General features: G+C 40.9%; 1 protein-coding gene across 1 annotated transcript; it reads left to right on the forward strand.

Annotated features, from left to right (window-relative positions):
• The first annotated feature begins 16764 nt into the window (after positions 1-16764).
• LOC306856268 (delta-sarcoglycan-like) lies at positions 16765-157910 on the forward strand. The gene is made up of 8 exons (XM_079395426.1): positions 16765-16909; positions 41853-42038; positions 85264-85365; positions 87432-87519; positions 88519-88638; positions 138579-138651; positions 155111-155234; positions 157621-157910. Exons 1-8 carry the CDS (start codon positions 16898-16900, stop codon positions 157792-157794), a joined length of 879 nt encoding a protein of 292 aa, XP_079251552.1. The 5' UTR covers positions 16765-16897; the 3' UTR covers positions 157795-157910.
• Positions 157911-267060: the final 109150 nt, after the last annotated feature.

A 267060-nucleotide genomic window follows, 5' to 3' on the forward strand; every position in this document is an offset into this window, starting at 1 on the left:
AACGTATATTATAAATAACTGAATAAGTGTCTGAGGAATGTTTTAAGTAAAATATTTAGTGTTTAAAACAATGCAATACAATTATGATTTCAAAGAGTATTGTTTTATTACACACAACACTCAAATATCTCAGACTGTTACAAAAAGTGTAACCTTTACTTGTCGTTTCTTTGAGAGACATGAACTTGGACAAATAAGGCCATGGGTAATTAACGTTAGTTGTTTCTCCATCCTCCAAATCTGCCGCCACGTCTTGCTCCATCATGGATAATATGGGTGTGTCAACCCACTTCTGTACGTCAGTGAACCGTTAGCCGCAAGATGCGCGATTAAACAACAGGTGGCGGTAATGGCAAAAAATGAGTTTGTAATCTAACAAGAAGAATATCCTTGCATCGCGCTGATTCGCGCAGGCTCGACAAAACGCAATGTAGCTTTTGCTCGCGCTACACCGCTACTTGCTGCAAAAAGTAGTTAGCTACTGGAAAAGCTACACTGTTTAAAAAGCAACTGAGCTACTGCCAAGCTACTGAAAAATGTAGTTAAGTTAGTAGCATCGCTACTTGTAGTTAACTACTCCCCAACACTGCCTAATACATTTACTTGTAAGCACTTCCTGACTTTTGACATAACAATTTTATTAAACTACAGCTTGGAAGTTGTTCTGTTTTATAGAATAACTGGGATGTGAAATCAAATGTACTCATTTTTACAGAAGTATACATTCTCACATGTAATTGTTGAGTTCGAAATTGTGGCCTAATGCTACGATAAAATCACAAAGGACTACAAGTTAATATGTATGTATTAAACATGTTAATCTGCATGGTGTGTGAAAATAAAGCACTCAAGTTAATGCAGTCCATAATTCAATTTTCAATTCAATTCAAGTTTATTTGTATAGCGCTTTTTACGATACAAATCGTTGCAAAGCAGCTCTACAGGAATTTAAGTTTCCACAATATATTTATATATTGCAGAACCTTAATATGTTTGACTTATGGCAAAATTTGGTAATTCTGTATGTTGTCTGAACATTGGCATCCTCCGAATTCCTCTGAGGGCTTGGCATCATCTTTTCCCAGGTGTTCGGTCATCTCAGATCATTTAAGGGTTGGATCCAGACTGACGCTTCTGTCATTCCTAGTTACCACGGGATGTTAATCCCGTGGCAGAAACAGAGAATCAAATAGAGACATAATTAGCGTAGCTGCTGTTCCATCTAAGCAAAAATGATTTGTTCAACCCAAGCTAAAGAATAATAATAAATGTACATTTGATCAGATATAACTGCAGTACAAGATTATAAGATGCATTATGTGAATGCTTGGCTAAAGAGATGTGTCTTTAATCTAGATTTAAACAGAGAGAGTGTGTCTGAACCCCGAACGTTATCAGGAAGGCTATTCCAGAGTTTGGGAGCCAAATGTGAAAAAGCTCTACCTCCTTTAGTGGACTTTGCTATCCTAGGTACTACCAAAAGTCCAGAGTTTTGCGACCTTCAAGATTCAAGATTTTTATTTGTCACATACACAATTATAAAGGGTATAACCAGCAGTAAAATGTAGGTCAGGTCCGCTCCAAGGACAGTGCAATTATACAGAATACAAATATTAAGAAAAAGAAAAGTAGAAAAAATAAGAGAATAAAATAAAATAAAAGATAAAAAAATAAATATAAATGTGCAGGTCAGTACAGGTCAGTATGTTGTTGACTTAAATAGTAATAAGAGGAATGTGCAAAAAGAATGTGCAAAACGTTGTCCAGCGTATTTAAATAGCAGCAATATGAGGTAGAGAAAAATTATGAATAGCTATTGATATAGTGATATTTACATGGAGTCATGTGATGTTATGACACAGAGTTAGAGTTTAGAAGCCTGATGGCCTGGGGGAAGAAGCTCCTCCTAAGTCTCTCAGTTTTTGCCATCAGGCTACGGAAGCGCTTACCAGATGGAAGCAAAGTGAATAGACGGTTACCAGGGTGATTTGAGTCCTTGATTATTTTGACAGCTCTATTTTTGCAGCGTTTGGGGTAGATGTCCTGCAGAGAGGGGAGAGCAGTCCTGATTGGAGCTGTTTCCATACCACACTGAGATGCACTGAGTCAATACACTTTCTATGGTCCCTGAATAGAAAGTTTTCAGGATTGCTGGTGAGACCCTGAATTCCGCAGATGGTACAGTCTTTGCCTGGCTTTCTTAACCTGTGTTTGGATGTGTGTAGTCCAAGTCAGGTTCTCGGAGATGTTTACACCGAGGTACTTGAAGCTACTCACCCTCTCCACAGGGGTCCCACTGATCATAAGAGGAGTGTAGGGCTGCTGCTGTCTCTTCCTAAAGTCCATGATCAGCTCTTTAGTTTTGCTCACATTCAGAGAGAGATAGTTGTCCTGGCACCAAGATGTGAGTCTCTCTACCTCATCCAAGTATGCGGTCTCATCGTTGTTGGAGATGAGGCCCAGAACCACAGTATCATCAGCGAATTTGATAATAGATGTGGAGCTGTGAGAGGACACGCAGTCATGTGTGTATAGAGAGTAGAGCAGGGGACTCAGGACTTGTGGGGCTCCTACGTTGAGGGTGATGGAGTTTGAGGTGAACAGGCCAACTTTCACCACTTGAGGTCTGCCGGTGAAGAAGTCTTGAATCCAGTCACAGAGTGAGGAGTTTAGGCCGAGGTCTGTGAGTTTAGATGCCAGCTTGATGGGGACTATAGTGTTGAAAGCTGAGCTATAGTCAATGAATAGCAGCCTTACATAATTCCCATTGTTGCTGTCCAAGTGTGTGAGGGAAGAGTGGAGGACATGAGAGATGGCATCGTCCGTAGATCTGTTTGGGCAAACTGAAGAGGGTCCAAAGTATCAGGGATGGAGGAGCAGATGTGGCTCTTTACAAGTCTCTCAAAAACCTTCATGACTATTGGTGTGAGGGCAACTGGGCGATAGTCATTCAGGCAAGAGGGTTTATTGTTCTTTGGCACAGGGATAATGACAGATTTTTTAAATGCGGTGGGAACCACGGAGATAGCAAGGGACTCATTAAAGATGGAAGTGAACAAACCAGCGAGCTGATCGGTGCAGGACCTCAGAACACGGCCGGTTATCCCATCAGGTCCGGCTGCTTTCCCAACGTTCACCTTCTTTAGCGCCCTCCGAACCTCATCCTCCGACACGGTGATTACAGGATCAACGTTGCTCTGCCTGCTGCTTCCTGACGCGCTGGGCGGCAGAGATGCGCCGCCGCCGTTGCCATCGAAGCGGCCGAAGAAGGTGTTTAACTCGTCGGCCAGCAACGGATCTGCTCTCACCTCCGCGGAGGATTTGTTTCCAAAGGCACAGATGGTCCTCAGTCCCTGCCACATCCGTCGAGAGTCATTGAGCTGGAAATGAGACTCAATTCTCTCTCTGTATCTGTGTTTAGCGGCTCTTACTGCGCGTCGGCGAGCATAGCACGATGCTTTGTACTCGCTCATATTCCCGGTCAGAAGAGCCACATAGTAAGCGGCAGTGCGTGTGTTAACCGCAGCACGGATTGATCTGTCCACCCACGGTTTCTGATTGGAGAATGTCCTTATCTTTATTGTTTCTGTAGCTTGTTCGGTTAGCATGTTTACAAAGCTCAATGCTACATCCGTGAACTCGCCCGGCTCCTTAGGGAGCGGGTTGGATTGTAGCGTGGTAGAAGACAAGTTAGGTACGCAGGAGCTAAACCATTTAGGGGCTTATAGGCAAGTAATAATATTTTGTAAATATACAGAACTGAATAGGTAGCCAGTGCAGAGACTGTAAAATTGGGGTAATATTATCATATTTTCTTGACCTGGTAAGAACTCTAGCCACTGCATTTTGGACTATCTGTAGCTTGTTTATTGAAGATGCAGGGCAACCACCTAGCGGTGCATTACAATAGTCCAGTCTAGAGGTCATGAATGCATGAACTAGCTTTTCTGCATCAGAAACAGGTAGCATGTTTCGAAGCTTGGCAATGTTTCTAACATGGAAGAATGCTGTTTTTGTAACATGGGAAATATGTTTTTCAAAGGACAAGTTGCTGTCTAATATAACACCCAGATTTTTGATGTTAGAGGACGTAACAGTGCATCCGTCTAGTTGCAAATTGTAATCCAAGAGATTCTGTGTACTGTTTTTTGGTCCAATAAGTAATATCTCTGTCTTATCTGAATTTAATAGGAGGAAATTATTGGTCATCCAATCTTTTACATTTTTTACACAATCTATTAGCTTAGATAGTTTAGAAGTTTCATCTGGTCTTGTTTAGATATATAGTTGAGTATCATCAGCATGAAACAATGAAAACTAATCCCGTATTTTCTAATAATATTACCAAGAGGCAACATGTATATTGAAAATAGCAGAGGACCTAGGACAGATCCTTGTGGTACTCCATACTTTACTGGTGATAATTGTGATGACTCTCCTTTTAAATGAACAAAGTGGTAAAACATCTTAAAGCCTGCCCTTGAATACCAGTATAGTTTTGTAATCGATCTATGAGTATATCATGGTCTATAGTGTCGAACGCAGCACTAAGATCAAGTAATACTAGCAACGAGATGCAGCCTTGATCTGAAGTAAGAAGCAAGTCATTTGTAATTTTAACAAGTGCAGTTTCTGTACTATGGTGAGGCCTGAAAACTGACTGAAATTCTTCATAGAGATAATTTTTTTGCAAGAAGGAGCACAATTGAGCAGACACAACTTTTTCTAAAATTTTAGACATAAACGGAAGATTTGAAATGGGTCTGTAATTTGCCAGTTCATTAGAATCTAGTTGTGGTTTCTTAATAAGAGGCTTAATAACTGCCAGCTTGAATGGTTTTGGGACGTGACCTAAAGATAACGATGAGTTAATAATATTGAGAAGCGGTTCTTCTGCTACAGGTAACAACTCCTTCAGTAGTTTAGTGGGTACAGGATCTAATAAACACGTTGTTGGTTTAGATGCACTGATAAGTTTATTTAGCTCTTCCTGTCCTATAGTTGTAAAGCACTGCAGTTTTTCTTTGGGTGCGATGAATGAAGCTGAAATACTAGACGCAGTAGAATCTACATTTGATATTGTATTTCTGATGTTATCTATTTTATCAGTAAAGAAATTCATAAAGTCATTACTATTAAACTGTGAGGGAATATTTAGATCGGGTGGCGTGTGTTTATTTGATAATCCAAGGTTCTTATTTAGCACAGTGGCTAGATTGTTTTGGTTATTATCTATGAGTTTGCAGATATGCTCTACCCTGGGAGCTTTTAGAGCCTGTCTATAGCTGGACATACTGTTTTTCCACGCAATTCTAAAAACTTCCAAGTTAGTATTTCTCCATTTGCGCTCAAGATTACGAGTTTCTTTCTTGAGAGAATGGGTATAACTGTTGTACCATGGCGCAGTACATTTTTCTCTAACCTTTTTCAATTTGAGGGGGGCAACAGCTTCTAATGTATTAGAGAAGATAGTGCCCATGTTGCTAGTCATTTCGTCTAGTTCATGTGTATTTATGGGTACACAGAGCAGTTGAGAAAAATCAGGCAGGTTATTTGTGAATCTGTCTTCGGTGGCTGGAACAATAGTTCTGCCCGGACGATAACGCGGAGCCATATAATTAATATCAGTAATACACAGCATGCACGATACAAGGAAATGATCAGTAACATCATCACTTTGAGGTATGATATCTATATCGGTAAGATCAATTCCATGCGATATAATTAAATCTAGTGACGTTTTGCTTGACTCCAAAAGAGTTTATTAGGTCAGTAAACGCATCATTTATATTATCAATGTGAATGTTAAAATCTCAGACAATTAGCACTTTATCAACATTAACCAACAGATCTGAGAGGAAATCTGCTAATTATTTTAGGAAATCTGTATATGGCCCTGGCGGTCTATACACAGTAGCCAGAGCAAGAGATAAGAGAGATTTATTTTGCATATCTAACAGTGTAACATTAAGCAGAAGTATTTCGAATGAGTTAAACCTCCTGTATCCTGTTTTCTGAGTAACATTGAGAATATCACTATATATTGTTGCCACACCTCCACCACGACCAGTCTGACGGGGCTCATGTTTATAACAGTAGCTTGGTGGAGTAGACTCATTTAGACCAAAATATTAATTTAGTTTCAGCCAGGTTTCAGTAAGGCAGAGTACATCAAAATTATTATCTGTGATCATTTCATTTACAATAACTGCTTTGGGTGCGAGTGATCTAATATTTAGGAGCCCAAGCTTTAAAAATTGTTTTTGTTAATTTATTTTCCGTTTTTCTGGTTTAATCACGATCAGATTTTTTCTAGATCCTGCATTAAAATTATATTTTGACCTCGCTATTCGGGGAACAGACAGTCTGTATAGATTGGACAACGCAAGTACTTCTATCATTTAAGTGGGTAGAACAAAAGTCATCATAGCAGTTATTTGAGAATTGGCTTACTAGTCAGACGGAGCGTAGCGTCCTGGAGATGTTGTCTGACAGGAGTTCCTCTCCGACTCTGCTGGGGTGCAGGCCATCAGCACGGAAAAGCCTAGGACGCTCCCAGAAAATATTCCAATTATTAAGAAAGAGCAGTTTCTGTTTTTTACACATGACAATAACCATTCGTTTAAAGCAAACAGTCTACTGGACCTTTCGCTTCCTCGTCGATACGTGGGAAGCGGTCCTGACACGAGGATCGTCGTCGCGGTCGATGTGCTGCGTACCGTCTCGATCAGGCTCCTGAAGTCCCTCTTCAGCGTCTCCGTCTGCCGCAGCTTGGTGTCATTAACCCCCGCGTGCAGCACAACAGTACCGATGCTCTCATCGCCCTTCAGGATCGCGGGTATCTGTGCAGAAACATCGAGAACACGAGCACCGGGAAACAGTGAGTGTGCACTTTACCTTCAGCTAACGTAGCACGGACATGCCGGACAATGGAGTCTCCGACGATCACAGCGTCGTGTTCCGTCTCACGGAGGGGAGCGAAGCGGTTCCGGGTGGAGATATCGAAGACCGGAGGCGGCGGAGGGGGAGAGGTCCTCGCCCGGGGCTTGGCTCGCGTCTTCCGCTGATGGTACACCCAGGGTCCGTGGCGTCCCGGCGCCGGAGTGAAGGACATCTGGGAAGATCGCGTCCTGGGTGCACAGGGTCTGTGCAGAGAAACACACGGAGTAGAGGTGGTGGGAGTGTTAGCAGCGTGCTGTATACTTACCCCGGACTTGTGAGCATCAGCCCGGGATGTTTCCAGCGCGGCTCTCTGCTCTCTCAGCTGGGCCTGCTTCTCTACCAGGTCGCAGATCTGCTTCTCCACGGCTTCCAGCTCCAGCTGCACCGAATGCAGCTCGAACGTGTCCTCACCTGCACTCAAATGTAGACACAAATCCGCCATTTAAGCAAGTAAGAGTGAAACAATGGTAATGTGTGTGAATAGAGTATTAGCAATCTAAACGAGATTAGCGGCAGCCACGCTGCCGATGCTAACGGGCTATAAGCTAATAGCAGACACATGAAATCAAAATAAAACTAGTGATAACAAGGCGCTCTGATTGGTTTTGTTTTAGAATGCTATAGTGGATATATTCACACGTTATAGAAACGAAAATGATAGTGTATAAAATTGTTTTTAAGATAGAAAATAGACGATAAAGAATCAACTTGACGAACCTTAAACTCAAAACACACAGTCACAAATCAGCGCATGTGCATGCGTTCATAACACAATGTTCCGGAGCCATGCATGTTCCAACAAACACCATCTCTGTTGGTCCTCTGAGTTTAGTTTGCAGTCTGTGATGTGAATCAATTAATTAATAAAGTATTATATTACAATATCTTGCTTTTATAATGTAATATTCTTATTGCATAACTAAAAAAAAGTCCTATCACATTTGAACTGGGCAAAAAGGTCTGAGTTCACTTTTAAATCCAATTGCAATCTGAAAGCAAAGATAAAAATGTGAACACCTTAAAAGAGTATGCCATATTGTAACGTTCGGCTCTATTGGTCGAATTTACAATTTTTAAAATGGGGTCAGATTATACTGTGTGAGATCTTGGAGTGTTTAAAAAGATGAGACCGACAACAATTTAAAAGTGAAAATCAAATGTGTATTTACAATATTCGCTGGGGACATAGAACAACACAATGAAACTAGAAATCCTTGGCTGTTAAAAGCACAGAGTCTTTCAGTTCCATACCATTAAAACAGTCCTTAAGAAATCCAGCGAGTAAAAGTGTAAATTCCGCAATGTAAAAGTGTCCACCAGTGTATATACAATCCAGAGGCAGTGATAATCCAATAAAAGTGAGATTCTGGAATGGTAAATCCACAAAGGTAACTCTTCAATCAAGATTGTTCATTGCTTTTGTCAAAGACCTGTTTAATATGCTGTTTAATTCCTGTTCCCTATCTGTCGGTCACTACGAGTTATGTCGTGACGACATTAGGGGATTCACTTGGGAGCCCCAATCATCTCTGACTTCAAGAGAAAACGCCAATGAATATTGGCTAGTGGATTTTGCATACCTGCATAAATAGGCGACAGGTGCATCCACTCATCAGGTTTTTGCTTCGGAGCCGAGTGGATGAACATGTTGATCTCCACAAAGCCATTCATCATTTGTCTGGAAGCTGTTCTGGTTGGCGTCGCGGTGCCCCTGTCTGCAGCGATTTCCCCTGGGCACATCAACTAAAAGAGAAGATTTCCTAAAAGAGCAAATCATGATCGGTTCGCGTCTTTTTAAACACGCCGTTCCGGCCGTGTCCTCTTGTTTGCGGTTGTTTCCTATCCTCCATCGACAGCCACGATCGTTGTCTTCAGTATCTGGGCATCCAGTACGCTGAAGCTGCGTTTGTGGATTGATTATGCGTTCGTTTTGAGCAAGTAACCATGGCAGCACTGCGATCACGCCTCTCTCTCCTCACGGGGATGGAAGGGGCTCCCTCTGTCACTACCCGTGCTGGCTTCTCTGCAACGAGCAGAGAACCATCGGCTAGTGCTCTTGGTGATCTCAGGGTTACAATGAGAGCTTTCCGCTGGGCCAGTCCCCACGGACCTTTCACTCCTCCCGCAGCACCTGTTCTGTGCAGCACCCTGGTGATTCTGCTGTTCCGTCTATCGGCGCATCGATAGAGGATTAGATGTCGATCGCAGCTTGGGGGATGGGCAATCGTTCTATGAGGATGAAGAATCGGCCTCACTGGCCCCCTCGTGTGTTGCGGCCGCCGCCGAATCAGACCCAGAGTTGATGGCCGTGCTTTCCCGGGCCGCAGTGAGCATCAGGCTGGAGGCATGCACACCTCCCAGTCCCGAGCCCTCGCAGTGAAATGATTGGTTGTGGACGGCCCCTTTTTATGGCCAAAAGCAGCTCATCTGCCTCCCCCATCCTCACTACCCTCAGTGGTGGGGCTGTTAGGGGGTATGTCGACACTCCCAAGGTGGAGAGTGCGGTGAACCTGTGCCTGCAAAACACTGCCACTTGGAGGAATCGTCCTCGTCTCCCGTCCAAAGTCTGTAAGCTCGCAGTGAGCCAAAGCTTCCAGTGCTGCGGGCCAAGCAGCCTGTGCTCTGCCTGCCATGGCTATCCTGCGAGTACACCAACCCAAGGCATTAAAATGCATGAAGGTAGTACCAACCTGAGGTTGAAGCAGGAACTGCGCTCGGCGACTGACCTCGCTCTACGGGCGATGGAAGTCACAGTGCAGTCCCTCAGGAAGGCGATGTCTGCACTTGTGGTCCAAGAGTGCCATCTATGGCTCAGCCTTGCTGAGAGGAGCAATGTCGACAGTGCGCTTTCTCGACACTCTCATCTCCCAGGCTGGACTGCTCGGCGACACTCTTGAGGACTGTGGCCAGCAGTTCTCGGCAGTACAGAAGCAGATCGAGGCCATCCAACACATCTTGCCCCGGCGTGATGCACCATTTGCCACTACAGGGCAAGCACCAGTCTGCTCGTTACAATGGGTGTCTGTTATCCTGTGTCCTTCAGAGCTGCTCTGCCCTGTGCTGAATCGTCACCTAGGCCGGCGCGTCGAGCCTCTCGTGGGAGCGCGGCGCCCCCGTGTTCCAGCTGGCCCCGATATTGTCCAGGGAGGCGATAAAGCAGCCCTGACATGGGCAACCCGGAGATGTGAGAAGCTGCTCGATCTCAGGAAAAGGCGAGGACAGCACCGATCCTTCCCCCTGAAGGAGGGCAGGGGGAGAATTATTTAATTCTGTTCCGCTGCTGGCTCAAGGGCCCAGTGGTAACCACATTGTCAAAGAAAGAGCAATTTCCCTTTCTTCCGGGTTCTCAGGCTCGCGGGCTGACAGTGTGCGATGCACTGCCTCCTCACTCTCACCTGCAATGCTCCCTCTTGCCAGCAGCCAAGAGATTGCGGTTGGGAGACGCGATTCCTCTCCACGCATCTCTGCACAGTCCCCCTGCAGACCTGGGGAGTTCGGCGGGGATGTGTCAGAACGCGACGCCTTCTGTACCATCCAGCTCTGCTCCCTTCCGCTGCACCGGGTATTTCGATTGTCCCTTTGGTGCCACTCACACGGAGTTTGGGGGCGTGGCTTGTGCTGCCCAACCTGTCCTGCTGGCTCATTCGCACAATCCGACTCGGCTATGCGATTCAGTTCGCCAGGCCACCTCCCAAGCTCAGCGGCGCTCTTGACACTTCTGTGGCAGTCCGAGAAGCACTTGTCTTGAGCGAGCAGACTGCTGTCCTCCTGGCAAAGGATGCAATCGAGCCGGTCCCTCCAGCCGAGATGTGGCAGGGGTTTTACAGCCCTTACTTCATCGTACCTAAGAAAGGCGGTGGCCTTCAGCCAATCCTGGATCTGCGAATCTCGAATTAGGCCCTTCTAAAACTCCCATTCAAGATGTTGATACAGAAGCGCATCATCAGATGCATCCAACCCCAGAATTGGTTTGCAGCGGTCGACCTGAAGGATGCTTACTTTCATGTCTCGATTCGCCCTGAACACAGGCCGTTCATACGGGTTGCGTTCGAGGGTCGGGCATGACATTACAGGGTCCTCCTTTTCGGGCTCTCCCTGTCCCCTCGTGTATTTGCAAAAGTCACGGAGGGCGCCCTTGCCCGGTTACGGGAAGTGGGCATCAGGATCCTCAACTGTCTTGAGTATGGCCTGCGCGCGAGAATAGTTGTGCAATCACAGGGACCTGGTGCTCCGGCACCTCAGCCAATTGGGGCTTCGGGTCAACTGGGAAAAGAGCAAGCTCTCCCTCGTGCAGAGAAACTCTTTTCTCAGTATGGAGTTAGACTCGGTGAGTGTGGTGGTGCCTCTCGCCAACGAGCGTGCCCAGTCCATGCTGACCGGCCTAAGTACCTTCAGAGGCAGGATGGTGGTACCACTTAAACACTTTCAGAGGCTCCTGGGGCATATGGCATCCGCAGCCACAGTCTCGCCGCTCTGATTGCTTCATATGGGACCACTTCAGCACAGGTTACACTCCCGAGTCCCGAGATAGACATGTTGGACCTTGTCTTTCTACGGGTTGAAAAACAAGTGTCTCGGCATGTCGTTGTCACGATGGATGCCTCTAGTGCGGGCTGGTGCGTTACAGGCAACGGGCAGGCAGCCTCTGGGTTCTGGACAGGGCCTCGACTGCTTTGGCACATCAACTGCCTCGAGTTGCTGGCAGTGCTACTAGCATTGCAGTGATCAGGCCGATTGGCTAGCATGTGCTGGTCCACACGGACAACACTGCGGCTGTCTCGTACATCAACTGGCAGGGTTGTCTACGATCACGTCGCATGTCACAACTCGCCCGCCATCTCCTCCTCTGGGGTCAGATGCAGCACAAGACGCTGCGCTTCGTCCACATCCTGGGGTAGCTCAATCGTTTCTGAGGGGTGCCAGAAGGCTAAATCCTCCTAGGCCACTCCTGGTGCCCTCCTGGGATCTCTCTATCGTCCTGGCTGGACTTCAGACTTTGCTGGTTTCAGTCGAGCTGAAGTTCCTGTCTGCTAGGACAGCGCTCCTGACTGCGCTCACTTCCATCAAGAGTGTCGGGGACCTCCAAGCACTTTTGGTGAGCGAAGAGTGCCTTGTGCTCGGGCCGGACTACTCTTACGTTGTTCTGAGACCCCGGCCTGGATACGTGCCCAAGGTTCCCACCACACCCTTCCGCGATCAGTGGTGAAGCTGCAAGCACTGCCCTCGGAGAAGGCAGGCCCAGCCTTGGCGTTGCTGTGTCCCGTAAGAGCGCTGCGCATAAATGCGGACCGCACCCGGAGTGTTAGAAGTAGGGATGCACCGAATCCAGATTTTTGGGGTTCGGCCGAATACCGAATCCACTGTTTAAGATTCGGCCGAATCCGAAACCGAATACCGAATCCTACTCGCATCCTTAGTTTTAACATCGGCGATGTTGTGTACTGCTTAGGGTCCTTGCCAAGAGGGCTGCATTGGGATTGGGACCCGCCGGGTCCCGCGGGACCCAACGCAAATCTCGCGGGAGCGGGCGGTTTGAACTTTGCTGCGGGCTGGAATGGGCGGCTAACCTAGCGACATGATGTCATTGTCAACAAAATCAAAGTACTTGAAGTCTAAAGAAACGCGCGGTAGCCTAAGCGTTTTAGATGTCCCCGATAGCCCAGGCTATATTCATCTTCCCTACCAGTGCGTCAGAATACATGCAGGTCAGGGAAAGGAACAAACATGAATCTCTTTAATAATAGCAATACAATACGTTTTTTTTTTCCTGCGGGACGGGAGAAGACACAAAATCAATGCATCTCTATTATCGTGCGGGAATAAATTCTCAGAGTTTTGCGGGTGCGGGCGGGAGTGGACATACATATTGCGGGAGCGGGCGGTAATGGTCAGAAATTCGGCGGGCGCGGGATGAAGAAAATAGTCCCGCGCAGGGCTCTACTTGCCACCACGAGACAAATTGGCATTGCAAATTGAACATAAAGCTCGACTTGAATCGCCTTCTTTTGGTTGAAAGTATACTGCCAAACAAAACTTTTTTTGCTTACGAGTTCCATTTTCAGATTCTTACAGCCTACTACATTCGAACGGGTCCTATGTAAACACCTTCACGTAATCAACGGCCGTGTGACGTCGTAGCGCAAGTCTAGGGTTCGGTTTCGGTGGAAAATAAATCTAAGGTTCGGCCGAAACCGAACCCCGTCAAAAAGCCCAGGATTCGGCCGAATCCGAATCCGAATCCTGGATTCGGTGCATCCCTAGTTAGAAGCTCTGAGCAGCTCCTTGTCTGCTACGGAGGTCAGCAGAAAGGGAAGGCTGTTTTCAAGCAGAGGTTGGCCCACTGGATAGTGGATGCCATCGCCTTGGCATACCTATTTCAAGGCGAGCCGTGCCCCCTGGAGGTGAGGACTCACTCCACTCGGAGTGTTGCTTCGGCCTATGCGTTGGTGCACGGCGCCTCTCTGGCAGACATTTGCAGAGCTGCTGGCTTGGTGACACTGAACACATTTGTGAGATTTTACAGTCTCCACGTTGAGCCAGTTTCTTCCCATGTGTTGGGTAACAGGTAAGTGGCGGGAAGAGCTGGCCGGTGTCACGCTTTCTGCGCCATTCCCCCTCACCCGGGGATGCGAGCGACTTTTTCCTCATCCAGTAAGTTCCCCGGACGGCAAACCCTGGTGGAGTTCCTCCAGCACCCCTGGCAATCAGACTAGTCGGAGCAGTCTGACGCCAGGCCCAGCCCCTGTACTTGTCTAGGTGTCCATATAGCTTGATTCCCTTCGGGCAATTCCTTATGTGTGTTCTTCCATGGTAAATTTTCCCTCTCGGTAAACCCGTGTCTCCCGTTTGACAGAGCACTCTGTCAGGCTCTGCTGACACTTCTCCTCCCTACTCCTAGGTAGGACCTGCCTCAGACTCCCAGTCCAAATGTAGTACTGCCCCAGGCCTTGGTCAGTCCATCTCAGTATCTCCACATGTCACCTCTCTTCAGGCAGGATGTGGCCTCCGTAGTGCCCTTCTCCAGAAGGCTCGCTTCCCCGTCGTTACTGCCAAGCTGTAACAACAAATAGGAAAGACTTGAAGCAATCTTTCGTTAAAGGTCGAAATCCCTTCTAAAGTCTGTGGTGAAAGGAACAGCGGCTTGTCTATCTCCAGCAGTGATGTACTCACCTGTTGTCCCTGCAGGTACCAAGGTCAGCAAATTTGCGCTGGGGCGATGGGAACATTACAACTTTTGCATGGCATTTGTCTGTCACACGCTTGCTTGTCAACATTTGCAATACCATAAGGTTGTGACGGGGTTCAGGTTGTGGCGCTTTCCATGGGCCCCTAATGTCATCACGACATAACTCGTAGTGACCGACCGATAGGGAAAGTCTCGGTTACATATGTAACCCTCGTTCCCTGATGGAGGGAACGTAGACGTTATGTCCCCATGCCACAATCTTGAACCATCGCTGGGTGCCAGGGACACCTGATGAGTCGATGCACCTGTATTTATACCCATATGCACGGGGAGTGGCTCAGGTATGTAAAATCCACTAGCCAATATTCATTGGCGTTTTCTCTTAAAGTCAAGTGAATCCCCTAATGTTGTCCGACATAACGTCTCCGTTCACTCCATAAGGGAATGAGGGTTACATACGTTTTCTGTCATGTAATGAGTCACATGACATGCAGACCCAGAGTTTCTCAAAGACATACACACATTAAAATGGTTAAGAGGAATGAAATGGATAAGACAACATGAAAACCTATTAAAACTTAAACATACATAAAATCATTATACTATATTGAGCAGCTTAAAACATGTGTCCTGTGTGACAGTGTCACAATTTTGCAGTACAAATAGTGGGAACAGTAAAACAAAATCCAAAAAGAAGTGCACTTCAAATATTTGGATGCACTTATTTGACCATAAAAAAATTAATTAAAAAATTTTAAAATAAAGGGTGGAATGTTGGACACTTCATGCACCCAACTGTCTCAGCTTTTCTTATGCACTGGATGGTAGAATACATAGTGCATAGTATGTCATTTGGGACACAGCTATTTATTCACAGCTGAGCATGTGTAAACCATGACTTAATTATGATGATAATTGACATTGCTTGCTAGTTTGTTGTTTTTACCCTGTTGAACATAAGAGCTTTTAATGTTATTTTATGTTTTTAGTTCTTTTAGTCTTAAGATATAAGCAGTAGCAATATAAACAATAAAAAAAAGATAAATGTTTATTTTATTACAATTCAAATACCAATTGCAGTGTTTGTAAATAATAATCACTTTTTTTTTAAACAAGTAGAGTAAAACTAAAGTGGTTCCACTTACTGTGACAGTGATAAATCAACAACAACAAATAAAAACAACAATAAATAAAAATCTGTTCCTCCTCATGTTTTGCTTAAATTCTATTTACTTTTGTTGTATTGGCTCTGCCCCTCAAAGGACCAACTGGCTTCCTGGTATTGAAAGTTGTTTTTTGGAGTAGAGGGCCAGTACTATTTTTGGCAGTCATTCAGCAGGTTTACATATTGTGTAGTGGATAAAATATATCAGATTTGTTGGATTTGTATTTAGGCTACTTAATAATATTTGAGTAACAAAACCATTATAAAAGTTTTTGTTTGTTTTTGTTTTTTTCCTGCTGAGTGCATCTCTTTTGTGAGTAAACAGTATTGATGATGACCAGAAATATTTTCTGCATGAAATAATAAAATTACAGACTACAATATAAGACTACGTAAAAACTCTTTTGGAAAATAGAAGCTACTGTATAATGTACAGTGCTTTTTACAGCTATAGGCAAACATGTAAACAACTGCACTCACTTCTATTTAATCTAATTTAATTCATTATGTAAAAACTGTTGGGTTTTCAGTATATTTACAATTAGAATATAGGAGACACCTTCTCCAAAACAACGCCATGCAGAAGTTTTGGTTGTGAATTTATTCAACCCGACAACAACATTATTCAGCAAGGTTACATGGAAATAGTGCCTCTAAATCCTGATTCGGAATTCTGACTCTAATTGGTTGTTTTCGAACCCTTGTCAAAGAGTGTGAAGCAAACAACCGCCTGAATAAATTCAAGCCTAAACACCCAAAACTCAATTCTTTGTCACTGCAGCAAGATAAAACGCAGTTTGTATATATTTATGGTAATGTTTTGTACCTTCGCACCATAGTCCAGCACACCACCGGCATTAGCAATGTATTTACTAATTAATCGTCCTGGGATTCTTTGTATTGATTGCACATGTGGTCTTATGAACATGATTATTTTTTACATTCCCCACGGTATGTCCTGCTAATGCTGAACTAGCCAGTTACAGGAGGCGACCTAAACAATGATTACTATTATTTATCAGTCTGATGACTTCATTCCTGCAGAAAATGCTGTATAGGAAAGGCTTTGTGGCAGTATTATCCTTCCTTCATAGTCAGCCAGATATCAAGTAGAAAAGTTAATGTGCATTTCCAATTCCCGTGGCTGCATGCTGAAACACACACATGCAGGGTGAGGGGCTGTGCTAAAAAAAAATCCCCTCACATATCAACCCTAGCCTACCCCTTAACTTCCCCCATGTGTCTCCTAGTACTAAATTTGGCCAGAAACCAGGGGGCAGTTACTCAGGCGGACGGTAGCAGAGTGTTGCAAGACTCAGACGCTGTTCACTTTGGTTCTAGGTCTGCTGCAGATACTGGTGTGAGAGTCCAGGAAATTCCTGCAGACTCTGGGGCAGGGATTTTGGCTTGCGCGTCTGCTATTGGAAAAGCTGACAGTTTCGGAAGGGGGGAATTGTAACTGCCTGGAGTGAGTCGGAAAAAGAAAGAAAGAGAGTGAGAGACTGAGAAAATAGGCCCCATGCCATTTTTAAAGGGTGTCTCGGTCTACTTTTATCTGCCTGTCACACCCTGAGTGCATTAGATTGAACTTCAGGTTGAGAGCCATGGTCAGGATGGTAAGTTTTTATTCAATTGTTTCTATCGTATGCTTTGTTCGAGAAAACGCATGTGATTTCCTGGCAGCAGAAAGACAGGGCTGGGCTTAATGTGAACTGCTACTTCCTTTTTTTAGGAATTTTTCTTTCTGTGCTAGACTAGTTGGGGTTGGGGGGCTATTTGTACCACTACAATGGAACTTAAAGGAAAGGAGAGGCAGAGTAAGAGTTATGTACTCTACTTTCCTTTCAGTTCCATTGTATTGGTTTATTCTGTCAGTGCATTGTGCTCTCCTAAAAAAGTCTTGTATTAGTTGGAAGCCAAAATTGTTGTCCCAACAGTAGATAAAGGGTTTCCCCCATCCCTCCCGTTTCTATCTCCTTGGTTTTTTTTCTCCTGTCCAGATGCTACCGCTGCTCTATTTCCCCATCTCATTGCCTCCACACATTTGGTTTCAATTACTTTGGCCCTCTGGGAAACATGCTACTATAAATAAGTAACAACGGGGTTCGCTGTGGAGAGATTGCAGAGTTACAGACAGGGTTCATGGTGCTGCTTTACGCTCACACTCCTCTGACGAAAGGACACTGTAAAAAAAGTGTTTGTTACAATTCTCTGTGATGATGCCAGGTTGGAGTGAGAAGGGCAGATAAGGAGGAAAGGAGGGGGCAGGACTTTAGCTAGAGAGTGAAGGAAACAGCTGTCAAGGTTATGGGACGTTCGGTTACTGTCTACCCTTTAGTGTCCGAGTCAAAAACAGCTTTCCCCATCTTGGGCGTGATCACAGGCCTTGAAAAGGGCTGAGATCGGCCTCTGAAAGCTTTTTAAATTTCCTATAAGCTTTGTGGTATAGAAACAAGCAAAATGTGGAAGCCCGGGAAGGTAAATTAAAAGATTGCTATAGATTTGTTTTTGAACTGTTGCAGCAACTTAACACCATATAACTGATAATTCTTAATGGTGCAAATTAGGTGCATCAATATAGAATTAAACTGACATGCACTCTCAGCTTTGCTTGTCCTGGCTTTTTGCATTGACTATAAAATGTGCCTCATCCATCATATGTATAATGTATTGCTGTTTTAAGTTGCTTGTTTTTAGGTCTACTGTTATAAAATGTGCAGTTGATTTGATACCAGACAATTTCTTATGAATAATCTTATCGTTTGGATCATATTCCAAAAAACAGTGTAAATAATAAATAATATAAATTAATATAAAATAAAAATACTATAAAATAACTTTAAAAATTAAGTGAGGTTTGTTCCAGAAGCTGCAAAACAATATAAAAGGAAAATACTATAAAAATAACTAATGCCATCTAATGTTTTCAGATTTCATCTTTTCTATTTTAGTTGTAAAAACTTGTTCTTATTTGACTTTCATTTATACTATGCATACATTTAGCCAAACTTGAATGTTGTTTTAGTATGTTTTTATATTTTTATGTGACATACCTCACTTTCTCTGCCATCTTTCACTTGGACATCAGTTAAATTTTTCAGTCAATGACCTACAGAATGACAGGAAACAATTTGGACTCATATTGAATATAGTGTATAGTACCGGTTTCAAGCTGGGTAAATCCATGCTGCAAGATTAGAATTTTATTTACCTAAATAAACACTAATTTACTGAAAGCACATTTTATATCACAACCACTCAATTTTAATCAGAACTGATATTACCTGTGGAGTGCAGCAACATTAGCTAAAGTACCAGTTTACGTTAGCAAACACAGTCAGGCTAATGAGCCATATTTATATTGAATGCTTTGCTAAAGTGCTGAAATTGTCAACAAATTCAATCGTCTGATAAACTTAAAACACTAAAAGATGCAGTTCGCACGAGTTTGCAAAAACATTTGTTGTAATGAGACGTTTGTCTTGCCTACCTGTGAATCATTACAATAACATTTTCTGAACCCTCACAGTCATGGGTTCATTATACAGCTTTGTGGGTCTGAAGGACTGTTGTGAAAATGAAGAGTAAAGAGTAAAGAACTGTGGAAAGGGTATGAAACAATATCCAAATATTTAAACAATTTTAATTATAGGAAACACTAAAAACCAACATATTTATGTTGCATAACCAATTGACAAGATAACATCAATGTGTTCAACTGAATATTAAATCTTTAATCTTTCTCACTTAAACACATATACCTAAATCATCTAAGCTTCAAATTAAACAAACGTTTAAACAAAAATATTAATCAGCACAACTGTTCTCAAAAGAATGATTTCTAAAGGATCATGTGAAATTAAAGACTGGAATAAAGACTGCTGCCAATTTTGTCACTTACTTAGGCAGAATAAATGCAACATTGGCTGCATTTAGCAAAGGAGACTCTCAAAAACATTAAAACCTCTTACTAACCCAAATCTTTTAAACGGTAGTGTAGGTCTACAACATATTTGGTTAGTTTATCTATATATCTGAATTACCATATTTATCTCCATAGGCTTCTTGTACTTTTTGGTTATGATATTTTGGAGGAAACAAAGTCTTACAGTTAGTGTAAAACTGTGAAGGTGCATGCTTAGGCACAATCACAAGACTGTTCAGATGACTGAGAGGAAACAAGTGGCCTCAGAAATCTCTATGAAAAAATCTGTGTAATGCTAAATGTATAAACAAACAAATACACTTTGTGCTGGATGAATGTTTAAAAGAACAAACTAAATGGTTCATGTATTAACTTTTAGCTATAAGCAATGTAGAGAAACAGGAATGGGTGAGTGTATAAGAGCACTGCTCTTGAAGGTGACAGCATGGGCCTGCAGCTCTTCCAGTGAGCTGCCAATAAGTGTAGGCACCAGGGAAGGAGGCAAAACTACAAGCAGGTGTTTCATATTCTGCAGCTTTCTGACAATCCTCTTTTTTAGAGCCAACAGCAAAGCATCATCTTTTCTAAAATTTCAAGCACTGCAACCTGCCAGACTCACAAAAAGAACAAAGCGTACATATGACATTTGTTATAAAAGCAGGATTTAGTCTTAAATCCTGAGCCTTCACACTCTAAATTTAGCCTTGAAAACAACTGTTAGTGTAGAATTCAAGCTGTGCCCCGCAGATCTGTGCTTGGTGGTCTCAGCACACTTAAAGATTACTTGAATTGAAAATTTACCCTTTTTGTAATAAATTTTTTTTTTTTTAATGCATGCAACTTGTCATTGATTTGTCAACGTTTTCTCAATTAGGTACTTATAAGTACAATCAATCAATCATTTATTATTTATTTATTTATTTATTTAAATGTGAAATAAATTATTAACTGAGTAAATTAATAAATGACAAATGGCACTGAACATGAATACATAAAGAGGTAAAACAAAATAGAAACTCAAAATATATTTCATGAAGACCAAATTCAATTGAAAAATCTTTACAGTCCATTGTAATGCCTGTAAGTCCATTGTGTTTGCTATGGTGCAACTGAGTTGCAGTTTGCAGATGATAAGATTATGTAAGGTGACAGCATCTGACAGACACAACAGTTATTGGGCCATAATTTAACGATCTAATCATATGGTCAAAAGCGCAGGTGCACTTTGGGCGTGTCCGAATTCACTTTTGGTACTTTCACGATGGGAAAAATGGTCGGTGCTCCCGGCACATGGTCCAAAAGGGTTGTCCCTATTCTCTTAATTAGTAATGGGTGTGTTCTGGGCATAACATGCAATGAACCAATCAGACTCTCATCTCCCATTCCCTTTATGAGCCAGTTACGCTCACACCATGGCGGATTCGCTATTTACACGGCGGAAGTTGCAAGCGCAAGGAAACGGTGCTGCTCGTGCGCGAGCAAATAGGTCGGCTAATTCTGATATATGCAATGACTATCCATTATGACATGTAGGCATTTTTAAATGGTCAAATTCTATTTATAAAGCTCTTTTTTAGAAACAACAAGTGTTTGCCAAAGTGCTGTATAAGCATGAATAAGAAAATATGGCAAATAGAATAACAAAGTAAAAAATATTATGAAATATTATAGAATGACAAAATAAAAATAAAATAAAATAGCAGCTTTCACACCGTGGTAAACACCAGACTATAAAAGTAGGTTTTAAGCTAGACTTAAAATCAGTAAGTGTTTGGGCCTTTCTAACATGTAAAGGCAGATTATTCCAAAGTCTAGGGCAAAGTCTAGGGTCCGCCACTGTAAACGCACGGTCACCCCTGCTCTTCACCATTACACGAGGGACAACTAACAATAAATGGTCAGTGGACCTAAGTCCCCTCGACAGATCATATGGCTGTATTAAGCCTGAGAGTTATGTCGGTGCCAGACCATTTAATGATTTAAAAACTTAATAAAATTTAAATCTTAGAAAAATTTGATTAAAATTTTTATTCAAAAAAATTTATTCTAAAATGAACAGGGAGCCAATGAAGAGAGGTCACAATGGAAGTAATATGTTCCCACATTTGTGTTCCCATTAGCAAACGAGCTGCAGCATTCTGAACCATCTGAAGTCTGGTGAGGGAGGCCTGACTAATGCCTACATAAAGTCCATTACAGTAGTCAAGACGGGATTAAATAAAAATGTGTATAATTCTTTCAAAATCTTTAAAAGACAGAAAAGATTTAATCTTAGAGATTTGCCTCAGATGGAAAAAAACTAGATTTTATTACCAAATTAATCTGTTTATCCACTTTAAAATCGTTATCCATTAAAACACCCATGTTTTTCACAGAAGGCTTCACAAATGGTTTTAAAACACCTAAATCCAGGTCAGAAGACACACAGGCACCCCCTGAAGTAAACAATATAACTTCCGTCTTATCCTCATTAAATAAAAAAAATAATAATGCCATCCAGGCTTTAATTTCCTCAAGGCAACATAAAAGTGGCGCTATAGAATTTGGATGTTTTTGTTTTAATGGCAGATATAATTGTGTATCATCTGCATAGCAATCAAACAAAATATTATACTTCCTGAAAATGAATCCTAGAGGAAGTATATATAAAGAAAGCATGTTATTATGTAAATATTTATACACATAAATAACCTTTTACATTGTAATCCTTCCATTTTTAATAGTATTTGGCATGTTTGTGTGCTGCTGCGCGTCCCTGTGTGTGTAATAAGCAAAGTGTACGTGTTGTGGACCCGCCTATAGGTGCATACTACTATCGCACTCTTTAAAAAAAAAAAAAAAAAACTGCGCCATTGACAGGTTTTAGTTGGTCAATGGCGCGGTCAAGTTCATTTGCCTCAAAATAGCAACATGCCAACGATGCGCCTGAACACACCTCGTTTTCAGACCAGCACACCCATGGGCGAACAACTGGGCGCGAATGCATTTGCTATTTAAACAACGTGGCACAGGATGTGACAGTTACAACTGTGTCGGGCTGAAACTAGCAAAAAACACCTGTGTTGCGCCTGGTGCCGCATTGCACTAGGTGTATGATAGGGCCCATAGACTTACATGATGTCTTTTCCATTTGTTTTTGTAAAAACAATTATGATGTTAATAAAGGTCAAAAGTAGCAAATACAGACAGTATGTGAACCATTCACAGTGTTAAAGGGTGATATAAAGTTCTATCTTTTTATTTATTTATTTTCTTCTGACTTGGTATGATTATGCATAAACCCAAGTAATAATAATAATAATAATAATCACTAACAATATGGATCATAAGTTCAATATCTCTATTGCTTACTTGGTGGAGAAGAGAAGTATCCTTAAGTGAACAGAGCTGGCCACATTGACATGTTCTGTTAAACTAAAAAGTGAAAAATACATGATCAGTAGCAAACCAATAACATTTTGAAAGTTACAATTAATAGACATTTTAAGAACATTTTCCTGTGGACAGTGTGCGTAGTTGGGTGGTTGCAGAGTTGCCAACTATTTTCAATGGAAAGTAGCTAAAGCCTGCTTGAGAAGTTGCTAAATGTTGCTAGTCTAGATGTCATCACATGCTAATTAACATATTAATTATGCCATTGTGTCATATTTGCTCCTATTTTAGATCAATAGTTCTTAAACTTTAGCTTTAAGTAACTTTCCTTTATTTTGTTACCAGTCCCTGTTACCATACAGACTAACATCTGTAGTGTTTGCCGCTGACAAGGGCAGGACACTAACACTTCAGTTCACAGATGAGTAACTTGCCAACTCAGCCTCTCCCCGAGGAACCAGCAGTGTAGAATGGTGATTTCTTTTCACCTGACCTGTCCTTCATGCAACTCCATTACAGTTCTATGAGCCCAGGAATGTCTTCAGAATGAATCAAGAATCAGAATGAATCAAGACATTCGTTTTTTTATATTCTTTTAGGGTGTATGTAATTGCAGTTGAGAGAAACCTGGCTGTTGTTTTCAACTACACTTTGCATAAATACAATTGAGCTTCCAGATAATTAAGACATTGTTAGAATGAAAGAACATTCAGCATGAAATTTTAAAATCATTTGTAAAAAAAAAATTTTGTAAAAAAAAAAAAAAAAATTTGTAAAATAAAAATTGTAAAATGATGATTCTTATTGAATCAAATATTTTTAAAATGATGATTCTTCTATAAGATCTGTACACTCAAGGTGGAAGGAATATACTGTATAGTATCATTTGATAGTTATAACAGTGTTAATTTCGTCAACGAAGACGACGGCAAAAAATATTTGTTAACAAACCTTTTTTCTGTGACAAAGACGAGACGTTGACGAGCTAAAACTAATATCTGATGATAAAAACTATGACAAAATTTATGCCTCGTCTTCATTAACAAGACGAGACGGGACTAGAATGTTATTTGAGGACTGCTACAAAATACTTCCTATAGGCTAAGTTAACTGTCTTGTCTTTCAAAATGTGCGTCCCTGTCATTGGATTGCAATCAGATGAGGGGCGTTTGCATATTTAGTCTCAGTATGGCAGCCGCAGTGGATGGATCAACATGTTCTCACTCCCAACTCGCCACATATTGAAGCTTGGTCAGGACCACTTGGCATCGCTTTTTGATGCTCAAGGTATCCCTTTAGCGTCATTTTTCATCTTACAGGGTCCTCTGTTGCTTTAAATAGGAAGCCCTTGGCATTAAACCCTTAGTGCCTATTTAATGATAGTTTGATGTGACGTCACACCCTTATAGGTACACCCACCTGGAGGGCAAAAGGAAGCTTTGCTCCACTGACAGCCAGTTATTTTACAGAGGCTGTTTACAGAGTGCTGTATCAAAGCATATTAAATGCAAAGTTGACTGGAAGGAAGAGTTTGGGTAGGAGAAGGTGCACAAGCAACAGGGATGACCACAAGCTTGAGAATACTGTCAAGCAAAGCTGATTCAAACACTTGGGAGAGATTCACAATGAGTGGACTGAAGCTGGAGTCAAGTTAAGAGCTCAGACGTCTTCAGGAAAAGGGCTACCAAGCCCCTTCTGAACCAGACACAATGTCAGAAGCGTCTTACCTGGGCTGTGGAGAAAAAGAACTGGACAGTTGCTCAGTGGTCCAAAGTCCTCTTTTCAGATGAAAGTAAATTTTGCATTTAATTTGGAAATCAAGGTCCCAGAGTCTGGAGGAAGAGTGGAGAGGCACAGAATCCATGCTGCTTGAAGTCCAAGATTCAAAATTCAAGATTTTTATTTGTCACATACACAATTATACAGGGTATAACCAGCAGTGAAATGTAGGTCAGGTCCGCTCCAAGGACAGTGCAATTATAAAGTATACAAATATTAAGAAAAAGAAAAGCAGAAAAAATAAGAGAATAAAATAAAATAAAACATTTACATTTATTCATTTAGCTGACGCTTTTATCCAAAGCGACTTACAATTGCTATATATGTCAGAGGTCGCACGCCTCTGGAGCAACTAGGGGTGTTAAGTGTCTTGCTCAGGGACACATTGGTGTCTCACAGTGGATTCGAACGCAGGTCTCTCACACCAAGGCATGTGTCTTATCCACTGCGCCATCACCACCACCATTTTTAAAAGATAAAAAATATAAATATAAATGTGCAGGTCAGTATGTTGTTGACTTAAATAGTAATAAGAGGAATGTGCAAAAAGAATGTGCAAAAAGTTGTCCAGGGTATTTAAATAGCAGCGATATGAGGTAGAGAAAAATTATGAATAGCTATTGATATGGTGATATTTACATGGAGTCGAGTGATGTTATGACACAGAGTTAGAGTTTAGGAGCCTGATGGCCTGGGGGAAGAAGCTCCTCCTAAGTCTCTCAGTTTTTGCCATCAGACTACGGAAGCGCTTGTAACAGACGTAAGCAAGTAAGTGCTGGTGCGTGTAAACCTCACTCCCCTGATCTCAAAAAGAGGCGCTCTGGCGACTGATGCTACAGGCCGTGGACTTTAGCCTCCTTGTTAGAGCGCCCGCCTCCCACGCCGGAGACCGCGGTTCGAATCCTGCTCGGAGCGAGGCGAATTAGAACCGGTTACACACTTACCAGATGGGAGCAAAGTGAATAGTCGGTTACCAGAATGATTTGAGTCCTTGATTATTTTGACAGCTCTATTCTTGCAGCGTTTGAGGTCCAGAGTGAAGTTTCCAAAGTCAGTGATGATTTGGGCTGCCATGTCATCTGCTGGTGTTGGTCCACTGTGTTTTCTGAAATCCAGTCAACGCAGCCATCTACCAAGAAATTTTAGATCACTTCATGCTTCCATCTGCTGACAAGCTTTATGGAGATGCTGATTTCATTTTCCAGCAGGACTTGGCACCTGCCCACACTGCCAAAAGTACCAAAAGCTGGTTCAATGACCATAGTGTTACTGTGCTTGATTGGCCAGCAAGCTCGCCTGACCTGAACCCCATAGAGAATCTATGGGGTATTGTCAAGAGGAAGATGTGAGACACCAGACCCAACAATGCAGATGACCTGAAGGCCACTATCAAAGTAACCTGGGCTTCCATACCACCTCAGCAGTGCCACAAACTGATCACCTCCATGCCACGCCGAATTGAGGCAGTAATTAAAGCAAAAGGAGCCCCTACCAAGTATTGAGTACATATACAGTAAATGAACATACTTTCCAGAAGGCCAACAATTCACTAAAAATTATTTTTTTTTTTTATTGGTCTTATGAAGTATTCTAATTTGTTGAGATAGTGAATTGGTGGGTTTTTGTTAAATGTGAGCCTAAATCATCACAATTAAAAGAACCAAAGACTTAAACTACTTCAGTCTGTGTGCATTTAATTTATTTAATACACAAGTTTCACAATTTGAGTTGAATTACGTAAATAAATAAATTTTCCATGACATTCTAATTTATTGAGATGTACCTGTATGTTGGGGTGTGATTTTCAATGTAAATAGTCACAACAGTTTTATTTATATTACATTATTTACACATTTATGAGCACATAACCCAAACCCTGCCCCTAAATCTACCATTTGTCAATAAAACACAAGATATAACAGGCAGATACAACTACCGTCATAATTTATTCAAAAATAATTAATATTCCAAGTCTTCCGATGCAAAATTATTGATTTGTGAGAGGAATAGACGCGATCGCCGTCTCCATCTGCCGTAAAGCTCAGGGCCTGGTTGCATGAAATTCCTTAAGTAATTTGACTTAGGGGTAACCCTAAGGGAAAAAAAATTCCCTGAGGTAAGGGATATCTTTAAGAGCATTGCAACAAACGTCTGAACTGTCACACTTACCTAAGTGTTTATACTAAGCGTTTCACGGTAGTTTCTGGCAACATACGGCGGCAATGGGCGCCGCAGTTGCTATTGTAATGACCCGGCAGTCAGTGCTAGCAGCCAGGTGCATTATGGGTATTTGTTGATTTATACGTTAAGCAAGATGGTTGGGTTTTTGCATCAGCAATGTTATGTGTGTTTATGTTAAAGTCAGTATGGGTGGGTTTGGTTCATTTACTGCCCTGTTATGTAAAATGTGTGGCTGTTACACAGAGAGTGATTGTAGGGGAGGGGCTTGGCGATATGGCCTTGCCTGTGTAAGTTATTTTTCTGTGTTCAGAATAAAAGGAGAAAGAGGATATTACTGCCTCCTGCTGGTTTGTTCTGACAGTACTCCGGCTCACAGAGACACTCAGGGTTGTGCGGTATATGGGACACGAGTGCTCGTATTTCCTGCTAGCCAAGTTAAGAGTTACGACGCGTAGACGCTAGCACAGCGCTAGCAATTAGCTCAGTAAAATTTTAGAAGCCTAGCTTAGCTCCGATCAGCCCCACGTTCCATAGTATAACAGACAGTTGTTACAGTGGTGTCAGAAGTGGGATTTGGGCTGTTTAGAAGACGCCGTTATGGAGCAAAGCATAGGCAAAGCAATTAGAGTGTGCCATCTGAGAGAACAGCATCATGTTAGAGTGCCTGACAAGCGAGACGACGTGGAGCAGTAGGGCTCCGCAACAACCTGACGGCGCCAATGTTGCCCCGGACAGTGTACCGTTCTCCTGGTCGTGGGAAGATCGAACCACCGGCCGTCACACCGACACTCCAAATCAATGGTCGCACGGGCTTCCTCATGCGATTGCCTGCCAAGCTGCCACGATACAACGGGTTGACTCCCCTGGAGCCCTGCCTGGCACAGGTCGACCTGGTTGCTCTCCACGATGGATGGAGCCGCGAGGAGACAGCGACTCACTTGGCCCTTGCCTTGGAGGGTCCCACGCTTCAGGTCCTTATCGATTTGTCCACTGAAGAGCGGCGGGATCTCCACGCCCTCACCGCTGCTCTCAACTGCCGCTGCAGAGCAGAGCAGGGAGGAGCTGACTAACCAACGTCGATGTGAAAGAGAAAAAGTGTGGGCGCATTCGCTGCTGAGCGAGCTGAGGAGGTGCTACTGTACAGGCTGGGCCGGCAACAGGTAGATCTCCGCTCCAGCTGACGAGAGCAGCCGAACGAGAGGTGGACGGGGTCCAGCCTGACGAGGAGGAGGTCAGCCAGGTCCAACCAGCGGTGACCCCCCGACGGAGGTCCAGACTAGACCGCTGCTTTCTCTGCGGAGAACCGGAGCACTTCGCAAGGGATTGCCCTGCCCTGAGCCCCTGACCCCGGGCAATGTCACCCCCGGGAAATGACTTAGGAGTGGGACAGTGAGGGGACTCTCACCCTGTTCTTCGGCACCCCTCCACAATGACTGCCCTACAGTGGGTCTCTGCGGGCTTGCCAGAGGACTGTACCTGGACTGTGTGGGTGACGGGCAGCCCTGCAGCGCCCTGGTGGATACGGGGTCCACCATTTGCTTAGGCTACGAAAAGGACTACTGTCAGGAACGGCCGGTCCTCTTCCGGTGGACTGGACCCCCACCAATACTGAACTGCTCACAGTCACAGGTGAAAGGACAGTAATGCCTGGGAAGAAGCTGTTGTCTGTGGTGGTGGGGACGAGCCAGACTCGCCACAAGTTCTGGCTCCCCGACATCAGAGATGAGTGCATTGTTGGCTTGGACTTGTTGGCCCACTGGGGAACACGTGTCAACGTGCCAGGGGCCGCCATCTGCCTCGGTAACGAGACCGTGCCGGAGCCGCCATGGAGAGGCCGCCACCCTGCAGCCGCCACCCAGGCATCAGTGCTCACCGGCTCCAGCCGCCGCATAAGTGGCGAAGTGGGAAGTCGTGGCCTAATGGTTAGAGAGTCGGACTTGTAATCCGAAGGTTGCGGGTTCGAGTCTCCGGCCGGCAGGAATTGTAGGTGGGGGGAGTGAATGTCCAGCGCTCTCTCCACCCTCAATACCACGACTGAGGTGCCCTTGAGCAAGGCACCGAACCCCCAACTGCTCCCCGGGCGCTGCAGCATAAATGGCTGCCCACTGCTCCGGGTGTGTGTTCACGGTGTGTGTGTGTTCACTGCTGTGTGTGTGCAAGTTGGATGGGTTAAATGCAGAGCACGAATTCCGAGTATGGGTCACCATACTTGGCTGAATGTCACTTCACTTCACTTCACTATAAGAGTGGCAGAGACTCAGAGGGAGCCCTGGGGGAGTATTGTAGCTCAGACCAGCGCATCCCAGCCATTACCACCACACAATCCATCCGCCCCCCTGTCACCTGAGACTGCTGTTGCTGTTGAGGAGTTGGGGTGGCAAAGGGGTGAGCATCTGAGCACGCCACAGCAGGAGCAGCTGCAACACCTATTGAGAGACTTTGTGGACATTTTTGCAGCCCAAGAAGAGGACTGTACCAGGACAGCTCTGGTGCAGCATCACATTGACACAGGCCCCGCTGCCCCCATTCGCTTGCGTCCCCACAGACTGCTTCTCGACAAGCGCCAGGCTGCCGAAGAAATGAGCCGAGATATGGCAACTAACGGCATTATTGAGCCCTCGGACAGTCCCTGGGCCGCACCCATGGTCATGGTGCGGAAGAAAACGGGGGGTGGCGCCCCTGCGTGAACTTTAGACAACTAAATGTGGTCAGTTCTTGTAGATGCGGTCAGTCCTAAATGCGGTCACCCGCAAGGATTCGCTGCCGCGAATTGATTATGCATTGGATTATGTATCTGGATCCTGTTGGTTCAGCTTTTAGACTTGCGCAGCGGGTATTGGCAAGTAGAGCTGGCGTCAGAGGGCCAGCCCAAAACTGCGTTTACCATAAGGCAAGGACTGTGGCAGTTTAGGGTGGTGCCCTTTGGACTGTGTAATGCCCCAGCTATCTTTGAAAGGCTGATGGAGCATGTCCTTAAAGACATTCTCCGCACCTGCTATGTGATCTACTTGGACGATCTGTTGGTCCATGCCAGAGACTTTGACCAGGCTGTTCACAACTTACAGGAGATCCTGACAGCCATCCGTAGTGCCGGGTTGCGGTTGAACCCGGTCAAGTGTAACCTGCTCACCCGCCAGATGCAGTTCCTGGGGCACGTGGTTAGTGAGAGTGGGGTGGCCACCGACCCAACAAAGGTGGCCGTGGTGAGGGACTGGCCCCCACCAAGCAACATCTCTGAGCTGCGGAGCTTCCTGGGCCTGGCCTCCTATTATAGGAGTTTCATCAGAGACTTTGCAACCATCGCCAGCCCCTTATATCAGCTGACAAAGAAGGGCCGTTGGTTTGGGTGGTCTGAGGACTGTGCGGTGGCCTTCCGGCAGCTAAAAGCCGCTCTCATCGACGCTCCTGTCCTAGCCTACCCTGATCCCAACCAACCTTTCCTTGTGGACACTGACGCCAGTAACGTGGGGGTCGGGGCTGTACTCAGCCAGAGGGGGGAGGCTGGAGAGCGAGTGGTGCACCTACTATAGCTGCAGCCTCAGTCACCCAGAAAGAAATTACTGCGTCACCCGGTGGGAGTTGCTAGCGGTGGTCCTGGCTGTTCATGATTTCAGGCCCTACCTCCTGGGCACCAGGTTCACACTGAGGACCCACCAAGCTAGCCTAATCTGGATGCTGAACGTCCGGCAGCCAGAGGGTCAGGTGGCAAGGTGGCTGGAGATCTTCCAAGAGTATGACTTCAAAGTTCAGCACCGACCAGGGCCCATGCCTCGCTCATGAGTGTCAGTACTGCGGTCGTCAGGAAGAAAGGGGTCTGGGGCCATCGTCGGTGGCAGTAGGGTCGGGTGTCAGCGTTGGCGATGGGGAACCAAACAGCTGAGGCAACAGCAGACGAATGACAGAGTGCTGGTGAAGGTGAGGGGCTGGCTGGAGGCCCGAACACGTCCGGACTGGCAAGCCGTGTCCTCCCAGGGGCCCGAGATCAAGTCACTTCATTCTCAGTGGGGCAGCCTGGATCTCCACGACAGTGTGATCTACAGGTGGCTGCGGTTCTACTGGCAGGGGTGTCGGCTGAATACAGAGCTGTACGTTCACTGCTGCGATGTCTGCAATGCACAGAAAGGACCCAGCCGACGTTCTCACACACCGTTGCAGCAGAACCTAGTCGGGGCGCCCATGGAGAAGATTGGGGTGGACATCTTGGGTCCGTTCCCCATCACAGAGGCAGACAACTGCTTTGTCCTGGTCGCTATGGACTATTTTACGAAGTGGCCAGAGGCTGATGCGGTGCCGGATCAGAGTGCTTCCACCGACTAGTGGATGAGGCAGTCACCTGGGGCGGAACTTTGAGAGCCGATTGTTCAGTGAGGTGTGTCAGCGGGGGAGATTCTGGACCAAATTTCAGAGGTGGTCTTCCGGGTCCGAATGCCTGGATGGGGTAGACGGGTGGTGCTTCATAAGGACCGGTTGGCACCGTACAACCCACTGGCCCCAGAGCAAGAGACCGGTGGAAGCCAGGGAGACACTCAGGGTCGTGCGGTGTATTGGACACGAGTGCTCATATTTCCTGCTAGCCAAGTTAAGAGTTACGAAGCGTAGATGCTAGCACTCCGCTAGCAATTAGCTCAGTAAAAGTTTAGTAGCCTAGCTTAGCTCCGATCAGCTCCACGTTCCATAGTATAACAGCCAGTTGTTACTCTATAGTTACTACATTTCACAATAAACATAGATATGTATATCTCTGACAATAAACAGAACATAACGAAATACAAACCTAACCAACTAAAACACGAACAAATAAACGAGTGCTACCCATTTCTGCGCTGCTTTGTGTACAATTGTTACAGAAGAAACAGCTTTGTTTCTGCAGTGAAAGCGTCTCCTGCTGACCACTGACGGAAATGTTACCAAATGTGAAAATTTACCCATGTTATGACGCTGCAAACACGCAGAGTTGTAAATGAGAACAGGTGGATCGACAAGAAGATAATGCATAATAAAAATCTAAATAAATAAGGCATACATTATATTTTTATTGTTAGTTAATGTAATAATTGATTAATGATAATTGTTTAAATCAATATAATAATTGATACAACTGTCAATTATTGACCCAAGATATCCACCCCAATCCTCAATAATTGATACAACATCTGGAGGAAGGACTCAAATGCAGAGAGAGTGTTAACAGATTTATTGACAAACTTGTGAGAGAGAGCGAGAGGGCGAGAGAAGGTGAGGAGGGAAGTGCACTCAGTCCAAACTATAGGCAGGCTAGGGTGAATGGCTACAGTGTCCAGTCCTGGATGGCAAACCAGCAGAGAGCAGTGAGAGCTATGTAGCTGGAGGCCTGGGGTTAACAGAGGTGGCTTGACTGGAAGCTGAGGTGTCGCCACTCCACACTCGTAATGTCACAGGCCCAGCCGAGGTCTAGCTGTGAGGCTGGTGAAGGGAGCTGACTAGGGACACAGCCTGCAGGACAGACATACTAGGGACTGACAAAAGATGAAATACTCAACAAACAATCAGGCAGGATATATTCCGTAAAACAAGGAAAAGTGAGCCTAGCTAGCAAACGCAGGGTAGTGAGCACGATGAACAGGCAACACAAGAGGGAAAGGGAGAACAATATAAAGGAGAGGAGAACATGAGGAACAGGTGGAAACACTCAGACAAAAAAAGGAGAGAACGAGAGGGACAGGTGACAACACTCAGACAAATGAGGGCTCTACAAGGACTAAACAAGGGGGCGAGGAAACGGATAACAAGGAGGCGGGACCGGAGGAGCACATGGCAGACAACAAGTCAAGTCAATATTATTTGTATAGTGCTTTTAACAAGGCAATTGTGTCAAAGCAGCTTTACATCAGCTTGATATAAAGCTGGGTGGCTTTATATCAGCTTTACAGTATTAAGACGGGGAAATAGTTTGTCGAAATAGTGTCATTCTCCTCTGGCCAGACAAAATCAGCAGTTTAAATCTAGGCTAAAGCAGAATCAGATTGTGCAAAGGACTCATCTGGTTCCTGTGGTCTTGTCCCGATGGCCGTCTTGGAGACAGGGTCTTCACTTGGGATCAGTCTCTGGGGCTCATCTAGGTGTCCTGGCTGTAGAGGTCATCTCTAGGTGCTGATCCACCATCTGATCTGGATACAGTCTGGATCTGGGTGGCTATGGTGACCTCGGAATAAGAAAGAAACAGACTAATATTAGCGTAGATGCCATTCTTCCAACAATGTAACAAGTACATCAGGTGTTTTGGGAAGTGTTCCCGGTTCCGGTTGACCTAATTAATGCAGCCTAACAATCCTTTAACGGATCTGAATTATAGAAATGCGTTAGTATATTATGTGTAAACCAGGTTAAAGAGATTGGTCTTTAATCTAGATTTAAACTGACAGATTGTGTCTGCTTCCCAAACAGTGTTATGTAGATTGTTTCAGAGTTTGGGCGCTAAATAGGAAAACGATCTCCCGCCCACAGTTGATTTTGATATTCTAGGTATTATTAAATGGCCAGAGTTTTGAGATCGTAGTGGACGTGAAGCACTATAATACGATAAGAGCTCACTCACATACTTCAGGGCTTTGTAGGTAATTAGCAAGATCTTAAAATGTATACGATGTTTAATAGGGAGCCAGTGCAGTGTTGACAGAACCAGGCTAAGGTGGTCATATTTCCTGGTTCTTGTAAGAACTCTAGCTGCTGCATTTTGAACCAGCTGGAGTTTGTTTATTAAACGTGCAGAGCAACCACCCAATAAAGCATTACAATAATCTAGCCTCGAGGTCATGAATGCATGAATTAATATTTCTGCATTTGACATTGAGAGCATAGGTCGATATTTCGATATATTTTTAAGATGGAAAAATGCAGTTTATCAAATGCTAGAAACATGTTTTTTGAAGGAAACATTGCTATCAAAAAGTACGCCTAGGTTCCTAAATGATTACAAAGAATTTACAGAGGAGCCATCAAGTATTAGACAGTGATCTAAGTTATTACATGCAAATGTTTTTGGTCCAATAATTAATTAACAAATTTTTTTTTCAGAATTTAGCAGTAAGAAATTGCTAGTCATCCAGTTTTTAATATCAACTATACATTCCATTAGTTTTGCAAATTGGTAAGGTCGCGAAGAAATATAGAGCTGGGTATCATCAGCATAATAATGAAAGCTAGGAAACACCATGTTTCCTAATGATATCTCCCAAGTGTAACATGTAAAGCGTGAAAAGTAAGGGGCCAAGAACTGAGCCTTGAGGTACTCCATACTGAACTTATAATTGGTATGATACCTCTTCATTTCAACAAAGACAGAGCCATGTGCTCACCCACAACACAAACAAGGAAACAACAAATAGTGACAAAACAGACAGGGCTGTCAGGGGAATTCCCTGACAACAACTCATCCATTTTCTTAAAAAAATATATAAAACTTTTTGTTTTGTGAAAACCTGTAAGTCATGCTTTTTACAGTCATTTTAGAGTTTAATATGTTACCAAAGTCATTGCCATATTATGCTTCTGTGATATTTAATTTGTTCAGGTCTTAAAAAATGTCTTAAGTCTTACATTTGAGCTTAAAAATCTTAAAAATACTGAGATGTATCAAATTAGCTCAAAGTGAGATGAACATAATTAATCATAATTTGATCAATTTGGGTTGTTATCAATTATATATCCATCTTCAGGAATTAACTATAGCATTAATAGTACAATAAAATGATTTGTTTGTCTGCAGTACGGACAGTTTTAATTGTCTATTGACTCTAAGGAAAATTATTTCTCTGGCCACGAAAAATAATTTCCTTACTGATACATTGCTCACAGAGCATGTAACAAAACCGGAACGTTAAAGTGCCCTTCTGTGAGCAGCAGACACAGACAACCAAGTGTGACTACATATGGATGTTTATTAAACTACACTACAGGGGAACATGCAACATTCAACTAGACACAAACATACATACATTAAACATAGATGTCAAAGCAAGGAAGGCATGGAGAGGGAGAGAGAGAGAGAGAGAGAGAGAGAGAGAGAGAGAGAGAGACAGACAGAGAGCGCTCGCGCGCAAGAGAGTAGAGTGTAATGGCAGGATTTACACATCAGCTAACCACAACCTGTTAAGAACCATCAGAGAATCACATCACCTTAATTAAAAAGGGTCGGAGCCTAGAAGTACATCTAAATAGTTAACAAGCGGTTACTTGCATTGCTTTTTGTTGGTGCTGAGTAAAGTGTCCTGGTGCATGTATAATGTGTAGATTCTTGATTAATTCCTTTAAGAGTGAAAGCTTTGTCATTCCAGCCATGTGTTGATTGGTCCGAAGTGAATTGAGAAAGTTACTGGACTTAAAAAACGAAAGGGGAGTCGCTAGATTTCCAAGGTGATATGTGTGTCTCCAGGGCACCGAAAGTAAAGAGAAGACTTTGCCTTTTGAGTGTGGGAGAAGTTTTATCTGGTTTCCCTATAACACCCATTTTGGTTAGTTTGACCAACAACAAGGTGCATAGTTTCAGCGGGAAAGTGTTTCTTTGTCCCACTTGACACCTCATTTGCATGTTTTATGACTGTTCTGAATAATCGGTGTAGTTATTCCACAGTACAGTAAAAATAGTATGATGCATTTCACAATCACATAGTGTTCAGCATTGTTTGAGGAATAAAGAGCAGATAATATTGATACCAAGAAAGAAACCCCTAGAGGACATTAAACCAGAAATACATTCATACACCTGAATATGAGTGTTTAGAGCTTACTAATACGAATAACGAGTGGTAACTAGGCTAATATAATAAGGGAACATACAAACAACACATGCATATACCAGATACATTTGTAACTGATTAATTATGGTCTAAATAAAGAAAATGTCTCTATGTGTGTGTGTGTTATGTGTATTGTAATCGTGGGGGTAGTCCACTGGTCAGCCAGGCCTGGTGCCGAGGGTCATTTAGTTCTCTTTGGAATGTGTTTGAAGTCCGATGGAGCAAACAGAGAGTTGATCTGTTTAGCATCTTTTTGACAGTGGGGGACAACCATTGGCAATTTAGCACTCATATAAAGGTAGAATGTGGGGCCAGGTCTGTGAATTATATGCAAATGTCAAAAGGCTAAAAGGGTCTCTTAAGACATAAAGCCCCAACGACCATCAAGGATCATAAGCAGATGTTACAGAATCTCCCCTTTTGGCTGAAGATGTTCACCTGGAGACATCTTCAGACAACAGTGTATCATGATGGTCGGATGGCAGGTGGATCATGAAGGCCGGATGGCAGGTGAATCATGAAGGCCAGATGTCAGGTGGATCAGGCAGGACGGATGACAGGTGGTTTCTAATTTTCCTCAGCCTTTGGATCCTCAGCTTGGGTGTTAACCATGGTCAGGTTCAACATTGTCTAACTCCTTGGGATGAGAGTAAATCAGGCATGGTGTAGAGCATGAATGCCATTTGAGTTTGATGATGTAAATTGGTCTTGAGTGAGTCCACATAGTTGACATTAGCTCTGTGTCATTGCCTTTTGTGAAGAGCAGCTTTGGCACTGGCAGTTGTCGGCAGGTGCAGGATGTCTCTTAGAAGTGAAGTGAAGTGAAGTGAAGTGAAGTGACATTCAGCCAAGTATGGTGACCCATACTCGGAATTCGTGCTCTGCATTTAACCCATCCAACGTGCACACACACAGCAGTGAACACACACACACCGTGAACACACACCCGGAGCAGTGGGCAGCCATTTTATGCTGCAGCGCCCGGGGAGCAGTTGGGGGTTCGGTGCCTTGCTCAAGGGCACCTCAGTCGTGGTATTGAGGGTGGAGAGAGTGCTGGACATTCACTCCCCCCACCTACAATTCCTGCCAGCCGGAGACTCGAACCCACAACCTTCGGATTACAAGTCCGACTCTCTAACCATTAGGCCACGACTTCCCACTAGAAAAGGGGGTGTGGCTCAGAGTGGGGCCAGGTTCCCTCCATTCCCTTGAATGTGTGTGGTTGAGGGTTTGGCCACGCTGTCTGTGTGTCACACTGTCGCTGTCCATTCCCCTTTTGTGTATGCTGGTACTGCAGTCTCATATTTTTACCAGAGTAAACGTCTGGTATGGTCTGGCCGGAGGTTCTTGCACTTTACAGGGCTTCCCCAGGGGTTTGCAAGGTCTGCAAGAACCAAGAAGTAGCAGGTTTAGCATTGGTTATTGTACTTCAAGTTAAGACGCAGGTGTCCTTGGCAGTCACCATGGTTGACAACAGGACCTCATAGGAAAACTTGTGCACTTGCTTGCGAAGGCAGGTCTGGTGTGTGCTCGGTGAGTGCTTTGAAGCGTGTGAGGCTTCAGGCCATGTCCTCATGGCTGGCTGTGACATTTTCCCGTGACCTGAGAGTCTGAGTGACCTGTCTGGCTGGAGTGGCAGGGGTTCTCGCACTTCAGCCTGGAGTTTCAGCTGTCTCAATTTCAGCAAAGGGTCAATGTGACCCAGCAGCTCTTTATTTTATTTTATTTATTTATTTAGTCATTTAGCAGACGCTTTTATCCAAAGCGACTTGTCTTTGGGATGGTACAATAATGCGTCTTTATCACTGAGAAGGTGGTGGTATGCATGTATGAATGCATGTTCACTATAGGCAGCATGTTAAAGGGATAGTTCACCCAAAAATGTAAATCCTGTCATTAATTACTCACCCTCATGCTGTTCCAAACCCGTAAGACCTCCATTCATCTTTGGAACACAAATTTAAATATTTTTTAATGAAATCTGAGAGCTCTCAGACCCTCCATAGACAGCAAGGGCCCTTACACGGTCAAGGTCCTTACACGCATACCGGATACACTGTTTTAGTTTAAATCAAGGCATAAATATACGTAGAAGATGTATAGTTGGGCTAAAAAGTATTTAGTCAGCCACCAACTGTGCAACCCACTTAAAAAGATGAGAGAAGCCTGTAATTTCCATCATAGGTACACGTCAACTATGAGAGACAGAATGGGGGGAAAGAATCCAGGAAATCACATTGTCTGATTTTTTAAGAATTTATTTGCAAATTATGGTGGAAAATTTGGTCAATAACAAAAGTTCATCTCAATACTTTTTTATATACCCTTTGTTGGCAATGACAGAGGTCAGACGTTTTCTGTAAGTCTTCACAAGATTTTCACACACTGTTGCTGGTATTTTGGCCCATTCCTCCATGCAGCTCTCCTCTCGAGCAGTGATGTTTTGGGGCTGTCGCTGGGCAACACGGACTTTCAACTCCCTCCAAAGATTTTCTATGGGGTTGAGATCTGGAGACTGACTAGGCCACTCCAGGACCTTGAAATGCTTCTTACGAAGCCACTCCTTCGTTGCCCGGGTGGTGTGTTTGGGATCATTGTCATGCTGAAAGACCCAGCCAAGTTTCATCTTCAATGCCCTTGCTGATGGAAGGAGGTTTTCACTCAAAATCTCACGATACATGGCCCCATTCATTCTTTCCTTTACACGGATCAGTCGTCCTGGTCCCTTTACAGAAAAACAGCCCCAAAGCATGATGTTTCCACCCCCATGCTTCACAGTAGGTATGGTGTTCTTTGGATGCAACTCAGCATTCTTTCTCCTCCAAACACGACGAGTTGAGTTTTTACCAAAAAGTTCTATTTTGGTTTCATCTGACCATATGACATTCTCCCAATCCTCTTCTGGATCATCCAAATGCTCTCTAGCAAACTTCAGATGGGCCCGGACATGTACTGGCTTAAGCAGGGGGACACGTCTGGCACTGCATGATTTGAGTCCCTGGTGGCGTAGTGTGTTACTGATGGTAGCCTTTGTTACTTTGGTCCCAGCTCTCTGCAGGTCATTCACTAGGTCCCCCCGTGTGGTTCTGGGATCTTTGCTCACCGTTCTTGTGATCATTTTGACCCCACGGGGTGAGATCTTGCGTGGAGCCCCAGATCGAGGGAGATTAACAGTGGTCTTGTATGTCTTCCATTTTCTAATAATTGCTCCCACAATTGATTTCTTCACACCAAGCTGCTTGCCTATTGCAGATTCAGTCTTCCCAGCCTGGTGCAGGTCTACAATTTTGTTTCTGGTGTCCTTCGACAGCTCTTTGGTCTTGGCCATAGTGGAGTTTGGAGTGTGACTGTTTGAGGTTGTGGACAGGTGTCTTTTATACTGATAATGAGTTCAAACAGGTGCCATTAATACAGGTAATGAGTGGAGGACAGAGGAGCCTCTTAAAGAAGAAGTTACAGGTCTGTGAGAGCCAGAAATCTAGCTTGTTTGTAGGTGACAAAATACTTATTTTACAGAGGAATTTACCAATTAATTCATAAAAAATCCTACAATGTGATTTCCCGGATTCTTTCCCCCCATTCTGTCTCTCATAGTTGAAGTGTACCTATGATGAAAATTACAGGCCTCTCTCGTCTTTTTAAGTGGGAGAACTTGCACAATTGGTGGCTGACTAAATACTTTTTTGCCCAACTGTATCTGCGTGGTGCGGCTGACACAGAAGAGTGTACGCAGTTTCTGTCCAGCAAATATTCTCCAAAATGGCGCTACACTGACGTAGAGGAGACATACTGTTAAATGAATTCATTATTTTTGTTTTCTTTGCATACAAAAAGTATTCTCCTAGCTTCGTAAAATTATGGTTGAACCCCTGATGTCACATTTTACATTTTACATGATTATTTTACTGAAACAGTCAATTCAGTGTGCGGACATTACGTTTGTTCCTTTTCTATAATACATTTTTTGTCCTGCACCTGAGTCCTAATCGGGTTTTGGGGGATGTGCGCAACTTTCTTTCACTTTGCCTTTAAATTATTGGTTATTGTCATAGCAAGCACAGCCTTAAATGAGTTAAAAAGTCTTGAATTGTATATGTGTCCAGATTGTCATGTGCATCAAGTGACAGCAGCCTAATATTCCAGCTGCTGTCTGTGTCATAAATGTTAATTAATTAAATAAATAAACAAATAAATAAATACATTAAAAAAAAATTATAATAAAACATAGTAAATCACTCGCTGCTCCACTGTGCTTGACTGAAGGACTTTTGTAACTATAATAAGGATTAATATTTCATTTATACAATAAGGACATTATTTGATTATTCAATTTGATTAATCAATTGCTGTGTATATTTCCTACCTAATCTCCTTGCTACGTTTCTGGACCTTGATCGTGTAAGGATCCTTGCTGTCTATAGAGGGTCAGAGAGCTCTCAGATTCCATCAAAACTATCTTAATTTGTGTTCCAAAGATGAACGGAGGTCTCACGGGTTTGAAACGGCATGAGGGTGAGTAATATATGACAGAATTTTCATTTTTGGGTTAACTAACCCTTTAATTCTGATCCTGCAGTCTAGCACAAACTCCAGAAGTCATTTTCTACTATAAGAAAGATGTTCATGTGGTCATCTCAGAACCTGAGCCAGCAACCTTCCCCTACTCTAAATTGGCCTTTCGCAAAGACCCACTCCTACATAGTTACTGTTGTTACTTCCGACAAGACATGGCACTTTAATGCCACGCATCATGTTCTTACGCATTGAAAAATACATCACGGAGCAAAGAGGACACTGACAGACAAGACAGAGCTGGTTACTTTTAATATGAAACAAAGTCTCAGTGTTCAAATTTTGTCATTTTTTTTAAAGAAATTCAAACAACAAATACTGTTTTGTGGCTCTTTAACATGTCGTGACAGACTCTTTTTTTGGCTCATTCTATATGTAAAATAAAACCTGCCTAATAATTCTGCACACCTTAAATAAGGGGTTTTTGACTTTCAGCCTTCATGGACAATTATATATCACTTATAAATGATTAAATACAAAATCAATAGCAGTTATTGAGATTGATGTGGTTTGGAATTGGTCAAATATTCTTGGAAAAAAAATATGACCAGAATATCAACTTGCCTAATAATTCTGCACACACTGACTCTATATATATATATATATATATATATATATATATATATATATATATATATATATATATATATATATATATATATATATATATATATATATATATATTTCCACTAACTATAATATTATGGTCATATTAGGATATCCAGCCCATGGATTTCCCTTTATTGATTTTTTTTCTAAATGGAAAATTGTGTTCTAAATAGGGCAAATGTGACAGACTATCCCATTGGCCCTTTTTTTTACTGTTGTTCTTTACATATTGCAGATGATCAAATTCCCCACTGCTCAAATACAATTGAAATCAGGGCCTATTTTAATAACAATAAGTTTGACATGCTTTGCAATTCCCTTTGAAGTGTTATATAATGACAGATTGTGCACTTAAAATGAGGGTGATTATACAATATGAGGAGTTGATGAATGGGTAGGAAAACCCTATGATATAGAGAACGGGAAACTCATTGTATTTTTAATTTTGCATTCCTGTACCTTGTAACTTTCACAGAGCTGTCTGAAATCATTTGTTTCAGTGCTGCCTGAATGTGCGTGCTTGTCCAATGTGATTGACTCTGCCAACAAAGAGTTCTGCTCAAAATGCTCAAAATGTCAACAGCAAATTGTATTCTGTGCAGAGATATTCATTCTATTATTATGGCTCTTGAAATGTACAGTGTCTTTTCTCTTTTGTTACCAGACTATTAGAATAAGCACACATAAAGACTATTCAAGATTTATCAGTGCAGAAGTGCAGACTCAAGGAGCTTGATAGCCAATCAAAGGATAGCAATCAACTGCCATCCATTGTACCTTAAAGATCAATGGCATGTAAATGTTCAAAATCTATTTTAACGTGCCAATTTGTAAAAAGTAAAAAAAAAAAAAAACAACAACAAAAAACATATTTTACTAACACACTGAATATGTGAGAGTACACATCCCAATCTTTACTTTCAAAATATATCTGTGTTTTTCAACTAAATATACTGTATATTTTTTTCCAAGATAAAAAATTATTTTAAAAAATATGATAAAATTGCGAATTTATAAATACTATAATGTTTTGGGGATTTGCAGCACATGATATTGTACAACCAAGACTTTAACTTATTTTTCTTGACTTGTGATCCAATTTCCTGTTTATTTCAGCATCTTTCTGCATTTTGGTGGATCACATTACTTTATTGGTAAAAAAAAAGAAAAAAGTATGTCATTGTACAGTATTTACAATAATTGCATTCTTAATGTTTATTTATTTATTTTTTTATATAAATATTATATTAGGACCAAAAAGAGTAATTTATCTCTAAATCAATTTTTAAGGCCTCTGACAGAATCTTCAATTAACGTAATTAACATTTTATTTGTGTTTTCTTGCAGATGACCCAGGAACAGTGCCCTCATAGAAACAATGTCCAGAGTACTGAAAAACCACAAGTGTATAAAGTGGGGATCTATGGTTGGCGGAAACGTTGCCTTTACTTCTTTGTCCTACTCCTCATGATCCTCATAGTGGTCAACCTTGCTCTCACCATCTGGATCCTCAAAGTGATGAACTTCACTATAGTAAGTGCAGTCTTTTACTCTGGCCTTCATTTCCACCTTCCGGGCATCGATTCTTTGACCGACTTAGAAGTGAGCAAAAATAACAGGTCTCCATCGTAGTGATCCGCCAATTCTCTCTGTGCATTCTCTGAGCTTCAGCCAGGCAAACTTCTGCTTTCATTTGCCTCTCAGTGGTCGATATGTTCAGGTTTTCACACATAGCTTCAATTTTCTGAGACCAGCTGCCTTCCCTCCATCCACTTGTTTACTGATCTTTTTAGCTTTTTCCTACTGTGCAGTGCTGGATCAAAGGAGGGACCATGGGGCAGAAATGTCACAGGACCCAAAACCCACCCATCAACGCAACGCCCTCTATAAACATACTCTTGAAACTTTCATGTAACATTTGTATGGTGATTTAGTACTACATAGATACAAATTAAATAAAAAGTGCTTAACAAGGATTTTCATGTAGTACAGGTTTATTTTTACTTAGTAAGGAACAGTACTACAGAAACGGAATAATCAAGTGTAAAAGTAAAACTGCATAGCCTTCACTGTTTAAATTAAATCTAAATAGATGTTTATTAAACATAGAAAAGGTAATCGATTAAGAGCAGTGAGTGCATTTATTTTAAAAACATTTATTTCATAATGAAATTTTGCTCCATTTTCAATTGTATTACTTCAATTTTTTTCTTCTTTTCCCCCTTCATATTTACCAAGGGGTCTAATAATTCTGATGTATGTATGGACAATATGTAGAGCTATGCGTTCGTGAAAACACACTTTATTGAATAATACCCACAGATAGTATATGATTATGTTGGATTTTCAGACCTGAGGTTTTTAAGCAGAATTGTTCTATGCATCCCACAAAAGTACATGAAGACTCTGATGAGGAAAAAAACAACAACAACAAAAAACACTCACATACATAAACACAGAGAAAAGCTTTTGTGTCCTTACTTTTGTTTTTCAAAACTATGGTTACAAGATTCTGGAATTTTCTTTTTAGATTCTCTGATTCTGACAGCTCTATTTATATCAATAATACAACTGTTAGCTTGCGCTGCCTCATTGGCACCCTCCGGAGCTATTATGGAAATGTGTGTCATGACTAACTCTGCCATTTTGTAAGAGTCCCACCAACAGCCTGCCACATGGGTTTTGCGTGAGGCATGGGTCAGTTGTGAACATGAATCAGTGAGCTCTAGAGAACTCAGACATTTACACATACACATTGCAGCTCTTCTTGGCCTGCGGCGATACTCACACCAGAATTAACTGAACTCTTTGGGTGAAAACAATAACTGTCAGTTCAAAAGCTGGTGAATAGAGTCTCTAAATTACCAAGTGATGATTTGATGATGTCCCTGTCTATATCAGTAGTTTGAGCTCTGAGTTAGAGGAAGAAAGTTGGCAGTTTCAAGTGTTCAGTCAGACCTACCTGTTTTAGTAAAGCCAAGGATCATTTCACTGACACATGTATGTTTCTTCATTATATGTAGTTAATTAGTTTAGATGGTTTTTTGAAATGATTAAATTAAAAGACCAGACTTAAAAGAACAATCCATTCAAAATCTGACATTGCTAGCAGGGTTGGATAAAAAAAAAAAAAACATTTTCTGATTAACCACAACCTTGATTTGCATAATTATGATCTGTGCTTATTTTCAGTGACTGCATGAAAACAAATTGGTATAGTGCTTCAACTTCAGTAGTAGTCATTGTGTGATAAAAAAAAAAAAAAAAAACTGCATCGAATTACTCTTGAGGATTTTCTTTTTCATTCATGAACAAATCGCTGTATGAAATAATTTTTTTCAGTGTATTAAAAAAATACAAATAAATAAAAATAATGCATACAACGACCAGTGTCTAATTCATGAATGAATTATTATTATGAGACAGTTCTTTTTATTGAACCAGAAACACACAATGTGACCAGTGTACTTAAATTTTCAAACATATGACTTATGAACTGATGCTTCATAGTTAATCAAAAACAGATGATAGCAGTGCAGCGCTGATTCCTGGAATGGATGACAAATCAATTATTTAATACGAGATCTCAGATTTAATCAGATTTGAACACTGTGCCTAATATGTAATCATGTAAACAAACAAACAAACAAAAAAACTGAATCTAAATCAACAGCTTCCGCAACATGTTCTCACTCCCAACTCATCACATATTGACGCTTGGTCAAGAATCCCTGGCATCGCTTTTTGACGCTCAAGGTACCCCTTTAGCATATTTTTTCAATGCACAGGTGTATCCTTTTAGCATCACATTTCGATGTGCAGTCCTCCATTGTTTTCAGTTTTTTGTCTTAATTTAATTGTTTGCATACATTTGTAAAAAAAATTGAAATAATTTTATAAAAATGTATACTTTCATTGGAGCACCTAACCCCACCCCTAGCCTAAACCTACCCACTTTTGAACAATATAAAACACGTAGAAGGCAAATACAGGTCCTTCTCAAAAAATTAGCATATTGTGATAAAGTTCATTATTTTCTGTAATGTACTGATAAACATTAGACTTTCATATATTTTAGATTCATTACAACACAACTGAAGTAGTTCAAGCCTTTTATTGTTTTAATATTGATGATTTTGGCATACAGCTCATGAAAACCCAAAATTCCTATCTCAAAAAATTAGCATATTTCATCCGACCAATAAAAGAAAAGTGTTTTTATTACAAAAAAAGTCAACCTTCAAATAATTATGTTCAGTTATGCACTCAATACTTGGTCGGGAATCCTTTTGCAGAAATGACTGCTTCAATGCGGCGTGGCATGGAGGCAATCAGCCTGTGGCACTGCTGAGGTGTTATGGAGGCCCAGGATGCTTCGATAGCGGCCTTAAGCTCATCCAGAGTGTTGGGTCTTGCGTCTCTCAACTTTCTCTTCACAATATCCCACAGATTCTCTATAGGGTTCAGGTCAGGAGAGTTGGCAGGCCAATTGAGCACAGTAATACCATGGTCAGTAAACCATTTACCAGTGGTTTTGGCACTGTGAGCAGGTGCCACGTCGTGCTGAAAAATGAAATCATCTCCATAAAGCTTTTCAGCAGATGGAAGCATGAAGTGCTCCAAAATCTCCTGATAGCTAGCTGCATTGACCCTGCCCTTGATAAAACACAGTGGACCAACACCAGCATCACTGACTGTGGGTACTTGACACTGGACTTCAGGCATTTTGGCATTTCCCTCTCCCCAGTCTTCCTCCAGACTCTGGCACCTTGATTTCCGAATGACATGCAAAATTTGCTTTCATCCCAAAAAAGTACTTTGGACCACTGAGCAACAGTCCAGTGCTGCTTCTCTGTAGCCCAGGTCAGGCGCTTCTGCCGCTGTTTCTGGTTCAAAAGTGGCTTGACCTGGGGAATGCGGCACCTGTAGCCCATTTCCTGCACACGCCTGTACACGGTGCCTCTGGATGTTTCTACTCCAGACTCAGTCCACTGCTTCCGCAGGTCCCCCAAGGTCTGGAATCGGTCCTTCTCCACAATCTTCCTCAGGGTCCGGTCACCTCTTCTCGTTGTGCTGCGTTTTCTGCCACACTTTTTCCTTCCCACAGACTTCCCACTGAGGTGCCTTGATACAGCACTCTGGGAACAGCCTATTCGTTCAGAAATTTCTTTCTGTGTCTTACCCTCTTGCTTGAGGGTGTCAATGATGGCCTTCTGGACAGCAGTCAGGTCGGCAGTCTTACCCATGATTGCGGTTTTGAGTAATGAACCAGGCTGGGAGTTTTTAAAAGCCTCAGGAATCTTTTGCAGGTGCTTAGAGTTAATTAGTTGATTCAGATGATTAGGTTAATAACTCGTTTAGAGAACCTTTTCATGATATGCTAATTTTTTGAGTTAGGAATTTTGGGTTTTCATGAGCTGTATGCCAAAATCATCAATATTAAAACAATAAAAGGCTTGAACTACTTCAGTTGTGTTGTAATGAATCTAAAATATATGAAAGTCTAATGTTTATCAGTACATTACAGAAAATAATGAACTTCATCACAATATGCTAATTTTTTGAGAAGGACCTGTAATAGTACAGTCCCAGATATTTTGGCAAAAACTGACCATAAAACAGTATAAAAGTATTACAAACAAGTCCTGTTGCATTCAAAGTCTTCTAAAGCCATACAATATCTTTATGCGAAGAAGAGATTAAAACATAAGGTTTTAATCGCAGAAAATTATCCCGCTCCGTTAACGTGCTCACATCTCATTCAAAAAGAAACTCCCGTAGCATGATGCAATCGGTCACGAGACACACAAGAGCCAATGACATTTCACAACTAAGGCTGATGTAAGGCTTCTTCTGGCTGCATTTTTTTAATTTGTGCACAGACTGGACACAGGATCTCAGCTTTAAGGCGGATGGAGATGGTGATTGCGTCTATTCCTCTCATAAATCGTTTTGCCTCAGAAGACTTTGAATATTATAAATATTATTATTATTAAAAGGATGACTATAGCTGCATATGCCTGTTATATCTTGTGTTTTATTAACAAATGGCAGGGGTTGGGTTACATGCTCATAAATGTGTAAATAGTATTTAAATAAAACTGTTGTGACTGTTTACACTGAAAAATCACACCCCAACAAATATGCAATAATGGCAATATTATTACCCAATATATAATTTAATCACAACGATAAAATTCCCAGTGCCTTTCACATTGGAATACTGACACCAAGGGTTTCTTATTTAAAGCAATGGAGGACCCTGCACGAAAAATGATGCTAAAGGGGTAGTAAAATTTCTCCCAGTAAAAAAGCTAATGTAAGCTAGGAAAGAATGGCTCCAACACAATAAAAAGTGAACAAATCCAGCATGCTGTGCCAAAGCCGCAGGCTTTTCCAGAGCCCACGAGGATAAAAACATAATTTGCTAGACCTGACACATTAAGCAATGGCGTACTTGAGTTAATAGAGTGTAGCACCATTTTCAACCTACTGACAAACATGAACTGCCACTGTGGCACCTCAACCCCATCCATAAACTGAAAATAACACTGAGTCTGTAGCTGCCACATACTCAAAACTGTCTCTAAAGCCCTCCCCTACAGGGCTTTTTTATGGAAAGTTTCCTATACTATGCGATTTATTATTTACATTTGTAAAGAATATTTGTAAAGTGTCACCTTCATTTTTCTGTCATTCCAGCTATTTCTCTGTGTTAAAAGCACAGTGTGCCCACTTCCCTAGAGGAAGTTGCTTAGTATTAGTTTTAGAGGCAGAGGAAAATGCAACACTTTCAATAGAGCCTGATTAGCTTCTGTCCATTACACATTTTCAGTTTGCCTGAAAGAGAAAAAAGACAGATTGAGAGATAGAAAAAGCTTACAAAACAATTGTTGTTTCAAGAAGCTTGTTGACTTTATTCAGAATGAATTCGTCCAATTTGCATCTAAAGAGCTCAGACACAGCATTGCTGGCTTTAGTGCTTTTTCATTCAGAGCTTTTTTCGCAGTATCTTCGCCAAAGAAAAAAAAACAAACAAACAAAAAACCATCCCACTAAGCAGCAGCATGAAAAGGTCAGACATGGGAGAAAAAAGGAAAATATAACAGATTTTAGTCCCCTGAAAAAAGTAATTAATTGTTTGGGAGCTAAATGGAAATGAGGAGGCAGAACAGCCCAATCTAGCATTTGAGTTTCACAATGACAGCTATGTGAGATTAAGTGTATGGGGTCTCAGGGGTGTTTGTCATAATGGCAGACCAGATACAGTGTAAATAAACAATCCTCAGGGAAATGATCAGATAGCTTACAACATCTGTTTACATTATGACAATTGTTTCCTTTTGGACACTGTGCAGAATTATTGTTTACGTCAAGGTTGACAATCCTGTTAATTGCAATTGCAGAGTTTGACATTTTTTTTACTTCTTCAAATATCTCAACTTTTCCATTGTTGAGCAGAACAGTTCTTGTTGATTACCATTCCATTCTGTGCCGATCCGGGCCAGTCGGCATGAATATGGTTTCATTTTCCACTGTGGGGCTGATAACAGAGCTGGTAATAATACAAACATGTTAGTAGTTGCCTAGGTAAGGCAGTAGTTGCCTTGGTGCTTACATACGGTTTAAGATGTAAATAGCGACCACATTACGGAGGATGGTCATATATTTATTTATGATCAGAGAAACTAGACAACAGACAAGTGACTGAATAAAAGGGATAGATCAGCCCGTCCGGTAAGGCATTGTATTTACATAGGTGGGTGCTGTTGGCCTACGATTAATATATAGTTGTTTATAATTATTTTCAAAGCTTTCAATGTACTGTTAAAATACCTTCATTATTATTTATTTAACAAATAAGTTTTTTTTTTGTTTTTTTTATCTAACCAAAATTAAAAATAATTTGTTTATCATCTCTGCACAGGAGAGACTTGGTGTTGTTTCCAAACAAAAGAAAATACATCGGCTATTGGCCAAAATAAGTTGCAAAATATCGGCAAAAATCCAATATCCCTATTTGGAACACTAATTAATTTTGATGAAATCCGAGGGCTTTCTGACCCTGCATAGACAGCAACTTAACTATCATGTTCAAGGCCCAGAAAGGTAGTAAGGGCATTATTAAAATAGTCCATGTGACATCAGTGGTTCACGAGAGTACCACGATGCATGCGTGTGATGCTGCTGACACAGGAGCCAGCATTCTGATGTACAACCCGGATGCGCTGCACTTTGTTTGTAAGGAGAGGAAAGCACGCACATGCGTTGTGGTACTCTTGTGAATGCACGTCGAAGACTGACATAAAAGAACAGAAACTGATGAGTAAAGTCATTATTTTTGGTTTCTTTGCCCAAAAACATACAAAAATAAATCTCATAGCTTCATAAAATTAGGATTTAACCTCTGGCTCTGATGTCACATGGACTAGTTTCACAATGCCCTTACTACCTTTCTGGGCCTTGAAAATGGTAGTACCATTGCTGTCCATGCAGGGTCAGAAAGCTCTTGGATTTCATGAAAACGTTCCTAAGACGAACGAAAGTCTTACACATTTGGAACAACGTGAGGGTGAGTAACTAATGACATAATTTTCTTTTTTTTTTGGTGAACTATCCCTTTAATAACTACATTAACTAATGATTAGTGAAGGCCTGAATTAATCAAGAATGAGAACAAATTTGTTGAAGTATTAATTTAGGTATTAATATGATTATTAATGTACTGGTATGCCAATGTGTTACCAATAAACTCACTTTTTGATTTATAAAAATGTAAAGTAATCAATTTAAACTTAGAACAATAGGCAGATTATAAGAGTTTATCTGATACTGTAATGACGCACTGCAGATAATAGTATTAGTGTTGGGCAGGACATTCCATTAATTTGTCCTTACATTAAGGCCACTGTAATAGGCTGCTAGTGGCTTGTTAAGTAGCTTTTGAGAATTAAAGAGCAAAAAAAAAAAAAAAAATTTTGCCTGATACTTATCGAGGCTCCACTTTAATGACAGCCCACTGCAGCCGGGTGTGTGTTCACGGTGTGTGTGTGTTCACTGCTGTGTGTGTGTGCCCGTTGGAGGGGTTAAATGCAGAGCACAAATTCTGAGTATGGGTCACCATACTTGGCAGTATGTCACTTCACTTATCACTTATTATTAATAAATTTTACATGGATACTAGAATTCCAGGCCATGCCATGTTTCATTTATTGTGCTAAACCACAGGACAGCCTGATGTAGTCACATGTTAAAGACGTAGTTAATTCAAAACTAAACATTCTATAATTTACACACCCTTAAAGTGTCCCTATTATGGAATTTTGAAAGTTAACAGTGTGTTAACAGTGTGTAACACAACTCTAAGTGAATGAAAACATTCTGCAAAGTTTTGAATCTGAAAGTGCGCCGTGTATAAAGTTTCTCAAAAGAAAGTGTCGACTCTGAACCTTGTGTTGTTTCCCCTCATATTACTGAAGACTGCTACAGTGTTTCCCACAGACGTATGGTCCTTGTACAGCGAGTCTGATATTTCCGTATTTTTTTTTTTTTTTATATATATATATTTTTTCGACACACTGAGTTCAATGCGTATTAATTAATCCCTTGCAAAAAAAAATTGCAAAACAGCACTAAATGGAGTCTTCAAGCAGTGAGGACGATTTTGCTGTCCTCTCACTTCTTAAAAAGAGAAAAAGAAAGGAATTATTTGCTCCATCCAATCCTGAGATATAGAGGAAGTAAAGTTCCCCCTCCTTATTAGGGAGCAGTGGAGTTATCACGGGCAATTCAAAGTTTACTTCAGGATGTCAGTGGCTCAGTTTGATGCTTTGCTAGCGATACTAGAGCCACATTTTGACGTTCACTTGTATGGTGGCTCTGAATTTATGAAATGGAAATTAAAACGACCAATCGTACCAATCACCTCAGATTAGTGTCAAGCAAAGGAGGGGTTTGGAAAAATGAATCATTGAGCGAATCGTTTGGGAGTCGTTGAGCAAGTAAGGTAAAAATAAATGCATATTATAAGTCAAGTCAAGTCAGGATGTGAAAATGATACGTCAGGCTGAAACTAGCAAAAAACACTTGCGTCGCGTCTGGCAGTAGAATTTGGTTCCTTTGTTCACTTTATTTTATTGTGGATTCGTTTACAAACAAGGCACAATTCGACATGGGATTTTCAAAAAGATTGAAATTAAAAGACGATGCTGTGCTAACTATACAGTAATGTTGAGACACAAGTGTAAGTAACTGTTTTCATTACCTGGTCACTATTGCTTTGTCTCTTCTTACAGATAAATTGATATGTATTGAGTTATTTATGCGTTTTTGACCTAAATCACAGCAGCGTCCATCGATGAGGAATGTACGCTGTCAGACATACACAACTATTAGACAATCATAGCGGTGGCTCATTCGTTTAATTCAGAGTCCACAATCCGCCAACCTATTCAAACAGAGAGTTCTGATGAGGGGGGTTAAAAAGAGGACAAAAAAATAGGTTATTACTTCTAAATTATGTTTTTTTTATGTAAAAAATTGATAACATTGCTGCTTCCTGACGCGCTGGATGGCAGAGTCGCGCCGCCGCCGTTGCAATCGAAGCGGCCGTAGAAGGTGTTTAACTCGTCGGCCAGCAACGGATCTGCTCTTACCTCTGCGGAGGATTTGTTTCCAAAGGCACAGATGGTCCTCAGTCCCTGCCACATCCGTCGAGAGTCATTGAGCTGGAAATGAGACTCAACTCTCTCTCTGTATCTGTGTTTGGCGGCTCTTACTGTGCGTCGGAGAGCATAGCACGATGCTTTGTACTCACTCATATTCCCAATCAGAAGAGCCTCATTGTAAGCGGCAGTGCGTGTGTTAACCGCAGCACGGATTGTTCTGTCCACCCACGGTTTCTGGTTGGAGAATGTCCTTATAGTTATTATTTCTGTAGCTTGCTCGGTTAGCGTGTTTACAAAGCTTAATGCTACATCCGTGAAATCGCTGACGTCAGAAGAACTCGCCCGGAACATGTCCCAGTCGACGTCATCAAGAGCCGACTGTTGCATAGCCTCTGAGTGGGAGGACAAGCGCGTGATCCGTCGCCTCGGGGGGTTATTGTTTATCTCCGCGTTCCGAAGAATCTCCAGAGGCCACGCTGGATTCGTGGCTAAAGTGTCCTGGAACAGGTTAGTGTAGCGGTTTCCAATGTCCAAAAGTGTTTCTATGTAATGGGTGATCAGTGCCGACGTGAAATGTGTAAAAAGAGAAAGTAAAAGTAAAAAAGTAAATTAAAGCAAAATCTAAGCGGAGCGGCCCATCTTTGATTTGTCAGCATTCAATAAACCATATACGTTTAGAATCAACACACTATTTAAGGTCTAGTCTGTTAGTGTGATACACATTCGTCCACCTATTAGATGACCAGTCAGAGGTGATTCTCGGTACACGTCAAGGTCTTAAGTCATAGTGGTGTCTGTCCAGATCATTACCACCCACAGTCAGTCACGTCAAAGTTTTGATTCTCCGAGTCAACATGTTTGTCGGAAAAACAATCAACACTGTCCCCACTTTCTGGGAGATCATGAATACTGAACGTCACAGGGCGACTACAGTCAACCTCACGTTGGAAGTCTGTTAAGTTCATGTTGGTAGAACCACTACTCGCTTCCTCAGGCATTTCAGCTAACAATGAACTGTCAGCCGTAGCTTCTACAGCAGAGCCGTCTGCAAGCACAGTCTCAGGTTCAACAAGTGGGTCCCATGTACGAAAAGGCAGCAGATTTACAACATGAAATATACCTGCGTCTGCTCCAGTATTCACATCAGTGAGTCTGTAGTTCACTTCTGACAGCTTTTGTGTAATATGATAAGGGCCTGTATATACAGGTGCCAGCTTAGCTGTGAAGTTTGCCAGAGCATCTGAACGAGGATGAGTTTTCACTCTGAACAATTAATCCACAGAGTAAGACACAGGCCGTCTTTGGTCATAGTGCTTTTTCTTTTTGGCATGGCTTTCATCCAAAATGGACCATGCTCTTCTCTGATTGACGACTCCAAGCTTTCAGGGTAAGGAATTCATGGTTCATCTGTCCCATCACTGTTCGGCTGAGTGATGATGTCGAGAGGAGTATTTAATTCCGTACAACAACATGGATGGACTATGTCCAGTGCTTTCATGTGGTGCCATTCTCAAGGCAAAGCAAATTTGGGGCAAGTAACGATCCCAAACAATGTGTTTCTTACCGACATAAGCACGAATGGCGGTCTTCAACGAACGATTCACCCTCTCCGTTGCATTCGTTTGGGGGTGATACGCAGTCATAAGTCTGTGTTCTGACCCCAGGCTGGTGAGTACATGCTTGAAGAGTTCACTGAAAAATGGGGATCCCTTGTCTGAAATCAGATAGGTAGGCTCACTGTGTTGTACAAAAACCTCACTCAGCAGCTTGCTGGAGACAACTCGGGCAGTTGCTTCTTTCACCGCACTAAACTCCACCCACTTTGAAAAAGTCCACGAAGACCAGGATGTACGCATTGCCGCAGGGTGTGCGGGGTAAAGGCCCTACAAAGTCCACCCCTGTATAGGGTGAGTAGCCATTTCGTACAAAACACAGTCACAATGAACCAATACAAATAATAAATTGGTTAAATAGTAAACCTTCTCAAATATTCCAGTCAAAGCAGTAATAACTCAGTAAAATATTACTTGTGAACACCCCCAGAAATAAACAGCAATATTTATTTTAAATGTTCTCAAATGATTCACATTTTTCCTTTCTAACAGCAACCTGGTGCACACTTTTCAGAAATAGTACATAGCAATGTGACCTATTGTCTTTGCAAGTAACACACAGTTCACATGTGCAGGATTTAAATGAACAGACGTGCATGCTTCAAAAGAAAAAAAAAATGTTCCACCGGCCAATTACTCGTATCCATATAATTATATAGTTTGCACACATATCCGATTAACAAAAAAAAAAAACGGTCTCCTCCGTTCAACTCTGACGCAGCGCAATTCAGTTCAGTTCACTTCACTTCAGTCCTCAATTAACAGTTTAGCGTTCCACAGGGCAAAAATGTCAAAAAAGCATCCAAGAGTCAACATAAACTCTCAAAACAGTCCATAGGTCGCCAGTCTAAGAGGAAAATATAAGCAATCGATCAAGAAAACGCATTCACAGTACCTGGAAATCAGCTGTGTTGGGGAGTAACCAGTTACATGTAATAGAATTACGTCATCTCATTACAAAATAAAAGTAATTGTAATTAGTTACAGTTACTAAGAAAAAATGTGTAATTAAATTACAGTTACTTATGAAAATGTTAAGGATTACAAAGGGGGTTCTTCTCATTTTTTTCACACACTCCCACATACAGATTTAATTTATTTCATAAATTGCAGTGACTGCTCTAAAATATGAAACACCAATGTTTCATAAGTTTATAACATGCTTATCTGATAACTCTTATATTTCCTATATGGGTTTATGTATATGCTTTCTTTTTTTTTTCTTTTTTTTTTTCATGTCATTGTTAGACGCCAGTGTTTCCTGTCATAGCTATGCAAATATTTGATTTCAAAAACAGTATCATAGCTATTAAACTATTTATTGTTATGATTTTAAATCTGTATTTAACCTCATAATGATTTTAAAGTAAATCGGATTTTGCGGTGGCTGTGCTTCAAAGAGGACATCGGATGCCCATTTTCCACAAGTTGGTATGATTCTTTAGGGTCTTCTTGAAATGGTCTCGGTGGTCATGTAAAACAACACCCTTTTAACCTTGTCAAAAAACAGATCTTTTCACAGTGACTCGTTTCGCTGCATATCTCTTTACATGCTATTAAGTTCTGCTCACCCTGCCCCTCTCTTCCATGGAAGAGCAAAGGCAATTCGCTAATAATCATAAAAAATATAAAGTGTGAGACTAACATCTTCTGGAGGTGCAGCTGGATCATGAACAATAGTACTGATCCGTCCTTGAGTTTTAACTTTTTAACAAAACCTGCCTTGAATTGTCCCTCATTCAAAAAGCAGCCTGGAGTAAAATGATTTGCGCAACCAGACATAAACGAATTTGGTGAAAGGGAAGTGAAGTGACATGTGGCCAAGTATGGTGACCCATACTTGGAATTTGTGCTCTGCATTTAACCCATCCAAGTGCACACACACAGCAGTGAGTAGTGAACAAACACACACACACACACACAGTGAACACATACCCGGAGCAGTGGGCAGTCATATAGCTGCGGCACACTGGGAACAGTTGGGGTTTGGTGCCTTGCTCAAGGGTCTCACCTCAGTTGTGGTATTGAGCGTGGAGAGAGCGCTGGTTATTCACTCCAAAATCAGAATGGCTTGATAATTGAGACTGTTTAGGTTTTTGGGGGATTAAAAAAAAGGAGTGAATTTGTATCATTGTAGGGTGGCTGTGTTCACACACTGCCAAGACACATTTATATGCAAATGAAGATATTTTGCATCCAATGTCTCCTTTAAAAAAAAAATTCAAGTGATGAAAAATTTTGAAAGTCTGACCGTAATCAGTGTTGAGTACTATACTGTAAGGTTAGCCCTGCCTGGTTTACATGTTTGAAAATGATTAACAGGTGAAAACATTAGAAATTTATAAAAGTATTCAAAAAGTAATCAAATGTAATCAGTTACATTACTTTAATAAAGTAATTGAAAAGTTGCACTACTTATTACATTTTAAGTAGGGTAACTTGTAATCTGTAACATATTACATTTCCAAAATAACCTTCCCAACAATGGAAATCAGTCCCACACCGACAGCATGGAGCACATAGTTAGCAAGCTAGTCAACATGGTCCGGTAGCCATGCAACAAAAAACCTCCTCCAAGAATAGTGCAAGAAAATGTGAATATCCACACAGATGAAAATAAAAGATGATCGGTATGAATCCAGTAGTTCGGGCGCCAATTTGTAACATCTACTGGAGAGGTGGAGTCTGCCAGGATAAAAGAGAATTCAAGAGAAGTAAAACTCGAAGCAAACAGAGATTCGTTCCACGAGCCTTTATAATTGTTCGCACAGCATATTCTTCTCACATACATGTAAAAGAGCGTGTACAAAATGGGAAATAAAACACTCCGGAAACGACACTAGGGATGGGTAGATCGACACCTAGTGTCGACACATGTCTCGACTTTTCGACACACTAGTGCTTCGAAACCGTGTTCATGCGATAAATCCGGAGCATTGCTTGAATTGAGGCTGTCATATGACCTGTGTAAATGAAGCTTCGTTACCTCACTGACATCACGTCGATTGCGCTGTCCTATACCCACGATCCATTTATATTAATATAATAATTATATCCATCATGTCATGCCTATATGTATGTACTTTTTTTTTTATTTTTACGAGGTATATTATTGTTAATAAAAATACACAAGTTTGATGTGAGTACATATGAAGAGAAGTCTTTATTGTCATGTATAGTGCAAAAAACAATAATATTAGGAAACTCTATCACTGCACACACACGCGCCACCATCTTGCTAATGACATATGTTTATTAATATACAAATAAACCTTACAATGACATCCCAAAGAACAAATCATGCGAATGACAGTTGGTGTAGGAATTTTTATTGACCACCAGAAGGCGCAGTAGAGCTGTGTCAAAAGCAGTTTGTTGTAAAAGCCTCACTGCTTCATAAGCTTCGTTCGGCACATCCCTAAACGAAACAAATAAAAATAAAAGAAGTTAGACATGGTAATGTGTCTTCTTATGCTCAACTCTCTCTCTGCGCGTGCGTGCTCACATCACAACAGCGTGCCTCCGCACCTTAACCGTTACAGCAGACGCAGTTTTAAAGGCACACCATATAACATTAGGTGGCCGTTACAAAAGTACGAAGTAGATGAGGAAAAACTAGGATGCAGGGTGAATTCAAAGTGCCGCCATTACAGGTACTATTTACAGTGCGTGGAATGGTACGCTGCGATTGGTTGAGCGGATTTATCGCATTCTGTAGAGAAGGGAGACCACAACCGTTTGTTGCGGTTTGGCAAAAAAATGGAGAAAACATGACAATAACTCGGCAGATTTCGCATTTTGCATAAAATAAAAAATCGACTTTTCAATACCGACCAGATACAATACTGATTTTGGAGGAAACAAATTTTTTTGTAATCACGTTTTGGAGCCAAACTCTTCATACGTGTAGGAGAGGAGAGAGAGCAAGTGAGAGGTCGGAACTCTTACACACACATGTAACCGGTGTAGTCTGCGTGGTTTTTTTTTTTTTTAGATGGAATAACCACACGGACATCAGTTGCGGTTCGACTCTTCTTTTACTCTCTGATAAGACAAAAGTATGTATATACGGTGTGAATTCACCCTTTTTCGTTTCTCTCCCATGCAGAGTCAATGCAGAAAGCAGAGAAAGAGACATTCGGATAATGGAATTATTTTAACATTAGTAACAAAATAGCATACCTGATAAGACAAAAGTATGTATATACGGTGTGAATTCACCCTTTTCCCCTTTCATGAATGTAAAGTGCAATGTAATCAGCACGTACTTCAAGTTCACATCGGACACAAAACTGATCAAACTTGATGGAAATATGAAAATAATCAAATATACAGGTAGAATAATGTCACAGATATGATCCAAATTACAAATTTAAGTACAAAAGTGATTCAAAAGAAAAAGATGTAATTAGATAAATTAGAGCTCATTAGGAACCCACCTCTCCCATGCAGAGACAATGCAGAAAGGGAAGAGGAGGTGCAAAGACAGGAAATTAGTTTCAACATTGCAGTCAGAAATTTAAAGGGGCAGGTGCACATACAGACAGGCATGTCAGGTACACATTTGAACATTTTGTGTAATTCCAAATACACATGAATGTAATACTTTCTGTATCTGTTACACACACACACAAACGCATTTAATTTCAACAGCTGTTATGCATGTTTTACTATCTTTAAATTGAATTGTGTAATATCATATATTATATATATATATATATATATATATATATATATATATATATATATATATATATATATATACATACATATACTTTATATCAGCAATTGACCACCCTGCTATCTAAGATTTAAACATATACCATCATAAAATTATATATTGGTAGACCACTATGGGTTAAGAAAATAATTTAATTCAATACCTTCTAAAATATTTTCTAATGTAATTATCTTACTTTTGATTCTCAAGTTTTTTTTTTATTATTTATAAGCCAAACACAAATTAAATGTTCATTCTCAAACATTGCTACTTCTCTCTAATTCAGGGGTGCTCAAACTCGGTACTGGAGGGCCGGTGTCCCGGGGTTTAGCTCTTACCCCAGTTAGACACACCTGAACCAGCTAATCAAGCTCTTAGGCATACTATAAACTTACTGGCAGGTGTGTTGAGATCTAAACTCTGATCTAAACTCTGCAGGACATCGGCCCTCCAGGACCAAGTTTGGGCACCCCTGCTCTAATTGGTGGATAAACATTTTTGGTGAAAACCAATCTAAATTTCCACACAAACTCTGTATTTTTTTTGGGGGGGGGGGGGGGGGGGGGGTTACATTCTTTTTTTAAACTTGACAGTGCCAGTCATCATTCATGTTTATTATACATATACTGAAACATAGTAGGCTAAATATTCAATAGAGAACAAGTCATACAGGTTTGTAAAGGTGTGAGCAAATGACAAAAAAAAATTATTCAAATTGAACTACTGATTTAACCTGACATTACGCTAACCATTATGTACCACCTTAAAGGTTAACCTTATTTTTATGCTTGTGTACTCTGAGGAATTTTTTGTTTGTTTTTTTCTCTTAGATGTTACTATGATGATACACACTCTCCCTCTAATCAAAAATAAGAGAGTGATGCAACCGATTGCTTTTGTTCCAACACAGGCCAACATTAGCAGACGGGGACGTTAGCCTGTCTCTGTGTCTCTACGGACAAACAGAAGCACAGAGGGTATAGCACAATGCCTTTTTGTCTCTTGCAGAATACAATTCCATTGAACAAGTCTTTGTTTGTACTTCCAAAAAAAGACAATGTATTATAAAACACACACACACACATACATATATATATATATATATATATATATATATATATATATATATATATATACAGTGCCCTCCATAAGTATTGGAACAGTAAAGACAAAATTGCTCTGTTGGCTGTGGAGTCAAGACATTTGCAAATATGATTAAAAGATGAATATGAGACAAAACTACAGAATGTCACATTTTATTATTAGCTGTTTCAACACATATGTTTTACCAAATAAAAAGAACAGCACTTTTAGAGTTCATCCCACTCATTGATGTGAGCATAAGTATTGGGACAGTTGAACATAAGGCAGATATAAAATATTAAAAGCTATTATTTAGTTGCAGATCCCTTGCGCACAATCACAGCAGTGAGTCTGTGACCCATAGACATCGCCAGACTCTTGGTCTCATCCATTGAAATACTTGTCCCAGCCTTTAATGCAGCCAATTCCAATTGTTCCTTGTTTTGGGGAGTTTCTGCCTTTACTCTCCTCTTCAGCTGGTGAAATTCATGTTCAATCGGATTTAAATCTGGAGATTGACTTGTGCAATCTAAGACTTTCCATTTCTTTGCCCTTATAAATGTCTTGCCTGAACTGGCAGGGTGTTTTGGGTCATTGTTCTGATGCAATATGAAGCACTTCCCAATAAATCTGGTGGCATTTTCTTGAATATCGGTAGGCAAGATGGTTTTGGACCCTTCCAAATTAATTCTGCTACTGTCATCATACATTAAGTCATCAGTAAAGTTGAGAGGGCCTGTTCCAGAGGCAGCCATGCATGCCCATGCCACGACACACCCTCCACCACGTTTTACAGATGAGGCTGTATGCTTGGGATCATTGCAGTTCCCTTATTTTTCCCACATTTTTGCTTTCCCATCACTTAGATAAAGGTTCATCTTTGTCTCATCGGTCCATAAACACAGTTCCAAAACTCTTCTGGCTCACTCTAATCTTGCCTTTCTATTTTTGGTGCTGGTCAGAGGTTTGCATCTTGCTATGTAGCATCTGTAATTCTGTGTCAAAGTCGACAGTAGATTATCAGAGCATCACCCCAGATTTCTGGAAGTTGTTGGTGATTTTACAGAAACGTCTTTTAGGATTCATTTTCACCATTTTCACAGCTTTTATGCTTTGTCTATTATCAACTACTGTTGTTTTCTCAGCCTATCAGGTCGTTGTTGGATGCTGGTGTCACTGGTGGTTTCCAAATTCTTGATTTCTCCATGCCCTTTGTTTTTGCTAGAGCTCTAATTGACTTCCTCTTTTCTTTTAGCGTCCAAATTGCTTGCTTTTCTCTCAAAGTCAGCTCCCTCGTCTTCATCCTGGTTTGTGTGTGTCATCATCGAATGCAAGATTCAGAATGCAGAAGTAATGGATATAACTGATATGACACATTACCTGCTTTTAATATCTGAAGAATTAATGCAACAGGACACAGCTGATCACTTAGAAAGACCTGTGAGGCAACTGTTCCAATACTTATGCTCACATCAGATAGAGGAATGAAATTCTAAAAATGCTGAACTGCTTAGCTGGTAAAACATCTATGTGTTGAATCACTCAATAATAAAATGTAACATTCTGTAATTTTGTCTCATATTCATATTTTAATCATATTTGCAAATGCCTTGACTTCACAGCCAACAGAGCAATTTTGTATTTACTGTTCCAATACTTTTGGAGGGCACTGTGTATATATATATATATATATATATATATATATATATATATATAAACATAGATAGGCAAGAGGAGTTGGGGTTGGTCAGAATGAAATGTGGATCAAAGCTGGTGGGAGACTCCCTAGGGAGCAGTGTTGAGAAGGTTACTTTGTAAATGTAATGGGTTACAGATTACAAGTTACCCTACTTGAAATGTAATAAGTAGTGTAACTTTTCAATTACTTTATTAAAGTAATGTAACTGACTACTTTTTTATTACTTTTCTAAATTCCTAATGTTTTCAACTGTTAATCACTTTCAAACAAGTAAAGCAGACAGGGTTAACCTTACAGTAGTACTCAACACTGATTACTGTCAGACGTTCAAAATTCTTCATCAGATGATTTAAGATAATATTTTCATTTTAAAGGAGACATTGGATGCCAAATATCTTCATTTGCATATAAATGTCTTAGCAGTGTGTGGACAAAACCACCCTACAATGATAAAAAAATTTAAATGATGAAAAGATCCTTTTTTTAATCCCCCAAAAATCTAAACAGTCTCAATTATCAAGCCATTTTGATTTTGGAGTGAATAACCAACGCTCTCTTCCACCTTCAATACCATGACTGAGGTGAGACCCTTGACCAAGAACCAAACCCCCAACTGCTCCCCAGGTGCCACAGCAATATGGCTGCCCACTGCTCCGGGTGTGTGTTCACTGTGTCTGTGTAGTTGGATGGGTTAAATGAAGAGCACAAATTCTAAGTATGGATCACCATACTTGGCCACACGTCACTTCACTTCACTTTCACCAAATTTGTTTATGTCTGGCTGTGCATATCATTTTGATCCAGAATGTTTTCTGAATGAGGGACAAATCAAGGTAGGCTTTGTTAAAAAGTTAAAACTCGAGGATGGAGCAGTACCCATTGTTCATGATCCAGCTGCACCTCCAGAAGAAGTCTCACACTTTTTATTTTTTGATAATTTGTGAATCGCCTTTGCTCTTCCACCATAAAGAAGGGCGGGGTGAGCAGAGCTCATTAGCATGTAAAGAGATATGCAGCGAAACAAGTTGCTGTGAACAGAGCAGTTTTTGGCAAGGTAAAAAAGGTGTTGTTTTACACGACCACTGAGACCATTTCGAGAAGACCCTAAAGAATCATACCAACTTGTGGAAAATGGTCATCCGATGTCCCCTTTGATGCACAGCCACCACAAAATCAGACTTACTTTAAAATCATTCTGAGGTTAAATACATATTTAAAATCATAAGATATAGTTTAATAGCTATGATACTGTTTTTGAAATCAAATCTTTGCATAGCTATGGTGGGAAACACTGGAATCTAACAATGTCTTAGGAAAAAAAAAACTGTTAATCTTAAAAAAAATAAAGCATATACATAAACCCATATAGGAAATATAAGAGTTATCGAATAAGCATGTTACAGTATAAACTTCTAAAACATTGATATTTCATATTTTAGAGCAGTCACTGCAATTTATGAAAAAAATGAATTAAATCTGTATGTGGGAGTTTGTGTGAAAAAAAACTGTTAATCTTAAAAAAAATAAAGCATATACATAAACCCATATAGGAAATATAAGAGTTATCGAATAAGCATGTTACAGTATAAACTTCTAAAACATTGATATTTCATATTTTAGAGCAGTCACTGCAATTTATGAAAAAAATGAATTAAATCTGTATGTGGGAGTTTGTGTGAAAAAAATAAGATGTAACCCCCTTTGTAATCTATAACATTTTCCTAAGTAACTGTAATTTAATTACACATTTTTTCTTAGTAACTGTAACTAATTACAATTACTTTTATTTTGTAATTAAATTATGTAATTTTGTTACATGTAACTACTGCTAGGGAGGAAGCAGTTATCCCCTATGTGATGAGACCAGCCTAAAGAACCTTGAGAAAGGATTCTCTGAGCCCACTGAGGCTTTCACAAGTGATGGGCTAAGACCACAAGTGTTTTATTTTTTTCACTACATAAACTACTTAAAATATTATATAAAAATATTATATTAAAATAATAAAAATAATTCAAAATTATGCTAAATAATTATTTACTTGTATCTGTGACAAAATGATCTGCTTCAGCATTCAGATAAAATCCATAAACTGAGCGAGTGATGAACGCGGAACCTCTCGTCTAAACTCAGATTGCAGTGGTTTATTAATGCCATCACAAAAAAAAAAAACTCTATTAACAAACAGTCCGGTAGATCAGAGTAGTTTGCAATGGCTAAAAATTCACGGATATAGTTCTCCAGCGATCGCGAGCCTTGTTTAAGGGCTAACAAAATTCTTGCCATGTCCATACCTGACCAATGTTCCTTGGAAAAGCCGCTGGATCCTTGTGTGGCCGAGTATTCTGTAAAGGGGTGAACAAGACGTGAGACGTGCGGATCCATCTGCAAGGCTTTATTCAAAGGCGAGGTCACAAAACAAGCAAGGTTCATGCAATGGCAAACAAGAACATCACAGGCAAAGACCAAGAGTAATCCTAGGGCAAGCGTGGGTCGACGATCGGCGAACAATATCCAACAGGGCAAGGCAGAGAGATAATCCAGGTACACGAGCAATAGTCCAAGAGAGGTGCAAACAGAGTCCGAATGGCAAGGCAAAGGGAAAATCCAGGAAACACGGGCAAGAATCAAAACACTAGAAAACACACAAGGCAAGGCTATGACAACTAAATGGGATCCGTAGAGTAGCTATCGCTAGGAGAGTGATGTATGCTGTACAATACTCGGCAATGACAGAGAGGAAGTCCAAGGCTTATAAAGCGTGTGCGATTGTGTGATCAGCTGTGTAATCAGAGCAATGTGAGATTGGTGACAGCTGGGTGTCGTCAGTGCAATGGATGATGGGAAATGCAGTCCAGAGGTGACGTGCAAAAGTAGTGTATTGCAAGAGTCAATGTGGTGAGCGAGTGACCTCTGGTGGTGAGTAAACGGAAGTTCATGGACCGAATTCGTGACACAATGATGTAGTTATAATGTACTATATGTCTCATATCTTGCCACATTTCTTATGTTACTTTACTTAAAGCTGACAAAGACCACTTATAAGAATATATATATATATAATATTATTATTATTATTATTATTATAAGTAATAATACTATTATTGTTATTATTACTTATAATAATAATAATAATACAATATGAAATGTTATATTATTATAAGTCACAGCAATGAAATAAGAAACAAAAAGATGAATGCATTTGGTTTACACCCACTGAGTTACACCCCCTAGTGTGTGGAGGAATCTATTAAGACCTTGAAGTGGACACTCCTCTTTAATGTTGTTCCTTGAAAACAAGGCTATTCAATCTCCCTGTGCCCTGATTCAATAAAGCGGCCTGCGGTGTGGTGAGAGAGCCATAAATTTGCTGCCCACAGAATTTGATAGGATCTTGATCATTCCGTCTTAGATTGAAAAGGGAGAAAGACCTTATCGTACATGTCTTTGATGAGCAGAAACCTCAGTCAATGTTCTTTCCACCAGAGAATGGGTGACTGCCATTCAACTGACCGGTCACATCCGAACAGCATCAGGACATTGTGTCTCATCAGTAACCTTGTCACTCATATTCCACATGATTGCTTTCCGGTGTTTGAGAAACTGAAGCGAGACAACACTCACCTGCTGGCTAGAACTTTCCCAGTCAGCAATAATTTGCATTAGGTTTGAAAACCAACCTTAAATCTCTGTGCAGCTGATGGTTAGTCTAATTCACAATCAAGAATGACAGTAAGAAGATTGCACTCCGGTAAGGTTTTGCTTTTGTCAAGCTCTGTTGACTTTGCAAAATATGTTCACAGTCCTTTGACGCGAAATGTCCTTATAAAGGTGTGTTCTGCAATCCTTTGGTTTAGCACTTCCATAGATGGCCTTAGATGGATCAGCACAGTCCAAAGTGATATGAACTCCATAGAAAATCCATGAGATCTGACAATGATTTGTGGCAATGGTATTTTGGGGAAGCATTAATGAAGCCTCATTCATCTACTGTTTATGGGTCAGATCAGATTAATCCCTCATGTTTATTCACTTGGATAATTAAAGCAACCTCACTGAGGAAAAAAAAAAACCTCACTGACGAAAAAAATAAAATATTTTTTTTAAATTAATTTTTCTCAAAACACATACCTATACATACAATTCACTGCATTTTTCAGCTGAAATGACCACAAGTTTCAATACTTTTCATACAAATTATGACTACAGGGGCAGATTAATGAACACATTAATACACAGCTCCTTGCAAAATACTATGCAATGTCCTCAAACTGCTTTTAGCTTACCTGGCACAACGTTGCACTTGCGATGTGGAATGCTCACGTACATGTCCTGTGAGACACAAGTTATCATTTTGCAGAAATATCTCTAAATTAAACTTTTCTCAACCCTAGCTATAAAAGCAGCAAACAGTTTTAAACCCAGTTACACTTGTATAAAACAAGAATGTGGGGTGAAATATGAAAGTAGCGCGGTTTTCAGTTACCCAGGTGAACGCTCTGATTTACTGTGTTGCCAAGGTCGATGGCGAATTATAGGAAATATCTGGCCATTGTATGTATGTAGTATTCTAGAGAGTCAGGAAAAAGTTAATTCTGGATCAACGGTTAATTTAAATGCAAAAAAAACATCTCAGTCTCCAACTGAGACTCCTCGCATTTTCTCCATCTCTTCCTGCACTCCTGAGGAATGCCACGTTCCTATTATAGATGATCTAAAGGCGGCTTCTCTGACTTTGAAAAACTTGATCAAATCTCAAGATGGAGCCTCCAGCAAGCTGAGAGGCAATTCTACCGATAGCCATCTGAGGGTACACACAGGCTACAGAAGGGAAATGGCTATCACCTATCCAAGCAAAATAGGTTTCCCGTTTTTTTGTTTTTTTTAGGTTGAGTCCAAGAGGGTTCAACTTTTTATCTTGTCTTTAAGAAAGCACTTAACCAGACAGTGAAGCACAAAGACACAGGACTTGTTCTTAAATAAATAACCTCTAAATTATAGAATTGAAAAAGCCATTTTACATTGAAAGACCACCTCGATGGCCTCCTTCCTCAGCAGAGTATTTACTTCTTGTTCTAACACCGGAGCCTTCTCGGGACCCACCTCAGTGAAAATGATCCCGTTGAAACGAGGCGGAGGACAACCAAACGGAATTCTGTAACGTCTTTCTACAGTCTGCAGGACCCATTTATGAATATCAGGGCTTCTTTGTCGAAGACTTCTTAGCCAGAAGGACAGTTCTCAGATCGACCTTCGGTTTCAAAGTCTTTCATCGTGAGTGTTGCTCCCTTCGCGAACCCCGTTTGTGTGGGGGCATGCGAGCCGCGACGCTCATTTTCTGCCCGTCTCTGTACGAGGAGCGAGCACACAGTTGGGGCTGTTCCCATCCAGCAGCTCCCTGAGCTAGAGAGCGGCGAGGCAAGAGCCGCTGAAACACCGCTGCCTCTTTACGAGCCTCCTGAAACATATCGACGATTTGATGGCATCGCTGAACAGGCCAGAAGGTGCAAGCGGTGCGCCGAGGAGGAAGACCCTGTCTTTCTCTTTTATATCTGACAGGATCAACCATAAATGCCTCTCCGCGGCCACTAGGGCTGCCATAGACCGCCCGATTGCTTTGGCGGTTTCCTTCGTGGCACGGAGCGATAAATAAGCGGTTCTCCTAAGTTCTTTAATATCCTCAGATTTAACTTCTTTGCCCTCTTTCAGCAGGTCTGCTTGGTACGCTTGTAAAACTGCCTTATGTAAACAAGTACCAGCCTGACCTGCTCCCGTGTACCCTCTACCCACCAGCGTTAATGTAGTACGAAGAGGCTTGGTGGCTTTTAGAGACGATGCCACACCGGGAGACAGATAGCCCATGAGCGTCAACCTGGGGCATCGCTCTATAACCGTGCTCACTTAGTCTCGAGACGTTACTGTAGTTAGTGAGAGAGGGACTAAAGAGGCAGGCCGAATATGGTCTTGCCCTTGATCTCGAAACCTCAGTATGGAGATTGGGGAAAAACGGCAAGCCCCGGAGTGGAAGGAGCGGCTTAGAACTAAAAAAAACCCTCATCTAATTTGCTCTTTGAGGTTTCAGCCAGCTTCTCGGCGGGCCATTCAAGATTTAACTTGGCCACTGCGCAAGTTATAACCTCCACAAGCTCCTCTACTGTGCAAACACCGAACCCCCAACTGCTCCCCGGGCACTGCAGCATGGCTGCCCACTGCTCCGGGTGTGTGTTCACGGTGTGTGTGTGTGTGTGTGTGCATTTGTTCACTACTCACTGCTGTGTGTGTGCACTTGGATGGGTTAAACGCAGAGCACCAATTTCGAGTATGGGTCACCATACTTGACAATACGTCACGACTTTAAGGAGAAGCGATCCTCTTCCTAAGGTGCGCCACCAATTAAGACCCCACCTACAACAATTGGTAGGAACTCCCGACTGGAACCATTGAAACCAAACATGAATAGCAATTATAAAAAGTAAACATTAAATACAGGTTTTGATGAAGTTCAAAACACTTTTAAAAAAAATCTCCAACATAATATACAATAAAATATAAGTCACAATCAACTGGCTATTCTTTAAGGGTATGATTGAGGCAATTCATTATTTTTTTTTATTTACTTGACACATTACCATCAAGTCATGCAACACCATGTTACCCGACTCTCACGGGAAAAAGAACAAAAGAAAGCTGAACAGACTCTCAAATATTCTCTTGCTAAAGAAGTGCCTTGTACACCGCTCAATTTGATTCAAGTGACTGGTTTTCTTTTTACCTCAAATTTAATGTAGGTCTGCTATAACTCAAGCCTTCCTATAACAAAAAAGACTTAGTGATGCCTTAGTGGCATCACTGACTGCTTTGTGAATTGTTTTCTGAGTCATATTCTGAATCAGTCGATTCACGGACCTAACTAGCCTACCAAACTGTGTTCGAACCAGAGTCATAACTTCAGACACATTAGGAGGTGCACTGGAAATGGACAATGTACTGATCAGTGTTGGGGAAAGTTACTTTTAAAAGTAATGCATTACAATATTGTGTTACTCCTTAAAAACGTAACTAGTTATGTTACTTAGCTACTTTTTATGGAAAGTAATGCGTTACGTTACATTTGCATTACTTTTTAAATATGAGCAGGGCTTGATTGTTTTTACTATAAGAAGTTCTATATATAGCAAATGTAAAAGCCCTTTCACACCAAAAAGTGTAATGAACAAACCTCAGGCTGAAGAAAAAGTCAATTCACGTCTGTACAGTAGAACGCAGGAGAAGAAGGTTCAACACTCTTCGGCTATAAAAAAACAATGAAGCACAATTGTCATTTTTGCTTATTAGTATGGTTGAACTGGATCATCAAAGGTCAGCAGCAAAGACATTGGTTAATAAAATGGGATTAGATACATTTGTTGTTTAACATATTTAATTATTGCAGGTTTGCGTCATATTCTGAGTTTGCATTTCACAGATTTAAATAAAATCTGTTTTTTGAGAGTGGGATGAATTAATGCACATACACATAGTCTAGAACTACAGTAACATCATGTTCACACAGCGCACACAATGCCTCTGTACTTCCGATTTCTCCCAACATGGGGACAGGAGAACTGTCAATCAATAAATGGGAAAAACGTAACTAGCTATACTTTTTTGAAAGAGTAACTCAGATATTTTCTTGTCAATTGAAAAGTAATGCATTACTTTACTATTTACTTGAAAAAAAGTAATCTGATTACGTAACTCATGTTACTTGTAATGCGTTACCCCCAACACTGGTACTGCTGGCCCTATGTCACTCTCTGACACCAGACATACCCTTTGTACATACACCATTTGAGTGTCTGTTGAACTTGGCGGAATGATCCGAGAATTGAACTGAGGACAATCACTTTCAGTCTCTTGACCTTGATGGTTTGTTAACACCTCAGGCTCTCAGGATCCATTGTGCTCTCAAGATCTCCTATAACTGATCTTCCTTCTACTGAATTATCTGTGGCAGGTAAGGAGGCCACCCACTCAGAAATGCACTCTGTTTCATGAGGATGGTGTTGAGTTCTGCGCCAAAGTCTCATCCGACTGTTCCTGACTGGATAGTGAGCCATCATGACAAGACTCATTCTCTTCCACCTCAAGCATGCTTGCTTACTCTGCGACTAATCTTCTCTGTGACTGAAACATCTGCGTACAGGTTGTCCAAAAAGCCTCCTATGTGAGCAATTATGGTCCTTTATTTGTTGTCTTTTCAGGTAAAAAGGGAAAATAATGCAAACTGTTGACATCTCAGTGTAATTCTTATCCTCTTGCTCTGACTTTAATGATTCATTGCAATTTTACAACAAAGATGCTTTTGAATCTCACAAGTCCTTTTGGGGTGTCAAGTTCTGCAGAGAGGTTGCTGTACTCCGTAGAACTCCCTGAATGTTAATGTGTGCTGGGTCAATGGAATTAGCATTTGTGCAACCTGTAAGTGCAGAGTTAAGGAGCCTAGTTTGACTGTAATGCAAATGTTGCCTCACTTGTGTGACTCACTGCCCTATCGAGCAATAAACAATGTTTGTGCATGAAGGTACCTTCTGAAAGTGATTTCAGCAGACTTCTAAAGCAACATAGTAGTTTAATGATTTACAACAAATTAGGGTAACACTTTATAATAACGTCCAGTTATAAGTCATTTATAAGTGATTAGTTAATGATTAACTAATCATTTACAAAACATTCATAAGCGATTAATAAGTGATATGCTAACAATTTGTGTATGTTTTGTTAATTCATTTAAAAGTCATTTACAAGTAATTAGCTAATGATGAACTAATCATTTACAAAACATGACTATACATTCACAAATGATTAAGTAATATGCTAACGATTTATAAATCTGTCATAAGTTATCTTTATAAATAGCATCATGAAATAATTAAACACATCCTTAATGGTTAATAGTTACTAGTTAATATATTATTAATCACTTATAGATCATTGAAATGTCAACATTGTACTATTATCTCAATTAAACATTATAAATCATTTACAAAGCTTTCTGCATCCCCTAATCTAAAGTGTAAACTACTCATCAGTTGTAAATGTTTTACAAACCTTCCAGGTTACAGGTTGTTTGTGAATATATATATATATATATATATATATATATATATATATATATATATATATATACATACGCACACACGACTGGAAACCATAAAGTTTGTAAAACATTTACAACTGATGATTAGTTTACACTTTAGATTAGGGGATGCAGAAAGCTTTGTAAATTATTTATAATGTTTATTGAGATAATAGTACAATGTTGACATTTCAATGATCTATAAGTGATTAATAATATATTTGTCATGGTCGGCTGAAGAGATGAGGAAACAGTATGCAAGTGAAACAGAGTTTATTGTACAGATGAAGTGAGACACCGACAGGATTGAGGAATGGAGTGACACAGTACTGGATGGGCACACGGTGAAGTGGAGTGGTGGTGAAGACAGGAACCGACAGTGACAGCAAACCTCCAGACACGGGATGAGGACACGACGACACCAACACGAACTCCGATCCACAACACCAAACAGATCCACCGACGACGAGATGAAGAAGTGGAGACGGAAACACTGTAGCAGGGAGACATCCAGGAACGATCTGACAGCGGAGAGGAGAAAGAGGTGAGTATTTAAGGCCACGGGAAATGAGCAACAGCTGGCGCGATTGACGAGGCACAGCTGAGGGAAGTGAGCGGATGATGGCTCGGCCACGCCCCCACACGTACAGCACGCACACACATGACAAACCACGGGACAAAGAGAGACCGCGGATGGGTGAACCGTGACAGTACCCCTCCCCTAAGAACGCCTCCTGGCGTTCCCAGGTTCTCCTACCTGTCGATTATAGTCATCGATCAGAGAGTGATCCAGTATGTCTCTCGCAGGTACCCAACTTCTCTCCTCCGGACCGTAACCCTCCCAGTCCACCAAGTATTGAAATCCGCGTCCCCTCCGCCTAGAGTCCAGTATGCGATTGACCGAATAAGTGGGTTCCCCGTCTACGAGTCGCGGCGGGGGGGGAACCGGGGCTGGCGGGTTAATCGGGGAATGAAATACGGGTTTAATTTTTTAAACATGAAAGACGGGGTGAATCCTCCTGTACACTGGAGGGAGGTTAAGGCGGACTGCCACCGGACTAATGATTTTGGTGACAGTGAACGGGCCAATGAATTTGGGAGCAAGTTTATTAGAAACGGAGCGGAGAGGAATGTTCCTAGTAGAAAGCCACACTTTTTGACCAACGACGTAAACGGGAGGCTTAGACCGGTGGCGATCGGCTTTGGCCTTGGTGCGCGCCCCCACTTGGAGTAGAGTCTCACGGGCTCTAGTCCAAGTGCAGTGACACCTCTGGACGAAGGCGTGAGCAGAGGGGACCGCGACTTCGGATTCCATACTGGGAAAAATGGGTGGCTGGTAACCTAAACTACATTCAAACGGAGATAGGCCCGTGGATGACACTGGTAATGCATTGTGGGCGTACTCCACCATGAGGAAGGATTCTTGGAGACCAAACATCGCAACACTCTCTCCAAATCTTGGTTGGCTCTCTCCGTTTGGCCATTGCTCTGGGGATGAAACCCGGAGGACAGACTAACAGTCGCTCCCAGTAATCTACAAAACTCTTGCCAAAATTTGGACACAAACTGGGGACCCCTGTCGGAAACCACGTCCATCGGGAGGTCATGTAAGCGAAAGACGTGGTCTACGACAGTTACCGCTGTCTCCTTGGCTGACGGTAATTTGGGCAAGGGAATGAAATGAGCTGCCTTCGAGAATCGGTCCACCACGGTCAAAACAACCGTGTTGCCCTGAGAGGGCGGGAGGGCAAAATCTAGTGCGATGTGGGACCAGGGTCTCGAAGGCACCGGCAGCGGTTGGAGTAACCCATCTGGGGGTCGATTGGAAGTCTTACCAGTGGCACAAACCGAGCAAGCCAAAACAAAACTGTGAATGTCACGAGCCATGCGCGGCCACCAGAATCGTTGCTTGACCAGAAAGCCGGTGCGATTTACTCCTGGATGACAAGCCACGTTGGAACAATGCCCCCACTGGATAACGTCAGACCTTAATTCCTCCGGCACAAATAATCGATTCGGTGGGCAAGCGGGCGGAGGCATTACCCCTTCTAGGGCCGTCTTGACCCTCGATTCGACCTCCCATGTGAGTGAGGAGACGAAAAGCGTCTTGGGTAAAATGCACTCGGGAGTGGACGGGCGTTCGGAACTGTCAAAAATACGAGATAAGGAATCGGGTTTGATGTTTTTGGAACCCGGGCGGTACGAGAGAGAAAAATCAAAACGACCGAAAAAAAGTGCCCACTGAGCCTGCCTGGAGTTCAATCTTTTGGCAGTTCTGATATACTCAAGATTCTTATGGTCGGTCCAGACGATAAAGGGTACCCCTGACCCTTCCAACCAGTGATGCCATTCTTCCAACGCTAGCTTGACGGCCAACAACTCCCTGTTACCAATGTCGTAATTGCGTTCGGCTGGCGATAAACGATGGGATAAAAACGCGCAAGGATGCATCCTGTCGTCCGCGGAAGAGCACTGGGAGAGAACTGCACCTACCCCCACCTCTGACGCATCGACCTCCACCACAAACTGACGTGAGGACTCAGGGGCTATGAGGATGGGAGCCAAAACAAAGCGGCCTTTGAGTTTGGTAAACGTAGCCTCAGCTGTGTTAGACCACCTGAACGTAGTTCTGGGGGAGGTCAAGGCGGTCAGAGGCGCGGCTAGTTGGCTGAAATTGCGAATGAAACGCCGGTAGAAATTAGCGAAACCCAGAAACCTCTGTAGGGCCTTACGGGAATCTGGGCTTGGCCACTCCACCACAGCCTTGACCTTGTCAGGATCCATGCGCACTCCCTCGGACGACACAATGTACCCCAAAAATGGAACAGACTGTGTATGAAACGCGCATTTCTCCGCCTTAACAAAAAGCCCATTCTCTAGCAACCTCTGAAGCACTCGTCGGACGTGCTGCACATGTTCCTGGAGAGATGCAGAAAAAATCAATATGTCATCCAGGTAAACATATATGAACTGATCGACCATATCTCGCAGCACGTCGTTGACGAGTGCCTGGAAGACTGCTGGGGAGTTGGACAGCCCGAAGGGCATGACCAAGTATTCAAAGTGCCCCCTAGGGGTGTTAAAGGCAGTCTTCCACTCATCCCCCTTCCTGATGCGGACCAAATGATAGGCATTACGTAAGTCCAATTTCGTGAAGATGGCCGCTCCCTGCAACCTCTCGAAGGCTGAAGACATCAATGGCAACGGATAGGTATTCTTTACCGTGATGTTGTTCAGCCCTCGGTAATCAATGCAAGGCCGCAGGGATCCGTCCTTCTTCCCCACAAAAAAGAACCCCACCCCCGCTGGAGAGGAGGAAGGGCGAATGAACCCAGAAGCTAGAGAATCAGAAATATATTTCTCCATAGCCTCCCTTTCTGGGACAGAAAGCGAATATAATTTGCCCTTAGGCGGAGACATACCTGGTAGTAAATCTATTGCACAGTCGTAAGGACGATGCGGAGGAAGAGAAGCTGCTCGAGACTTACTGAACACCTCTCTCAGGTCCTGGTACTCCGCGGGCACGTTAGACAGATCCACAGCCTCCTCCTGAAACATAGAAGCAGAGACTAACGGACAAGCAGACACAAGACAGGACTTATGACAACGGTCGCTCCAGGCAGTGATAGTTCTATGATGCCAGTCAATCTTGGGGTTATGGGACATGAGCCAGGGGTGGCCGAGCACTACGGGTGTCAGGGGAGAGTCCATGATAAAGAAGGGGATGGTTTCAGAATGGTTGCCAGAGGTGACGAGTGTGACGGGTTCCGTGATCAATGAAATGGTGGGTAGTTCTTGGCCATTGAGGGCATGAACGGCGATCTTGTGAGTGAGGGGTCTTGTGGGAATGTGAAGTCTCTTGGCAAGTGCAAAGTCTAGAAAATTACCCTCAGCTCCTGAGTCCAGTAAGGCCTGACAGTGGTGAGTGTGTGTGTGCCATCTCAGTCTCACCGGAAGGAGAGTAGATGATGTGGATGAGGTCTTCCTGGCAGAGATCCCACCCGACAGTAGCCTCATACTTACTGTCGGGCTTGGTCTTTTACTGGGCATCTATCCCGACGGTGTCCTGCTTCTCCACAATACAGGCAAAGCCCCAGGGATCTCCGCCTTTCCTTCTCCTCCCGGGAGAGCCGAGCCCGCCCTACCTGCATGGGCTCGGGATCGTAGTTGGTGCTGACCGCGTCCCTGTCGTTGGTATGGCGACTCTCAAACCCACCAGGGACTCGATTGGCCGGGACGCGTAGCTCCGCTCTAGTGAGCCGTGCGTCCACCCGGATGGCCAAGTCAATAAGCTTGTCGAGTGTGGTGGGGAGGTCCATGACGTAGATCTCCTTGTGGATGCGGTCAGCCAGCCCATGCAGGAACATGTCCCACTGCGCCTCCTCATTCCAGCGACACTCCGCCGCCAGGGTGCGGAATTCGATGGAGTAGTCAGAGACTGACCTCGCACCCTGACGGAGATCCGCGAGTATTCTGGCCGCCTCTCTTCCGGCGGCTGCGCGGTCGAATACCCGTTTCATCTGCTCTGAGAGCGCTTGGAACGAGGCACAGCATGGGTCTTGATTCTCCCACACCGCCGTTCCCCAAAGTGCCGCTCTCCCAGTGAGCAGGGTGAGAACGAACGCCACCTTGCCTTGTTCGTTCTCGAAGGTTCGGGGCTGGAGCGCAAAATGCATAGAGCATCTAGTAAGGAAGGGTCTGCAAAAATTTGGCTCACCGGCGTATGGCTCGGGGACAGGCAAGCGGGGTTCCACCTGGGAGAGGGGTCCCGATGGCGTGGGTGGGGTTGGCGGCGTGGGTGGCGCGGTGGGAGCTCGTAGCTGTTGAAACTGTTGGGTGAGCTTGGACACCTGTGTCACTAGAGCCTGAATAACACAACTCGTGTTATTCAGGCTCGCCTCCTGGCTGTTCATCCTGTCGATGCTCTGGGCGATGAAATCCTCCAGAGTTGTAACTGGGACACTCGCTGCTTCCATAGCTTGGTCAGATCGTTCTGTCATGGTCGGCTGAAGAATGAGGAAACAGTATGCAAGTGAAACAGAGTTTATTGTACAGATGAAGTGAGACACCGACAGGATTGAGGAATGGAGTGACACAGTACTGGATGGGCACACGGTGAAGTGGAGTGGTGGTGAAGACAGGAACCGACAGTGACAGCAAACCTCCAGACACGGGATGAGGACACGACGACACCAACACGAACTCCGATCCACAACACCAAACAGATCCACCGACGACGAGATGAAGAAGTGGAGACGGAAACACTGTAGCAGGGAGACATCCAGGAATGATCTGACAGCGGAGAGGAGAAAGAGGTGAGTATTTAAGGCCATGGGAAATGAGCAACAGCTGGCGCGATTGACGAGGCACAGCTGAGGGAAGTGAGCGGATGATGGCTCGGCCACGCCCCCACACGTACAGCACGCACACACATGACAAACCACGGGACAAAGAGAGACCGCGGATGGGTGAACCGTGACAATATTAACTATTAACTATTAACCATTAAGGATCTGTTTGATTATTTCATGATGCTATATTTAAAGATAACTTATGACAGATTTATAAATTGTTAGCATATACTTAATCATTTGTGAATGTATAGTTATGTTTTGTAAATGATTAGTTCATCATCATCTAATCACTTGTAAATGATTCAAAACTTATTCTACAAAACATAGATAAAAATATTAACATATCAATTATTAATCATCTATGAATGCATAGTCATGTTTTGTAAATGATTAGTTCATAATTAGCTAATTACTTGTAAATGACTTTTAAATGAATTAACAAAACATACACAAATTGTTAGCATATCACTTATTAATTGCTTATGAATGTTTTGTAAACGATTAGTTAATCATTAACTAATCACTTATAAATGACTTATAACTGGACGTTATTATAAAGTGTTACCCAAATTAGCAGGTGCTTGGTGACCTCAGAATAAGAAAGAAAGATGCCATTCTTCTAACGATGTAACAAGTACATCGGGTGTTTTGGGAAGTGTTCCCGGTTCCGGTTGATCTAATTAATGCAGCCTAACAATCCTTTAATGGATTTGAATTATAGAAATGTGATAATGTATTATGTGTAAGCCAGGTTAAAGAGATGTGTCTTTAGTCTAGATTTAAACTGACAGAGTGTGTCTGCTTCCCGAACAGTGTTAGGTAGATTGTTCCAGAGTTTGGGCGCTAAATAGGAAAACGATCTCCCGCAGTTGATTTTGATATTCTAGGTATTATCAAATGGCCAGAGTTTTGAGATCGCAGCGGACGTGAAGGACTATAATGCGATAAGAGCTCACTCAAATACTGAGGTGCCAAACCATTCAGGGCATTATAGGTAATTAGCAAGATCTTGGGCTGGTGATGGCACAGTGGATAAGACACATGCCTTTGGTGTGAGAGACCCGGGTTCAAATCCACTGTGAGACACCAATGTGTCCCTGAGCAAGACACTTAACCCCCTAGTTGCTCCAGAGGCGTGCGACCTCTGACATATATAGCAATTGTAAGTCGCTTTGGATAAAAGAGTCAGCTAAATGAATAAATGTAAATGTATCTTAAAATGTATACGATGTTTAATAGGTAGCCAGTGCAGTATTGACAGAACCGGGCTAATGTGGTCATACTTCCTGGTTCTAGTAAGAACTCTAGCTGCTGAATTTTGAACCAGCTGGAGTTTGTTTATTAAACGTGCAGAGCAACCACCCAATAAAGCATTACAATACTCTAGAGTTGAGGTCACAAAGAAGAAGCAGGAGCAAGAGACAAAAAAATATAGAGAATAGGCGATTTATTGAAAACTGCATTTAAACTCAAACAGGCTGTTCATCAGCTGATCAAAAGTTCATGACCTCCTGATGGCAAAGGCAAAAAGGCTTTCTGCCTTTGAACGTGGCAGGATTGTTGAGCTGCAGGACGTGCACAACTCGCCATTGCTGCCAAGGTTGGATGCAGTAAGACAGTCATTTTCCATTTCTTAAAAGAAGTGGTAGACCTCAAAAAAAAAGAAAATCACCTGCACTGCACCGGAGGATCCGAGGGGCAGTCCGTGAAGACACAGGCCGATCCTCGACCCAATTTAAGGCCCTTACTGATGCTGACTGCAGCTCAATAGCCATAAGACGGCATCTGAAAACCATCTCCAAAGGCCACGTCTCCTCCCATGCCACAAACTTGGCCAGGGAGCACCAGACATGGGACATTGAAATGTGGAAGAAAGTTTTATTCTCTGACAAGAAAAAATTAACCTGGACGGTCCTGATGGCTTCCAACGTTACTGGCATGACAAGGAGATCCCACTGGAGATGTTTTTTATGCGGCACAGTGGAGGAGGCTCCATCATGATCTGGGGTGCTTTTTCCTTCAATGAGATAATGGAGCTTCAGGTTGTGCAGGCGTGTCAAACGACGGCTGGTTATGTGGACACTGCAGTGGGCATCTCTCTTGACTGAAGGCCCTCGTCTGTGTGGTATTGACTGGGACTTTCAACAGGATAACGCTGCAGTTCACAGCACCCACCTGATGAAGGACCTCTTCCAGGAGAATAACGTTGCTCTTATGGACCATCCTGCATGTTCTCCTGATCTTTTTTGGTTCTACCACTTGACTTTTTTGTCCCATAACTCTCAGGATCTTTTAAGAAATGTAAAATGACTGTCTTATACTGCGTCCAACCTCGGCAGCGATGGTGTGTTCCGTGTGCACTTGCTTGTTTGGCTCAACAATTCTGTCATGTTCAAAGACAGAAAGTCTTTTTGCCTTTGCCATCAGGAGGTCATGAGAGTGTTAACGTCTGAAGGACAATGACATGAAATACATATTTCTCTGCAGGTTTTAACTTTTTAAGGCTATATATATTTATTTATTTATAGAGAGAGAGAGAGCGAGAGAGATGCATTCATATGATGCCTGCGGAGGCAGCATTATTTTAGCTTTTGGATGCAGCCTTGGTGTTGTGCTATTTTTATGTGAATGTATTTCTGTCCATGATCAGAAGAGATGAGATATCTGAGCTTTGGCAGAGGAAGCATTACATTCTTGGCAACAGAACAAATTTTAAAGCGTGGCAAACAAAGAAGCTTGACTTGTAATATCACTATGGTGAAGACTGAGGTCTTGAATATTAAGTAGCAAGCTCTGACATTGTTAGCTAATCTTCCTAGACCGTCCAGTCACATTAGCTAATTAAAATTCAAGAGCTGAACCTTCACCTTCTACGGTTCTGAAATTGCTATCCTCTTCAGTGTGTAGAGTTGTACAGTCTTGCAGACTTTGTGAACTGTTTTGGCATTGAGATGCACATTTCAAGCCAGTTTTATGCTTGCTCAGGTATTTTTTTCATTACCTTTTAATATTAATGAATTAAAAATCAGGAGATTATATAGGACAGTCAAAACGGAAATTTAAACAGATTAACATGAAGATGCAAATAAAAATTATTTGTATAAACCATTTAAGCAATTACATTTGAAAATAATACATTAAATGGCCTGTACGTGAATGTGCTGATGATGTATCCTGTCTGCATGAACAGGGTGCACAGAGGTATGCAAATACATATGTTGACAGGCAGGTAGGAATGTCAATGAAAATGCTCGGAACAAGCGTTTTGATTGGACGAACATTTCTTGGTCCTACGCCTTCTACAGAATATATAAATACATATAAATACATTTAGACCACTTAACTGAATGATTGCTATCAGGATGTGAAGAGACTTTCAACCAGCATAACAAAAAAAATTCTGAAGACAATCACCTATTAAACCTTTAATAGTAGTGATGTCAATCGAAAATAAATTATATATATATATATATATATATATATACAGTGGGGAAAATAATTATTTGATCCCCTGCTGATTTTGTAAGTTTGCCCACTTAAAAAAAAAAAAAGAGGCGTTTATCATTTTTATGGTAGGTTTATTTTAACTGATAGAGACAGAATATTAAATAAAAAAATCAACAACAAAAAAGCAGCATACAAATGTTAAAAAAGATTTAAATTTTATCAAGTCAAATAACTATTTGATCCCCAAGCAAAACATGACTTAGTACTTGGTGCAGAAACCCTTGTTGGCAAGCACAGAGGTCAGACGTTTCTTGTAGTTGGTCACCAGGTTTGCACACATCTCAGGAGGGATTTTGGTCCACTCCTCTGTACAGATCCTCTCTAAACCATTAAGGTCTCTTGGAAACTCAACGTTTCAGCTCCCTCCACAGATTTCTTATGGGATTAAGGTCTGGAGACTGGCTAGGCCACTCCATGACCTTAATGTGCTTCTTCTTGAGCCACTCCTTTGTTGCCTTGGCCATGTGTTTTGGTAATTGTCATGCTGGCAGACCCATCTTCAGTGTTCTGGCTGAGGTAAGGAGGTTCTCATCTAATATTTTACGGTACATGGCCCCGTCCATTGGCCCCTCAATGCGGTGAAGTCGTCCTGTACCCTTAGCAGAGAATAAGGGTGATAGTCAGCATTTCTCTTCCTCCAAACACGAGTCGAGTTGATGCCAAAAAGCTAAATTTTGGTCTTACCTGACCACAGCACATTCTCCCAAGCCTTCTCTGAATGGAATCATTTATATGTTCATTGGCAAACTTCAGATGGGCCTGCCCTGTACATTGCCTTCTTGAGCAAGGGGACATTGCAGGCGCTGCAGAATTTCAGTCCATTGCAGCGTAGTGTGTTACCAATGGTTTGCTTGTGACTGTGGTCTCAACTGCCTTGAGATCATTAACAAGCTCCTTCCGTGTAGTTCTGGGCTGATCCCTCACCATTCTCATGATCATCGTTACCCCATGAGGTGAAATCTTGCATGGAGCTCCAGACCGAGGTTGTTATTTTGTATTTCTTCCATTTCCGAATAATCGCACCAACAGTTGTCTCCTTCTCACTAAGCTTCTTGCTGATGGTCTTGTAGCCCATTCCAGCCTTGTGTAGGTCTACAATCTTGTCCCTGATGTCCTTTGACAGCTCTTTGGTCTTGCCCATGGTAGTGGAGAGTTTGGAATGGAAGATACAGATTCTATGGACAGGATGGATGTGTCTTTTATACACACAACGAGCTGAAATTAGAGTATCTTCTTAAAGTGACAGGACTAATCTGTGTTCCACATGTGCACATAGCCAATCTGTGGGAGTTAAAATTCCTGCTGGTTGGTAGGGGATCAAATACTTATTAGACTTACTAAAAATGTAAATCTTTTTTTAACATTTGTATGCTGCTTTTTCTGGATTTTTTGTTTGATATTCTGTCTCTATCAGTTAATATAAACCTACCATAAAATTAATAAAAAATTATAAACCCGTCTCTTTTTTTAAGTGGGCAAACTTACAAAATCAGCAGGGGATCAAATAATTATTTTCCCCACTGTGTATATGTATATATATATATATATATATATATATATATATATACACTCACTGGCCACTTTATTAGGTACACCTTGCTAGTATTGGGCTGAACCCCCTTTTGCCTTCAGAACTGCCTTAATTCTTTGAGGCATAGATTCAACAAGGTGTTGGAAAAATTCCTCTGAGATTTTGGTCCATATTGACATGATAGCATTACGCAATTGCTGCAGATTTGACGCCTGCACATTCATGATGCGAATGTTCCGTTCCACCACATCCTAAAGGTGCTCTATTGGATTGAGATCTGGTGACTGTGGAGGCCAGTTGAGTAAAGTGAACTCATTGTCATGTTCAAGAAACCAGTCTGAGATGATTTGAGCTTTGTGACATGATGCATTATCCTGCTGGAAGTAGCCATCAAAAGATGGGTACACTGTAGTCATAAAGGGATGGACATGGTCAGCAACAATACTCAGGTCAACTGGTACTAAGGGGCACAAAGTGTGCCAAGAAAATATCCCCCACACCGTTACACCATCACCACCAGCCTGAACTGGCAGGATGGATCCATGCTTTCATGTTCTTAACGCCAAATTCTGACCCTGCCATCTGAATGTCGCAGCAGAAATCGAGACTCATCAGACCAGGCAACGTCTTTCCAATCTTCTATTGTCCAATTTTGGTGACCCTGTGCGAATTGTAGCCTCTGTTACCTATTCTTAGCTGACAGGAGCGGCATCCGGTGTGGTCTTCTGCTGCTGTAGCCCATCTGCTTCAGGGTTCGATGTGTTGTGCATTCAGAGATGGTATTCTGCATACCTTGGTTGTAACGAGTGGTTATTTGAGTTACTGTTGCCTTTCTATCATGTCTAACCAGTCTGGCCATTCTCCTCTGACCTTTGACATCACCAAGGCATTTTCGTCCACACAACTGCCGCTGACTGGACCATTCCTCTTTTTTGGACCATTCTCTGTAAACCCTAGAGATGGTTGTGCGTGAAAATCCCAGTAGATCAGCAGTCCCGTCTGGCACCAACAACAATTCCACGTTCAAAGTCACTTAAATCCCCTTTCTTCCCCATTCTGATGCTCGGTTTGAACTTCATCAAGTCTTCTTCACCACATCTAGATGCCTAAATGCACTGAGTTGCTGCCATGTGATTGGCTGATTAGCAATTTGTGTTACCAAGCAATTGAACAGGTGTACCTAATAAAGTGGCCGGTGAGTATATATATATATATATATATATATATATATATATATATATATATATATATATATATATATATATATATTTAATTTAAGTGAACTTAAAACAATCTTCACATAAACCCTCTATAGTAAATGTTGTATTTACATGTGCCCTTCAGCAAATAGGAAATATACAGAAATTGAATAAAGTTATCAAACACTAAATCCTAAATTAAATATAGATGACTCCTTAGAAAGTTACAAAAATTATAGATTTGCTTTTTTTTTTTTGTTCTTTCATTAATTAATTATCTGCATTAGCACGTTAAATTTGCCAGCACTAATTAATAGCCATAGTTTTGCTCTATTTTTAAACCTGTATAAATGGGTTTTTATATATGAAAAATATAAATAATACAGCTGCCTTTATAATTTAAAAATGGGGTCCCCACATAGCCCAAGGGAGATCAACATATTTGGACGTCTGTTACTTCAAGAAGTTTGACCTACTGCTTTAGATAACCATAGTATAAGTAATTTGTCTGCATATTACACAATTCCTTCTCACAAGATCTGTGTCTTTGGCCCTTCTCTCTTTCTTTTTAAAGTACTCTTTACACTCTCTCTCTCCTCAATGTCAGAGCATCAGATAGGAGTTTTTGTTTTGTTTTTACCAGAGCCTTCTTTGCAATTCTCTTTCTCTCCTCTCTCACACATTCTCTTCCACCATAAATATCAAACATCTAGTAGTGACACTGGTGGTGGAAATCAATTTTCTCCTTGATGCTGCATAAACTGTGGCACGCCATAGGAGGTTTGTTGATTGCCATATGGCATCGTGCAGAAACACACCTGAGAGTTTTCGGCCTTACTGTCAGCTGCTGCAAACCTGCCTGAATAATTCATATTCTTTGACTTTCCTTCTGCCTGTATCTGCCACTGCTCCGATTCCATTTTGATTGGTGCAGAGAAAGAGCCGGAAAGATTCAGCATCACACAGCACATAATCTCATTCTCCTCCCTTACCCCCTCCTGGAACTTTGGTTAGTTTACATTCTCTCACCACAAAAGTCAAGTTTTAGCCTGCCCTGAGTTTCCTCTGCTGGGAGAAATCCAGGATCCAAAATCCAAAATTTGAATTTTTTAAACTATTTTTTAAACACGATAGTCTGAAGTTGGACATTCACTTTTTGGCACATAGTAATTGGTCAACTAGTCACTGACCAGCTTGGACCAGATAATTATCTTAAATTATGTTCTAACCATATGTGATACATTAAGATTCCAGTGACAAGCAGTTTGTTTGCCCATACCAGATGCAAGAGTGCTACAAAACACGAAAAGAAAAGATAAATCACAAATCACAGCTAATCAGAAGTGTGAAGATAGGTTCTCTCTGCAAGTGATGTCTTACACTTGCAAAACATTGGACAAGTACATAATCAAATTAATAAAAATGCAATTATTACTAAAAATTGCTAAGACGGTCTTTGTCATTGAATACCCTGGCCTGTTGATATTATCACTCAAGTTGTGAGTTGGAGAAGAGGACTGATATTGGTTGCTCGTCCATACAGACACCATTTGATCTACTTTTGCTCCTTTTATGTAGGCTACCAAGGTGCCAAACAGTAAACACTGAAATTCCAAACACTGGCTTTCTGACCATATAGCCTTTGAGTCCTATCCACATCATGCTAATTTTATTTGGTCTTCTCAATCCACACAGACATGCAAATTTCACAGAGTTTGTTACAGACTCATAGAAGTCGGACATAATAAAACTCATCCCCCATATTTGCTTACATTAATGACAGTTGTGCAGAGAAAATGGCCAACAGACCTATTTAGGATACAATTGTGACAGGAACTCTGATTCTTTAATGTGAATGTTATTAAATAAGGTGATAAGAGCATGTCAGGGAAGGGAAGTGGCAAAAGATTCCTCACTGAAGGCTTCAGACTTCAAAGCACACAGTCTATGTTTACCATAAGGGTAATCCTAAAACAGCAAACTGAGCTATTGGGACCCTGTATCAAAAAGCATGTGTATGCATTTAATAATGAGTGGAATATGAAAAGATTGGTTGTGTTATATGGAGACTCTGGAGTTGATGAGGGGCTCTTAATATTAATTTTATTAAATATGTACACTTAATAGAAGTGCTATGGCTACATGAAAGGTGCAGTGACATTAGCAAAATTTGGGCAAAGAAGGGTCCATTTTCTATTGTCAGAATGTAGAGATTTTTGGAGCACATTTCAAATAGAAATCCCTTTCAAACCAAGCAGTTTTGTGTTGATCAACACAGCGAGTCCCATTGGCCAACTCGTAGCATTAATAGTACAATAAAATGATTTGTTCGTCTGCAGTACGGACAGTTTTAATCGTCTATTGACTCTAAGGAAAATTATTTCTCTGGCCACGATAAATTATTTCCTTACTGATACATTGCTCACAGAGCATGCAACAAAACCGGAACGTTAAAGTGACCTCGTTCTGTGAGCAGCAGACACAGAAAACCAAGCGTGAATATATATGGATGTTTATTAAACTACACTGCAGGGGAACATGAAACATCGAACTATACACAAACATACATACATTTAACATAGATGCCAACGCAAGGAAGGCATGGAGAGAGAGAGAGAGAGAGAGAGAGAGAGAGGGAGAGAGAGAGAGAGACCGCTCGTGTGCAAGAGAGTAGAGTATAATGGCAGGATTTATACATCAGCTAACTACAACCTATTAAGAACCATCAGAGAATCACATCACCTTAATTAAAAGGGGTCGAAGCCTAGACGCGCATCTAAATAGTTAACAAGCGGTTACTTGCATTGGTTTTGTTGGTGCTGAGTAAAGTGTCCTGGTGCCTGTATAATGCGTAGATTCTTGATGAATTCCTTTGGGAGTGAAAGCTTAGTCATTCCAGCCATGGAATTGGTCCGAAGTGAATCGACAAAGTTACTGGACTTAAAAAAAGAGTCGTGAGATCTCCAAGGTGATATGTGTGACTCCAGGGCACCGAAAGTAAAGAGAAGACGTTGCTTTTTGGGTGTGGGAGAAATTTTATCTGGCTTCCCTCTAATACCCATTTTGATTAGTTTGACTAATAACAAGGCACATACTTTCAGTGGGAAAGTGTTTCTTTGTCCCACTTGACACCTCATTTGCATGTTTTATGACTGGTCTGGAGAATCGGTGCACTTTTTCCCACAGTACAGTAAAAATTGTATGATGCATTTCACGATCACATAGTGTACATCATTGTTTGAGGAATAAAGAGCAGATCATTTTGATATCAAGAAAGAGACATCTAAAAGTTTTAAAATATTAAACCAGAGATACTTTCATACACTTGAATATGAGTGTATAGACTTTACTAATACGAATAACGAGTGGTAACTAGGCTAATATAATAACATACAAACAACCAACGCATGCATATACCAGAAACATTTGTAACTGATTAATTATGGTCTAAATAAAGAAAATGTCTCTTTGTGTGAGTGTTATGTATCTTGTAATCATGGGGTTAATCCACTGGTCAGCCAGGCCTGGTACCGAGGGTCATTTAGTTCTCTTTGGAATGTGTTTGAAGTCCGATGGAGAGAACAGATAGTCAATCTGTTTAGCATCTTTTTGACAGTGGGGGGGGGGGGGGGGGGGCCATTGGCAATTTAGCAACCATATAAAGGTAGAATGTGGGGCCAGGTCTGTGAATTATATGCAAATGTCAAAAGGCTAAAAGGGGTCTCTTAAGACATAAAGTCCCAACGACCATCAAGGATCATAAGCAGATGTTACAGGTTCCTATTGAAATCGCTGGATTTTTCCTGCAAAAACACATTGTTTAAGAGTTGGCTCACAAAGTGTTCTAAAGGTTTGTTGATTCTGTTTGCATTACGGTTTTTGTATAAGTTTTATTTGTCACTAGAAATTAAAATATACGCGATTATCTTGACTTTAATCACTTTATGTACTAAGTGGTTCAATTGGTACAAAGGGAAATTCAATTTTATTATTTTTACTTTAGAACATAACTTGTTTACTTGAAAATATATTGATTCATTAATTTACAGTTCTTTCCAATGAAATCTGATGCAAACAATCCTGTAACACCCGATTGTGGTGTCATAAAGCTTCTGGACCCCGCTTTGAAAAACTCCTGACTTAGATTTATTTATTATGCAATTAATTTAAATGTATTTTAATTCTTCACTTTTTTATATATCAGACTTTAACTCGCTTTAAAATTTGACTTATTAATATTATTTTATTTTATTTTATCTCTTTCTGTAGGACGGCATGGGTCACCTGCGTATCACAGAAAGAGGCCTGAAACTGGAGGGAGATTCGGAATTCCTTCAGCCACTGTATGCCAAAGAAATCCAGTCCAGACCAGTAAGTGCACATCAGGGCCTATCAATGCGATAGTAAGGAGGACATATATTCTTTCTTTCTCACAATGTCCAAGTGTAATAATATGCGAGAGGCTGCAGTGGATGGATGGCTTGATAAGGTGTAGGGTGATGGTGTTATCTCATCTGTCTAGTAAAAGTGAGGCTGGAGAGAGTGATAGAGAGAAACAGACAGAGGAGATGCGGTGAATAGCAATGGCCTGATGGGACTGGTGATGAGAGGAAACTCCCATCCACTGCAGTAGGAAAAGACTCACTCTAAGAATTAGACAATCGCCACACTAAAATGGTAACACCAGGCACAGTAACCAAAACCATGAACATTTTCATATGTTTACATAGGCTCTGAAACGTACACTATTAAACATGTATTTTATAAACAAATAAATATATTTTCCTAAACATGTACTTTACATATGAATAATAATTTCCGCAGATGGAAAAGTCCCTTTTCGGTCCGGTCTAGGTGCGCCCGGATGGACCGCGATTTCTAACAATTTCTAAATTTCCGTCCTAGCTTCCCTAGTCATCCTAGTTTTCTAACATCTCCCCTTTGACCACCTGGTTCCATTCTGGTATTTATCTGCTACTCTTCATCATCTAATTAATCCTTGATAAAGGATTTTTTAATAATTTTTGTAACATATTTCTGTCCGTAATGTCTACAATAAAGTGTTATCTATGAAATTGACAGAAAAAATCTTTGAAAAAAGTTTTGTTTTGAAGGTGTGATATATTCTAGATACATTTCCTCATTGACAAAGGAGTGTTTTGAAATATAACTCACTTGACAGATCGTTTCAAGTAAAACTGAGTTCCTCTTAATTAACCTCACACACAACTCAATAGACTTTTTTCTCTGTTTCTGGCCTTTTTTCTTCAGAAAACCAGATGTTCTCACAACATTAAAGAGCATCTACAAAGGAAGCATTTTACACTTGAAAACTGTATCTCCAGCTTTTAATATGCAACAGAATAGTGCCTTTAATTAAAGAGTCAACTGGAGCATGAATTATTGTTGTAATGATTATGACAGATATCTGTATCTTGCCTAACCATTACTACGAAAGGAGAATTAAGCAGTTTCATTGTTTCTTGACTATTTTCATCTGTATGCAGATGGCTGGCTTGAATTTGACTGTTTTTAAAAGCATGATTCTTAAAGAAGACCTTCTGCCCAACACTCAAAATCAACCCAGACACGCATGCTGTGTTCATTTATGATCGGTCCCAAAGCATAGATCAAAATCTTTACCAAGTGTTTGCATAGTACTGTGCCTGAGGGTAGACTTCCCAAATGCTTACCATTTTTTGCAGTTGATTTCTTTTAAAACTCAGAGGCTCATGTGTATAACACTACAAAATAATTTTAAGTGACTATCTTTGTCAGTTAAAATATCTAAATGGCCATAACACAAGATAAATTCACCTGATAAAAAAGTGAAAGTGACGTGAGGCCAAGTGTGGTTACCCATACTCGGAATTTGTGCTCTGCATTTAACCCATCCTAAGTGCACACACACCCGGAGCAGTGGGCAGCCATTTATGCTGCAGCACCCAGAGAGCAGTTGGGGGTTCGGTGTTCACCCTCAATACCACCTCAATTGTGGTATTGAGGGTGGAAAGACCGCTGGTTATTCACTCCCCCCATCTACAATACTTGCTGGACCTGAGACTTGAACCAGCGACCTTTGGGTTATTAGTCTGACTCTCTAACCATTAGGCCATGACTTCCCCATCTGCCCTCACTTGAGAAAGACTACATACAATAATAAAACTTGTTTCAGAGACTGTATCTTGATTGTGTGTGTTGTTTTGTCTTGTGGCACTGGTAGAAAAAAAAAAGTAATTGCAATAAGAAAAAATACACTTATATTCAAGATAAATCTCTAAAAACCAGTGTCTTACAAGACCTCATTCTATTCCTACAAGACAAAATCTAAGAAATTATTTATTATTATTATTATTATTATTCATTGAAAAAAGTATTTATTTATTTATTAATTAATTAATTCATTCATTCATTCATTCTCCTCTTTTTCATGCCAGGGAAGCCCATTGTTCCTGCAGTCATCTAAGAATGTGTCTGTCAACATCCTCAATGAGAAGAAGCAATTAGTATCTCAACTCATTGCAGGTAAGCACACAAATACAAACACTCTTAGGGTAAGAATCATTTAAAACTCTCATTCAACATCTTTGTGATAATTACAATTGTCTTCTTCACCACAATTTCACAGACTATAAATTGGAATTAAGATTTCTCGCCCCATCTGTGGGCGTTTATATTTGCGTAGCTAGCATGTAATGAAATATTCACTGATCTCAAGAGGCAACAATGGGCCGGTCCGCTCACAGAAGGAAGATGAATCCAGGCAGCTAATATTAAGCTTTATAGGACAGATGGTAAAATGAATATTTTGACAGAGTTAAAGTGTTCTATGATAGTCAGATTGTTAGTCTCATCTCACTCATGATGCAACCTTTATAACTGTGTGAGACTTCATTACAGCGCAGTAATTGAATGTGCATAGATGCATGTACTATGAAGTCCTGGTTAATAACGTAATAGCAAGTCCGTATTTTAATGAAAGTAGTTTAGCCTTAAATGGACTAGCTAAGTGACTTTCACTTGAATTACGGTATTTGAACAACTGTATACAAAACAAAACTAAAGTGTTGTAAACAAGCATGTGTTCATTAGCTGAATTCAAAAGGGGTCCCCTTTAAAATATTCAAGTGGGGGGGGGGTACAACCTAGTCAGAAAAAGACATTACACATTACAAGCTTGTATGTCCATTAAGACCAATAGGCGGTAACACTTTTAGTTTAAGGTGTCCTTGTTACACATATTGCATGCGCTTAATATTACAATAACAATTAATTATGCATAATTACATGCACGTAACCCTAAGCCAAACCCCAATCCTAACCCTAACCATATAGTAAAAACATATAATTAATTAATAATACTCAGTACTTAAATGTACAGTATACAGTAATTACACTGTAACAAGGACACCGTAGAATTAAGTGTATCCTAATAGGAGCATACTTAATTACTTATTTCTTAAATTAAACTTGATTTTAGACGGCACACTGAAATGCAATGTTTAAATATATATTTTTTGGTAGGTTCCCATGGAGTTCACGCAAGAGGCAAAATGCTGGAGGTAAAATCAAGTGCAGGAAAGCTGCTCTTCTCTGCTGACGACCATGAGGTGGTAGTTGGTGCAGAGAGATTACGAGTTATGGGTGAGTGAACAATTAAATTATAGCAGATTTGAGGGCATTTTTTATGTTCACACAAAGTTTTAGCCCTGTTCCCACGGAGTTATTTGGCACAGTCTACACAGAGAAAGTAGCCTGAAATCTTATGTATATATATATATATATATACACACATATACAGGTGCTGGTCATAAAATTAGAATATCATGAAAAAGTTTATTTATTTCAGTAATACCATTCAAAAAGTGAAACTTGTATATTAGATTCATTCATTACACACAGACTGATGTGTCTATAAATGTTGGCCAACTGAAAAGTATGAACATGAAAAGTATGAGCATGCACAGCACTCAATATTTAGTTGGGGCTCCTTTGGCCTGGATTACTGCAGCAATGCGGCGTGGCATGGAGTCGATCAGTCTGTGGCACTGCTCAGGTGTTATGAGAGCCCATGTTGCTCTGATAGTGGCCTTCAGCTCTTCTGAATTGTTGGGTCTGGCATATTGCATCTTCCTCTTCACAATACCCCATAGGTTTTCTATGGGGTTAAGGTCAGGCGAGTTTGCTGGCCAATCAAGAACAGGGATACCATGGTCCTTAAACCAGGTACTGGTAGCTTTGGCAGTGTGTGCAGGTGCCAAGTCCTGTTGGAAAATGAAATCTGCATCTCCATAAAGTTGGTCAGCAGCAGGAAGCATGAAGTGCTCTAAAACTTCCTGGTAGATGGCTGCGTTGACCTTGGACCTCAGAAAACACAATGGACCAACACCAGCAGATGACATGGCACCCCAAACCATCAATGACTGTGGAAACTTTACACTGGACCTCAAGCAACGTGGATTATGTGCCTCTCCTCTCTTCCTCCAGACTCTGGGACCTTGATTTCCAAAGGAAATGCAAAATTTACTTTCATCAAAGAACATAACTTTGGACCACTCAGCAGCAGTCCAGTCAAGACGCTTCTGACGCTGTCTCTTGTTCAAGAGTGGCTTGACACAAGGAATGCCACAGCTGAAGCCCATGTCTTGCATACGTCTGTGCGTGGTGGTTCTTGAAGCACTGACTCCAGCTGCAGTTCACTCTTTGTGAATCTCCTGCACATTTTTGAATGGGTTTTGTTTCACAATCCTCTCCAGGGTGCGGTTATCCCTATTGCTTGTACACATTTCTACCACATCTTGTCCTTCCCTTCGCCTCTCTATTAATGTGCTTGGACACAGAGCTCTGTGAACAGCCAGCCTCTTTAGCAATGACCTTTTGTGTCTTGCCCTCCTTGTGCAAGGTGTCAATGGTCGTCTTTTGGACAACTGTCAAGTCAGCAGTCTTCCCCATGATTGTGTAGCCTACAGAACTAGACTGAGAGACCATTTAAAGGCTTTTGTAGGTGTTTTGAGTTAATTAGTTGATTAGAGTGTGGCACCAGGGGTCTTCAATATTGAACATTTTCACAATATTCTAATTTTCTGAGATACTGAATTTGGGACTTTCATTAGTTGTCAGTTATAATCGTCAAAATTAAATGAAATAAACATTTGAAATATATCAGTCTGTGTGTAATGAATGAATCTAATATACAAGTTTCACTTTTTGAATGGTATTACTGAAATAAATAAACTTTTTCATGATATTCTAATTTTATGACCAGCACCTGTATATATATATGTATTTGTTGAAAATGTACTCACCCTCAGGCCCTCCATGATAGTGGTCACTTTTTATTATATTCCTTCGCTATTAAGCGGAACCATAAAACACGGTTTCCCTTTATGTGTCCTACACTTATTTTAATTTTATTATCATTATTATTATTTTATTTTTTGCTTATGATCCTCACAGGGCTGCTTTTAAGCACAGACTGACGTGAAAAGTTGTGCAAATTGTGTAAATGACACAGCAGTGTAATTAAAGCATCTACTAAAATGTAATGAAATATTTGTAATTTATGTGTAGGTTGCAAAAATGATTTAATCAGAATACTAAACAGCTACATTTCAGTGGCCATCAATGGAAAACAATGCTTTTTGACTCATCGTGTAATTACTTCTATCAGAGCAGAAACTTACTGGACTATAACGTACTAACTCGCCAAACATTGAATATTTAATATTATTGTTTATGATACAGGCTTTCAAACTAGGGCAAAAAGGAGGTTTATGGAGGATAAAATATTTTACATCATGCAAACATGCTAGGGCTGTCAAATTTAACCAGTTAATTTAAGTTATTAATTAAATGTTTAAAGTAATCATTTATTTTGACACATTTACTGTGCTATGGTGCTAATGTGCTATTTTTGTTTTAAATTAAAATTTGTATTCAGTCTAATTGTATTCTATTGCTGTATTGTTAATAGAAAGTAAACATTTCCCAGATATTATTTGAACAGTGACAATATAAAATGTTTCAAAATAACTATTATTATTATTATTATTATTATTATCATTGTTGTTTTTGTTGTTTAAGGAACATATTGTATTTAAAATATATGTATTCCTTAATTGTTCAAAAGCCCTATTAGAATGTTGAAAGAATGTTGGCACAACCAAAAGGCCCTTCAGTTTCTGGTCACATTAGGCATGAAAACAAGAAGCTCTTGGCAGTGCTTTCCAACATTAAACCCCAGATGGTGAGAATATATATTTGTTTTTATTTTATTTTATTTATTTATTTTAAGAAGTGAAGAAAAAATTTATTTTTCAAAGTTGCTTTGTGCTGTATTTGATCACAGCACCGTGCTTGTCTCAGGAGTAGCACTAAACTTCCTTTAAAGTGATTACTCAAGCCTGTGTACATCCATTTTTTCCCCTGATGATTTTCCCTAAGCCACAGTTCATAACCTCACGTCCACTCTAGCTCAGCACGGACTGCAGTGACAACAGGGGTATTTAGAATTGGATGTTTCTTTTTTGGATTTTATCTCAAGTGTTACTGAAATGATGCCAGACATTAGAATTATTGTGAAGGCATTTGGTGGACCACACAGTGATGATGTGCAAGTTTTAAGGTCAGGCAAATCTTGTTACTCTAATGCTTAGATAAATGCCTGTTTCTTCTTTTACGAGTCTGTAGCTTAGAATCAATCCTAAGAGCTCATGTCATGTAAAAGGACCATGCTTTAATGCCATGACAGCTGAGAGTGAGTCTAGGGTAAACACAACTTCAGCTGCCATCGAAACACATCACATGCAGAACGCTTGTCAGTGCAAGCAAGATTTTTAAGGACCAATATTCCTCTAATACTTGTTCTTGCATTCTTTCTGTTGAGCAAATCGTTTAAGAACGTGATTCATACAGTGACTTCAATAAACCTGTTATTTCAGATTTTAATTACATTTTAATACTTTTAGGGCATAGTTGATACTACCACCCTCATATCGTAATGAATCAAAAACATAAAATAAAGAGATTTAAATGTTTTAATTTGTTATTTCTTAGAAAGCAAATATTTTAACAAAACTGCTTTACTGCTTATTTTAAAACTGAATTTTCATCCGGAAAGTCACGTGGTCCAACCATCATAAAGAAGACCTGAGACCAGGGTGCGAACTACGGGGGAGCCAGGGGGAGCTCGGCTCCCCTTAATAAGACATGGGCTCCCCTGAAAACGTGATTTGTGAAATTTTGGGGGTCTCAAAAAATATTGACAATGTGTTATTTTGACGTGCAATTTCAGTTTTGTTTAATGTGATCATCGTGGATTATTGTGTGTAAAATTGCAAAAATATCATTCATTCATGCATGACGGCGATTTAAACCTAATTCACTTCAATAAAGATAACTATACATGCTATTCTTGTCAAGAATTCTTGTCTCGGTGCAATTTCATTCCACTCATGTTTAGTACGTTAACTCAAAGATTCGTAGGAAAAATATAAACGTTGGATTCAATATTGGCCGTAGATCTGCACGCGCAGTCCTTGAAATCCATTCTGCAGTTAGCATCATATAGCATCATATAGCCACCATGGCAAAAAGAACACAAGGCAGTTTAATGGCACGACCGAATCACCTGCTGCAAGCCCTGTTAGTACACCTCCCGCCGGGATGACAATGCAAGAAGTAAGTCATTGTAGAACCCTACATTTTGGCCCGGGACCGACGGGCCCCGACTATTTTACGCGTCTAGGGCCAGGCTTCGGGCCAATTTCCACATCGTAGTTCAGACGCGGGCCGGGCCTCGGGCCTGTTTTGGGTTTCTCCTTATTTTTATATTGTAGACATCCATCGATTAGTGATGAAAAACATCGCCGCGCTGGTAGAAACAACAGGAGACCGTGCCGCGAATGAGAGCAGCTCGATGGTGTTTAGTGTCCCGCAGCAGCAGGTGCGCAAGTGACTTCAGCGCAGTGGAATAGTTCTGCGTTCAAATGCACGCAATAGGCTAAAGCTTGCTGCAAAACCCCAGCAAACATATCCATGAATGTGTCTGCGGGAAACAGTAAGGAGATATTTGAATTATTTACTAATAAACTAATGTTTTCTGAGTCTGTGTCGCAAGGATGAAGTTGCTAATCCTGACTCGCCGTCTCCTCATTAGACGCGCCTTTAGAGAGAAATGCATCTTTATTGATTATGATTAAGATTATAATAAAAGAGTTTTTGTTTTTGATTGTTTTATTTCGTTAAGTGATAATTTAAAGCTTTCTATAGATATATTTATCATGTCTGTGAGGCATGTATTCGCTCAGCTTCGGTTCATTTTTTTGAAGCGTTCCTGTTCAAGTCGGCAGAAAGCACATCATGTTTGTTTTCTTTGTATTATAAAATAACTACCTTTTGTTGATATTGTGAGTGCACACAAATACAAGTAGACCCTTTACAGGTCCGAATGATGTATTACTCTTACCTTTATCAAAAAAAATTATAAAAAAAGACAGCGTAGGCTATTTTAATTTGTTTCCACTGAAAACAATCCAAGTGTTTGCTCTGGTGCCTCCATGTCCTGCAGAGCGCGCTTTAGCTTCCACTCTCCGCACAAACTGAGATATAGGCTAGCGCACATTATTATTATAGCGCAGGTTTAACGTTTAAACATTGTTATATACTTGAACTATTTTAGTATATCTATAGATTTTATTTTAGGCAAGTCGTGATGATAGCTATATGAGAAGGCTAAATTGATCAAACATAGGCTATGATCATGCAGCTGACTCGTTACTTTAAAAAAACAAAAAGGCTATTTAACGAACAAAAATGGTCCAAATGTTTTTCTAAATTAACTTAATAAAAAAATGAAACGAAATATAATCATTTTGCCATTACACACAAAACTGAACTATTTTAATAGCCGAAACAGTAGTATAAACTCGGGCTGGTAATTCTGATAAGCTGTCGAACGTGAGCCAGGCCAGGGCCTGAGCGTCTCGGGCCAGGGCCGGGCTAGGGCCTAAATTTGAGGCCCGTACAGGGCTCTAAGTCATTGTAAGTCCAAAGTCCAATGATCGCAAGCGCATGAACCCATAGATACCCCCCCCCACCCCCCGGTTACAAAAAAAGGAAAAAAAAAAAAAAAGGTGGGCTCCCCCAAAGTCCACGGTATAGTTCGAACACTGCCTGAGACCCTCATGAGTCAGTAAGTCTAATAAAATAATATATAATTTGATTAGAGAGAGAGAGAGAGAGAGAGAGAGAGAGTACAAATGCTTATACTTACAAATGTACAATGCTTTGGCAATATGTATCTAAGTATGTCATGCCAATAAAGCAATATGAATTGAATTGAATTGAATTGAATTGAATTGAGAGAGAGAGAGAGAAAACGAGATGTTTTCATAATTCTGATATTGTGACATGTTCTGACTTCTTTGAGACAGTAGTGCACAGGGTGTTTTCTAATTAAATAGAGGGTAAAGTTAAAAACTATGCTATGTGGCCCTTTTGCTTCTAATTGGAGGCTTTATTTTAATTTTATTTTTTACATAAAACATTCTTAAAATCTTTCCAACCTTCAAATCTTTCAGGACATAAAAAAACTCTCACTGAAAAAACCTTTTCTTTTCATTCACCCGCTTTTCTTTCATGCACTTGTAGTGCAGAAGAGAATCATTCCCAGCTGGAGACATTCAATTATAGTATTTTGCAACTCTTTTAAGATAAGCAGTGCTTCATCTGATGAGAGACTGTCATAGTATCAGTGTCAGCTCTGATATAAAAGAATACAGAGCAAGGAAGGAAATTCAAAATGTCTCACGAGGGGTAGGGGAGCTATGAAATTCAGTTCACATTTTGTTCAACTCCACAGAAACAGCAATAAGAGCAAATTAGGACAATCTCTGCAACATCTGCTCAGACTCACTGCTTTATTTCAGTACGAGTTGAACATGGAACTGGAAAGACCTTGTCTATTTTACTGAGCCAATATTTGTTTGTTTGTTTGTTTATTTATTTATTTATTTTTGCTTTTAAATTAGACAAAATTCAGGAAACTTTCACCTAACCCAGAACACTTAAACTCCAAGCATTTGAATTTACTAATGAAAGGCTGCAATATTTTACACTGAGACAAATATAAGGGAATTATTTATATCTAAAACAGTGATACAGCCTTTGCACCGATCTTGCCCCTGGAGCATTATATTAGTCTGAGCTGAATGTTATTCTTCATTCATTTTAACAATCAGATGTGAACGGGGAAATCAATTTGCAAAGTTACTCCCAAGAGATGCTATGCCAATCTTTGAGTCTCATAATGTTTGAGTAATTAGGCAATATTACATTAAAATGTTAGATGGTTTTAAAGAATGGCCATATGTAGCCATTCGTTTATTCCCATTTTTCGTATACTCTTTTATCGTTTCTGAGGGTTTAAATAAATATTAAGGTTGAGACTCATAAAAACTGCAAGAAATAATATGGCATCAAAGTAGGAATAAAGTACGGTGGCCGAGAAGTGCAAAACAAATCACGATTCTGAAAACAAAATAACAAATTACAAACGCAAATGCAAATCTAAAAAACAAAATAACAATTCAGAAAACATTATAACAATAAGAAAACACAATGACAAATCCGAAAACTGTTTATGTTTAAAAATTGTTTATGATTATTAAGTGCCGGCAGTTCTATCTACCGAGAGAATATACAGCTATACTGCTCGTTGCTGTATACATCCCTCCCAGCTCCAACAACAACAACAGCAGTGAGGCACTAAATGATCTGTACCAGCAAACCAGTGAGCAGCAGACAGCCCATCCAGATGCTTTTCTCATCTTGGCTGGGGATTTCAACCACGCAGACTTAAAGAGTGTGTTCCCAAAAATACATCAACACATAGAATTCAAGTGTGGCCTGAAGGGTCGTCAGAGGCACTTCAAGACTGTTTTGACACCACTGACTGGAATATGTTTAAACAGGCTGCAACACACAACAACACTACAGACCTCCAAGAGTGCTCGGAGACTGTCACTGCCTACATCACCAAGTGCATTGATGATGTAACGGTCATAAAGTCCATCATTGTCAGGGCCAACCAGAAGCCGTGAATGACAGGGGAGGTTTACAGACTTCTGAAGGCTCGGAATGCTGCCTTTAGAGCTGGAGATGAGGAGGGTCTGAAGACAGCTAGGGCCAACCTTTCCCGCGGCATCAGAGAGGCCAAGAGACAGTACTCCAGGAGGATAGCCCATCGTTTCAGCGACAGCAGAGACACTCGGAGCCTGTGGCAGGGGATACAGACCATCACGGACTACAAGCCCCCACCACAGACCTGTGACAGCACCATCCACCTGCTGAACGAGCTGAATACCTTCTTTGCTCGCTTTGAGGCACAAAACAGCACCACTGCACAGAAGACTCCACCTCCTCCTGGCGACCAGGTGATGACGCTGTCCCCGGACAGTGTGAGGAGATCCCTCAGCAGGATAAATGCACGCAAAGCTCCGGATCCTGACAACATTCCTGGGCGTGTACTGAGAGACTGTGCAGTGGAACTCACTGATGTCTTCACAGACATCTTCAACATCTCGCTAAATCAGGCCGTTGTCCCCACATGCTTCAAAGCTACCACCATCATTCCAGTCCCGAAGAAGTAATCTCCATCCTGTTTCAATTACTACCGTCCAATAGCACTCACTCCTATTCTCATGAAGTGCTTCGAACGGCTAGTCATGCACCACATCAAGTCTGTCCTCTCCCCCTTCCTGGACCCCTTCCAGTTTGCATATAGGTCCAACCACTCGACCGATGATGCCATCGCCACTGCCCTCCACCCAGCCCTCACACATCTGGACAAAAAAGACTCATATGTCAGGATGCTGTTCATAGACTTCAGTTCAGCATTCAACACAATCATCCCTCAACAGCTCACTCACAAACTGGTCCAACTGGGGCTCAACACCTCTCTGTGCAACTGGCTGTTGGACTTCCTGACCGGGAGACCTCAAGCAGTACGGGTTGGCAGTAACACATCCAGCACCATCACACTGAACACTGGGGCCCCCCAAGGATGTGTGCTGAGCCCCCTCCTCTTCACTCTGCTGACCCACGACTGCGCACCGTCACACAACTCCAACCTGTTCATTAAGTTTGCGGATGACACAACTGTGGTGGGTCTCATTAGCAACAGAGATGAGACAAACTACAGGAGCGAGGTGAGCCGCCTGGCCAGGTGGTGCAGTGACAACATTCTCTCTCTGAATGTGGAGAAGACGAAGGAGATTTTTGTTGACTTCAGGAGAGTACACACTCAGCATGCCCCTCTGACCATCAACGGTGCGACTGTGGAGAGAGTGAGCAGCACCAAGTTCCTGGGTGTGCACATCACAGAGGACCTCTCCTGAACTAAAAACACTGTAGCACTGGCCAAGAAAGCACAGCAGCGTCTCTACTTCCTCCGCAAACTGAGAAGAGCCAGAGCCCCTGCCCCCATCATGTGCACCTTCTACAGAGGCACCATCAAGAGCATCCTAACCAGCTGCATCACTGTGTGGTATGGCGCTTGCAACGCATCCTGCCTCAAGTCACTTCAGCGCATAGTGAGAGCAGCTGAGAAGATCGTTGGTGTCTCTCTCCCCTCCCTCTAGGACATTTACAGCACCCGTCTCACCCGCAAAGCCCTCCGCATTGCAGGTGATCCCACCCACCCGACACACAACTTCTTCAGTCTGCTGCCATCAGGGAGGAGACTGCGGAGTCTCCAGGCGAGGACCAGCAGACTGAAGGACAGCTTCATACATCAGGCTGTCAGGAAGCTGAACTCCCTCCCGTCCTTGCCCCCCCTCCCCTCTTTTACCCCATGCAACACTGAACTCTGACACTATGAGCCCCCCCCCCACCCCCCCCACCACCAACTTAAAAACTGTGACCAGCACCTGTCACTTGTGCAACATTGGACTGATCACTACCTCATCCAGCATTGACTGCAAACTACCTCTTCAGATAGTCTGATGTAAGGACTGTTCTCCCTACTGACAAGCTCTTCTTGCACTACACATATATCTGCACAGTTTTGTTTTATTTAACTGATTTGCACTCTATCTATGCCACTTTATCTCTTTTTTTTATTTTCTACAATGTCCTCAGATTGATAAGCTCTGTTTGCACTACAAATATATCTGCACAGTTTTGTTTTTATTTAACTGGTTTGCACTCTATCTATTCTGCCATGCGCCTTATGCCACTTTATCTATTTCTTTATTTTTCTACAATGTCCTCATTTGTATAGCTGTATAGTTGTATGTACATATGTTTAAACTGTATTATCTGTATTTGAACGTGTTTAATGTTAACTGTATGCACCAAGGATCTGAGAGTAATGCAATTTCAATTATCTGTATGTATGCGCCGTACATGTGGAACAATTGACAATAAAGCAGACTTGACCTGACTTGACTTGAAAACAAAATAACAAATCAGAAAACACAACGACAAATCCGGAAACAAAATAACAAGTCAGAAAACACAACGACAAATCAGACCAACCGGAAGAGGTAGGTATAGTTTGAGACAGCGCCATTGGTTTGGGAATAGATTACTCATCGCTGACTGGACGAGACATCTGTCAATCAAGGTGTACAGGAAGAACCAAAACAAGAACAGCAGAGTCAACTAATGTGTCAGTTCCAGTGGTGCAGATGATAGAGTGTGTGTCGTTGTGTTTTTGGAAGCGATTGACCCGGGTTCAAGTCCGCCTTTTGCCAAACTTTTTTCTTCTCCCTTTTCAAATCTCGTATCGTATAGTATCGCATCGGAAAGGAATTTATTTTCAATAAAAATTAAGGAAATAATCCAAAACTGAAAATAAAGTATTGGGTAGAGTTAGGGTAGGTGTAGGGAGGGCTTTATTGTACCAATAAAGTGGCATCCATTTAATAATTTGAATTAAAATTATAATTTACAATCAATACCTTATTATTGCATACTGTTTTTTTACTACTATACTGAGGTGCAAATAATTGCCACTATTTGCAACAAGTAGTATACATGGCACAAAATCCTGCTATTTTAACATAGTGTAAATAGGTATTAGCACTTACTGTATATAGAATCTATTACTATATTGCATTTAGTTAAATAGCCTCTATCGCTGTTTACACAGTGCAAATAGCTGCTGCCTAAAAATATACATGCATGTACATTTACAACACTGTACTCTGTATTATATTACCTTTGAATCAGAATACAAAAAAAAATTGTTAACGCTAATTGGATTGGATTGGATTCAATTTATTGTCATTGCACATGTAGGTACAAGGCAACGCGAGGGTGCGATGGTGTTTCTAATACAATGTCTATGGGAGTGGCGGTAAATCTGGCAGTTCTTTTAAATAGCGATAGTAGCTAACGTATTTACACTATGTTAAAATAGCAGGTTCCCTGTCGATACTTCACTCGTACTGCGTCGCTAGACGCTATGGGGAAAACTCCTTTTTCTCAGAGGACTGAAGACTTTTTCAATCACGCAGTGTGACTGCACGGCCATTGGTTCGTGCAGTAAATAAAAACGAACCAATGGCTCGTCAGCGGCACTGCACGAGCCTATGGCAGCAAAGCCCGCCAGAGCCCGCCAAAAGGGGAGGGGTCATCTGGCTATATAAGCGGGCGCTTCGCCATAGGAAAACAGATCAATTCTCCTCCAGCGACGACGATCATCCCTTCACTGACACTCGAGACTGAAAGACGCTCGCAGTAGAAACGCCTCGCTGGGGATAGAAGCTGCCTTTTCCTCTGCGCCCTCTCGCTGCTCTGTCTGCTCTTCGAGCTGCTCCAGCGACCTGTGCAGATGCCAGCCTAGTCTAAAATCAAATTTCTCTGAAAGAGCAAATTTCAAGCGACGTTGTTGCAAATGTCGCACTGCGAGTGTGGCTCGCGCAGGGAATTCTGAACGATGCAGAAGGCCTGTGGGCGGTTCACCTCTGTGGGCAACGCAGACAGAATGCTCACTCGAGTATGAGTCTCACTCTTCTCCACTCGCTGGCCTTCTAGCAAGGCAGCTCCGCTCTTCCGTTTCTCCTCTCTCAGCAAGCTCGGAGAATGAAACGATAGAGCCACAGGGCTAAGTAACCGGTTTTGAGTGATCCCACGCCGGCTCAAGAGCCTGCGTGCTCACTCTTACCGCAGCGCTCTAATCCGCTGGTGTTTTTACACGTGAGAATCACCGCCCCTCGTTACATGAGCGGCTATATCCTCTTGGGCGGACCGGAGTAGAAAGCTATCTTTGACAGCTTTGCATGTGCATGTGAGTCGCTGAAGCTGCTCCCTCACAAACAGACTGCTTTCATTGAAAGCCGCCCCTGATTCGCTCGCTATAAGGCGCCCACCACCTTCCCCGCTTTCATGTTCCTCTTCCCCCAAACACCTCGGAGGAAGGAACACTTAACTCGCGGAGCGGAGCAATCAGGCTTGAGTGATTGCATGCCGGTTTATCTCGTGTGCTCACTTTAATTAGCTTGAGTGTGTTAACACACGAGAATCAGCGCTCCTCATCGCACAATCCTTTTATACAGATCTTACAATACTGCGCTGGTTGGCCTCGCCTTCCCCGCTCTCACTCTCAGGAAACTGAGAGATCGTGGGGCTGAGTGGGCAGGCTCGAGTGATTTTTGCGCGCTGACATAGCCCCGCGTGTTTCACTCTGCACACAGCGCTTTGATCTGCTGGTGTGTTTGCACTAAGGATTAGCGCCTCTCGCAGCTCTTTGATCTGCTAGCGTTATTTTCACTATTAAGCTGTCCTTGCTGCGCTCGCGGTTATCCTACTTCAACGAATTTGGCCCCGCATCCCCTGCTCTCGTGTTTCTCCTCTCCCAGTTACCTCGGAGAAGAAATATCAAATCGCGGGTTTGAGCGATCAAGCTTGAGTGAATTTACGCTCGCCAAAGCCCTGTGTTTCACACTCCATACAGCTTTGATCTGACAGCGTGACAGTCTGTGTCTTGCCCTGCCTCCCCTCGTCCGCTACGAACGGATCTGACGGGATGCGCGCATCAGTTTTTGATCTGCCAGGGTGTTCACACACAAAGATCATCAGCACCCCTCTTCTAATAAGTGGTTTGATCTTTTTAGGCAGATCGATAGAAAGGGCTGTCATTATGATTATCTCTGTCAGCTTGGTACCAAGATGGCGGCGCGAACACATCGCGAGGCTCAGCGTCTTACCAGATTTAGGAAAATAGTGTTAATTTACCTGGTTATTTTACTCGTGTTTGCGCGATTCAGCTATGCGAACTACAGCTATACAAAACAGTCACTTTTGGACATCAACAAACAGTGTTCCAACATAGTTTTAGATCATCCTTTCGACTTCAGCGAACTCCCACCGGAGCTACTGAGATCACCGCAGACAAGCGGATCACTCGTACCGGCCGGAAGTGCTCGGCGTCGAGACCGTAAACAAAGACGGGGAAAGCGTGGAGGGCTGCGTGCTAAGCTAAGGCTAAACCCACATCGACCAGCTCTGCCCAGCATCTTCCTTGCCAATGTACGGTCTCTGATGAACAAGATGGACGAACTAAAAATCTGGACCCTCACACAGAAATGGCTTATGAACTGTAATGTTATGTTCTTCACTGAAACATGGCTCTGAAACGATGTTCCAAACAGCGTGGTGCATATGGATGGACGCTCTCTCTTCAGGGCTGACAGAGTAGCAGCAACCTCTGGTAAAAACAAGGGTGGCGGAGTATGCATTTATGTAAATAAATCATGGTGCAAAGACTCTGTCATTGTTGATACCTACTGCTCTGCTGAGCTGGAGTTCCTGATTATCAAGTGCAGGCCATTCTATCTACCACGTTAGTTTACTTGCATTGTTGCTGCTGCAGTTTATGTACCTCTGGACGCTAATGCTAACGTGGCTATGAAAGAACTTTGTGCTGCTATTAGCAAACTACAAACCCTGCACCCGGATGGAGCCTTTATCGTTGCTGGGGACTTCAATCACTGCACTTTTAGATCTGTTCTCCCTAAATTTCATCAAAATGTCTCCTGCACTACAAGGGGACATAAAACTTTGGACCACGTTTATACTAATGTGAGTGATGCCTACAAAGTCACACCCCTCCCCCACGTGGGTCAGTCTGATCACCTCTCTTTGTTCCTGCTCCCCAAGTATACCCCAGTCATCAAACGTGTGAAACCTACAATAAGGACTGTTAAAATCTGGCTGGAAGGTGCTGACTCCACTCTTCAACATAAATTCCAGCACACAGACTGGAGTGAGATTGCTGCCCAGGCCACCACAAACTCTCAGATTAACATTGACATTTATACCAACTCTGTCATGGAGCACATCAACAGCTGTGTGAGCAGAGTGACCACACACAAAAAAATAAAAATTTTCCCCAATCAGAAGCCCTGGATGAACAGAGAGGTTCGCCTCCTGCTCAAAGCAAGAGATGCAGCCTTCAGGTCTGGAGACCAGGAGGCTTACAGCTCAGCCAGAGCCAACCTGAGGAAGGGTATCCGCCAGGCCAAACTCACACACAAACAGAAGATTGAAGAACACTTCAATTCTTCAGACCCCCGGCGTATGTGGCAAGGCATACAATCTATCACAGATTACAAACCACCTAACTCTGTGCCCCCCTCCAGCTCTGCCTCCCTCCCAGACGAGCTCAATCACTTTTATGCTCGTTTTGATCAAAATAATAAGGAGATCTCACTCAAAGCTGAGCATCAACCCAGTGAACTGCCTCTCACTCTCTCCACATCAGATGTTTACTCCACTCTGCGTAAGGTGAATGCACGGAAGGCAGCTGGTCCTGACGGAATACCTGGTCGTGTGCTTAAAGCCTGTGCGGAGCAGCTAGCTGAGGTCTTCACGGACATTTTCAATCTGTCCCTGGCCCAAACAACTGTCCCCACTATCTTCAAAACCTCCACCATCGTACCAGTACCGAAACATTCCACTGCCTCAGTCCCTAACGACTTCCGTCCTGTTGCACTCACCCCCATCATTGCCAAGTGTTTTGAGAAACTGGTTGCATCCCACTTAAAATCCTGTCTCCCTTCTACACTAGACCCATTCCAATTTGCCTATCGCCACAATAGGTCAACAGAGGACGCCATCTCAACAGCACTTCACTCTGCCCTCACCCACCTGGACAGTCAAAACACACATGTGAGAATGCTGTTCATAGACTTCAGTTCTGCATTTAATACAGTAATCCCCTCCAAGCTGATCTCCAAGCTCAGCCAGCTTGGAATCAGCACACCCATCTGCAATTGGATTCTAGATTTTCTGACTAACAGACCTCAGTCCGTTAAGTTAGATAACCTCTCCTCCTCCATCATCACCCTGAACACCGGCGTGCCACAGGGCTGCGTACTGAGCCCTCTCCTGTACTCCCTCTTCACCCATGACTGTGTTCCTGTTTATGGCTCCAACACCATAATCAAATTTGCAGATGACACCACGGTGGTAGGTCTGATCAAGGATGACGATGAATCAGCCTACAGGGATGAGGTGCAGCACCTGGCTGTGTGGTGTGCCACCAACAATCTAGAACTAAACACCCAGAAGACAAAGGAGATCATTGTGGACTTCAGGCGGACTAGGAGTCATGCACACACACCCATCTACATCAACGGAGCTGTAGTGGAGCGTGTGTCGAGTTTCAAGTTCCTTGGCATCCACATCTCTGATGACCTCACCTGGTCCCATAACACCTCCTCTCTGGTCAAAAAGGCACAGCAGCGCCTTTACTTCTTAAGGAGCCTTAAGAAAGTTCACCTGAATCCCAGGATCCTTGTGCAATTCTACCGCTGTACCATTGAGAGCATACTCACGAACTGCATCTCAGTATGGTACAGCAATTGCTCCGCACCTGACCGCAAAGCACTCCAGCGGGTGGTGAAAACTGCTCAACGGATCACCGGCACCCAGTTAACTTCCATTGAGAACATTTATTATAAGCGCTGTCTGGGCAGGGCAAGAAACATCATCAAGGATGCCTCTCACCCTAACCATGGACTTTTCACCCTCCTTCCATCCGGCAGGCGTTACAGGTGCCTATGCTCTCGCACTAGTAGGCTCAGGAAGAGCTTCTTCCCCGAAGCTGTGACACTTCTGAACGCCACACCACCAATCTAACCTGCACCTGCTTATTACTGCACTGGTCACAGTACTTTACACACATGCATTTGCACTACTCATATTTTGCACAGACTGCACATTGTTAAAGTTATTACACTATAAACTGTATAAAGTTGTTACAATACAAAGCACAGTAAACTATTTCTATAAAATATTGCACTACTGCTATTTTGCATAGAATACATTGTTCTATCAATATTTTGCACACTCATCCAGCTGTATTTATTTATTAATTACCACTGTTCTCATGTCTCTGCTGTTCATAATGTGTATATATAATCCTACATTGCTCTGTTCATAATGTACATACAATCCCTACATTGCATTCCTATTTATATTCTGTATATACTCTGCTCAATACTGTATATAGCAATTCCACTGTACATTCTGTAAATTATATCTTCATTTAATCTGCACTTATATGTATATAAAACACTATATTCTTGCACTTCTGGTTAGATGCTAACTGCATTTCATTAGCTCTGTACTTGTACTCTGCATAAATGACAATAAAGTTGAATCTAATCTTCAGACTCTAGACCCCGCCCACGGGGGGGGTAACTGCTCTCCTAATGGAAGCATTAAGTCTAGCGCCACAAAACGGCCTCTGTCACGCCTCCAAACACCCCGTTTAGCTCAGCGTGTCGACGCCAATGTGTTTGTGTACATACTGTTGTGAACTGGGCCCGTTCAAATAGCGCCCACACAGCCGATCACTACTATAGTGAGGAAAAATAAAACGCAAACATTTTCAAAGGAGTAATTTTCTCTTCCTCTTAACAGGTGTGTCGAGTCCCCACACGGCGACTCACCACCCGAATGAATTCCAACACCCTTGCCACACGGGCCGAGGCCTGGCGGGCCATCCCCGGAGTGTCTCGTTGGGTTCTGGGGATTATAGAATGAGGTTATTCATTTAGATTCGCTCAGAGACCCCCGCGGTTCAGCGGTGTGGTCTCCACCTCAGCGCTAAGCAGCAACGCTCACGTCCTGCGAGCTGAGGTGAAGAATTTGCTGGAAAAAGGGGGCTGTAGAAACCGTTCCTCCAGCTCAGAGTGAGTCAGGCTTCTACAGCCATTATTTCCTCGTCCCCAAAAGGGTGGCGGCCTCCGGCCCATCCTCGATCTCAGACATCTGAACCGCGCTCTCATGAGACGGCCGTTCAGAATGACTACACTGAAGCAGATCCTCTCACAAATTCGCCCAGAGGACTGGTTCTTTTCGCTGGATCTTAAAGACGCTTACTTTCACATTCAGATAGCCCCCCCCCCCCCCCCCCCCGTCACAGACGATTCTTGAGATTCGTCTTCGAGGGAGTGGCTTATCAATACATGGTCCTGCCCTTTGGGCTGGCTCTAGCTCCCCGCACTTTTACGAAGTGCATAGATGCGGCTCTCTCCCCTCTGAGACAGATGGGAATCCGTGTCCTGAATTACTTCGACGACTGGCTCATTCTAGCGCAGTCGAAGGCAGAGCTGGTAGCCCACAGGTCCCTCCTCCTTAGTCACTTGGACCTGGGACTCAGGATCAATTTGGCCAGGAGCTCCCTGTCCCCCAGCCAACGAACTTCGTTCCTGGGGACAGTTTTCAACTCAGCCCGCATGGTGGCGAAAGTCGCACCAGATCGCGTTCTGGCCACATGGCAGCTCAGGGCTTCCTTCAAAATTGGAGCCTCTCAATCGTTTCAGAGGATGCTGGGGCCTCATGGCCTTCGCATTGCCAGTTCTTCGGTTGGGCCTTCTCAGGATGAGACCCCTTCAGTACTGGCTGAAACCTCTAATTCCGCCTCATGCGTGCCCTGGCCCCCTGGAAGGACCTGCAGTGGTTCGAACAAGGCGTGACCATGGGTTTGGTTTATAGAAGGAAGGTTGTTACGACGGATGCCTCCAACACAAGTTGGGGGGCTCTGTGCAATGGCAAACCGACCTTCGGCTCCTGGACGAACGCAGAAGGACAGATGCACATCAACTGCCTCGAAATGATGGCAGTATGTCGAGCTCTTCCTGTCAGTCCTGAAGGGACACTACGTGCTACTCCGCTCGGACAACTTGACGGTGGTATCATACATAAATCGCCAGGACGGGCTCACCTCAAAACGCCTTTTCGAGATGGCAGAGCACCACTTAGTATGGGCAAATCTCAACCTGCGTTCACTGAGAGCAGCTCATGTGCCCGGCGTTCTGAACCAAGGAGCAGATATGCTCTCTCGGAATAACGTCCCCTCCGAGGAGTGGATGCTCCACCCACAGACGGTTCAAGAAATCTGGCAAATCTTTGGCAGGGCAGAGGTCGACCTCTTCGCCCCCAAAGACAACTCTCACTGCCAAATTTACTTTTCGAAGAGCGAGGACGCGTTGGCCTGCGAATGGCCCAACCTCCTCCTATATGCTTTTCTCCCGATTGCTCTGATTCCTCAAGTAATCAGGCGAATCAGGGAATGCAGGCACAAAGTGCTTCTAGTGGCCCCACTCTGGAAGAACCAGCATTGGATCCCGAAGTTATCTCAGCTGCTAATAGCGGCTTCTTGGCCCATTCCCCTGAGACGAGACCTCCTCTCTTAGGCAAACAGAACGATCTGGAACCCCCAGCTGAGCTGTGGGACCTGCATCTATGGGCACTCGATGGGACTCAATAGATCTCCCCGAGAATGTCCTGAATACCATTAAACAAGCTAGAGCCCCGTCCACGAGACGCCTCTACGCCCTTAAGTGGTCGATTTTCTCTGCCTGGTGTCAAGCCTGTGGTGAGGACCCGACAACATGTGGCATATCAGTGATATTGTCATATCTACAAGAGCTGTTGGATAAGGGCCGCGCCCCTTCCACGCTCAGAGTCTACGTGGCAGCTATAGCAGCTTCTCACGCTCCTATAGCCGGACAGTCGGTGGGCCGGAACAACCTGGTTGTCCGTTTCCTGAGGGGTTCTAGGAGGCTCCATCCGCCCCGACCGCTCACAGTCCCTGCATGGGACCTGCCCACGGTCCTGAGAGCCCTTAAGGGCCCTCCTTTTGAGCCACTACAATCTGCAAGCTTAAAAACACTATTGCTCAAGAGCGCTCTGCTACTAGCGCTAGCATCGGTGAAGCAAGTAGGTGACTTGCAGGCTCTCTCTGTAAACCCTGCCTGTCTTGAGTTTGGGCCTAAGACTTTAAGGTCGTCCTAAAGCCAAGACACGGCTATGTCCCTAAGGTGCTCTACACTCCGTTTAGGGCCCAGGTTGTTACGCTCTCTGCGCTCCCCTCTTCTGAGGAGGACCGAGAGTTCAACTTTCTCTGCCCGGTCAGGGCATTTAGAACTTACATTGAGCGTTCCGCACCCTTTAGGCAGACGGAACAACTCTTTGTCTGCTTTGGCGGCCGCACCAAGGGGTTTCCGGTCACAAAGCACAGGATATCTCGATGGTTAGTTGACGATTTTGCACTAGTATACTCCTCCCTTGGCCTCCAGAGCCCCATTGGAGTGAGAGCCCATTCCACTAGAGGCGTGGCCTCTTCTTGGGCGTGGTCTAGTGGTGTGTCCATGGCAGACATTTGTGCCTAAGAGCTCTGTCCTCATGCGTCTTGCAGGATTCTTCCTGCTCATAATTGGTCCCTCTGAGCCTTATTGCTCAAGGCCAGTTTATGTTTGTCGTTTCTCTTCATGGCATGGCGGGATTGTATTTCTTCCCCATAGCGTCTAGCGATGCAGTACGAGTGAAGTATCGACAGGGAACGTACTCGGTTACTAACGTAACCTTGGTTCCCTTAGATACGGGAACGAGTACTGCGTACTATGCCATGCCATGCAGCTGCACGACTCAGGTCGTTGCTTCAGTCGAATTGGCCTGTTTTCCTATGGCGAAGCGCCCGCTTATATAGACAGATGATTCCTCCCCTTTTGGCGGGCTCTGGCGGGCTTTGCCACCATAAGCTCGTGCAGTGCGGCTAACGAGCCATTGGTTAGTTTTTATTTACTGCACGAACCAATGGCCGTGCAGTCACACTGCGTGATTGAAAAAGTCTTCAGTCCTCGGAGAAAAAGGAGTTTTCCCCATAGCATCTAGCGACGCAGTACTCGTTCAGGGAACCGAGGTTACGTTAGTAACCGAGTACGATTTTGTGCCATGTTTACTACTTGTTGCAAATAGTGGCAATTATCTGCACCTCAGTATTGTAGTAAAAAAAAACAGTATGCAATAATAATGTATTGAGTGTAAATTATAATTTTAATTTAAATTATTAAATGGATGCCACCTTATTGGTACAATAAATTATTAGTTGTCCAGTCAGCGATATGTAATCTATTCCCAAACCAATGGCGCTGTCTCAAACTATACCTACCTCTTCCGGTTTGTCTGATTTGTCGTTGTGTTTTCTGACTTGTCATTTTGTTTTTTAGATTTGCATTTGCGTTTGTAATTTGTTTTGCACTTCTTGGCCACCGTGATAAAGTGTCTTAAACTGTATTTACAGTCAGCAAAATCTGCTGACTTTTTTCTTAAAGATTTTCTATACTGATTTTAAGGGGAATTTGTGGAATTCTGTTGAATTGATTAGTTGTGTTAAACGGCCAACATATTTAACACAAATTATGTGTTATTAACAAAGTTCGGGAGGAGCACGTTCAAATAGTTAACCCGGCCAATTCATCATCCACAATCACAATGTATATCCTATCAGCTCGAGAAAGAACCTTTATAAATAACCAAGCCATCTTACCTTCATTCTCTCTACAGTCTTTCAGCATCCCTCCTCCACCCCTACTCCTCACCATCAGCCCGCCCCTACCCCAGCACGGGGAGGAGCACTCGAGGGGAGCGCTCTGGGTCCGGGCTAAATTCTGAGCTCGGACCCCTCTCCCCGGACAGGGGGAGTACCCCGGGTTCGGGAGTAATTACCGAGCTCAGAGCCCTCTCCCCGGACAGCATGCAAAATATGCATAACCTTTACTCGGTTTATTATATGTAAGTGTGAACTCGTGAATAATGGAATGTGTAGAACTTGTAAATGTTGGGAATTCTGCAACATTGAGCTTTCTACAACATTCACTCTTAGTTCATCCTTACTTGCCATTTACTGTAGCTTTCACCTGCCATCAATTATAAGTTTTCATTTGGGATCTTCAGGCACCATATCACTTTAGTACTGGAATACATTTAATCAAACAAAGCACAGACTGCATAAAATGTTACCAGCATGATCTGTCAGACTTGAAACCATTGATATTTACCCCAGTTTCTTATCCCAGAATCCTACTGGAGAATGAGTGGAAAACATAAGTGACATTGATAACCTGAGATGAGACATAACAGTGCTCCACTGTGATAATCTACACAAGCTGTGACAGGGAATTTGCTGAATGTGTCATATTGTGCTTGTAGTGCTTCCTCTCACCAGTACTTTCACAGTAACAGCAGTCTGCAGGATAATGATATTAGCACTCAGAATCTTTACTCTAATTGTAATTAACAAGCACTGATTATCCTCAATCATATATAGCAGTGGAAGTTGTTTTCTAGCAAATTTGTTTTTGTAATTTATTTCATTTTATTTTTATTTATTTATTTATTTCATTTTAGTTTTGTGTGTGTGTGTGTGTGTGTGTGTCTTGCAAAATAAATAAATAAAATGAAGACTTATCAGTATTTATTTCTTTTTTTTCAGTGACATATCGAAACATTTAAAACAGCATAAAATTAAATTAAAAGGATTTAACGTTGCCTGTAATTAAAGCTGCAAATTGAATCTATAAGCTCGTTCAATTTGCTCCTTCCCTAAGGACTTTAATCTCAACACATTTGTTGGGATGAAGGAGATCTGTGATAACAGAGATCTCCTTCAGATAACAGTCTGTGAAATGTAGTACAGGAGATTCCTTTAAAGAGGAAATATGGCCCCCACATTTCACCGTTTTATCATGGCTGAATGGGAAATTTGCTGTGCTGAATGACCATTGGAATTCTGTCAGATAACCATGGTAAGCAAATGATAAAGAGCTATAAAAGCAGGCAAATTATGGTTAAGACTGCTGTACCAACTAGGGATGTAACTATTCACTCAACTCATGATTCGATTCGAATCACGATTTTGATTTCACGATTCGATTCACAATTTTTTTTTAACATAATGAGATTTAAGACAAATTATAAATGAAATGTGTCCTTTTATTATTGCTTGGACAAAATGCTGCACGTTTCTTTGTGAAATTGAAATGTAACACTATAATAATATACTAATATAACACTTGCATATTATTGCTCTTTTGTTGGTTTTGATTGCTTCTATTGTCCTCATTTATAAGTCGCTTTGGATAAAAGCATCTGATAAATAACAAAATGTAAATATAATGTAAATGCAAATAACAAAAGTAAACTGAAATTTTAAAACGAGCCCCAAATCAAATATATAAGAACACAAATAAAGAGAGATCTCTTCATGTAAACACAATAATGCTTTGTCAGTGCTCTTTCCATTTAAAATTAGAGGCAACGATTGCATTTTAATCATGATCCAAAAAAAGATGCTGCATACATGCAACATGAGCAGTTTTAATCTAAATTAGATTGTAATTTCGAAATTAGAAGCAAAAACAGAATGGTCTGAATGGCTCGCGGTTAATCGTTACATTCCTAGTACCAACACATATAGACTGTCACGGTGAACACAGCAGGGAGGAACGAGGAACACAGAGATGAGGATGTAAACTCAAATAACAGTCTTTAATGACTCCAAACAAGGCAGGGCAAGACAAGGCAAGTGTTACGGGGTTGACAAGACGTGAGACGTGCGGATCCATTTGCAAGGCTTTATTGCAAAACGTGGTCAAGACAGGCAGGGTCAATAAACAGCAGACAGGTATGGCAGAGGCAAGACACAAGAGCAATCCTAGAGCAAGCGTGGGTCGACGATTGGCAAACAGTATCCAAATCAGGGCAAGGCAGAGAGAATAATTCGGGAACACGGGCAGGAATCAAAACACAGCAAATCTAACTAGGGATACAAGGAACGCTTGGTAATGTAGCAAGGCTAACAATACTCGGCAGCGAGCAAGAGCAAGTCCCAGGCTTATATGGTGTGTGTGATGGTGATTGTGAGATGGGCAGTGCAATCAGGGTAATGAGAGATTGGTGCCAGCTGTGTGTCGTCAGTGCAATGCATGATGGGAAATGGAGTCCAATGTGCTGTGTAGTGTGAAAGTCCATGTGGTGAGCGGGTGACCTCTGGTGGTGGGTGAACGGAAGTGCATGGCCAGGATTCGTAACAGCAAAGTAGACACAGACGGGAACGAGTAACGAGTAGACCAGACCAAAACTAACTGAACAGACAGTTAAATACACTATAAATACACAGGATAATAATAAAACCAAATAAAGCAGAACTGGCCCAAACCTGAGCCACACTGATTTCAATTCTGGCCCAGATCAAACACTTTGCTCCATAAAATACATAAATACATAAAATAATCCAGAACTGGCCCAAGCTGGGCAACACTGATTTTAAATCTGGCTCAGATCCAACACCTTGCTTCGGCCCACATACCGTGTGGAATAATGGCATTTGGGCAGTCCGGTCCTGTTTGCCAGATTTGGGCCTCAAGTAAGCCTTAGCATTGCCTCATGTCAGCCAACCAAATAAAGCAGAACTGGCCCTAATGTGGGCCACAGTTTTATTTTAACCCTGGCCTTCCCTACATTCCTCATGTGGCCCACATGCTGCATGGAATGGTAGCATTTTGGCAGTGGTCCACAAGCAGGCCACTGCACAGCCGCAGTTTAGCTAATAATGAACCAAATGAACCATAACTATACATTATCTGAGCCACACTAAGTCTTAAGTGAGTTATGCATCAACAATACTCAACATATTATAAAGAGAAATTTTAAAATGTCCTCCCTAAAAGTTTGAGAAATGTGTCCTACGTGGTAAAATCATCCCGAAACAAGTTTTGCACAATACATTCCAAGACTTTAAAAACAGTTCTTTGCTTCTCACTCGGACTCTACCTACACAGTAAGTCTGTATAAAGCTGTGTCCGAAATCGCTCACTCGTTCACTCATTCACTAATCCCTATATATATATATATATATATGTAGTGTATGGCAGTTGAGTGGACTATATCCGAAAGGAGTGAACGGATTCAGATGGTCACGTACACTGCACGTGAGACTTGGAGCTGTTGCAAAAACATCTTCGTCACATATGTACTTTATTACATGTACCTTATTTTAGAAAATAATACTGATAGCAATAACACTCAAAATGACTTTATATTGTAATTATACACACCACCGCATCAGCTTTGTGGTTTAATCGATGGTATATTATTCATTTGTTTTGTAATGCTTTTATGTTCATAATCGTTAAATACTATTAAAATGCCGAGAACAAAATTAAACACACATTATCACGTTCATAATTTTATGTATTCATTATTTTTAGTATCTTGAAACTCTCCCAAGCAGCGTTTTGAGCTCAGATAAGATAATGGTCGTAAAGCGCCCTCAGGTGACCATTAATTTTACATCAGAGTGAATACGCTAACTACAGGTGATTAACGAATATTTTTTTAATTATCCACCAAATTATCATCATTTTTTCAATGATGCAACCTCAGTAAATTAGTAAAATATTAAACTGAATTATTGCCTACATAATATATTTTAAAATAAATAATGTACGAAATAAACGTTAAAGCAGAAATAAGAAAGATGTAAATGGCATCTCTCATTCAATCACGCTCGCTCCCGCTCTCTCTTCCAGCTTGTCAGTTCTCCACATTGGATTGTGGGAAATAGTGCTTCAGCGAGTGTACATCGGCTTTACACTCAAAATCAGAACGCATTGTGGGTAAAAAATAGTGAACGAATATAGGGAATGAAGTCGTTCACTCAAAATGACATCACTACAAAATGGCTGACACCCGATATAGTACACTATATAGTGGATAGGGAGCGGTTTCGGACACAGTTTAAGTGTCATGGCTATTCTGTGTTAAAAAGCGCACAACAAAAATTAAAGGTTATATATCACAAGTTTTTAATCCAACAAAGGTAAATCCAAACACAACATTCCATATGTAGACGTAAGACCAGACAAAGTGAACATACAGGAACTTAAGTACTCAGATGGTCAGACCAAACAAGGATAATTAACCAGGCACACCTGAACATAATAATACAATCAATCAACACAACAAGGGAAATGGTGCAAAAGGTAAACAAAGTCCAAATTAACAGAAACTGTAACAGTAAGAGCTGTTTACATTTATTCATTTAGCAGATGCTTTTATTCAAAGTGACTTACATTGCATTCAAGTTACAGTTTTTACATTTTTATCAGGTCTTGCTTTCTCTGGGAATCGAACCCATGATCTTGGCATTGCTAGCGCCATGCTCTACTATTTGAGCTACAGAAAAGCTATGTATGCTATCATAAGTGCACTGCACTGCTTTTAAAAGCATGTTTAAAAAAATAATTGATGGGTATGTAGCCCTGCATCAGTTAACTGTGTTGCATCCAACTAAAAGTAGCCAAATTCCATTAAGCCAATTTGCAATTTCAAACTTCCATTTCAATTAGCCAGTGTCAAGTGTCAGTGTCAGTGTCAGAATCAAATTTTTTGAGTTAAACTCAAAAAACACAGAAGAGCTGCGGGACCTCGGACTGCTCCGAAAGCCTACTCCATCACCGACCCCCACTACTGCATCTCGCCCACATCGGAGGCGCTACAAGCGGTGTGAGAGGAAGCAGAAGAGGGGTAAGCGCGGGGGTATCCGAGCTAGGCTAGCGGCCAACCCACACAAGCCAGCTATCCCCACGATCGTACTGGCGAACGTACACTCTTTGAACAATAAACTGGACTACATCCGACTACTTCGCTCTACTCAGAGGACTGTAAGAGACGGTTGTGTTTTTGTGTTTACGGAAACATGGCTTAACAACAGCGTACCGGACTGCGCCATACAGCTCGACCAGCTAACATGCTATCGAGCTGACAGAGCTCTCGTCGAGGGAGGTAAGATCCGCGGAAGCGGGCTTTGTGTTTACATCAATGATGCATGGTGCCGCGACGCTGTTGTGGTCTGCAAACACTGCTCAACCTTGGTGGAGTTTATGATTATTAAGTGCCGGCCTTTCTATCTACCGAGGGAATATACAGCCATGCTGCTCGTTGCTGTATACATCCCTCCCAGCTCCAACAACAACAACAGGAGTGAGGCACTAAATGATCTGTACCAGCACACCAGTGAGCAGCAGTCAGCCCACCCAGATGCTTTTCTCATCTTGGCTGGGGATTTCAACCACGCAGACTTAAAGAGTGTGTTCCCAAAAAATACATCAACACATAGACTTTCCAACAAGGGGAAAAAATAATTTGGACTTTGTTTACACCACCCAGAGAGGAACCTACAAGGCCCTCCCCCTCCCCCACCTCGGAGCCTCAGACCACATCACTGTCATGCTAATGCCTGCATACAGACCGCTCGTTAAAGTCATCAAACCAATACACAAACAGATTCAAGTGTGGCCGGAAGGGTCGTCAGAGGCACTTCAAGACTGTTTTGACACCACTGACTGGAATATGTTTAAACAGGCTGCCACATACAACAACACTACAGACCTCCAAGAGTACTCAGAGTCTGTCACTGCCTACATCACCAAGTGCATTGATGATGTAACGGTCACAAAGTCCATCATTGTCAGGGCCAACCAGAAGCCGTGGATGACAGGGGAGGTCTACAGACTGCTGAAGGCTCGGAACGCTGCCTTTAGAGCTGGAGATGAGGAGGGCCTGAAGACAGCTAGGACCAACCTATCCCGCGGCATCAGAGAGGCCAAGAGACAGTACTCCAGGAGGATAGCCCATCGTTTCAGTGACAGCAGAGACACACGGAGCCTGTGGCAGGGGATACAGACCATCACAGACTACAAGCCCCCACCACAGACCTGTGACAGCACCATCCACCTGCTGAATGAGCTGAATGCCTTTTTTGCTCGCTTTGAGGCACAAAACAACACCACTGCACAGAAGACTCCACCTCCTCCCGGCGACCAGGTGATGACGCTGTCCCCGGACAGTGTGAGGAGATCCCTCAGCAGGATCAATGCACGCAAAGCTCCGGGTCCTGACAACATTCCTGGGCGTGTACGGAGAGACTGTGCAGTGGAACTCACTGATGTCTTCACAGACATCTTCAACATCTCGCTAAATCAGGCCATTGTCCCCACATGCTTCAAAGCTACCACCATCATTCCAGTCCCGAAGATGTCATCTCCATCCTGTTTCAATGACTACCGTCCAATAGCACTCACTCCTATTCTCATGAAGTGCTTCGAGCGGCTAGTCATGCACCACATCAAGTCTGTCCCCCCCCCCTCCCTGGACCCCTTCCAGTTTGCATATAGGTCCAACTGCTCGACCGATGATGCCATCGCCACTGCCCTCCACCCAGCCCTCACACATCTGGACAATAAAGACTCATATGTCAGGATGCTGTTCATAGACTTCAGTTCAGCATTCAACACAATCATCCCTCAACAGCTCACTCACAAACTGGTCCAGCTGGGGCTCAACACCTTTCTGTTCAACTGGCTGTTGGACTTCCTGACCGGGAGACCTCCAGCAGTACGTGTTGGCAGTAACACATCCAGCACCATCACACTGAACACTGAGGCCCCCCAAGGATGTGTGCTGAGCCCCCTCCTCTTCACTCTGCTGACCCACGACTGCACACCGTCACACAACTCCAACCTGTTCATTAAGTTTGCGGATGACACAACTGTGGTGGGTCTCATTAGCAACAGAGATGAGACAAACTACAGGAGCGAGGTGAGCCGCCTGGCCGGGTGGTGCAGTGACAACAATCTCTCTTTGAATGTGGAGAAGACGAAGGAGATTGTTGTTGACTTCAGGAGAGTACATACTCAGCATGCCCCTCTGACCATCAACGGTGCGACTGTGGAGAGAGTGAGCAGCACCAAGTTCCTGGGTGTGCACATCACAGAGGACCTCTCCTGGACTAAAAAACACTGTAGCACTGGCCAAGAAAGCACAGAAGCGTCTCTACTTCCTCCACAAACTGAGAAGAGCCAGAGCCCCGGCCCCCATCATGTGCACCTTCTACAGAGGCACCATCGAGAGCATCCTAACCAACTGCATCACTGTGTAGTATGGCGCATCCTGCCGCAAGTCACTTCAAGCGCATAGTGAGAGCAGCTGAGAAGATCGTTGGTGTCTCTCTCCCCTCCCTCCAGGACATTTACAGCACCCGTCTCACCCGCAAAGCCCTCCGCATTGCAGGTGATCCCACCCACCCGACACACAGCTTCTTCAGTCTGCTGCCATCAGGGAGGAGACTGCGGAGTCTCCAGACGAGGACCAGCAGACTGAAGGACAGCTTCATACATCAGGCTGTCAGGAATCTGAACTCCCTCCCGTCCTTGCCCCCCCCCCCCCTCTTTTACACCATGCAACACTGTACTCTGACACTATGAGATCCCCCACACCCCCAGGGCCTGCCCCCCCCCCCCTCCCCTCATCAACTTAAAAAAAAACTGTGACCAGCACCTGTTACTTGTGCAGCATTGGACTGATCACTACCTCATCCAGCATTGACTGCAAACTACCTCTTCGGATAGTCTGATAGAAGGACTGTTCTCCCTACTGACAAGCTCTTCTTGCACTACACATACATCTGCACAGTTTTGTTTTATTTAACTGGTTTGCACTCTATCTATTCCGCCATGTGCCGTATGCCACTTTATCTCTCTTTTTTATTTTTCTACAATGTCCTCAGATTGATAAGATCTTTTTGCACTACAAATATATCTGCACAGTTTTGTTTTTATTTCATTGGTTTACACTCTATCTATTCTGCCATGCATCTTATGCCACTTTATCTATTTCTTTATTTTTCTACAATGTCCTCATTTGTATAGCTGTATAGTTGTATGTACATATGTTTAAACTGTATTATCTGTATTTGAACGTGTTTAATGTTAACTGTATGCACCAAGGGTCTGAGAGTAACGCAATTTCAATTCTCTGTATGTATGTACATGTGGAAGAATTGACAATAAAGCAGACTTGACTTGAAGTGCAACATCCAAATCAGAAGTGCCCCTAATCTGTTTTATAATAAATGGGGCATATTTGCCATGCCAAATGTGGGACAAGATAGGCTTACACACTGATTAGCCAATGCTGACTGTGTCGTATATTTGCCAAAAGTGGCCCAAATGGTTAATTAATTGGGCAAAATTTGTCATTTTTTATGCAGGCCACTTTAGGCTCACAGCCACATTAGCCAGTGCTTACTGTGCCAAATCTTTGTCAAAACTGGCCCAGAGACGTTTTAGGATAACTGAGCCACATTTTTGCCATCAAATGTGGACCACTTTAGGCTCACAGCCACATTAGCCAGTGCTTACTGTGCCATATCTTTTCCAAAACTGAAAATATTTGCTGAAACATATGTTTGGTTGGCACTATTAACAAACATTCTCAAGCTTTGTTCAAACTCTTCCACACTAAGTGAAAATACCTTCCAAAACACCTAACTATTCCACCTACTACTTCACCTCCTACATACTTTGACCATCATAAACCAAACAAATAGAACTCAGAGGTCCTACTTTCAACTGATTAACCAACACACTTGGCTTTCTTTGCCCACATTCTCTTTAACATCTCAGCACTTACGTTAGCCTTCTGTTTAAACATTTAAAATTATATAAAAATTTATTTAAAATTAATTTAAATGAGTTACAAATAGAAAATGATTATACATAAATACAGTGCAAAAAGTTCGGATGTAGCACAGTGCTCATTCAACAAATACAATTTGGGGGAAGTCGTGGCCTAATGGTTAGAGAGTCGGACTCGTAATCGAAAGGTTGCGGGTTCGAGTCCCCGGCCGGCAGGAATTGTAGGTGGGGGGAGTGAGTGTACAGCGCTCTCTCCACCCTCAATACCACAACTGAGGTGCCCTTGAGCAAGGCACCGAACCCCCAATTGCTCCCCGGGCGCCGCAGCATGGCTGCCCACTGCTCCGGGTGTGTGTTCACGGTGTGTGTGTGTGTGTGCGCATTTGTTCATTACTCACTGCTGTGTGTGTGCACTTGGATGGGTTAAACGCAGAGCACCAATTTCGAGTATGGGTCACCATACTTGACAATACGTCACGACTTTACTTTACTTTTACACAGCTAAACAGATGAGTTTTGAGTCTGGATTTAAATGTGGCTAATATTTTAGCACATCTGATCTCTTCTGGAAGCTGGTTCCAACTGCGGGTGGCAAAATAGCTAAACGCGGACTCTCCTTGTTTTGTGTGAACTCTTGGTATTTCTAACTGACTCGTTCCTAATGATCTGAGTGGTTTGTTAGGTTTATATTCAGTGCGCATATCTGCAGTGTATTTAGGTCCTAAGCCATTGAGTGATTCATAAATGAGTAAAAGTAATTTAAAATCAATCCTAAATGTAACTGTAAGCCAGTGCTGATGACTGGTGTGATATGCTCAGATTTTCTGGTTCTAGTCAGAATACTAGCAGCAGCGTTCTGGATGAGCTGCAGCTGTCTAATGGTCTTCTTTGGAAGGCCGGTGTGGAGACCATTACAATAATCCACCCTGCTTGTGATCAAGGCATGAACAAGTTTCTCCAAGTCTTGACTGGAAACAAAACATCTAATTATTTCAATGTTTTTGAGATGATAGTATGGTGATTTAGTTACTGCTTTGACATGACTACTAAAACTAAGGTCTGCTTCCAGAATCACCCCAAGATTTTTGACTTGACTTTTAGTAGTTTGACCTCTAGAGTCAAGGTATGCATTCACTTTGAGAACTTCATCTTTGTTTCCAAATGCAATGACTTCAGTTTTCTCCTTGTTTAACTGAAGACAGTTCTGGCACATCCAACTGTTAATTTCATCAATGCATTGGCAGAGGGAGTCAATGGGGCTTTAGTCATTTGGAGATAAGTATAGGTAAAACTGGGTATCATCAGCATAGCTGTGATAGGCAATTTGGTTCTTAAACACATGAGATCAATGAACATGAAACACAAACAACCCCCCCCCCCCCCCCTCCATCAGGATCTGGGGGAACAGGATCTGGATAATGACATGGACCGTGGAACAATGGGCAAGACCATGGGTCATGGAGCAGTGGTGGACTTGCAGATTTAAACTGTGGAACAGAGGTGGGCCTGGACTGTGAAACACTGGAGGACATGGGCCATGGAGCAGTGGCAGACAGTGGAACATTGGAGGTCCTGGGCCATGGTGCAAAGGCAGGCTGTGGATCAATGGAGGTCCTGGGCCATGGATCACAGGCAGATAGTGGAACCGTGGACCAGAAGTCTGACAGGTCAAATCAATAGGGGCATGGAGCCAGGGCAGAGCAGGACTGCAGTGTGGTGCCAACAGAGCAGGAATCCATGGTGGAGGAGAGACATGGACAGACCACTTGATTGTGACAGAAACGGCAGAGAGTTTGTCAGCAGTTTCCATAGCCGCAACATGACAGGCAGAATGTTCATAAACGGCCTCTTTGGAAGAGACAGGGCAGTCTGTGAGTTCCTGAAAAGCCTCCATGGCTGTGACAGGGCAGACTGTGAGTTCAAAAGTGGGCGCCACCATCTCGGGAGGTTCTGCAGCGGAAGCCGCTACCTCTAGAGGTTCTGCAGTGGACGCCACCTCCTCTGGAGGCACTGTAGCAGACTCGTGGACAGGAAAGGCCTCTGGAGTGCAGTGTGCAGCCCAAACACTCAGTATGGCTACCGCCATAACAGGACGCACAGAGGATAGGGGAACAGACTCTGTGATAGCCAGTGCTGAGGCCCTGGGGATGCCAGCTGCTTGCATTGACATCAGTGGTGGGTTCATCACACTGGCAATCAGTCCCTTCAGTCCTGGCCCAAGCTCCGCATCCGCAGGATATCCGCTTGGGTACTACAGCTCCCCCCAAAAAATTGTTGGGGAAATCTTGGTGACAGCTGGCCGGGGACTCAGTCATGATGGCCATCTTGCTATGAGGCTCAGGCATGGCGGCCATCTTGGCCGGGGACTCAGGCGTGGTGTCCATCTTGGCCAAGGAATCAGGCATGGCAGCCATCTTGTGAGCAGGTCCTGGATTGGCAGACATGATGTGAGCAGGTTCTGGCTTGACAAACATGACGTGAGCAGACTCTGGCTTGACAGATGAGGCGTGAGCAGACTCTAGCTTGGCAAATGTGACGCGAGCAGACTCTGGCTTGGCAGACTTGATGTGAGCAGATTCAGGCTTTGACTTGGCAGACATGATGTGAGCAGGCCCTGGAGTAGCAGGCATAACGTAAGCAGGCCCTGGAATAGCAGACATGACATGAGCAGGCTTTGGCTTGACAGGCATGACGTGAGCAGGCTCTGGCTTTACAGGCATGATGTGAGTAGACTTAACTGGCATGACGTGAGCAGGTTCAGACTTGACAGGCATGGCGTGAGCAACTCCAGACATGACGGTCGGGACATGACAATACTCCGGCGTGGTGGGTACTGGAGGATAGCAGGGTTCCTCATCTGCAATCCCCACAGTAAACGAGGAACCACTCAACCAGAGTGCAAAGTCAATATATTCAGTCAGAGTCCAGTGAGGTGTGGAACGTGGCATTAACAAAGTGACTTCTTTTGTGAGGCCAAAACTGAAAATGTTTTTGAGGGCCACATCATTGAAGTCCACTAAGTGGCACAAAGAACAGAAAGTCTCTGGTTTCGTACTGTATCGTGTATCTTGTCAGTGTGTGCACTTGCTTGGCCATTTGTAGTTGATAAACAGGAAAGTGGGTCCAGCTGAATTGAAATGATCATTTGTTAGATTGGTATAATAAAGGTTATTATACCGCGGCAGCGGTCGCAGCAGTTGTCGTGTGAAGCCCTCTTAGTGTGAAGACCAAAGAGTGTAAAGACCATCGACTCTACCGTGCGACTCGACCAAGGGATAGTAGTAGCTTTTCATTTAATTTTTTCATTGATATGTTTATTATTGAAATGTTGTTGTTATATGCATGTCAATTTTATTTAATTTCTTTATTTTTTAAATATGTGGGTAGATAGTATTTATAGGTTGTAACTTTTTAGTTTTAGTTACTTTTTCTTATTTGTAAGTCGCTTTGGACAAAAGCGTCTGCTAAATGACAAAAGTAAAAAAGTAAAGAGAAGATGGCGCCGGTGAGATCGGCTGCCGTCACGACTGCTCCGACCAAACTTTGTCTTTTTTTGTTATTTTTTCGTATTGTTAACTATAAACACCGGTTTCTTTTTGTAAGATGGCCATTCTTACATACGACAGGGCCACTCTTATTTCTATTGGTGCACAATGCACTAACCTTTCGCCGATTTTGAACCCGGACCCATCCTGGCCAAGCGAGATCCTGAGGAGGAACAAAGGACCCGACCCGTACCGGCGTCCTCGAGGGAAACGAGCCGGCGTCAGGAACAGGCTGAGGGCTCGCGCACACCGCGCTCCCTTACCAAGTGTCCTGCTCGCCAATGTCCAGTCGCTGGATAACAAACTCGATGACCTCAGGGCAAGAGTCAGGTTCCAGAGGGACATTCGGGACTGCAACCTTCTCTGCTTCACCGAGACATGGCTGAACCCAGCGGTACCAGACCACGCCATCCAGCCGGCCGAGTTCTTCTCGGTTTACCGCATGGACAGTTCAAAAGTGGGCGCCACCATCTCGGGAGGTTCTGCAGCGGAAGCCGCTACCTCTAGAGGTTCTGCAGTGGACGCCACCTCCTCTGGAGGCACTGTAGCAGACTCGTGGACAGGAAAGGCCTCTGGAGTGCAGTGTGCAGCCCAAACACTCAGTATGGCTACCGCCATAACAGGACGCACAGAGGATAGGGGAACAGACTCTGTGATAGCCAGTGCTGAGGCCCTGGGGATGCCAGCTGCTTGCATTGACATCAGTGGTGGGTTCATCACACTGGCAATCAGTCCCTTCAGTCCTGGCCCAAGCTCCGCATCCGCAGGATATCCGCTTGGGTACTACAGCTCCCCCCAAAAAATTGTTGGGGAAATCTTGGTGACAGCTGGCCGGGGACTCAGTCATGATGGCCATCTTGCTATGAGGCTCAGGCATGGCGGCCATCTTGGCCGGGGACTCAGGCGTGGTGTCCATCTTGGCCAAGGAATCAGGCATGGCAGCCATCTTGTGAGCAGGTCCTGGATTGGCAGACATGATGTGAGCAGGTTCTGGCTTGACAAACATGACGTGAGCAGACTCTGGCTTGACAGATGAGGCGTGAGCAGACTCTAGCTTGGCAAATGTGACGCGAGCAGACTCTGGCTTGGCAGACTTGATGTGAGCAGATTCAGGCTTTGACTTGGCAGACATGATGTGAGCAGGCCCTGGAGTAGCAGGCATAACGTAAGCAGGCCCTGGAATAGCAGACATGACATGAGCAGGCTTTGGCTTGACAGGCATGACGTGAGCAGGCTCTGGCTTTACAGGCATGATGTGAGTAGACTTAACTGGCATGACGTGAGCAGGTTCAGACTTGACAGGCATGGCGTGAGCAACTCCAGACATGACGGTCGGGACATGACAATACTCCGGCCCTGTGTGCCCTGCCTACAACACAGGGCTCATCACCGGGAACATGGATGATTACAAGGCTGCATCTTACAGCGTGCGCAGATCGGTGAAGGAGGCGAAGCAGCGCTACGGGAGGAAACTAGAGTCGCAATTCCAACATGGCGACTCTAGGAGCCTGTGGCAGGGACTTAGAACCATCACGGACTATAAAACACCACCCTCCAGATCGGGGAATGCGGACGCCTCTCTGGCTGACGAGCTGAACACTTTTTATGCTCGCTTCGAGGCTGCAGCTAATCACGCTAACGGCGCTAGCAGTGCTAACTGCATGCACGCTGAGGAAGCCGGTGAGGACAACGTATTCACCATCACGGAGCATGACGTGAGGAGGGCATTCAAGAGAGTGAACATCAGGAAGGCAGCAGGACCAGATGGCATCACAGGTCGGGTTCTGAAGGCCTGCGCTGACCAGCTAGCACCGGTGTTCACCGAGATCTTCAACCTCTCCCTGGAACAGTCCATAGTCCCCTCATGCTTTAAGCAGTCCACCATTGTTCCTGTCCCCAAGAAACCGCAGCCCACCTGCCTAAACGACTATCGCCCTGTAGCCCTCACATCAGTGGTGATGAAGTGCTTTGAGAGACTGGTCAGAGACTTCATCATTGCATCACTACCAGACACACTGGATCCACTACAGTTTGCATACAGACATAACCGCTCCACGGAGGATGCCATCTCACACCTCCTCCACACCACAACAAGTCACCTGGACTGCAGAAAAGGGAATTATGTAAAAATGCTGTTTGTGGACTACAGTTCAGCGTTTAACACCATAATTCCCTCCACACTCACCTCCAAGTTGGAGGTCCTTGGTCTCAGCACATCCTTGTGCCAATGGATCTCCAGCTTCCTGAAGGACAGACAGCAAGCCGTACGGATGGGTAAACACACCTCATCCTCCATCACCCTAAGCACCGGAGCCCCTCAAGGTTGTGTTCTGAGCCCCCTGCTGTACTCACTGTACACTTATGACTGTGTGGCCACTTCCAACTCCACCACCATCATTAAGTTTGCTGATGACACTGTTGTGTTGGGCCTGATCTCAGACAACGACGAGACGGCCTACATACAGGAGATTAAGAACCTGGAGAGTTGGTGCCAGGTGAATAGTCTACACCTGAACATCAGCAAAACTAAGGAGCTGATAGTGGACTTCAGTACGAAGCAGGAGCGGTCGTACCAGCCGATCACGATCAGCGGGACTCCAGTGGAGAGAGTGGACAGCTTCAGATACCTGGGTGTTCACATCACGCAGGACTTGACTTGGTCCTGTCATACCAGCACCCTGGTGAAGAAGGCCAGGCAGCGTCTGTACCATCTGAGACGCTTAAAGGACTTTAGACTTCCCTCTCGGGTGCTTAAGACTTTTTACACCTGCACCATCGAGAGCGTCCTGACGGGCAGCATCACTTCCTGGTTCGGGAACTGCACTATGCAGGACAGACGAGCCCTCCAGAGGGTGGTGCGTTCAGCGGAACGTACCATTCACACCGAGCTCCCTAACCTGCAGGACATCTACAGCAAGCGGTGCCTGACCAGGGCCAGGAAGATAGTGAAGGACCTCAGCCATCCCAACAATGGACTCTTTTCTCTGCTGCGTTCAGGGAGACGCTTCCGCTCCATGAAGGCGAACACAGAGAGAATGAGGAGGAGCTTCTTCCCGCAGGCCATTCGGAGTCTAAACCACTCTCCACTCTAATCACATCACCCCACACTTCCACTTTGCACATTTTTCAAGTACAATCTGCACTAATTTGTAGAAGGTTACGAAAGGATAAATGAGTGGGACTTACATACCATTTGTCTTTGTCTTTAGTATCCTTTTACTCACTTATACACTTTACTGCACTGCACAGCACAGCACACGGACACTTTATCACTGACATACACTTTACTTTTTATAGAATCTATATAGAATCATATTCTATTTTTTATTCTCATATCTATTTGTTATTTTATTTTATTGCTAGTTTATTCTGTATATATGTTTACTGTACTTTTTCTATTTGTATTTTTGTAAACTTGAGGTTTTTCTAATTTTGTTGGACAATTTGTTGGACAGTCGTACAATACATTTCACTACATGTCGTACTACGTATGTATATGTATGTGACAAATAAAATTTGAATTTGAATTTGAATTTGAATTTGAATTTGAATTTGAATTTGAAGAGTGTAAAGACCATCGACTCTACCGTGCGACTCCACCGGGCAGGGACACCGGCAAGGGATAGTAGTAGCTTTTCATTTAATTTTTTCATTGATATGTTTATTATTGAAATGTTGTTGTTATATGCATGTGTCAATTTTATTTAATTTCTTTATTTTTTAAATATGTGGGTAGATAGTATTTATAGAGTTGTAACTTTTTAGTTTTAGTTACTTTTTCTTATTTGTAAGTCGCTTTGGACAAAAGCGTCTGCTAAATGACAAAAGTAAAAAAGTAAAGAGTGTAAAGACCATCGACTCTACCGTGCGACTCCACCGGGCAGGGACACCGGCAAGGGATAGTAGTAGCTTTTCATTTAATTTTTTCATTGATATGTTTATTATTGAAATGTTGTTGTTATATGCATGTGTCAATTTTATTTAATTTCTTTATTTTTTAAATATGTGGGTAGATAGTATTTATAGAGTTGTAACTTTTTAGTTTTAGTTACTTTTTCTTATTTGTAAGTCGCTTTGGACAAAAGCGTCTGCTAAATGACAAAAGTAAAGTAAATAAAGTAAATCCTCCACATAATCCTCAATGGGACGATTCCCCTGGCGTAGTCCAACGAGGGCAACTGCTGGATTCATGGTAGCGGTCTAGCTTTCTGTAATATTAGTCCACTGGAGGCAAGTTGTTAAGATCCCAAGTGCAGTTTATTGAGCAGAGTGTAATCCAAACTACAAACAAACAAAGACTTGACTTGGAACAGACTTGACTTGAAACAGACTTGACTTGGCATGGCATGAACAGACTTGATACAGAAACAGATGTAGCATAAACAGAAACACAGCTCACCGACAGCAGGTTACACAGTTCAAAGCTAGACAAAGACCAAAGGCAACAAGAGGGCTATTTATATCAAACAATGAGGGTCACATGACAAGAACCAACCAATGAGAAACAAGACACATGACTAAGACAACCAATGAGAAAACAGGGCTGCGTTCAGCCCTGACAAAACAGTGCAAAACGTTTATTAAACGGAAACGGTGGTACGTTGAACACCCTGCTCTTATGATGCAAGTGTTGCAACTATGGTAGCTGAGAATGCCGTTCTTTGTGTTCTTTTTGAAGAATTTTCGGAGCCTGATTAAATCGGTATAAATACGTGTTTAATACTGCAAAATACGGTCAATGTTACAGTCACTGCCCTTGCTATCCAGAATAAAAGAGAACATCCCAATCGAGTGAAGGGATTTGTGGAAACTGTGGTTCCTACTTATTGTGATCCAATATTTGCCTCGTATTTCAGGATGAAAAGACAAACATTTCAGGTGAAGGATAATCCACTTCTTACCTCCAAGACTGTGTTATGATCTGTATGACATTATTATTTTTATTGTGACTATTATGCTTTTCATTATTGCTGATCACTGTTGTTGTGCTATGATATTGTAATATTTACTATTATATAATCAGAGGAGCATAGGAAAGTTTATGAAAGTGTCACTCCAAAATACAATAGCAATATATATATATATATATATATATATATATGTATAGTATTTTTATGTTTTAATAAGTGTCTAGCACACCTTCCTAATGAAAGGATATGGACCAGAAGACATTGCAATTACTATATGATATTTAGACAGACTTAAAGAAGTTCCAGATCTATACTTGTGCTCTTATTATTTCAGTTATTTCGCCTTTAATGTAAATAAACGTGCAAACAATATACTTGCTTTTGTGAATTTATTTTGATGTTAATTACAATTAATTACAAATTCATCATCATCATGTTGATATGCTATGTTACTATAAAACTCTTATGACAAACATGTCTTCTAATATCTTCAATTGTTGCATATACAGAGCTGCAGTGGACACATTTGTAAACGACTTCACTTGGACCCATTGTGCAAGCTGTCTCTTTAATACTGCGTGGTTTATATACATGTTGCTGCTGATTGGGCTGACATTTTTGACACACCCAACAAACGAGAAAATTTATCTCAAACCCTGTTGCACACCGTTTCCAGGAAACATGTCGTTCAACTCGGAAACCATAGCAAAACGTTGGGTCTGAGCTTGAACATGCCCCAGAACTAATCATCACTTGACAAAACAATAACCAATCACAACATGACACAAAGCAGAGATACATGAAGTTCAAGGGAATCACATGACTAGACAGGAACCACGACTATGACAAAATAAAAAACATGAGAGCAATGAACATGAAACACAAACATTTCCCCTCATTTGGCCACCTGCAGCGGTGTTTCTCTGGCACAGTTGCCTGCATTGCTGTTAACAGATGGTACCCGGTTGTCTCCATTAATCAGAGGTAACAAGCTGTTGTGCTCTGACCACAGTCTGAGCATTATACAGTCATAGCGGCCTGTAGTTCTGCCTGTGATTTGCTCACGCTAATGTGGAGCTTAATTCAGTCAATGCACTGCCAAATACAAGCCCATCCATATTAAACCCCACAGTGAAACTTCATAAGTTTCAGTATTATAGTAGCATTTTGTGATAAAAATAAACACAACATTTTTTTTCTTGTTTTCCAATAAAAAATATCTGTACATCCTTAAAATAATAAACATTTACTTGATCGTCAAAACTAAGAATTTTTATGAGGGCACTTTATTTTACAGTCAACGTCCGCATGTACATATTATGTACTTGCTATAGTAATTCAAATAACTGGGTAATAATTAGGTACTAACCCTGAACCTGAACAGGTAAGTGCAGTGTAAAATAAAGTGTAACCCTTTTTACAATATGTCTTGAGTTTTTTTTCTTATCCTATCCTATCCTATCCTATCCTATCCTATCCTATCTGTAGCATCTTTCTTGTATAAGAAAATAAGGATTGCGTTTTCATGCTATTCACATGCTCAATGGCAATCACACAGGCTAATGTTTTTTTTTGTTGTTGTTGTTTTTTTCCCCTCTACGTGTTTACATCAGAGTTAGAATGTTGAACAGAAAAATTGGAAAGGACTACATGCAAACACTACATCTCTCCCCTATTCGAGAACAAGAATGTACTTACAACACAAAATACTGCAGATTATATTTTATATAATCAGATGATTAAGGTTCTTATATTACTTCAAGGTACCACTGTTAAAAAACAAACAAACCAAAAAAAAAAAAAAACAGGAATGTTAAACAAAGCAAATTAATACTTATGAACCATAAGTAGTTGCATGTTGAAAAACAATGTTTGACATTTCCTCAGTTAGATATCTTGGTGCCTTATGATTTGGTCTCAGGGAATATCGAGGGGTATGTGAAAGTTCAGAGTATCTCAGATTGGTGGTAGTGTGTTGTGTGCTTCGTGGCATATTCCTGGAACATGTCTGAATTTGGTGCTTGTGCTCTGATGACATCTTTACGGTGGCCGAGAGAGCTCAACGCGCTGCAACTTCAGAAAACACCAGCAAATTAAGAAAACATCATTTTGACAGCAAATGCGCTGCAAATCCTCACAAAACATACAAATTAAGAAACGCGATGCAAATCCTCACAACACATGCAAATTAAGAAACGTGTTGCATGGACCACAACAGAAATATTTCAAGGGGACCCAAAAAAGTGACGGACACGGCTGGATTTGCTTATTGTGCAGTGGCTATTGGTCAGTGGAGTTGTTGATGAACTGAAAGGTGAGTTTTTTGTTTATTTTAACACCCTGATTGCATGATTTCTCTGTCTTTTTGATATTATTAGATTAATAATGACGAATTACACGATTAACATTATTATATAAGATGGCTAACTTAATTGAATATCCTCAACTAAATATAATTTCAAGGTTACTGAAAATGCAATGATTAATTAATTGTTAAAACCAGGTCAAAATAAATTACAGACTGACAGTAAGAATAATATTTTAAAATTTATTCAGGCTCTTTTAGTAGGCTAATGAAAGAAAGGACAACGGAATACAAATACAATGTGCTAACTTCAGTCAACTTTTTCAGTTTTTCAGATCAAAATGTATTGCCCTTTCTGTGGCTTCCAATGGTCGACTTTGCCAAGATTTTGCAGTTCATGTGGGAGAGTTGTAAGCTTTGTCATAGAGAATGCTCCCAGAACTGCTGGTGATGACCAGTTGTAATGTCAGACTGTGCCCAGAGGTAATATTCTCTTACTGAGATCCCTATATACTGTTCTGTCCATTAAATTATAAAAACTACATACATTTAGTTAATCTTTTTTCTCTCTGTTTCTGATTTTGACAAACAGACTTTATCACACATAATCACATGTAAACTAATTTATTAACAATTTGAACCAGGTTATAGTGTATGACATACAGAAGTAAACACAAAAACATTGCACATGTTTTTTTTTGTCAACATCAACATAGACCTCCCAATACGACCTAACTGTTAAAAGTGGTACGGTTAAATGCCTGTCCAATGCCGGTTGTTCTTGTTCTTTTACTAACTGGATTGCACAAATTGAGATTAAATACATACACTTTTCAAACTGTATCAAACAGTTAACTTGTATATTTCTTTGTTAATGCTGATACATTTTTTTGTTTAAAATTATATTTGTGGATTCTTGCATTCCTAATGACATTGTTCTCTTTTTCCTTCAGGCTCAGGAATCGTATTAGATGAAATCACAGAGGCAGGCCTAATCCATAAATATTTCTCAGAGGGCCACACATATGAAGTGATCCTTGATTTTCTTGGAACAAAGCATAACATTTTCATGAGTCTGAGCACCTTAAAGAGAAGACTAAGGAATGCAGGCTTAACAAGGAGGACAGAATATACTCCCATTGGCACTGTGAATGCAGCTATAAGACATGAACTGACAGGCTCAGGACAGCTTTTAGGTTACAGAACTCTGTGGCAGACATTGAGACAGAAGTGTTTCCTGATTGTTAAAAGGGATGATGTAATGCATGCAATTTGCAGACTAGACCCATCTGGAGTTCAACTTCACCATAGACTTACAGTTGGGCAAAAAAAGTATTTAGTCAGCCACCAATTGTGCAAGTTCTCCCACTTAAAAAGATGAGAGAGGCCTGTAAGGTCATAGGTACACTTCTACTATGAGAGACAGAATGGGGGAAAGAATCCAGGAAATCACATTGTAAGATTTTTAATGAATTAATTGGTAAATTCCTCGGTAAAATAAATATTTGGTCACCTACAAACAAGCAGGGCCATGTATCGTGAGATTTTGAGTGAAAACCTCCTTCCATCAGCAAGGGCATTGAAGATGAAACGTGGCTGGGTCTTTCACCATGACAATGATCCCAAACACACCACCCGGGCAATGAAGGAGTGGCTTCGTAAGAAGCATTTCAAGGTCCTGGAGTGGCCTAGCCAGTCTCCAGATCTCAACCCCATAGAAAATCTTTGGAGGGAGTTGAAAGTCCATGTTGCCCAGCGACAGCCCCAAAACATCACTGCTCTAGAGGAGATCTGCATGGAGGAATGGGCCAAAATACCAGCAACATTGTGTGAAAACCTTGTGAAGACTTCCAGAAAACGTTTGACCTCTGTCATTGCCAAAAAAGGGTATATAACAAAGTATTGAGATGAACTTTTGTTATTGACCAAATACTTATTTTCCACCATAATTTGCAAATATATTCTTTAAAAATCAGACAATGTGATTTCCTGGATTATTTCCCCCCATTCTGTCTCTCATAGTTGAAGTGTACGTATGATGAAAATTACAGGCCTCTCTCATCTTTTTAAGTGGGAGAACTTGCACAATTGGTGGCTGACTAAATACTTTTTTGCCCAACTGTAGGTTTGTCCGAAGAGGATACTTTACAGCAGGACCAAACCAAGTGTAGCATGTCGATGGGTATGATAAGCTCAAACCATTTGGTGTTGCCATCAGTGGCTGCATCGATGGGTTTTCTAGGAACGTGATGTGGCTCAGAAGTGGCAGCTCTAATAACGAACCAGGGATAATTGCTTCCCATTACCTGCAGTATGTATCAGAGTTTGGAGTGCCAGCACGGTTTCGCACAGACTGTAGGAAAGAAAATGACACTATGCTAGCCATTCACTGTGCATTAAGAGCACAGCATACTGATGACTTTGCAGGAGCCCTGTCACATGTATGGCACTCGAACTGCAAATCAGCGAATTGAAAGTTGGTGGTCCTTTTTCAGAAAGCAAAGGTACAGGCCTTTTAAGATTAATTCCAAAGCAAAAATGTTATAAAATGTACTATTTATTCACTTAGTTTTGTTGTGTGTTGTCACATGACAGAGGGTTTCAGCTGTCAACAGCATTTATTATATGAGAATAACACTCGACTAAAATGTAATGCAAATCTTTTTTTCCTGGTGCTATAAAGTTTTCTTTACATTGATATTTAATTATTTTTATTTATTTTTTTAAATAGAAATGCAGTTTAAATAATACCTTTTGTTGGAAACATTTGTTTTATAAATCATTTCCATATAACTTTTCTTCAGCACTTAAGTAAAACATTGTGTATACTTCCATTCCATCATTAGGACTCAGTTTTGGATTGATCTCTTCAGTGACCTGAGAGAGTGGCACCTTTTCAGTGGCAGCCATGAGCATGTGTTACATAAGTGACTTCTACGGTATGTCTTCTTGAGAATCGTGTAGAAAGACTGAGTACAGAGAATAACCACACCATCCAACCTGTTCGTCAGTCTTCTTGTTATTCTGGTAAACCAGAAGCCATGTGTCACCTGCCTCACAGGTTCGTATTTAATCCATGCAATATGTAACCATGTTCAGTAAATATCAGATACCATTTTCACTTAAGTTTAATCATTAATGATCAAAGAAAATGTGATTGCCTATATCTGACACAGAGGTATATAATGGAATGCCCCTCACTTGACGATTATTATATTATAAACCAGAACTAGATTTTGGTTTAAAAATATAATTCAGATATTCTTAGACAAAAAAAACACTTACAATGCATGAAGCAAAAAGGGAGTTTTTACTGATTCACAAACTGCCTTTGTAGTAGAAGCAAATGTAACTGACCATATTGGACTATAGATGTCAACATTGACGGTCAACCTTTGGCTTATGTCTTCAATTTCAAAACTATTTAAAAATTGTGGCGTTGGGTTATAATTTTAGCAGTTGTAGGTTTTATTAATTTTTGTATTGAGTTGACTCAGTATTTTGATTTCTGTTTGGCCTTAGGTTTGATGCAAGGGATTGTGGATTCCCAGTGTCACATGGAGTTATTCAAGAGTTTGAGGACATTCTGCCACCACAGCACAGTCTTTGTGGTGATAGTAATCTCCAAGTTCATTTTTCAGACTTGCAGAGACAGAGTGGGCTTTCTCCACCAGTCAACTGGATACCCGCGGTTGAGAATTACATAACACTTAATATGTCTGGACTTTAAAATCATCAGTTCAAAGAACAACTTTATTTGCTCACTGCATGTGTCAGTGTTTTACAGAACAATGATTTAAACCATGTATAACAAAATCAACTTGGTCCATGACGAAAAATGTCACTTGTGAAAATAAAATCTGTATTCCCCAAAACTCACCAGTATATCAGTACAGTCGATTAACCTGAGTGTCCTTGTTTAACTGAGTGACTTGAAATTTGTAACTATAACATAAGTGCACATTGAAACACGTAATACAAACATGTCTGCATTTCAAAATACGAAAGTGGCACAAACTCCAGTATATCAGCCAAAGGCATTTCGCTTCAAGGAAGCCTAAACCCAGGGGAGTTTTGGATGCCATAATCCATGGCTGCTTGAAACAGAACTCTTCTGAAAAACTAGCTGTGGCTGTATTGCTGTAGGTGGAACTTCCTTCAGCCCAGTTCCAAACATAAGGGCATCTTCCAAAGAAGGACTTGCCTCTTTTTCTGAGGGAGCAAAAGGAAAATGTTAGACATTGTGCACGGTTTCGTGTGTTTTTTTTTTTTTTTTATTAAATTGTGGTCATTGATTTGTTTCTTGTTGCTGCATTCAAATCATTTTAGTAATCAGCTAGCAGCTATAAGGCTTTGAGTGCTGTGGCGATTTCTTTGTATGTACCACATGTAACAATTGAACCCCGTTTAAATTCTTATTGACTGCATAGTATGCAATTGTGGATTATCCCATTGTGTATAACACTCATAGTTCGCTGAACTGACAAATTTAGGTTACTTTATATCTCATTATTTGCTACAGTGACAATTCGGCACATTTCTTATAATCTTAACCATAGATACCTTCCAGGTAGAGCAGATAATCTCACCAGTAGCTCAGTACTCTAGCCTCCTCCTGACGGTTGGTGCTACCAGGCTGACTGAACTGCACCTGGAAGATGTTCTCCACAGCATCAGCTGTCAGATTGGTCTCAGTGTAGCACATGAATGAGAAGAGTGAAGGATGTTGTTCCAAGGCATTGACAAAATCAAGCATTGCTAATCCCTCTTTGAACCTACAAAATGTGCCATGTCAAAAAGTTACTACAAGGAGGTTATGTGAACTACTGAAATACATACATATCAGATTTTCCATTTTAAAAAGAAATAAGGGGACTACTTCAGCCACAATATTTAGCCTTTAGTATAATAAAGTATTGAAGTGCTCATGTTAAAATCTTGTTCTGCACATTAGAACTATATTCTTTGGTTTTATTCCTTGTGATGGATGATTAATGGCATCTGACACATCACATATCCCTCCACATGTCAATTTTCGACGTAACTTGCGTTCACTCTCACCCTCCCGGCTATCTGCTATGGTTTCATCTTCGCTTCCTCCCCATAAACAGTTATCCTCTCTTGATGCTAACAGTGCTACTGATACTTTCTGTTCCACTCTGACGTCTTGTTTAGATACTTTCTGCCCCTTTTCATCCAAGCCAGCCCGTAGTACCCCTTCTGCCCCTTGGCTATCTGATGTTCTCCAAAAACATCGTTCTAAACTCAGGGCTGCAGAAAGGGTATGGCGCAAATCACAAAATCCTACTGACCTTAATTTATATCGATCACTCCTCTCTGACTTCTCTGCTAATGTTTCCACTGCTAAAAGGACATACTATCATGACAAAATTAACAACTCACCTAACTCTCGCATGCTATTTAAAACATTTTCCTCCCTCCTTTGTCCTCCTCCTCCCCCTCCTTCATCATCTCTAACAGCTGATGACTTTGCCACATTCTTCATTAATAAAATTACAAACCTCACTGCACAATTTTCCACACCACAATCTATCAAACATATCTTACCAGCAAACATACACTCGTTCACATCCTTCTCTCCACTCTCTGAGGCAGAAGTCTCTAAACTCATCCTTTCCAGTCATCCTACTACCTGTCCGCTTGATCCTATTCCATCTCATCTCCTTCAAGCCATTTCACCTGCAGTCGTACCTGCACTCACTCACATCGTTAACACATCCCTTCACACTGGAATTTTTCCCTCTGCATTTAAACAGGCTCGTATAACTCCACTTCTTAAAAAACCCACTCTTAACCCAACTCTTTTTGGGAACTATAGACCGGTTTCCCTTCTTCCTTTCATTGCAAAAACACTTGAACGAGTTGTGTTCAACCAAGTCTCTGTCTTTCTCACACAGAACAACCTCCTGGACAGTAACCAATCTGGCTTCAGAAGTGGACATTCGACCGAAACTGCCTTGCTTTCTGTTGTTGAAGCCCTAAGACTTGCAAGAGCGGCTGACAAATCTTCATTACTCATCTTGCTAGATTTGTCTGCTGCTTTTGATACAGTCAACCATCAGATCCTCTTGTCAACCCTATTGAGAAAGGGCTTCTCAGGAACCGCACTCCAGTGGTTTGAGTCTTACCTCTCTGATAGGTCCTTCAAAGTATCTTGGAGAGGTGAGGTATCCAAGTCGCAACATCTAGCTACTGGGGTGCCTCAGGGCTCAGTTCTTGGACCACTTCTCTTTTCTGTCTACATGGCATCACTAGGTTCTGTCATTCAGAAACATGGCTTTTCATATCACTGCTATGCTGATGACACTCAACTCTACCTCTCATTCCATCCTGATGATCCGACGATAGCTGCTCGCATCTCAGCGTGTCTATCAGACATTTCTTGCTGGATGATGGACCATCACCTTCAACTCAACCTAGCTAAGACAGAACTGCTTGTAATTTCAGCTAACCCATCGCTTCATCACAATCTCAGCTTCCAGTTAGGCTCATCTACCATAACTCCTTCAAAAACAGCCAGAAACCTTGGAGTTGTGATTGATGATAAGCTGAATTTCTCAGACCACATTGTTAAAACTGCCCGGTCCTGCAGATTTGCATTATATAATATTAAGAAGATCAGGCCCTTTCTCTCGGAACATGCAACGCAACTCCTTGTTCAGGCTCTTGTTCTGTCCAGACTTGACTATTGCAATGCTCTCTTGGCAGGTCTTCCAGCCAATTCTATTAAACCTCTACAATTAATCCAAAATGCCGCTGCAAGATTAATCTTTAATGAGCCGAAAAGAACGCACGTCACGCCTCTGTTCATCAATTTGCACTGGCTACCAATAGCTGCTCGCATTAAATTCAAGGCATTAATGTTTGCCTACAGAACCACCACTGGCTCTGCACCCCTTTACCTAAATTCTTTACTTCAGACTTATGTGCCCTCTAGAAGCTTGCGTTCTTCAAGTGAACAACGAATTATTGTACCATCCCAAAAACACAGAAAAACACTTTCAAGGACTTTTTCATTAACTGTTCCCATCTGGTGGAATGACCTGCCCAACTCGATCCGAGCAGCCGAATCCTTACCCATCTTCAAGAAACGGCTAAAAACTCATCTGTTCCATCTTTACTTGACCCTCTAACTCTAGCACTATCTATTCTAATTGTATTTTATCTATGTCTTTTTATTAAAAAATAACAACAATAATAATAATAATTATCTGTACTGCGTTAGGCTAACCAAGACTTGTAATAGCACTTGCACGTTGTTGCTCTTTTGTTGGTTTTGATTGCTTCTTATGTCCTCATTTGTAAGTCGCTTTGGATAAAAGCGTCTGCTAAATGACTAAATAAATAAATAAATAAATAAATAATGGAATTTGGCCTTTTTGGTCCTCATTGTCAGGGATCTGGAAGGAGGTTGCAGAGTGAGTGACAAAGGTTTGACAAAACAGACTTATACAATACAAGAGGGTAGTGAGGTGCACATATGATAACATCAGGAACACAGTAAACCGAGGCAGCTGGGGAAGACCACAGGAACGGTCTCGGACAGCAACTGGCAGATTGCAATAGCAGCAAAACGAGCGGCAAGACCAGGCAGATAGAGAGGACCAAACAAGGCACCATAGAACGGAGCTCAGATACTTGACTGCCGACTCTAAACCAGGTCAAGTGCCAGGCAGGGAGAACCAGTGGCAGGAATCACAGGAACAGGTCAGGAACTCTAGCACAAAGAGACAAGACAGAATAAGGCTCCACGGGAAAACAGATACACCAAAGCAGGCAGGGGGATAAAAAAACAAAAATAACTGATAAAGATTAAAGTAACAAAATATTTTACTTCAATGAAAGGTTAGAATTTTTGTGATTTTTTTTTTTTTTTTTTAATGAAAGATCAAAAAGATCATCAATGCAGATTTATTTTCACAGCCGCCTTTGCTCATATTTACCAAGGGTGCCAATATTAGTGGATGGCACGGTATATAAAACAGAAGACAGTTATTTTAAATTGCAATAACATTTCACATTTGTACTGTAGTTTTGATCAAATATATGCAGCTTTGGTAAGTATAAGAAACTTCGTCCCAAACTTTTGAAGGTAGTGTAAGGGATAGGAAGCGATGCAGCTTTTTTAGAACAGAAGCTTTTATCTCATACAATTTTGCAAATTTGCAAATTACAATTTTGAAAACAAAATAAAAAATACAAAGAAAAAAAATATAACTATTGATTTAATTATCATTGTGTTGGTGTCTACGTTAATTCAGCAAGAACATGAATGTTTTACAAATAATTTTACAAATTTATTCAATTAACCAAACCATATTTGTCCCCCTAAATCTGAGGTGAGATGTGCCAAGCTAAAAACTGTACAAAGTCTTCTATTGGAATAAAAACACCAGCAGGGATCTCTGTTTTGCCCTCTCCTGGAGTCTAGGTACAAAGCCATCCACTGTTGCTGTCACAACCTACATGTGGGCAACAAATCTTATACCTCCCAGAGCAGCCATCAAGACAAATGGTAGCACTCCACCCTGAGATAGACCTTGTAGCCCCCTTTTAGGAGCACTATTTTCCACAGGAAATATTTGAGCTGTATGTACACTCATAAAGCACCCAAGCCATGCTATTCTGTTGGTCATGGCCCTTTTGGATTTTAAGGTTTAATTCAGATCATCCTTTAGACCAGGAGTACTCAAGTTCAGTGGCCAAGGAGGTCACGTTTAAATCGCATAATATGTGAAGGGCCACAAATTACAATCAAATCAAATCAAAAAGAGTTTATTTAAGATAATAATTGCAGTTTACCAATTTAGAAATGCATTTTTTTTCCCCTTGTCCTATTAAAAATATTATTGAACATGAAAATAAAAAATTACAAAACCTTGGAACAAACAAGTGAATTAACAGTTTAATGCAAAAAAAACCCCAAAAAACATTCATACTCAGAGTATTAAACAAACTCAGAATATTCAAACTCAAAACATTATTAAGCAAATATAGCTCACAAATTTATTTAGAGCCTATAATTTTTCCTATTCATGCCCAAACAGGACTAAGTGGACATTATTGAGCGCTAAATACGTGTAATGTTTGTTTCATTCATGCTGGATGCCAGAGGGTGCCCTCAGAAACGCCACATACTGTAAACATCACAGAAGTAATAGAACGTTTAAGGAAATCCCTAATATGGTCAAAGACATCCAGCTGTCACTGTAACTGAATGAAAAAAGCAAATAGATATGCTTTAACCAATCAAATGTGAAGACAATAAACACACAAAGTGACAATAATATGGTTTATCTGTGTTGTTCAAGCCATCTCTGGTATAGTGCAAAGTTCTGTAAGCTCATTGATGTGATGACAGCTCCATTCATTGTAATGGGCTTTAACCCATTCACAATTTTAATACATATGCTATTTGCACAATGCAGTGACAGGAGTATCGACACAATGATGACACGAACATAAAGTCACAGTGCCTAATATTTGCACTACTTTTGAATGCAAATTATAATAAAAATACATTAATCTGCAGCATGACAAGGACCACAAAATTAATGCAGGCAGGTTGAATGCAGCCCGCGAGTCACCTGGTGAATACCCCGGCTTTAGACTGTACAAGAGAAAAAAATAAATACATTTCATAACATATGATAATGCACTTGTAATGCGCTCTAGGTGTAGTTTACAATGTATATGCTTTATAATTGTAATTAGCATTATAATTCCAAGAAGCACCTCCACTTCTTGCCTAAGTCTATTGTTTGGAACTGTAATGGCTTCAGTTGCTTCAGCAAAGCCTAGTGAAAAGGTTTTGGTGACTCAACTTTAGGGCACCTTCTCAGGGACACAGCCAGACTGTATGGATCAATACTGGAGCATCACATATATGTCCATTGATTTTTGCATGCAGACTTGCTGCTTCGTTCAGAGCATGACTGAGATTGTACATGTTGGAATGTGTTTGCAGGAGCTGAGGGTGCAGTGTTCAGCAACTCGGTGGAGACCCCACATGTGAGAGCTGAGCCCTTCAAAGAGTTACGGTAAGACAGTTTGACGTACATAATGTCATTGTTAAATTCTGGATTCTATTTGGATGTTCCAAGATATTTACATTTTCTTGAACTACATAACTATACATTTGTTTATACCACATTGCAGGTCAATATTGTTTTTCTTTTTTATGAATTGTTCCAAAGTTTAAAATAAACTGTGCTTTAAAGAGTCATATAGCCAAAAAAACAGAAAAAGACAAGAAACTAAATATATAAATAAATGGGGAAATCATGGCCTAATGGTTAGAGAGTTGGACTTGTAACCTGAAGGTCATGGGTTTGAGTCTCAGTACTGGCAGGAATTGTCAGTGGGGGAGTGATAGACTAGTGCTCTCTTTCACTTTCAGTAACCACTACAGAGGTGCCCTTGAGCAAGGTACCGAACCCCCATTTGCTCCATGGGTGCTACAGCAAAAAACTGTGTGTGTGCACTTGGATGGGTGAAATGCAAAGCACACATTCCAAGTATGGGACACCATACTTGGCCACCTGTCAGGTTCCTTTGAAATTTCTTTATTGAATTTTTTTTTTTATTTGAAATACGCTGTTTACAGAGCTGCATCTGCTAGCATTATCCAAATCATTAACAGCAAGCCCTTCACCAAAGTACAGCTGCTGAAGACGTCGCATTCATAGCCACACTATCAAACTGCATAGGGAGATGATTGCACGTCGATTGCAATTTCCCACATATAGTGTAATGATCAAAGATTGCAGGGAAAAAAATATATAATTTTCCAGCTAGCATTACACATGGTTACATGTCTCTGTTGAGAGCTACAAAGGAGGCAAATAAAGCATGCAAATTTGTGCAAATTCCACTTATCCCTATATTTGGGTTTTTACTGTGTGTCTGGCTGACAACAGATTATAGAGCAACTCTGTAAACTGTTTCCGACAGCAGAGGGGAAGGGTGGGCACAATTCAGATTACCTCCTTTTAAATGCATCACTAACGGTTGTAATTACAGTCACAAGGAAATGGGAAGAGGAAATTTGGAAACATATTCTACACTGCTTATTAAAGAAACACTCAAATGGATCTTTGTTAGAGGCAGTTGTAATGATATTTCAACACGGTTTCTAGCATCCGCATTCAAGGTACTAGTAAAACAAACAGGATGTCAATGCTCTGTGATTTTAATAGCTCACGATTGCTTTGAATGTACTTTATGTTCTTTTCAAAGCTATCGAATCCACACCACCATCTAAATTCAGACAAATGATCCCTATTATTGCAAGCTTGCAGAATGCAATCAGATACATTGTTGTACAGTTATTATTGGTCAGTGTTATGGCAGGAAAAGATAGAGTTATTCATTAGACCGATGTCATTGTTGTGTAATAATGGTAAAATCCCAACCTTCTCCAGCCTGCTTCATCCGAATATCAGGCTGTGCATTATGAGAATTCTTGAGGGAATAATCACTCTTGCTGTTTGCTCTGAAAGCGAGCAATTACAGCCAATTTAAGTGTTATTTTCTGCCTTTGTAGAATCCAAATATCACAACAAAATATGTACCTGGTCTGTATGTAGTGTCTGAGGCCTATTTGGAGATAGTGCTGGGACTGTAAAGTACAGTTTACCCATGATGAACCTACTCATTATAACCACGGCTTGATCCAATTAATGTTGTATACGTGCAGACAAAAGAAGATCAATGTGTGATTAGCTGGCACCTCCTTCTCTAGGACAGGCATGCTTTCCTGTCCTGATCGATGCCTGGATGCCCATCAAAATCTAATTAAAGTAGATTCTCATTAACTACAACAAACACATGAAGCGCAATGCCAATACCCCAAGCAGAAGGCGAACATGAACGGTAGACATTGGCAACTGGGTCAGATATGGCAGGGAATGTACATTTAGCAGGAAATAATTAACAATAAATGGCCAGTGGGGAGAACGGCCTGTGTGAACACACAATCACATTAATGGCCCAGTTCTATCTTTTCTGCTGATGGAGTAAGCAAAGTAAAGGCACCAGCACAGCCAGGTGTAATGGCTTATCAAACCTTCTGTTATAAACAAGGACAACACATCGAAAAATCATTAATCAAAATGAGGGGAAACTCTAAGGACACTGGGACAAATCTGCTTTAGTTAGTTTGTTTGAACAGAGTGAACACACACACAGTTGTGGGTTCAGGTCCTTGCTCAAGGGCCTCACCTCAGTCATGGTATTGAAGGTGGAAGAGAGCGCTGGTCATTCACTCCCCCCACATACAATCATACAATACCTACCAGTACTGAGACTCGAACCATAAGGCCATAGACTGCCCTATACTGCCCCATACGCTCAGCATACGTACTTGATGTGCAAGAACAAACCTCACTGGCTCTTGCGTTCATAACATCTTAATTTATCTTCGTTGGGGAGCCTGTCTCTGAAAATATTGATATAATTAATTTCATTAGCTAATCAGCATATCATGTAATTAATTCATTTGAGGGCCCTAATTATATCCTCATCAACCTTTCAAGGAAAACATTCAGTAATGTCATCTTATGATGATAAACTATCAATGAAATATTCAGATCATAGGCATAGTGTGCACTGTGTCCAGCCTGGCATTGCTGAGAGACCAGCTAAGACCAGTAAGACAGGTTAGGAATTGTTTTTTTTATCATTATTATTTTTTTGGACTCTTAAAAGCATGAAAAGGATATATTGCTTTGGAAAGTGGGCATTTGGTTGAAGTTAGCAAAATAGCTGAAATTGCTGTCTGAGAAATTTAAAGGCACTGTAATCAAAGACTTGTGGGATACTTTCATCCTCCCCAAGTGATGTGATTTTAATTTATTGGTTGTGACTCTTGGGCGTTACCTGTAACACCCATGGACTGTCTGTGTGTGTTTTTTTCTCCCAATGTGCTCCCCGTGACCCAGTTTCTCCCATGTGTGATTGTCTCATTTGGTTCAGGTGTGTCCCGTTAATTACCCCTTGCTTAGTCCTGTATTTAAATTGTAGCCTGCCCCATGTTTCCTGGTCTGATGTTAATTTGTCTTGATGTGCTGCCTACGTGTGTCTCCAGCCTGCCCTGTGTTTCCCTGTGTTTGGATTATTAAAGACTGTGGTTTATGATTATCCCTCGTCTCCGTGCTCCTTGCTCCTTCACAATAGGCATTGCTGACAGAACAGCAGGCCGACAAAATAGTTAATTTGCGTGTTTCCCTAGTTTTCCTTATGGATCCCCTGGCCTCGTTATTCACCTCCCTAGCCCGTAAGGATCTTCCCCTTGTGGAGTATGCGGTTGAGTTCAGCCAGCTTGCCGTTATAACGGCGTTCGACCACGCTGCGCTGAACTCACTGTTCTGGATCAGGCCTAGCTACCATCGCCCCATCGATTTCCCAGACACCACTGGACTGAGCTGGAGGGAAGCTATCACCTGGTGTCTGGAGAGCGTCTATCCCCGATCCAAAGCATAGCCAGACCCAGAGCCCAGCCCACCATCTCCTCACTGTGCGGATCCCAAGCCTGAGCCCACCGATGACGGAGAGCCTGAGCCCACCGCGACCGACGAGCCATCGCTGTATGGAGCGACTGAACTGAGGATCGCCGCGGAGCCAATGCTGCTTGTGACATCAGACCAGGTGCAAGAGCAGGCTACAAGCCCACCATGAGGGAAAGAGCCGTGGACAGCGAGAGCGCAGAGAGGAGCTCCGCCCACTGCACCATGGCTGAGGGTGATCTTTTTGAGGAACTGGGATTATGGAACACAAAAGGGGATCCCTACTCTGACTTATATGCAGACCTGCCCCCTCTCCTCCCCCCTTTATCGGAGCCCTCTCTCAGTCCTGTTTCCCTGTCCAGCCCAGTAAGACACTCTGTTCCCGAGTCAAGCACGCCAGCCGATTCACTTCCCTGCTCTATGATGACAGCAGAAATCTCATTCACCACAACCCAAAAGAGGAGAATGAGGAGGAAAAGACTGTTGGCTCTAGACCCTGACCAGAGTCGAGAGATGGCTCTAGCACCGGACCAGAATCGAGAGAGGGCTCCTGTTCCCGAGTTTAGCCCAGAGTGGGATTCTCTTCCTGAGATTGGCCCAGAAAGAGCTTCCATTTCCGAGATTGGCCCAGAGAAGGCTTCCGTTCCCAAGATCTGCCCATAGTGGGATTCTGTTCCTGAGATTGGCCCAGAGAGGGCTTCTGTTCCCAAGATCTGCCCAGAGAGGGTTTCTGTTCCTAAATTTAGCCCATAGAGGGCTCCTGTTCCTGAATTAGGCCCAGAGAGGGCTCCTGTTCACAAGTTTGGCCCAGAGAGGGCTTCCATTCCCGAGTCCAGCCCCAAGAGGTCTCGTGTCCCTGAGTCCAACACCGAAAGGGCTTCCGTTCCCAAGTTCGGCCCAGGGAGGTCTTCTGCTCCTGTTTGCAGCCCTGAGAGCCCGGAGGCCCAAAAATGCCCACCCACCCTCCCGCTCCTGCGTCCTCCACCGCTGTCATCTGGCAGCCCCTCTGTTCACCCTTAGCGATATGTCACGCCCATGGACTTTCTGTGTGTTTTTCTCCCTATGTGCTCCCTGTGACCCAGTTTCTCCCATGTGTGATTATCCCTCGTCTCCTTGCTCCTTCACAGTAGGCATTGATGACAATATCAATATTTGGAGGTTTTTTTTGTTTGTTTTAAGTTCTGACTGTTGATATTTTTTTCAGATATTATATTTTCTTGTTCTAGGCTTTTTCATGCCAAACTGATGACCAAATATGAAGTGTTGGCCCATTGTTTTATTGTTTTGAATGACATGCTCTCCATCCATGCTTAAGCAAAATTCACTGCCTTTTTCATCATTAGACTGAAAGGCTTGACCGGTAGCAATTTGGAATTCTGTGGCTTTCAGCACCAAACATTTTTGTCCTTGTAATACTACGATGTCGATATGGATTTAACATTTTATTATTCAGTTCCTTGGCCAAAGGAACAGTAAGAAATAATTAAACTTTTGAGACACTGGACTGTAGCAGATTGACTGAACTGCTGTGAAAAATTTGCAGTCCATAAAAGTAGGGAAGGCAGTGAGAATAAATGGAGAAAGCCATTCATTGAAATAAATGGCCATAAAACACATTTCATAGTGTGCATGTAATATAACAAGAATGATTCTGCAGTATTCTGTTCAACAGCCATGTCCGTTCTACTTTTGCAGTTTAAGGAGGTGGAAGTAATTTTTGAAAGCTATGTTGAAGCGGTCTTGCTGTTCATGACCCACTGGTCATCACTCCAATCCAAGTTGAAAAGATCTCACTGAGCCCCAATGCATCCTGATTTTTTTTTTTGGAGTAATTGGGTGGGTGCTGTGCACTGTGCACATGGTTGCAGTCAACCTTGGGTCCTTTCATTATCATTGAATAAACATCCTGCGAATAATTAGCTTAGCCAATGGCAGGCTGCAAATTTTATCAGAAAACTTGGAAAGTCCTCAGTGAGCAAAATGGAAAGCAAAATGTCTGGAAATTAATTACACTGCTGAAAACTGATAGAGGCACCTGATTTCACCTGTCTGCATGTGTTGTGTCTTGTCTGCTATTTTGTGTTTTGTATAAGGTGCGCTTGTTCATGCGGGATTAACAGATGCCATTATGACTAATATTCATAAAAACTTGACATAATAGACCTATAAAAAAGTGTCATGGCTAGAAGCAATGTTGTCACTAGCCATGAGAAGGTTAAATGTAAATAGCCTGCTAAATGTGGCATGCTTACATGTTAAAATCCTAAAATTCAACTATCCATATATATATATATATATATATATATATATATATATATATATATATATTTTTTTTTTTTTTTTTTTTTTTTTTTTCACCTTTATGTGTGTGTGTGCCATTTCATTAAAATTATTACTTTTATTTATTCAATAAATGCCATTAGAATAGAGATGTTCATTTCGGTTATTTCTCCTAACCGATAGTCGATACTAGATAACCGATTATTTACCGTTAACTGACAAGATTATTTTAAATTAGAATTGAAATAAATTAGGATAAGTGTCTGTCACCCGTCCAAAATAGGCTACTATAACATTTGTTTTCTGGGTATTAATTTTACATGCGCAAAAAGCATCAAACAACGGAACATGAGGATTCACATGGTCATATCCTATCACATTACGCACCTGCAACACTTCTGCGAGTGGAGAATATATAGACTATATATATATGAAACAAATAAATATGCCTATACAAAAAATATATCTTTACTTAAAAAATAAAGAAAACAAAAGAAAAAGCTGCGCAACAAGTAGCCCAGTAGGCCTATGCAGTGTATCGGTTCATTTTTGTGCTGCGCAAAAGAAAACCGCAGACAGCAGCATCCTATTTTTTCTTTAGTCCTATTTTACAAAAGCACAAAGATTTGTGTTGTGAATGTACACAAACGTCAACTGTTAGAAGGAAAAAAATTCAAGTGATTGTGCTGGTGCCACATGCATGCACACAGTTAAGCTTTGCTACCTTGACAATAATGCAGCCTGTTCATTATCATAATAAAATAGTCAGTCAAACATATGGGAAAAAAAAAACTTGAATATGTAGTAAAATCTGTTCCTTTAAGCATCACCGTACCGAGATTGTAATGGCACCGACAAGACGAGAGATGTGCGGATCCATTTGCAAGCTTTTATTAATAAACATAGAAAAATAACAGGCAGAGTCAAAACACCAGCAAACGAGTATGGCATGGGCAAGACACAAGAGCAAGTCTGATCATTTGAGCAATAATCCAAATGAGGTATACACAGAGTCCGAAACAGTGAGACAAGGGTTAATCCACGATACAAGGGCAGGAAACGAGACTATAAACAAAATAAACTAAACTTAGAGAACACAGAATGGCTCGGTAAGGCAGCTAACACTTGGAGAGTGCTAAACGCAGAACCAGACTCGGAGCTAAACGTAAACACAGAATGGCTTGGTAAGGCAGCTAACACTTTGGCGAGTGCTAAATGCAGAACAATACTCGGCAAAGAGGAAGAGGAAGTCCATGGTTTAAGTAGGGTGTGTGATTGTGTGATAATTCTCAGGTGTGAGCGTGATTAGTGCAATCAGCTGTATATGTGTCGTCAGTGCAATGGATGATGGGAATTGTAGTCCGAGGGTGAAGTGCAACAGTAGTGTGGGGCAAGAGTCAATATGATGGAAGGGCGACCTCTGATGGTGAGTATACGGAAGACCATGAACCGGATTCGTGACAGACATAATGTTATGCAAAACTTATTTTTTTACGTGGATATTGGAATGCCAGTGAGGTAGCTACATAATAAATACTATTTTGGCATTCAAATACATCATGGATATGGAAATATTTGATTTTGTTGAATGAGAGACCCAACTTTGGTTTTACTTTCGTTTTAGCCTAAATTAATTTGTTTTGGCTTGTTGTTATAGGCTATGTTCTTATATTTTTTAGTTCTTGTTCTTTTCTACTGTTTAATTGAAAGGATTTGTGGTGGAGTGAGGAGAACTAAAATAGCCTAGCTATGTTTACAGTGTTTATTACATTATTATGTTTGTAAACATTTTGCATCGACGTTAGGCCTATTTCGGAATGAAATAATAAAATGCTACTTAAACGTGACGTATGTTTTCTTTCTTTTTTTTAAAGCTATTTTCTATATGTGTAGCATATTTTAACTTTGCAGCAGACCTGTCAAAATATTTTTATAAATTAGGCCTACTGAAAAAAATAAAATAAAAAAATAAATTATTTAAATATATATATATATATATATATATATATATATATATATATATATATATATATATATATATATGACATTTTAAACCGTTTATCTGATTGTAATAATCGGTCAAAATTCTATATAGTCGGTTAGTGGTTAACCGGTTCAAATGAACATCCCTACATTAGAATAATAAGACAATACAGGGCTTTTACCAAACCAAAATTAATTAGGCAAAATCATGTTTTTTGCACTGCAGCAGCTGCATCTCAAGTGGCATTTAGATGTATTTACACAGACTGTTTACAACAGTGTAAATCATGTTATAAGGCTTATTTATACTATATGTTGAAAAAAAAAAAGATATTATACTTTAAATGTGAAATTAAAACCACCAGTAGGTGGCAACAAGTCACTGTCTTAATGAGCGAGATTGTTCATAATTGCTAATTCATTCAGGAACTGAATTTGTCATTGCATCATGCAGTGTGGTGAATTATTATTGCTCATTATTGTGTACATATCTATATCACATATCTATTTTAGTCATTTAAATAATATAGGTTAATATATTATCTAATATGATTATATTATCATATCTTAATATATTATTAATGTTATTGTGGTATATTATTACATTACCCAAATATGTATTTACTTCCTTCTAATTCTCGTTGTCAGTGCAGGCTTGTTTAGCTTATTGAGCATTATGAAAAGTGATTAGTGGCCTGCATTAATAAAGCCTTGAACATACACAACAGGACAAAAATATAGTTGATGACTAGACATAATCATTCCATTACTCTACACACTTCTTTGTGAAGCCAGTGGCATAATACAGTGAAACAATATGTTATTTAGCCATATAAAAACAGTTGTAATGTGTGTGGGAAAATTTACCAGCTGACGGTTTTAGGTATACAGCGACCCCTGGCAGTTCTAGTGTTAAAGGGTTTCATGAATTGCCTCAGGTTTTTTCTTTTCTTTCTTTTTTTCTTTTTTCTTAATTGTGTACTGTTCTCTGAGGTCCACTTATAATGGTATTAAGATTTTTACACCAAAAAATATAATTTAGAAGTAATAGCCAGATGTCATGTTCTTGAACCCCCTCATTGTTGGTTGATCACTCCTGGGGAAGGAAACAATGGTCCTGAATTTCCTTGATTTGTACACAGTCTGTCTGAATGATTTCTGGAATCCCAACTCTTTAGAGACCAACCAGGACGAAGCCCCAGGGCGGAGTTGAAGGCAGGAGGAGCCATGGTGGAAATAACGCTTTGACAGTTGCTGACACCCTGGGGACGACCGACGGAGATGCAGCCACCACAGATGGACACCCAGATGGAGCCGATGAGTCGATGTGCCCCAGTGACACCGATGGTACTGGAGACAGAGGAGATGATGAGCATCCGAGGACGAACCGGAAATCCTGAGGGCAGAGGCTGAGCCGGTGGGACAGAAGATGAAGACGGAGCCGGGGCGGAGGAGGCGCAGACAAAGCTGAGGTGGAGCAGGGGGCACAGAGGCTGGAGGCTGAGACAGGGGGTCGATGGGGCTGGATGAGGCTGCTGGCCTGCAGACACTTGGCAGAACATTCCTGATAAGGGCTGCTGAGGGGCTAGCGGACAGCAGATGAACTGGGGCTGAAGAACTGGCTGATTGAGGAGAAGGGAGAGAGAGGCTGGGCAGGAATTCAGGGCAGACAGGAGAAACAGGAGCTACTGGACAGACAGGAAACGCTGGAGATACAGAGGCCATAGGAGATACTGGGGAATTGTGCAAAGCCTCACCAAAAAAGTATATTAAATCCTGTTAAAAAAATGTCCTTCAGTTCATCATAATAATTGCCAGTGACTGCAACCATCTCTACCACAGTGGTGGTGTTGTGGGCGGGGCTTTCCTCCCTGTCCCCGAGCTCCACAAGCACTCCCTCAGTGACTGTCTGTGGTGTAGTTGGATCGCTCAGACCGGGGCGATGGTAACTTCCGACCTTATCCTAGGTCCAGGTTCCTCCATCGTGGTGTGCTGACCTCCTCGGTCTGTGGTGGGCACATGCGACACCCCCGTCGCGTCGATCGCTGGTGGTGATTGGCTGGTGTCTGGTGGTGGAGAGGAACTGGTGGTGAAGTTATCCTCCAAAGGGCAAACGGTCAAGTCAAGTCAAGTCAACATTATTTGTACAGCACTTTTAACAGTGCAAATTGTGTCAAAGCAGCTTTGCATGGGATTGATATAAAGCTGGGTGGCTTTATATCAGCTTTACAGTATTTAGACGGGGAAATAATTCGTCGAAATAGTGTCATTCTCCTCTGGCCAGACAAAATCAGCAGTTTAAATCTAGGCTAAAGCAGAATCAGATTGTGCAAAGGACTCATCTGGTTCCTGTGGTCTTGTCCCGATGGCTGTCTTGGAGACAGGGTCTTCACTGGGGATCAGTCTCTGGGGCTCATCTAGATGTCCTGGCTGTAGAGGTCATCTCTAGGTGCTGATCCACCATCTGAACTGGATACACTATGGATCTGGGTGGCTACGGTGACCTCGGAATAAGAAAGAAACAGACTAACATTAGCGTAGATGCCATTCTTCTAACAATGTAACAAGTAAATCAGGTGTTTTGGGAAGTGTTCCCGGTTCCGGTTGGCCTAATTAATGCAGCCTAACAATCTTTTAACGGATTTGAATTATAGAAATGCGATAGTGTATTCTGTGTAAACCAGGTTAAAGAGATGGGTCTTTAATCTCGTTCCAGAGTTTGGGCGCTAAATTGGAAAACGATCTCCCACCCGCAGTTGATTTTGATATTCTAGGTATTATCAAATGGCCAGAGTTTTGAGATAGCAGCAGACGTGAAGGACTATAATGCGATAAGAGCTCACTCAAATACTGAGGTACCAAACCATTCAGGGCTTTATAGGTAATTAGCAAGTCTTAAAATGTATACAATGTTTAATAGGGAGCCAGTGCAGTGTTGACCAAACCGGGCTAATGTGGTCATACTTCCTGGTTCTAGAGAAAACTCTAGCTGCTGCATTTTGAACCAGCTGGAGTTTGTTTATTAAACATGCAGAGCAACCACCCAATAAAGCATTACAATAATCTAGCCTCGAGGTCATGAATGCATGAATTAATGTTTCTACATTTGACATTGAGAGCATATATTGTAATTTAGATATATTTTTAAGATGGAAAAATGCAGTTTTACAAATGCTAAAAACATTTTTTTCGAAGCAAAGTTTGCTATCAAAAAGTATGCCTAGGTTCCTAAGTGATGACGACGAATTTACAGATCAGCCATCAAGTATTAGACAGTGATCTAGGTTATTACATACAAAAGTTTTTGGTCCAATAATTAACACCTCTGTTTTTTCAGAATTTAGCAGTAAGAAATTGCTAGTCATCCAGTTTTTGATATCAAGGTCGCGAAGAAATATAGAGCTTGGTATCATCAGCATAACAGTGAAAGCTAACACCATGTTTCCTAATGATATCTCCCAAGGGTAACGTAAAGCGTGAAAAGTAAGGGGCCAAATACTGAGCCTTGAGGTACTCCATACTGCACTTGTATGATTGTATGATACCTCTTCATTTACTGCCACAAATTGATGGCGGTCAACAATAAAGTGTGTACGATTTGAACTATGCCAGTGCACTTCCTCTAATGCCAACATAATTTTCTAGTCTATTTAAAAGAATGTTGTGGTCGATAGTGTCAAACGCGGCACTAAGATCCAGTAGCACTAATAGAGTGATACAACCACGATCAGATGATAAAAGCAGGTCGTTTGTAACTCTAATGAGAGCAGTCTCAGTACTATGATATGGTCTAAAAACTGACTGGAAATCCTCACATATATCATTTTTCTCTAAGAAGGAGCATAGTTGTGATGATACTACCTTTTCTAATATCTTTGACAGAAAAGGGAAATTCAAGATCGGTCTGTAATTAATTAATTCTTTGGGGTCAAGTTGTGTTGCAGTAATGACATCACATAATTAAAAAAGACACCTGACGAAAAACTTGACAAATTCCTGGACCTTAATAAGGAAACAGCCAAGCGAAAAAAAAATACATAAATGTTATAATAGATAAATGAAATGTGCACTGTATTTATTTTTTATTTTTTTTATTATTTTGTTTTCATTTCCAATTATTTATATTCACGATTTCTAGTATTTGTACAGGTTTTACATTTTTATTTCAATGTTGTAATTAGCAATTTATTTAATTTTGTCTTTGAAGCAGATTTGTTGCATGACAGCATAAATGAAAGTTTCTTAAGGGTCAAGATCAAGTTGTCCTTTCCATCAAGCCACTACCATAATAGCTGTCACCACTCAAATGAATGCACAACTCAGATTAACTGTATAGCTTGTGTGTAAGATTCTAATACAAATATAAAGTAATTAATTTATCACAAATAAATATTTCAATGAGTAAAACTGGCTGTATTTATAGTATTATAGACTACACAACATTATTATATTATTTTAAAATTAAGTTTTAAATTATTATTATTGTCCCTGGATCAGTAGGGTACTCTTGTAATAAAGTAGCAGTGGCTGGGACAGATTTTAAGCATCAGTTCCACTTAAAAAGATTCAATCTAATCCTGTTTACATTAAATAACCCTGTTCCCAAGCAGGTTTAAGGTAACGGACCTGTTGCTATCCCAACTCTGGGATGAGCTTTGAAGAACCAAACAATCCAAGATCATGCCAAATCGTAAACAATCAAATCCAGCAAACTGAGTTAGCGATGTACGAAGAACGGGCCCCTGTTATAAATAAAACAGGGCAGACACTGACATCTGATTGACATCCCATTTCTATAAAAAAAGCATTAGCTGCTAATCCTAGATTACTAGATTCACATACTTTTGCCACTCACAGATATGTAATATTAGATAATTTTCCTAAATAAAAAAAATTACAAAGAAATGTTATCTCATTTGCATGTTTGGGTTATCTTTGTCTACTTTCAAGACTTGAAAATGAATGATGTTTTGGGTCATATTTATGCAGAAATAATAATAATAATATTTTAGTCTATATTATATATTGTGTTTTTGCTGCTTTGTACATTGCCTGTTTGGATATTTGTATATTATTCTTTTATTATCTATGTCCTGTCCTGTTGCTGTCTTTCTGTTGCACTGTGGAGCTTCTGTCACTACAACAAATTCCTTGTATGTGTAAACATACCTGGCCAATAAAGCTCATTCTGATTCTGATTCTGAATAATATATACAGTATATATATATATATATATATATATATATATATATATATATATATACAGTGGGTACGGAAAGTATTCAGACCCCCATAAATTTTTCACTCTTTGTTATATTGCAGCCATTTGCTAAAATCATTTAAGTTCATTTTATTTCCTCATTAATGTACACACAGCACCCCATATTGACAGAAAAACACAGAATTGTTGACATTTTTGCAGATTTATTAAAAAAGAAAAACTGAAATATCACATGGTCCTAAATATTCAGACCCTTTGCTGTGACACTCATATATTTAACTCAGGTGCTGTCCATTTCTTCTGATCATTCTTGAGATGGTTCTACACCTTCATTTGAGTCCAGCTGTGTTTGATTATACTGACTGGACTTAATTAGGAAAGCCACACACCTGTCTATATAAGACCTTACAGCTCACAGTTGCATGTCAGAGCAAATGAGAATCATGAGGTCAAAGGAACTGCCTGAAGACCTCAGAGACGGAATTGTGGCAAGGCACAGATCTGGCCAAGGTTACAAAAAAAATTCTGCTGCACTTAAGGTTCCTAAGAGCACAGTGGCCTCCATAATCCTTAAATGGAAGACATTTGGGACGACCAGAACCCTTCCTAGAGCTGGCCGTCCGGCCAAACGGAGCTATCGGGGGAGAAGAGCCTTGGTGAGAGAGGTAAAGAAGAACCCAAAGATCACTGTGGCTGAGCTCCAGAGATGCAGTCGGGAGATGGGAGAAAGTTGTAGAAAATCAACCATCACTGCAGCCCTCCACCAGTTGGGGCTTTATGGCAGAGTGGCCTGACGGAAGCCTCTCCTCAGTGCAAGACACATGAAAGCCCGCATGGAGTTTGCTAAAAAACACCTGAAGGTTCTCTGGTCTGATGAGACCAAGATAGAACTTTTTGGCCTTAATTCTAAGCGGTATGTGTGGAGAAAACCAGGCACTGCTCATCACCTGTCCAATACAGTCCCAACAGTGAAGCATGGTGGTGGCAGCATCATGCTGTGGGGGTGTTTTTCAGCTGCAGGGACAGGACGACTGGTTGCAATCGAAAGAAAGATGAATGCGGCCAAGTACAGGGATATCCTGGACGAAAACCTTCTCCAGAGTGCTCAGGACCTCAGACTGGGCTGAAGGTTTACCTTCCAACAAGACAATGACCCCAAGCACACAGCTAAAATAATGAAGGAGTGGCTTCACAACAACTCCGTGACTGTTCTTGAATGGCCCAGCCAGAGCCCTGACTTAAACCCAATTGAGCATCTCTGGAGAAACCTAAAAATGGCTGTCCACCAACGTTTACCATCCAACCTGACAGAACTGGAGAGGATCTGCAAGGAGGAATGGCAGAGTATCCCAGGTGTGAAAAACTTGTTGCATCTTTCCCAAAAAGACTCATGGCTGTATTAGATCAAAAGGGTGCTTCTACTAAATACTGAGCAAAGGGTCTGAATACTTAGGACCATGTGATATTTCAGTTTTTCTTTTTTAATAAATTTGCAAAAATGTCAACAATTCTGTGTTTTTCTGTCAATATGGGGTGCTGTGTGTACATTAATGAGGAAAAAAAATTAACTTAAATGATTTTAGCAAATGGCTGCAATATAACAAAGAGTGAAAAATTTAAGGGGGTCTGAATACTTTCCGTACCCACTGTATGTATATATATATATATATATATATATCAGTGGGGATTTCTTTAAGACTGCAAGGGAAGCTCGGCTTCCCCTATAATGTCAAAAATGTATGGTCAAATACGTACTATTGTGTTAACATTTTATTGATTAAAAATGCGTTAGAACACGTTCATCTCGAAGAAGAGTTCGTTCAGAATCAGCTACATATAGCAGGTGACTCGATTTCCTTCTCCTATATTCCCGTAGCGTCTCAGTGTATTTGCCTGTTGAAGCCCAGCGTCCGTTGACTTCTATGGGGCTGCTTTGAACAGTTTTTTTCAGTGCTTCGAAACTAGAAGGTCATTGGATAAATGCTGCGATTATGTCCCGCCCACGGACGCTCAGCGTCTCTGGGGGTGAATGGAGGAGTGGGCGGGGCTGGACTCCGGGCTTCTGCGTGATGATTGGAGGGTCTGTCGAAAGACTGCCTCTCCTTTTGATTGACAGCGATTTTGGCCTATAAGAAGTCATTGAAGCTATTCGAGCTCAGTCCCATAGCAGATTTTGAAGTGTAGTCGAAAGACAAACTGCTGCAACCTATTTCTTGGTATTTGCTTGGCGAAATTGCTGGCCAGTTTTCATCATAACAGGAGAAAGCTGTGTGATTACTTGGTGTTCCTTAACCCACCGGTGCGGGCTGTCTCGCTTTTTCTTTGACGCGAAACTAACTAAAATACTCCACGAGTTTTGATGCTGTTCTTCTGAACTTTCTATTCATAAAAAAAAAATAAAAAATAAAAAAATCTTACCTCTTTTCAACAACAATAATAAGAATAATAATAATATTTTTTTAGCAGCAAATCAGAATAGAATGATTTCTGAAGCATCGTGTGACTGGAGTAATGATGCTAAAAAGTCAGCTTTGAAACACAGTTTTGATTGTTCCTAATAAAATGTTTAACTGCACTCACAAGTGAATCTCAAGTTATTTTGTGTGATAGCTAAATATATACTTAATAAACTACACAAAAAAAATATTTTGTCCTCATATTCCTTCTTGTAACTCTTCCTCTCAGTCACATACTTGACTAAATGGCTCATTATGAAGCTCATTATGCAGGCCTGTCTTCTCAGGTGTGAATGTGAAGGTTGACGCCTACTCGCATAGACCCTTTTTACTCAAAAAGTGTCTTAGGAAATTTAAATCAATATATTGTTTTCTGTGAGCAAATAAACAAGATGATTTTCACGTTATTTTGAAGCAAAAATTCTAGCCTACAAGATCCAGTTCTCAGAAGTCTTGTGAACAAATGTTCTGTATGTGTTTTATGGCCTTATTTTAGTGACTTCAAAAATTTAGTTTTTCACTAACCACACATAAACGTTGCTTTCTCGAAAACAAAATCAAGTACATAAGTGCTGCTAACACTGGTCAAGTCACTGGAAAAGACACCTAGTTGGTACGACAGGGTCACAGAGCATTTTCATGAAAAGGAATGTAGGGCAGAATTTACGTATAAATAAATGGACAATTTGTATGATGTAGGCCGAAAATGAGCTTCCCCTCTTTGAAAGACCAGCAGCCGCCACTGATATATATATATATATATATATATATATATATATATATATATATATATATATATATATATATAAAAAATCTAAAAGGTTTACGGACCTTCAAGCAGCACTGTGTGTGCGTGCGTGCGTGCGTGCGTGCGTGTGTGTGTGTGAGAGAAATCAGATGGCATAATTTGCATTTTTGTTCCAGGTAATTGTTTGCTTTGCATAGCTCTCATTTGAAATCAACAGATTCATTGCTACAACATTTTTGGGCTTTTTTTAACTGATTTGAAGGTCTTATGTAGATAATATATCTTGTGATATTGTCTTCTGCTCAGGCTGGAGTCTCCTACACGTTCGCTATACATGGAGGCGCCTAAAGGAGTGAAAATAGAAGCCGACGCAGGTGATTTCCAAGCAACTTGTAGGAGCGATTTACGCCTGGAGTCGAAAGACGGAGAGGTAACTGTTCTTCATTCTGTCCTGAAGCTGTTACTGTTAGTGGGCCTGATGCTGTAGTTAATGTACTCTGAGTTGTGACACTTTCATCTGCCATCGGTTGCCCAAAATCATTGGAATATTAAGTAAAGGTCATGTTCCATGAAGATATTGATATTTGGTCAATTTCCTACTGTAAATATATCAAAACTTATTTTTTGATTAGTAATATGCATTGCTAAGAACTTCATTTGGACAATTTTATAGGCCATTTTCTCAATATTTTGATTCTTTTGCACCATCAAATTCCAGATTTTCAAATAGTTGTATCTCAGCCAAATATTGTCCTATCATAACAAACCATACATCAATGGAAAACTTATTTATTCAGCTTTCAGGTGATGTATAAATCTCAGTTTTGAAAAATTTACCTTTATGACTGGTTTTATGGTCCAGGGTCACAAATTATCTGTTAAATAATCATTATGTTTTTAAATGAAACTAATATGAGATATATATTCTGAATATCAGTGCTTTGTGTAATTCTATTTTAATTGTGTTCAACTTAAGTAAAGAAAATTTTTTTTAGCACAGCTAATACTGCTGACATATTAAAGTCATGAATTTCAAAGCTTTAGTAGAAAAATATTTTAAAGAAATTACCAAAGTGTTACAATTATCCCTGCTTTCTTGCAAAAACTATCGGAACCAATGCAGAAATTTCTAAAATAGTGATGGAGGACATGTCCCCATTTATAATAACTGCTACTCCCCTGGGTTTTGCCATTTGACTTGCAGATTAATAGATCACAAGTCTCAGTGAGAACACAGGAAAAGGCTTGAATCAGCTCTCGTAGTATCAGGTTATGCTTTCATGACTTTCCCCCATCTGTCGCATATTCCACTCCAGGATTTTCATTTGTCACTCCTTTTTTTACCAGGAGAAACAAACACCTCCACCGGCTTGAGTGCCCCCTTGAGTTCCGCCTCAGTTAGACTGGAGGTTTGTGCATCAGCCTCAGCCTCAGAGGGAAAAAAAAACCCCTCCCTCACTCATTTTTGCTCGGTAGCAGATGTCTGGGGAAGTCAGCTGAGACCCCTGCTTAAAAAGTGTTTCAGGTCATTTGACGGGAATGCTTCCTTGAGGCTGTCAGTAATGACTCCTCTTACCCTTTTAAATCTTGACTAGCTCCTCTCCCAGACTAGGTAATACATGCTTTCTCAAGGGTCCCATGAAAAATAGAAAATGAGAAATGAGACAGGTTCAGCTCGGGGAAAGGGATAAAAGTATGTCTAATCGAGACTCACTGAAACTGCCATGATTGGTTGGATGTAAGAGATTAGAGGACTTGACTGAGGATGAACACCTTGTGAGATGGGATATTTTGTTCAATGAAATGACAATTCTGGTCTTTTTGGAACTACAGTTTGAGAGTTCAAGATGATAAAAGAGGAGAATAAACCTGGAAATAATAACTTTACCACTGTATAAGGCACTTTCAAATTAAATCACTTTAGAAATCCCATGTCTTTATTTGTAGCGAGAAACATTTAATTATATATTATGTAACAAAATTAATCAAGCATGATACTGTATGTAGCTAGTTTTAAGTAGTGATTTTGGCCTGTCAACCTCAGAGGTCTTGACCTTTTCTGCTGTCTCTAGCAATACAGTCATAGGTGCCAATGTCTTAAAATCAGGTCAACATAATTGTGAAAATCTTTTGAATTGCTATTCACTTCATTGCAGTAAAATATTTTTAATTATTATCTAATTGTATTACTACATTTTATTACTACACTATATTTATTTCTATTACTAAAAATCATTCTCATAAACAGAATAATGGTTTGTTTACACAGGTTTTCCTCCCTCTTTTAAGTTACAGAAAATATACAGTATCTCACAGAAGTGAGTACACCCCTCACCTGCGTGTAGGGCCAGCGGTTTAGACATTAATGGCTGTGTGTTGAGTTATTTTGAGGGGACAGCAAATTTACAATTATACAAGCTGTACACTCACTACATTGTAGCAAAGTCGCATTTCTTCAGTGATGTCACATGAAAAGATATAATAAAATATTTACAAAAATGTGAGGGGTGTTCTCACTTCTGTGAGATACTATAGTTTTGTTTGTTTTTTTGCTTTTTTGGGGGGGGGGGGGGGTTGTTAGTTTGTTTTTTAAGGTCCCAAACTATTATTATTTAATTTTGATGCTGAAGTAAATGTTTATAGAAATGACACTCACACTTTTAGAAGTGTCCCAAGTTTTAGTAACATGGTTGAAAATGAAAGAAAGAAAGAATGCATGCAAAGTGGCATAAACTAATTGAAGGAATGTTTATATAATGTAACTATTATATGAAAGAATAAAATAAATTTGAAATCCTTCTCCCTTCTCTCTTAAGATCAGCTTGGATGCCAGGAAAATCAAGCTCCTACGTCTGCCGGAGGGAAAAGCCTCCCCCTCTGGAACTAGACAGACTGTCTTTGAAGTGTGTGTCTGTCCCAATGGAAAACTCTTCTTATCACAAGCAGGAACTGGCTCCACTTGCCAGATCAGCAGCAACTTATGCCTCTAGATACTCACAAAATCCCTTCCACACACACACACACACACACACACACACACACAATTACAACAAACTTGTACATACAGAGGACTTGTTCCTCTCTTGAAGAATCTGATGCTGACAAGAACCGAAAAGGACTTTGAATATTCATGAAAATACTTTGTAAAACAATGTTTGAACAAGAAACTTTTAAGGTGATCACCAGAGCATCATTCGACAGCGTGACAGTCACCATTCCGATGCATACATCGCTTTTACTTAGAGTCCTTTTTTTCCAATCAGAATCAATATATATATATATATATTTTTTTTTTTTATTTATTTTTTTTCTGCTGAGGAAAGTACTGTGTACGCCACATAAATATGACAATTTTCTTCTGTTTTGAGATCTATTTGTAACATCAAATTGTGTGTTATTACTCAAGTTCTACATCTACAGTCCTCCATCTAATGCCTCCCATGACGGTGATCACCTATACCCAAACTGTGCTTACACTGGGATAAAACCCATACACTCACTCTGTTCAAAAAGAAGAACAGCGCCTGTGCCTTAATTCAATGCACTTGTGGCAAGAAGCACACCCCACTCACTTTAATTTAGACAAAGACACTTGCATTTAAGTTACTTGACTTTTGCTCCCACAAATTAACAACATAATGTTGAGAAACCACTGACCCCAAACTCACATTATGTGCTGATTTCTGCTTTAATTTGGAAATTAAAATTATTCAGATTTTGTTTCAAGAGAAGAGAATATTTCCGATTTTGTTCAAAGTTGTTGTTGTTGTTGTTTTTTATTGGCTTGGCACACAATGAAATAAAGTTGAAATTGGGAGAAACACAAACAAAACATTCACACATCAAGTCAGTCTGAATTATATTCTTATTGTACAATTGAACACTAAAATGTGCTAAACAAACCAGAGCCATCCGAAGCAAAGCTGTTATTCTGTCATATAACAAGAAGCTGTTGAAAATGTAGGAATTGACCGTTCATACTTCCCAGTTGCCAATTGTCACAGTGCTTCTAGGCAAGGAAAGCAGAGACAATGGAGCGCAACGAGGAACAGTCTTTATTTATACACACGGGGAGGTAACACAGGGCAAGCAGGAGACACACACGTATTACTGATGACACTGGACAAATGAAACAAGGAACAGACAACAACTTTAAATACAAAACTAAACGAGGGTAATGAACAGCACACAGGTGAATCAAATGAGACACTCAACGAGAGGGAGAAACTAGGTCACGGGGAGCACATGGGGAGAAAAACACACACAGACACTCCATGGGCATGACACCAAGATTGTTTTTACACATATATGCACTACTGTTCAAAATCTGTAAGATTTTCTAATGTTTTTGAAAGAACTCTCAGCAAGGCTGCATTTATTTGATCAAAAATACAGTAAAGGAAGATATTTTTAATAATAATTATACATTAAAATGTGATCATTCCAGTGATGGCAAAGCTGAACTTTCAACAGCTATTACTTCAGTCTTCACTGTCACATTACCCTTTATACACTGACCAAAATTATAAACGCAACACTTTTGTTTTTACCCCCATTTTTCATGAGCTGAACTCAAAGATCTACGACATTTTCTATGTACACAAAAGGCCTATTTTTCTCAAATATTGTTCACAAATCTGTCTAAATCTGTGTTTGTGAGCACTTCTCCTTTGCCGACATAATCCATCCACCTCACAGGTGTGGCATATCAAGATGCTGATTAGACATCATGACTATTGCACAGGTGTGCCTTAGGCTGGCCGCAATAAAAGGCCACTCTAAAATGTGCAGTTTTACTGTATTGAGGGGGTCCGGGGGGGTCCGAAAACCAGTCGGTATCTGGTGTGATCACCATTTGCCTCACGCAGTGCAACACATCTGCTTCGCATAGAGTTGATCAGGTTGTTGATTGTGGCCTGTGGAATGTTGATCCACTCCTCTTCAATGGCTGTGCGAAGTTGCTGGATATTGGCAGGAACTGGAACACGCTGTCATATGCGCCGATCCAGAGCATCCCAAACATGCTCAATGGGTGACATGTCCGGTGAGTATGCTGGCCATGCAAGAATTGGGATGTTTTCAGCTTCCAGGAATTGTGTACAGATCACTGCAACATAGGGCCGTGCATTATCATGCTGCAACATGAGGTGATGGTCGTGGATGAATGGTACAACAATGGGCCTCAGGATCTCGTCACGGTACCTCTGTGCATTCAAAATGCCATCAATAAAATGCACCTGTGTTCGTTGTCCATAACATACACCTGCCCGTACCATAACCTCACCGCCACCATGGGCCACTCGATCCACAAAGTTGACATCAGCAAACCGTTCACCCACACGACGCCATACATGCTGTCTGCCATCTGCCCTGTACAGTGAAAACCGGGATTCATCCGTGAAGAGAACACCTCTCCAAAGTGCCAGACACCATCGAATGTGAGCATTTGTCCACTCAAGTCGGTTACGACAACGAACTGCAGTCAGGTCGAGACCCCGATGAGGACGACGAGCATGCAGATGAGCTTCCCTGAGACAGTTTCTGACAGTTTGTGCAGAAATTATTTGGTTATGCAAACCGATTGTTGCAGCAGCTGTCCGGGTGGCTGGTCTCAGGTGATCTTGGAGGTGAAGACGCTGGATGTGGAAGTCCTGGGCTTGTGTGGTTACACATGGTCTGCGGTTGTGAGGCCGGTTGGATGTACTGCCAAATTCTCTGAAACGCCTTTGGAGACGGCTTATGGTAGAGAAATGAACATTGAATTCATGGGCAAAAGCTCTGGTGGACATTCCTGCAGTCAGCATGCCAATTGCATGCTCCCTCAAAACTTGCGACATCTGTGGCATTGTGCTGTGTGATAAAACTGCACATTTTAGTGTGGCCTTTTATTGTGGCCAGCCTAAAGTACACCTGTGCAATAATCATGCTGTCTAATCAGCATCTTGATATGCCACACCAGTGAGGTGGATGGATTATCTCGGCAAAGGAGAAGTGCTCACTAACACAGATTTAGACAGATTTGTGAACAATATTTGAGAGAAATAGGCCTTTTGTGTACATAGAAAAAGTCTTAGATCTTTGAGTTCAGCTCATGAAAAATGGTGGCAAAAACAAAAGTGTTACGTTTATAATTTTGGTCGGTGTAAATCAAGAAACATTTCTTATTATTATCAATGTTGATACAGTTGTGCTGCTTATTATATTTGTGGAAACCATGACACCCCACCTCCCCAGTAATCAAATAAAATGTTAAAAAAAATAAAAATAAAAACATTTATTTAAAATATAAATATTTTGTAATATTAAAAATATTTATTAATCTTTACTGTCCCTTTTGATCAATATTGCATCATTGCCTAATTATTTTTAACTATTTTAATCATTCTTGTGTTAAGTCATTTATTGCTTAAATATTATTATTGCTAAAGTAAACCTCCCCAAACTTTTTAACAATAGTATACATATACATTGTATGCTAGATTGCATATGCATATTTTTTTAATATAGATCTCAAGTGACTCTATGAAATACTGAATCTTGTCTCCTATGTAATTACATCTTACACTCCAATTGGTAATATTTCTCTGAAATATGAAAGTGGAAAAAAAAAAATCTAATTCTCACTGTAATGCCACTTCACCACTAAATGTGAAGCAATGAGGAGTGACATCTGTGATCATTGGGCCTCATCCATGAAACATTCATAAATATAGGAGTAAATTCAGAGTAATTTGGGCGTAAAATGGACCTTCCCGAAAACTCTCCTCCGGATTCACAAACGCTTCGTTTTGATAGTTAAACGTGTATGTTAATGAATTCCAACCATTCGTAAATAGGGCGCTCGTGCATGCTCATTCACAATTAGCATAATCCCCGCCTATGACTACAGCTACGCAAATCGCGTGTCCAGGAACGCAGTGGAATATTCTGGTCTACCTTCTCAAGTTTGGCTCCAGTATATAAAAAGACTAAAAAAGACTAATAGGCCATATGGCTAACAATAAATATTCAATAATGTGTGTCCACCAAAGCGTTTTTAGCCACCTGAAAAATGACAGGTTCTCTTCTGAAAACGGCCAGCTGGTGGCGTTTGAAGACACTTTGTTGGCACAGTTTTTCCCCAATGACTTAAAAAATAAAAAAAAATAAAAAAAATTTCCAGCTGTCAATTTGGTTGCTATGAAGTGGAATATCCACGGCAGTAACGTATTACTAGTATCTCATTTTGAAGGATATTACTAAATATAAAAATGCAGTAAACAGTAATATTAACTTCTATATTTTTGTTCAGTTGCTGTACAAGTAGGATGATTGGTTCGTGTTGTATTTGTCCCACCCCTCCTCCATTGATTGGACAGCTGGCTAAAAAGTGACAGTGACAAGCGCTGTGTTCTACCTAAAGCTAAACAGTAAATCAACTCTCAGTTACAAAGAAAATAAATAAAAATAAATTAAATAAATAAATAAAAACAAATAAAACATGTGGTAGGGAGCAGGTGTAAATTTATTTCATACCAACTAAGGTTTTGAAAATACGAACATTTTCATGAATCCTAAAATTTACGTCAGAACAGCTTCACGAACGATGTACACAAAAATTTGTTCTGCTCGTGTTTCATGAATGAGGCCCATTGTTTCAAAGTTGAACCCCTTAGCAACTGTTGACATCCTATTAACATACTAAATGCTATATGTAGTGAAAGGAGACAGGAACACTGGGAACTCTGTAGGGAACAACACAGTATCACAGAAGGACTTAATCATATTCATTGTCTTTTGATTTTTCAGGAGAATTTTAAATTTGGTGTGGTGTGGTGTGTGTGTGTGTGTGTGTGTGTTTGCTATTGTAATGAACTCTAAAAGACAGAAGCCAATGACATAAAAGCCCGGTGTTGATTTTTTTTTTTTTTTTTTTGAGGTAAAAGCAAAAACAAATGTTTGAGTTTTTCCCTTTATTGAATGACTCAACTAAAAGCAGGACTTTAGGACAGATACTTATGTTGTTTGATGTGCTCATATCATGTTTGATGAATTTTTGTGCTACGAATGGTTTTATCTACAGCCATTTATGTGTTTAGGAAAAAAAAAAAAAATTATATACACACATATATATATATATATATATATATATATATATATATATATATATATACACAGTCATGGCCAAAAATATAGGCACCCTTGGTAAATATGATCAAAGAAGGCTGTGAAAATGAATCTGCATTGTTAATCCTTTTGATCTTTTAATTTTTTTTAAATCATAAAAATCTAACCTTTCATTGGATAATAATAATTTAAAATGGGGGGAAATATCATTATGAAATAAATGTTTTTCTCAAATACACGTTGGACACAATTATTGGCACCCCTAGAAAATTTTACGAGTAAAATATCTCTGAAGTATATTCCCATTCATATTCACAATTTTGAGCACTCCAGGGGGATTATGAACATGAAATTATCCAGCCATGGCTTCCTGTTTCACTTAAATATAAATAAGAGGGAAAACAAAGTCCAAATTCCCTTAATCATCCATCACAATGAGAAAAAAAAACTAAGAATATAATTCAGATGTGCAGCAAAAGATAATTGAGCGTCACAAATTAGTGAAGTGGCTTTAAGAAAAGAGCTAGAGCATTGAAAATTCCCATTTCCACCATCAGGACAATAATTAAGAATTTCTAATCAACATACAATGTTATGAAACTGCCTGGAAGAGGACGTGTGTCTATATCTGTCAGTCCTGTGTCATGTGTGTCATGTGTTCCCGCCTCTTGTGTCCTTATTTGGTTTGTTTCCTGTCCTCGTTGAGTGTGATTATTAGTTAATTCCATCCAGCTGTGTTTTAGTTATTATCTGTGATTATCCCTTGTATTTTAGTCCTGTCTGTTCTGTTAGATTGCGTCTGGTCAACTCGTTACTCCTGGTGTTTCTGTGTGTCACCCCTGCCTTTGATTTATTAAAGACTGTTATTTTGAGTTACATCCTTATCTCATGTTTCTCGTTCCTCCCCATTGTGTGCACCGTGACAGAAGACCAGACCCATACCAAAAGTAAGCAGCGCCCATTCACCTCGTTTTGTTTTGTTCATTATTTAATGTTTTTTTGTTTGTTCCTGTCTGTCTGTCCCACGGCAAAGATGTCGCCACTCATCATACCGCCCTAGCCCAATATATTTGGCATTGGAGTTCGGCGGGATCGCCGCGAGTCCGCTAGCCGCGAGCCCCTCCAGCAAGCAGCCGTCCACAGCTCCCTCAAGCCCGCCGGCCGACGCTGAGTCCCATGTATCCAGTTCCCCTGTTCCGGTCAGGAGTGCCGTGCCATGTCCCCGGAGACATGTTTTTAGTCTTGTCCAGTCCTCAGGAACAGTTTTAAAGAATCTTGTCTTGTAGGTCTTGTCCAGGGAGACTCGTCTGGGGCAGGCGGCTTCACTTGTTGCGGATCTGGAAGCGGTTGCTGAGTCCACCCTGTGAGGGCCCCTGACTCTACGTCCAGCCCAAGGATGGCTGTGGTGCTCCTGTCATGCCCAGTAAGGACCTCAGCTTCCGAGCCTAGCCCAGTGAGGGCCCCTGTTCCTGAGGACAGCCCCAGAGGGCTCCTGATACCCCATAAACTGCCCCATGGATTTTTTTTGGGGGGGTAGAAGGTTTCCGGCTGTAGTGGCTGGGCCGAGTGGAACGAGGCCACGGCCACAAGGACCACCTGCCATGGCCTCCTGAGCCCTTTGCTTCGCCATGGCCTCCGGAGCTCCCTGCACCGCCATGGCCCCCAGAGCTCCCAGTTCCGCCATAGCCTCCGATCTATCTGTTCCGCTCTGATGGTACTGTTACCTTCCGGGAGGGGGGAGTTATGTCAGTCCTGTGTCATGTGTGTCATGTGTTTCCGCCATTTGTGTCCTTATTTGTTTTTTTTACTGTCCTCGTTGAGTGTGATTATTAGTTAATTCCATCCAGCTGTGATTTAGTTATTATCTGTGATTTATCCCTTGTATTTTAGTCCTCTCTGTTCTGTTAGATTGGGTCTGGTCAACTCGTTACTCCCGGTGTTTCTATGTGTCAGCCCTGCCTTGTCTTGCCCTGCCTTGGATTTATTAAAGATTGTTATTTTGAGTTACATTCTCGTCTCGTGTTCCTCGTTCCTCCCCATTGTGTGCACTGTGACAATATCGTCCTAATGCATGGTGAGAAGGAGAGTTTGAGTGGGAAAAGACTCTCCAAGGACCACAGCTGGAGAATTGCAGAATATAGTTGAGTCTCGGGGTCAGAAAACCTTTAAAAAAAATTGTCAAACAGCACCTATCACATGTTGTTTGGGAGGGTTTCAAGAAAAATTCTCCTAGTTCATCCAAAATCAAACTCCAGCATATTCAGTTATCAGACGCGACTGGAACTTCAAATGGGACTGGCTTCTATGGTCAGATGAAACAAAAAAAAATTAGCTTTTTAGAAGCAAACACTCAAGATGGGTTTGGTGAACACAGGGATAAAAAGTACCCCATGTGTACAATTAAATATACTGCTTTATTTTTGATGTTGTGGGCCTATATTTCTGCTGGAGGTCCTGGACATCTTGTTTAGATACATGGCATCAGGGATTCTATCAAATACCAAAAGATAAAAAAAATTAAGAAGTGACTGACTCTGATAGAAATCTTATAATGAGCCATGTTTGGATCTTCCAACCGTACAATAATCCAAACATAAACCTCAAAAACAACAAAAAAATGGGTCACTGAGCACAAAACCAAGCTTCTGCTATGGCCATTCCAGTCCTCTGACCTGAACCCCTGTAGAAAATGAGTGAGGTGAACTGAAGAGAAGAAGCACCATCATGGAGCTGGGAATCTAAAGGGTCTGGAGTGATTCTGGAAGAAGGAATGGTCTCTGATCTCTTGTCAGGTGTTCTCTAACCTCATCAGGCATTATAGGAGAACATTTAGAGCTGTTCAACTGGCAAATGGATGTTTCAAAAAGTATTGAATAAAAGGGTGCCATTAATTGTGGCCAGTGTTTATTAGAGAAAAACATTTATTTCATAATATTTCCCCCCATTGTAAGCAATTCTTATTATCCAATGAAAGGTTAGATTTTTGTTAAAAGGATTAACAATGCAGATTAATTTTCACAGCCTTCTTTGATCATATTTACCAAGGGTGCCGATATTTTTGGCCATGACTGTGTGTGTATATATATATATATATGTGTGTGTGCGTGTGTATGTGTGTGTGTGGGTAGTTTACAAATAAAAATTGGCCTATGGTGTGACATACTAAAAATTTGGAAAAACTTAACATACAAAAACATGTATCTTCATTCTTAGAGTTACAAATAGCATGAGAAAGGTTTATCTTCAGTGTTAGTTTTTTTTTTTTTTCCATCACACCATAACACACATTGATATGTCAAGTACCCATATAACATTTAGTTTCCTCTCTTCTACCAAATGTTGCTTAACACAGACATTACTTCTGAACGATGTGTATGTACGATTTTGTATGAGGAGCACAAAATGTTTCATATATTTTTTGATAATAAAAGCTACACTTCAGCGTAACCTAGCTTTCAGTGTGTGACAGAGAAGTCTTCAACATGTATAAATGTGTAAATAAAATGCGATATTGGATTACATAAACAGCTAACACTACAGAACTAAATGCCTTGGGTTTAGTGTAAATAATAAAGGAGCCCCATGCAGCCTAAACCCAAGGCATTTAGTTCTGAAATGTTATGAGCCCCAGCCTAAACCCAAGGTATTTAATTCTGTTTATTTATTTATTTTATTTGTCTACGTTTTGTGCAGCATTTTATCCTATTTTTGGTCTTTCAGACTTTTGGTGACCACTTTGCAGAAATTCAGTGATATTAAACATTTGTTTAACATTTTGTGATGACTAGAAACTCATTTAATTATTTTTTTTATTATTATTATTTATTTTTTTTGGAGGTAACAGTGATGGAAATCCTCACATATTCTATGCAAAACATACTTGGTTGTAGAGAGAACTCTATTGATGCAAATAAATATGTCTGCTGTCTATATTAAATTTATTATACATTAATGTATACAGTTTGTATTTATGAATTGAGTTGCAACCTAAACTGAACCAATAAACTTGACAAAAGAAAAAAGTGGATAAGGGTCCATTTTTCAGAGCTAAACACTTGTTAACATTTGCTTAGAAATCTTGGTTACAGTTTATTTTAAAATGATGTTATTACAGTGTAACTATTCAAATAAGTATGGAGTAATATTAATTAACTACATGTACTTGATATAGGTTAAGAGTTAGGGTTTGGTTTAGGGCTATTTGATTGCATGTCCAAAATTATCCTTCTTTTTGTATTAACTTTCGTCAGCAGGAAGATAGAGACATGACAACAATGTCAGTCGGTAGAGTGGGACAGTGGACATCTTTCAGAACCTTCCATTTTTACCCCTACTGGTAGAAAAGGGAATTATGTGTCCAAAATTAACTTTCCTTTTGTAATAACTTTCCTCAGCAGGAAGATAGTGACATGAGACCAGTGTCAATCAATAGAGGGGGACAGTGGACATTTTTCACAACCTTCCATTTTATCCTTACTGGTAGAAAAGGGAATTACATGTCCAAAATTAACTTACTTTTTGTAATAACTTTCGTCAGCAGGAAGATAGAGACAAGAGACTAATGTCAATCAATAGAGGGGGACAGTAGACATCTTTCACAACCTTCCATTTTACCCCTACTGGTAGAAAAGGGAATTGCATATCCAATATATTCAGGGAGACTGACACTCGAAGTGTCAATCATATGCTTGTTTACTCATAGGGACAAAACATTTCCCAACAAAGTCAAAGTTGTAATACCGGTGTGGACATTTGGACCCCATGACTTAGGGAATACCAGTATAACACATCACACACACACACATACAAAATGAATGTAATAATAATAATAATAATAATACAATAAATAAAAAACATGAGTTGACTTGACCTGAGGGCCCTTGAATAAAAATAATAATAATAAAAAACAAACTTAAGGTAGGACATACTGTCAAAAACTGCCTCCCTCCAAATCATGTCCTGCCACACTTTAACCTTGTTGAATTACAGATTTTTTTTTTTCTGGTAAAGATTTAAGACCCTTCCTGCTTGTAAGCAAATTTACCACAGCATATGGCAGCACAGCCCAGTACTCCACACTTCTTTAAAATCTTTTAATACATTTCCTGTTAAGCTGCTTTGAAATAATATGTATTGTGAAAAGAGCTATACAAATAGATGGGAATTAATCCACACAGAGCTGGGAGTGGTAACGTTTCTATTTAGAACTTAAGCATCCCGAGGAACACTTTTATGTTGAAATCGTTCTTTGTGTAACTGTCAAAACACCTAATTACTGATTTTCTGGAGCTCAGCAATCCAACTACACAGAGTGTCACTCCCAACAGGTAAATGATTTCATTCTTAAATTTAAATACAGGTTTATCTTTAAAATTGTAAATGGTTTCCAAACAAACATGTTCTTTCATATTTTTTGTTTTTTGATCATATGTAAGTGTGAGTAGCTCTGACAAGCTGAGGATACTTCTCTCCTCTTCTCCATTAAGTAAGTAATAAATATATTGAATTTATATGTCACAGAATCACCAGCCAAGCCAGTCACGTATACTTCTAATTAGCACCACCTGCAATCACTTACCTACACTGCTTAGAAGGACATTCAGCTCATTCACTGGTTTCGAGGTTGCAAGCTCCTCTGTGGCTCCTTCCTTACCCACTGAATCCTGATCTTTATGTGCTGCACTTACCTGTTATACTGACCTGCTGGATTTACCTGCTTGGACTTTTAAGTTTCGTTTAGACTATTCTGGAGGAGATACTGAATTAAGAGTTGTTGACTTTGTTGTGAGCTTACAGTGACTGTTTATGTTCTGGTTAATTCTGCCTATCACAATAAAAGAAACTCCAATTGCCTTGCACTCAACTTGTCCGTCTCGTTTATATTGTGACACCATACTGTTGTTCTTTTAAATAGACTAGAAAATTATGTTGGCATTAGAGGAAGTGCACTGGCATGGTTCAAATTGTACTTATCTGACCGCCATCAATTTGTGGCAGTAAATTAAGTGGTATCATACCAATCACACGTGCATTATGGAGTACATCAAGGCTCAGTACTAGGTCCCTTACTTTTCACGCTTAACATGTTACCCTTGGGAGATATCATTAAGAAACCCAGTGTTAGCTTTCACTGTTATGCTGATGATACTCAGCTCTATATTTCTTCGCGACCCGATGAAACTTACCAATTTGCAAAACTAACGGAATTTATAGTTGGTATCAAACATTGGATGACTAGCAATTTCTTACTGCTAAAAAATAGAGGTGTTAATATTTGGACAAAAAACTTTTGCATGTAATAACCTAAATCACTGTCTAATACTTGATGGCTGCTCTGTAAATTCTTTGTCATCAGTTAGGAACCTAGGCGTACTTTTTGATAGCAATCTTTCCTTCGAAAAACATGTTTCTAGCATTTGTAAAACTGCATTTTTCCATCTTAAAAAAAAATATATATATTACATTTAAATGGAAGGAGACACATTGTAACTATAAACTTAGTTGTGCATTTCATATGCTGTCACATCATATGCTGTCATCATCTGCAGAGAGAAACTGCCACTCAATCACACACACAAAAACACGTTGATGAACTTTATTATGTAAAAATTTATTTATTGTTTTTATTATGTAAAACCCTAATATAATGCAATACACTATAAGTCCAGGCAGATATATCAATAATACATATAAATATTATTAATAGTACTATTATGAATGATATAAATATACTAATAGTAATGAAAATGAACTTTAGCAGAAAACTGAAGACATCATGGACACATGTCATTTATGAAAAATTCAGGAAACAAAATCCTTGCTGCACACTTGTTTTCACGTACCAGCATTTAAAGGTTGCTCGCAGTAGAAAGTATCGGTGTCCATTTATGACAGTTAAGGCATCATGTTCCTTTAAATCTTGTAATGCGCATTATATTTTCCGGATTAGACAAAAACCATTAAGCAGTGACAAACAAATTCCAATTCAGGTGACAAGAATTGGTAAGGTAACTCACTTGAAAGGGGAGGTAGGGTCCCGCCCTGCAAGTTATCAGAAGAGAGGCAAGATTGCCAAAGAAGTGTTAAAAGGAGTAAGTAATGTCTACTACAAAAATCTCAGAAAAACACCCATTCCTGAGTTGATGGCTGGAAACATCACTAGCAGTTTAAGTAAAAACATACTCAAAGTAATTTCCAGTGAAGTTCAGAAAAGCTGCAGACTGCATGATGACGTGATCCTGGAGCTGATGTTGACACAGAAAATCATGAGAGACACAGATCAGTCATACAGATTTTGCCAAGGATATGTCCAGCATCTGCAGGTGGATCCATTTGGAGTTCATCTATACACTGAGACAGGATTGGTCATTCTTGTACAACACCTCAGAAAAGGACATCCTGTTACCTTGCATTTAGATGCAACTGGAGGGGTTGTGAGTCGAATTTCAAGTCAGACAAAGAGGGTGTTGTACTACAGCATCAATCTACCAGGGCATGGAAAAGACAAGCCTCTTCTTTCTTTCTCTGAAATGATAACAAATGACCACACCATCCCGATTGTGTCTTTCTGGTTGCATCAGACTGTAACCAAGATACAGAAACTCACTGTCTACAACAACACCAGGTTGAAACCGACTACAGCTGGGCACTCATCCAGAGTGTCCTGTTGTCGTTCAACAAGCAAGACATACATGTGTATCTGATGAAAAGCTACAAATGAAATTAGTCAAAGAAAATGACACCATGACAGACTTCAGTAGACAAACTGTTCTTCACCTATGTTCTGTCCATATAATTAAGGCAGTCCAAGGAGCTATTGGCAGAAGAACAACTGACAAGGGCTTGAAAGAATTTGCTACTCACTGTGTGGCACAACTAATAAACACCACAAGTCTTAAGAGGACAGTAGACATTTTCAAGTGCATGTGCCATGTCTTTTACACCAAAGCAAACACACAGTGTGTAAATCAGTGTCTTCAACAACTTCATGACCACATTCGTGGAATAAAAATTCCAGAAGACACACTGGATGAGAAGCAGGCAGTGGACGACTACATCCCTCCAGAGGCTAAAACAATACTGGCCAGGTCACCATTTACCAAAGAATTTGCTGGTGTACTTGACGCTGTCATGTCTTTTGAAGGTCCAGAAGACGAAACAGAAATGGGCAACAAAAAATACTATTGTCCAGGGATACTGGATATTCTGATGAAAGACTACATGCCAATTTTTCCACTCTGGTCAGGGATAATGCTTGGTGATTTAAAAAGATACAACGACAGGGAGTCTATCAGAGATGGCGATGACCTACAGAAAACCCATGACACGAAGTGTCATGCTGAAAACTGGTTCTGTATTGTCAAAGACAAAATCTTACAGAAGAAACTGCACCATTCATACACAAAATGTATGCACCATTACAAGGCCGGTACAGGGAGCACATTTTGCAACACGACCTTCCAGACAGAATGTTACAGAAGTGTTTAAATGTGAAAAAAGGAAGATTGGAGGACTCTGAAGAAAAATGGGCCAAGAAGAGCATGTGTGACCGAAAAGGAAAGAAAACAAAATACTTTCCTACCCCAGAAGTTATACCTTCTCCAAAAGCAAAAGTGAGTATTATGGCCATTAATAAAATCTTAAAACCAAATATATTTTTTATAATTACATAGATAACCATAGAAAGGTGACGTTATATAATACGTATTTATATGATTAACAGAAAAGTTAATTGTTACACACTGCATCATGTCCTTTCTGCCTGTGCTTGTCCAGCAGTCCAGAAAGACAAAAACAGACCATGTCAAAGTAGTGTCAAAATCTACACAGGTAAGGCTAATTCAAGGGAATGACGACATGTTTCAATACAAATAAACTCTTTAACTATTTTTTGTTTGGTTTCACAACTACACATAAATGGTGATTCTCTTCTGTTTGTTCTCATAGGCATCAAAAGCACAGCCCAAATCCAAAAACAAAGAAACGGACAGTGTCTAAGTTTTGTCAGACACTTCACAGGCAAGACTACGTCAACTTTTGGCATTTTCAAGGGCATGACGAAGTAGACTGTGACATTAGTCACTTGTGTCACAACAACATGTAAATATTGATGACATTTTGATTGTCCTCTCAGGAATCAAAAGTTTCTGTTCGACAGCAGAAGTCCAGAAAGACAAAAACAGACCATGTCAAAGTAGTGTCAAAATCTTCACAGGTAAGGCTAATTCAAGGGAATGACGACATGTTTCAGTGCACATACACTCTTTAACTATTTTTTTTTTTGGTTTCACAACTACACATAAATGGTGATTCTCTTCTACGGAGCCCCCCTTAGAGCTCATGGTGGTGGAAAGATTTCGGGGTGGGTGAAAAAAAATCTTGCGAGGGAATGCAAAAGTTTTGCGAGAGAATGCAGAAGATTTGAAAAATATTTTTTCCTCCCACCCCGAATTTTTTTCACCCAGCCCGAAATCTTTCCACCACCATGAGCTCTTAGGGGCTCCGTACTCTTCTGTTTGTTCTCATAGGCACCAAAAGCACAGCCTAAATCCAAAAATGAAAGAAACGGACAGTGTCGAAGTTTTGTGAGACACTTCACAGGCAAGACTAAGTCAACTTTTGTCATTTTCAAGGGTATGACGACATGTTATATTACACATAGTCTATAATATTATCAGTGTATTTCACAACAACATGCAAATGTTCATTCTCTTCTGTTTGTTTTCATAGGCATCAAAAGCTTCTGTCGCAAAGCACAAAGGCAAAAAGAAAGAAACGGAAAGTGTCACTGAGGCCTCAACTCCTGTCCGTAATGATGACATTGTACAGTTAAAAAAATAAAAAATGTACCTGTTATATTGTGTGTCTGTGATAATGTTCCTCTGTTAAGGGTTAATTCCACTAACTTTAAAATGTAGTTGATTTTAAGTTGGGTTGTCACAGAAAATCCTGCCCTAGGGTCCCTGTAACTATGTTGTACCGCTACCTCCGTCCAACACCTGTAATGTGTTTGCTTAAAACATTCAAACATCCTGCTCGGGAGTGTTTATAACAAAACAACTTGATTACATATCTGCATAAAAATATCAAATATGGATACATTTTCATGCATTTAATATATACAAAGATATTTTATTTAGCATTGTACTTGTAGACAACAATAAATAAATTATTTGACCTTGTGGAACTTAGCAGAAAGAAAAACAAAAAGACAAAAAAAGCAAAAAAATAAAATAAAAACATATTAAGTCTTTATGGAAGTTTACTGCCTATAAATTATGTTCATGAAAATGTACACAAAGTGTCAACGCTATGGTCAAATATATGCTAGGTCTTTAGTCATTTCTTGTTGTGCAGTGTAATAATTGTGTAATATGTATAAAAAATTATCTCCAATCTAATGTTTTTTTAGGCTTTTTGGAATTCAAATGACAGTGAAGTAGTAGTTGCAGTGATTCAGTCACTTCACATGGATGTGACATATACATTGCGCCTAACAGAGTTCAAACCACACATCTGGTTGAATGGGGAGGTAATCATGTCTACATTTGTTTAGCAAGCACTGATGTACAGTTTGAAAAGTAAGGATTTAAATTAGCCACTACTGTAAATGCTACATGAGATTTCGAACCAACATTTCAGGATGTATTGTCGTATTTGTAGCGCTAGAGTTTTATGTGAAAGCATGTTTGGACTTGAAAGGTAAATATATACACAATGTACATTGTCTTATTATAACAACAACGACAAATGATCGTTGTATGCAACTGATTTATACATACAAGTTTACAAAATGTTAAACAGTCATTACTGTGCATGGAGGTTCACTGTCACTACTGGTAGTCTAATAAGTAAATATACATTTTAAAAATACTTGCATATTTATTGTAATGAATTTTAAGGCCATTAATTAAATTTTCTTTGTTGTTTTCAGATTATTGAATGCTACTTCCAAATACTGTTGAATTCAAAAGAGTGTGGAAGAAAAATATTTTTATTCAACCACTATTTGCCGGTGTTGTTGTATTCGGGGAGAGGTCTGCATTGTCAAATCACAGTTTCTAAAAGGTTAGACTATACAGTTACTATTCAATGCAAAATAAAAAAGGTCAGAAGCTCAAGTACAATTAATGTGTTATATTTCATCTTGTTTGCAGGTCGACTTTGAAAACTATGATGCCATCATTGGATTCATGCAAGTACACAGTAACCACTGGAAATTTCTGGTGTGTAAAACCATTGTCAAACCACAGTTCAATACTTATGGACATGGAAAACTAAATAAACTACATGTTTTTAATAGTATGTCAATAGGAAATTGCAGAAAGTGTTTGTGGTGGATCCCCAAGGTGTAGATGAAGAGAAAGATTCTGAACTTGCTGCCACAAGATTCAGGTATTGTATTATTTATTTTTTTCTTAATTATATAGTACAATATGAAGTAGGATTATTAAAAACTTAGGTGACAGTTTAGTGACATATTAACCAATTGTAAATGCAATAATATACAATTCTCACATACGTTTAGACAATATTTCAAGATGCGGCAGATAATTCATTGTAAGACAGACTGGGTGGATGTGAAATTGACACATGGTGTCTTGAATCACAGCATACAGAAAGATGGTTGCAGCTGTGGCGTTTATGTCATGCAGGTAACTATACAATTTTATGTAGCCTTGGAACAACACCAATTTTTGCATAACCTCAATAGTGTAATATTTAAATTTCTTATTCTGCTATGTCTAATTTATTTGGCAAGTTTATTTAATTATATTTATGTTACCCAACAGATGGCTAAGGAAACAGTGGAGGCTTTTCCAGTGACACCATCTGAAATCGTGATACCTTCCGATAAGCGTATCCTGTCAGAGCTGCGTAAGGAGATGGCTGTAACAATCCTAGAATCATCAGGTATATATTGTAAGCACACAATCAAGGATAATCTTGCACTGATCCTTTAGTGTGAGTGTTCTTTTAGTACATATATGGGCGTTAAAAGCCAAGCCTCCTTCAAAGTGATCAATAGTGATTTTAATGTGTGTAGAGTGTAATTTTCATTATTATGTAGGCTTTACAAAGGTACTAAGAACATACTGTTCATATATGTATGCTTATTATTATGAGCCAAAGCATCAATCAGGCTGGGACCATATCATATTTGCAGAGATCCTTTGTCTAGACATCAGAGACCAAAGCCATAAATACTTTCCCAAAGTTGATGAAAAGGAAAAAATTAAACCCATTGCTCAGGCACCCAATCAGACACTAGGCAGACATGTAGTATATATATTTGCTTTTTAGTTTATAACTCTGTAATCATAATGGCTTGAATCAAAATTATTTTCAAATTAATCCTTCATTCAAGCACACAAAACATTTTCTTTTCTTTTATTTTATTTACCCCTGGGAATTCTGTTTCACAAACCTACAGAATATGGACAAAGGTATTGGAACACCCCCTTCTAATGAACAGGTTTGACTAATTCAGTCATTTCCATGACTACAAATGTTTATGTTAAAGCATATTATGATATTTTAGGGAACTGTGTTTTTCAAATTTTATTGCAATAGTTTGGACTGGACCCTTTTCTATTCTAACATGAAAATGCCTGTGTTTAAGGCAAGGTTAAAAAAAATGATTGATTCAGTCAGTGTGGAAGAACTTAACTGGTCTGCAGAAAGCCAAGTCGTAAATCCAGCTGAACACCTCTTGACCAATGACCAAACACCAATGACTTGTACATACACTATATGGACAAAAGTATTGTGACACCCCCTTCTTTAGAACAGAAACTTCAAAAACTGTGGCAACAAAGAGGGAAATGAAATTTAAATGAAATTTGCATTTAAAGTCACACCAGGCATGTTCAGCTGGGATTAGGACTTGGTTTTCTGCAGGCTAGTCAAGTTCTTCCACATTGACTGAATCAATTGTTTCTTTTTGAACTTTGACTTATACATTTATACAAAGGCATTGTCATTTTAGAATAGAAAAGGGTCCTGTCCAAACTATTGCTATAAAATTTGAAAAACACTATTCCCTAGGATAAAAAAGTATACTATATGTTTTAACATTAACATTTGTACTCATGTAAATTACTGAAATAGTGAAACATGTTCATTAGAATACTTTTGTCCAAATAGTGTATCAAATTCCTCTGAAGATCATTTAAATAAAAACATACATTTCTTTTTTGTGGTGTAACAAAAAATTCCAAAAGATGACAGTTTAGTTTGATTATTTACTTATTTTTATCTATGTTGTCCACTACAGTGAGACAAACAATGATAAATCATTTAACGTTTATGTAACATTCAATAAGTGTGAATGTCAGATTAATTTAACTTGTCATGCACAAATGCATTTGTAGGATCATAGTGATCCAAAAATATCTTCTTATTTTATAGAATTATTTTGCAAATACAGTCCAACATGCTTGTAGTTCATGAAATATTAGCTTCTTTTCGATGTTATAATATAACGTAGACCATGGTAAAATGGCATGCACATGCAGTAATACAGCACACACAAATCATTCGCACATTATAGGTAATTCATGATTTTTATTTTTCGTTATGTACATTGCTAATATATTAAGAAGAGCGTTTATACAAATAGTTATCATTCCATGTCACTGTAATTAGAAAAATATATTTTAATTACGTTTATTTAATTAGCGCATGTCAAGAGTTCAATAATGTTTTTTATGCTTTGTTAACTACTTATTAGTCATACAGTGTTTTCACTTTCAAATTTGGTGATGGTAGGTCTTAAAATATGAAACCTTTAAAGAACATTGTCGACACTACTTGACTTCATCCTAAACTTTTAAAAAAAACAAAAAAAAACACTATATCTTTCTTTTATTTACTCCTCCCTTGCGAGCTTGTACTTATTTGATCAATGCCTGAGACGTGGTGTTACGAGCACTTCGACTATCTGATTGCCTCTTCAAGATGAATCGCTTTGTATTCCCCAATTGTAAGTCGCTTTGGATAAAATGTCTGCAAAATGACTAAATGTAAATGTAAATAACAGAATTGAAATAATTTTTTAGCTGCTGAAAATGGTTTTCAAAAAATATTGGTCACCACTGTGTGACTGTCTGTCCATCCGTCCATCTATCTATACATCTGTCTGTCTGTCTGTCCATCAATTCGTCCATACAGTCTGTCTGTCTGTCTGACCGAACAATTCAAATGAAACACTGATTTGTGATAATGTATTTTCAGTATTCAACCCCAAAGCTCATTGCTCCCTGTGTGGAAAAGAGTCTCCTGTTGGAGGTGTGGGTCTGAACACATGGGTTTGTATCCTTTTCAATGATACATTTCTAATTAGATTAGCTATTAGACATACTGTAGATCTCAAGTGTTAAATTATTTAAACTAAATAGATAATTAGTATGCAGATAATTAGTATGCAGTTAATCTAGAAATGACATTACATAAAATGTTCTGTAGTATTTTGTATTAAGTAAATAAAGATCAAATAGTTTCATTATTTTAATGTATGTTAGTTTTTGTACATTTTAATTAGATGTTTTTAAGTTGACATTAATATTAGTTCTTTATTAATGGAGTATTAAAAATATGTAGTACATTTTTTTGTAACTTAATGTGTTCAATAAAATTGAAAATTAAATAAAGTTTAATTGTTACAATTTCCTTCCGCCAGATTCAGTGCACCAACTGTGAAAGATGGTACCACTCTGTCTGTGTCAACATGATGAAAAAAGAGATACACAAATGTAAGAGAAGAATGTGGGTGTGATTTCTGTAAGTAAAAAGTCCTTTAAAATTGTAGCTGTAAAAATATATGGTTTACTCTTGTATGTTTTTTTTTATGTTGCTTTTGTAGGAATTTTTGTTTTGTTTTGATCAGTTTGGTCAATTTCCTCCCATGTCTTTGTATAAATACCAGTTCTGTCAAACTGGCTGTTGTACTGTTGGCTGTTGTTGTTTCAAATTAGTTTACAGTATCAAGGTGCGAATTGTAAATGCAACTACCTTGTGCACCAGTAAGGATTAAATGTGAAGTTGTTTAAGTTGACCACTGCCCCTCTCTATTAACTGACAGAGGTTTCATATCTCTGTCTCTCTGCTGGCGAAAATTATTACAAAAAGAAAGTTAATACTGAATATGCAGTTCCCTTTTCTACCAGTAGAGATCAAATGAAAAGTTGTGAAAAATGTCCACTGTCCCCGTCTATTGATTGACATTGGTCTCATGTCTCTATCTTCCTGCTGAAAAAAGTTATTACAAAAAGAACATTAATTTTGGACATGTTAATCCCTTTTCTACCAGTAGGGGTCCTGTTCACGAAAGTTATTACAAAAAGAAGGTTAAATTTGGACATACAATTCTCTAATCAGCCAGTAGGGGTAAAATGGAAGGTTGTGAAAAATGTCCACTGTCCCCCTCTATTGATGAACACTGGTCTCATGTCTCTATCTTCCTGCTGACGGAAGTTATTACAAAAAGAAGGATAATTTTGGACATGCAATTCCCTTTTCTACCAGTAGAGGTAAAATGGAAGGTTGTGAAAAATGTCCACTGTCCCCCTCTGTTGATTGACATTGGTCTCATGTCTCTATCGTCCTGTTTACGAAAATCATTACAAAAAGAAAGATAATTTTGGACATGCAATTCCCTTTTCGACCAGTAGGGGTAAAATGGAAGGTTGCGAAAGATGTCCACTGTCCCCCTCTATTGTTTGACATTGGTCTTATGTCTCTATCTTCCTGCTGAAGAAAGTAATTACAAAAGGAATGTTAATTTTGGACATGTCAATCTCTTTTCTACCAGTAGGGGTAAAATGGAAGGTTGTGAAAAATGTCCACTGTCCCCCTCTATTGATTGACACTTGTCTCATGTCTATAGGTCCTTTAACTAAAAAGCTATTACAAAAAAAAACGCCCACTGAACTATAGCAAAAAACGAAGAAAACGTGCACTTTCCCCTCGGTCCCTTACTGAAAGCTCCATGGAGAGTGAATAGACCCTTTTTCTGTTAGTAAACATTGTGACGTTTTTCTGTGGGCGGAGCTTAGGTGGAGGCATAAAGATTCCACTGACCGCTTCATTAACGCTAGCTATGAAGTTTGGTAGCTTGTTTTTTTTTTTAACAATTAGGCTGGCTGCACACTAGAGGATTTTCAAACCTAAACCGAATTTAAAACCATGGGAGACCACAGACATGAAGACAGTTCAATAAGAAGGTATTTTAACGTCATAAAGATTTGCATGCGCAGGGTAAGATTTGTGAAAGTGTACATAAGACTGTAAGCGTAAATTAAATTTACATGCGCAAGAAAAGCTTTGTAAAGGTGTAAATCGCGTTTCAAGCAAAAGAAAAAATGATTTGCAGCATTTTACTGTTACTTGTAAGTGTAATTAATGTATTGTGAAACTGCAGCTTCATGCTAGCGCAAAATAAATATGATTTGCATTCTTATGACTTCCATTTTTCCGCGCTTACACTTTTGCCACGGTTTTTCCCCCAAAATACGGTCAAAAGCACTGCAAGCCTGTGAACAGTGATTTGCAAGCGAGAACAACAGTTTAAAGAACTGCAAAACGGATTGACTGCGTAAAACCAATCTGTATGTGTAAAAAAACAGACTGTCAAATGTCTAAATGACTTGTTGTGTATGTAGGGCAAACAATTCCCGAAATAATCCGATATGTACAGCTCCGTCTTTCTTTTCTCTGCGCTCACAGTTTTGGCACAATTCTCTCACTGACTGAGATTTGCAAGCGTGAGGGGGAGGCAAATCAAAAAAAAAAAGGGTGACCTTGTAGCCAATCAAATGAGGCTCTCGCTGACTCTCCATTTACTCTAATCTGATTGGTTCAAAGAAACACATCATTCGCCAAGACATTTATCTTCATTTAGTTCGTGAACGTTCTCCATACTTTTAATTTACAGATACAGTCAAATTAAATAAATTAATAAATAAATACCAATTTAAAACATGTTGGTTTATAAGTCGTGTTCCTTTAAGTCGTGACTCCCATGTGTTCATACTGAATTACGAACTGGTGTTAACATTATTTGGTTTGGTTTTGCTTTACATTGAAATTTCATAATCTGCTTACACCACTGATGTTAAACTTTATCATTAAAATGATGTCATGTGACAATGCTCAACACTATGGTATCAGAGTGCTACACTTTGTAAAACCTTTTTTTGCTATGCCAATAAAGCTACTTAAATCTGAATTTGTCAAACCATGTCTCTGTTTATGGTTTTTAACACTCAATTGTATATATTGAAATTTCAGTATTGATTCAGATAACTTTCATGTGACTGATTAAGCTATTATATGAAGCAAGAATGAGTAACAAAATGCTTTCTTTGCGTCCAGATTTGACTAATGCAAAAACTTTGAAAAATATGTATTTAATTATATCTAAATATATATCCAAAATCAAGTAACCAATTATGTGGGAATCCAAAGTTCCCAGCCACACAGCCATGTTTATGTGTCCTCCTGAGATCCAGCTATGGAGTTTTTGCCTCTGTAGTGGACATTCTATTTCAGTGAATTTCTCTGAGACCTCACATGTCACAGTTGTAAGTCTGGATGTCCTATACAGGGCACATTCAGGGCTTTATAGAGATACTAAATGTTTGGAAGTTTCACCATGACCACACCCTCTCCTAGGTCTTTAAAGATGGCTAAATTTAATTTAGTGAAAAATGTTACATCCTTATGGAAATATGATTATATTTTGTAATTGTCATTTAAATCTGTATAATTTTCAAATTGTTTGTCATAAAGCAACACCTCAGGAAAATGTTATGGGTTTTCAAATTCAAATATGACTTCCTGTTATGAAACAGGACATCATTTCATGCATGTCCACTGTAGAGGACACCAGGACTAAAAGCATGTTTATTATGCATTTTGGGAGACATGACAATTGAGAAATAGGAAAATAAATTATATATCTATTTTATTATGAAATATTAGATATTATTATGAAAATCTGGTCAATTATTACTCCCATTATGACAATTCTTTTTCAACATGCTGTTCCAACAGCAACCCATTAATATGCAAATTAGATACAGTGTAAAGATACACTGTGTTTAATGGGAAAACCAGTTTATGGAAATTTGTACAGACATATTGCATAAAACAAAATGGTATATCAAATCATTTTGTTACAAACCCGATTCCAAAAAAGTTGGGACACTGTACAAATTGTGAATAAAAACAGAATGCAATGATGTGGAAGTTTCAAATTTCAATATTTTATTCAGAATACAACATAGATGACATATCAAATGTTTAAACTGAGAAAATGTATCATTTTAAGGGAAAAATAAGTTTATTTTAAATTTCATGGCATCAACACATCTCAAAAAAGTTGGGACAAGGCCATGTTTACCACTGTGTGGCATCCCCTCTTCTTTTTATAACAGTCTGCAAACGTCTGGGGACTGAGGAGACAAGTTGCTCAAGTTTAGGAATAGGAATGTTGTCCCATTCTTGTCTAATACAGGCTTCTAGTTGCTCAACTGTCTTAGGTCTTCTTTGTTGCATCTTCCTCTTTATGATGCGCCAAATGTTTTCTATGGGTCAAATATCTGGACTGCAGGCTGGCCATTTCAGTACCCGGATCCTCCTTCTACGCAGCCATGATGTTGTAATTGATGCAGTATGTGGTCTGGCATTGTCATGTTGGAAAATGCAAGGTCTTCCCTGAAAGAGACAACGTCTGGATGGGAGCATATGTTGTTCTAGAACTTGGATATACCTTTCAGCATTGATGGTGCCTTTCCAGATGTGTAAGCTGCCCATGCCACACGCACTCATGCAACCCCATACCATCAGAGATGCAGGCTTCTGAACTGAGCGCTGATAACAACTTGGGTTGTCCTTGTCCTCTTTAGTCCGGATGACATGGCATCCCAGTTTTCCAAAAAGAACTTCAAATTTTGATTCGCCTGAACACAGAACAGTTTTCCACTTTGCCACAGTCCATTTTAAATAAGCCTTGGCCCAGAGAAAACGCCTGCGCTTCTGGATCATGTTTAGATATGGCTTCTTTTTTGACCTATAAAGTTTTAGCCGGCAACGGGGAATGGCACGGTAGATTGTGTTCACCGACAATGTTTTCTGGAAGTATTCCTGAGCCCATGTTGTGATTTCCATTACAGTAGCATTCCTGTATGTGATGCAGTGCTGTCTAAGGGCCCGAAGATCACGGGCATCCAGTATGGTTTTCCGGCCTTGACCCTTACGCACAGAGATTGTTCCAGATTCTCTGAATCTTTGGATGATATTATGCACTGTAGATGATGATAACTTCAAACTCTTTGCAATTTTTCTCTGAGAAACTCCTTTCTGATATTGCTCCACTATTTTTCGCCGCAGCATTGGGGGAATTGGTGATCCTCTTGCCATCTTGACTTCTGAGAGACACTGCCACCCTGAGAAGCTCTTTTTATACCCAATCATGTTGCCAATTGACCTAATAAGTTGCAAATTGGTCCTCCAGCTGTTCCTTATATGTACATTTAACTTTTCCGGCCTCTTATTGCTACCTGTCCCAACTTTTTTGGAATGTGTAGCTCTCATGAAATCCAAAATGAGCCAATATTTGGCATGACATTTCAAAATGTCTCACTTTCAACATTATGTTATCTATATTCTATTGTGAATAAATATAAATTTATGAGATTTATAAATTATTGCATTCCTTTTTTATTCGTAATTTGTACAGTGTCCCAACTTTTTTGGAATCGGGTTTGTATATATTTTATAACATAGTTGAGAATCATCCTTAAACAAAGTTTAGAAGAAAAAAATCCTGAAACCTAAAAATGTATTGGTGATTTAAAAAAAATTCCCATTGTTTTTGCCTTCTTGATGTGTATTCATGTCATTTTATTTTTAGAAAAACTTGGTCCTAGTGTCATCTACAGAGGACATAGAATAAAATATTTCAAAAATGTTCATTTTCAGTTTTTTTCTAATGCTCAATGTTCAATGTAATGAAATGAAAAAATACTAAATTCACAAAGCTTTTTTTTTGGGGGGGGGGGGGGTCTCAGGAGGATATATAGAGAGCTAAAGGGGCAGTCGTGCTCCACTGCTCTGGGTGTATGTTTACTGCTGTGTGTGCACTTGAATGGGTTAAATGCAGAACACTAATTCTGAGTATGGGTCACCATACTTGGCCACACACCACTTCCCTTTCCCTTTCCCTAAACAGTCATCTAGTGGTTACACGATGGTATTACAGATGATAAATATTTAATAAATATTTAATAAATATTTTGTAAAGTCGCCTTAAATTACAACATGTTAAAGAAAAAAATATTACTGTTGCTTCTGTTAATTTTTGTTAAAAAAATTAAACCATCCCTGATCAGTAGACAAGTGAAATTATGCATGTATTAGGCTAGTGCAGATACTAGGCCTTCTTTAATTATCATCAAAATTACAATATAATATTACAATAAACTAAATATAGCCTGTTTAGGAGGAAAAGAATACTACACAGCTCGAAATTCAGTATGAACCCATAGCCTAATGGCACACAACTGTTAAAAGATCATGACTAGAAAAGAAAAACAAATAGAGGAAAACTGACGTTGTCAACTTTCTCCTGGTGCTTGTTCTGTTTCACAGTGAAAAACAAAATATACAAACGAATATGGGTGATGTTCTCTGATTTCACAGCATGTTTGTGGCTGCCAGGTTTCAGCTTTAGAAGCACACAACATCTGGCTTGCTCGCTCTCATTGGCTATGGCCGGTATCACATCAGAGGCAGCCCGATCAAGAGTTACGATTTGAGTTCGGCGATGCTCCGTCTCGATTGGGAGCAGATAAATAATCGCAATGACACCATGTTACGACCCTTTGGTTTGTATTTTGCTATCTCTCTGTTGTTTTGTCAGTCTCTCACTGCGTCTGTCTAGGAACGTCATCTGTTGGATTCCTGCAGGATGATTGGAACGTCATCTGATTGGTTCCTGCACGATGATTGCTGCTCGATCCTGATTGGTGCAGCGTGTTTATAAAAAAAAAAAAAAAAAAAGACACGTCATCACTTCCTCGGGAGAGAAGCAAGGAGTGGGTTTTGTGTTTGAGCAGAGAGAAAGAGAGAGCTTGTTGTTCTAGTGTAAAGAGTATTTGTGTGTGAAAAGAGTATTTTGAGGGTTAAAAGTTTTGAGACTGTGAGTACCGTTTGTTTGTTTGTTTGTTTGATTTGAAGGTGTTTTGTACCTAAATATCTCATTGGCCCTGTTGGCACATTTGACCCCTTTGCCTGTTTTATTGACACTGATTTGGACTGCCCTTACAGTTTGTTTGCCTGGTTGTACATATTGTAAATACTGGTTTATTTTTGGGAAAGTAGGGAGTTTGACGCCAGTCTTTTCTTTGTTGTAAACTGTTTAATCTCTGTTTTTGGTTAGGGAGATAGGTTTATCGATTGTATTTTTGTTTTCTTTTCTTTTGGGTTAAGGTTTAGGAAAGAGGTTTAAATATTAAGGTTGTTTTGTTTGTTATTTTGGCTTTGTCAGCTCCTGAATCATATGTCCCAAATTGAGGAAATAAATAACTTGTGTTCTAATTCCTCGCACATCGTTGACTCGTTCATGTTATCCCTTTTTCCCTAGACGGGGTGTAACATGAAATTGGGGGCTCGTCCCTTGGCTAGATCTGTTATATTAGCCGAAGTTGTTTTGCTAGTGTTTGCCTGGGGATTTTCTTTTTGTGTGGGGGGAAATATATAGATTAGCATGGCATCAAAATTCGAACTTGATAATTTCACGCTCGCTCCTACAGAGGAGAAATTTGAAAAGTGTCGTAAAGATGATTTGTTATTGATCGCGGATTTTTTTGATATAGTAGTACCGCGAAATGCGCTTAAGAGAGAGATTAAGGACGTACTGCACATGGAGCTTGTAAAACAAAAGATCTTGCCTGGTGGTGAGAGTGTGGTTACGGGTGTTGCATCTCCAGCACTATCTGAGGATTTGGATGCTGTGGAGGCGGAGTTCAAATTTGACGATAGTGCTTGCATGGATCCCGTTAATCCTTCTGCACCGAAAGACCAATTGTTGGCGGTCCGGTTGAAAGAACTGGAAGTGGAATTAAGCCGACAACAATACCAGAGTCAGTTGTTACATGTCCGAGCTGTTGAGCTCGAGACGAAACGAGACATCCGGCTGAAAGAGCTGGATCTCGAACTGAAGTTCGAGCGGGCTCGGCATCCACCTGAGTTTCGGGGAAATACTCCTGTGCAGAGTCCAGCAGGCACCTCCTCTCCTCTCCCTACAGCGTCGCATGCGTCGTCGGTAAGTCCTGAATTCGATGTTAGTAGGCAAATTTCGCTAGTTCCTATATTTAGAGAAAGTGAAGTTGATACATATTTCACTGTTTTTGAGCGCATCGCAGCCACATTAAAGTGGCCTAGAAATATCTGGCCTTTATTGTTACAATGCAAACTTGTTGGTAAGGCGCAAGAAGTATGTTCCGCATTGACGCTTGAGCAAAGTTTAGACTATGGTGCGGTTAAATCGGCCATGTTAAGAGCGTAGGAATTAGTTCCGGAGGCTTATCGACAGAAGTTTAGAAAACATGTGAAAAACCCCAGTCAAACATTTGTTGAATTTGCACGTGAGAAAATCACACTTTTTGAAAAATGGTGTACTGCCTGTAAAGTTACAACTTTTGAGCAATTGAAAGAGCTAATTTTAATGGAAGAATTCAAAAACTGCATTTCGGAAAAGATTGTAGTTTATTTGAACGAACAGAAAGTTTTGTCACTGTCAGAGGCGGCTGTTTTTGCTGATGAGTTTGTGCTCACGCACAAAGTTTATTTTCCACCCCCACGTTCTTCGCATCACACTGTTGTAGATCGCCGGCACAATTCTAAAACTGCAGTGGCTGCTCAAAGCGATCAGACATCTGATTCTTCAATGATGTTGCGGGAATGTTTTTATTGTCATGAGAAGGGTCATTTGATTGCTGCTTGTCCTGTGCTGCAGCGGAAAAATCAGAGAAAAAGCGTAGCTTTTGTGCGTACTCACTCTTCTGATTCTCTGTTATCTATTGATCCCACGTTTGAACCTTTTTTATGTGAAGGTACAGTGTCATTTTCTGAATTGGACTCCGAACCCAAACCAGTACGTATTTTGCGAGATACGGGTGCCGCACAGTCATTTATCCTAGCCAGTGTGCTCCCGTTTTCTTCACAGTCTAGCTGTAATTCGGATGTCTTAGTTCAGGGAATTGAACTTGGTGTGGTTAGAGTTCCCTTGCATTCTGTGTATTTAAGCTCTGACATTGTGACTGGTTTAGTTAAACTGGCCGTACGTACTCAGTTACCACTGAAAGGAATCTCTCTTATTCTTGGGAATGATTTAGCCGGAAATAAAGTTTCTTGCCTCCCCGAGGTTACTGATGTACCTTGTCCACCAGAACATGATGTACTGACTCAGGAATTTCCCAGTGTATTCCACTCCTGTGTTGTGACTCGAGCGCAAGCTCGCAAGTTTGAAAATGAAATTGATCTCTCTAACTCATTTATGAGTTCAGATTTCCCAGGTGTTGAGGATTCAACTGTAGATGTTTGTTCAGAGAATTTGAGCTTTGGACCTAGATTTGACTTTCCTTTTGACAGAAAACAGTTAGTAGAGGCACAAAAAGCTGATGATACTTTGACTTCACTTATTTCTGCTGTGATTGATAAATCCAAACTACAAGATCACGCTGTTGCTTATTTTTTGAATGACGGTGTGCTCATGCGTAAATGGAGTCCTGAGATCTTGAAGCATGACTGGAGTGCTGTTTTCCAGGTAGTCCTTCCAAAGTCTTACAGAGACTATGTGCTAAGTGTGGCTCATGATCATGAACTGTCTGGTCATTTAGGTATTAAGAAAACCTATACTAATCTCTTGAAACATTTTTTCTGGCCCGGAATGAAGTCCACTGTGTCCCAGTATTGTCGTTCTTGCCATGATTGTCAAGTTGCTGGAAAACCGAATCAGGTTATTTCACCAGCCCCCTTAAAACCTATTCCAGTGATGAATGAACCGTTCGAGAAGCTTGTGATTGATTGTGTCGGTCCTTTACCAAGGACTAAATCTGGTCATTCGTACTTATTAACTTTAATGTGCTCTGCTACTAGGTTCCCAGAAGCCATTCCACTGCGTTCGTTGAAGACCCCGACGATTGTAAAAGCAATTGTAAAATTCTGTGCAACATTTGGTCTACCCAAGTTTATTCAGTCTGATCAAGGATCTAATTTCATGTCTAGAGTATTCCGTAAGGTAATGAAAGAGCTGAACATTCAACATTGCGTATCCAGTGCCTATCATCCCCAGTCTCAAGGCGTGCTTGAAAGATTTCATCAGACTCTTAAGACCATGATTAGAACTTACTGTCTCCAGCATAAGAAAGAGTGGGACGAGGAGGTTCCTCTTCTGTTGTTTGCTGTTCGCAATACGGTACAAGAATCACTTGGATTCAGTCCAGCCGAGTTAGTTTTTGGACATTGTCTGCGCGGACCATTAAAGGTGTTGCAAGAACAGTTACTCTCTGAAAATCAGTCGGTTACCCCTTCTAAAAATGTGCTAGACCATGTGAGTTCATTTCGTGAACGTTTACATTCAGTGTGGCAACTAGCACAGCAGTCACTAGCAACCTCTCAGACCCGTATGAAGGGCAGATATGACAGAAAGTCTGTTCAACGCTCATTCAAGGTTGGTGATCAAGTTCTTGTATTGCTGCCTTTACCTGGCTCAGCTCTACAAGCAAAGTTTGCAGGGCCGTATGTGATTGAGGAAAAGTTAAGTAATACTGACTATGTAGTACGAACTCCCGAAAGAAAGCGAAAGACTCACATGTGCCACATAAACATGCTTAAACTGTATGTCTCTCGACCTAACTCTAGAGATCCTGCCGACTCTTCATTGTCTACTCCTGCTGTTGTAACTTCTGTGGATGTGGTTCCTTCTGAATATTCTCCTTCTATGGATGATCTTCACTTAGGAAGTGCTTGCCTTTCTGGTGCTCGTTTGCAGAATTCGGAGTCTCTTGTAAGTCTCAGTTCTAAACTTTCACATCTATCTAGATCTTCCCAAAGTGAACTGTTGCAGTTAATTGATAGATACTCTACACTTTTCTCAGATGTACCTACTATGACTAATGTGTTGAAACATGACATTGATGTTGGTGATCATCGTCCAGTTAAGCAAAACGCTTATCGTATCAATCCCACAAAGCGTGAGATAATGAAACAAGAAACCCAGTATCTCATTGAAAATGGTCTAGCTGGGCCAAGCTCTAGTCCATGGTGTTCTCCTTGTTTAATAATTCCAAAACCTGATGGGACATCGCGTTTTTGTACTGATTACCGGAAAATTAATCAGTTAACGAAGTCTGATTCTTACCCTCTTCCCAGAATGGAGGATTGTGTTGATCGCATTGGACGCGCTAAGTTTGTAACTAAGTTAGACTTGCTTAAAGGGTATTGGCAGGTCCCGCTTACTGAGCGTGCTTCTGAGATCTCAGCCTTTGCCACCCCAGACGCCTTTCTGCAATATAACGTTTTAGCTTTTGGCCTCAAAAACGCTCCCGCTACCTTCCAACGTTTAATGCATAAAGTTTTAGCCAATGTGAACCATTGTGAAGCTTACCTCGATGATATAGTGTGTTACTCCGATACATGGAGTAGTCATTTACAAACCTTAGAAGAAGTGTTCTCAAGGTTGCAAGCTGCTAATCTTACACTTAATTTGGCAAAATGTGAATTCTGTCATGCCACTGTCACATACTTGGGTAAAAAGGTTGGTCATGGTTCCGTCCGCCCTTTAGAAAGTAAAGTTCAGTCCATTATTGAGTTTCCTGTGCCCAAATCTAAGAGAGAACTCAGACGGTTCCTTGGAATGGCTGGCTACTACAGAAATTTCTGTAAAAACTTTTCTGACGTTGTAAAACCTCTCACAGACAACCTTCGTAAAGCTGTGTCTTTTAACTGGAATTCTAAATGTGAACTTGCCTTTGAGTCTTTGAAAAATTTGTTGTGCAATGCTCCTGTTTTGGCTGCCCCAGACTTCTCTAGACCTTTTAAACTTGAAGTAGATGCTAGTGGTACGGGTGCCGGTGCTGTCCTACTGCAGGAAGATGAAAACAAAATTGACCATCCGATATGTTTCTATTCAAAGAAATTTAATCGCCATCAACTCAATTACAGTACTATAGAAAAAGAAGCATTAGCTCTTTTGTTGGCTCTACAACATTTTGAAGTTTATGTTGGTTCCAGTTCGCAACCCGTTGATGTGTTCACGGATCATAATCCACTAGTCTTTTTGCAGCGTATGTGTAACAAAAACCAGAGACTTATGCGTTGGGCACTCATTTGTCAGGGTTTTAATTTGCACATTAGGTACAAGAAAGGTGTTGACAATGTTATTGCAGACTCTTTGTCCAGATGTCATTTGTAAACTGGTAACCATGTTTACTCATATGTGTGGGGGTGTTACGACCCTTTGGTTTGTATTTTGCTATCTCTCTGTTGTTTTGTCAGTCTCTCACTGCGTCTGTCTAGGAACGTCATCTGTTGGATTCCTGCAGGATGATTGGAACGTCATCTGATTGGTTCCTGCACGATGATTGCTGCTCGATCCTGATTGGTGCAGCGTGTTTATAAAAAAAAAAAAAAGACACGTCATCACTTCCTCGGGAGAGAAGCAAGGAGTGGGTTTTGTGTTTGAGCAGAGAGAAAGAGAGAGCTTGTTGTTCGAGTGTAAAGAGTATTTGTGTGTGAAAAGAGTATTTTGAGGGTTAAGAGTTTTGAGACTGTGAGTACCGTTTGTTTGTTTGTTTGTTTGTTTGATTTGAAGGTATTTTGTACCTAAATATCTCATTGGCCCTGTTGGCACATTTGACCCCTTTGCCTGTTTTATTGACACTGATTTGGACTGCCCTTACAGTTTGTTTGCCTGCTTGTACATATTGTAAATACTGGTTTATTTTTGGGAAAGTAGGGAGTTTGACGCCAGTCTTTTCTTTGTTGTAAACCGTTTAATCTCTGTTTTTGGTTAGGGAGATAGGTTTATCGATTGTATTTTTGTTTTCTTTTCTTTTGGGTTAAGGTTTAGGAAAGAGGTTTAAATATTAAGGTTGTTTTGTTTGTTATTTTGGCTTTGTCAGCTCCTGAATCATATGTCCCAAATTGAGGAAATAAATAACTTGTGTTCTAATTCCTCGCACATCGTTGACTCGTTCATGTTATCCCTTTTTCCCTAGACGGGGTGTAACACACCACTAGAGGATTTTTGGACAAAATATCACTTGCGACAAGCCGCGAATCGGGCCACACCCCCCGATCTTTCACTGCGGTCAAGCCAGTCGCGGTTCAGAAAAACACGGTCAAGCCAGCCGCGGTTCAGAAAAACACGGTCAAGCCAGCCGCGATCTATTTCATCATGCGCTCATATTACAATTATTACGGTAGTTTCAGGAACAACACCGAAAGAACGCGCTTTCAAAGCGCTTTTCTTGAAAAGCCCAGCGCGATTGTGATGTGATATAAAAAGGTGTCATGTTTCGAGACTGGTGTTTTGCACTTTTTGTTTTCCTTATTGTTTATAGGTGCGATGTCTTTGACACTTGTCTTTCTTTGAATAATGTTTTCTGTATATTTCTTCTTTTACAGTCATTGTAAATGTAGTTGTGTTTACAGATAAATTATATGCAAATGGAAGACAAAATAAATTATATACTCATTTTAAATCCCTCAGTTGTGTATTCATTTGTCACTGTTCTATAATTTCTGTTATTTTTGAGTGCATTCATTAGGTGTAATGTCTGCACTGAAAGTAAATAGCAAAATAAGTTTACAATAGGTTTAAAAGTCTGAATCAGTAATCAATAATTATCATAAATATGACATCAAGAATAATGACATTATTACACTTCAGAGGCCTATACAGACGTCATTTCTAATAAGTTGAAAAAAATAATGGCCAATTCTCATAGGGGGCGTCCCATACTATATGCACACCTCATATTAAACCATTTTACTGCAGTGTTTTGGAGATATGAGACATTATAACTCTTTACAGGGCTATAAAGACCCCATTTCTAATAAGTAAAAAAAAAACAATGATTAATTCTTATTCAGGATGTCTCATACTATATACACACCTCATATGAAACTATTTTACTGCAGCATTTATGAGATATTTGACATTATTACACTTCAGAGGGGTATAAAGACCCCATTTCTAATAAGTAGAAAAAAACAACCACCAGTTCTTATTTAGGACGTCCCATACTATATACACACCACATATGAAACTATTTTACTGCAGCATTTATGAGATATTTAACATTATTACACTTCAGAGGGGTATAAAGACCCCATTTCTAATAAGTCGAAAAAAACAACCACCAGTTCTTATTCAGGATGTCCCATACTATATACACATCACATATGAAACTATTTTACTGCAGCATTTTTGAGATATGGGGCATTATTACATTTTAAAGGGGTATAAAGACCCCATTTCTAATAAGTCGAAAAAAACAACCACCAGTTCTTATTCAGGACGTCCCATACTATATACACACCACATATGAAACTATTTTACTGCAGCATTTTTGAGATATGGGGCATTATTCAAATTTAGACGGGTATGAAAACCCCATTTCTAATAAGTAGAAAAAAACAACCACCAGTTCTTATTTAGGACGTCCCATACTATATACACACCACATATGAAACTATTTTACTGCAGCATTTTTGAGATATTTCACATTATTACACTTTAAAGGCCTATAAAGAACCCATTTCTAATAAGTAGGAAAAAATAATGACCAATTCTCATAGGGGATGTCTCACACTATATCCACACCTCATATCAAACCATTTTACTGCAGCGTTTTGGAGATATTTGACATTATTACCCTTAAAATGCCTATGAAAACCATATTTCTAAAAAGTTTCCCTGGCCTTTGCCTACACATACTAGTATTCTTTATAACTAATTTTAAATGTAAGCCCTTAGAAACAAAAGAGGAAAGTTGATGGCTGAATTTCCCCCAATGTATTACACTTTATTTTAGGAGCTAACAGTTTAACACAGTAGTTTTTATAAATGACTGCCCAAGTCTGTAAAAGTAAACTTGTCCAGTAGAGGGCAACAATGTTTTTAAGTCTTATTTCAGTTTCCTCATTTTAAGCAGGTAAATAACTAAGCATTACAAAAACAAAACAAAACAAACAAACAAAAAATGCTAGGGATTTATAAAACATTGAAAATATTTTTTTTTGTTTTAATATAATAATTATTTGCACATACATACTATAAGAAACAGCGATTACGTTATTGTAATGACCGTCCATATTTATCGCACTGACGCTGCGTACATATCTTGCTGCGTCCTGATTGGCTGAATCCCTGTTATTACGACATTTGAGTTTAATTTATATTTTTACCATTATTTCAAGAAGATAAAAAAATTGCATGCTTAAAAAATTAAGTTAATGTATTAAATTTAACTTATACAAACATAATACCTGTACATGTTCGTAGTATAACAATATTTACAAATTGGCTATAATGTATATTTTTTGAGCCACGCCCTTCAACCTTCAGAAATACTGTCATGCCTCGACGAAGACTTCGGTAAGTAGAGTTTCTCTGAAATATTGCATAGATTTTTCAGTAAAGCCTTTAAATACGTTTTTTCAAAATAAAATATGTGTTGTAATAGTATTGATTTGCCGTTCATTACTATTATTGTAAATATTCCATTGCCCTCCAGAACATACTTCTTTTCCACCTTTGGAAAGGTAAGATATGACAGTAATGATGACATCATATTACTTTTATGAAGTAATTAATTTTTCGGTTTCAGTTATATCAGTCTATTAATAAAGTTTGTCATATTTACATTTTCCACACACAGGGCCGTAACATTCAGATCACGCTGCATGACATAAAGCATGCTCTACAAGGCCATGCTAAAGATGAAAGTGCTTATCTCCCTACTGGCACCTGGGGAACACTTTGCCAGTCTTTGCAAATTCCAAATTCTCTTTGCAACAGAGTAAGATTGAAGAACATTGCACAGGTCCACCTACAGGTAATATTTCAACGAGAGAACAGGGAGGAGGATATGTGTATTAAGTTTCTTTTCAAGTTTATACTTACGATGGGTCAGCGTGTCAGGTAATATACAGATGTATAGACATTAAATCAAGTAATGGAGCAGTAAAAACATAGTAATTATTGTCTGGGGCATATGTTGTTACACACTAACTTTGGTGTTGCATTCAGTTAGCGTCTTTGTTAATAATACTTGAATTTGTTTGAGCATTTCACAATTCACCATTGTATTTCCAAGGAGCCTCCTCTTGGCAATCCAGAGGATAGAGATGTTGGGGAAGCTGAGTCTCCTTCTGCCAGGGTAATATCTTTGCTAAGCACAAAGATATTTGGGATACAGATGGCATACACTTTTCCTCATAACCACTTTAACTTGTGTGTTTCTCTGTATGTTCAAGTGGTCTCCTGCACACAGCCCTTCAAGTCCACATGAAACTGACGTAGAGTCTGAGGGCAAGGATGTTGCTGGAGCTGAATCTCCTTCTGCCAGGGTGAGATCTTTTTGCAAATTGACTCAACAAATTTGATATGCAGTTATCTTTTATCTAATGCCCATTTTAAAGTAATTTACAACAATGATTCAATTGGTGTAAACAGACAGTATATCCATTACACTTACTAGAATATACTTACTGCATTTCAAGAGTCTCATTTTTTAATTGTTCGTAATGTCAATTTTTTTATATAGCACACCGACACACAGTACTCTAACAATTCATCAGCACCTTCTTCTGAGGACAGTGGTTCAGCTGACAACCTGTTTTTTAAACATACCTTGCCGACAGGGCCATGTTTTTTTTTTTTATTGATAGAAAGGATTGGACAGACCTACGGAAACGACAGGTTGGACACCAGTTCAAAGACCTACAATGGACAAATGTAATAGCAAAAGGAATACGTTCTGTCCACCCATATTGCAGCATAGCATTTAAAAGGCATACAGTCAAAACGAAAGTGTCAAAAAGAAGAGGGCCTATATTCCATTGCCTGGCCTACTGCAGATTTGCAGATTGCCCTGTTTGTATTGAGGTGACTGTACATGACGAGAGTACTCTGAAAGCCTGGGTGACATTTCAGGGAGTGGAGGTTTGCCATAGTATGGCTGAATTACAAACAAGACCCGTACGAGCTGATGAGAGAGACTTATTGGCAAGCAGTTAGAGACAATCCTTCCAAGAGCCTTACATTTACAGTCTCTGGAAAAAATCAAACCTAGTGTCTTCGAATCAGGATGTCGAGACCAAGCACCCACACCTGAAGTCCTCAAAAATATAGCTTTCAAAACACGGAAAAAATTCAGAAGACATGACAATGAACTGTTAAGTCTTCAGAAAATGGTTGAAGAAAAAACAGATGAAGATTATGATGTATTACAGAAGGTGCTCTTACATCCCAAAGGAGTAATGCTATGGTCCAAAGCCACAATCCGGCTTTTCCATCAGAGATGCAGAGATGATGTTGTGTATATCGATGCCACAGGAAGCATTATACAGAAAGTACAAGGAGAATCAGCACCCATATATGTGTACGAGTTGGTGGTGAGACATCCTATTAAAGGCTGCTCTCCCATCCCTGTAGCAACTTATGTAACCTGCCACCACACCACTGCATCTGTACTATTTTTTCTGGAATCATTTCAAACTGATTATTACAAGTTGTTTGGGAAAAAATCAGTGCGGAGACCAGTGATGATAATGTGTGATGGGTCCCTTGTGCTAATGCAGTCTATTGCATACACTTTCTGCAAACTTACTTTGGAGAGTTTGATCTGGATGTATCATCACTGGACAGTTGAAAGATATCAAGAAGATGCCAATTCTTCATCGCTGCCTAAGCCACATTATGAAGAATGCGAAAGTGTTCTGCAAGAAACAGTAAGTTTGTATTTGTTATGTTTTAACAGTTAGGAAAGTAACATAATGAATTCATATTAAATTAGGCAAGTAAAGTGTAATTTTCATTGTTTGTAGTGAAATTATGGAAATTAACATAAATTAACAGGAATGACATAACAGTACCAAACCTAGGTACTAGCAAATATTTCCAAATTATTCAAGGTGGTTCCCTACTTGTTTGTGTCAGCCGATGAAGTATTTATGAGTATGAAAATATGGGTGCAATTAGTTCTGGCAGTTTATGTAGTGTATTGTTGTGCTTTAACATTACTGTTCACTTGAGAAATCACAACAAACTGTAAAACAATGTCAAGATGTTAGCATATTACTGTACCTTCATTAACTTTTCAGAATTTCTGACAGTACTATATGTTAAACTTATATTTGTCCTTTGTTTGTCAGTTCCCCAAAACACTACAGACTGTCCATGCATCTTTTTGGACTCCTTACAAGTGCTGCCACACTGATGGAGATGGATGACATCATTATTAGCATGACAGTCTTGTTCTCCAGCTCCCATAGTGGTGACAATGTTCAAAAGCACTTCCAAAATCTTCAGAACAGGATGGAGAGAATGGGCATGTATGAAGGAAGTTACTGTGGTGACAATGACTTTCAGGTTTGTGACACAGCCTAATATTCTGGTTGCCTTTCAAGTCAGTTATTTTAATGTGGTTATGGCATACTGAAATAGGGATAATGGCATAATGCTAGTATGTTTCTAGTAGTTTTTTTCTCCCTTTAAATACATAATAAAATTATTATTAATTTGCAGGTTAAAGTGGGACCAACACAATTTCACACTCATTTTGAAGAAATAATGGCAAATGCACCTGTATGTGAAAATGGGGAGCCAAATGAGTATCATTCACCTACATTCATGCCTAGCCTGTTAAAATATTTCCTACCTCAGGCACCTCTCTGGTCTGGTCTTATGTTGGGTAAGTGGACTTTAGTTGTATGAGGTTGTGTGAGTTGAAGAATGTCAAACATGTGAATTGTAAGTAGCTGTATGCAAATGAAATACATTCCCCTCAGTTTGAAAATGCTCCAAAGTGTGAAAAGTTTCAATTATTATGTTGTATACTCTGTGTGAATTATTCATAATATAATTTAATGGTGTAAATGGGTTACTACCAAATTGTCTAGGTGATCTTGGCCGCCATGGAAAAGGACCAGCCTACAAATATCTGTCCAACAACTTTATGCGCTGCAGAGACTTATCTACACAGGTACATGTTTAAGAATGTTGTACAATAAATTGTGTTCTGAGATACATAGTACATGTGCTGCTAAAGAAAATATTAATTTATACTTTCACAAGCATTTTTTAAATAATCTAGAACTACACAGAGGACAACAAAACACAGGGTGTGATGGAGAAAAGTCAGTGGGATCTGAAGAAAATATAATTCCAGAGACGCCGTCTTACAAGACTTGATGACTTTGTTCATATTTATCAGCACACCCATAACGCTCTATTAATGGAGTTCTCTGACTTTGTACGCAAGAAAAAGGTGATTTTTTCCAAATGTTAACCGTCAGTATAAATAATGTTATATACTGATTTATCAGGTCATCTTTCCAATGACTCTGATTTTTAAAGACACACAGGGTACATGTTGAGCGCTGGAAACAAAGAAAGCCTCGCAGGAAAGGAATCTATGTGTCACCACTTAAAAAGGGTTTCCCATTCAAGACAGCCAAAAAGGTACTGTATTAACATACAACTTATTGTAAACAGAGTTGGACAGTAGTGAAATAGTTTTAAATGTAAAAATGATCTGTACTTTACCAGTGTTTTTCTTTGGAAAACATTTACTTCACTACATTCCAAAGCATAATGTTGTCGTTTTTGCTGCACTACATTTGAAATACAGGTATGTGCCAAAAAATTATAATATCGAGGGAAAGTCCATTTATTTTAGTCATTTGTTTTGAAAAGTTAAACTTGTATATTATATTAGTTCACTACACACAAAGTGAAATATTTTTTAACAGGGGGACTCGACAACAGCGTTGTAAGATCCAAGTGCGAGCTTTTATTATACAGATCGTAGTCAAGACAGGCAGGGTCGAACACCAGCAAACAGTATATCCAAGGCAAGACAAAAGCGTAATCCAAAAGACACGCAAGTGTCAAAATCCAAGTGAGCAAACAGGGAAACCGCTAAGTAGATTCCACAACAGCAAAACAATACTTTGCAAGGTCCTGTTTGGCATGGCCTTCTTTATATAACTGCCAAACAGGAAGTAACCAAAGAAGCAGCAGAGGGAGTGGTAACAGTCAGTGTAAGGTAAGGGCTCCCTCTGCTGGCCTGGCGTTACAATTTGTTTCAATTTTGATGATTATAGATTAAAGTCAATAAAACAAAGACAAATCCAGTATTTCAGAAAATTAGAATATTTCATGTCACCTCATGTAAAAAAAGGATCTTAAACACATGTTGGCATTTGAAAAGTGTGTTAATGTAGTGTATTATGTCCTCAGTACTTTGTTGGGCCTCCTTTTGCACTAATTACAGCATCAAGGCGGCGTGGCATGGAGGCGATCAGCCTTTGACACAGCTTAGGTGCCAAATCCTGCTGGAAAATAAAATCATCATCTCCAAAAAGCTTGTCGGCAGCAGGAAGCATGAAGTGCTCTAAATTTTCCTGGTAGACAGCTGTGTTTAATTGATAAAAGACAATGGACCCACACCAGCAGATGACATGGCTCCCCAAACCATCACTGACTGTGAAAACTTCACACTGGACTTTAAGTAGCTTGACTTTTGTGCCTCTCCGGTCTTCCTCCAGACTCTGGGACCATGATTTCCAAATGAAATGCAAATTTTGCTTTCATCTGAAAACAGGACTTGGGACCACTGGGCAAGAGACCAGTACTTTTTCTCCTTAGCCCTGCACAGATGCTTCTGACATTGTTTTTGGTTCAGGAGTGTCTTGACACATAATCAAGCTTTTTGGAGATGATGATTTTATTTTCCAGCAGGATTTGGCACCTGCCCAAAAAGCCAAAACTACCAGTACCTGGTTTAATAGCCATAGAATAACTGTACTTGATTGGCAGGCGAACTCGCCTGACTTAAACCCCATTAAAAATCTATGGGGTATTGTCAAAAGGAAGATGAGGTAACAGAGACCCCGAAATGCAGACGAGCTGAAGGCCAATAACAAAGCAACTTGGGCTACCATAACACCTCAACTGTGTCAAAAGCTGATTGCCTCCATGCCATGCCACTTTGATGCTGTAATTAGTGCAAAAGGAGGCCCAACAAAGTACTGAGGCCATAATACAGTACATTACCACACTTTTCAGAAGGCCAACATGTGTTATGGGGCAGTTGTGGCCTAATGGATAGAGAGTTGGACTCGTAACCCGAAGGTCGTGGGTTCGAGTCTCAGGTCCGGCAGGGATTGTAGGTGGGAGGAGTGAATAACCAACACTCTCTCTACCCTCAATACCACGACTGAGGTGAGACCCTTGAGCAAGGCACCGAACCCCCAACTGCTCCCCGGGCGCCGCAGCGTTGGCAGCCCACTGCTCCGGGTGTGTTCACTACTCTGTGTACACTTGGATGGGTTAAATGCAGGGCACACATTTCACTGCTGGTTATACTCTGTATAAATTGTGTATGTGACAAATAAAAACAAATTATTATAAAGATCCTTTTTTTATTGGTCACATGAAATATTCCAATTTGGTGAAATACTGGATTTTTCTTTTTTTCTTTAATCCATAATCATCCAAATTGAAACAAATAAAGGCTTGAAATATTTCACTTTGTGTGTAGTGAACTAATATAACATGTAAGTTTTACTATTTGAATAAAAAATTAGTGAAATAAATGGACTTTCCCTCAATATTCTAGTTTTTTGGCACATACCTGTATAATGTAATAGAACATTAAAAATGTAGTACTGTCAATGCCTATAGCACAACTGCTCTTCCGGCTGACCTGGGTTGGAATCCCAACAGAAGGACCTTTGCTGAGCCCACCCAACACCTTCCTGTCAGTATATATATATATATATTACATATATATGTATATATATATATATATATATATATGTAATCTGCACATTTTATTTTATGTAATGTAAATTGTTTAGGCGGCAGTGGAAGAATGCCAGACAACACTGGAAGGACCAAAGACAGCCGCTGACACCAAGTCGGGAAAGGTATGATTTCAACATGTTTGCCTTTTAACTATACTATATTTGTTACTGATTGTAATGTGAATTATTCAGGCTGCAGTGAAAGGACAACAAACTACAAAGGAGACAACAAAGACAGCCGCTGGCAATTCGTCGGAAAAGGTATGATTTCAACCATTTGCCTTTTAACTATACTATATTTGTTACTGAATGTAATGTGAATTATTCAGGCTGCAGTAAAAGGACAACAGACCAAAAAGAAAGGAACAAAGACAGCTGCTGACACCAAGTCGGAAAAGGTCAGATTTCAACCCGCTTGCCTTTTAACTATACTTGTCACGAATCCTGATCACGCACTTCCGTTCACTAGCCACCAGAGGTCACTCGTTCACCACACGGACTCATACACAGCTGTTCACAATGATCACGCCCACACCTGAGAACCATCTCGCAATCACCATCACCCAAACACACACTATATAAGCCATGGACTACCTCAGCATCGAGGCCGAGTATTGTTTAGCATTTATCACTCCCCAAGCGATAGCTACTTTACAGAGCCATAGTCTTAGTCTTGCCTTGTTTTTCCTGCCGTGTTTGACCCTGCCTGTGTTTACTGGATTTACCCTTAGCCTCTGCCGTTTGGACTCTGTTCGCTCCCCGTTTGGACTATTGCTTTCGCTACTGGATTATCTCTCTGCCTTGCCCCTTTGGATTCTGTTCGCTGATCATTGACCCATGCTTGCTCCATGGATTGCTGTGTCTTGCCCTTACCATACCTGTTTGCCACTGTCTGACCCTGCCTGTTTTCTGACCATGTTTTTTAATAAAGCTTTGCACATGGATCCGCACGTCTCACGTCTCGTCAGCACCGTAACAATACTACAGATAGTCAAGGCAGTAAAATATTTCGAGCACATCCAGTTAGATATTTGTTACTGATTGTGATGTGAATTATTTAGGCTGCAGTGAAAGGACAACAAACCACAAAGAAAGGACCAAAGACAGCTGCTGACACCAAGTCAAAAAAGGTATGATTTTAACACGTTTGACTTTTAACTATACTGTAGAAAGTCAAGGCAGTAAAATTTTTCCAGCACATCCATTGAGAAATTTGGTACTGTTTGTGAACTGAATTGTTTTTGTATAATGTTATAAATGTATAAAAATGTCAAAGTTATAAAAAAGTAACTCAGTATAAATCAGGGGTGCCCAAGCTTGGTCCTGGAGGGCCAATGTCCTCCAGAGTTTACCTATAACCCTAAACAGATACACCTGAACCAGCTAATCAAGCTCTTAGAAGACATACTAAACTTACCAGCAGGTGTGTTGAGGCAAGTTGGAGCTAAACTGTGCAGGACACCAGCCCTCCAGGACAGAGTTTGGGCATCCCTGATATACATCAATAACTAAAGTGTTGTTGCACATTGACTTTAAACAATTATTGAACATCGATAAATAAACTGATGGCCTTTTTTACAAAGCTGGTTTAAATTGCTACCAAGACAAGTTTGGGGAAGTCGTGGCCTAATGGTTAGACAGTTGGACTCGTGATCCAAAGGTTGCGGTTTCGAGTCTCTGGCCGGCAGGAATTGTAGGTGGGGGGAGTGAATGTCCAGCGCTTTCTCCACCCTCAATACCACGACTGAGGTGCCCTTGAGCAAGGCACCGAACCCCCAACTGCTCCCCGGGCGCTGCAGCATAAAATGGCTGCCCACTGCTCCGGGTGTGTGTTCACGGTGTGTGTGTGTTCACTGCTGTGTGTGTGCACGTTGGATGGGTTAAATGCAGAGCACCAATTCCGAGTATGGGTCACCATTCTTGGCTGAATGTCACTTCACTTCACTTCACTAAATTAGAGATTAGTTTGAGCAGACCCTGCGGTCTGGAGAGGGGGGTCAGGATTTATTCTAGGTCACAGATAGCAAACCCAAACTTGATTAGGTGCGCAAAAAAACATACAGCACTCTATTGAATTCCATGGTTTTCTGTATCAGGACATCATAAAAAAATAGTCTAAGCTGGTCCTGCAATTTGGAAAATAAAACCTCAGATGAACAACAACCCGTGTTGCAATTGCACTGTCATTATTTGTTTAACAAAAATAAAGTCAAATTGGAAAAGCCATGACAAAGTTAGGACACCCTTACTATTAACATTGGAATTAAGAGGGTAAATAACAGTCAAGCACTGCTAATCAAATGCCTTTTGATTAACTGATCATCAGCAAGTCTGAGCGCCTCTATAAAAGCATAGGCTTTGGCAGTTTGCTGATCTGGAGACTTCAGGTGTGTGTTAACACAATGCCAAGAAGGTAAGACATCAGCAATCATCTTAGAGAAGCAATTGTTGCTGCCATCAATTTGAGAAGAGTAATACGGCCATTTCCAAACATTTTGAAGTTTATTCACAAGTGGAAGACATTTAAAACAGACACCTCTCCTTCCAGGAGTGGACGTCCCAGAAAATTCACCCCAAGATCAGACCGTGTAATGCTCAGAGAAATGGCAGACAACCCATGAACTACACCCCAGGCTCTACAGGCCTCAGTTAACATGTTAAATGATAAAGTTCATGACAATACCATTAGAAGAATATGGGCACGTTCAGAAAGCTTGGCAAAAGAAACCCTCTTCTGTCTAAAAAAAAAAACTCGGCAGCACAGTTTAGGTCTGCAAAGGTGCATTTGAGCAAAACAAGTCTTCTAGAATAATGTCCTTTGAACAGATGAGACTGAAGTGGAAATGTTTGGCCATAATGCACAGCCCCAAGTTTGGTGAAAACCTAAAGAGCATATCAGCACAAACACCTCATACCAAAAAGACCTGGGCACCTCACAGTCATTGAGTCGGCCATGAACTCCTCTGTATATTAAAGTATTCTCAAATATGAGTGTCAAATATGAGGGCATTTGTCCGACATCTAAAGTTGGGTAAAAATTGGCTCACGCAACAGGACAGTGAACCCAAGCACACAAGCACAACAGAATGGCTGAAAAGAATGAAGGTGTTCAATAACCCTGTCAAAGTCCAGAGCTCATCCTGACTCAAATGCTGTGTTGAGAGCTGTGCATAAACAAATGCCCACAAACCTGAATAAACTGGACACATCTGTAAAAAAGAAGAGTGGTCCAAAATCCCTCCAGACCAATGTGAGAGACTGATAAAGTCACAAAGAAAATGAGTGCTTCAAGTTATTGCTGCTAAAAGTGGATCTACAGGCAATTGACTCACAGGGTGTCCTAACTTTGTCACACATTGCCTTTTCATCTTCGCTCTATTTTTTAGAGTTGCTTTAAAGGTAAATTTGAATTTAAGTTGATAAAGTTTGCATCACTGACTTTTTATTGTTGTGAAGCTGTACTAAATGCTATATAAATGAGGTGATGACTTTAATAAAGTTATTGTTTTTCCTCAGGGGGCTGTAAAGAAAACAGACACTTTACCTACCAAACATAGGATTAAAACAAGGTACATGAACTATGGACCATGCTGGCAAGGAAAAGACCCCTCCAAAAAAATTAAATGTGCAAGGCTGCAGAGACCACCGATGGTTCCAAAAGGCAGCAAAAATGGTGCTATTCTGCATCCACATTACTGGCTTAGTAGTGAAGAGATTGATTTTGCATCTTACTTGCTTGCAACTAAGTGCCCACACATGGACGGATTTCAGTCAACACTGTTATTCAGTGCCTTACACAATGGAGGGATTGTGGGTACTCCGAGTGGCACATTCATACAAATTGTACATACTGGAGGTAACCACTGGCTGACTGTAAGCAACCTGTTTTGTGAGAGCAATCAGATTTGTGTATATGACAGTCTCTTTACAGTTCTGGATGAAAAAGACAAACAAATTTTGTCATGGTTGATCAGGCCAGTGGATGACAAATGCATGATCATTTATCCTGCTGTCCAACAGCAGTCCAACTCCAGCAACTGTGGTTTGTTCGCAGTTGCGTTTGCGTTTGTATTGAGTTGCAACCTCAAGCCTGAAAACTGCCAGTTCCGTGAGGGCCGATTAAGGACTGAACTTCTAACATCTTTCAGGTGTGGCAGAGTACGTTTCAAACTTGAGCCACGACATAGCATTGGAGCACTGAGAGAAACAACTGTGGATGTGCACTGTGTATGCAGGACAGCACACTACAGGGAACTGATGGTGGAATGCTCATTGTGCAAGAGATGGTATCATCCCAACTGTGTGCAGATACCACAAAATGCCATTACTAAGGATGATGAGTGGTACTGCCCCAAATGTAAGGAAAAAATATAAACCATACATTGTATGTTTGGTTTGTAGTGAGTAGTGAAGTGGCAATACAGAATGCTACATTACTCAGGACTGGACCGATTAAGCAAAGTTGTGAAGTAGCTAAATATTCCAGTAACATTATTTCCCTAGCCACTATTTATTTATTTTTATTTTATTTATGTTATATACATTTTTTGGGCCATGTTTCAAGGCCATGTGGCTTTAGTAATTAAGTCAAGTCAAGTCAAGTCACCTTACTTGTATAGCGCTTTTTACAATGCAAATTGTGTCAAAGCACTGCACAATATCAAAAAAAGGAAAATAAAGTGTCAATAAGTTTGAATAGTGTCTTTGCAATAAGGACGGCGATATCGCTGGAAATGAAGCGTCCCCAACTAAGCAAGCCAGAGGCGACAGCGGCAAGGAACCAAAACTCCATCGGTGACAGAATAGAGAAAAAAACCTTGGGAGAAACCAGGCTCAGTCGGGGGGCCAATTCTCCTCTGGCCAAACAAACCAGCAGTTCAGTTCCAAACTGCAGCAAGTCAGGTTGAATGGGCTCAGCTGGTTCCAGTGGTCTTTTCCGATGGCTGTCTAAGTGGCGGGGTCCTCAATGGGGATCTGTCTCTGGCGTTCATCCAGGTGTTTGGCCTCTGCCTACGATCAGGGACACATACGTCATCTCCCGGCGCTGATCCTCCATCTCAGGTGTTCGGTCATCTCAGATCATGTAATGGTTAGATCCAGACTGAAGTTCTGTAATTCCTGGCTACGGCAGAAACGTAGAGACAAGCAGAGACATGATTAGCGTAGCTGCTGTTCCATCTAAGCAAAAATAAATTGTTCAACCCAAGCTAAAGAATAATAATAATGTACATTTGATCAGATATAACTGCAGTACAAGATTATAAAATGCATTATGTGTATGCTTGGCTAAAGAGATGTGTCTTTAATCTAGATTTAAACAGAGAGAGTGTGTCTGAACCCCGAATGTTATCAGGAAGGCTATTCCAGAGTTTGGGAGCCAAATGTGAAAAAGCTCTACCTCCTTTAGTGGACTTTGCTATCCTAGGTACTACCAAAAGTCCAGAGTTTTGCGACCTTAGAGAGCGGGTTGGATTATAGCGTGGTAGAAGACAAGTTAGATACACAGGTGCTAAACCATTTAGGGCCTTATAGGCAAGTAATAATAATTTGTAAATGATACGGAACTTAATAGGTAGCCAATGCAGAGACTGTAAAATTGGAATAATATGATCATATTTTCTTGATGTGGTAAGAACTCTAGCAGCTGCATTTTGGACTATCTGTAGCTTGTTTATTGAAGATGCAGGACAACCAGCTAACAGTGCATTACAATAGTCCAATCTAGAGGTCATGAATGCATGAACTAGCTTTTCTGCATCAGAAACAGGTAGCATGCTTCGAAGCTTGGCAATGTTTCTAAGATGGAAGAATGCTGTTTTTGTAACATGGGAAATATGATTTTCAAAGGACAAGTTGCTGTCTAAAATAACACCCAGATTTTTGACTTTAGAGGACGTAACAGTACATCCGTCTAGTTGCAAATTATAATCCACGAGATTCTGTGTACGTTTTTTGGTCCAATAAGTAATATCTCTGTCTTATCTGAATTTAGTAGGAGGAAATTATTGGTCATCCAATCTTTTACACTTTTTACACAATCTATTAGCTTAGATAGTTGAGAAGTTTCATCTGGTCTTGTTGAGATATATAATTGAGTATCATCAGCATAGCAATGAAAACTTATCCCGTGTTTTCTAATAATATTTCCAAGGGGCAACATGTAAATTGAAAATAGCAGAGGACCTAGGACAGATCCTTGTGGTACTCCATACTTTACTGGTGATAATTGAGATGACTCCCCATTTAAATGAACAAAGTGGTAGCGATCGGACAGGTAGGATCTAAACCATCTTAAAGCCTGTCCTTGAATACCAATATATTTTTGTAATCGATCTATGAGTATATTATGGTCTATAGTGTCAAACGCAGCACTAAGATCAAGTAATACTAGCAATGAGGTGCAGCCTTGATCTGAAGCAAGTAGTAAGTCATTCGTAATTTTAACAAGTGCAGTTTCTGTACTATGATTGGGCCTGAAACCTGATTGAAATTCTTCATAGAGATAATGTTTTTGCAAAAAGGAGCATAATTGAGTAGACACAACTTTTTCTAAAATTTTTGACATAAACGGAAGATTTGAAATGGGTCTGTAATTTGCCAGTTCATTAGAATCTAGTTGTGGTTTCTTAATAAGAGGCTTAATAACCGCCACCTTGAATGGTTTTGGGACGTGGCCTAAATATAACGATGAGTTAATAATATTGAGAAGCGGTTTTTCTGCTACAGGTAACAACTCTTTCAGTAATTTAGTAGGTACAGGATCTAATAAACACGTTGTTGGTTTAGATGCACTGATAAGTTTATTTAGCTCTTCCTGTCCTATAGTTGTAAAGCACGGCAGTTTTTCTTTGGGTGCGATGAATGAAGCTGAAATACTAGACGCAGTAGAATCTACATTTGTAATTGTATTTCTGATGTTATCTATTTTATCAGTAAAGAAATTCATAAAGTCGTTACTATTAAACTGTGAGGGAATGTTTAGATTGGGTGGCGTCTGTTTATTTGTTAATCTAACCACTGTGCTAAATAATAACCTTGGATTGTTTTGGTTATTATCTATGAGTTTGCGGATATGCTCTACCCTGGCAGCTTTTAGAGCCTGTCTATAGCTGGACATACTGTTTTTCCACGCAATTCGAAAAACTTCTAATTTAGTTTTTCTCCATTTGCGCTCAAGAATACGAGTTTCCTTCTTGAGAGAATGGGTATAACTGTTGTACCATGGCGCAGTACGTTTTTCTCTAACCTTTTTCAATTTGAGGGGGGCAACAGCTTCTAATGTATTAGAGAAGATAGTGCCCATGTTGCTAGTCATTTCGTCTAGTTCATGCGTATTTATGGGTACACAGAGCAGTTGAGGCAGGTTATTTGTGAATCTGTCTTTGGTGGCTGGAACAATAGTTCTGCCCAGACGATAACGCGGAGCCATATAACTAATATCAGTAATAGGCAGCATGCACGATACAAGGAAATGATCAGTAACATCGTCACTTTGAGGTACTATATCTATATCAGTAAGATCAAGTCCATGCGATATAATTAAATCTAGCGTATGATTAAAACGATGAGTGGGCCCGGTGACGTTTTGCTTGACTCCAAAAGAGTTTATTAGGTCAGTAAACGCAAGTCCTAACGCATCATTTGTATTATCAACATGAATGTTAAAATCTCCGACAATTAGCAGTTTATCAACATTAACTAGTAGATCTGAGAGGAAATCTGCAAATTCTTTTAGGAAATCTGTATATGGCCCTGGCGGTCTATACACAGTAGCCAGAGCAAGAGATAGGAGAGATTTATTTTGCATATCTAACAGTGTAACATTAAGCAGAAGTATTTCAAATGAGTTAAACCTCCTGTATCCTGTTTTCTGAGTAACATTGAGAATATCACTATATATTGTTGCAACACCGCCGCCACGACCAGTCTGACGGGGCTCATGTTTATAACAGTAGCTTGGTGGAGTAGACTCATTTAGACCAAAATATTCATTTGGTTTAAGCCAGGTTTCAGTCAGGCAGAGTACATCAAAATGATTATCTGTGATCATTTAATTTACAATAACTGCTTTGGGTGCGAGTGATCTAATGTTTAAGAGCCCAAGTTTTAAAAATTGTTTTTGTTCATTTATTTTGCGTTTTTCTGGTTTAATCACGGTCAGATTTTTTCTAGATCCTGCATTGAATTTATATTTTGATCTCGCTATTCGGGGAACAGACACAGTCTGTATAGATTGAACAACGCAATTACTTCTATTTTTTAAGTGGGTAGAACAAAAGTCGTCATAGCAGTTATTTGTGAATTGGCTTACTAGTCAGATGGAGCGTAGCGTCCTGGAGATGTTGTCCGACAGGAGTTCCGCTCCGACTCTGCTGGGGTGCAGGCCATCAGCACGGAAAAGCCTAGGACGCTCCCAGAAAAGATTCCAATTATCAACAAAGAGCAGTTTCTGTTCTTTACACCATGACGATAACCATTCGTTTAAAGCAAAAAGTCTACTGAACCTTTCGTTTCCTTGTCGATACGTGGGAAGCGGTCCTAATTAAAGTATTGTTGTGTTTGTGTGCGTTCTAATAATTACTGTTTATTGTTAATAAAACACATGCTCTTACTGCATTACTTACAATAAATGTGAAATTTATTTTTGATGAACCTGATGAATGTGGATTTTCTTTAATATTATTTATCTTTTTTAAAAACTCTTTAAGTTATTCCTATGCTGAGAAGGCACAATAATCTAAAGATTCTGTGTTAAAATCCTATATTCATCCTGTAATAAAATCAAATATTCATCATTGTCATGGATGGTTAAAGGCCAAATGAATAGAAACATGGATGTAATCACATACAGTATATATTTAATACTTGACAACAAACCAAAAAAAAAATTGTAACAATGGAAGAACACACAAGGACAAAAAGAAAAACAGAATTAAAGGAAAGTAATGTCCTATATTTATACATGTAGTGTGCATGTCCTCTATAAAAATTAAGCCTTCATTATGTCTATTCCAGAAATAGGATCTATAGGTGTTACAAGTGGAATAACATTGCATATCTCCAAAACACTGTATTAATATGATCATAAAATATCTCTATATAGTATGGGAATGTCCTTATACCAACAGGCCGTATGTTTCCCTTACTTAATAATATCTACATGTCAAAAAGCTGCAGTAAAATAGTTTCATATGTGGTGTGCGTATAGTATGAGACGTCATGAATAAGAACTGGTGGTTGTTTTTTTCTACTTATTAGAAATTGTGTCTTTATACCCCTATAAAGTGTAATAATGTCCCATATCTCAAAAATGCTGCAGTAAAATAATTTCATATGAGGTGTGTATCAGAGGTGTCAAGTAACGAAGTACAAATACTTCGTTACCTTACTTAAGTAGAAATTTTGGGTATCTATACTTTACTTGAGTAATTATTTTTCAGCCGACTTTTTACTTCTACTCCTTACATTTTCACGCAATTATCTGTACTTTCTACTCCTTACATTTTAAAAATAGCCTCGTTACTCCTATTTCATTTCGGCTCGTTTTCATTCCGGCTGGTCATCGTCATGGGCGTTGCTAGGTCATAAATTTCTGCTCAGCCCCCCTAAAAATCTTGTGATGCTTCCCCTTTAAATTTCAAACGGCAGCAGACTTCGGCTCCTCCCCATCTTTCTGTACATTCTTCAATCCACAGACTGCGGTGGCGCAGAGGAGAGGACAAGGTGTGTGTTTATCTATAGATTGTTATAATATCTACATCTGTGCAGTTCTTTGTCTTAAATACAGTTTACAAAAAGTCATGGGAGAGCAATCGGTTTCCAATCTTCTGTAAAGTTTTTGCTGCATTCACCACTCATCACACCACAGCTGTTTCCTTCAGCGAAAGCCCTTAACACATTATACGCATACTTTATAAAACGATCACGTTATTGCTATTTTCATTTGAAAATTTAGCTTTCAATATAGAACTTAATATTACAGTGCATGTGGCATTAACTACCATACAGTTATGCATAGAAGTGATTAAAGACAGTGACAGACAGCACTCAGTCAGTGCACTCATTTTAATTGCATATCAGAGTGATTGACAGAGATTGAAACATTGTGTGTCCTTCTCACAGACTGCTTCAGTTTTGCGGGGTTTTTTTTATTTTTATTTTTTTCACTTTTAATAGTTAATCACAGCACCCACATAGTTTAATCCATTGTCCAGCCTTATAGCTGTGTTGTTTATATTGCTAATATGGTTAGTCAGTGTAAGTTTAAAGTGATATGATGTTTTATGTTTACAATTTTCTGTTTGTACTTGAGCATAGAAAAAGATTTGTACTAGTAATGCAAACAGTAACATTTTTGGTTTGTACAGTAAACAGGTGTGTGTGTGTGCGTGAGATCAGGTAGACTTGTATTTGGCTTGTACTCGGATGTTATACCCATCTATGCAATAGAGTGGAATACTGCAATAAGTTTAGTATACCATCCTACCCTATTAATAATTTTTTTTGTAAATATTTATTTATTTTTTATTATTATACCATCATTGGGGGCTGAGCCCCCCTAAAATGAAAATCCTAGTATCGCCCTTGCTCATCGCTCAAAAAAAAAACCTATCCAGATAAATCGCGCCATCCGGATAGAGTGAATTGTGGTTGGATGAGAATATAAACCTATACCATTCCGACACCCTATTGGTTTGTAGGCGATCCATCGCACCTGCACCATGACACAAATCACGTCACACTCAAAAAAGATTATTTCTTAAAAGTTATTATTTCTCCACTACTGGCTCATTTATCAAACGGGTGCTTTCTCTTCGTCCGTTGCCCTCACAGATTCCTGCAGCTAAGCTTGGATGTACATTTACATTCCAATAAAGGTTATTGATGACATGCCTCTGAAGTTTGACTTTTTGCACCATTACAATACTTACAGGCAACTATTCATCATATCTTCCGCTCCATGAAACACGTTAATGCTCAGTAGTACACATATATGGTTTTTTAATGTATTTGCATTGTACTAAAATGCGTTCATTTTCAGTGGGCACATATGAAGTGAAGTGAAGTGACATATCCGGCTGAAACAGGTAGCCTAGTGCATCCCACATTTTTCAACATTAACATTTTAATATAACTAGGGCTGCAACTAACGATTATTTTGATAATCGATTAGTTGGCCGATTATTATTTCGATTAATCGATTAATCGGATTAAAAAATATTGACCAAAAAAAACACTATTCCACATTCTGCCCAATGTTCTACAAACAAACGTGAAAACTGAATGCTATGAAAACATACAGTGCTTAATTTATTAGACCACTTATCATAATAAAGAGAAAACATATTTTAGAAATTTGTCAAAAATTTGTTTAAATTTAAAAACGTTATTGTCATTTATTGGACATAATAATAAAAAATGGCCTCATAACAGCTTGCATTCTTGCTGGTATTATTTATGTACTTTTTGACTGCAATTGGGTATCGCGAAAAAAAAATACTCAAATAAAAAATACAAAAAAAAATAAGTGCTCTGGTTTTCTTTCGTAGATAACAGCAATAACTAGAATGTACATTTCCTGAAGAAAATGTGAGTGGGTGCTTGGCGTGGCAAAACTCGCCACTCAGTTGCTAGGTTGGCGTGAGTGGTTTCCGTGGCACTGCTGGGCGGTTGCTAAGGCACTAGGGATGGTTGCTAGGGCCGTTGCTAGGGTACCCAGGGTGGTTGCTAGGGTGTTGCTATGCGGTTGCTAGGGTACCCAGGGTGGTTGCTAAGGTGATGCTATGTGGTTGCTAGGGTACTTGGGGTGGTTGCTAGGGTGTTGCTATGCGGTTGCTAGGGTACCCAGGATGGTTGCTAGGGCGGTTGCTATGGTACCCAGGGTGGTTGCTAAGGTGTTGATATGTGGTTGCTAGGGTACTTTGGGTGGTTGCTAGGGTGTTGCTATGCGGTTGCTAGGGTAATCAGGATGGTTGCTAGGGCGGTTGCTTGGGTGCCCAGGGTGGTTGCTAAGGTGTTGCTATGTGGTTGCTAGGGTACTTGGGGTGGTTGCTAGGGTGTTGCTATGCGGTTGCTAGGGTACCCAGGATGGTTGCTAGGGCCGTTGCTAGGGTACCCAGGGTGGTTACTAAGGTGTTGCTATGTGGTTGCTAGGGTACTTGGGGTGGTTGCTATGGTGTTGCTATGCGGTTGCTAGGGTACTTGTGGAGGTTGCTATGGTACCTGGGGTGGTTCCTAGGGTGTTGCTAGGTAGATTTTAGTTGTCATAGATCGTTACTATGTTGTTTCAAAGAGTTCCTATCATGTTCATAGCATAAATTAGCACTTAGCTAATGACTATTAGCATGTAGCTATTCACTGCTAGCATGACTAGCAAGTCCAGTTTGCTAGCATGAGTCAAAAGAACCAACTCCCATGTCTGTACGATATTCTGATGCAAAGATATAGGTCTTGCCAATCGGTTGCTAGGGTACACTGTTTGGTTGCTAGGGAGTGGCTTGGCAGCTGCCAATAATGAAATAACAAAGGCTTATTGTCACTATGAATGATATAAACCAACTCCCATGCCTCTGTGACATTCAGAATGGAAGATATACCTCTTTGGATTTTGGTTGCTAAGGTACTCTGTTTGGTTGCTATGGAGTTGCTTGGAGCTGCCAATGATGAAACTGTAAAGGCTTCTTGTCACTGTGAATGATATAAACCAACTCCCATGCCTCTGTGACATTCAGAATGGAAGATATCCCTCTTTGGATTTTGGTTGTTAAGGTGCTCGACAATGGTTGCTAGGGAGGGGCTAGGAAGTGTTGAGGTGATTCATGATTGGCTGTTTGCTGGCCTGAGTCAAATGAGACCACCCTCATGTTTCTATGACAATTCAGTCCGGAGATATCCCTTTAATCTCTTTCAATGGATGTCTATGTAACTTGTTGCTAAGGTGCTATAAATGGTTGCTAGGGCGTGGCTTGATAGCTTCACAATGATCCTGAGAGATTGATTGGTCGTCTGAGTAAAATGAGCCCGCCCCCTTGTCTCTATGACACTGTGATCCAGAGCTATGTTCAATACAAAATCCCTATGCAATTTACCATAGTAGGTTAAACGCATGCAATTCATGGGCCGTCCCGCTCCATAGTAAGTCAATGGGGCAACTTTGGGGGGCTCTTGTGCCCCAGGGGTGCAACTTTTACCCCATTGTGAGGTATGTTCTTACAGAGCCTGCCAGCCTCTTCAAATGTGGCAAATTACAAGTTTCTGTGAAATCCTCGCTCTGAGCTATGACTCGTCAAAGTTTGTCGCAATGTTAAGTCAATACGATTTTTGGGCCGCTTTTTCGCCCCTGGGGTGAACACCGTACCCCCGATCGCTTATAAAAGTCATAGCACACCATTCCCGAATAATCCGCACGATTTGACGCCTCATTCATGGGTCTGTGACAAAAGCTGCGGGAGGAGTAGCGCGCCGAAAAAACGGCGGAATAAAGAAGAAGAAGAAGAAAATAAGTATGACGAATAACAATAGTGAGTGCTTCAAAAAAGCACCCACTAATGATATTATAGCATTAAAAATAGCCTACTACTGTTACTAAAGAGCTTACACATATTGGAGTACTAACCAGTACAGAAAGCCGAAAAATGATTTTGGTTATCACCAATACTGTTACTTTAGAGCAGCAGTGGCACAAACCTTACATAAACACATTGTTAAAAAACTTACATAAATTTGTTAAGCATTGTAAAAATTGAATATAGTTTAAACCTCTATTAAAAATTAAAATAATAAAGATAATAATAAAGACGAATAAAAACACAAACTCAGTGTTAACCAACAGGTAAGAGTAATGTTCTGCAGGAACTACTTTGATCACAGTCACCTCGTCATTTCTTTATCCTGTAAAAGGCCGTTATGGAGCGTCTCATGTTTATATTCAGACAGACAATTACACGCTGTTATCCCTTTAAAGTTCCTACTCTCATAAAATATTCGCACTGCATGTTGACTTTTAAACCTTAAATTAACTTTCAACAACAGATAATTCAGCACAGTGGATATGTTTGCGCTGAAAAGCCTATTAATTGTCTCCCTCTCTACTGTGTTCTGTCCGTCTGACGCGCGTGCGCGCGCCCGCCGCGCCGGCGCTCATTCGGTATTTTAAACTTAACACAGACTGTCAGGACGGACCTTTATGCAAAAATGGAAATGCTCGCGTGAATTTGTGGCATTTATAGATAAGGATATGACCGTAAACTGAACGTTTTTGCGCTGAGGACGCACACGCATCTGTCAAAGCGCCTGACAGGGCAAGCCATTACTCTTATGCATTAACTTAAAGCTTAAAATAAAGAATTATCATGTTTTGGGCAGCTTGGATCACGTGCTTCCGGCAGAATCTCATTCTGTTTCCTCCACTATTTTTAGATGCATTTTGTCCATAGAAATGCATTATTCAGTGCCGTAATTTGACTAACCAGCTGAAGTTGGACGTACACTGTGGGCAGACCCGATTAATCGATAATGAGAATCGTTGTCGATGATTTTCATAATCGATAATAATCGATTTTATCGATTAGTTGTTGCAGCCCTAAATATAACATTATAGTCATTATGGCCTTTAGAAAAATGTTTTTTTGAGGAGGTGGGGTAGTGCACAATAGGCCCCTGTGCCGCGGCCTAAGCTTTTGTCCTTAATGGCATTTTTTTTCCTTCCATTACTTTTACTTTTATACTTTAAGTAGTTTTGAAACCAGTACTTTTACACTTTTACTTGAGTAAAAAACTTGAGTTGATACTTCAACTTCTACAGAAGTCTTTTTAAACCCTAGTATCTATACTTCTACTTGAGTAATGAATGTGAATACTTTTGACACCACTGCTGTTATGTGACGTAGCGGTGTCTGATTAGGGGCGAGACGTGGGCTGATGACGTCATCGTTTCAGAAAATATACGGATTCGCCGTCCACACGAAAACATGAAACCGGCGTTTTCAAATTTATCCACCCTGGGACCCGGTTTCAAAAATGATCGGTTCAAAAATGATCATAACAACGACATCACAGGCGGGCGCTCTGGAGGCTGGAGCTGGACCCGGACAGGGAGGAGACCAGGGAAGCCTCCAGGGCGGATCAGGGGCCTTGGAAGGCCATGGCGGCTCAGGAGACACTGGAGGCCATGGCGGCTCAGGAGACACGGGAGGCCATGGCGGATCAGGAGACACGGGAGGCCATGGCGGATCAGGAGACACTCTTGGGGGTGCTTTTGCAGCGCGGACTCTTGGGGGCGCACGGGAGGCGCGGAGCTGGACAGAACCAGCGGAGACGAAGGAGAGCTGGGCGGGACCAGCAGAGACGCAGGAGGGCGCTCTTGCAGCGCGGACACTTGAGGGCGCTCAGGAGGCACGGATTCTAAGGGGCGCTCTTTCAGCGCGGATTCAAAGGGGCGCTCTTGCAGCGCGGATTTGGACAGGACCAGCGGAGACGAAGGAGAGCTGGACGGGACCAGCGGAGACGAAGGAGAGCTGGACGGGACCAGCGGAGACGAAGGAGGGCTGGACGGGACCAGCGGAGACGAAGGAGGGCTGGACGGAACCAGTGGGAACTCAGGAGGGCTCTTGCGAGGAGCAGGCACTAGAGGGCACTGGCGAGGAGCAGGCACTGGAGGGCACTGGCGAGGAGCAGGCACTGGAGGGCACTGGCGAGGAGCAGGCACAGGAGGGCACTGGCGAGGAGCAGGCACTGGAGTCCATGACATTCCCTCATATACAATTAGCATTCCCACCGGCACCTGCCCTTCCTCCATCGGCGGCTCGGGCTGAGCCATGGTAGGCGGCGGAACCATCTTCGCCGCGGACGGCGTAACGTTCATCGCCCCTCGCATCGGAATCCTCTTCGCCGTGGGCGGAACATTCCTCACCGTGTACGGCGGGTTCCTCTTCGCCGCGGGCGGAACGTTCGTCGCCTTTGTCGGCGGTATTATCTTCACCGCGGGCGGTATCCTCTTCGTAGCGGGCGGCGGAACTATAGGGTTGGGCAGGCGGAAGGAGTCGTTGGAGAGGTATGTGGAGGATCTCGGCGCAAAATGAGCTGGGGAGACGCAGCGCGTTCCTGCTGGAGCGGAATGACGAGTCTGGGGAATCTCCTCGACTTCTTCGTCGAGTCCGTTAAGGAAGAAGATTAGGTTAATGATCTCGATCAAGGGAAAATCACCTCTGGGAAGATCGCAGCGTACAACCTCGTCATTCAACCCCAGCAGGAAACGCGCACCCATAGCTGCGTCGTGCCAGCTCACCTGGTTGGCAAGCTCGAGAAAAACCTCCACATATCGCGCCAACCTCAGGCCGCCCTGCCGCAGCCCTCACAGCGCGACTTCAGCTGGAGTCATGATTTTTTTCGTCTCCGGCGTTTGTCTTGTCTTCTGTAAAAGGGCCTCGTCTTCTGTCACGGTGGGGTATCCCGGGAAGGCAGGAAGACAATGGAGATCCAAAAGTCAATCGAGTTTAATAACATAAAGGAAATCAATCATACAGATATAAGATAACCCACATAAACACACTGTGAACGTAACTTTAAGACGAGGCAAAGACAAAGGCTAAACTGAAGGCTTATAAAAGGAACTTGCACAAAGGAGCTAACTAGATAATTGATTACACACAGGTGGAAAGACTAAACGATGATTAACTAATGACTGAGATAAGAACCGGAAATACCAAATGAGGGAAACCAGGAACTGAACAAAAACGGACACGTAACAGTAAGCAGTACTCTGCCTTTGAGTGATAATTGTCTTTGCAACCAATGGTTTAACACCTTACGTGTCTTTTCAGTAATCAGAAGAAAATTGGAAGGACATCTAATTTTATCATCTTTGATTATTTTAACTCCCAAATAAATCACAGTCTCTCTTACAGGAATATTACAGATTAAGGATTCCAAACAATTACCAACTGGGAGTAACTCACACTTGTTAATGTTAAGGCGAAGACCTGAGGCTACCGCAACCTGAGAGGCATCCTTCAAAAACAAAACGGTGTCATCAGCTAACTGACTTATTACCACTTCAGTATCATCGACAGTTATTCCTTTGAAAGGGCTTTCTCTGATATGCAAATTTAGAAGCTATCAGAAACAGATATGGGGAGATTGGGCATCCCTGCCTGACTCCCCGATTGAGAGGAAATCTAGGAGAGGTACCACTGCTGAGTTTGATAGAGCTATTGCAATTAGTATAAAGCATTTTAATAGATCTACAAAAGAAGTCACCAAATCCCACCTTGCGAAGAGTCTGTAACAAAAATTCATGCTCCAGGGAATCAAAGACTTTATAATAGTCTAAGAAGAGAATAAGATTATCATTAGAGAAAAAATCTGAATAATCTAGAATGTCTAAAACCAAACGTATATTATTAAAAATGTGTATTTTTTGTAGAAAGCCAGATTGACATTCATCAATTAAATTATTCAAAACACATTTTAATCTTTTTGATAAAACCAAAGCAATAATTTTATAATCGTTATTTAGCAATGTAACTAGTCGCCAATTATCAATTAACAAGGGATCTTTATTTGGTTTTGAGATTAAAGTTATAAATCCTTGACACAAAGTCGGAGGAAGCAAGGCTCTGCCTATACTCTCTTTAAAAACCTCAAACAAGAAAGGGGATAAAGGTTTGCTAAATGCTTTATAAAACTCAGCTGTTAACCCGTCCGTTCCCAGAGACTTATTATTTTTCAAAGAGTTAATTGCATCAGTAATTTCTTGTAAACTAAGAGGGGCTTCACATATATTGAACTCTTCATTACTAATCTGCTTCATATTATGTAAGGACTCCAAAAACTCAGCTGTAGATTGTTGACAGAAATTAGAGGTATACAGATTACTATAAAACTCAGAACAAAAATTAGCAATAATTTTAGGGTCTTCCACAATATTTCCTTTAATCCTCAATTTTCCAATATGATTATTTTTAGCTTGTTGCCTCTCAAGTCTAAAAAAATAAGCAGAGCTCTTTTCGCCCTCTTCAAGCCATTTCCTTCGAGACCTAATTAAAGCTCCTTCAGCCTTTTGTTTGTAAATCTCCTCTAGCTTAAACTTCTGTTCAGTAATTTCTGCTTTATCGAATTCTGATAATTCTTCTATTGTTTTAGATAATATAGTAGTAATTATAAAGTAGATATTTTAAATAAAAATGTATCCTCTTCAGCCTTCTTCTTTTTTGCAAACTCACTACAGTACCTCCTAAACAAAATTCCTATTTCAAATTTGAGAAGTTCCCAATTGCTACAGTATTTTTTTTTTCAATTTTTGCTTTATTCCAATAAGTCAAAATAATATTTTCTATGCCAGAGAAGTACTGAATTATTTAATTTCCAGTATCCAGACTTTTGAGTTAAATTTACAGAAGAACTAAAGGCAATACTTATTGAAATAGCCTTGTGGTCCGAGAATGGAGATGGTATTATATCAGTAACAATATTATCTAAATCCTTAGATGTAAGCCAATAATCAATCCTGGACTGACTAGATAAAGAATTATTACTCCAAGTAAAACATTGTTGTGATGGGTGAGATTTTCTCCATGTATCAATTAAAGAAAATTTCTCCATAAATGTAATTACATAATCAGGACTTAGATTTCCAGCCTGAGGAGACCATATATCTAACCTGTTGTCCAGGACGACATTGAAATCACCTCCAAAGATAAGAGAAGAGTTAGGATATATGGCTAACATACAAGTCACCCGATCACCTAATCTGTCAAAAAAGGCATTATTTTCTCTTTGTGAGTTGAAACCATATACATTAATAACAATACAGGTTGAATTTAATATTTCAAGGGCAAGTAAAATGTACTGTCCAGACGTATCACACTCAGAACTTAATATTTTTCCTTTAAATCGATTTTTCAAGATACAAACCCCAGCAGAATTAGTGCCGTGAGATAACCATAAATCTAGTCCCCATTGCGACCTCCAAAAATTTACATCTTCAGTATCAGAATGGCACTCTTGCAAAAAACAAAAATCTGTATTAAAGCGCTTCAAAAACAAAAAGATGGCTTTCCTCTTAACAATGTTACGTAACCCTCTACAATTAAGAGAAAAAATAAAGACATAAACCAAAAAAACTATTGAAAATGCAAAGTTAAACCCAGAAGATTCCTATAAGAATTGTAGCAAATCTTAAACGGTTGCAACAGGTGTAAGAGAGAGCAGCAATCCCTTTTTAATGCAAATAATTTTTTTATTTTTTTTGTATTACCTCTTTTATAAATTTACATTTGAACTGGATTCTCAGTCTCATTCAGGTCAAGTGTCACCGGCCCACCGGTGGGCCCAAAGCCATTACATATTTAAAACCGTAATATTCTATACTAAACCTAAACTAATCTTGACAAACTATATATCATTGGAAACCTTAGAGATTGTATTTTTCATATTTGACCACTGTTTTATATTTAAAATTATGTAGTGACAGTAATTCATTAATTTGTGACAAGAAAATTTTGCAAAAAAAAAAAAAACCACCAAGAAGTTGGCTTTTGTTACAAAAAGTTGATACATACACATACAATCACGAAATAAGTTTTATTTTTTTTATTTTTCTGGCTGCCAATAATCAGACAAAACATATTTTCTAGTTTTTATCTAAAACTTTGAGAATAAATTGAATATGTATATTTGTATATGATTGATGTTGCAAGTATTCAGTAAAAAATGTAATGCATGTCAAGTTCATGTATGATCATACATGAAATAAACTTTTTTTTGTGAAGTTTCTGTAACAACAGTCTAGTAGCTATGTTTGATTAAGATTTCTGATTAGAAAGAGCCCATCCTCATAACTTTATGCAGTAATGAACAGGGGAGATATTCAGATAAGTCTCAGTAAGCAGCCAGAGCTGTTTCTAAGGCCAATGTGTTTTCAGTAGTAGTTGTTTTATTGTATATGGTCATATTACATTTTTTATGTCATATTTATGGTTTTAAAAAAATCATTTACAACCTATCTAGAATGTTTTATTGCTGTTTGAATAAAACAAAAATTGTAAATCAAATCAGTCATCCATTACAAATCATACAAGGAGCATGACTAGTACCTAGTGGACATTGTTGGTATAGCGACTAAAAATAACACAGAAACCTCATTTTTTGTGATATCAATGTCAAATTTGGAACACAACTTCTTTAGACTGAAGGCTTTTCATTTGACATGAAATTAAATTCACCACATAATTTTTTTTTTTTTTTATGAAATATAAATAAATATTAAATTACTTTTTTATTACACCAAACTTAAACACCTTTAACTTTTTTATTACAAATTTTATTCAACTTCTTTCACTTGTACAAGAAACCTCCAAGTGTGTTTTTAAAAACGAGCCCAAAATTAGGTTCATATTCCAAACCGTTCCAGAATTACATTAATTTGTATCTGGACACCCCCTTTTCAGCTCTACCCCCAAAAAGGGGGGTGACACTTTAGGGGTTAAACAATGTAAGGAGAAAAGTATCTCCCTTTGCACTGAAAGAGGCTGTAAACCTTTTATTTTCTTCTAGTTCCATTCACCTTAATTATGGTAAACATCCCTCGTAGTTTAAGTGGGTGGATGAATCTCGATGCCGTCTACAAAAGCACGGCCACTGATGAAGAAAGCTTTCTTGTTTTCCTTATGTGCTTTTTCGACAGCAGGCCATAATTTCAGCCTCTTTTCTCTGTCGGCAGGAGACAAGTCCTCAGTGATCCTCAGGTGGTTGTTCTTCAAAAAGTCTGCATCTTTGGCAGCACGCCAGACAGCATCCCTGAAAAAACGTGATGTGAACTGAAATATAATCCCTCTAGGAGTGCTGCTTCCAGGTTTGATACGACCAAGCCGGTGTGCAATATCCACGACATCAGGCAGTTTATCTTTATGCTGCGGTAAGAGACACTGGCATATTTTGATGACCTTGTGACGAACATCTTCTCCATGTTTCTCTTGAATCCCCTGCATTCTTAAATTCCATCTGTGGGAATAGCCCTCCAGCAACGTTAGACGTCTTTCGTGCTCTCCAGCACACTTTTCAGCTTGTTTCAGACGAGGTTTCATGGCATTGACGTCGGCGCAGATAAACTCGATCGTTTCTTTTAACTCTGTGATTTGTTTTGTGTTGACACTGACTTCTGTTTTCATTTCGTTTATTACCTGTGAATTTCTTTCCACCAACTTCTCTAGAGTGTCCGATCTATCCTGCACCAGCCGTCCATGTGTCTACAGGGAGTTTCAGAGAGACATGGAACTTCCTCCTCTGCCAGCATAAATTCTTCTGGATCATTACCCTGTTTAAGATAGTCGTGCAAGTTGTCTGCAATCAAGTCGCTAGAAGAGACTTTAACAGAAGTTTCGGTCCCCTGCAAACTACTGCTGTTTTTACTAGCCAAGTTAGCATGTACAATCGGTTCGGACTTTCCAGCACTTTTTCTTTTTTCTGAGCCACCCATTATAGTCTCTGGTGAATCACTGGTAATATCAATTTGAGATAACTTTCAAAATTTTCTTTGCAACAACGTTACGAAGGACCGTTTAAGTGATTAGGATTGCGAACTCATCTAAACGCGTGCGTTCAGGGGGCCATCTTGAAAATCCCCCCTATAATTATTTGTTGTGCTAAAGTAATTGTATAATTGTCACGAATTCAGCCTCTGTGGCTCCCTCCGATCACCACCAGAGGGAACCCTCACCTGAGTATTAACACCTGAGTCATTCAGACTTCATTTCCATCACACCCCGTACCTGAGACTGATTACCTGCACAGGTGTTCCCCATTGACGGATCTATTTAATCTGCACCACCATTGCTCTCAGTGTGAAGTCTTGTTCTTGCCATGCAGACATTTCTGAGTGGGTTTCCCGTGTTTGATTTCCTGTTGCCGACCTAGACTGTTTACCTGTTTCTGAAAGAACTCTGCCTGCCTTGTTGATCTGTTCTGTTATTTGTCTGCCGCCTGCCCAGATCTCTAGCCTGAACTCTGTTTATGATTCTGTCCTGCCTACGTGGTATCTGACGCCTGAGATTGACTTATGCTTGTATGATCATTCTTGTGAATTAATAGAGCTGCACATGGATCTTAAAGACACTCCTTCTGCGTTACAATAATATTCTAAACGCACTGTATTTGGTTGTTGTAGATGTTTTTTTGTTTTTTTTTCCACCTTTTATCATGCAGGTTCTTATGATTGATTGATAAATAAATATTTTGCACTGTCACTGCAGGTCTGGACTCCGGAGTGCAGCATTACTTGTTCGTTCATCAACATACAGATTAAAACACCACACACCACATGTAATTGTGAGATTCTTTTTTTTCCTGTTGTACTGTACTCTCCATACTTCTAATAAATGTTTCTGACTTGTATCCCCATCTTAGGATGTCAAGCCTAATCATCGCAAGGAGAGTTAGTTAGCATCAAAATGGATGCGTCGCTGACCAATAACACAGAGATGCCAGAAGTATCTGTTTGCTGTCTACTTTTTGTTCAGTACGGAGCATCCAAATGCCATCAATCAGTTAATTTCAATCAGCACTATTTAGCCCTTCCCAGTGCTGAAGTTGTCGTGGGTCCTTTGTTTTTGTTTAAATGCTTATCTTAACGGGGAAGTCGTGGCCTAATGGTTAGAGAGTCGGACTTGTAATCCGAAGGTTGCGGGTTCGAGTCTCCGGCCGGCAGGAATTGTAGGTGGGGGGAGTGAATGTCCAGCGCTCTCTCCACCCTCAATACCACGACTGAGGTGCCCTTGAGCAAGGCACCGAACCCCCAACTGCTCCCTGGGCGCTGCAGCATAAAATGGCTGCCCACTGCTCCGGGTGTGTGTTCACGGTGTGTGTGTGTTCACTGCTGTGTGTGTGCACGTTGGATGGGTTAAATGCAGAGCACGAATTCCGAGTATGGGTCACCATACTTGGCTGAATGTCACTTCACACTTCACTTATCTGAATTTAAAATGAATATTTAATGGTTATAAACCTAAAAACAATACTATAGTTAGTCTTTTAGCTCCCTTTTCAGAAACATGTGGTTCACCATCTTTCATGGGTTACAGAATTGGGGAAAGTTGCAGCATACAAAAAAGAAAAGCAGCTTTGTTAATTCCTGAAGTGAACTTCTATATTAACTGTTTTGGACTGCTGTCTTAAATTGGGTACAATACATGCGAGTTGTTCTAAACGCGGCTGCGCTTCTCGTACGGTGTGCGACTGTTCTGCCCATGAATTAAATGCGTGTCCTTGAAAGCGTGCAGTTTTCTAACATAGCGTATTTACTTTAACTTCTTAGGTAATATCAATGGTATGACGTTTAACATGCGTCCGAAATTACAAAAACCTATTTAATTGTTTGATCAAAATTATTGCTAGGGACTTTTTTTTTTGCAGTCGCTGGATATTCACCGTACCCCCCCCCCCCCCTCCCCCCCATAATAGTTCAGTTAACTCTTCATTTAGTATTTAGTATAGACCCGGTGGCCCCCTTTTATTTATTTCTTTTAGTTATGCAAACAATGGCTTTACATTTGCATACTGATTCTTTTCAAGGCATCAGAATTAGGGACAGAGAAATTAAATGCTGTCAGCTTGCTGATGATACAGCTATCTTTTTGAAAGCTATATCACAGTTTAAGAAAACTATAGAGTGCCTTAATATATTTTCTGAAGTGTCAGGTTTATTTTTAAACATAAAAAATAATAAAAAAAATTCCACTTGAAGGTATTCCAATTAGAGAGCAAGTAACTTATCGTGGTATCGTTATTTGCAAAGATCAGTTAAACAGAGTACAATCTAATTTCCAACTCCTTATGCTGAAAATTAAAAAGAAATTTGATATGTGGCTCATGAGGGATTTATCACTCAAAGGTAGGATTCTCTTGTTTAAAACCGAGGGGTTATATCGTTTAGTTTATCCTGCTAAAGTAGTAGATGTACCAAAATCTTTTCTTAAAAAAAATAATAAAAATGATTCAACTATTTAATTTCATATGGAAAAACAAGCCTCACTATTTAAATAAAACAAATTATGTAATTTGTATAATCAAGGAGGTGTGAATTTGATTTTGTTACATATAATACAATCTTCAAGTTGAACTGGATTAAACATTATACTAAACAAAGATGAGATGGTATATAATTCCAAATGTTATTTTGAAAAAGTTGGAGGCATAGAGTTTCTTTGGGAGTGTGATTTTGAGGTCAGCAAACTCCCCACACTCAAAAAAAAAGATTCTTGCCAGTAATTGAAATGAAGCAAACTATTTAAATAAAGTATATTTAAAAAAGTATAAAATGACTATTATTACGAATTACGCTTTCTCAACATGAACGTTATGGATCCGAAACCAACCTGATCAAATTACATAAACTATACCTAATTTGTTGCAGTAAATCGCGAATGCAGATGTTGCGCAGATAAAAATCTCAACGTTAGCAAGGAAGATTAATGAAGAACAGACGAGGAGATTATACAAGGTAAGATATTTTCTTAATTTATAATTGATGCAGACTTAAACTATTTTTATGATTTGATCGATCCTGATTTACTGCCCTAACTGCACTTTTTGGCGAATGAACTAACGTTAGATATTTTCGGCCATCCTGCTAATGTTATCTTGATCATTTTAAAATTTACTATCGTTTGAGTAATTTATGTGCATTTTAGCATATAAGCAGATTACTTATGTTTTTTTTTTGTTTTTTTTAAACCGTGTCATCTCGACTTAAATTCACTTCGCAAATATGTTAGAACATGTAACATTAAACGTTAGGATTTAGTGTAAAAACAAATCTGTTATCAAATATATGCAACTTCGGATCATTATAAGCTATGGATCATTATAAGATATGGTCGACTATGTGCATCTTTTTAGGCAGATTACGCGTGTACGACTTTTTTTTTTAAATAATAGATTAGCCATCTCGTAACGACATAATGTTGATTTTCTATAAATATGCTTTACAACTATGCTGAAGTGTTGTACAAACACACTCGACAGTATATTAAAGTTGAATGTAAAGGTTTGTAGGATGTACTGTTAAAACGAATCGTGTCCATGGAAGTGGAACATGCATTCTTGCTGAGTTGTAATTTCATTACAAAAATCTAATCATATGTCGTTTTTAATATTCCAGAGACATCGTTGTGACATTCCACACTTTATCTGATTAAGGTCACTCACTCACTTAAGGTACACTGTAAAAAATTGTGCCGTTAAATAACGGTAATGTGCTGGCAGCAGAGTCGCCAGCAATCTACTGTAATTCTACAGTATGCATACTGTGAATTATTTAACAGCTTGTTTCTGTAAAAATTAAATGCATAACACTTGTGATTTTCAATTTACAACATTATGGTTACTTTTTAAATTCACTCTTTATTGTACAAAGGCATAAAATGGATAGAAGTAATTGGATTGAAGATTAATTACTTAATTTTTCACATCTTTTTTTTTTTAGATTTATTTTAAATCTAGTGTTATTTTATGCCTTTGTAAAGAGTGAATTTAAAGTAACCAATGATGTTGGATTGGATTGGATTCAATTTATTGTCATTGCACATGTAGGTACAAGGCAACGAAATGCAATAGAGAAGAAGAGATACAGCATAACATGAGGAAAGAGAGGAGAAAAAAAAGTGTCTTCCCACGACGTCCTTGGAAGAGGGTGCAGTGAGAGAACAGACAAAAAAACCTCAGCATAAAGCACAGTCAACACAGAAACATAACTTGCATAGTAATCCTAGTTCAGACGAAACAGCCATCCGGCCAGCAGCCATTGCAGCGCAAACCCACGGACCCGTTAACACCTGACAGGATGAAGCGACGAAGGCGTGGGATGGGGGTAGGGAGGTGTATGAGTGTGTGTATGTGTAAGTTCGTGTGAGTTCGTATGCCTTGAAATCCGTCTCGCCAGCACTCCAAACCAGTCGACACAGTTCGCAGGTCGTGATGCGACATAGCAATTGCCATGGAAACGACCTTGGACAGAGCACAAGCGCCCGACAATAACAAGGTGTTTTTGGGAGGAGGGAATGGAAGAAAGAGCGTCTCCCTGCAGTATTCACCGGAGAGTTGATACCAGAGCGGCCTTGCCAAGCCGTTCTGTTGTGGGAAGCCGGAAAGAGATAAGATTGTTTTGTCTTAGTGCGAACAGCTGTCTTCCAGTTTCACAGCTATTCTCATTGTCCATTCTGATCTCCATGTCCGTCGATTTTTCTTTCCAAAGCCGAGAGCTTAGCCGTGATTGAATCCATATTGCGGTTAATCGCCTCAGTCTCCGAGGCGACCGCTCTGCCTACAGCTTCCATCATGACGGGCAGCCGTGAGAGGTTTTGGACAGCCAGTCCCGTCTCCTTAATTTTCTGATAATTTAGGGCAACGCCTAATCCAAATAGCAGAAACCCAGTTATCATTGTTCCGAATAAGAAGATGTCTTCAATGTCCTCCACGGAGAGAGCCGCCAGACACACGACCCGCCATCCCTCCCATGCGTCCATCGTGTAGCCAGCAGCAAACGTCCCAGCGGGACATTCCGGTTCTCCAGATCCCGCTTTCCTAGTCGAGAAAATGGTGTCAATTGCATTTAGAGACCAGTTGATCAGATCCATAATTTCGGTTTTGCAAATAGTGCAGCGAGAGTCTCTTAAGAGGACAGGACAATACAAGAGAGCAAGCAGGGAAGTTCAGGAGGGAGGGAGGGAAGAAAAATGCGACCGCCTTCGAACAGAGCCAAACAAGATGTTGTAATTGGATTTACAGTCGAACATTGTTCTGTGGGCTACACACATCTACTTAAAATACATTATATTGAAATATCTAAACAAGCAAACACTCAATGAATATAAACCAAAATAAAGTTTTATTTAAAAGGAACAGTCAACATTTAACAAGAATTCAAAAAAAAAAAAAAAAATGGTAAACCTGTGAAGATTTGGGCTAACAAAAAAAAAAAAAAAACACAACTTAAATAAGTTACAAACATGACAACCTGAAGTCATTAAACATTTTGTATAATTTTTGGATATACTCAGAACATGCAACAAATGTTCAGGGTTTTTTCAGCACTTCTTTAAACATTCCAGTGAGGAGGCTTGTGTACCTTTTTAAAAGAGTTCTAGTCCTAGGTGAATTACTTTGTCATTTTACACCTACTTAACCATGACGACCTGGCTGCATGTTGTCTCCTGAGGTATTCCAATTGGTACCTCTGTAAAACATCAGCAAACAAAACATTTTATCAAAATAACTCTAGAATTGTCAATGTAGAGTACAACTCCGATAACAAGGAGATTGCTGATAGTGTTGACTAACAAAACGCTTCCTGCATGTCTCAAGTCAACAAATTTTTCCATAACACTAACTTTTTTGTTTTACATGTTTCTACTGTTCAGCAGTGCTGCCAACTGCTTTCAATTGAAAGTAGCTAAAATTGGTAGCTAAATGTCACTAGATGACATAATACTGGCAAATTCACTGATCTATATAAAGATGAATATAGATCAGTGGACAAGATGTGAACTTAGATCAAGTTTGTCCAAGAAGTTGATATATTTGTCCCTAAACTTTTGAAAAAAGTCATTAAATCTAGCTACAAAATTGCTAAATTGACAACACTGCTGTTCAGATTCACTGAATGGTCCATGTTTATATTACAGCACAAAATTATTCCTATGATGTTACCTTTTAGATCAGGGGTTCTCAAACCTGGTCCAGGAGGGCCACTGTCCTGCAGAGTTTTACTCCAACTTGATCAAACTCACCTGCCTGTAGCTTATTAGTAATCCTGAACAGCTTAATTAGCTGGTTCATGTGTGTTTTATTAAGGTTGGAGCTAAACTTTGCAGGACAGTAGCCCTCGACGACCAGGGTTGAGAGAGCCTGTTTAAGATGGTAATGAAACTAAATAACTAACACCCGGACAAATGTTCAGCTACAATGGAATCAACTGTGGTTGGTCTAATTCAGCGGTTCTCAAAGCTGTCCTGGAGTACCACCAGTAGGGATGGGTACCGAAACTCGGTATTAAATCGGTCTCGGGGCTAAATTATGAAAGACCGGAGTATCGATAAGATCTGACGTTATCGGTACTTCTGTCGGTATTGGAGAAATTAAGAAAACACACATACATTTATTGTTTCTCTCTCTCTCTCTCTCTCTCTCTCTCTCTCTCTATATATATATATATATATATATATATATATATATATATATATATAATGTCGCCAGCTGTTTTTATGTGCAATAATATTCAAACATTTGTCTATGATGCATTTTTGCTATGCGCAATTCAGAAGCCAGATCGCGCTCACGCGGATGAGCTTCAGCACACGCAACATGAAAGTCCTGTTTAATTATGATAGAAGAGAGAACCAACTATTCAAACATCTGCTCACACTTTAGGCCTGTGGCTGTTATATTAAGCTAAGTATTTATTTTATTTTTTTTCGATTTTGGCTTCCAAGGATTATAGCCGCATTTCTTCTAGCATAACTCCCTTCGCGGATTCGTTCCTCCGAACCAAAACTTAACATCTGAATCAGCTCAATCAGTGATTGTTATAAAATGCCGTCTTTACTGTTGCTACATTGCAGGACATATTTGATAGTAAAACGTTGAAAGTACAATCTGCTGTTCCCCAGGCTGAAATGTGTGTGCGCGCGTGTGCCTGAGCGGCGGCGTGCTCCAAAACGGACAAGCACACTTTGAGCTTCGGGCGCGTCGAAATAACACACAAAAATATGCCAAAAAATACACACACAATGTGTCAAAATGGCCGGTTATGAGAGTCTTCACTTTTATGTTTTAAGTGGACGAGAACAGTTGGGAGAAAATCCGATGCGTGTCAGTATATTGTCTTAAAGTGTCAGACTGGAGCTTGAGCCATCAATGTTAATCAAAGAACAAAATGCAAAGAGAAAATCACCCACAGCTCTTAATCTGAACAACGTTATAGCTTTAATAAACATAGATCTATCAGTACATACAGTGAAAACTATGCAGTGCTCATTTACATTTGATTACTTTTGTAACTATTACTTACCTGAACATTAATATTAGTAGACCTTCATGGAAAAATGAAAGCACTGTTTATTTCATTTCGTTTGTGTGTTTGTTTTATTGTATTTGTCAGTTTGTTTTACTTTGTTTCTTTGTTCATGTTGTTACTGTATCTTATCTTATGTATATAAAACACTAAAAATACCTGCACACTGGTGCATTTACAAATTGATGAAGTGCAGGCATTTTTAGTGTTTTATATACATAAGATAAGATACTGTAAGAATATGAACAAAGAAACAAAGTAAAACAAAAAGTACCGATAAGAATACCGTTAAAGTACCGGATCGATAAGCAGTATCGATAAGAGTAGTAATACCGTTAAAACCTTAACGATACCCATCCCTAACCACCAGCCCTGCACGTTTTGTATGTCTCCCTATATCTGACACGCCCATTTCAAGTCTTGTAGTCTCTACTAACGAGCTCATGAGTTGAATCAGGTGTGATAGATTAGGGAGACATACAAAATGCACAGGGCTGGTGGTATTCCAGGACAGCTTTGAGAACCACTGGTCTATTTGATTTGGTAGCTTTTAATTTTTTAGATTTTCATTCCTTTACACTCCTGAAACATTTTTTAAAGGTTGTATTGCTTTTGTTCTTTTTAGCATGCTTTTACTTTTTTTAATTAATTTTGGGGTTTAATGTGGCAACATCAGTCTGCCAAAACACAGACAGAAACAAGAGGAGAGCTCACTGACCTATATGAAGTCCCACTGAAAGTCGATTAGGTTCTTCAATAGTGTGGAGACGTGTATTCACTGTGGATAATTTTTTTTTCTGGACACTCGCCCCTGTCTTCTTCGAGGTAACCTTTCCCCGGGTGGCCTTTGTGCCTTTTTCGGGATTGATGCCAATGAAGCGCCTGGAATTACAATCGTCAGAGACTGAATGAAAAACTAAGGAATGACTTGTAAACTTAAAAGGCTAGTTTGGGTTTTGCACATTACGTTAATAACTAGTACTGACATCATGAGGTATTTTGTGCAAATTTTGCTGCTGTTTTTCTATATCTTGGAAGTAATTTACTTGTTAAAAAAAATTTTAACAAGTAAATTAAAAAAAGAAAAGAGAGTCCTAATTCTAATTAAGAAATAGTCCTATTTCCATATACTTACTATGTAAGTACTTGTGTATGTACCTATTAGTTAATGTACAGAATAAGTTATGCGGTACTCAAGTTCGGGGTATAAACATGGACCATTTTAACATGGAACAATGTACTTATTGAGTAATTGATGGTAGATGGTACATAGTAAGTATATGGAAATATGACTGTAAAATAAAGTGCACCATTTTACATAAACATTACACAGGAATTACCAATTCTTCTACCGGAAAAGCTACAATGAGGAAAAGGAAATTCAAGCAGTCTCACCTCTGAATGAATTCCAGAGTACAGGCTGCTGATTCTTGATATTAGAGGTTAAACATGTAGTAGATTGCAAATACAGCAGCAAGTCCCGTCAAAAAGGTTGGCGTGATGCCTTCAGATATGACACGATCCTCAAGTGTGATCATCCAGCGCCCAATAGTGACTTGCCCTGTTCCACCTGAAACTTCCAAGTAATAGCAACATTCATCTCACCTTGCATAAAAAGCTGTACATTCACAGAAAAATAGCAATGTAATATGTCTATCAATGAAATGTATACCACGTAGAATCAGACGAGGACTTGCAGGTACAGTCAGGGTTGTCTCAACGTCAGCTGCAGTGGCACACACCTGTAGGGAACAGACATTTTAAAATATGTTTTTAAAGGGTTAGTTCACCCAAAAATGAAATTTCAGTCATTAATTACTCACCCTCATGTCGTTCTATACCCGAAAGACCTTCGTTCATCTTTGTAATACAAATTAAGATATTTTTGATGAATTCTGAGAGGTATCTGAAACGCACATAGGCAGTAACGTCACTGCACTTTTCAAGGCCCAGAAAGTAAGTAAAGACATCATTAAAATAGTCAGTGACTACAGTGGTTCAACTTTAATGTTATGAAACGACAAGAATACTTTTTGTGCGCAAAAACAAAAATAACGACTTTATTCAAAAATCTTTTCTCTTCCCTGTCAGTCTCCTACAGTTTTTGTAAACATAGTTCAGCGCTTCCAGGTTCTACCTCAGAACGTTGGCTCATTATTGGCCAGCTCCTGCGTCAGCATCACACCCATGCGTTATGCTGCTCACATGAACAGCGTTGGCCAATTGTGAGTTGGTGTTCTGATGTAAAACACCAACTTTTTTTTTTTTTTTTTCTCGAGATGGCGCCGAGTATGGCTGCTGTGGTGTGGAACGCTCCCGTACTTTTGTTGTTTTTGTTTGTTTGTTCTGTGTTTAGTCAATCTCTTACTGTCAGTTTTACCAGAGACGAACTACTGGACATAAGGCAACACACACCGGACAATTTTTTTCCGGTTTTTGATTATTCAGACGCTTTGTTGGATGTTTTGGTCGGAGGGGCAGCGGTCCTAGTCAAACGCGCGCTCAGACGGAAAAGAGGGAAGCGCGCCGGCGCGCTGGTTAAACTCCGCGAACGCGGCTTCCGAACTGCGCTCCCAAGCATTCATCTAGCGAATCTCCGATCCCTTCCTAACAAAATGGATGAACTACTTCTCCTCACCCACACAAATAAGGACTTTACAAACTCTGCTGCATTGTGCTTCACTGAAACCTGGCTGAGTGAAAACATCCCGGATAACATGCTTCATTTGCCGAGATATCAGCTGTTCAGATCAGACCGCATCACGGAGCTAACGGGGAAAACGAGAGGTGGTGGACTATGTTTCTACATAAATGAAGGTTGGTGTTCAGATGTAACAACTCTGAAGAAGATGTGTTCTCCTAATTTGGAGGCCTTCTTCATAAACTGTAAGCCGTTCTATTCACCCCGAGAGTTTTCCTCCTTCATTCTCGTGAATGTGTACGTGCCTCCGGACGCGTGCGTGAGCGCCGCGATGCAACAGCTGGCTGAACAAATATCTGAAACAGAGCAAAGGTACCCGGACTCTTTTTTAATCATTCTTGGAGATTTTAATAAAGCAAATCTCTCCCGCGAACTGCCAAAATACAGACAGCACGTTACATGTCCCACCAGAGACAGTAATATATTGGATCATTGTTACACAATAATCAAAGATGTATATCACTCTGTCCCACGGGCAGCTCTGGGGCTCTCTGATCACTGTTTGGTTCATCTCATACCGACCTATAGGCAAAAACTCAAATCTTCGAAGCCTGTATTAAGAACTGTTAAGAGATGGACTAATGAAGCAGAGCAAGATTTAAAAGCTTGTTTTGACCTCACTGATTGGAGTGTTTTTGAAGCCGCTGCCACCGATCTGGATGAACTCACAGAGACTGTAACATCATATATCAGTTTCTGTGAGGATATATGCATCCCCACCAGGACATTCTTATCATTCAATAATGATAAACCATGATTTACTGGGAAACTCAAACAGCTTCGTCAGGCCAAAGAGGACGCTTACAGAAGTGGGGATAAAATCTTGTATAACCAGGCCAGGAACAGACTAACAAAGGAGATCAGAGTGGCTAAAAAGAACTACTCTGAGAAGTTGAAAAAAGAACTTTCAGCCAACGATCCGGCGTCGGTATGGACTGGTCTGAGGAACATCACCATGTACAAGACACCACCCCCACAGTCTGTGGAGAATCAACAACTGGCTGACGATCTCAATGTGTTTTACTGCAGATTTGAAAAGGCCAGACTGACACTCAACACTCGCTCTGATCTGCACTTCACACATTCACCTTCCCCCCCTGCAACCCCCCTTACTCCCTCCCCCACCATTCTACCTGCGTTTAAAGTCTGTGTAGAGGATGTGAACCGGGTCTTCAGAAAACAGAAATCTAGGAAAGCTTCTGGACCAGACGGTATTTCACCTGCCTGTCTAAAAGTCTGTGCTGACCAATTGGCCCCCATCTTTACACAAATCTTCAACAGATCTCTGGAGCTGTGTGAAGTTCCCTGCTGCTTCAAACGCTCCACCATCATTCCCGTCCCCAAAAAGCCCAAAATCACTGGACTTAATGACTACAGACCTGTCGCACTCACGTCTGTGGTCATGAAGTCACTTGAGAGACTGGTCCTGGCCTACCTGATGGACATCACTAGACCCTTGCTGGATCCTCTTCAGTTTGCCTATAGAGCAAACAGGTCTGTGGATGACGCTGTCAATATGGGACTGCATTACATCCTGCAACACCTCGACAAACCTGGGAATTATGCAAGGATCTTATTTGTGGACTTCAGCTCGGCCTTCAATACCATCATACCTGACCTTCTCTCAGACAAACTGAGACAGCTCTCTGTGCCCTCCTCCATCTGTCAGTGGATCACCAGCTTCCTGACAGACAGGCAGCAGCTAGTGAGGCTGGGCAAACTCACATCCAGGACTCTCACCATCAGCACTGGCGCCCCTCAGGGTTGCGTTCTCTCCCCACTGCTCTTCTCTCTCTACACGAATGACTGCACATCAAAGGACCCCTCTGTCAAGCTCCTGAAGTTTGCGGACGACACTACAGTCATAGGCCTCATCAAGGACGGTGACGAGTCTGCTTACAGACAGGAGGTTGAGCAGCTAGCTGTCTGGTGCAGTCTTAACAACCTGGAGCTGAACACGCTCAAAACTGTGGAGATGATAGTGGACTTCAGGAGAAACCCCCCTGCTCTCCCCCCACTCACCATCATGAACAGCACTGTGACTTCAGTAGAGTCATTCAGATTCCTGGGCACCACCATCTCCCAGGACCTGAAGTGGGACAATCACATTGACTCTATTGCGAAAAAGGCCCAGCAGAGGCTGTATTTCCTCCGCCAGCTAAGGAAGTTCAACCTGCCTCAGGAGCTGCTGAAACAGTTCTACTCTGCAATCATCGAGTCTGTCCTATGTTCTTCTATAACTGTTTGGTTTGGTTCAGCTACCAAAACAGACATCAGAAGACTACAACGGACAGTTAGGACTGCTGAGAGAATTATCGGTACCACTCTGCCCAGCCTCCAAGAACTTTACACCTCCAGAGTGAGGAAAGGGGCTAAGAAAGTCACTCTGGACCCCTCACACCCAGCTCACTCTCTCTTTGTACTGTTGCCCTCTGGCCGGCGCTACAGATCACTGAGCACCAGAACAGCCAGACACAAGAACAGTTTTTTCCCCCAGGCCGTATCCCACCTGAACAACACATAACACACCCCGGTACTGTACATCTGTAAATAACCCATCAAACCTTCATCTGTACATGATAGGACACATGCACATTCACAGTTCTGTCTATGGTCATGTCTCTTTCCTGTATAGTTTTATTTTTATTACTATTGTTATCCTTAATTATTGTATATTCTCTTCATTAGTGTTCTTTATCACCTTAATTATATGTTGTCTGCACTATGTTTGTACTTTCTGTACTGGAAGCTCCTAACACCAAGACGAATTCCTTGTGTGTGCAAACACACTTGGCAATAAAGCTCTTTCTGATTCTGATTCTGATTCTGGAAGCACTGCATTGTGTTTACGACATAAACAGCGTAGGAGATTGACAGGGAAGAGAAAAGATTGTTGAATAAAGTCATTATTTTTGTTTTGTTTTTGTGCACAAGGTATTCTTGTCGCTTCATAACCTTAAAGTTGAAGCACTGTAGTCATGCTGACTATTTAAACAATGTCTTTACTTACTTTTTGGGTCTTGAAAAGTGCAATGACGTTGCTGCCTATGTGCGGTTCAGATACCTCTCAGATTTCATCAAAAATATCTTCAATTGTATTACGAAGATGAACGAAGGTCTTACGGGTGTGGAACGACATGAGGGTAAGTAATTAATGCCTGAAATTTCATTTTTGGGTGAACTAACCCTTTTAAAGAGCAAAATAAACAAGGGATCTGCATTGAATTCATCTCTGGTGATCTCACAATATCTGCAGAAGTGTGAACTCTTGCTAAAATTCTCAACAAAGCCTCCTATGCTATGTGAACCTAGGTTGTCCCCTGCAATGGCACACAAAGTTCCCTTATAGACGTTTCCATCCGACAGGGTAACGCCATTGAGCTCAAGATCTTTAAGGTCTTTGACCAGGGAGCCCATAACCAAGTCCTGACCAAAATACTTCGTCTTGTTCTCTACATAGAAGAGCAAGCTGCATGTGATCAGTGCTTGATCTATTATGTGGCATTAAATCTGCAAGAGTGAGATACACTGCAAGTATCTTGTGTTTTTTCTTCCCAGATCCCACTGACCACTTCAAATGCATCCTGATATAGGATTAAGCTCAGTGATGAGCTGTCTGTCTGAAATAACATATTCTATGCAGTATTTCTGCCATCCCACACATCCCGAAGAATATCCTTAGATCCAATACTGGAGTGTACTTCTTTATATTGATCTCACACTGACTCACAATGAAAAAGAGATTGGAGTGTTTGTTTAATGGGAATATACTGAACAAAACACTCTTTGCTTGCCTCATTCTGACCAAGACAGATCTGAACTGGCTCAACGTAATCGAAGCTATTCTTGAAAACAGTTTTTCTTCTCTGGTCAGTTTGCAATGACTGAGTGTTGCAGGTCCTAAAGAGATCCTCAGTTTTCAGGACATTGATCACATTGCTCAATGTCGGGGAAGTCGTGGCCTAATGGTTAGAGAGTTGGACTCGTAATCCAAAGGTTGCGGGTTCGAGTCTTGTGCCGTGTGTGTGTGTGTGTGCGAAATGCAGAGCACGAATTCTGAGTATGGGTCACCATACTTGGCAGTACGACACTTCACTTGCTTGTGTCAGCTTCTGAAACCCCAAGTGTAACCAGCTTCTCTTTCAGTTTGAAAAGTAAATGCGATTGGCTTATGTCATGTATTTCCTGAATATCTTCGATAATTGTTTGAATGACGGAGGATGGCAGCAATAACTTTGCTTGCAATTTCAAATAAAACAGGGCTACATTTTTCAAGAATAGGGATTCAGCAGTTTCTGCAAATACATCTGATGGCTCATAATCTGCATCACTGGGAGGGTCAATCTGCATGTCAGACTGCTCTTGTTCGCTCTCATGGGACATGCCAGGATTCACTACTGAATCAACCAGATGTTCATTAGCACCATCTTTATGTTTCCTACTCACGTGAGATGTGAATGTGGATAAAACATGAAAGCTCTTGTCACACTGTCTATAAGGGCAAGCAACTGTTTTCCCCTCTCTGATGTGTATTTTCAAATGAGAATAAAAGGACTTCAAATTCTTACACTTTTCCCTGCAGAAATCAACATGACATGTCAATTCAACTTTATGACACAACCTAGGCTTAACCACAGATTTGTTGTGTCTGTAAATGTGACACCTAAAAGCTGGAAACCTTAGAAAAGACCTACTGCAATCTGGCAGAACACACTTAAAATTAGATGTATTTTTATGAATTCTCATGTGCCTTAAATACTGTGGCACAGTTATGACCACAGGCCTGACAGGAGAACATTTTTGCTGTCAATTTGAAGAAAAAAATTAAGTAGCCTACCACGATTGCCATACAATTGCTCAAGGCAGTCAATTTCATGTAATCAACATTTTGAATAAGTGTTCACACTAAACATCCTTTGATATTCGGCTAAAATACATCAGAAAGAAGACAAATACACCTATCGCACCTAAATTTCTAATCGCAAATCAAGTTATCAAAATATATGTTTTTGCTGTAGATGGTAAACACTAAAACTATTCTCCTTTTAAACATATGCCTCCTTTAAACTAACATTAAATAATCAACATTTCTTACACCATGTTTGTTTGTTGATTTTTGTGGAATTTGAAGCCACAACGAGCAACAGATTGTTAATTGACTAGTTTTCAACACCGACTAACAGTCTTAGTATAGAGATGATCTAAAACAAACTTAATAAAACTTGGTGACTGTAAATGCGTGTAAATATGTTTGAAATATTCACATTTCAGCACTGAAGGACCATTTTAAAACCATACACTCACTAGCTCGACAGTTTGCTGAGCATCGATGTCATAACATTACTTCTGGTAATATTACCTGAATAAAATACTGGTGAGGAATATAAGAAATGCTTTTAATTACCTTGTAGGTGCAGATGCAGGTCAATGCCGTTGAAGGACATCGGATGGCGAATGGAGATGTGAAGCAGATGTCCTTAGAAACTTGCTTCCTCTTCGGGAAAAAAAAGTGCTTCACAAATGACGTTTGTAAAAATTGTCATCACAAGTACCTCAATGAAAATGATTTTGGATGCTTGAAAATAGCAAATTAACCAAACTGACAAAACAGCAATGCACTTTGCCCAAACGTGTACACTCAATTAAAAAAAAAAAAAAAAAAAAAAATACTGCATTGTACTGTATTTAACATAGCCCACAATGCATTTCAAACAGTAAAAAAACGTATTCCTTAAATTCAGTAGAGTACTGTTAAAAATTAGCTGTAAATTAACAGCAATTTCTTAAACAGCAAAATATTGCCCAGAATGCATTGTTTTCTACAGTACATTACTGTTTTAATGGAAAACAGTATGTTACTGTCAGATTTTGGCCGTTTTTTAACAGCAATTTTTTATGTATATAGTGTTTTTTTTTTGGAATATACACTGTAAAAAAAAAAAAAAGTTGAGCCAACTTAAAATTTTAAAGCAACCAGTTTTAAAGCTTTTTGCTGATTTTTGAGTTCTCTCAACTTATTTTTGTAGGAGATTCTCAACTTTTTGTTGTATAAACTGAAAACAACAAATTAAGAAAACTAAAAAATCTGCAGAAGTTTGTTGCCTTAAAATTGTAAGTTGGTTTAAGTTTTTTTTACAGTGTAACTAAACTTTACTCATTTAATTTCTTTGTAAAGTGTTGATCTTTTCTCTCTTTTGTGACATTTATTTGAGTATATGAAAGGTACATGGAAAAGTTTATAGGATTTCCATTTTCAAACAGATCGTGTACATTAAGTTGATCATGCATTCTTTTAATGCAGGGTTGTAAATTCATTACAAAACTTAAATTATATGTAATCTTTACTATTTCAGAGACCTCAGCATTGTGACATCATTCCAGTTTGGGGCAATCACTCAATTACAGTAAGTGTTGTTGTTTTTTATAAATATATAACTAAACTTTACATGTTTAATTACTTTGTAAAAGTGTTAAAGTTCTCACACTCATTTTTGATTTTTAGATATGTGAGTCTCGGGAATGTGGCAATATAAAGTGTGTGGCACAGAAGTATCCAGTAGGTAAGAGTTATTGAAACATTCTAAGCTCAAACATGGACATTTTGGGGCAAGGTTCAGGCATTCCTGTGTATACAGTAATTGTCCTTGCACTTTTAAATCATGGAATAACCTCCTAAGTCATATACAGTGGGTACGGAAAGTATTCAGACCCCCTTAAATTTTTCACTCTTTGTTATATTGCAGCCATTTGCTAAAATCATTTAAGTTCATTTTTTTCCTCATTAATGTACACACAGCACCCCATATTGACAGAAAAACACAGAACTGTTGACATTTTTGCAGATTTATTAAAGAAGAAAAACTGAAATATCACATGGTCCTAAGTATTCAGACCCTTTGCTGTGACACTCATATATTTAGCTCAGGTGCTGTCCATTTCTTCTGATCATCCTTGAGATGGTTCTATACCTTCATTTGAGTCCAGCTGTGCTTGATTATACTGATTGGACTTGATTAGGAAAGCCACACACCTGTCTATATAAGACCTTACAGCTCACAGTGCATGTCAGAGCAAATGAGAATCATGAGGTCAAAGGAACTGCCTGAAGAGCTCAGAGACAGAATTGTGGCAAGGCACAGATCTGGCCAAGGTTACAAAAAAAAATTCTGCTGCACTTAAGGTTCCTAAGAGCACAGTGGCCTTCATAATCCTTAAATGGAAGACGTTTGGGACGACCAGAACCCTTCCAAACTGAGCTATCGGGGGATAAGAGCCTTGGTGAGAGAGGTAAAGAAGAACCCAAAGATCACTGTGGCTGAGCTCCAGAGATGCAGTCGGGAGATGGGAGAAAGTTGTAGAAAGTCAACCATCACTGCAGCCCTCCACCAGTCGGGGCTTTATGGCAGAGTGGCCCGACGGAAGCCTTTCCTCAGTGCAAGACACATGAAAGCCCGCATGGAGTTTGCTAAAAAACACCTGAAGGACTCCAAGATGGTGACAAATAAGATTCTCTGGTCTGATGAGACCAAGATAGAACTTTTTGGCCTTAATTCTAAGCGGTATGTGTGGAGAAAACCAGGCACTGCTCATCACCTGTCCAATACAGTCCCAACAGTGAAGCATGGTGGTGGCAGCATCATGCTGTGGGGGTGTTTTTCAGCTGCAGGGACAGGACGACTGGTTGCAATCGAGGGAAAGATGAATGCGGCCAAGTACAGGGATATCCTGGACGAAAACCTTCTCCAGAGTGCTCAGGACCTCAGACTGGGTCGAAGGTTTACCTTCCAACAAGACAATGGGTCTCATTCACTAAACATGCGTACACACAATTTTTGCCGTGAAATGTGCGTACAGACGTTTTCACGAATAAATCATGATTCATCAAAAACTTTCGTACTAAAATTTATTCTAAATGTACGAAAAAATTCAAGAACAACTTATACCACACGTACGCAATAATCATGTACACCCGGGGCCTTATAAGCATGTATAAAGAACCCCAAATATAATTAGATATGTTATGTACAGGGTGGGTGAAAAGTAACTAGACCTTAAAATTGATAATAAAGTATAATTAGAGGTCCAATTATATAAATATATATATATATATATAAAATTAGAGGTCCAAACAACAAATCACCTGATCTATCCTTATATAAACGGTGATTATTGTTTATCACCTTGTGTTTGGAGGCATGGCGCACTTGGTACTGCTTGAAGACATTGCGGCGCGTGCTCTAAGGAGAGAGCGCGTCTTTAGAGAGCGCACAGCAGGGCCGGTGCCAAGGGGGGGCACTCGCGGGCCGTGCCCCCCCCCAAACGAGTTACTGTGCCGCCCCACTTTCCATCCTCTCCCCTCCTTGCTGAACGCGATCGATTTTGAAAGCGAAAGTACCGATAAAACAGCGCACATAAGAAAGCAATTGAACGCTTTAGCGAGCGTCAGCAACTGCATGCGATCACAGATTGCACGCTTTTCACAAATACACCCCCCCCCCACACACACACACACAACGTGATTTGTGCCCCCCCCCCCCTATAAATTTAAATGCCCCCCGATGGAGGTGCCCACAGATATGTTTGCTGAGAGTGACGAATAGCTGTTCAGTTGCTTATAAATAACACATTTTTTCTGGCTTCCACCTCCGACAGCAAAACCTCACGTTCATTATCGTTAAAGTTATTTTTCTTTGTCTTTTGTTTCGATGCCATAATTGTCTTTCTCTAGACGAGTGCCGCCTTGCGGAAAGCCCTTATATGGAGCTGGTTTATTATGCTAATCACTAACCTTGTGCACGCGGGCGCTCTTTTAGAAGACTCCAGATTCACAAACAGAAGAACGAGTTTAAGAACAAGCTCATGTGCATACGCACGTGTTGTGAATTAGGCGGAAAGTTTTCGTGAGAAGTTCAAATGTGCGTATAAATACGAAAAACGTATGCACTTATTAGTGAATGAGACCCAATGACCCTAAGCACACAGCTAAAATAACGAAGGAGTGGCTTCACAACAACTCCGTGACTGTTCTTGAATGGCCCAGCCAGAGCCCTGACTTAAACCCAATTGAGCATCTCTGGAGAGACCTAAAAATGGCTGTCCACCAACGTTTACCATCCAACCTGACAGAACTGGAGAGGATCTGCAAGGAGGAATGGCAGAGGATCCCCAAATCCAGGTGTGAAAAACTTCTTGCATCTTTCCCAAAAAGACTCATGGCTGTATTAGATCAAAAGGGTGCTTCTACTAAATACTGAGCAAAGGGTCTGAATACTTAGGACCATGTGATATTTCAGTTTTTCTTTTTTAATAAATCTGCAAAAATGTCAACAATTCTGTGTTTTTCTGTCAATATGGGGTGCTGTGTGTACATTAATGAGGAAAAAAATGAATTTAAATGATTTTAGCTGCAATATAACAAAGAGTGAAAAATTTAAGGGGGTCTGAATACTTTCCGTACCCACTGTATACCGTGCCCACTGTGATCAGTCATCTTCAAAACAAGATCAGTTAGCCACATTTTCATGTCAGCTGTGTGCATGCATTGAGTCAAATGAAAGAGATTACTTCTGGCATCTAAATGAGCATTTGCGCAAACATGAAGCTGTGACTTGTGTATTTAAAGAGTGTACATTTATAATACATTTCATACACATAAAAATGGGAAGCACAATCCACATGGTATAACTGACTTTAAATTAGATGTTGTCACGGTCACTGCAGACTGTCAGGAGTCAGCCAGTTCTCCCGTTGATTTTCCTGCATGTTCAACAGAATCGGTGTTAGAGTCATGCAGTGATGCTACTAATGATGAAGATATTTCTAAGGCAAGTGTTCTTAATATTGCCCTTGTCTTATTAAAGTTGGAAAACATTTTGAATGTTCCAGCCACTGCGGTTGATGAATTACTTCAAGGAACTACATTATTCATTAACTTCAGCATCAAATCAAGTGACTTGTAGCATAATTTCTGACATTCTTAGAAATCACAACTTAGAAATGGATGAGTCTGTCATTCAAGAGCTTTCTGAAGCAGTGGGCAGGTCAAATCCCTTGCTTAAAGCCATAGAAAAAGGTGGTCTCCTTGCCACAGCTTTCAAGCGTAAGCAATTCTACAAGGAACATGTAAGTGTTGTAGAGCCAATTGAGTTTATCCTTGATCAAAAGAGTCGAAAGACCTATCAGTATATACCAATTTTGCCTTCTCTTCAGCTGTTGTTTAGTTGCAGTGATATTTTAAAGTGTGTTACTGGTGACCACGAGAGACAGAAAACTGATTCAGGGGTAGAGAAAGAACAGCAGTATAGGTCTATCAGAGATGGTCTTTATTGTAAGGAAAACTCTTTTTTTTTCTTTTCTTTTTTTTTGTGGAGAGGAATTGAAAATATCTTTGTCATTGTACATTGACGATTTTGAGCTCTGTAACCCCTTAGGCACCTCACGTAAAAAGCACAAACTTTGTGGGGTCTATTGGATTTTGAATAACTTGCCACCCGGATGCAGTTCCACATTTTCATCTATTTATCTGGCAGTTTTATGCAAGACTGAACATGTAAAGTCATATGGATATAGCACAATTTTAGAGCCCCTTTTACAGGAATTGGTTACTTTAGAGAGTCATTGTGTCTACATTCCAGGGCTTGGACGGTTTGTAAAAGGTACAGTCCAATCTGTCATTGCAGATAATTTAGGGGCCCATAGTTTAGCAGGCTTCATCGAAAGCTTCTCTGGTGAGTACCTTTGCAGGTTTTGCCGAGGGATGAGATTGGAGATCCAGGCTGAATCTGTTCAGACCGGGGACTTTGCCCTTAGAACAAAGGAACTTCATGATGCACATGTCACATCTGCAAATGAAAACTCTGCTACATTTTGTGGAGTAAAAACAGGTTGTGTTTTAACAGAAGAAACCAAGAAACCTCACATTATTCCATGTACATATGCCTCCAAGAAGTCCATTGGAGGTAATGCACATGAAAATCGGTAATTTACTGAGATTGCTTCCATTCATCATTGGAGACTTGATACCAGAGACTGAGCCTGCCTGGCTTGTACTTCTTGATTTGAAAGAAATAGTTGAACTTGCTGTCGCCCCTATTTATAACGAAGAAACAATAGCCTATTTAAACTGCAAAATTGTAGAGCACAGACACGGATTTGTTGAACTTTTTCCAGCACAACTGTTACCAAAACATCATTATGTGGAGCACTATCCGCTAGTAGGGCAGTGGACTATGAGGTTTGAGGCGAAACATAGTTTCTTTTAGAAAGTTGCTCGCCACACAAATTGTTTTAAAAACATAATGCTCACACTGGCTGCCAAACACCAGCAAATGATTGCTTATCAGATCCATTCCTGTAGCCTAAAGAAGTCCACACTAGAAGTTACAAGTGTCTCCACTCTGTAACAGTAACTTCCCAACACGGAGGTAGGTGTAAAAGAGGAGATGTTTATTTTTACAGGATGAGTGGGAACTGTGAATGGTGAGGTGAGTCGTGAACTTGAGATATCTTGCAGGTGATGATTCGTGCTTCTAAAGTGTCTTTCGTGTCTTCAGGTGCTGGACGAGGCGGTGATGTGGAACACAGGAGAGCGGGGATATCCAAGGACACACAGGACGGTCTGGAGACGGGGAAAACAACGAGGAAGAGAACAGGAGGCAAGTTTCAACAGGTAAGGAATGCAGAGGTTATACTCAACGGCTGGAGTCTGTCGGGGAAGAGTCCACGTTGCAAGAACGAGATCGGACACTGGGTGAATGGAGGTGAGTGCTTTTATGTGGTTCTGGGTGATGATGGTGATGGGGTGCAGGTGCGCGTGATCAGAACTCAGGTGAAGTGGATCGTGGTAATTGGCTGACGGGAGAGCCTGGCCGTTCTGTGACAGTACCCCCCTCTCCACGGCCCGCTCCTGAGGGCCGACCTCTGCGTCGTGGTGGTCTGCCTCGGTTTCGTGGGGCTGGGCAGTCAGGATGGTTGGTATGGAATTCGTCCAGCAGTGCTGGGTCTAGGACATCCTTCCTGGAGAGCCATGAGCGTTCCTCGGGACCGTAGCCTTCCCAGTCGACTAGGTATTCCAGTCTACCACCACGGTGCCGAGAAGTCAAGATCTCCCAGACCCTATAGACGGCACCTTCGTCCAAGATGAGCGGGAGAGGGGGCTCCTCGACCGGGCCAGGCTCTGGGGACACAGAAGGGAAAAATGGTTTCAATAACGAGACATGGAATGTGGGATGGTTCTTATACTGTGCAGGTAGTTGAAGCTTGTATGTGACCGGGTTAACCTGTTCCAGAATGGTGAAGGGGCCAACGAATCTGGGACTGAGTTTCCGGCAAGGCAGGCGCAACCTGATGTCCCGTGTGTATAGCCATACCTTCTGCCCGGGATGGTAAGTGGGCGTGGCGGAACTGCGGGCATCCGCTGTTATCCGTTGTCTGCGCACTGCCTGCTGCAGCTGATGGTGTGCTGCGTCCCAGACTCCCTCGCTCTCTCGGAACCAGTGGTCGACTGCGGGTACGTCTGAGGGTTCCCCGGACCAGGGGAACAGGGGTGGCTGGAAACCGAGTACGCACTGGAAGGGAGTGAGTCCAGTGGAGCCCTGGCGAAGGGAGTTTTGGGCGTACTCGGCCCAGCTTAGGAACTGGTTCCAAGAGTTCTGGCGGTTGTGGCAGAAGGTTCTCAGGAATCGCCCTATTTCCTGGATTTTGCGTTCAGTCTGCCTGTTGGACTGGGGATGATAGCCGGAGGTTAAACTTATGGTCACACCTAGGAGGGAGAAGAAGGCTTTCCAAACCCGGGAGATGAATTGGGGTCCTCTATCCGATACTATGTCCTCTGGGAGACCGTAATATCTGAAGACATGATTAAAAAGTAACTCAGCTGTTTGGAGTGCAGTAGGTAAACCAGGTAGAGGAAGGAGCCGACAGAACTTGGAGAAGCGGTCCACTATCACGAGAATGCAAGTGTTGTTATCTGAGGGAGGTAGATCAGTGATGAAGTCTACTCCTAGGTGTGACCAAGGGCGATTGGGTATGGGTAGTGGGAGAAGTTTACCGGTAGGAAGATGACGGGAACTCTTGGAAATGGCACAATCTGGGCAGCCCTGAACAAACCTTCTCACGTCCCTGGCCATGTTGGGCCACCAGAAGCTCTCCTTGAGCAGCGAGGGAGTGGCGTTGGCCCCTGGGTGGCCAGTACCGAGAGAAGTGTGCGTGGAGTAGATGAGTGGTGTGCGTTGGATCCTGGGAACGTACTGACGGTTTGGAGGACAGCCCGGCGGATTGGCAGTTGGAGTGTCGGAGACAACTGGTGGAGAAGTCCACTGAATGGGGCTTGCAATAAGTTCTGCTGGTAGAATTCCTTCTGGTTCCTCGTGATGCTCCACGGAGGTATGAATGCGGGATAGAGCATCTGCCTTGACATTTCTAGGACCAGGACGATAGGAGATCTTGAACTGGAATCTAGTGAAAAATAAGGCCCATCGAGCCTGACGAGGGTTTAGCCACTTAGCATCATGAAGGTATTCAAGGTTTTTATGATCCTTGAGAACTATAAAGGGATGCGCTGCCCCCTCAAACCAGTGTCTCCACTCTTCCAAAGCGAGCTTGATAGCGAGTAGTTCTCAGTTGCCGATGTCGTAATTTCTCTCCGCCGGGCTGAGCTTCCGAGAAAAGAAGGCACATGGATGAAGCTTGGGAGGCGTCCCCTGCTGCTGCGAAAGGACCGCACCTACTCCCGTGGTGGAGGCATCTACCTCGACTACGAAGGGTAACTCGGGGTTTGGATGGACGAGGAGAGGTGCAGTAGTAAAAGCTTCTTTCAGCTGGTTGAACGCCTTCGTGGCACAGGTGTTCCAGGACAGAGACTTGGTTCCTCCCTTGAGTAAATCGGTAAGTGGGCTGGTAATGGAGCTGTAGTTGGCGATGAAATGGCGGTAGAATTTTGAAAAGCCTAGGAAGCATTGGAGTTCTTTGATGGATGTGGGTAGTGGCCAGGATGTGATCGCTTCCACCTTCCTCTTGTCCATGCGAATGCCACCACTATGGATTACGTAACCGAGGAAATGAACAGAGGATTGATGGAAGATGCATTTTTCTGCCTTGAGATACAGTTGGTATTTCCGAAGCTGGCTGAGGACCTACGCAACGTGGTGGCGGTGTTCGGCCAAGCTGCGGGAGTATATTAAAATATCGTTGATATAAACGACCACAAATCGATGCAGATACTCCCGGAGCACCTCATGCATAAACCCCTGGAAGACAGAGGGGGCGTTGACGAGTCCATAGGGCATCACCCGGTATTCGTAGTGGCCAGTGGGTGTCACGAAGGCTGTCTTCCATTCGTCTCCTTCTCGGATGCGAATGAGGTTGTATGCGCTGCGGAGGTCCAATTTGGTGAATATGGTGGCACCGCGGAGTTGTTCCAGAGCTGCCGGGACAAGAGGAAGGGGATACCTGAATTTGACGGTGATTTCGTTGAGTTTACGGTAGTCTATGCAGGGTCGCAAGCCTCCGTCCTTTTTGGCCATGAAGTAGAAGCTGGAACAGCAGGGGAGGTAGATGGTACAATATACTCTTGTTTGAGTGCCTACTCGATGTACTCCTCCATGGCCTTCTGTTCAAGTAGGGAAAGGGGGTATATTTTACCCCGTGGTACTTGCTCACCCGGAACAAGGTCTATGGCACAGTCCCATGGCCGATGAGGTGGAATTTGGGAAGCCCTTTTGGGGCAAAAGACATTGCTGAAGGAGGTATAATCTGAAGGGATGTCTACCGATTGCTTCTCAATGGGGCTTTCGATGGAGGTGGCTTGGAGTGGTATGGGTCTAGGGGCTCGGTGCACAGGACGAGGCAGATTGGGGAAGCACCGAGTGAAGCAATTGTTACCCCACTTCAGGACGTCTCCTGACTTCCAAGACAGTGTGGGATCATGGTTCACCAGCCAGGGACGACCCAAGATGACGTCCACTGTGGAGCCCTCCAGAACCAGCAAATGGATTGATTCGTGATGAAGTTGGCCTATTCGGAGCTGTAAGGGTCCAACACAGAATTTAACCAGACGACGAGTAAGAGGTGTACCTCTTTATACTCAAGGTTATATAGGTTATACTCAACGGCTGGAGTCTGTCGGGGGAGAGTCCACGTTGCAAGAACGAGATCGGACACTGGGTGAATGGAGGTGAGTGCTTTTATGTGGTTCTGGGTGATGATGGTGATGGGGTGCAGGTGCGCGTGATCAGAACTCAGGTGAAGTGGATCGTGATAATTGGCTGACGGGAGAGCCTGGCCGTTCTGTGACACACACTTCCTGTGGATGTTTTAAACAAGGAAGTGGTAACAGGTTTAAGACAGAAATATCCAGGAATTAATGAAGTTCATCTTGCAAAAAATGTGACAAACAATGGGATACATTATAGAACTGGTATGCTGATTTCATTTGGGTCAGCTGGTATTATAAATCTATATTGTCAAAAGCAGTTAGAATTTTGTTGTGAAGGTACTGTGTGCATGGTATCAAGAACATTTTAGAGCTTTTCAGTTGACTGTCTCTCCTGATAGAGAGGTTGCCCTGGTTGATATAGATCAGCTAACTGATGCTTATCCACTGTATAATTATATGGTAGGAGGAAGACGAATGGTGACCCTGAAGAGGCACATCCTCATTTAATGTAATGTATTTATGTTAAGTGTTTTTATTTCAACAAAAGTTACAGCGCAAAAATTGTATTACTGATTTATGTCATTTTCTGCTTCATTCTCTCTTTTAGAAAAAAAAAGAAAAATGTAGAGTCTGGTCATTCTGAGGATTGTTTTTGGTGGGGATGACGATGCAAGAAAGCTTACACTTAAGACAGGAATGACAATGTCTGTGGATGACCTTTTCCTTGAAATAATGACTGTTTTTGGGGTGAAGCAAAAGTTCAGGCTACAGTACAAAGATAAGGACTTTGGAAATGAATACATGAATCTCATGTCAACCAATCAAATTGAAGACAGGGATACCCTGAAAGTGATTTTTCTATCAAATGATGACTGTAACCCCTGCATGCAAGAGACTGCATCTGATGCACCTTCCTGCTCCAGCATTCTTGTTCCTTCACCCAGCTGAACTTGTAGCTCTGACACTCTTGACACAAGAGATGTTAGCCCTTGTGCCATCGACTCAGTCGAGGAAGTCAACTTGTCTGATGAATCGTTTTCCAGCAGCGCTGAGACTGTCTTAGTTACGTCTCCGGAGTCTATAACGAGTTCTTTGCAGTTCCTCATTTTTCATGTTCTGCTGAAATTCAGCTTCAGAGAGCTGACACAGAGTTTATCAAAAGTGGAATGCTACTTATTCCACCACCCAAACTAAGATCTGACATTCTTGAAGGCATGGCTGAGGAGATATGTAGGTATGCAGCATAACCCACTGATAGTCAGCTTGATCAGGCAGCTGAAGCCTTGATAAATGCCCATCCTTGCTTGAGGGAAAAAGGAACTCGGACTGGCCATGAAGGATGGAAACACTACCTAAAGATTAAGATGGCCAATTTTCGCTCAGAAAACTCAGCAAGATTGGACACCCCGAAATCGCTGTGAACTCTCTTAGGAACAAGCGCAAAGGTCAGGGCAAAGCAGCATCAAACATCAAAAAGCCAAAAAAAAAGCTGAGGAGAATTTCCTTGCTTGTCTTCCAAAAGGAGAAACAACAGAAAGCATGGAGAAGGAAAGAATAGCTCTCGTAACTGAAGTGAAAAAGAAAAATAATGAGGCCGTCATTAAGGAAAAAATGCACTTGACCTTTTCCTATAGGCGGCAAGAGTTGGATGAGGACTTGCCAGTGGTTTCTGATTTACAAAGCAGGTGGCCTGCGCTGTTCACAGTAAATTAATAAGTTTTATTGATATTTACACAATAAATATTTTGTAAATTTCAATGAATTCCTCGACAATACTCCTATATTTCATTATCTTCATTTCCCTTTTTTCTCTCAGATAAACGCAGAATTCATGCGGATAACGACTGTGCCACTTCTGTCAAAGTTCTTGGCGCAGCTGGACAAATACACTGCTACTCTACAGAAGGTTTTCAGCAGCAAAGGAGGTGCTTCTGGACAGAGGATATCACGCATTATGGCAGCTGCAGACAAGGTGTGGTAAATTGCATTTAATTTCTTTAGACATAATAACAAATATCAAACTATAATCAGTTTTTATTATTGTGCCATTTCTGATATTGTTTAATTTTGTGTCAAATTTTCAGTGTGGCGAAATACACATTAAACAAGATTGTGTCATACAGAGTCTGTGTGTGTACCTCAATGAGGACATGACAACAGTCATCAAAGAATTCCAAGTTTGTATACATATGCCCTTTTTTATGGACCTAATATAAAATTCCAGCCTGTATGTTGCCAATATTTCAGTGAAACTGAAAATGTGTTATTTATTTGTTTGTTTATTTATTATTAAATTATATAATATTTATTTACTTATTTTGGCCTTAGGACTGCAACCCTGAAGAAGCAGAAATAGGAATATCTGAGACCATTCTGGGGCTTTTTGTGATTCGCAAAGAAGGTACTGGTGCTGAGGATGAGCCGGTTGATGTTGGAGTTGTGATAGAGGGTGTAAAGCTGCTACAACACTTAAAGAGTATTTCCTTTGGATTAGTAATGCTCTTCGGACTGATCTACGCTCTCAACTTAAGATACCCTCAAAGTCTCAAGTTCACATTTGAATTCTTCCAGAAGGTGCTGATGAATTTAGATGGCAGCAAGCTTTCCCCAAAGGTTCAAGCGCTTAAAATTAAAATGTTTCAGTTAATAGGATATTCACTGTTTGTCTACATGTTTCCAACAACTGGAGGGACATTGAAAACGTTTAAACTTTTAGACAAGAGTGCCCTGAAAGATATACTTTTACAAACTGATGACACTAACAGATCATTATCTAATGACAGATCATTATCGAGTCTTGTGTAAACTCCATATAGCTAGATCTGATTACTTTTCGTCTCTTCTAGAAGAAAACAAACATAACCCCCGGTATTTATTCAATATAGTGGCTAAATTAACGAAAAATAAAGCCTCAACAGGTGTTGGCATTCCCCAAGAGCACAGCAGTAATGACTTTATGAACTACTTTACTTCCAAGATCGATACCATCAGAGATAAAATTGTAATCATGCAGCCGTCAGCTACAGTATCGCATCAGATAGTGCACTATAGATCCCCTGAGGAACAATTTCACTCATTCTCTACTATAGGAGAGGAAGAAACTTGTTAAATCATCTAAACCAACAACATGTATGTTAGACCCTATTCCATCTAAACTACTAAAAGAGCTGATTCCAGAAGTCATAGATCCTCTTTTGGCTATTATTAATTTGTCATTGTCATTAGGATATGTCCCCAAAACCTTCAAATTGGCTGTTAATTATCGGACCTAAAAACCCCAAATGTAATAACCTAGAACACTATCTAACACTTGATGGCTGCTCTGTCGATTCTTCGTCATCAGTTAGGAACCTAAGTGTGCTGTTTGATAGCAATCGTTTCTAGCATCTGTAAAAAAAAAGCCATGTTTCTAGCATCTGTAAAACTGTGTTTTTCCATCTTATTTTCCATCTTATTCCTGTTTGGTCCTGTGTTTGTGTATATTAAGCCCTGGATTGCTATTGTCTTGGTGAGTTGTTGATGAGTGTTACAGCCTGTATTTCTTGTGAGCCTTTCTCGGTTCTGTCATGTATTTTGGACATATAACTCTGTGGATTATCATTAAAGCACCTTAAACTGCATTTGGACCCACTGTCTGTTTGCTACTTGTGCTCAGTCGTAACAGAACATCCAGCAGTTTTCATCATGCGCCCACATCAAGGTACTTGTAGTGACCCTTTAAAGAAACTTTGTTCCATTTATCAAAGGGGGCGTAATATTGAAACTTATGTGGAGGAGTTTCTTTTGTATTGCCACCTTGTACCTGGTGACGATTCATTGCTGAGGGACTGTTTTTGGAGTGGGCTTGACCTGGATATCAACCTCCGCTTGCCTGATAAGGATCCAGGTTGGTCCCTGGCGCAATATATTGACTTTGTTTTATTGTTTTGTGGATCTGAGTTCACTGTCGGGGAAGTGGAAGAGGAAGTCTCCCCTAAAAATTTTTGGCCGGGGGTAGTAGGCCGTGGGCTCCAGTGTCCACGGAGTTCGGCCGACCAGGATTGCCACCATGCCACACACTGATTGCAAGTCCAGTGTTCATCACCACTCCCATGCCACAGGGAGAGCCAATTCCCAAGATGGCTGCCATGCTCCGTTCAGAGTCTGCACTCAAGATGGCCACCATATCAAGGTCAGATCCCAAGTTGGCCGCTATGTTACAGCCAGAGCCACTACCTAAGATAGCTGCCAGGAGCTACTCTTCACCTGCTACCTCATCAGCCAGAGTTGCCACTTCACCTGTCTGGTTTGCCACGCCAGAGCCTCCAGCCATTATGAAAGCCACACCAAGGTCTTCAGCCACCCTGGACGACACTCCAGAGATTCCAGTTGTCATGGACGTCAAACCAGAGTTCCCTGTCGTCAGCAGTGTTGTATTTGGAGACAAAGAGGCTTTCTTTGGGCGTTTGAGGCTGGGTTCCAGTTTGGCGGACCCACCACTGAGGTCAGTGAGAGCAGCTGGCATCCCAAGGCCTTCAGCAGTGGAGATTATAGAGGTGGTTCCTCTGTCCACAGTGCTTCCAGTCATGGCAGTAGCTATGTTGTGTGTCTGGGCAGTACACTGTACTCTTACTCCTGAGCCAAGTCCAGTCCGAGAATCCATTCCAGAACCAAGTCCAGTTAAAGTCTCTGGTCTTAACCCAAGTCTAGTCCAAGAATACGCTTCTGAGCCAAGTTCAGTCCGAGAATCCATTCCAGAACCAAGTCCAGTTAAAGTCTCTGGTCCTGAGCCGAGTCCAGTTCAAAAATCCGTTCCTGAGCCAAGTCTAGTCCGAGAATCCATTCCAGAACCAAGTCCAGTTAAAGTCTCTGGTCCTGAGCCGAGTCCAGTTCAAGAATCCGTTCCTGAGCCAAGTCCAGTCCGAGAATCCATTCCAGAACCAAGTCCAGTTAAAGTCTCTGGTCCTGAGCCGAGTCCAGTTCAAGAATCCGTTCCTGAGCCAAGTCCAGTCCGAGACTCCGTTTCAGAACCAAGTCCGGTCGCTGAACCAAAATCAGACCCAGTTTCACTCTGGCCACCGATCCAGCCGGATCCACCTAAGCCACCATGTGCTCCTCCCGCCCAGACCACCATCTGTCTCATCTGCGCCACTGGTCAAGCAGTTCCATCAGCTCTACCTATGGCCTCAATCTGGTCTTTGCCCTCTGCTTCCCTGACTCCACTGTGCCCACCACCTTCAGTCCAATCAGCTCCACCTCTGGCTTTACTCTGGTCTCTACCCTCTGCTCCACTGACTCCACCGTGGCCACCGCCTTTAATTCTCTCGGCTTCATCTCTGGTACTGATCTGGTCTCGACCCTCTGTTCAGTGGACTCATCCGTGGCCTTCACCTTCTGTACCGCCTCTGCCTCTTGTCCCTCTCCATGGTCCTGGCCCTCCTTCCCTCCCCCTGTGTCCGCCTCTGTACCACCGCCTTCCTGGACTTTGATAGTGTAGGGCGTCTGTAATCCGCCCTTAGAGGGGGGGCTATGTCACGCCCAGTTGTTTGCGCTATTGTGAGGCGTTAGAGGGCGTTCTTGTGTGTTGTGTTTCTGCCTGTTCTGTTCATTGACTCAATTTCCCATCATGCTGTGTTTCATTTAGTGTCTACCTGGTTCAGCTGTGTTCCATTTCCTGTTTGGTCCTGTGTTTGTGTATATTAAGCCCTGGATTGCTATTGTCTTGGTGAGTTGTTGATGAGTGTTACAGCCTGTATTTCTTGTGAGCCTTTCTCGGTTCTGTCATGTATTTTGGACATATAACTCTGTGGATTATCATTAAAGCACCTTAAACTGCATTTGGACCCACTGCCTGTTTGCTACTTGTGCTAAGTCGTAACAGTTAGATTATTGTAATGCTTTATTGGGTGGTTGTTCTGCACACTTGATCAACAAACTACAGCTGGTCCAAAATGCAGCAGCTGGAGTTCTTACTACAACCAGGAAGTATGACCACATTAGCCCGGTTCTGTCAACACTGCACTGGCTTATTATCAAACATCGTATAGATTTTAATATCTTCTTAACTACTTATAAAGCCCTGAATGGCTTAGCTCCTCAGTACCTGAGTGAGCTCTTATCACATTATAGTCCTCCATGTCCGCTGCTTTCTCAAAACTCTGGCCATTTGATAATACCTAGAATTCATATTTAGAATCCGAATCAGAATGAGCTTTATTGGCCAAGTATGTTTACACATACAAGGAATTTGTTGTAGTGACAGAAGCTCCACAGTGCAACAGAAAGACAGCAACAGGACAGGACACAGCTAATAAAAGAATAACAACAAATAACCAAATAAGCAACGTACAAAGCAGCAAAAACACAATATATAATATAGACAACTATGTATGTACAGGTCAAGTATGTGCAAATTAGAAACGAGAAAATAAAAATAAAATTAGTGAGTGTGGTGAATGGATAGCGTATTATAGTTGTGTGTTCCACGTTTATTGAGTGTTCATGAGATGGTTTGACTGAGGGAAGAAACTGTTGCTGTGTCTGGTCGTTCTGGTGCTCAGAGTTCTGTAGCGTCAACCAGACGGTAACAGTTCAAAGAGGGAGTGTGCTGGGTGTGAGGGGTCCAGAGTGATTTTACCAGCCCTTTTGCTCACTCTGGATAAGTACAGCTCTTGGAGACTGGGGAGCAGGGCCTGAAATTAACACCCGACCACGCGCCAAATGCGGGTAAATTTTGCAATTGGCGGGTAAAACTGTCAATCTACCTGCCACATTGGCGGGTAGCCAATGAGAATTGAGTGATTCATTAGTTGTTATTTATTTTTATTTTTTTTAAGTCTGCCATTTCGTTGGATTTTAGCTCAAAATATGGCAGCACATTACTGGGGTAAAGAGGCCAGCTGAAACGAACAACCAACAAAAAGATGAGGATGAGTCAAAGAAAAGTAAAAGACGATGTTTTAATACAAAGTGGACAATTGGCGACAACGGCAAGGTTAGTGAGTGGCTGATTTTTGACCGCAGTAAGTTACAGATGAAATGTACTGCAGTGACTGCCGTATGTATGGCTCAGAGAAAGCGAAGTCAAATCCTTTTGTAATCGGGACTAAAAAGTTCAAATTAGAAGCAATTAAGGACCACCAGTCATCAAAAAGCCACCTACACACAATAAGTTGCAAAATATCAAAGACTGCGCTTCCAGAGGAGACCGCTGCGGTCAAGGCACTGACATCCATGAAAGCAGCGCAGATGCGACTTCTATTTCGGAACGATCACGCGATCGGCAAGAAGATGAAGCCCTTCTCTGACTACATTTGTGTGTCACAGATGTGTGTGCGTGTGTATGTTGGGAGTTGGGAACCAGTGAGAAAATGTCTGGTACCCAGTAACTTTACCAGTAATATTTATTTAGTTCTGCTTAAAGGTTCCTGAAGGCTGTAATTAACAGTTGCCAGGAACTGTCTGACTAAATCAGCCATCAACACATCCGTGTGTGATTTGTTTACATACGAGCTGCGGTAACTTAGGTCTAACGTATATCTGTTGAGTTAGCACGGTGTGTGTGTGTGTATACATGTTTTTCTATCCCGGTGTGACGACTATGTCTGTGACACAGCAAATCAATGAATAAAAATATTTAAAAATGTATAGTCTAAGAGTTATTATTACTTATAATGATTTCGTTAATAACTTGACAGCACTTAAATGTGTATTCTTACAAGTTAAAGAATAATGTTTGTGTGATTTTCTATTTTTCACCTTTATGAGGCAAAAAAAAAAACTGTCTGGTAAAAAGTTACTGTGGCAGGTGGATTTTTAAATCCACCTGCCACAGTGGCTGGTGGTCAAAAGAGTTAACTTCAGGCCCTGCTGGGGAGGGTTGTATCAATGATTCGCTCAGCAGTCCGGACTACCCTCCGTAGTCTTCTGAGGTCAGATTTGGTAGCTGAGCTGAACCAGACAGTTATAGAAGTGCAGAGGATGGATTCAATGATGGCGGAGTAGAACTGTTTCAGCAGCTCCTGTGGTAGGTTGAACTTCCTCAGCTGGCGAAGAAAGTACAACCTCTGCTGGGCCTTCCTGACAATGGAGTCTATGTGAATATCCCACTTCAGGTCCTAGGAGATGGTGGTGCCCAGGAATCTGAATGACTCCACTGCAGTCACAGTGCTGTTCATGATGATGAGTGGGGGGAGAGCAGGGGGGTTTCTCCTGTAGTCCACTATCATCTCCACAGTTTTGAGCGTGTTAAGCTCCAGGTTGTTAAGACTGCACCAGACAGCCAGCTCCTTAACCCCCTGTCTGTAAGCAGACTCGTCACCGTCCTGGATGAGGCCGATCATTGTGGTGTCGTCTGCAAACTTCAGGAGCTTGACAGAGGGGTCTTTAGATGTGCAGTCATTGGTATAGAGGGAGAAGAGCAGTGGGGAGAGAACGCAGCCCTGAGGAGCTCCAGTGCTGATGGTACGAGTGCTGGATGTGAATTTACCAAGCTTTACTAGCTGCTGTCTGTCTGTCAGGAAGCTGTTGATCCACTGGCAGATGGAAGTGGGGACGGAGAGCTGGGTTAGTTTATTTTGAAGGATTTCCGTGATGATGGTATTAAAAGCGGAGCTGAAGTCCACAAACAGGATCCACACATAAGTCCCTGGTCTGTCCAGATGCTGCAGGATGAAGTGCAGTCCCACGTTGACTGCATAATCCACAGACCTGTTTGCTCTGTAGGCAAACTGCAGGGGGTCCAGTAAGGGGGAGAGGGGTTGCTGGAGGTGTGAATGGTTGTGTGGAGAGGTGTTCAGGGCGGGTGTGGGGTGATCTTTCAAAACGACAATAGAACTCGTTCAAGTCGTCTGCCAGGTGTTGATTCTCCACAGTGCTGGGGGATGGTGACTTGTAACTGGTGATATCCTTCATTCCTATCCACACTGAAGTAGGATCACTGGAAGATAATTTTTTCCTGAGCTTGTCAAAATAATTCCTCTTTGCCACTCTGATCTCCTTTTCCAGTGTGTATTTGGCCTGTTTGTACAAGACTTTATCCCCCTTTCTGTAAGCATCTTCTTTGGCCGGACGGAGCTGTCTAAGTTTTGCAGTAAACCATGGTTTTTCATTGGTGAAGATTAGATGAGTCCTGTTAGGAATGCACATATCCTCACAGAAACTGATATAAGATGTTACAGTCTCTGTGAGCTCGTCCAGATCGGTGGCAGCGGCTTCAAAAACAGTCCAATCAGTGAGGTCAAAAACAGGCTTGTAGATTCCGCTCTGTTTCGTTAGTCCATCTTTTAACAGATCTTAATACAGGTTTTGCAGACTTAAGTTTCTGCCTGTAGGACGGTATAAGATGAACCAAACAGTGATCAGAGAGTCCTAAAGCTGCTCGTGGAACCGAGTGATATGCGTCCTTTATTGTTGTGTAACAGTGATCCAATATATTACTGTCTCTGGTGGGACATGTGATGTGCTGTCTGTATTTTGGCAGTTCGCGGGAGAGATTTGCTTTATTAAAGTCCCCGAGAATGATTAAAAAAGAGTCTTGATGTTGTTGCTCACTCTCTGTGATCATATCAGCGAGTTTCTGTAAAGCTGTTGTGACACGTGTCCCGGGCACCTATCAGCGTCGCCCTGGAAACGGAGGAGATTCACCTGCTCACAATCACCGCGGGCTGATTGGTCCCAGCTGCGGCCACTTAGGAGAGAGCTACAAAAGCCGCAAGAGAGGACAGTTCGGTGAGCAACGACTCCAGAGAAGCCTGCTAATGTTGTCTCTGTCCTTGCAGGAAGCAGCTGATCCTCCAGCCCGCCACCCGAGCACAGACCACAGAGCACCCTGCACTCAACCGGCCGGCACGTCGGACCACCGCGCACCGAAGAAGGACACCAGACACGTTGGGACTTTTCACTTATCTTCATTTTTGTTCAATAAACACACCCTCCGGGGACTTTATTGCACTTTAGTTGGTCGTGTGATTCTTCAGCCCGCTACACTGTGCTCACGTGTGCTTGCGGTGGAATGTAGACACTCACGTGAATGAACGAGCAGAACTCCCGTGGCGAATAGAACGGCTTGCAGTTAATGAAGAGCGTTTCTAGATCTGAACAGCACATTTCTCAGTCCGTGTCCGGATCAGATGGTGGATCGGCGCCGGGAGATGATGTCTCCCTGATCGTCGGCGGAGGCCGGAACACCTGGATGAGCCCCGGGGATATATCCCCAGTGAAAACCTTAACATTAAGTAAACAATAAATAAACAATTATCTCCTGGCCAGAGGAGAACTGGCCCCACAGCTGAGCTTGGTTTCTCCCAAGGTTTCTTTTTTCTCCATTCTGTCACAGAGGGAGTTTTGGTTCCTTGCTGCTGTCGCCTCTGGCTTGCTCAGTTGGGGACACATAATTTCTAGTAATTATCATCAATTTGATTTAGCAGATACTATTTAAACTAAACTGATCTAGACAATAACATCTCTGAACTCAATAATGAAATGCCTTAACTGAAAATTGAGTGTTTAATCTTATTTTTATACATTACTGACACTCTATCCTCCAATTTGATACTGTTAACTGCTTTGACACAATCTGTATTGTTAAAACCGCTATATAAATAAAGGTGACTTGACTTGACTAACTCCAGCATGCAAGAGACGGCACTTTCCTGCTTCCTGTAACTCTGACACTTTTGATACAGATTAAGTCCAGGAAGTCAATTTAGCAGATTAAGTCCATTGACAGTCTCAAAGTAGCATTGAGACTGTCTTGGGTTACGTCTCCAGTACTTTGTCTTGTTATAGTAGTTTCTCGTTTTTCATGTTCTGCTGAAATTCAGCTTCAGACAGCTGACACAGAGTTCAACAAAAGTGTAATGCTACTTATGCCACAACCCAAACAAAGGTCTGACATTCTTAAAGGCATGGCTGAGGAGATCTTTAGGTATGCAGCATACCCCCTCTACAGTGAGTAGGACACGTTTTGCTGGCCTAAATGCTGAAATGTGAAAAACTGTTATATGTATTAAAAAAGTGTCGAAAACTCGATATATGTGAAGTAAAATAATTTCTTTTCACTTTTCACTTTTATTTTATTTATTTTATTTTATTGTATTTTTCTCTAAGGGTCCTGGTTATTTAATTGTTTTAACAAATATTTAGGAACAGAAGGGACCATTTACATTTGTGTTTTGTGTTATAGATCAGGAGAAAGCACATTGTTTACCGTACTATGCAATTATATGACAGTGTTAGCTTGAAAATGTGAAATTCATCATGTTTGATGTTGAACTATGGTTACTTGTTGATCCCTGTCACTTGTAGGCACACAAAGTAAAAAGTCAAACATGAGTCATAACAACTGGAAGGTTCAGTTTAGAAGGATTCATGAAACTGCAGAAAGCAGTTGCCTTTATTTGTTAAGTACTGCATTACAGTATGTCTTGTGTAACCAAGGTTACCAGGGAGTAACATAGAAAAAAAAGGACAATGTTATTAACTTAATAATATAACAAAAATGATTGAAGTATTCAAAAGAAGAAAATTTCTAAAAGAAAATACTCATTTTACATGGATGTATGGTTTTGTTGGTTATTAATGTGACCAACAGGGAGCCATCTTCAAGTTAAGAATAGCCAATGAGAGTGCGGAATGAGGCACAGTGGAAAAATTGATTTCCGGGGTTTAGCACGAGGGCTGTGTCCAAATTCAGGGTCTGCATCCTTCGGAGTACTCATTTGAAGGATGTTACGTCACAGCGCCGCGACGAAGGCTGTCCAAATTCGTAGGATCCTTCAAATGCGGCCCACAAATACGTCCTCCTTTTCCCCAAATTGGAAGGATGGGTGTGGTGGATCCTTTCCCGTCCTACCTATCCCATAATTCTTTTCGGCAGAGCGTAATGGCGGACGAAGCGAGCGGTAGCGGAGTGGGAGAGGAGTTTCTCTGACAAAACAAGCTAAAGTTTATGCTTCGGCTCAATGAATTTGTAGGAGAAATTAGTAGAATACTTAAAAACAAATAAAAATAGGCTATAATGGCTTACCTGGATGTGACTGTCTTGTAGTCTGATATAAAATACTCTCCGACAACGAGCAAAGAAAGTATTTTATTTATTTAATTGCTTTATTTCTTCCAAAAGAATTCAAATGAGGAGAATAACTCTTTGTTTGTCCATTTTCCCGCTTCTTGCTTGGCGCTGTCACGGTTGCTAGGCGACAGGATATGAGCAACGGGTAAGGGAGGGAACTGAAAGAAGGGTAGGCTGTCCAAATTCACAAACACCGACTTCCGGGTTTTGCGGACGTCGGAGGATCCCTCCTCCTTCAACCGGGTAGGAAGGATCCTAAGGAGGATGCAGACCCTGAATTTGGACACAGCCTATGTTCACATATGCAGAATCTGAAGCAGCTCTCCCGCGTGCACGGATCACTGACGAGCGCGGTGTTCGTTGACGCTCCAGAGAAAGAAAAAAAGAAAGAAACCACCTCTTAGATAAATTCTGTCAATGAATTTATGTGAGTAAAATGGCAAACTTTATTTTGCATTAATTGTGAATGCATCTGATATTGCCAATTGAGTGAAATACACGTTCAACTTATAAAATACCAAAGTGTATAATAACATATGCTCAATTAGAGTTAGAGCATTGCTAAAGCGCTTACTGATTGTATTTTTGATTTAAAAAAAAAAGGCGGAAGAAAAGGATTTAAAGGAGACGAGATACATCTATGCTTTTCTGGAATTTTAGCGATCTCCTTGGTAAGTCAGGTTTCAATGTTAATAGTTACAAATCAAATCGTTGCTATAGTTTAAGTAAATCTGTGAGTGATTTATGTTAAAAAAAATTGTGTAAAGCTGTATTTGAGAAATAAGAGCTCACTGTGTGACCAGTTACGTGATGAGAAATGTTCAGTCATATGCAAATGAGTGCGTTATATGGGGGAAAAAAGCAGTCGCAGACAATTCATGTGTGAAGAAAATATTCTTTAATTGAAAAAATGCATATACAAATATTCAAGTTTTGTGTAAAATGTCTGATGTACAGTGATGTTTATTTTCAGAGTTAAGATTTTATTCTATGTTGTTACAATGAAGATATTAATGATTGTTTTGTGACCTTGTCTGTTCAAGGTCAGGTTTTTTTTGTGTGTGAATCTGTCCTTTTCCATGTTGGTGCCATCTGTCTGATGTGATGTTCTGGATTGACCCGGCCTTCCAGTGGTTCTGAGGAGGGTTTGGACTGGCGAGCCACCTTGAGTCTGTTCTTGGATCTTTTCCTTCTTTCAGTGGGAAAAGACAGGTTTTCGGAATTCTGCGACTAGTAGGAAATCAAATGACTTTTTTTTTCCTTTTCTTGGATGGAGACACTTTTCCTTGTCGACCGATATAGACATTTAAATATCTCTGTGGACTACTCATAAGACAGTTTTCCTCAAAACATTGAACAATTCATTGTTGAAATCGAAGGGTATCTATTATATGTCATTGAGAATGTTTGGGTTTCTATTTTGATTTACAACTGGTGTTTTATGTGTTTTTGTTTGTTTTATAATTGAACACTGATTGATTTAAAAGAACAAATAGTGACAACAGAAAGTTGAGCAACCACAATTCAATTTGTGAAAATATTGTTTGTTTTTGTTTATTTTATTTCTATTAATTGAGTCAACTTACAAACTGTGTGTTTTTTCAAAATACAAATCTTAAGTCAAATTAAATCTTAAGAGACTAGTCTGTTCACTGTTGTTGTGGCATCTTTCTCAGCAGCGAATCTATTCTTCTGAGACACTGGTCCATAGATTGGCATTATAATACCTGCAAATTATTTGCCATACAAGCAAGCACTACAAACAGTTGGCGAGAGCCAGCCAGGAGATTGATTGCCTGACAACAACAGTGACTTCTCAGTGCGACAAATCAGAGAGAACTCTTATTGTGAAAGAAGCTAAGTGTTAATATTATGGATGTAGTTGAAAGAGAAAACGTGAATGTTTCCAATGCTGTCATAGTTGGTGGCATAACATTGAGTGAATCTGACCAAAACCTAGAAGCATGGCTCATGCGGTATGGCAGTATTAGTCGTACTCTGCTTATTGATGATCCAGCATCTGAATTTCATCGGCAGGCTATAATAGAGTTTGCGCATAGCTCTGCAATGAAGAACCTGAAGTCTCTGTTGCCTTTAAGAATTGTTAGCACTTTACATGCCGATGTTATATTCACTGTGCATACCCTAAGCAGTGTGTACCCACCTGTAGCTAAAGACGATGTTACTGAGGGCTATTTGTCAGAATTGAAAGCCATTGCTAACGCTGCTGGAAAGTCTTTTCAAGAAGTGCTTCAAGAGGAGTTAGCGAAGATAAGGTCAATTGGCCCTACCACTGAACAGCTACCTAGGTTGGACAAGAGACAAGGATGTCTTGCAGCAGACTCCCAAACTCGGGGAGTCAGCAATGCTAGTTCATTAAATGACCGTGGGTCTTCCGTCACATCACCTAGAATGGGAGAAGGTAGAGATACAATTTTCTCACCAGACGTTTCTCCATTGCTGGGTGTTGAAAGCAAGAAAACCCAAAACCTGTCCAAGGAAAATGAGATGAATGCTGTACCTACTAGGGCTGGAATTAACCATCCTTCAGCTACAGGGATGCCATATCCAGCTCTGAACATGGATATGATAGATCCTCCCAGTGTGCAGAGAGTTGTGGTTGAGCATGTTGTAAGGACAAGTGATGTGACAGCCCAGCATACTTCCTTACGTCTCAGATCTTTCTCAGGGAAAATTCCACGTCCACCAAATGAGCCAGACTTTGAAACATGGCGAGCAAGTGTGGAATTCCTACTCGACGATCCATCTGTTTCAGACTTGTCTCGTACAAGACGAATCCTAGACAGCTTGCTTCCACCTGCTGCTGATGTGATCAAACATGTTAGTCCACAGTCATCACCTTCTGTGTATTTAGACTTGCTGAAATCGGTCTATGGATCAGTGGAGGATGGGGAAGAGTTGCTGGCAAAGTTCATGACGACGTTGCAGAATCATGGAGAAAAGCCTTCCAGTTACCTTCATCGTTTACAAGTGATGTTGAGTGCAGCTGTGAGGAGAGGTGGTATTGCAGATAGCGAGCGTGATCGCTGTTTGTTAAACCAGTTCTGCCGTGGGTGCTGGGATAACTGCTTAATTGCCAATCTTCAGCTGGAAAGAAGGAGGATTAACCCACCATCATTTGCAGAACTGGTCGTGTCTGTCAGAACAGAGGAAGACAGGCAAGCTTCAAAGGAGGATCGGATGAAGAGTCATTTTGGGATGACTAAACAAGGCCTAACCTTCTCCAAGTCACGAGCTGCCGTCCATCAGTTGTCTGCTCACTCACATGATGCAATCAGCAGAGCAGCCACTGAAACTGATTCCATGAGGAAGCAAATATCAGAAATTCATGCCCAACTTGCTTCAATGCAACCGTTGACTCACCAGAAGTGCCAGCCCACTTGTTCCAAGGCGGCGGATATGACTTCACTGAAAAAAGAGCTGACTGAACTGCGAGCCCAGGTTCAATCTATGGAAGCTGCAGTCTCTCGAAAGGTCCCGAATAGAAGCTCAGAGGCTGAGGAAATTGCTGAATTAACAAGACAGGTTGCAGAATTAAAAGCTCAATTAACAGTCTCGGAATCAAAGAAACCTCAACCAGGAAGAACATCTGAGTTCAGGAGTCTTTCAGCCACGTCACAACCCAAGCAAACTAGACAGGAAGAAAGTAAATTAGTTAGCAGTGATGGTTTGACTTCGGCTTGACCTCGTCCAGGCTACTGCTTCCGTTGCGGAGAGGAGGGTCATATTGCTGTGAATTGTGAAAATGAACCAAATCCTTCCAAAGTGGAAAGCAAAAGACATCAGCTGAGGGAGAAACAGGCACAGTGGGACCTGAAAAATGGAGTTGCATCCCCACGGTTAAACTACAAACAGTCTCTGTAGCAGGGTGTACAGAAACTGAAGCAAGACCCACATGCCCTAACGAACCTGAAAGAGCATTCAACAAATATTGTGATGCAGTGTTGCAAAAAAACAACTTGCCAAGAGGATTGGTTGGAATGAAATGTACTGCACAGCTATTTGTTGAAGGAAATCCAGTTAATTGTTTGCTAGATACAGGTTCCCCAAGTAACCACAATTCCATTCTACTTTTATCAAGATTATCTGTCGAATCACCCTATGAAGTCATTGGAGTCTTTACTGGAAGTAGAGGGAGCAAATGGGCAGTCAGTTCCTTACTTGGGCTATGTAGAACTCACTCTGACATTTCCCAAGGAATTCTTGGGAGTAAAAGCAGAAGTTACCACATTAGCCTTAGTGGTTCCTGATGTGATGCACATGCCCCAAGTCCTTGTGGGAACCAACTCCCTCGATGCTCTTTATGCTAACCATGCTCAAGAAAACCAAGAGAACGTCAATTCAGCCTTTATTGGATATCGAGCAGTACTCAAAATCTTGGATGTTAGACATAAGCAGATGAACACTGAAGTTCTGGGATGTGTAAGGTTGGAAGGAGCTACTCCTAAAGTTGTGTCAGCGGGTAGTGTAGCCGTTCTGGATGGAGTTGTTCATCTAAGTTGTTGCCCTACAGACAACTTGACTACTTTAGAACAGCCAGCAATGTCGTCTATGCCAGGCGGATTATTATTAGCCAGCGGGTTGTACTCTTTGCCTGCCAAACGCTCCTTTAATCTACCTGTATTGGTAAGGAATGACACCCAGAATGACATAGCTGTCCCACCAAAAGCGGTGATCGCAGAAATGCATGCTGTTCGATGTGCGATTGAGACAGAGCAAAGAGACAATGCCTCTCAGACTCTCATGAACTCTGACAGTTCACCGATGAAGTTTGATTTTGGTGATTCCCCTTTATCAGCAGCATGAAGGAGCCGAATATCAACCTTGTTGAACACGATGCCTGAGGTGTTTGCTTCACATGACATGGACTATGGGCATACAGACAAAGTGAAGCATCGCATCAAACTTAGTGATGAAGTTCCCTTTAAACATCGCCCCAGGCCAATTCACCCACAGGACGTTGATGCTGTTCGGAAACACTTACAAGATCTGTTGGCTGCTGGTATTATTCGTGAATCTGAGTCTCCCTTTGGCTCCCCTATAGTGGTGATGAGGAAGAAGGATAATTCAGTACGCCTGTGCATCGACTTCAGGAAACTCAATTCCCAAACTATAAAGGACGCCTATGCGCTTCCCAATTTGGAGGAGGTGTTCTCCGCTTTAACCGGCTCAAAATGGTTCTCTGTTTTAGATTTGAAGTCGGGGTACTACCAAATCAAGATGGAGGAAGCAGATAAACACAAGACAGCCTTCGTGTGCCCTCAAGGATTCTGGGAGTTTAATAGAATGCCACAAGGGATCACGAATGCTCCCAGTACCTTTCAGCGGCTCATGGAGCGCTGTATGGGTGACCTGAACCGAAAAAAGGTTCTAGTTTTCATAGACGACCTTATAGTTTACTCAGACACTCTCGAGGAACACGAACAGCGACTAGTGCAGGTCCTTACCCGTCTGAGGGATTATGGCTTGAAACTTTCGCCTGAAAAATGTAAATTTTTTCAGACATCAGTGCGATATTTGGGACATATTTTTTCTGAACATGGTGTGGAAACGGACCCAGACAAAATTGAGGCCATTAAAACCTGGCCAAGGCCTCAGACTCTCAAAGAGTTGAAGTCATTCTTGGGATTTGCTGGGTATTATAGGAGGTTTGTTCAGGATTTCTCTAAAATAGTTAAGCCTCTGAACAACCTCACGGCAGGATATCCCCCAACTCAGAAAAGAAGGAAGTGTAAGGACGTAAACCGTCATTACTTTGATCCAAAAGAAAAGCTGGGAGACAGATGGGATGATTCTTGTCAGCAGGCATTTACAACAATTGTGGAGAAATTAACAACTGCTCCGATTTTGGGATATGCTGACCCTAGATTGCCCTACATATTACACATGCTTACATGTGGCCAGCACCACCGGTTTAGGCGCTGCCTTGTATCAAGAACAGGACGGGCAGTTGAGGGTTCTTGCTTATGCTAGTCGGGGATTGACTAAGAGCGAAGCCTGCTACCCTGCTCATAAGCTTGGGTTTTTGGCCCTCAAGTGGGCAATTACCACAAAGTTCAGTGACTATTTGTATGGGACTGAATTTACTGTTGTAACTGACAGTAATCCTTTAACTTATATCCTCACTTCTGCTAAATTGGACTCAACCAGTTACAGATGGCTGTCTGGATTGTCAGCATACAATTTCAAGATCCAATACAGAGCAGGATCCCAAAACCAGGATGCTGATGGATTGTCCAGGCGCCCAAACGGACAGCTGATAAATTATATGGAGTCTCGAAAGGAACAAGAGAGAATTAAACAATTCACTCTAAATCACCTAGTTGAAATTGACAAAGATTCGCTTGTGATTCTGCCAGAGGCAGTGAAGGCCGTGTGTGAGAAACATCAGGTTAGTCAGTCACAGGATGGACATCACCTTGCTTCAATGACATTAGCAGAGTCCCTGACAATGAATGCAGGAGCATTACCTCAGAAATTACAAGAAGAAGATGACCATGGCTTACCTGGGATCCCTCACCTCTCTGAGGAAGATTTAGTAGATCGGCAGCGAACAGATCCTGAGTTGAAAGAAGTCCTGGAGTACCTAGAGTCTGGTGAAAAACCTCTTGGTAGGAAGACCCAATCACCTACAATGGTTATGTGGATGAGAGAGTGGAATAAACTGGAGGTAAAGAATGGAGTGTTATATCGGAGAAGAATGACTCCAGGTAGACTTTCAAGCCAACTAGTGTTACCAAAGGATCTTCGAGAGATGGTACTCACCAGTTTACATGACGACATGGGTCACCTAGGGTTGGAGCGAACTCTTGACCTCCTCCGTTCCAGGTTTTATTGGCCTAAAATGGCTGATGCTGTGGAGAGAAAAATCAAAACCTGTGAGCGTTGTATTCGGAGGAAAGCTCCCCCACAGAGAGCAGCTCCCTTAGTGAATATACAGACCAGTAGGCCTTTGGAGCTGCTCTGTATGGACTTTTTGGCGGTAGAGCCATACAATAGCAACACAAAGGATATATTGGTCATTACAGACCATTTTACAAGATACGCTATTGCAGTACCTACCAAAGATCAGAAGACTCGAACTGTGGCCAGATGTCTCTGGGATCATTTCTTACTACACTATGGTTTCCCCGAAAAATTGCATAGTGATCAGGGGCCAGATTTCGAATCACGAACCATTCAAGAACTGTGCAAAGTCACGGGTATCCGTAAGGTGAGAACGACCCCCTATCATCCCAGAGGGAACCCAGTGGAACGGTTCAACAGGACCTTGTTACAAATGTTGGGAACCCTGGAGAACAACAAGAAAGCCCACTGGAAAGAATTTGTTAAACCGCTGGTTGCAATTGCCTACAATTGCACAAAGAATGATGTTACGGGATACTCACCTTACAAAATGATGTTTGGACGACAGCCTCGGTTACCCGTGGACCTTGCTTTTGGCCTTCCAGTCAGTAACTCCTCTTAGTCTCACTCGCAGTATGTAAAATCTCTCAAGGATCGGCTAGAAGAGAGTTACCAGCTAGCCGCTCGCAACGCCATGAAAGTGGCGAGAAGAAATAAGAGGAGGTTTGATAGGAATGTAGTTGCCTCCGTTTTGGATGTAGATGATCGAGTCTTAGTAAGAAATGTCCGATTAAGAGGAAAACACAAAATAGCAGACAGATGGGAACCTGACGTTTATGTGGTGTTAAGGAAGAGCAGTGGCATTCCAGTGTACACGGTTTGCCCAGAAGGAAAGGAAGGTCCGGTGCGTACTTTGCATCGTGATTTGCTTCTGCCCTGTGGGTTCCTACCCAACACAGAATATGAAGAAGCAGTCCAGCAGAAAGAACATCGTAGGCCTAGAACCAGAGCTCAGTCCAGAGCTGAAGGTGCTGCTGAAGCAGAGAGAGTGCATCGTCATTCTGAATTGGAGAGTGAATCTGTTCATTTTGATATACCTGGAGAGTCAGTGGAGTTCACTACACAAGTTATTTTTGAAGGAAGACCAACTCAGCATTCAGAGAGTTCATTGGTTACAAGGAACTTACCTGAAATCTCATCCGAGAGTCCACCATCTGTTGTCCTGGATCAGTTAAGGGATGCTTCCCCAGCTGAAAGAAACTTAATTAGTAATGAGGTAGAGAGAAACTCACCTGCAGTGTATCACGCAGAACCGGATGTCTCTGGGTTTGAACCTGAAAAGAATGGAGAAAGTGTATTAGCACCAGTTATTCCAAGAGAAGAATGTAATGAATTAAGTGAGCTACCAGATGAATCATTTGAAGTGCTGAATGAAATTGAATCTGATGCACCTGTAGAGAACACCATTTCTCATTCTCAGTCATCCCCTGTAAGACATTTTCCAGAAATTCCAACGGTGGCTGATGATACGGGGAATATGGGGCAAAGACGTTCAAAAAGGCAAAGTAGACCACCAGACAAGCTACAGTATGCACGGCTGGGAAATCCGTTGATTTCAGTTATTCAATCCTTATTGCAAGGATTGAGCTCTCCACCAAGGTTACCAGGGAGTAACAGAAAAAAAAAGGACAATGTTATTAACTTAATAATATAACAAAAATGATTGAAGTATTCAAAAGAAGAAAATTTATAAAAGAAAATACTCATTTTACATGGATGTATGGTTTTGTTGGTTATTAATGTGACCAACAGGGAGCCATCTTCAAGTTAAGAATAGCCAATGAGAGTGCGGAATGAGGCACAGTGGAAAAATTGATTTCCGGGGTTTAGCACGAGGTTCACATATGCAGAATCTGAAGCAGCTCTCCCACGTGCACGGATCCCTGACGAGTGCGGTGTTCGTTGACTCTCCAGAGAAAAAAAGAAAGAAACCACCTCTTAGATAAATTCTGTCAATGAATTTATGTGAGTAAAATGACGAACTTTATTTTGCATTAATTGTGAATGCATCTGATATTGCCAATTGAGTGAAATACACGTTCAACTTATAAAATACCAAAGTGTATAATAACATATATGCTCAATTAGTGTTATAGCATTGCTAAAGCGCTTACTTGTATTTTTGATTTTTTTTAAAAAGGCGGAAGAA

This window comes from Barbus barbus (genome assembly GCF_936440315.1).
Source record: "Barbus barbus genome assembly, chromosome: 36".
NCBI lineage: Eukaryota > Metazoa > Chordata > Actinopteri > Cypriniformes > Cyprinidae > Barbus > Barbus barbus.

Coding starts and splice junctions, on each gene's coding strand:
- LOC306856268 (XM_079395426.1), top strand. Junction 42,039..85,263: donor AAGTGATGAACTTCACTATA/GTAAGTGCAGTC, acceptor CTCTTTCTGTAG/GACGGCATGGGTCACCTGCG. Junction 88,639..138,578: donor AGAGAGATTACGAGTTATGG/GTGAGTGAACAA, acceptor ATGTGTTTGCAG/GAGCTGAGGGTGCAGTGTTC.